This window comes from Erpetoichthys calabaricus, chromosome 12 (genome assembly GCF_900747795.2).
Source record: "Erpetoichthys calabaricus chromosome 12, fErpCal1.3, whole genome shotgun sequence".
Classification (NCBI taxonomy): Eukaryota; Metazoa; Chordata; class Cladistia; order Polypteriformes; family Polypteridae; genus Erpetoichthys; species Erpetoichthys calabaricus.
This window is the reverse complement of record NC_041405.2, coordinates 161517838-161757820: the sequence shown is the minus strand read 5'-3', so window position 1 is coordinate 161757820 and position 239983 is coordinate 161517838. Positions and strand designations below refer to the sequence as shown.

General features: G+C 45.4%; 3 protein-coding genes and 1 long non-coding RNA gene across 4 annotated transcripts in view; 2 read left to right on the top strand and 2 right to left on the bottom strand.

Annotated features, from left to right (window-relative positions):
- Positions 1-1413, bottom strand: part of tmem259 (transmembrane protein 259) — an 80146-nt gene extending 78733 nt beyond the window's left edge. Inside the window, exon 1 of the mRNA XM_028816655.2 lies at positions 1207-1413. Coding sequence (XP_028672488.2) covers positions 1207-1413 — 207 coding nt within the window. The remainder of the gene's footprint in view (positions 1-1206) is intronic.
- Positions 1414-9280: 7867 nt separating this feature from the next.
- On the top strand, positions 9281-119878 carry med16 (mediator complex subunit 16). The gene is made up of 15 exons (XM_028816652.2): positions 9281-9505; positions 12959-13182; positions 14822-14929; positions 22085-22254; positions 26608-27039; positions 33029-33134; positions 40326-40481; positions 57665-57870; positions 58030-58236; positions 66068-66278; positions 69122-69255; positions 92834-93026; positions 114947-115163; positions 119228-119311; positions 119555-119878. The coding sequence occupies exons 2-15, from the start codon at positions 13047-13049 to the stop codon at positions 119679-119681; spliced, it is 2487 nt and encodes an 828-aa protein (XP_028672485.1). The 5' UTR covers positions 9281-9505; positions 12959-13046; the 3' UTR covers positions 119682-119878.
- A 10366-nt stretch (positions 119879-130244) lies between these two features.
- On the top strand, positions 130245-170664 carry plppr3b (phospholipid phosphatase related 3b). The gene is made up of 8 exons (XM_028814719.2): positions 130245-130572; positions 153051-153157; positions 156009-156194; positions 160468-160597; positions 165061-165256; positions 165840-165897; positions 166295-166468; positions 168929-170664. The coding sequence occupies exons 2-8, from the start codon at positions 153077-153079 to the stop codon at positions 170231-170233; spliced, it is 2130 nt and encodes a 709-aa protein (XP_028670552.1). The 5' UTR covers positions 130245-130572; positions 153051-153076; the 3' UTR covers positions 170234-170664.
- A 1647-nt stretch (positions 170665-172311) lies between these two features.
- LOC127529881 (uncharacterized) lies at positions 172312-176772 on the bottom strand. The gene is made up of 3 exons (XR_007936487.1): positions 175974-176772; positions 174662-175108; positions 172312-174350 (listed from the first exon to the last, which is right to left on the bottom strand). It is a non-coding gene; the product is annotated as an uncharacterized LOC127529881 (long non-coding RNA).
- Between the last annotated feature and the right edge of the window lie 63211 nt (positions 176773-239983).

The window sequence follows — 239983 nt, the reverse complement described above, 5'->3', positions numbered from 1 at the left end:
TTTGGGACGTTGTTCGCGTTGCCCTGATTTTCGGACATTTTCCCCTGTACGGTGGAGTCGGCAGCCACACCTTGAAACAAGCCTCTCCCGGTAACTTAAAGCCGCTCTCTGGAAAGCCTGGCCGGCCGTGCTCCCTCTGGACACATGTGCCTCGTAAACGCGAGCTCTTCTCACGGAGACGAGACGAGAAGGAAGCGGGCCTTGGGGGGCGTCTGTTTGAATGGAGACCTCGCGGGATGGCTGCCTCGCCCCGAAAAAGAAGGCCTGGCGCTGGTAAGTAACACCGTCACATGCCGGGTGGCCGCAGTCGAGGGACTCTGCTAGTTGACGCGAAGGTTCAGACGGGGACCTTACTTCCTCCGTGATCTCCGAACGACATACGGCTCACGGTACAGTCCGCCTCAGCAAACAATCCTGCAATTTTTCGACGGTGCCGTTGACTGCAACTCGGTACGCGTTCAGTGTTTCACGCCTCTCCTTCCAACCCACTGTTTACTTGGCTCTGGGGCTGCTGCTGCCATTTCCTCAGCCTCCTCTTCACTAGGCGTCGATGACAGTCACGGCCGCCAAGTAGCAGGTAAGGCAGGACTATTAACAACCTGCACAGCGCCACCTAGAGGCTTGGAGGACCGTGTTATTTGTATATTCTATTATGAAGTAAAATACAAAAATACCAGAAATTAATAATCCATATTTAGAAAGCTTTACTTTTATTTTTTCAAAAAGAAAAATAAAGATAAGGGGTCTTATAAGTTTAAAGTAACAATAATGTTTGCCGTTTCTGTAGGAATTACAACGTGAATTCTTACCTAAAACCACCGGTGAGAGTTTAATTTTGATGTTTTACATTTATAAAAAAACGCCTAAGGAATACGCTCAACAAAAGCTGAATGTTTTATCTTCCATTAACATTTAACACATTGAGTCATTTCTAATTTAAAACTTATGCGACGTTTCATGGGTATTGAAGGCGCGTGGATGAGCACGTGCAGCGCGAGCTGTCTGGACAGTGCAGCGGGCACGAGCACGTGCAACGGGTGTTGGGAGTTTAATTTTAATGTTTAACATTTATAAAAAAAAAAAAACGCCTAAGAAAGACGCTCAACAAAAACTGAATGTTTTATCTTCCATTAACATTTAACACATTGAGTCATTTCTGGTAAAATCAGAAAGGTATTTAAAAATTATGCCACGTTTCATGGGTACGGTGGCGGAAGGCGCGTGGATGAGCACGTGCAGCGCGAGCTGTCTGGACAGTGATATGCGGACACCAGCACGTGCAACAGGTTTCGGAGGTGGGCACGAGCTCGTCGGGAAGGAAAGTGTTTTGCTTGGCAGGGAAGCGAGCACGAGCACGAGCACGTGCGGCGTTCCGTGTTTCAGCAGAGAAGCGGGCACGAGGATGTACGGCATGCCTCGTCTCGGCAGAGAACGCGCATCATAGGCCCTCGGGGCAAAGTAGTGCGCTGGGGACCCTGTTTGGACAGCCAAACAGAAACATACAAAGGCTACAGAAACATTGTGGGCCCCTATGCCCCCGGGGCTGGGCAGTGCCCATTTCACCCATTATTGTTAAGCCGAGCACGTGTGACATGTCCTGTCTCTGCAGAAAAGTGGATTTCAGCATATGTGGCATGTCTTGTCTTGGCAGAGAAGCAGGCACAAGCATGTGTGGCATTCCTTGTATCAGCAGAGAAGTAGGCATGAGGATGTATGGCATGCCTTGTCTCTGCAGATAATGACCACATCTGGCATGTGTTGTCCCAGTAGAGTGCAAGCACAAGTGTCTCGGTAGAGAAGTGGGCACGTTCTCTTGGTAGGGAAGCGGACACAAAGCAGGTTTTGAAAAGATTTGTGACGAGTCCTACAGACGCTGGGGGTCTTAAGTCCAGCTCACTGTGTGTGCCCAGTGTGCTAACTGCAGACAAAGTCTTGTGACCTGAGCCCCCCACATGACTGTTCCTGTGCTCGTCTCTCGTCCTGTGATTTAGAATTAATCAGAGACGTGAAGCTTAGTGAGGCTCACCCTGGACTCAGGAGGTCTGTGTTTTTGTACCCCATAATGTCTCCATCTTTGCGGTTTGAGTTTTGTTTTGTATTCTCTGTTTGAATGCACACTGGGCTGATCAGTGAAGTTTATGTAAGAAGCTTACAAACATGGACAATGGCAGTGAAGACGGCACCGACAGGTCCAGAGGGGTGCATTTACTGCCTACTATGTTCCTCCTCCATCCCCCTGTCCATTTCCGGGTGTCCCAGCAAGCCCAGGACACGAGGCAGGATCATCAGCTGGACACTGCGTTCATGACTCACTTATTCGTTATCTGCAGGGTGATGGCGATCGCTGTGACATCAGGGCAGACCACAGCGTGCTGCCATCAGGACTTCCAGTCTCAGGAAAGGAGAGTCCGGCAAGGAAGTACAGTAACATCTCTCCGTGTCCGTTCAACATCCCAGGATTCTGGGGAGGACTCCGGAATGGTGGGAAGACCATCAGGCAATCTCAGGTGAGCTGATGACACCGCTTTAGTGGCCTCATCACCAGGAGAAGCCTGGGTGCTGAGTTCAGAGGGCTGCCAAGGAGTAGAATCAACACATCAACAGTGAAAAGGCTTGACGGACACTGATGAGTGGGATCCTGGCAGAGCAGGTGGACTCTTCGGTGTATTCAGGGAGCTGTGGGACAGACTGGCATTACCCATTTTGCCAGGACTGGACCACAAGCTGCTGCCAGCTTCTTTTTCACTGGCCCATCCGATGAGATGATCGATACCAGGCCGTGTCACATCCAGAGACGTGTCTCGAACAGCACGAGTGGGACACCCAAGTTCTGAGCAAAGGACCACAAATGACAGATGAGGAACACTGATGGACAGACCTTTGCACCAGTGGCCAACCCTAAAAGGATGAGTGGGCTTAGATGCACCCAAGAAGTCAATAGCCAGACCTCAAGTCCTTCCATTAATACCCTTGTAAGACCCCCAACTCATCGCTTCCCTCCATCAGCTCACAGCTTAACCCACCTGTGATCTCCGCTGTCCAGAGCAGCAACCTCACTGCTAACTGGCAGTGGCCGTAAAGGGGGGGGCTGGGGTCTTCAGAACAGGTCACCAACCTGAACATAAGCGTGGTCAGGTCTGGCCAGTACTCAGGTGGGAGACCATCTAGGAAAAGCTTGGGATGCTGCCAGAAGAGGTGTTGGTGAGGCCAGCAGGGGGCGCTTGTGTGGACCCCAATGACCAAGGGACACTGTGCTGTAAAAGTGGCATACAACTGGGGACCGGACTCTTTGTGAGCACCTTTCATAAAGAGTAGGGCTTATCCCAGTGTCCTGACTAAACTGCCCACCACGGCCTCAGCATTCTGGCCCCCTAATCATCGCCTGTCTCTCTCTCTCTCTTATCCCTTCACTGTCTAATACAGGGGTGTCCAACTCCGTCCTGGTGGGCCACAGTGGCTGCAGGTTTTCATTCTAACTCTTATTCTATTCAGTTTTCACTGCTAATGAACTCCTTTTCAATTCATTTTAGTAGCCCTGTTTTAAAGGATTCAGTCCTCTGAATTGATTCGTTTCTTCATTAAATGGCAGCCAAACAGAAATGAGACGAGAAACGAGCCGACAGACGACCAGCTAAACTGGAACATCAAACTCCAACCAGTTTCTTAATGAGAAGGCAATTTTTGCTAAACCCGTTATTTAATTTCCAAAACTTTTTAAATTTTCCTCACTATGTTATGGTGACCTGAGAGATCAGCCTTACCAAGAACTCCACCCTTCTTTATTTTCACATGTTGTGTGATGGGCACAGGTGAGCTGCTCATGTGGTGGCTCATTTGGTGCTCATTATTGCTTGGCTGCTAATTAAGGAAAAAGAGATAACTGAGGGGCAAGTTAATTAAAATGAAGGCAAAAGAAGTGAATTAGCAGCAAAAACTGCTCACTAATGAAGAAGATGGTTAGAATGAAAACCTGCAGCCACTGCAGCCCTCCTGGCCTGTTGTCCGACACCTGTGGTCTAATAGCTCATATGTGGTGAGGGTACTGGTGCAAAAATGGCTGCTATCATATCATCCAGGTGGGTGCTGCACATTAGTGGTAGCTGCTGTGGCCCCCTAGTGGCTAAAGCTCCATACTAATGTCAAGAATTTATGATTATTATTATGGTGATGGAGAGATGAAGTCAGACAGGAGTCTCCATGGACCTTGATGTCCACAGATGACATTGTGGTCTGTAGTGAGAGTAGACGGCAGGTTGAGGTGAACCTGGAGAGATGGAGGCACACACTGGAGACAAGGGGAGTGAGAGTCATGTGGACACTAGGTGGCACTGTTGTCCCCTTAAACTCAACAGACAGACATGCAGGACACCAGGTAAAAGCACTCAGAAGTATTTTAATTCTTTTTTCTTCCTTTCCAGTGCCTCCAAGCCCCACAGCCACAATAAAGACAAATACATCAATAATAATAGTAATCACAATTATCTATCTATCTATCTATCTATCTATCTATCTATCTATCTATCTATCTATCTATCTATCTATCTATCTATCTATCTATCTATCTATCTATCTATCTATCTATCCTGCCTACTACACTAAATTAAAATCTATCTATCTATCTATCTATCTATCTATCTATCTATCTATCTATCTATCTATCTATCTATCTATCTATCCTGCCTACTACACTAAATTAAAATCTATCTATCTATCTATCTATCTATCTATCTATCTATCTATCTATCTATCTATCTATCTATCTATCTATCCTGCCTACTACACTAAATTAAAATCTATCCATCTATCTATCTATCCTGCCTACTACACTAAATTAAAATCTATCTATCTATCTATCTATCTATCTATCTATCTATCTATCTATCTATCTATCTATCTATCTATCTATCTATCTATCCTGCCTACTACACTAAATTAAAATCTATCTATCTATCTATCTATCTATCTATCTATCTATCTATCTATCTATCTATCTATCTATCTATCCTGCCTACTACACTAAATTAAAATCGATCTATCCTGCCTACTACACTAAATTAAAATCTATCTATCTATCTATCTATCTATCTATCTATCTATCTATCTATCTATCTATCTATCTATCTATCTATCTATCTATCTATCTATCCTGCCTACTACAGTAGATTAAAATCTATCTTTCTATCCTGCCTACTACACTAAATTAAAATCTGTCCATCTATCTATCCTGCCTACTACACTAAATTAAAATCTATCCATCTATCTATCCTGCCTACTACACTAAATTAAAATCTATCTATCTATCTATCCTGCCTACTACACTAAATTAAAATCTATCCGTCTATCCTGCCTACTACACTAAATTAAAATCTATCTATCTATCTATCTATCTATCTATCTATCTATCTATCTATCTATCTGTCTCTCTTCCACACCTCCCAGCAAGTTTCGTCCACCTCCACCCGACTCTGGCTCGCCTGCTGGGTCTTCAGCAGACCTTTAAATAGTTCTCAATCCGGAGGTGCTTCTGTTCTTCCGTCCACGTGAGGTCAGATGGAGAACTTGAGTTTTCTGATCAGCCCGGAAGTACTTCTGGGTTTCCGTCCCCGTGATCCACTAGTACTTCCGGGCAAGGTGAAAACTTAGTCTCCCACTATCTTCCCACAGCTTCCCCTGGCGTAACCCATAGTACTCAGCAGGGCTGTGTTGCCGAACTCCCTTTTCAATAGGGCCGCTGCTGTCTAGTGTCTTGGGGGAGGCAGTGTCCTCGAAAAGCTGTCTTTCCCCATCCTTCTATTTTAGGGGCATCCCGGCCATCTCTTACAGTCAGTAGGAGTTTTGTGACCCCTGGGCTCTGTTTTTTTTTTTTTTGACATCGTCTTGGGCTTTGTATGTTGAGATTTTGTTCACCTTGGATTGCTTTGTGTTTTTTGATCAACTCCATTTTGCTGTTATGCTCTACAGAGCCTCGCCGTGTGACTGAGCATTTTTGGTGAAGAACAAAGCCTTTTTATTTTTATGAAGTTTCTGTGTTTACCCGTTTATCTAGTCGGGGTTTGGCGGTATAGCCCCCTCTAGTGAGCATTATTGGAAGTGATTTTTTTATTTTTAATACAGTCAGTCATTATCCAACCCTCTACTGTATATCCTACCACAGGGTCACGGGGGTCTGCTGGAGCCAATCCCAGCCAACACAGGGTGCAAGGCAGGAACACATCCCCGGGCAGGGTGCCAGCCCACCACAGGGCACATACACCCACAGGACAATTTAGGATCGCCAATGCACCTGATCTGCATGTCTTTGGACTGTGGGAGGAAACTATGCAGGGAGGCCCCAGGAAGCGAACCCAGGTTCCTTACTGTGAGGCGCTACCCACTGCGCCACCCTTATTTTTAAAACATTTGTAACAAATTCCTAAAGTCCTGTTCTCGCTTTGTCATTCGGGAGTCACCCTTCCATACTGGAACTCCTAGACAACCCTGTGGGGTCTCCAAACTGGACTCCAGCCTGGGTAGCACTGCCACCTCTCATTCAAGGGGGCAAATTGTTCATGCAATCCCTTCCTCCCTTGTCCATGCATTATTTGGTCATACAGTGGTGTGAAAAACTATTTGCCCCCTTCCTGATTTCTTATTCTTTTGCATGTTTGTCACACAAAATGTTTCTGATCATCAAACACATTTAACCATTAGTCAAATATAACACAAGTAAACACAAAATGCAGTTTGTAAATGGTGGTTTTTATTATTTAGGGAGAAAAAAAAATCCAAACCTACATGGCCCTGTGTGAAAAAGTAATTGCCCCCTGAACCTAATAACTGGTTGGGCCACCCTTAGCAGCAATAACTGCAATCAAGCGTTTGCGATAACTTGCAATGAGTCTTTAACAGCGCTCGGGAGGAATTTTGGCCCACTCATCTTTGCAAAATTGTTGTAATTCAGCTTTATTTGAGGGTTTTCTAGCATGAACCGCCTTTTTAAGGTCATGCCATAGCATCTCAATTGGATTCAGGTCAGGACTTTGACTAGGCCACTCCAAAGTCTTCATTTTGTTTTTCTTCAGCCATTCAGAGGTGGATTTGCTGGTGTGTTTTGGGTCATTGTCCTGTTGCAGCACCCAAGATCGCTTCAGCTTGAGTTGACGAACAGATGGCCGGACATTCTCCTTCAGGATTTTTTGGTAGACAGTAGAATTCATGGTTTCATCTATCACAGCAAGCCTTCCAGGTCCTGAAGCAGCAAAACAACCCCAGACCATCACACTACCACCACCATATTTTACTGTTGGTATGATGTTCTTTTTCTGAAATGCTGTGTTCCTTTTACGCCAGATGTAACGGGACATTTGCCTTCCAAAAAGTTCAACTTTTGACTCATCAGTCCACAAGGTATTTTCCCAAAAGTCTTGGCAATCATTGAGATGTTTCTTAGCAAAATTGAGACGAGCCCTAATGTTCTTTTTGCTTAACAGTGGTTTGCGTCTTGGAAATCTGCCATGCAGGCCGTTTTTGCCCAGTCTCTTTCTTATGGTGGAGTCGTGAACACTGACCTTAATTGAGGCGAGTGAGGCCTGCAGTTCTTTAGACGTTGTCCTGGGGTCTTTTGTGACCTCTCGGATGAGTCGTCTCTGCGCTCTTGGGGTAATTTTGGTCGGCCGGCCACTCCTGGAAAGGTTCACCACTGTTCCATGTTTTTGCCATTTGTGGATAATGGCTCTCACTGTGGTTCGCTGGAGTCCCAAAGCTTTAGAAATGGCTTTATAACCTTTACCAGACTGATAGATCTCAATTACTTCTGTTCTCATTTGTTCCTGAATTTCTTTGGATCTTGGCATGATGTCTAGCTTTTGAGGTGCTTTTGGTCTACTTCTCTGTGTCAGGCAGCTCCTATTTAAGTGATTTCTTGATTGAAACAGGTGTGGCAGTAATCAGGCCTGGGGGTGGCTACGGAAATTGAACTCAGGTGTGATACACCACAGTTAGGTTATTTTTAAACAAGGGGGCAATTACTTTTTCACACAGGGCCATGTAGGTTTGGATTTTTTTTCTCCCTAAATAATAAACACCATCATTTAAAAACTGCATTTTGTGTTTACTTGTGTTATATTTGACTAATGGTTAAATGTGTTTGATGATCAGAAACATTTTGTGTGACAAACATGCAAAAGAATAAGAAATCAGGAAGGGGGCAAATAGTTTTTCACACCACTGTATATACTGAGGACCAAAGTTACAATATTATTTCTGACCCTTCAGTAACTTTATGACCTCTGGATAGAAACTGTCAATGGAATCTGCTGGCATGACTGGCAATGATAGATATGAAAGGCACTATATAATAGATATGAAAGGAACTACATAGCAGACAGATAAATATGAAAGGCACTATATAACATAGATATGAAAGACACTCCATAATAGATAAGTAGATATGAGACTATATGATAGATAGATAGATAGATAGATAGGTAGGCAGAACTATATTTATCTCCAGGGGTAAATCTGGTAAGGTAAGGTGGGCATGACACATTTCAGCTCCTGCTAAGAAGGCTCCCGAGCACCTCTACTTCCTCAGATGTGTACTCAGTCCTCCTGCATTTCTCCTTTGTCCTCACCGACTTCTACAGGTGCTCAGTGGGCTTTGTTCTCGCCGGCTGAGTAATACAGAGTGTGATGCAGAATGTGGTGAAGGTGGCACAGAATATGCCCAGCACCCCACTGCATTCTACAAAACCAAATTATGAAAGACTTAAGCCGACCTGCATGGCCACTTTTCTCAGTCCTTCCATATGGTTCGTTGTTCCATGTTGCAAATTCAAATAACCAAACGAGTTTATTTATAAAGCACATTTAGAGACAAAGAAGAATTGTAATAAAGATCATAAATAAAGCGCCAAAAACAATGAGAGATCACAAGAAACTATCCGAGTATGCTGATAAAAACATGAACACATAAAACGTAACAGGATATTTTCGAAGGCTGAAAAAAAAGACGCGTTTGGAGTGTAGATTTAAAAGCAGGAAAAAAGGAGCTGATCAGATATTAGGAGGTGAGCTGCTCCACGGTCTTCGTGCACTGACTAGAAGGCCTGAGCCTTCATTAATAAAACTTGCGAGAATACGCGTACGCTATCCGCGATCTGAGCGACACGCACAATCATCTGTCGCTACTAGAGCGCAAAGGTTGATGGGAGAAACGCAGTGCTTTGTGGGATCACAAAAGACAAACTTCCGGCGAGCAGGCGGAACGCCCACTTCAAAGTGCGCCTCGCTGCGGATTGGAACATCTTTTCAGTTAGCCACCTCCCACTTCCGCCTCTCGGAGCGTGGATTTTAGCGGAGCGGGATTGCGACTGTTTAGAATTTAAAAGCGAATGGTGGGATCGGTGAATGAGTCCATTTAAAGTGAGCAGAGGTGTCTGATTTAACGCCAGGAAGGAATGTCGAGCTCTTAAGGCTTACTCTGTGGCGGTTTTCTATTTTGAGCGCCGCAGTAAGGCTTTAAATGGTAAGTAATACACATTTACGTTTCTTTCTTGTGAAGTAGGCATTTTTCTCTCTTGCTGTCGCTGTATTGTCCATTTAAGTTGCGTCTGGAAGTGTAAATGAAAATTTGAATTCGCAAATCTGTTCCCATTTGTCTAGCGAATTACTGCGAGGAAAACCCGCTCCGAAGCCATTTCAATGAAAGACGTGCTGTTAAGTGCCTTTTTTTTACGAACTTATATTTGGGATATCGTGAAAGTTTCAGGGCTAAGATGCTTTTTGCAGCAGATAGGAAATGCATTCTAAGCTGAAAGATGTATAGAACACGTATTAAGCGAAACAAAAATCAGGACATTGCTTATTTTATAAGACGCTGTCAGTTCAGTTCTTTATTACGGGGGTGTTCAATAATTCATCTCCCCGAGTGTAATAAATTCGTGTTACAAATCTGAACGTATCGCTGCAGACCACGACTTGTCTTGACGTGCCTCACACGCAGTTTGCGGTCATTTCATATCAGGCCTTCGGAGGTAGAGGATGGCAAACACGTCTGCCAGCGAGCTGACGAACACATGGACCGACTGGGAGTCTCGACCCCTTCATTAACTTCCATACAAAATTAGGGAAGAAGCCCCAGGAAGTCCATGACCGGTTGAATGCTGTGTACGGTGGTGTTGACGACACACCTTCATAGTTTAAGGTTCAGTTTTGGGTCAAGCATTTTAAACGGAGCCGGGAGCCAATTGAACACGAGAGACCCCAACTTACTGAACGCACTGGGGTGTCCTGTGCAGGCATCTTCAAAAAATTGGAGACCACGATTATGGAAGATCGTCGTTCCAAGGTTAATGTTCTAGCCCATGAACGAGTAGGCATTTCAGCTGGCACAGTTCCCACAATCATCCATACTCCCTTGATGATGTTACACGTCCATTCTCGATGGCTTCTCTGAACGCTGACACAGAACCAAGAATCGTGTCATTGGGAATTTAGTCATGAGAACTTGGACCTTGTTAGAGAAAATCCCACCGAGGTCTTGTCACAGATTTTTTTTACTCTGATGAAACTGGTTCACCTCCATGACTGAAATCAAACAAGAGTACCCGCAAGAAATGTTGTGTGCAAGAGTTGGCTGGAAACTGAAGGCGACCGTTTTCAGAACACACAACGGGTGTTTTGCTGTTGAAATGAATGCTGCACAAGTCAACCATCACTGGAGAGACCTCACCTTCCACAATGAAAGCATTACATGGGGCCATCACACAGAAACGTCCTGGGAAACTGTCAGCAGGTGAGCTGCAGCTTCACAACAACACGCCGTTCCACAATTCCCATAAATTGAAGGCTAATATCATAAAATGTGGCTTCATAGGGCTTAGCCATCCACCGTACAGTCCAGTCCAGACTGGACCCCCAGTTATTATTGTCTCTTTCAAAACCTGAAGACATTCCTGGGTGGTTGGCGATGCCCCTGATGATGTTGACCTCAAGGAGGTGGTCACAAGTTGTCTGGAGGACCACGATGAAGCCTTCTATTCAGAAGGGATTAAATCACTGGAGGAAAAGTGGACCAAGTGTGTTGAAGTCGAGGGGGGATTACATCGAAAAGTAATGAGGTGAGTTTGTCCATCTGAAACCCCACATATATACATACACCCCCATTTCTAGTTTACTAGGGTCCAACTTTCTAACTGCTGGATACCCAGGTACTCGTACCCTCCTCTGCCCCCCGTCAACGCTGGGCTTATTTAATTAGTGCTGTTTAGGGGCCTGATTGTGAAAATGATAGACTCCCCCTTTAATTTCTATCTGTCTGTCTATCTTATATAGTGCCTTTCTTATCTATCTATCTATCTATCTATCTATCTATCTATCTATCTACAGTGGGTATAGAAAATACCCCCCCCCCTTGAAATATTCCCATTTTTTTTGCTTTACAGCCTTCAATGTAAACACACACACTAATATTTATTCCCAGCTTTACTTACTCAATGCCATCTCTAACATCCAAGTGAAAGAAATCGCAGCTACAGTTGAGAAGAATTATAAAAAATAACAAACAAGTAATCCTGAGATTAATAAAGGATCACCCCCCCCCCCCCCATATCAATGTCATTTTGTTGACCCACCTTTTGCTTTAATGACAGTCTGTGGTGATTCTTCTCTATCAGCTTTGCACCTCTAGATATTTGCCCCCCACTCTTCTTCACAGTTGAACTGTTCAAGTTCGGTCACATTGGATGGTGAGTGTTGGTGGTCTGCTATTTTCAGATCTTTCCACAGATTTTCACTGTGATTTAGCTCTGGGCTCTGACTGGCCACACCAGGACATTCACTTTTTTCTCCTTCAGTCACCGTGTGGTCAGCTTTGCTGTGTGCTTCGGGTCTTGACGTGTTGAAAGGTGAACATTCTGCCCATCTTCAACTTTCTGGCAGAGGGTAGCAGGTTTTCCTCAAGAATTTAACGCTATTTTGCCCCATCCATTTTTCCTTCTACCCTAACGAGAGCCCCAGCCCCCCCCCCCACAACAGGATGCTGCCCCCTCCATGCTTTACTGTAGGTATGGTGTGTTGTGGATGGTGAGCCACATTGGTGTACTGTTTTGGTTTTGGTCTCATTTGACCATAAGACCTTTTTTCCACTTGGCATCAGAATCTTCAATGTGCATTCTGGGAAAGCTCAGACGAGCCTTAAGGTGGCCTTTCTTCAAGAAGTGGCTTTTTTCCTTGTGACCCTCCTGACCAAGTCACAATGGTGGAGCGCTTGTCAAATTGTTGTTACCTGCACACCATTAATGACCACTCTGTGCCATCAAATCCAGTAACTCCATCAAAGTAGCCTCTCTTACCAGTTTCCTCCTTGCTCTTCCATCCAGTTTGGAGGGTCCTAGTAGTACCAAACACTTCTTTATGATGGACTTTACTGAGCTCCTTGGGATTGATAAAGCCTTTGAGATGTTTTTGTCTCCATCTCCTGCCTTATGTCCGTCCACAACTCGATCCCTGAGATCTTTTGAAAGTGACCTGCCACTCACAGTCAGTTGTTTGTCTGTCAGTTGCACTACCAGGCAAGGGAATGAATGGACCAGGAACAGCTTCACTAATCACACTCATTACAACTAATCACAGGTGGGAGGAAGCCAGTAACCACAATGGGAATGGGGGGCACTGACAGCTGACTGAGTTTAGGAGGGGGTTCCTTTATTAATCTCAGGATTTCTTGTTTTTGATTAATTCTTCTGAACTGTAGCTGTGATATCTTTCACTTGGATGTTAGAGTTGGCATTGAGTAAGTAAAGCTGGGAAGAAATATTAGTTTGTGCGTTTATATTTAAGGCTGTAAAGTAAAAAAAAAAAAAAAAAATAGGGAATATTTCAAAGGGGGGGATTCTTTTCTATGCCAACTGTATGTGGCACCTTTCACGTCTATCTGTCTATAATATCTCTATCTAAATTGTAACTCTTCATTTTTTAGGTTTATTTAATTGTGTTGTCACACACACAATGCAGTGAGCAGCAGATTGTGTCGAGCAGGCGAGGCTCTTGTCCCTGACGATTTCCAGATGGATGTCGCCTATGTTTGCGAGTGGGAGAGGAGGCCCAAAAGTAACCACTGCCCCTCCATCCCTTTGATCTGCTCGTGGTCCTGCCGGAACCTTATTGCTTTTACCACTGACCTCAAGAATGAAGACGAGAAAGGTACGGTGGGTTTTGGTTGTGTAAATATTTTTTGTTCAATTCTAAGGTAGTGGTGTCTTTATCTGGCTGTCCATTAATAAGAAGGCCTAAACTTCTTGATCTAGGGTCCTATGGAATCCATTTTATTTTTTCACAAATTCGTTTTTTTTTTTGGATTTTCAGTTTTCACGTTTTATTTTTCCTTGATTTGGATTTTTTTTTTTTTTAAACTGTAAGAAAGTAGTACCAGCAGCAGCTTCAACAACACAAACACTAATGAGATGACACTTCACATTCCTTTTAATGAAACGGCACACTAGCACAAGTGAACCTTTTATTGTGCAGTTCCATTCCCTCCATGACGCCGAGACCGCAGTAGGACGGCGAGTGGCCTCCAGGGCTCTGATTAGTTTGATGAATCCTTCTCAGAAAGAGAGACCCGCTTCTAAAGTCTCGTAACATCTAAGGAGACGCCTGCTCTTCTGCCCAGGTCTGTAGAGGCCGAGTTTATAACGGAAGAGTCAAATGTGGACGTCGTGTGTCTCGTCACCGCAAGGCAAAACGTTTATTAAATCCCGAAACATTGCGGTTAATTTTTAAAAGGGAACCCGTTAACAACCAGTGCCGTTCACTAGTAACATTTTTCTATGCGAGAGATTGTTAATATAATCGGTTAAATACCCGTGTAATGTAATCGGTTAAATGATTCACATCACGTACAATTAGAACTGCCTACACAAAAGAATTACCATCCAGCCAAACGTCAGCCATATAGCCGGTCTCTTCCGTTACTCCTCGATGGTCTCCACACTTAAACACTTATTCCAGTTTATCATCCTTAGACTTTTCTGCAGTTTGCCCAATCAGAGTTAAAGTTAACCATTTTAAGCTTTACATCCGCACTCTTCCAAAGACTGAGAATTGTATTGTATTATGGTCAGGTGACCCTAGTGGTCCAATCACCTCAGCTCCCCCAATATTGTGTTTTAACAGCCAACTGTCTTGTGCTGCAAATGCGTTTTTATTGAGTTCTGTTGGTTCCTTACTCATATTTCTTACTGTTAAGGGTTCCTTGGTGTCTAAAAGTGGAGTGGTCCTACCTTTTATGTCTTATTTTTAATTAGCTAAAATACCCAGCATTGCTTGGGAGGAAAATTAAGTGTTTTTTTTTTTAATTTTATTTTAAATTGATTGAGAAAAATATAATTAAAGAAACTCCACAACTTTCAAAATAAATTAACAAATAATGAAGACTCACTAATGTGCTTGTCTTAGTCTTGTATGTATGGTAGCATCCAGTTGATGATTGGAACTGGCCAACTTGAAAGCAACAGGCAGGCGGTGGTGGCGGTAGCGCTCAAACATAAAGAATGCTAGCAGTCCTCTCCAGTTCGCCCTCTGGTGGTCGTTCTGAGTGTCAACTGGATGATAACATGCATATACTGGAAGATCTCCCCACCCAGAAGGGGGTGAGTTAGGGTTGATTTCACCCAACAGTGTTTTTAGTTAACCGATGATAAACATGTGTACCACGTTTCATGAAAATCGTTCCAGCCGTTTGGAAGTGATGCTGGAATCTAATATATTGAAAATAAATCTGTGCTGTTCTCCGTGTGACAGGCGCCCACTGAAGTTAATCTTGACCATCGTTCTCTTTCAGATCTCACTTACATGATCCACATCATCGACACCGAACACCCCTGGGATGTTTACTCCATCAACTCCGGACACACTGAAGTTATTTCATGCCTGGAGTGGGATCAGTCCGGTAAGTTCAGACTCAAATGTGTGTGTGTGCGAGTGAGGCCTGCACGTCCTGTCATCACTTCATCTGAGGTCCTAGTTCAGTGGTGCAGTCACAGAAGGGTGCGGAGAGTTTGCTTCACCTTTTTGTGTTCTTGAGGCTAATCTTAAAAAGTGTGTTTGGAGAAATGGCAGGAGTGTGGTGCTCTGGTGAAGGCTTTGGGCTTCAGACCTGTCCCTCCACTGATCCCGTGTCACCACGAGCAGGTCACGTCACCTGCCTGTGCTGTGCTCCAATGAAATGCAACCAAATGTGTTGCAAGTCGTCTTCGATGAAATAATTAGATATTTAATAGTAGTAAAATATGCATTAACCTGGCATTCGCTAATACATATGGCAATGATATCATGATGTTTAAGATTTTTATTTTTCAGCATGGATTTTAAGTGACGGAACATAACAGGATGAATAATACTTTTAAATTTACCAGTAATGGCACACTGCTATAACGTGAACGTGCAGTGAATCCACTTGACTTGACATTCCTAGTTCTCATCCTCTTTCTCTTTACATTTACCATTCGTTGGCTCAGAGGTTGAAGCGCTTGCTGTTTCCTGAGCGCTCTTCTTCTCTCCACCCTAGCGGCCTGCTTCTTCTCTTCTTCCGTTGGCATCTTTTCATGTTAAAACTGATTCAGTCAGCGTTTGTGTTGCAGTTACTTTGTACGTTTTCCTTAAGTGCCAGTTTATGTGAAAAATTAAGTCTTCAATTTGTCTCAAGAACGAGTTAAGATATGAAGAGGGAGGGGAAGTGACGACAAAGGTGGTAGGGATGAGAACAGCGCCCGTACGCATGTGCCACATGGCCACCCTGCTGATCGCTGCTGAGAGTTGATTCTACAATAAAATAAAAATAACCTTGAAGATCAATCATCACCCCGAAAGCGGATAGTAGACGTCACTTATGACATCCATCCATTTTCCAACCCGTTGAATCCGAACACAGGGTCACGGGGGTCTGCTGGAGCCAATCTCAGCCAACACAGGGCACAAGGCAGGAACCAATCCCAGGCAGGGTGCCAACCCACCACAGCACATATGACATGTGTACCAAATTTCAGGTCATTTGATCAAAGGGTTATTGGACAGCTGCGGTAGCGTATTATATATAAAGATTTTATTTGTAGGCGCCTTTCAAGGGAGACAAGGACACCTTACAGAGCACATTGATAACAACAGTCACAACATAAAATTAATAAAATTACAGTACAATAAAGCCAGAATAAATACAATAATAAAACAATTTAAATTTACCAGCTAAAATAATCAGACAGAATAAGTCTGCTTAAAAATAAAATGTTTTTTCCTTCCTTTAAATCTCATTTTAAGAGTGTCTTGTGGAGAAGAGTCCAGACAGTTTTAGGCCTCGGACAGAGCCGAGCACTTCAGACGCTGTGAGGTCCCCCTTCTAGAGCCCCGTCTCGCTGGTCAGCTGACGCCCCTCATGACGATTTCAGTCCCCTTTAGTTCCTGCACTCGATTGTGTATTCAGCATTTATTAAACTTCTAAACTATCAAGGTCTCTCAGTTCTGCATCTGAAGCCGTTGCGTTGGTGTCGTATATTAGAAACAAATTGAACAAAACATCGTAGCATTTTTGTATTTTATAATATACGTTTTATATCTGCCTTTGCCGTGTCTCATTCATGAGTCTGCACTTTTTAATGCATTAGTTATATGCTGCGCTCAACAGAGTAGCCACTCTGTGGCTGAGGATCTACACTAGCAATCGGATGGCTGACCCAATAGAAAAATGGGAAATGCTAAGGAAGAATACGAAGAAGAATAAATGATCTGCTGCACTCATCTGTGATTAACACTTGTGGCCCACCAGGTGAACCCGACACAGACATGCGTGGGACACAAGTTCAATGCACCCTTTGATTTTATTTTCTTTTTCCCTTGTGGGAAATGCCTTCCCCGTTCCCCACAAGTACATCACAGTCCCGACACAAGCACAGCACAAACCATTAATCCCTTCCTTTACTCTTTTCCTTCTCCTCCTTCACTCCTCAGGTCAAGCTTCGTCGCTCCTCCTCCCGACTCTGGCTCCTTTCATAACGCACCCGGAAGGGCTCCAGGTGCTTGATTACTCGTTTCTGGCAGCCCTTCCGGGTGTGGGGGAAGAACTGTCCATAAGGGCTCAGCGGCTCCTGCTGCAGCACCCCCTGGTGGCGCCCATGGATCCCAACAGTCCTGCACCAAACTCCAACTCCCATGAAGCCCTGCAGGTATCCGAGGCACCACTGCAACCCAGGGGAGTTTGCCATCTAGTGTCCAGGGGGAGGTAATGCTTTGGCCACACTTGCTCCCCCGGCCACACGCCACACACTACATCAGTGTTTGTCAACCTTTAAGTATTTGCGACCTGAGTTTTCATAACAGTTTTAATCACGCCCCCCTAATGTTTTTTTGAAACCCTAATAAAATTTATTCCTATATTTTTTGCTGCCGATACACCGCTACATGTTTAAAATTTCCCTACAAATAGCGAAATTACGGCACATAAAAGTGCATCCAGAAAGTATTCACAGCATTACTTTGTCCACATTTTGTTATGTTACAGCCTTATTCCAAAATGGATTAAATTAATTTTTTTCCCTCAGAATTCTACACACAACACCCCATAATGACAACGTGAAAAAAGTTTACTTGAGGTTTTTGCAAATTTATTAAAAATAAAAAAACTGAGAAATCCCATGTCCATAAGTATTCACAGCCTTTGCTCAATACTTTGTCGATGCCCCTTTGGGAGCAATTCCAGCCTCAAGTCTTTTTGAATATGATGCCACTAGCTTGGCACACCTATCCTTGGCCAGTTTGGCCCATTCCTCTTTGCAGCACCTCTCAAGCTCCATCAGGTTGGATGGGAAGTGTCGGTGCACAGCCATTTTAAGATCTCTCCAGAGATGTTCAATGGGATTCAAGTCTGGGCTCTGGCTGGGCCACTCAAGGACATTCACAGAGTTGTCCTGAAGCCACTACTTTGATATCTTGGCTGTGTGCTTAGGGTCGTTGTCCTGCTGAAAGATGAACCATCACCCCAGCCTGAGGTCAAGAGCGCTCTGGAGCAGGTTTTCATCCAGGATGTCTCTGTACATTGCTGCAGTCATCTTTCCCTTTATCCTGACTAGTCTCCCAGTTCCCCACAGCATGATGCTGCCACCACCATGCTTCACTGTAGGGATGGTGTTGGCCTGGTGATGAGCGGTGCCTGGTTTCCTCCAAACGTGACGCCTGGCATTCACACCAAAGAGTTCAATCTTTGTCTCATCAGACCAGAGAATTTTCTTTCTCATGGTCTGAGAGTCCTTCAGGTGCCTTTTGGCAAACTCCAGGCGGGCTGCCATGTGCCTTTTACTAAGGAGTAGCTTCCGTCTGGACAATATACCATACAGGCCTGATTGGTGGATTGCTGCAGAGATGGTTGTCCTTCTGGAAGGTTCTCCTCTCTCCACAGAGGACCTCTGGAGCTCTGACAGAGTGACCATTGGGTTCTTGGTCACCTCCCTGACTAAGGCCCTTCTCCCCTGATCACTCAGTTTAGATGGCCGGCCAGCTCTAGGAAGAGTCCTGGTAGTTTCGAACTTCTTCCACTTACGGATAATGGAGGCCACTGTGCTCATTGGGACCTTCAAAGCAGCAGAAATTTTTCTGTAACCTTCCCCAGATTTGTGCCTCGAGACAATCCTGTCTCGGAGGTCAACAGACAATTCCTTTGACTTCATGCTTGGTTTGTGCTCTGACATGAACTGTCAACTCTTGGACCTTCTATAGACAGGTGTGTGCCTTTCCAAATCAGGTCCAGTCAACTGAATTGACCACAGGTGGACTCCAATGAAGCTGCAGAAACATCTCAAGGATGATCAGGGGAAACAGGAGGCACCTGAGCTCAATTTAGAGCTTCATGGCAAAGGCTGTGAATACTTATGTACATGGGATTTCTCAATTTGTTTATTTTTAATAAATTTGCAAAAACCTCAAGTAAACTTTTTTCACGTTGTCATTATGGGGTGTTGTGTGTAGAATTCTGAGGAAAAAAATGAATTTAATCCATTTTGGAATAAGGCTGTAAGATAAGAAAATGTGGAAAAAGTGATGAAGCGCTGGGAATACTTTCCGGATGTACTGTACTTCCATAAAAGCCAGTAAGTCACAAGCAGACTGCAGAGCTTCCTGTGTTTGGTCGACATGGGCACGCTCACCAGATACACGTAATGCCACGAAAAGTGCATGCTGACACTTCAGAACATGAGCAATGGTGTGAGAATGCAGTCAGACTTCTTTTTGGGGGCACATACACCGTCCAGATCTAAACACTAGCATGGAGAGTCGCTCGCTCGCTCGCGTACTGAAGAGTCCATAGCTGTAGGTAGAAGCTGCAGTCGCTGCACTTTGTATATGAGAGCACAGATCGAATGTTATTTACTTATTTATCCTGATTTATTTACTTACTTCCTGAAGTGTAAAGTCACAAGTAGACTGCAGAGCTTCCCGTGTACATATACAAAGTACAGCGACGGCAGAAGTGCGACGTGCATTCTTTCTCCGATGTAGAACCCTCGTCCTCATCTGAGTCAGGTCAGGTAATACACATCACGGTCTGTGACACAATATTTGCTCCATAAGTCTTATGGAGTGTAAAAAATCCGGTAGATAGATGCTGGACAGAAAAATAGCAAACTCGAAACTTCAGCCAGTTAGGAGGTGACGACGTGCTGATTAGTTTTTGAGCCAAATCAGGCAAGAGAAAGAGGCGCTGTAGAGTAGGAGTGTCAAACTCCAGTCCTGGTGGGCCGCAGTGGCTGTAGATTTTCATTCTGACGCTTTTCCTATTCAGTGACCAGTTTTCACTGCTAATTTAACTCCTTTAACCTTCATTTTAATAGCCCTGTTTTTAAGGATTGAGCCCTCTGAATTGATTTGCTTCTTCATTAAATGACAGCTGAACAGAAATGAGATGAGAAACAAGCCAACAGGTGACCAGCTAAACTGGGATTTCAAACTCCAACCAGTTTAATGAGAAGCCAATTCTTGCTGTTAATTAAACCCGTTATTTACAATACAATACAATTTATTTTTGTGTAGCCCAAAATCACACAAGAAGTGCCGCAATGGGCTTTAACAGGCCCTGCCTCTTATTCACTTCCATGGCTTGTTGCTGCTCTCATCCTGCCACAGCACACGTTTCCAAATCTGTTGTTTTTCTGCTTTATCAAAGAGCGCCGTGATAATGTTTTGGTGACCTCGGAAATCAGCCTTAGTGAGACCTTCACCTTTCTTTATTTTCACATATTGTGTGATGGGCACAGGTGAGCTGGTCATATGGTGGCCTGTCTTGTGTCTCATTATTGCTTGGCTGCTAATTAAGGAAAAAGAAATGACTAAAGGGCCTGAGTCAAGTTAATTAAAAGAAGTAATCTGTACTTATTAAGAAGATGGTAAGAATGAAAACCTGCAGCCACTGCAGCCCTCCAGGACTGGAGTTGACACCCCTGCTCTAGAGGACCCCTCAAATACCTTAATTCATTAGGAATTCTTCTCATCTATTCCTATCATAATGGCCTATTTTATGATCGGCGAGATCAGCATCGGAGTGGTAAATAATTACTGGAATGTTAAAGAATAGTTTGGGTAATTTGGTTTCGAGGGCACAAAGCCTTTTGAGTGTTTGAGTCTGAATTTTGTCCATTTTCCATTATCCGGTTACCAGTAATGGCGTACTGCATGATAACATGCAATGAATACACTTGACTTGAGCTCTTTCTCTGTACGTTTATCATTCGTTTGCTCCGAGGTTGATGCGCTTGTTGCTTCCTTAGCTGCTCTTCTTCTCTCCACCCTAGCGGCCCGTTGGTTCTCTTTTTATCTTTTCGCATTTAAAACTGATTGTTAGTTTTTGTGTTGCAATTATGAATGGAGGGGTAAGGGATGAAATGAAGGGATTGTGTTCAAAAAATGCTTTAGTTGCCTCACATTTTTATGCAATCGTTTTGTTCACTCCACTGAATTAAAGCTGAAAGTCAACTGCATCTGAGTTGTTTCATTTCAAATTCATTGTGGTCATGTACAGAACCAAAATTAGAAAAAAGTTGTCTCTGTCCAAATATTTATGGACCTAACTGTATACCATCCTACATTCATCTCCCACATCCCCATGGATTACGTCTAAACTCTTAAACAACGACGTGACTTAAAATACATGAATGAGTGGCGTTATACTACTACCATCCCTGTACCGCGATTGCTTTCCCCCTTTTCCCGTTTCGTTCTTCCTGACTGTTGCGAAATCCGCTACTTAGCAGCATAAAGGGAGTGCGCAGCCACGCGTCCATAGAATGAAAACTGCCCGTCAGCTGACCACTAACAATGAGGACTCTGCCAAGCCGGTAAGTGAAGTCATTATCTAAAACCAAAAAAAGATAGATAGATACTTTATTAATCCCAAGGAGAAATTCACATACTCTAGCAGCAGCATACTGATACAAAAAACAATATTAAATTAAAGAGTAATAACAATGCCGATAACAATGCAGGTATACGGTTCCAAGTAGTAAAGAGTAGTAAAAAAAGTATCCAGGGAACTAGTCCACATAAAAGAAAGTGGTAGGAGTTGACAGTGAAATAGAGAAAAATACAGAAAAAAGGTAAAAAGATAAAGTCACGATTTGCTTGCTAACATTAATAAGTGTCTTATGGGGAATCTTCACTTTACAAATCTTTCAGAACTGCACCTGTCAACTCTGTACTGTACTTTATTTGGTTAAATAGCGGCTGATGGTGGTTCTTCCAGCTCCCCGTACCGACAAAAGACCCCGTGACGGTGCTACTACTGTCACATTGGCACTTTGCAAGGCCAGTGTTCCTGAATTGAGGGAGTGACCCGTGCCAGGTGTTTAGACCCAACTCTCCAGGGACTGTGAGGCTGCAGAGTTAACCTCTGTGGCACCTTCCTGCTTCAAAAGCCATTGGAGCGGATTGTGTTTAAACGAGGATGCTTCAATGCCGAATGGCGACTTACTGTATGTCCATTAGTATCGAAATGGGACCCCGTTTGTGAAATGAACACTGGCCGGCCTAAAGCCTGTGACTGACCTGGGGATGCTGTGTTTCATTGCAGGTTCACGGCTGCTCTCTGCGGACGCAGATGGACAAATCAAGTGCTGGGTCATGATGGAGCACCTGGTCAACAGCTGGGAAAGCACCTTGGGGAGTGCGGTGGAGGGGGACCCCATAGTAGCGCTCTCTTGGCTTCACAATGGAGTCAAACTGGCTCTGCATGTGGAGAAGGTAGGTGTGCTGTTTGGTTTTCTCCAATGAAGATGAAAAGATGCAGGATTGAGAAAAATATTTAATAATAAACCTAAAGTGTCAGTAAATCAAATGTCAAACATTTTCCAACCCACTATAGCCTAACACAGGGTCACGGGGGGCCTGCTGGAGCCAATCTCAGACAACACAGGGTGCAAGGCAGGAACAAATCCCGGGCAGGGCGCTCACACACACACGCACACACACAAGGGACAATTTAGGACCGCCAGTGCATCTAACCTGCATGTCTTTGGACTGTGGTGAGGAAACCCACACAGACACGAGAAGAACATGCAAACTCCACGCACCCGGGAAGCGAAGCCAGGTCTTCATACTGCGAGGCAGCAGCGCCAGCACTGTGCCACCGTGCTGCCCTAAAGCAGATGTATAAAGAAATAATAAAAATCAGGACAAGATACAGTGCCTTTTATATTACAAAAATTTTTTTTTAAATATTTATGATGGTGGCAGCAGCAGGCTGTGGGGATGCCTCTCTGTAGCAGGCCCTGAAATGCTTGGGAGGGTAAAATGTGGGGAAATCCTGATGCAGTCTTCCAGAAATTGGACATTTTTATTGCAACTTCTGACTTTCATACAGGATTGGGTTGCAGATGTCAGCAGCAATGGGACTCCAGTTTCAATCTGAGTGCCGGATATACAATCTAAAGCAGGGGGTCTCCAACCCTTTTTCCCCTGAGAGCTACTTTTACAAAATGAAAATGGCCGAGAGCTCCTTCTGTGTTCTAACGTTTCTTCTCATCGCTTATCTCAACCCAAACAAACTGAATACAATACAATACAGTATTGTACAATATTGTACAATACTGTATTGTATTGACCCCCTTCTTTTGACACCCACTGCACGCCCAATCTACCTGGAAAGGGGTCTCTCTCTGAACTGCCTTTCCCAAGGTTTCTTCCATTTTTCCCTACTAGGTTTTTTTGGGAGTTTTTCCTTGTCTTCTTAGAGAGTCAAGGCTGGGGGGCTGTCAAGAGGCAGGGCCTGTTAAAGCCCATTGCGGCACTCCCTGTGTGATTTTGGGCTATACAAAAATAAACTGTATTGTATTGTATTGAAAATAGTCAAAACCAAACACTGCAATTCCAAATCCACAGATAGGACTACTTCTGTTGTCATTTTGTTCCATAATAATAATAATAATTCATTACATTTATATAGCGCTTTTCTCAGTACTCAAAGCGCAATCCACACAGGGAGGAACCAGGAAGGGAACCCACAATCTTCCACAGTCTCCTTACTGCAAAGCAGCAGCACTACAACTGCGCCACCTGTGAGGACAATGTCCAGTGTCACACACGTGCACACAGGAGGCAGCTAAAGGGCTTGAGTAAGGGCGATTCCGAATCACACCGGGATGTGGCAGAGTACACGGACTCTCTTTCTCCCTTTCCTGCAGACCATTCACGGGAGATTCCACCTGACCCTCTTGACGTCACGTCCAGGCTCGAGCCAATGGAAGAAGACCTTGTCGGCTCCAGCCCATGTGATGTCACATCTGGGCTCGAGCCTATAGCTGAAGACCCTTCTGAGCCCAACCCCTTTGACCTCACTTCCTGTCTTCCCCTTTTCCCTACTTCCTCAGTTCTGTTTTGGACTCAGGTTTTCTGCACATCAGTGCTTTGTAACATTTTTACAATTTTGCAGTCAGGATTCCAAATTATACGGCTGGCTGCCCCAAACCTTGCTGTAACTTGTGGTCAAGTTTGTGACACCAGTTGCATGTGTTTTTTTAGTTAGTCAGATGACTGGCACTGAGATGTATGGTGGAGTGGAGCCCCCGAGGGTCACTGTTCTGGAGTCCTTTAAATGTTCGTCTGTCAGTCGTGTTCTGAAATTTGATTCTATGACATTCACGTCCGACTCGCAGAGGTGTGGAGACTCAAACAAAGCGGACATTTTCAGAGCTGCTTGGTGAAGATTCTTCTAGTTATCAGGCGCTACTAAGCTCCAGAAATGCTGCGGAGACTTTAACTGCACAATATTTTGAAGGTTTACTAATATATCCATCCATCCATCCATTTTCCAACCCGCTGAATCCAAATACTGGGTCACGGGGGTCCTGCTGGAGCCAACACAGGGCACAAGGCAGGAACCAATCCCGGGCAGGGTGCCAACCCACCGCAGGATTACTAATATATCTCTCTATTAATTATATATTTATAATATTATTTATTTTTATAAATATAATTATATAATATAATTATTATATTTATAAAAATAAATCCTGGAGAGGAAAAAGCAGGTCGACGAGACGTGATCTTCTCGGAAGACACTTAAAAGACCCGCGAGACGCAAACAATATCAAATAAGAGCAGGGAACACTCGGTCCTGTAAAGGCGCGTAGCACACACAGATCCTGTGCTCTCAGCACATATAAAGCGTATAAGGACAATACGTTAAGCAAAGAAGAAAGAGCAGCGCGGAGAAAAGAGACCCAAAAGCATAGGAGAGAAAAAAAGGCAGATAAGAGATTATGAAGGCAGTGGAATTCGAAAGGCTCAAACGAACGATGGCGCGATGCACATGCAGAGAAAGGTAAAGAATATGAATGCAGTAAAATTCGAAAGTATTGTAGCATCCCAGCCAGGTTGAAGCCTTTTTTTGTTTTAAGAGACTGTTAGGTCTGATTGATGGAGGGCGGAGTACAGCACGGTAAACTGATAGCAGCGCGACAGCAGATGATCCGACGGCACCTCCTTGACAACGTGAGCAGCATTATACATCCTGAGAAAGAGATTTAACCGTGCCCGGGGCCGGAAATAAAGGACAAGTATTGTTTTTACAACGTCACGCGAGACCAGGCAGTGAGCCATCATTTAAAACAAGTCCACGGACATCTAACCTAGCAGACACGCTTCATGTGCTCCCAGCTCTTAAAGCAACGACATGAGACAAGCAGCTCGCCAGCAGCGAAAAGCCTGCAGATGATCAGACTGCTTCTCCTTCGCGTGCGTTCAGCCAACCTAACCCTCGCCACCCCCCTTCACAATGCAAGCAACAGAGATTTGAAGTGGCAAAAGGACAGCTGCTGTACAGACTTTGAAATGATCGGGCAGCGAGACGAGCAGCAGAAAGATAGCAGATGATCTGGCGGCATCTCCTTAGCGTGCGTTCAGCCGCACCCCCTTCACAACACGAGCAGCGTTATACTTCCCGCGAGAAAGAGATGTAACCACACCCGGGGCTGGAAATAAAGTATTGTTTTTACAAAAGTTTTAAAATAAAAGTGAAAATAATGCACATGTAGCAATTCACATGAAACTAACAATCTCTTTAAATTCTATATCTGGTAAACCAAACCCGGGGGTGGGCGAGTGAATTGAGCAGGGGGCACAGCCCCTTAGAGAGACATTGGGTTTTATATATTACTATCTGTCTGTCAGAATTTCACGAGAGAATCACTTCACGGATTTAGTTCGGGTTTTTTTCTACAATTTGCTAGAACATTCTCTCATTTCGCTATGTTATCAGAGTTCGATTTATTTGTGCGAATCCGAGATCCACGCAGCAGGCCTGGGCCTTCCTCACTCACTCGCCAGCTTCGGGGCGTGTGCCTTAACTCCGCTTAGCTAGCGAACGAGAGAACAATTGAATTCAATGCGGTTTGAGATTTAAAATAAAGTGTTACTTAGGTCTTGATGAGTTTGAGTCCGGATTTTCTCTTCAGTGTATGCCACATTGAAAAGAGAGATCACAATTCAGATTGTGAATCGTGATTTTTGTGTTAAATATGATTTTTTGGAAAGATCACTCACCACGGTGGCGCAGTGGGTAGCGCTGCTGCCTCGCAGTTAGGAGACCCGGGTTCGCTTCCCGGATGCGTGGAGTTTGCATGTTCTCCCCGTGTCTGCGTGGGTTTCCTCCCACAGTCCAAAGACATGCAGGTTAGGTGCATTGGTGATTCTAAATTGGCCCTAGTGTGTGCTTGGTGTGTTTGTGTGTGTCCTGCGGTGGGTTGGCACCCTGCCCAGGATTGTTTCCTGCCTTGTGCCCTGTGTTGGCTGGGATTGGCTCCAGCAGACCCCCGTGACCCTGTGTTCGGATTCAGCGGGTTGGAAAGTGGATGGATGGATCACCTGCCCCTAATGCGACTAATCAAGTTTTCAAATTTATGTAGGATTCCTTAACTCTTTGGGCGAGCTACTTGGAAAGGGGTGGCAAGCTACTGGTAAGCTTGTGAGTGACATGTTGGAGACCCCTGATCTAAAGGGTTCAAAGTAAAATTGATGGGACTGTGGGGCGCCATTAATTCTTTTTTTTTTTTTAAATTTGTTTCCATTAATATTCAATTTGTGGTTTTTCTATTCCAGTCTGGCTCCAGCAATTTTGGAGAGAAGTTTTCTCGAGTGAAGTTTTCCCCGTCCCTGACTCTGTTTGGTGGGAAGCCCATGGAAGGCTGGATGGCGGTGACTGTAAGCGGCCTGGTGACGGTGTCTCTTCTGAAGCCGAATGGAACGCTGCTGACGGCTTGCGAGAGCCTGTGTCGTTTGAGAGGCCGCGTGGCTCTGGCCGACATCGCCTTCACCGGGGGCGGAAACATTGTGGTGGCCGCCACAGACGGCAGTAGCTCCTCGCCGGTGCAGTTCTATAAGGTGTGTGTCAGTGTGGTGAATGAGAAGTGCCGCATTGACACCGAGCTGCTGCCGTCGCTCTTCATGAGATGCACCACCGACCCTGCGAGGAAGGACAAGTACCCTGCGGTCACCCACCTCAAGTTCCTCACCCGGGAGAACTCCGAGCAGGTAATAAACCTTGCGTGACTTCTGTTGTAAGCCATTCAGCTCTGGTCTCACTGACGCACTAAATGAAAGGCCTACACTTACCAAAGGGTAATAATGCTGTCACATGTCATTTATGAATTGTCATGTTCTTGCCATTATCACTGGAATATTGTCCAAGCAGTACTTCAGAGAGTGTAGTAAGTAACACCGTCCATTCCAGCTCTGCTTGAACACAGAGGGTTTTGAAGTAATCGGCAGGAGTTGGGACACCTGTGCAAATTGTTTGCTTCAACTTGCAAGGCTTCATTTACTTTCATTGCTGCAGAACATCAGACAGAGAGAGAGGGGTTGGGGTCCTGCATTGATACAGCACACCGCAGCACCCACCACACAATGAGCCGTCTCAGGATCCCAAATTTGCACCGAGCGCAGCCGTACAGCGGGTGACACCTCAGCACCACACTAGTTTGAATGGAGTTGGAACAGTGTGAGGTTTTTGTTTTCTGTGGCTGGTGTGCCAATCCTGCCACCAAACCCCAAGTTTTCCCTGCATGCTGGAGGACCGCCAGAAGAAGGGCAATTTGTAATATTCTGAAATTTCCTTTTTGATTTCAGTTTTTGCTAGCCTGACCTTTAAATGTAAACCTCTGCAAGTTTGCTGCTTACCTTTTCACCATTTTTAGGTCATTCATTGCACTTAAACTGATTACATCTGAAGAAAAAAGTAGGAGTGACGGAGGTGGGATTACATCAGGGATCGGCACTGAGCCCCTTTCTTATTTGCAATGGTGATGGACAGGTTGACAGACGAGATTAGACAGGAGTCCCCGTGGACTGTGATGTTTGCTGATGACATTGGTGACCTGCAGGTTGAGGAGACCCTGGAGAGGTGGAGATATAAGAGGAGAGGAATTAAGGTCAGTAGGACCACCAGGACAGAATACATGTGAATGAATGATTGGGAGGTCAGTGAAATGGCGAGGATGAGGGGAGTAGAGTTGGCGAAGGTGGATGAGTTTAAATACTTGGGATCAACAGTGCAGAGTAACGGGGAGTGTGAGGTGAAGAAGAGAGTGCAGGCAGGGTGGAGAAGAGTGTCAGGAGTGATCTGTGACAGACGGGTATGAGCAAGAGTGAAAGGGAAGGTCTACAGGACAGTAGTGAGACCAGTTGTGTTATATGGGTTGGAGATGGTGGCACAGGAGACAGAGCTGGAGGTGGCAGCATTACAGATGTTAAGATTTGCATTGGGTGTGATGAGGATGGACAGGATTAGAAATGAGGACATTAGAGGGTCACCAAGTTGGACAGTTGAAGAGAAGAGAGGCGAGTTTGCGTTAGTTTGGACATGTGCAGTGGAGAGATGTTGGGTATATTGGGAGAAGAGTGCTAAGGATAGAGCTGCCAGGGAAGAGGAGAAGAGGAAGGCCTGAGAGAAGGTTCCTGGATGTGGTGAGAGAGGACATGCAGGTGATGGGGTGACAGAGCAAGGTGACGAGGACAGGAAGAGATGGAAGAAGATGATCAGCTGTGATGACCATTAATTGGAGCAGACGAAATTAAGAAGACATCTGAAGAAAAACTAGATACCCTGAGATGTTACGTGGGGTTGCTTCTCAGCCAAGGTAGTGGGCTTACTCACAGTTTGGCCTAAGAACACAACCATGAATAAAGAATGGCACCAAAACATCCTCTGAGAGCAACTTCTCCCCACCATCAAACATCGGTTTGGTGACCAATGTGATAGTTCTCACTTTTGCCTTATGGCCCAGTGCTCTAAGTGGCTCAGGGACCAAAACATCGAAATTTGGGGTCCATGGTCAATCCTCAAGAGGCGGGTGGACAAACACAAACCCACCAAATCTAATTATACAAGAATGGGCTGCCATCAGTCAGGATTGGGCCCAGAAGTTGGACGGACAGCCTGCCAGGGTGAATTGCAGAGGTCTTGAAAAATAAAGAAGGGCCAATACTGCAGATATGGAGTCTGTGCATAAACTTCATGTCATTGTCACTAAAAGCCTTTGAAACTTCTGACCTGCTTGTCATTGTACTTCAGACTACCAGAAAAACATCTGAGAAAAAGATCTAAAAACACTGAAGCAGCAGACATGGTGAAAATCAACATTTGGGTCATTCTCAAAACGTGTGGCCACAACTGTTAATCAAGATTTGTTTTTCAAACCAAAATGTGAAGACCCCAAGACAAAGAGGAGCCTCGCTGTAATCTCGTCACTGACTCGCTCGACTCTGGAGATCAGAGAAGTGTCACCCATGCATTAGTTCATTCTAATAAGCCAAATTATGGCAGCGGAGGAGTGCCATGGCGGGGTCAGTCCAAAGCTAAATGTGATCAACTCCAACACTTTCTAAAATTTCAGAAGCGGCAGCATTTCAAAAGAAATTATCAGTAGATGACTAAGAACTTGGAAAAGGAAATGAAGGAAGGAAATGAAATGACTTAAAGCATAGAATTCAGACAAGTCAAGTGCGAGCCACGTGGCGAGAAAGCAAAGGAGTGCAAGGATGAAAAAAGAGGAATTCCAGATGAAGAAAACGCGGTAATCAATCCAAAGAGGTCCTTTTCAGGTTTTAAGCTCCACAGGCGTCTCAATCAAAGAGAAAATGAAGTGCATTAAGAAGTGGGGGGGGGGGGGGGGGGATGAAACAGGCAGGAAGGAAATGGGAAGAAGTGCTCTCAGTTCTTATCTTCAGCTGTGTAAAAGCCAAACATCGTAACAGCAGGAAATATTAATGAAGCATAAGGTGACTGTGGGATTACAGAGTGTATTATCGTAGTCTTACCCTTTACCTGTTTTTTCTCAAGGGTAAGTGTACTCGTCAAGTTCGTTATCAGGTTGATCTACTGCCGCACTTTAAGATTAACACACACATACATACATAGATATACACACACACACAGACCCTAACCACAACAGTGCCCTATGAATGACACACACACAACCGGTTAACCTTCAGCACCTTAAACCACACAAGTGCCTTAGGAATAACACAGCCTGTCACTCTCTCAGCACTTCAGGAGACTTACTTATTATCGGCATGAACAACATGTGATGTTTTAATGATATCTCAGACCTAAATATTACTTTTGGTCTACAAGAATACATTTAAACATACAAAGGCTCAGCATCCCTGACTATCGGCCATTTATCAGCCAAGAGCGCCTTACTTGACGTCCTGTTCCCTACTATTGAGTGCAGCTCTCGCCCTCAGCCTTAATAAACCTCACAGCACAAAGCGTATGGCAAACCTCCGGCTGTACCAGGTGCTCAAAGAAATCGACCTTGTTACTTTAATCACTCTAGACATGAAGACAAAGCATAGAAAGTTAAAAGCAGTGTGGTATTAATTACAAGAATAATAATAATACCAGTGGAACAAAGAATAATAGAAAATAGGTACCGATAGGAAAGTCTGGAGATATATATATATATATATATATATATACACACCCTGTATAGTCTTTAGAAAAGGCTTACAAAAAAAGTACAGATGCCGCAGATGAATGTCCCAGGGCGGCGTTTTGATTTAGCAGTTCATGTTCATGAAAATGCTGTTAACTGACGATCTGATGGAAACTGGTCATACGTGTCTGTTTTCTTTTCTGACCTCGCTCTTCCGATGTCACTGTTTCTCTTCTGACGTTGCTTTCAAATGAAGCATATTTATTATAAAACTAGACAAAGAGCTCATTTCGACAACGTAAGATGAAACGGGCATGAGTGGAATAGTAATAAGTATAAGTACCACAAACCTGATAAAGGTGTATTGAATGAATGCGTAATTAGGCCTCGAGCTGTAGTCGAAATCGCCTTTTAGGCCTCTAGAGCTTTAATCAAAGTCGCCTTTCTCTTTGAATTTTTGCAGCCGTAAATCCGCCGCCTGCCGCGAAGTTGGGGTTGGATGTCGGTCGAAGTCGCCTCTCTCTTTGAATTTTCGTGGCCGTAAATCCGCCGCCTGCTGCGTTGTCGGTCTCGTAAGGTTTTTCGGGCAGCTGCGCAGAAGGCGACTGACTGCGCATTCGGCTTTGGATGGACATGAGTGAGTGAGTGAGTGAGTAGGCTGGCGAATTATATATAAGATTTCACGCCGTGGTTTCACAACGTGTGATTGTTGAATGCACCTGATTGGCTGTCTGTCAATATGATGGATGAATTTTGCTCAAACTCTGTAAATCCATCTTTTCCCTTGATGTTGCCTAAAACATCGGCATGTCCTCCTTTCCCAGGCTGTAAACCAAAATGTTGTCCCAGATGTCCATCCATTTAGTAATCAATAGCCTGAGGTATCGGCTCAGTCTTCCTTTCCCAGGCTATAAAACCAATTTAGCACTATGCTGTGAACCACTGTTATAAAAGTGAGGTGTAAGGGAAGAGGATATGCCTTTTTATTATAATGCCTCCATCTGAATTCATCTTGTTGGGATTGAGCAAAATATAATAATAAAAATATAGAAAATAATTTGTAGATTTTTATACACCATAACACAAAGCATTACGTAAAAAAGGGCTGAGTTGTGGGTGCAGATAACGTTGAACTGGGCACCCTAGGAAGGCGGTGATTACATCAATAAACCCGCAGTGCAAATCCTGCAGATATTCTTTTGATCCTTGGGTCACGTCTAACGCCCTGTAGGTAGCAACGGTTTAAAAAAATTAAATCTGATGAGACTGGCAATGAATGGAAGTGAATGTGAAAGACAAAGTTAAAGAGCACCCGTGACGTGTGGCTGTGTCACTGCATACTACTTTAAACGCCAACTCGGTGTGACACTGATGTGCTGTTACGGTCAAGCAAAGAAGCCTTCTGTCAGAGCAGTGGACGGAGTGTTTATCTTCATTTCTCCTTGGAGGGGCTGAATTGAAATGATTTTAGCACAAGGCTGCAACACCGCAAAAAGTGATGGGGTCTTTGAGAATCGTCTGTGTATACACAGGGGAGGTGAGGATTTTATTAACCTGAAAGCAGACCCCACAAGATGGCATCCTCATCACTAGAGAGTGGGCAAAAGTGATTAGGGAGGCTCATGGGATGTCTGGATACTCTAGATACTGTGTTGAGTACAAGTCGGGGGCTGAGTCGGGGGGTGGTCTATGCTTAAGCTATAAGACCGCCAGGTCCAGTAATGATGGAAGAGCAGCTGGATTGACTCGGACATGGCAGGAGAGATTGAAGGAGCTGCCACATTACACGACTTTTAATGGCCTCTGATTTCAAACTTGACCACCATAGCTGCCTTGAGGAATTAGGAGTTTCCCTTGGTGGTGATTTGCACGACTTTGTGAGATGTTACAGCACGGTTTCATGTTTTCCAGAGTTGCCACATTCTGACAGCCAATAAGATGCTGCCTGGCAGTGCCAGTGCCTGTAGAAAGGCTTTACTGGTACAGCGAGTTCACCTTTTGCAGTCCTGTCATGGTGTGACCAACACGTCACCTCACACAGATGGGCTTCTGTTGAACAGCCGCCTTCCTCCTCTACCTCGTGGCTGCATGGCTCTGTGCTCATTGGCTGTCCACTCTCACAGGTTCCTTCAACCTGCTTGATGTTTGTCAGGGTGGGCGAGTCACAGACACCAGTCTGTTTGAGCCACTGGGGACGTTTAGCTGCGTGACTGATGATCACAGGATTGTGACGCAACCACCCGTGACACGCCAAGATCACAAAAATGAGGTCGGCAACTTAAAATCACTGGGAAAGCCTTGTGAAGTGACGGCAGCGTAAGATGATGGGGAATTAGTTGGGCGGGTGATCCAGTAGATAGTTTGTAGAGCCACAGACACCTGGCATACGTGACCCCGTATTGTGGTAGGCAGCAGCACCACCTTGGTGGGGCACACGGATCAGCTTGATGATATTTAGCAGACATTTGGTGAACAGATGTTGACCAGCTATTGGGGGTACAGCGGGCTGTTCTCTTCTGTGAAGGGTGCCATCTTGACTAAGGGCTGTTTCTTACAACAAGTTGTCACATGTTGTTCTTTTGCAGGTGCTGCTCTGTGCATCCAGTCAAGTTGGAAGCATTGTGGAGTGCTGGTCACTGCGGAAAGAGGGTCTTCCAGTGAACAACATCTTCCAGCATCGCTCTCCTGTGGGTGAGTCTAGTAGGGCATGTGGCTTAAAATAAAAGGACGAGTGTTCAATGAGGCACCGACGTTCATCCAAAGTGCTCTCTGCACTTGGCACAGGGTGAGCATCTTCAGTTTGAAACTTTCCTGATGTAAGCACGACCTGCCATCTGTTGCTCAAGTATGTGATTTCATATCTAAGAATCATCCAACCATCAGTTATCCAACCCGCTGTATCCAAACTACAGGGTCACGGGGGTCTGCTGGAGCCAATCCCAGACAACACAGGGGCGCAAGGCAGGAAACAAACCCCGGGCAGGGTGCCAGCCCACCGCAGTATCTAAGAATCTTCATTCCTGTTCTCCTTTTGCGTGTGCTCTTTTATATTTTGGATCCTGACCCGGACTCCCTGCAGTGGAATGTAACCAGCCATTTTATGACTTCGTTAACCTCCTTCATCTCGAATCGACACTTGTGTGTAAAAACGGTTAACCCCAAGTACTTCTCTGTGCAACCTGTTTGGAGAGCGTATACAGTGTTAGGCTCAAACGATGCTCAGGATAGTATGCTGCTGCCATCGTCTACACCAGTGCTTCCCAAACTCGGCCCTTGGGGACCCCTGTGGCTGCAGATTTTAATTCCAACCTGCTTCTGTTTTTAATTGGACTCCTGGGCTAATTAAGTGGACTGTTATTTCCCAGATTCTGTGTTTTGGGAACAAAATAGAAATTAGAAAACTTAGTTTGGTTAAAAAAATATATAATATATATATATATATATAATATATATTATCTGTATCTATCTTTATACATTATATGATACTGTACTGTGGCTGTTCGTTTGCCTGTCCAGGATTTTAAATCACCAGTTGCTCGCAAACCATTTGACCTATTGACCTGAAATTTGGTACACATATACTACGTGACATCTACTGTCCGCTTTCGGGGTGATGATTGACCTCCAAGGTTATTCCTCTTTTTATTTTATTGTAGAATCAACTCTCTGCAGTGGCCAGCAGGGCGGCACATGTGTACGGGCGCCGTTCTCATCCATTAACACCTTCGCCGTCACTTCCTCTCCCTCTTCATATCTTGAAAAACACCCCCACAGCATGATGTTGCCACCGCCATGCTTCACTGTGGGGACTGTATTGGACAAGTGATGAGCAGTGCCTGGTTGTCTCCACACATACCTCAGTGCAAGACACATGACAGCCCGCATGGAGTTTGCTAAAAGACACCTGAAGGACTCTGAGATGGTGAGAAATAAGATTCTCTGGTCTGATGAGACCAAGATAGAACTTTTTTGGCCTTAATTCTAAGCGGTATGTGTGGAGACAACCAGGCACTGCTCATCACTTGTCCAATACAGTCCCCACAGTGAAGCATGGCGGTGGCAGCATCATGCTGTGGGGGTGTTTTTCAGCTGCAGGGACAGGACGACTGTTTGCAATCGAGGGAAAGATGAATGCGGCCAAGTACAGGGATATCCTGGACAAAAACCTTCTCCAGAGTGCTAAGGACCTCAGACTGGGCCGAAGGTTTACCTTCCAACAAGACAATGACCCTAAGCACACAGCTAAAATAACGAAGGAGTGGCTTCACAACAACTCTGTGACTGTTCTTAAATGCCCCAGCCAGAGCCCTGACTTAAACCCAATTGAGCATCTCTGGAGAGACCTAAAAATAGCTGTCCACCAACGTTTACCATCCAACCTGACAGAACTGGAGAGGATCTGCAAGGAGGAATGGCAGAGGATCCCCAAATCCAGGTGTGAAAAACTTGTTGCATCTTTCCCAAGAAGACTCATGGCTGTATTAGATATAAAGGGTGCTTCTACTAAATACTGAGCACAGGGTCTGAATACTTAGGACCATGTGATATTTCAGTTTTTCTTTTTTAATAAATCTGCAACAATTTCAAAAATTCTTTTTTTTTGTCTGTCAATATGGGGTGCTGTGTGTACATTAATGAGGGAAAAAATTAATTTAAATGATTTTAGCAAATGGCTGCAATATGACAGAGTGAAAAATTGAAGGGGGTCTGAATACTTTCCGTACCCACTGTATACTGTAGAGATATAGATGGATATAGATGAATAAAATGTACCAAGCAGTTGTATGGGAATAATGTTTTTTTTTTTTTTTTTTTTTATCAATATTTTCATGTTGATTTTTTTTTAATTCTACTTTTCTGGGTGTTCTAATTGTTTAATTAATCCATCATTTACTAATTATTTGCTCTGACGCTAAAGTAGTTGCAGCCTTTCACGATTCTGTGTTGTTTGCCCGGGTGGCAGCTCTGCTCGTTTTTAAATGATTTCATTTAACTCGACGACTCCGTCTGTTAGTTTGTCTAGGTTAAATCTTGCAAATGATTTTAAATTGAAATTAAAATGACAGTAAATTTCTTCAAATTTTGCATACGCGTTCACTATCAATGACAATACAATAATCCGTCAGAACCGATGCAGTTATGTAACAAATTTAGCCGTAATCTGTGGTTACGCGATTACAGTTATTGCATACACCACGATGGAGAGAAGAGAACATTAGAACACTGTGGACGAGAACAGGCCATTCAGTCCAACAAAGCTCGCCAGTCCTGTCCACTTAATTCTTCCAAAAAAACATTAAATCGAGTTTTGAAAGTCCCTGAAGTCTTACTGTCCACCACACTACTTGGTCGCTTATTCCAAGTGTCTGTGGTTCTTTGTGTAAAGAAAAACATCCTGATGTTTGAAATTTCCCCTTCGTGAGTCTCCAGCTATGTCCCTGTGTTCTTGATGAACCCATTTTAAAGTCACCGTTTCAACCCACTGCACTAATGCCTTTCATTCATCATTTTAAACACTTCTCAAGTCTCCTCTTCATCTCCTATAAAGGCTCAGCTCTTTTCATCTTTCCTCATAACTCATCCCCTGTAGCCCTGAATCAGCCCATTCGCTCTTCTCTGGACCTTCTCTAGTGCTGTTATGTCTTTATGGAGACCCAAACTGCACACAGGACTCCAGATGAGGCCTCACCAGTGTGTTATAAAGCTTGAGCAGAAACTCCTGTGACTTGTACGCCACAAATCAAGGCGCTATATAACCTGACATTCTGTTAGCCTTCTAATGACTTCTGAACACTGTCTGGAAGTCGATAGCTTAGAGTCCACTACGACTCCTAAATCCTTCTCATAAGGTGGACTCTCGATTTTCAGACCGCCCATTGTGTATTCAAACCTCACATTTTTACTTCCTATGTGTAATGCTTTACATTTACTGACATTAAATTTCACCTGCCACAATATTGGAGCATATGAGTGAGAGATGCATCGGATAGCCCCCACTTGTCTCTTCCAGTGAGTGGAGTCCGTAAATACACATAAATTAATTACTTCAGTCAATTAATAGAATAGCGACTCTCATCATCTAATATTCTAGTAATTCCCCGCTGTGCCAAATAACTTTCAAAAAAAGTTTTTGAATCGGTTAATTTATGCGCGCCCCACAATTTTATTTACCGTATATACTCGTGTATAAATCGGGCCTTGAAACCCGAAAAATCTATCATGAAATCAGACCCCGACTTGCATGCCCATTCAAAAATATGATACTTAATTTTTTTTCAGTTCTTCTTGCCTCCTCCAATCTCACATCAGTTTCTCAGACACGTTGAATTTTGTTGCTGCAGTGCAGTTACCAATTTCTTTTGCCACTTCAACGTCATTTAATTTAAAACCAGCTTCATATTTTCTTCTGATCGAATGCTCCATTGTAGATAAGGGATGCTCTTACGATAAAGGTGTATGAGGGTGTGAGATACACAAATCAGTGCAAACTTCGCTTCGGAATAGTTTGGGTATTACCGTGTGGTCACGTAGGCACAATACATAGAAAACAAAGGCCTTGTGCGCCGTGGTTACTCTCTCAGGTGAGCGTTAGCATATCGTGATCTCGTGGACCAATAGCGGGAGTTTTCCGCATTCAACTTATACGACCGACATTCTAAAATACTGGAAATTATACGGTAAAATCAATCGAGGCCCGACTTAGACGCAGGAGAACTTAAACTCGAGTATATATTGTATTTTTTTTTTTTTATTGCCCTTCTGGGCTGCCAATTTTGTTCCAGCTCTAACAGATCAATATAAAAGTATAAAGCTGCGTTTTTATCCAAAGTTCTGCAGCTTTTAGGTTTGCTTCATGGGATGTTTCAAGCACCCATATGACGCGTGATCAAATAATTCCACAGACCAAATATCTTTGTTTTAAACGTTTTAGTAAAAATTCAAGGCAAAGCAGTTCATGCAGAAATAGAGAGAAAACTGATATAGCAAAGAAAAGAAAAGTTCCTCTTCTAGAAAGTTCTGTTCAAGGCTTTTAAATCTTGTTTTATTTCTGTAAATTCGGTCATACAGTCGTACTTGAGGCATGTTAGACACAGTCAGAAAACCGTAAGCCATCTCCTATGTACGAACGTATCGAATAGTCTGTGCCAGCAGTGAGACTGCTTCCTAACTGATGTGATGCCTAAGGGCGCGTACAGACAGAGAGACAGGCAGGACAAGGGTTTAGCACACAACACGTGGTTCATTTACAGTCCAGTCCAACACTCAATGCTCACAGAGCCCAACACAGTCAGTCTCTTTTGCCGCCAGTCCTTCGCCTCGAATATACACTAAAATATGGCGTACGGACAAAAGTGGAAATGTTCGTACACACAAAAAAATCCAGATGCATTAAAACTGTGCGTTCGCCAACTTCCACATTCTTCCGCTCCATAAATCCCACCCAGCGTGAAATGTAACACACGTGCAAACGCCTGCTGTCCCGCCCCAACTCCTCCCAGAATTACGCCTCTTTGAATATGTAAATCGATATAAATAGCTCTTAAGCTCAGCGTTCTGTGAAAAGGCAATGGCAAAAGCATGGGGAAAAATAGAAGAATTTCAGTGAATACCAAGTGGAGGCAAAGAAAAACGAGCTATTTGTTGGTTTAAACAGTGGGATAAACAACAAAAGGAAGCTGATCGAGTGACATAGTGTGTCGGAGAAACTCGAAAGCTCAAGTTCACAAAGTCGCACAGTGCCCGAAATGATAAAGAAGTTGTCGCATATCAAAGTCGCTGTGACAAGGCGAGTCGTAGCCCACCGTCTGAGTGTCATATGAAAGCTTATTAGGGTGCAGAGAAAAATAAAGGCACACACTGGGGGGAAAAAAGCACGAAATGTCAACTTAATCTCTAAATTTCCACTTTAATCTCGTGGTTTATTTTGTCATTAAAGTAGAACATCATAAACTTCATTTTAAGATCGTTTAATTTACTAGTTTTTCAAATCCCATCGTAACTAAAGTAGCACGTTAAATGCTTTGTTTTGTATTTGTTCTTCTATGTGCTCTGTGTGTGAATCACTACGTGCTTCTCTTCCTTCGACAGGACACAGAATCCATTACATTCGTGATATTACAGCTCTCTGAATAATTAAAATACTGGGATGTATACTGGATATCATTTTCATGATGATAGGAGTTAAAGCACGTTATTAAACATGGGAACACGGTGGCGCAGTGAGAGTGATGAGCTGGCGCCCTGTCCAGAGATTGTTCCTGCCTTCCACAAGATGCTTGCTGTGCCATGTGTGACCTTCGATGAAATAATTTATTGCAGCAGTGCTGTCTCTTTCAGACGTACTAACCTCCAATTCCTGTCCTTCCTTTTCCTTCTCCAAGTAACCAATCGCCACACAATCACCTCTGAAATAGATGTCAAACCATCTGTAAGCTGAGAACGGTGATTTTTTTCAAAACTTTTAAGGAACATTGAAATATCTTCGTAGTACATGTTTAATTATTCTATCCGTCTATCCCTCCAGTGTCGCGCCAGTCCCAACAAGAACACAGCGCAAAGCAGGAACAATCCCTGAATGGGGTGCCAGATTGTCGCTAGCACTGAGACACCATGTCCTCACGTTTAATTATTAACAATATAGATTATTTAAATTATGTTAACACTTTATTTCTGTTTAATAAACCTATTTTGCTGCTTTTCATCTTAAAAATATCGTCATTATTTGTAAATATGCGCTTTATAAAGTGGGTCAGGTTGTGCAATATTATAACTGTATGGCAAGTTTACAGTGAGGCGATTGTACTTATAAGTACAAACAGTTCTACAAGGAGCACTTGATGGACTGATTGAGTGCGTTTAGAGCTCTTGGGATGAAACTGTTTGTGAACCGTGAGGTCCGTACAGGAAAGGCTCTGAAGCGTTTGACGTATGGGAGCAGTTCAAATAGACAGCATGGCGGAGGCAGCGTGTGTTTGATGCTGTATACCGATAATCCTATCATCTGCTGTAGAGCGGTGATTCAACACTAAGATACAGTGATACAAATACTTCGAGTGGTGCAGTGAGAGTAATATGGAAAAAGATGATCTGCTGTGGCAACCCCTAATGGGAGCAGCTGAACGAAGAAGAAGGTGCAGTTGAGAGTATTTAGAATAGTTTGGCCATTACGTGGACCATGTTATTGTTACAGGTTGATTACAATCAGATGCCTTAAACTAATACACTGAAATTAACCGCATATTGTTTATTTGATCTAAAAAAGAAAGAGAAACCACACAGGAACAGTAGCTCTGCTTTGACGCTGGGTGCCGCCAGTTTGCAAAACCGAGAGTAGGACTTGCGTACGCCAGGGTTTGAGCTACTGTGAAAATGTGTGTGGCTTTACACCAAGTTTATTTTATACATCGCGATCCGAGCATGGAAACGGGCGTATGCAACATTTTTGTGTGTACGCACCATTTGTACATGATCACTTACATCAGAATCGGAGTCCGACAGGTCAGAGTTCAATTCAGCAATGACATACAAAACGTCGTCCATGGAGTAGTTTGCTTTGTGCATTCTCTTTGATCTCTCACCAGATGTCAATGGCATTTTTGTCATCATTTGCTCTTCACTACTCCCGCAAGCGCATGGAAATCTCAGTCAAACCAACGAAGCTAACTTTCCTTCTAGCAAAGAGAGTCGAACTAAAATGTAACAGTGGGTTTTGGGTGTCAACCTCTCCTGCTGACAAAAGTCGAGCTCCACACTGAACGACTTAAAGCTTTTGACTTTCTGAGTTCTGCTCTCGAGCTTGCTGTTTAGGTCTGATGGCTCCATCGGTATGCTGTCCACATCAGCGTCTTAATGCTATTATTTTCTTTCTCCTCTGTTATTTAGTGGGTGAGAAGCAGCCTATGATCCTCAAGTGGCGAATCCTGTCGGCTACCAATGACTTGGAGCGGGTGTCTGCCGTGGCATTGCCCAAGCTGCCCATCTCCATCTCCAACACTGACTTGAAGGTGGCCAGTGATACCAAATTCTGCCCTGGTCTTGGTATGTAGTTGCTCTTTTTCAATTTTATTTTTTCTTATTTATTTGTAAAGATCTACAGTAGATGTTGAATGTTTTACTGCCAGTGAAATATCAGAATTGAGGCTAGGGATATGCCCTGGCAATTGGAAGGTTGCCAGTTCGAATCCCGTAAATGCCAATAGGGACTCTGCTCTGTTGGGCCCTTAACCTGCAATTGCTGAGTGCTTTGAGTAGTGAGAAAAGCGCTATATAAATGCAAAGAATTATTATTATTTGCCTAATCCACTTAACCAGGGCAGGGCTGTAGAGAACCTGGAGTCTGCCAGGGCACAAGGCAGGAGCAATCGCTGGGCAGGGTGGTCACAATCGCAGTGAATTCTTCAAACAGCCAGCGGAGGTTACTGTGCTCGTGGTATTTGTATGTCAAGATCTTCCACCTTCAGCCTTCACATGTGGTTCTTAAGCCATATTTTTGTTTTCCCTTGCAACCCAAGAGAGTTTGGTGGTCCCCCCTGGAGAATTGCAAATGCAGATCAGAAATGGTGTTTGCTTAAACTGACCATGGCTACTCCATTGCAAGACACTCTACACACCGTGTGCCACCCCGACCGGTTGAGTACTGTTGTGAATCACAAGTCTGCGTGACCTGAATTCAGAAGACGCCTGACTCTGAGAGGGTCCCGGCCTACAGTTTAAGAGCCTGTGTCTTCAGAGTATTTTTAAAACTTTTTTTTTTGCAATGAAATTTTTATTAGAGAGATGAAAAGTAGAACATTTGCAGCAATCAATGGCATATAAGCAAGTTTTTGGCTACGTATAAAAATGAAAAATTCAAGAAGCACTAAGCTAGTTGCTAAAAACAGAAAGTTAATGGGACCGAAATGAAGGCCCTTGCCTCACATCTCCACCTTTTGAGTGCTGCGAGACTGTAGACCAGCTGACTCCATAAATGACATCCAATTCCTGTTATGGCAGTTCAGCAGGGGTATGCTTCAATAAGGGCGCGCACAAAAAGGCGAGCTTCATAAGAGCGACCTCAATTGGGCGCGGTGAATAAAGGCGTTCGTAGATAATTTAGATAATAATAGATAGATAATAATAGTAGATTTTATCTAATAAGTTTTCTGTAATAATTTTGTTGCGTTTGCCTTTATTCGTCGCGCCCAATTGAGGTTGCCCTTTTGAAGCTCGCCTTTTTGTGCGCGCCCTTATTGAATAGAACCATTCAGCAGGTAATCAGCTCTTAAAATTTGATTCTTGTGTTATCATGGGGTAAGTGGGACTCGCCAAGTTCGTTATGTATTGGCCTGCTTTTGTACCCTGAGTGTTTGGTTTGATTCATCGCTACACATTTGGTGTCATTCTGTCCTCTCCATCTATTTGTCCTTTAATGAAGTTCAAACTCTGGTTCCTTGCTTCATAACAGCATGTATTGATTACTGTAATTCCCTCTTCATCTGCCTTCCCGCAGATTCTACACAGAGGCCACAGCACATTCAGAACTCCACAGCCACACACAGCGTTCTGCTCACATCTCTCCTGTTCCCTCCCAACTTCACCGCTTCCATCAAGGTTAAATTCTGCTTCTCCCCTTCAAAGCCCCACATAACTTTGCCCTCCTCTTCCTCACTCTGCTCCATACACTCCTTGTTCATCTCTCAGGTCCTCACATAGTCATCTCCTTACTGTCCCACACACCAAACTCTCAGCTCCTTCAGTGTTGTGGCTCCTCTTTCTCAGTCTCTCGGAGTTCAGGTCCTTCAGGTGCCTTTTGGCAAACTCCAGGCGGGCTGCCATGTGCCTTTTACTAAGGAGTGGCTTCCGTCTGGCCACTCTACCATACAGGCCTCATTGGTGGATTGCTGCAGAGATGGTTGTCCTTCTGGAAGGTTCTCCTCTCTCCACAGAGGACCTCTGGAGCTCTGACAGAGTGACCATCGGGTTCTTGGTCACCTCCCTGACTAAGGCCCTTCTCCCCTGATCACTCAGTTTAGATGGTTTCGAACTTCTTCCACTTACGGATGATGGAGGCCACTGTGCTCATTGGGACCTTCAAAGCAGCAGAAATTTTTCTGTAACCTTCCCCAGATTTGTGCCTCGAGACAATCCTGTCTCGGAGGTCTACAGACAATTCCTTTGACTTCATGCTTCGTGCTCTGACATGAACTGCCAACTGTGGGACCTTCTATAGACAGGTGTGTGCCTTTCCAAATCAGGTCCAGTCAGCTGAATTTACCACAGGTGGATTCCAATGAAGCTGCAGAAACATCTCAAGGATGATCAGGGGAAACAGGAGGCACCTGAGCTCAATTCTGAGCTTCATGACAAAGGCTGTGAATACTTATGTACATGTGCTTTCTCAATTTTTTTTATTTTTAATAAATTTGCAAAAACCTCAAGTAAACTTTTTTCACGTTGTCATTATGGGGTGTTGTGTGCAGAATTCTGAGGAAAAAATGATTTTAATCCATTTTGGAATAAGGCTGTAACATAACAAAATGTGGAAAAAGTGAAGCGCTGGGAATACTTTCTGGATGGACTGTAAATTCTCCCCACCTTCCCTTCTACATTTATAACCTCAGGCAATTAGGTGTAGTAAAAGACAAGCAGGAGTTAAGTTACACTTTAAATAATGTATTCTTGATAATGTTCATAAATAATAACAATATGCAAAGTACATTTGAATATTGGCAACCATACAACCTGATAAAATGGTGGGGGGGTTCTAAACATGAATGCTTCTCACTAATATAACACTAATATTACATTTGCTTTGCCTAAGTTACAAATAAAGACATAACAAAATATTTATCAACTTGTATGCAATATCTCACATCACAACAGCCAGGCAATTAGAGTATCATGACATACAGGAGAAAAACGTTCATCTATGTTTGAAGAAAATGTGTACTTAAGATTTCCAGTTGTGCCTAAAATATAAGCCAAGTTAAATGAGCATGGCAGTAATACTAATACATCTTGGATTATAATCGGTTCAGTTTGCTTAGTCTGTTAATCGGTCTCTAGCCTGGCGTGGTCTGGCATGGCCCTTAGATGGAATGGCAGAGACACAGCATGGTTTGTTTATGGATGTGACAGCTGAGACATCGGCTTGGCCATCTGCATGAATGGAGCAGCAGAAATGTCGAGCTTCCATGAGCCTGCATTTCTGCTAACCCAGCTTCCTTACGTACCTCCCAGACCAGTGGTGTGTTGTAGTGCGGCGACTCCAGTGGCTCATTCTGGTTCTGATTTAGGCACCACTGCCTCTTCATCTCAATCATCTGTATTCCCCCAGATTCACTTCCTGGAAAGTGAAAAAGCTTTTACACTTCCAAAACATGTCCTCCTTATGGAGGTTCATAAATTCTACCTGTACAGCTAAATCGATAGATAGAACTTTATTTGTCCCCGGGGCAATTGTAGTTTTTTTGACAGGTGCTTATTAAATAAACAAATAAATACATAAATAAATACACACTGTCACAAAAGCCACAAAGAGCCATAGCCAGGTTTGGGGCAGCCATCCGTATATTTGGTCGTCGTTTAAATGATAGCACTGCTGTGCACAAAACCGAGTCCAAAACAGAACTGAGGGAATAGGGAAAAGGTGGAGGCTTTTAAAGGGGAAGACAGGAAGTGAGGTCAAAGGGGTGGGGCTCATGAAGGTCTTCAGCCATAGGGTCGAGCCCGGACGTGAAGTCAAGAGGGCCAGGTGGGATCTCCCGTGAATGGTCTACAGGAAAGGGAGAAAAAGACTCCGTGCACTCGGCCACATCCCGGTATGACTCGGAACTGCCCTTCCTCAAGCCCTTCAGCTGCCTCCCATGCACACGTATGTGACAACACACACACACATACTGCGGTCTGAAAACACACCAGAATGGCTAAAAAGGAAAAAATTATAAAGAAGAAAACTTCTGACTTGGCAGTTCCAGTGAGACACTACACGGGTGGGCATAAAGGAGCCCCCGTAGCGTTTGCGGAAACACTTCTACCTAATAAATCATTGGCTGAAAGTCCTCAGTGTTGAGGTGTCACAGAGAAGGATGTGCAGCATTCTTCATAATGGCACTCGTCTTCCTTGTCTCCTTCCCTACTACCTCCAGGGGGTCCAGAGTGCGTCCTATAACTGAGCCTAGCCTTTTAATTAGCATGTTGATTGGGTGGTCCTCTCTTGAAGTGTTGTTTAAGATATAAACAATGTCACGTTCCACATTAAAGGAACGCCGTCTCCTAAGGATAAAGAGCCTGCTCTGCCCTTTCTCCTGTAGTTCCTCTGTGTTACGAGACCAGTCCAGCCTGCCATTGATGTGGACCCCCAAGTACTTGCAGAAGTGCACCACCTTCTCGTCCACTCCCTGAATAGTGACCAGACATTGAAGCTGCTTGGTGCGGAGAAAGTCAATAAGCAGTTGTCAAGTCAAGTTGGGGAGCCTGCACTGGTACAGAGCGTTGCCACACCCACCACACGAAGAAACCGCTTGAGACCCTGGTTGTTTCATCGTGTGGTGGGTGCGGCAAGCTGCTCCCCAACCTGACCTGACCGTGTCACTTGTACAAATTCTCAGATGATTCTGCACTTATGGGGTATATTGATAAGGGGGATGAGACGGGGGAGAACTTTGAGAATCGTCTGCACCTTAACATCAGTAACATCATGAAGTCAGTAGAGGGATTGGTAGAGCATGGGGGGGTCATGAGGTCGCTGGAAAAGGGGTGTGTAGCGCTCCCGGTATCTATGCATACAGTTGTGCTTGAAAGTTTGTGAACCCTTTAGAATTTTCTATATTTCTGCATAAATATGACCTAAAACATCATCAGATTTTCACTCAAGTCCTAAAAGTAGATAAAGAGAAACCAGTTAAACAAATGAGACAAAAATATTATACTTGGTCATTTATTTATTGAGAAAAATGATCGAATATTACATATTGGTGAGTGGTAAACGTATGTGACCCTCTAGGATTAGCAGTTAGTCTGAAGGTGAAATTCAAGTCTGGTGTTTTCAATCAATGGGATGACAATCAGGTGTGAGTGGGCACCCTGTGTTTGTTATTTAAAGAACAGGGATCTATCAAAGTCTGCTCTTCACAACACATGTTTGTGGAAGTGTATCATGGCATGAACAAAGGATGCTCATCAGGCTGGAAAAGGTTACAAAACCATCTCTAAAGAGTTTGGACTCCACCAATCCACAGTCAGACAGATTGTGTACAAATGGAGGAAATTCAAGACCATTGTTACCCTCCCCAGGAGTGGTCAACCAACAAAGATCACTCCGAGAGCAAGGTGTGTCATAGTTGGCGAGGTCACAAAGGACCCCAGAGGAACTTCTAAGCAACTGAAGGCCTCTCTCACATTGGCTAATGTTCATGAGTCCACCATCAGGAGAACACTGAACAACAATGGTGTGCATGGCAGGACTGCAAGGAGAAAGCCACTGCTCTCCAAAAAAAACATTGCTGCTCGTCTACAGTTTGCTAAAGATCACGTGGACAAACCAGAAGACTATTGGAAGAATGTTTTGTGGACAGATGAGACCAAAATAGAACTTTTTGGTTTAAATGAAAAGCGTTATGTTTGGAGAAAGGAAAACACTGCATTCCAGCATTAGAACCTTATCATCCCATCTATGAAACATGGTGGTGGTAGATATCATGGTTTGGGCCTGTTTTGCTGCCTCTGGGCCAGGACGGCTTGCCTTCATTGATGGAACAATGAATTCTGAATTATATCCGAGGATTCTAAAGGAAAATGTCAGGACATCTGTCCATGAACTGAATCTCAAGAGAAGGTGGGTCATGCAGCAAGATAACGACCCTAAGCACACAAGTTGTTCTACCAAAGAATGGTTAAAGAAGAATAAAGTTCATGTTTTGGAATGGCCAAGTCAAAGTCCTGACCTTAATCCAATCGAAATGTTGTGGAAGGACCTGAAGAGAGCAGTTAATGGGAGGAAACCCATCAACATCCCAGAGTTGAAGCTGTTCTGTACGGAGGAATGGCCAAAAATTCCTCCAAGCCGGTGTGCAGGACTGATCAACAGTTACTGGAAACATTTAGTTGCAGTTATTGCAGCAAAAGGGGTCACACCAGATAGTGAGAGCAAAGGTTCACATACTTTTGCCTCTCATAAATATGTAATATTCGATCATTTTCCTTAATATATAAATGACCAAGTATAATATTTTTGTCTCATTTGTTTAACTGGTTTCTCTTTATCTATTTTTAGGACTTGAGTGAAAATCTGATGATGATTTAGGTCATATTTATGCAGAAATACAGAAAATTCTAAAGGGTTCACAAACTTTCAAGCACAACTGTAAGGACGAAGGTCCAAGTCTTTAGAGTTCTGAGGCTTCCTGTTTGCCAGACATGGATGCTCTCCAGTGACCTGAGATGAAGACTGGACTCCTTTTGGTACTGTCTGTCTCTTTTGGAGAATCCTTGGGTACCATTGGTTTGACTTTGTGTTGCTCACGGAGTCCCCAATGAGGTGCATGACCTGCATGTGAGCGTCAGTTCAGAAGCTGGGCAATTCAAAGAGACGCGTGTGAGCTTACAGAACGACTTCCAGGTCTTCCAACTACACCCGATCAAAATGTCCGTGTGTACGCATACGGTTACACGCCGTCCACTTCCATAAAGACAAGCGTCTTCTTGTACCCATGTAACATTCTAAACAAGCACACTCGTTCGTTCACGTGTTCCAAAACACGCACCGTTTATGTGTTTGTCATTTTTGTTTACAAAATCACGAAGGTTTTAAAGTTGTGTGTGTGATGCTGTGGGCCATATACACCTCGGGGGGCCATAGTCTGTCCACCCTTGTGTTAGGTCACATGTGTGCCTGGGTAACAACTGGCTTATCCAGCTTCACCTTGGGCATACAACATGGCCCAAAATTATTTACTAAAGACCGTTTTACTGGGTAAGGCTCATCAGCCCATATGCCAGATAGTGCTCTCCGTTACAGACGCCAACCCATTACGGTTCTGCTAACTATTAGAGGAGTCCCACCTTGGCTTGATAATCCCGTGAGAAGGAGAGTAGCAGATGTATTTACCTGATTACTTCGACCACTCGGGCAAAATATAGAAATGTTAAAAGCAAAGCAACATTTATTAAAATCAAATTATAGCAGCAAGAGAACATAAATGGTAGAAAACCGCAATGTCCAGATATACCACACTGATCCAAATACGCCTTTGTCTCAAAGCTTAAACAGTCCTTTCTGTTAGAATATGAAAACTGCAGGGCTGTATGAAAGGACAGGGAAGGGTCCGCTTCATGAGGTTCAGCAGGCGGGCTGATGCACAGACCGTGTCTTTGACGTTCAGGTGGGTTGGCGTCTCACCCTCATCTTTGGCCGGTCTGTTCTTTGTGCCACACACACCACGTGTGCCATTCCACACAGATAATTAGCCAACTACCCTGGTAAAGGGCAGCCTGTCCCCGGTGTGTAGCAAAGGAGGACTGCACACCAGTGAGCAGTTCAGGACACGTTGTGTTCACTCCGGAGTGTCGGTCCCAACCCTGGTAAAGGACTAACGGAAATTAAGGCTCATTTATAAAGAAGTTTATGTGTGTTTTGAGTTTGTGTCGGTGTTCCACAATAAAGAAAGGATACAGGAAAGCCCATCAGTAACTTACACAAAATTACCACTAGATGTCAGAGTTATTCTTAAATGAACCTACAGAGGATACTAACTTGTCAGCAATATAATAACAATAATAATTCATTACATTTATATAGCGCTTTTCTCAGTACTCAAAGCGCTATCCACACAGGGAGGAACGGTTAAGCAATAAAGTTGATCAATTAACAGTACTGACAGACTTAAAGCATTATTTTAATGTAATAACATGAAATTATTACTGAAATAAATATTGCTGAATGTAAATAACACTAAGGCAAGCATTCGTAATACATCTTAACAAACAGGTAATGCAGAATAAATAAAACTTAACTAATTTCAGGTCACTAAACACACATTTTAATGTTGATTCAGTGTAATACGGACTCCGTTATTACAAACTAGCCGTCCCCCGTGTCTCCACCCGCATATTAGTGAAACAGGACAGCGAGGAGGGTCCCACCTGGCTCCCCACTCCTGACGTCACGGTCAACCCCCCCCCCCCCCCCCCGTCCCCTCGGCCTGCCGCCTCTCTCTCGGATTCGCAGGAATAAATTGCGGCCACAAGCGAACTAGGATTCTTAGCGTGATGAGAGAAGTCGCAAAATCAACCGGAAAGTTCAAGAAAACTCTCTAGAAAAAAAACAGATCTAAATCCGTTAAGTTCTCTCGTGAAAAGCAAGCAGACAGACAGACGTTGGATTTTATATACATAGAGATGACTTTGACTCTACACAGTAATGAACAGCACACGTGCATCTCGCTCTCTCAGCTTCTTCTTCTTCTTCTCGAGTCCTTGATCCAAGGTGTTACGTGCCCCTCCGTGGCGAGTGCAGGCTGTTGCTCTGTCCGTGGCCACGTTGAAGACCTCCAAAGTGCATTTTTCATCCAGGTGTGGGCCGATCAGGCGACGTTCCATGGTCCGTCTTTCCCCGCAGTCACATAGATCGCCGTCATTGGAGTACCCCCACTTGGTCACATAGGGCTTTGGATCTGCCAGTCCTAGTGTGTATGTAGTCCAGTCCAAGTCACCGTCCACGTGAAGATGTTCTCCCACTTCTAGCCCAGAGATGCTAATTGAGTTGATGTCTCAAAGACGCCCACGCCATGAGTCCAACCTTGCTGCTTTGACTTTTGAGTCCTTGGTGGAGTCTCATCCATGAAGCTTTTCCAGGATTTCAGGCATACAGTGGGTGTCCGGGCTCCTCTAGTTGCCTTGTTTTTCAAACTTACTCGCCACATTTCTTCTTATATACCAGCCAGAATGTTGTGGCTGTCAATGGGTGTTTGTTCTTCTACTGGTTTTCTGTGGTGGCAATCTGCGCCCCCACCACCACATCAAAGCACCGTGATGTCCCTACATTGATGGATTGAAGGCCAGAAGTCCACATGACCGTCATCATCAAGTTCTTCCATGTGAAATCTGAATACCATGAGGACTGACTGAGGTCATTTATGTTAGGTAGAATAAATAGAGGGGGCTGGGTGGTCTCATGGCCTGGAACCCCTGCAGATTTTACTTTTTTTCCACAGCCGTCTGGAGTTTGTTTTTTTTTTTTTTTTTTCTCTCTCTCTCTGTCCTCCCTGGCCATTGGAGGACACTAGAGAGGCAACAACGAGATGACCCCCAAAACAGGAATGGAGGGAGGCCACTGAAATTTGATGAAGTTTTGTCACTCGTTTTGCCTTTGGCTACGGTCAGTGTCACTACTGGCTGCATGAGGTGATACCTGGACCCTGCAGACTTTGGTGGCACAGGTAGTCCAACTTCTTCAGGATGGCAGGCACATCAATACCACGTGTCATTGCTAGAAGGTTTGCTGTGTCCCCCAGCACAGTCTCAAGGGCATGGAGGAGATTCCAGGAGAGAGACAGGCAATTCCTCTAGGAGAGCTGGACGGGGCCTCTCATAGAAGGTCCTTAACCCATTAGTAGGACCCACCGGTATCTACTCCTTTGGACAAGGAGGAACAAGATGAGCACTGGCAGAGCCTACAAAATGAGTCCCAGCAGGCAGGCAGGCAGGCCACTGGTGTGAATGTCTCTGACCAATCAATTAGAAACGGACTACATGAGTGTGGCCTGAGGGCCTAACGTCCTGTAGTGGGCACCGTGGAGCTTGATTGGCATTTGTCATAGAATACCAGAATTGGCAGGTCCACCACTGGCTGGCATCCTGTGCTTTTTACAGATGAGAGCACATGTGACAGACGTGAAAGGGTCTGGAGAAGCCGTGGAGAAGGTTATGCTGCCTGTCACATCGTTCAGCATGACTGGTTTGGTGGTGGGTCAGTGATGGTCTGGGGAGGCATATCCATGGAGTGACACACAGACCTCCACAGGCTAGACGACAGTGGGCACCTTGACTGCCATTAGGTATCGGGATTAAATCTTTGGACCCATTGTCAGACCCCATGCTGGTTCCTCCTGGTGCACGACAATGCCCAGCCTCATGTGGTGAGGGGATGAAGGAATTAATAGCATTGACTGGCCCCCCTGTATGCTCACTCGCCTGACCTCAATCCAATAGAACACCTCTGGTGGGACATTGTTTCGGTCCATCTAACGCTTCTGCCTGTCCAGGAGCTCAGTGATGCCCTGGTCCAGATGTGGGAGGAGATCCCCCAGGACACCATCCGTCGTCCCATTAGGACGTGGTCAGGTGGTGGCGGTGGTAGGGGGTGGCATACAAACTACTGAGTACGATTTCGGCCAAATGGACTCGCCTGTCTTCCGCTTCATTTTTTCCCTTTGGTTTTCGGGGGTCCCTCTGTTGGTTGATCTTTTTTTCATTTCCATCCTTTCCTTCCTCACACTTCACCATATCAGTCCATAGCTGTAGAGAGAGCCAGAAGGATTTTTTTTCCCCATTCACATCTGATGTGTTTTCAAAGTGTTCCTTTCATTATTTTGAGCAGTTTATTTCAACATACTGATTATTTTTAAAACCAAAGAGGACTTCTCCTACTTTACGATGCGTAGCATATAGCACTCTTTATTTCTGCTTCAGATTTACGTCCACGGTCCTCATTGTGTGGAGTGTGTATGTTCTCCCCGCGTCTGTGGGTTTCGTCTCACAGTCCAGAGATGCGCAGGTTTAGACGTATTGGCGACACTAAAGTAGCCCGTGTGTGTGTTCACCCTGCGGTGGACTGGCGCCCTGTCCAGGGATTGGTCCTGCCATGTACCTTGTGCTTTCTGGGATTGGCTGTCCACCCTGCTGAGGAATATGCGGGCTTAGAAAAAATGATGTGGCATGTTGTCAGTACTGGAAACCGAAAAAATCGGGAGTGCGCTGCCCTCGACTTTCTTGTAAATTGAGATGGAGGAAAAGCTCATCAGAACCCCTGCCAGTTGCACAATATTTCTCAAATCTCAGATCTCGTTTCTCATCATAACTAATTGATAATATCGATACACAATCATTTATCTCTATTTATAATCAAACTTTATATTAAAATGATAATTTTGCACTTAGGGAGGTCGAAAACTGGTGGAATTTTTTTTCATCACTACATATGCGTTACTTCGATTACATGCAAATTAATACAGGGCGGCGCACGAAAAACCGAACAGTCTCTGACCGGCTGTCTCGAGCTAGTAAACCGGCGGGTCAGCAGCCCCAGCTGTGCATTAGTAAGGAAGCTGTGAGCCAGTGGGTACAGACGTGCGTGAAAGAAATCCGGAAGATGTATTCTCTGCCACAGTGGATTGGAATAGTGGAGGCGTATGTGTCTACCGGTTCTTTTAAGGAAACGTGGGACATTTTCGCATAGAAGTTTCTGGTTCTATTCAGTAAGGGCGCGCACAAAAAGGTGAGCTTCAAAAGGGCGACCTCAATTGGGCGCAGCGAATAAAGGCAAACGCAACTATGTGCAATGCCACGTAGATATTTTATTATTATCTATCTATTATTATCTAAATTATCTGCAAACGTCTTTATTCGCCATGCCCAATTGAGGTCGCCCTTTTGAAGCTCGCCTTTTTGTGCGAGACATTATTGAAGGATACCAAAGTTTCCTGGTGTAAACCTACCAGCAAAGAGCAGCATTCACGAGTTGGTGAAGAAGTGGCGTAAGACTGGGTCAGTTGCAAACTGCAAAAAGAATCGGGCCCCGTCCGTTTGTACACCTGTGGTCATAGCAGATATTCAGGAGCGGATGGCCAGACGCCCTTGGATCAAGGACTCGAGAAGAAGAAGAAGAAGGAAATCGACACGTAATTTGGCACAACAAAGAAATATGGTTTGCGCAGGTCTTGTCAACGTGTGTTGCACTCACTACAAATGAAGCCTTTACAGAATGACTTGTGTCCAAGAACTGAAGGACGACGACAAGGAAAAACGTGTAATTTATTGCCGGTGGCTCCTTCAGACAGTTGCAATTGGATTTCTGTATTGCATATCTTTCATTTCGTGTACGGGCTAAGAAACGTACATCGACGTTGGAGATGGTTCGGTTTTCTCATGTGACACCTGATATAATATTAGTATTATATAATATTTGTTGCAATAAATTTGCTTTGGGTAAAACTGCATTTAGCTACATTTAATTTAGGTTAATGATGGCAGAAATAAAAGAAAAAAAAAGTGAAATATATTACTAGGAGCACGACGGGGGCGTAGCGGCCGACTGTTCCCATTACATCTTTCTTCCTGTGTTGAAGTGGCTGATGGCCTCGGGCTGAAAACATCCCCAGAGGTTCTTCTTAACACACCATGTGGCCAAAAGGGCTACAAGAAAGCGCCCCCTGGAGTGGATGGGCAGAGTTGTTCATGATGGCTTCCAGCTTTGCCACCATTGCTGTTTTCCATAGCAGCTTCCGGAATGTCCAGGGTGAGTCCTGTGATGCTTCTGGCTTTTCAGAGAAGTTTCTGTGGACGTTTTGCTTTGCCTGAATGCAGGTAGACCACTGGGTAGAACAATAGCCTGACGTCTGCTCTGGGCTGGTGTTTTGTTTTTGGTAGAGTAATATTTTACCCTCCTTTCCCATTTTGTGTTATTAATGTGTAGCCTTGGTCAGAATGCCTCAAATCTCCCTGAACTACCACTGTTTATAAGGTACTGTACCATATAACTTCTCTCCACCTTCCCTTCTACATTCATAACCTCAGGCAATTAGGTGTAGTAAAAGACAAGCAGGAGTTAAGTTACAATTTAAACAATGTATTCTTGATAATATTCATAAATAATAACAATAAGCAAAGCACAAGTGAATATCGGCAACCATACAACCTGATTAATGGTGATGTGTAGTTTCAGGCGGCACACAGACTTGTTAGTTACTTAACTCTTTGAGGGCTGAATATTTTTTCCAAAAAACAGTGTCGCAGATTGAGGCCCTGTTGTCCTCTTGAACCCTTCGACCACTCCAGACAACAGGTAAAAGTCCAATAGTAATATTTATTTGGACAATGTACAGTGCACAAAGCACCCTCCACTCCACAATACTCCTATAACTAACCAATAAACAATACAATAATCAATCCTCCACACTCCCAGACACTTCGCCACCCTTCCTTCCAGCTCAGCTCAATGTCTGGGCTTACCCATGAGTCCTTTATACCCCCTGACCCGGAAGTGTTTCTCCCTTCTGTCCATGTGATCGTGAACACTTCCGGGTCGGATAAAAAGCTCCTTTCTTCAACCCGGAAGCACGTCGTTTCCTCTTGTCACGTGATCCTGACACACCTCCGGGTTATAGGGCAAGTAAGAGTCCGGCAGCCTCCCCACAGCGACTCCTGGTGGTCCCCAAGGTATCCAGCAGGGCTGTGCATATAAACTACAAAGTCCATGAGGCCCTGCTGGAATTCGGGGAACGTCCACGCTGTTGGGAGAGCTCCATCTGGCGGCCTGGGGGTGAGGGCCGGAATAGTTAGCCGGCCACACACCACAACAGTTTCTGAAAAGCAATGGTTTCACACAGAAATCAACATAAAACATCTGTTGCTGCATGCTGTGGCAGCCAATTTGACAAGAATGTGCGGCAGACTTGCTGCTAAGCTGTCTTCACGTTGCTGAGGCAGCAGCAGCAGCGATCACGGTTTCTACCTCTTATCATTGTTAAGTGACACTCCTCCCTGGCGAACATTGCCATTGGCGTATCAGCTACATGAACCCGTTCAGCACCTTGGGGACCAGTCAACTGAAGCTGGAACCTCACGTTCATTTTCGATCACTTGTATCAAAATCATTGTCCAACAAGTCATAGTCCAGTTCAGAGATAATAGGCCAAACGTCATCCACGCAGTAGTTTTGCTTTATGCATTCACTTTGATCTCTCGCTAGATGTCAGTGCCATTTTTACTGTTTGCACTTTGCTACTCACGCAAGCGTGGGAAATCTCGGTCAAACCGATGAAACTAACTTTCCTTCTAGCAACGAGAATCCAGCTAAAACATAACAGTTGCTTTTGTCACAGTTTACAGTCGATTACCATAGTCAGCTACTCCTTTTCATCATCAGCCCTGAAAGAGTTCAAATGTCTCGAGTTAAGGCCTCATTTTGTGGTCCGCTTTCTTCAGAACAGGCCGCATGTCCGTCTCAATATGGCTGCCGAGTTGTGCTCTTCGTTGTGTTGTCCTTTTCAGTTCATGGTGTGTGTGAGATGGTCTTTCATCAGTTTGGTAAGAAAGAGAGAGGGAGGAGTAAAGCAAGCAAATGTATAGGTTTTCTGTCCAACCCCTACAGCCAATAGGGCGTCATGGTACTTCAAAGGCTTTTTAATAATAATAATAATAATTCTTTGCATTTATATAGAGCTTTTCTCACTACTCAAAATGCGTAGCAATTGCAGGTTAAGGGCCTAACAGTGCAGAGTCTCTCTTGGCATTTACGGGATTCAAACCGGCAACCTTCCGATTGCCATAATACGTTTTATTTATTTGTTGGCGCCTTTCTAAACACTCAAGGACACCGAGCAATAAGATGAAACACACATTAGAAACAAAAGTAAAATACAAAAATGAATATCAGACCGAGAATTGTAATCAAACAGAAAAAGCCATCTTAAACAAATGAGTTTTAAGTTTAGATTTGAAAAGTGAGAATGATTCAATCGTTCTAAGCTCAGATGGTAGCGAGTTTCAGAGCTGGGGAGCAGAGCAACTGACTAGTGGTAAGACTGGCGAGGGGAACAGTCAAGTGGATCTAAGGGTGCGGGAGGGAATGGCAACATGGAGGAGGTCAGACAGATATGGAGAGCCTTAAAAGTTAACAGGAGAATTTTGAATTGAATGCAGAACTGAACTGTAGGCCAATAAAGCTGCTACAAGACGCGAGTGATATGGTGAGTAGAGGGGGGTCTAGTAATGATGTGGGTGGGCAGCTGAATTCTGGACCAGTTGAAGCTTATAAAGAGATTTGTGAGAAAGACCAAAGAAAAGGGAATTGCAATAATCGAGACGAGAAGTAATAAGGCTTTGAATGAGGATAGCAGTGGTGGGGGGCAAATACGATTAACGTTACACAGGTGGAAATAAGCAGACTGGGAGATGTTATTGATGTGGGACTGAAAAGATAAAGTACTGTCAGGGATGACACCTGTGGGGAAGGGGACACAGAGGAGTTATCAATAACAAAGGACAAATGATCAGTTTTGGATAATGTTGACTTTGTACCAATGAGGAGAACCTCAGTGTTGTCACTTGTTATTTAATTTAAGAAAATTTAAAGAAAACCAGGATTTGATTTCTGCTGTACAATCAATAAGTGAGGAGAGTGGAAAGGAAACAGCAGGTTTGCTAGTGAGATAGAGCTGGGGGTCATCAGCATAACAGTGGAAGTAAATGTTATATTTATGAAAGATATTACTGAGTGCGGCATGGTGGCGCAGTGGGTAGCGCTGCTGCCTCGCAGTTTGGGGACCTGGGTTCGCTTCCCGGGTCCTCCCTGCGTGGAGTTTGCATGTTCTCCCCATGTCTGCGTGGGTTTCCTCCCACAGTCCAAAGACATACAGGTTAGGTGGATTGGTGATTCTAAATTGGCCCTAGTGTGTGCTTGGTGTGTGTTTGTGTGTGTCCTGTGGTGGGTTGGCACCCTGCCCGGGATTGGTTCCAGCCTTGTGCCCTGTGTTGGCTGGGATTGGCTCCAGCAGACCCCTGTGACCCTGTGTTCGGATTCAGCGGGTTGGAAAATGGATGGATGGATGTTACTGAGGGGAAGGAGGTAAATAACGAAAAGGCGGGTCCCCAGGACAGAACCCCCCTGAAGTAACAGCGGTGGGTTGGGACAGTTCCAAACAGCCATACTTCAGACCAATGGAGGGGGGATAGAACATCTTCACACCTGCCACCCTCCAAACCAGGTGTTAAGGTAAAGCTTGGCAGTTGGGCAGCCTGGCTTTCCTGTGGGTGTTGACGGAGAGACTTTAGCAGAAGAGTCTTAGCCAAACTTGTTTTAGGCACTTTACCCCAACCCTGTCATAGAATTACAAACTCATTCCTTAAAGGGGGTAAAGGGTTCTTAAACCATTGCTGTTATTATCAATAATGTAATACTAATATTACATTACTTTGTCTAAGTTACAAATAAAGACATACAAAATATTTATCAACTTGTAAGCAAAATTTCACATCACAACATCTGGTAGCGCATTTCCAGCATCTTGCTGTTCACATCACAAGACCTGAGCCTCCTCGGGGAGTCCAGTCTTCTCCAGCCCTTCTGGTTCAGTGCCACTGTGGTATCGGACCAGTCCAGTATGCTGTTGATACAGATCCCCAGGTACTTTTAGCTGTGCACCACTTCCACGTTTCCCCCCCGGGCTCCTTGACATGATGCCCACCACTGATTCTTCCGTCTTGTTGATGCAGAGCTACAGTTGGTCTTCCTTGCACCACAAGATAAAGTCCTCCACCTGCCTCCTGTACTCCGACTCATCTTCATTTTAAATGCAACCTGCGATGCATTTCTGTAGATGCCAAGAGCTGGCATCATACTGGATGCCCCTTGTGTAGAAGATAAACCAGAAGAGAGACCAGATGGATCCCTGAGGTGCCATAGCATTACACATCACCATCTGTGACTCAGAGCCCCTGGGCCTCCCAAACAGATGTCTGTTGGTCAGGTAGTCCATAATCTAAGGAGACTGAGGGGGCATCAAGGTGGATAGCGCTAATCTGTGTATCAAGTCTGTGAGGCAGAATGATATTAAAAGTGCTGGAGAAATCGAAGGTCATGCTCCTGACTGTGGTGCTAGCTTTGTCCTGGTGGGAGTAGACTTTGTATGGCCCGGAGATCAGAGACCTGCGTGTGCCTGGTGGGCAAACTGCAAAGCATCAGGTTGGTGTGGAACCAGGGGGCAGATCAGTTTCAGGATTAGCCCCTCCAAGGCCTTCATGAATGTATGAAGTTAAAACAGCTGCTCTGAGGTCCTTGGGGGTGCTGGAATTGTTTAGAGAATATAAAAGTTAGAAGCGGGTTTGTTTCAGTGTCAGTTTGAATTTCTCACTTTTTATTGTGTAGTCACTGCCAGTCTTATCTCTTCACTCTGACCACCCCAGGGTTCAACTACAGCACAGTCACTCAAAGGGGCTTCATCACGGTTTTCATGTTGATCTTTCAGGCTTGGCTCTGGCCTTTCATGACGGCAGCATTCAGATCGTTCACCGCCTCTCGCTCCAGGTGATGGGCATGTTGACATCGCCTGCCTCTCAGCGTGACGAACCGGCAATCAAAAGGTCACGGGCCACTGGTGTGTTGGTCCATTTTAAGGCCCTTCAGCTGTCATGGACATCACTGGCTCTCATTGGCATAGACAACCACGGCAAGGTAAAGAGATTCCATAGAAATGTCAAAAATCCCAGACTGTTTTTGTTTAGTTGTGAGTGAGCAAGTCCTCTTGTCCTTGGAAATGACAGCAGTTAGGATCACAAATGCTATCCTTTAGCCAAGAGGTTGGCCTGATGGTTTGGTTTCTGTCTGTTTCAGTTGCACATGCTGAGGGTGTCCCCATCTATGGGCCACACGCTGGATATGAACACGTCGCTACGCCACCTTCTTTTTCTACTCGAGTACTGCATGGTAACTGGTTATGACTGGTGGGACATCTTGTTGCACGTCCAGCCAAACATGGTCCACAATCTTGTGGATAAACTGCACGAGGAGTACATGCGGCAAAACCAGGCCCTTCAGCAGGTGAGCGCAGCTTGGGTGAATGTATGCCGCCATTCATCCATCTTGAGATGTTTGTGTTTGTTTTACTAGCACTGCTTTTTAGGAGACATCTTGGGGCTGAAGGTGGTCCAGGGTCACGAAGAAGCAGATCCGGGGCTATGCAAGAGGTCCATCCATCCATCCATTGTCTCCCGCTTATCCGAGGTCGGGTCGCGGGGGCAGCAGCTTGAGCAGAGATGCCCAGACTTCCCTCTCCCTGGCCACTTCTTCTAGCTCTTCCGGGAGAATCCCGAGGCGTTCCCAGGCCAGTCAAGAGACATAGTCCCTCCAGCGTGTCCTGGGTCTTCCCCGGGGCCTCCTCCCGGTTGGACGTGCCTGGAACACCTCACCAGGGAGGCGTCCAGGAGGCATCCTGATCAGATGCCCGAGCCACCTCATCTGACTCCTCTCGATGCGGAGGAGCAGCGGCTCTACTCTGAGCCCCTCCCGGATGACTGAGCTTCTCACCCTATCTTTAAGGGAAAGCCCAGACACCCTGCGGAGGAAACTCATTTCAGCCGCTTGTATTCGCGATCTCGTTCTTTCGGTCATTACCCATAGCTCATGACCATAGGTGAGGGTAGGAACATAGATCGACTGGTAAATTGAGAGCTTCGCCTTGCGGCTCAGCTCCTTTTTCACCACGACAGACCGATGCAACACCCGCATTACTGCGGATGCCGCACCGATCCGCCTGTCGATCTGACGCTCCATTCTTCCCTCACTCGTGAACAAGACCCCGAGATACTTCAACTCCTCCACTTGGGGCAGGATCTCGCTACCAACCCTGAGAGGGCACTCCACCCTTTTCCGGTTGAGGACCATGGTCTCGGATTTGGAGGTGCTGATTCTCATCCCAGCCGCTTCACACTCGGCTGCAAACCGATCCAGAGAGAGCTGAAGATCACGGCCTGATGAAGCAAACAGGACAACATCATCTGCAAAAAGCAGTGACCCAATCCTGAGCCCACCAAACCGGACCCCCTCAACACCCTGGCTGCGCCTAGAAATTCTGTCCATAAAAGTTATGAACAGAATCGGTGACAAAGGGCAGCCCTGGCGGAGTCCAACTCTCACTGGAAACGGTTTCGACTTACTGCCGGCAATGCGGACCAAGCTCTGGCACTGATCGTACAGGGACTGAACAGCCCTTATCAGGGGGGCCGGTACCCCATACTCTCGGAGTACCCCCCACAGGATTCCCCGAGGGACACGGTCGAATGCCTTTTCTAAGTCCACAAAACACATGTAGACTGGTTGGGCAAACTCCCATGCACCCTCCAGGACCCTGCTAAGGGTATAGAGCTGGTCCACTGTTCCGCGACCAGGACGAAAACCACACTGTTCCTCCTGAATCCGAGGCTCGACTATCCGACGGACCCTCCTCTCCAGGACCCCTGAATAGACTTTTCCAGGGAGGCTGAGGAGTGTGATCCCTCTGTAGTTGGAACACACCCTCCGATCCCCCTTCTTAAAGAGGGGGACCACCACCCCGGTCTGCCAATCCAGAGGCACTGTCCCTGATGTCCATGCGATGTTGCAGAGGCGTGTCAGCCAAGACAGTCCTACAACATCCAGAGCCTTGAGGAACTCTGGGCGTATCTCATCCACCCCCGGGGCCCTGCCACCAAGGAGTTTTTTGACCACCTCGGTGACTCAGTCCCAGAGATGGGGGAGCCCACCTCTGAGTCCCCAGGCTCTGCTTCCTCATTGGAAGGCATGTTAATGGGATTGAGGAGGTCTTCGAAGTATTCCCCCCACCGACCCACAACATCCCGAGTCGAGGTCAGCAGCACACCATCCCCACCATATACAGTGTTGACACTGCACTGCTTCCCCTTCCTGAGACGCCGGATGGTGGACCAGAATCTCCTCGAAGCCGTCCGAAAGTCATTCTCCATGGCCTCCCCAAACTCCTCCCACGCCCGAATTTTTGCCTCAGCAACCACCAAAGCCGCATTCCGCTTGGCCTGCCGGTACCTATCAGCTGCCTCCGGGGTCCCACAGGACAAAAGGGTCCTGTAGGACTCCTTCTTCAGCTTGACGGCATCCTTCACCGCCGGTGTCCACCAGCGGGTTCGGGGATTGCCGCCACGACAGGCACCGACCGCCTTACGGCCACAGCTCCGGTCAGCTGCCTCAACAATAGAGGCACGGAACATGGCCCATTCGGACTCAATGTCCCCCACCTCCCTCAGGATGTGGTCGAAGTTCTGCCGGAGGTGGGAGTTGAAGCTACTTCTGACAGGGGGCTCTGCCAGACGTTCCCAGCAGACCCTCACAACACGTTTGGGCCTACCACGCCTGACCGGCATCCTCCCCCACCATTGAAGCCAACTCACCACCAGGTGGTGATCAGTTGACAGCTCCGCCCCTCTCTTCACCCGAGTGTCCAAGACATGTGGCCGCAAGTCCGACAACACGACCACAAAGTCGATCATCGAACTGAGGCCTAGGGTGTCCTGGTGCCAAGTGCACATATGAACATATGCAAGAGGTCATTAAAATCATTTAACGAGCTTCAGTTCCAGGACAGTCTGACGGGCAAAATTCTGACTTCATCTGCACCATGTTGAAGGGGCTGCTGTTGATCCTTAATCTATATATAATATATAAAAGCCAAACACCACTGACTCGCTCATCACAAAATCTCCCGAACCACAAGGACTTGATATTCGAAATGGCCCATTGGTGCTCGCTAAGAAACGGTTTTAAAAATTTCGTGGTCCAAGCGTGAAATTTCTTATAGTTTTTTAGACCCGTTTGTCTGTCTGTCTGCTTTTCACGAGAGAACTACTTACCGGATTTAGATCTGGTTTTTTTTTCTATAATTTTCTATAACATTCCGTTAATTTTGCAACTTTCTCATCATATCATAGTTCGATTGCGGTACCGATTTATTAGTGCGAATCCGAGAGAGACTCATCAGGCCCTCCTCACTCGCATGTCAGCCTTGGGGCATAACCTTAACTCCGCGTAGTTGGTGAACGACAGAACTACTTTACAGATTTAGATCTTTTTTTTTTTTTTTCTCTAGAATTTGGTTGAGCATTCCGGTTGATTTTTTGACTTCTCTGTGCTAAGAATCAGAGTTTGCTTGCAGGAGCGATATATTCACTCTAATGTGAGATGGAGGCTGTGGGCCGAGGGGAGGAGTGTGATGTCGGGAGCCGGGCGGGCCTCCTCACTTTCCCGTTTCACTAATACGTGGGCAAAGCCACAGGGGGATGGCTAGTATTATATATATATATATATATATATATATATATATATATACACACATACAGTACTGTGCAAACGTTTTAGGCAGGTGTGAAAAAAATGCTGTAAACAAAGAATGCTTTCAGAAATATAAATAATGATTGTTTATTGTTATCAATTTACAAAATGCAAAGATGAGCGAACAAAAGAAAACTCTAAATCAAATCAATATTTGGTGTTCCTACCTTTTGCCTTCAAACCAGCATCAATTCTTAGAGGTCCACTTGCACAAAGTCAGGGATTTTGTAGGATTCTAGTCAGGTGTCTGATCCACCAATTCTACCAAACAGGTGCTGATGATCATCAGTGTCACACGTAGGTTGAAACACAGTCATTAACTGAAACAGAAACAGCTTCAAACTGGGTGAGGAACAGCCAAACTCTGCTACCAAGGTGAGGTTGTGGAAGACAGTTTCATGTCATGGCAAGATTGAGCACAGCAACAAGACACAAGGTAGTTCTACTGCATCAGCAAGGTCTCTCCCAGACAAAGATTTCAAAGCAGACTGGGGTTTCAAGATGTGCTGTTCAAGCTCTTTTGAAGAAGCACAAAGAAACGGGCAACGTTGAGGATCGTAGAGGCAGTGGTCAGCCAAGGAAACTTAGTGCAGCAGATGAAAGACACATCAAGCTTATTACCCTTCGAAATCGGAAGATGTCCAGCAGTGCCATCAGCTCAGAACTGGCAGAAACCAGTGGGACCCAGGTACACCCATCTACTGTCCGGAGAAGTCTGGCCAGAAGTGGTCTTCATGGAAGAGTTTCAGCCAAAAAGCCATACCTCCAATGTGGAAACAAGGCCAAGCGACTCAAGTATGCACGAAAACATAGGAACTGGGGTGCAGAAAAATGGCAGCAGGTGCTCTGGACTGATGAGTCAACATTTGGCTGTAGCAGAAGGCAGTTTGTTCGTCGAAGGGCTGGAGAGCGGTACAATAATGAGTGTCTGCAGGCAACAGTGAAGCATGGTGGAGGTTCCTTGAACGTTTGGGGCTGCATTTCTGCAAATGGAGTTGGAGATTTGGTCAGGATTAATGGTGTTCTCAATGCTGAGAAATACAGGCAGATACTTATCCATCATGCAATACCATCAGAGAGGCGTATGATTGGCCCTAAATTTATTCTGCAGCAGGACAACGACCCCAAACATACAGCCAAAGTCATTAAGAACTATCTTCAGCGTAAAGAAGAACAAGAAGTCCTGGAAGTGATGGTATGGCCCCCACAGAGCCCTGCTCTCAACATCATCGAGTGTGTCTGGGATTACATGAAAAGACAGAAGGACCTGAGGAAGCCGACATCCACAGAAGACCTGGGGTTAGTTCTCCAAGATGTTTGGAACAACCTGCCAGCCAAGTTCCTTCAAAAACTGTGTGCAAGTGGACCTAGAAGAATTGATGCTGTTTTGAAGGCAAAGGGTGGTCACACCAAATATTGATTTGATTTAGATTTCTCTTTTGTTCATTCGCTGCATTTTGTTGATTGATGAAAATAAATGATTAATACTTCCATTTCTGAAAGCATTCTTTGTTTACAGCATTTTTTCACACCTGCCTAATACTTTTGCACAGTACTGTATATATATTTATAATATTAATATATAATATAGTGCTGCTGCTTTGCAGTAAGGAGACTGTGGAAGATTGTGGGTTCGCTTCCCGGGTCCTCCCTGTGTGGAGAGCGCTTTGAGTACTGAGAAAGTGCTATATGAAAGTAATGAATTAATGAAAAAAAAAATATATATATATATATATATATATATATATATATATATATATATATATATATACATACAGTGGAACCTCAGTTTGCAAATAACTTGGTTTACGAGTGTTTTGCAAGACATGCTAAAATTTTTCATAAATTTTTACTTGATAAACGAGCGAGGTCTTGCAGTACGAGTAGTATGTATACGCTTTGTCTGCTGAGTGTCATGTGATCACAACTGAGCTGATGGTTCTTCTCTCTCTCGCTGCGGGATTGTGGGTAATCATCTCCCATTCTCGGGCTCAGTTGGCGTGCCTCACTCATATAGTCAGCATCCGTACATGCGTATACTGTTTACTACAGCATTAACATTGTGACTGTGTGTGTGTGTGTGCTGTGACGTGCGAGTCCCCGTCTTGCACCCCAAAACAAGAAGCTGAGTCTCAGTACTTTAGCAACACCAGCTTTATTCAGCTTGAAACAGCAACAGCGCAGTTATTTATTGTAGCGGGATCTGCCACTCTCCAATACACAGACACAGCAGTCAGGCAGGACTGTGGCCAAGTAATACTGTGCCTTGCACATTTATAATGTTCCTTGTTACTTGTATCACCCAGATTCACTTTTACAGCGAACTGCTGCAGCGCTGGGAGACTGCAATTGCTTTGGGACGCTCTTCCGCGTGTCGTCCCATTGGGTGCAATCCTACAAGAGTTTAGAAACTCACTCACACCAGCCATGATTCTTTTTTAAAGGTAAAGTGCAGGTTAATTTGTTTTATGTATTTTTACTTTATATTTTGTATTAATCATTTTTATATGAATAGTTTTGGGTTGTGGAACAAATCATCTGAGTTTCCATTATTTCTTATGGGGAAATTCACTTTGATATACGAGTGCTTTGGACTGCGAGCACGTTTCCGGAACGAATTATGCTCGCAAACCGAGGTTCCACTATGTATGTATGTATGTAAATGTATATGTATATGTGTGTATGTATATAAATATATAATAATATAATGTGTGTGTATAATATATATATATATATATATATATATATATATATATATATATATATATATATATATATATATATATATATATATATATATAGAGAGAGAGATGAAAGGCACTATATGATAGATAGATATAAAAATCCAGTGTCTGTCTGTCAGTCTGCTTTTCATGAGAGAACTAGTTCACGGATTTAGATCGGGTTTTTTCTAGAATTTGCTGGAACATTCCAGTTGATTTTGTGACTTCCCTCATTACACTAAGAATCAGAGTTCCCTTGCAGGAGTGATTTATTTGCACGAATCCCAAAGACAGAGGCTGCAGGCCGAGGGGAGGGTGAAGTGTGACGTCAGGAGTGGAGAGCTGGGCAGGACCCTCCTCACGCCCACGCCAGCCTCTGTTTGAGCCGATCTACCTGTCTCCACATGTTGGAGCGCAGCTTGCCTCTGCTTAGCCAGTGATACCGGTTTGTTTATTGATTTTTATAGTTTGTCCTGTTTCACTACTACTTGGGCGGAGCCGCGGGGGACAGCTAGTCTATTTATAAAATCCAACATCTGTCTCCGCTTTTCATGAGAGAGCTACTTCACAGATGTAGATGGGTTTTTTTTCTATAATTTGCTTGAACATTTCGGTTGATTTTACGATTTCTCTCATCGCACTAAGACTCACAGTTCAGTTGCGGCACCAACTTATTTGCTCAAATCTGAGAGAGAGGCTACAGGCCGAGGAGAGGGGGACACGGGACCGCCTCACTCACGCACCAGCCTCTGTTTGCGATGCTCTGCCTCTCGCCATGTGTTGGAGCGCACCTCACCTCTGCTTAGCTAGCGATACCTGTTTGTTCAGCAGACGTTATCATCTAGAGATTAAGGAGTAACGTTTGACGTTTTTGAGAGAGAGATCAGAGCTCTGTGTGTTTTAGAGGGTAGCGGCTCATTGGCAGAGATATCACGGCCATGTGCTTTTCTTCCCATGCAGGGGACACTCTCCTGTCAGAGCTGTACACGGATCAGATACAGTGCCAACGTTTAACATTGGAGCATACCTACTGTACCTTCCGCTTGGCCATAGATACCTTGCCAACTTTATACATTTTTGGCAAAGAGATCAGTGCTACATTCTCGCCCCTAATAGCAAAACTAAAAATATTGGATATCAAGAGGCCCTCGGATATGAAAACTATCAATAGAAATTCTTCTCAATACAAATTATGACTTTTTTTCCCCATTGATTTTTAAAGTTTATCCTGTTTCACTACTATGTGGGCAGGGCCGTGGGGGACGGTTAGTCTTGTCTTTTATAAATGCTTCAAAAAAAGTAATAAATTTGAAAAGGCCCCATTACAGTGGTGAGTTTTTAGATGTGCTTCAGTGTTCTTCAGCTCTGACTGTAAAGTATGTTAACCTTTTAGAGCAAAATGTCGCCCGTTATTTTTACACTCGGTTCTGTGAATGATAAGCAAACCAATGTTTTTAGCCTGCGGTGGGCTGGCGCCCTGCCCGGGGTTTGTTCCTGCCTTGCACCCTGTGCCGGCTGGGATTGGCTCCAGCAGACCCCCGTGACCCTGTGTTAGGTTATAGCGGGTTGGATTATGAAATGGATATGATGGTTTTAGTTGAGGAGTGTAGGGAGACGGAGACCCCAGAAGGTACGACAGAGTGAGATTATTCAGAGTCCTGTGTGTTATGAAGAGTATTTTAAATTCAGTTCTAAAGGGCACTGGCCACCAGTGCTATGGCGCTAAGACTGGTGCAGTGTGCTCTTTATTTGGGGAAGACTTGTAGCTGCTGCATACGTCCTGTGATTCTCAACGCTTCTCCACCCCTCAGGTCTTATCAACTAGGATTGTAGCCATGAAGGCATCGCTGTGCAAACTGTCCAACGCCACCATGGCCAGAGCCTGCGATTATCACGCCAAGCTGCTGCTCATTGCCATCAGTTCGACGCTCAAGTCCCTGCTGAGGCCACACCTGCTCAACACGCCCGACAAGAGTCCCGGGGAAAGGCTGTCGGAGATCTGCGCTAAAAACACGGACACAGGTAGGGAGACGGCTGCCTTCTCTTCACTTCATGCTTGAGCTCGGGGTCCTGCTGTTTTGCACTAACAGGCCATTTGTCAGTTATTCGTCTTAAACAGTTTATTAATCAGTCACATGTACTTCCTAGCATTGTTTTGTGAGATCGGGCGGCACGAAGGTCTGATAGATAGATATGAAAGGAACTATATTATAGATAGATAAATAGTTTATTAATCCCAAGGGAAAATTCCCATACTCCAGCAGCAGCATATTGATAAAGAAAATATTAAATTAAAGAGTGATAACAATGCAGGTATAACAGACAATAACTTTGTATAACATTAACGTTTACCCCCCCGGGTGGAATTGAAGAGTCACATAGTGTGACGGAGGAACAATCTCCTCAGTCTGTCAGTGGAGCAGGACGGTGACAGCAGTCTGTGGCTGAAGCTGCTCCTCTGTCTGGAGATGATCCTGTTCAGTGGATGCAGTGGATTCTCCATAATTGACAGGAGTCTGCTCAGCGCCCGTCGCTCTGCCACAGATGTCAAACTATCCAGCTCCGTGCCTACAATAGAGCCTGCCTTCCTCACCAGTTTGTCCAGGCGTGAGGCGTCCTTCTTCTTTACGCTGCCTCCCCAGCACACCACCGCATAGAAGAGGGCGCTCGCCACAACCGTCTGATAGAACATCTGCAGCATCTTATTGCAGATGTTGAAGGACGCCAGCCTTCTAAGGAAGTATAGTCAGCTCTGTCCTCTCTTGCACAGACCATCAGTATTGGCAGTCCAGTCTAATTTATCATCCAGCTGCACTCCCAGGTATTTATAGGTCTGCACCCTCTGCACACAGTCACCTCTGATGATCACGGGGTCCATGAGGGGTCTGGGCCTCCTAAAATCCACCACCAGCTCCTTGGTTTTGCTGGTGTTCAGGTGTAGGTGGTATGAGTCGCACCATTTAACAATGTCCTTGATTAGGTTCCTATACTCCTCCTCCTGCCCACTCCTGATGCAGCCCATGATAGCAGTGTCGTCAGAGAACTTTTGCACGTGGTAAGACTCTGAGTTGTATTGGAAGTCCGATGTACGAGGGTTGTTTCATAAGTTTTGAGACTCGGTCACTTGCCGTCATCGGAGGCGGATGACATTTTTTTCTATTGTTCTACAATCCCTTCACATCTTCTAATAAATTTTTGGCCCACCCAGCTACAGATGGAGATGAGAAAAAGAGCTCCAAGTGGGGTCCAAAAGGTTGCCTTCCTCCACTGAATGCCAGGCGCCAAAGGTCAGCCAAGAGGACCATGTTTGCCGTCTTTTTTGGCTACAAAAAAATTATTGCTTCAGTTCCACGTCCTGAACGCACGACGATGAACTCTGATGTCTTCACAACCCTGTGCCTTCCAGAAGTTTTCAAAAATCTCACTAGAGGTCGCCCTAATCGCACCTTGAAAAACTTCATCCTTCACCATGACAACGCGCCGCCTCACAAGTCAAACAAAACTGTTGAGTTCCTCGCCAAATCTGGGATTGAAGTCCTTCATCCGCCCCCTTATTCACCAGATTTGGCACCCTGTGACTTCTGGCTGTTCCCGACGGTGAAGAAGGAGCTGAAAGGAATGGATTTTGAGGACAGGAACAGCCTCATTTCTGCGGTGGAAGAGCAGCTTGACCAACTGACTGAAACTGATTTTCGTCACTGTTTTGATTGTTGGATTTATCGCATGAAAAAGTGCATTGAAATCTGGGGAGAGTATGTTGAACAGCACTGAAGTGTTGCCAAATGACGAGGTTATGTGAGTAAAAATTTTCTTTGGAATTGACCAAACCATGTTGGATCTATTTAAAAAAAGTCTCAAAACTTATGAAACAACCCTCGTATACAAGCTGAACAGGACCGGAGAAGGTCCAGTCCCCTGTGGCGCTCCTGTGCTGCTGACCACAATGTCAGACCTGCAGTTCCCGAGACGCACATACTGAGGTCTGTTTGTAAGATGCCACCAGGTATGAATCTACTCCCATCTGTCAGCTTGTCCCTAAGGAACAGAGGTGAGATGATGTTGAAGGCGCTAGAGAAGTCCAGAAACATAATTCTTACAGTTTGATGACCTGCATCTGTCTGCACTTCCGGGTGTGGCGTAAGAACCGCCCATGTGGGCTTAGGAGGCCGTGCAGCTCCCCCTGGTGGTGGCCACGGAGCCCAACAGGGCCGAGTCCTGAAATTCCATGCCTGTGGCCCCAATGCAACCCAGGGGGGCTGCCACCAAGCATTCTTTGGAAGATGTCGTGCTGCCCATGGTTGTCCCCCCGGATCATATACAGAAGGGGAGTCCCGGCCGGGCATGGGCCCCGGCCGTCCGCCACACTGTCCAGCAAGGCACTACGTCCCATTTTCATACAGTGTGGTGTGGTGTGTGCACATACATAAAACAAGTTCTTGTCAATATGAAAAGTCAATTTGATGACCACAGAGTGTCAGGACTTCGGTTTTACATCTCTTCTAAAGGACGGCGCCATTTTGACAGCACAATGTCCCTACCACTCCAGGAGGGCATTAGGAGTCACTCAGAGACCACAGGGTAAGCGCCCCCTATTGGCCTCACCAACACTTCTTCCAGCAGCAAACCCAAGCTTTTCCTAGATGGTCTCCCACCCAAGTTCTGGCTGGGCCTGACCGTGCTTAGCTTCAGGTGGACAACCTCTTCTGAAATGCTGTTGGCTGCTGGTCAAGACTAGCAGAGACAGTAGCTGTCCAAATAAAGCTGGGGAGTTTGGTTTAAAATAACCACACGTGTCCATTAAAGTCAGAGGGTGTCGTGTCTTGGAGTTGTTCTGACCAGTTTAACTTTCTGTTTCCGTTTCTCAGATATCGACAAGGTGATGATCAGCCTGAAGACAGACGAATTTGTCTTAGATGCTTCCACGCTGCAGTCCCTTCAGCAGCTCATCCAGTGGGTTGGAGACTTCGTGCTTTACCTTCTGGCCAGCCTGCCAAACCAGGTCAGTTGTGTCCCATGTCCCATTCGCGCTGTGTCTGAATGTGACCACTGAGGTGAATCGTAATTGAAGGTGGTCCTCTGGCAGTTTCATGTAATGCAGAGCAGCTGGTGGATTTTGGGAGAACAGCAGGACATCGTGGTGTTTCCTTATAATGTCTCAAAGGTGAGTGGAGTGCTGCGCTCTGACCTGAACCCCAACCCAAACAGCAGGCCTCCCACTTACACAGGCCCAAGATGGGAGTAAAGACCCTCATAAATCAAAGCACCATTCAGAACATGGCCACGATGGTGTTAAGCCTCAGGTCCCGAATAAATAATAATCCGTTCTTTCAAAATTTTAAAGTTGATTTTATAGAATTCAAAGAAGGAATCGCAAAAAGAAAGGCAAGGAAAGCAGCAAAAAGTAGCCGTATAAAGCAAAAACTAGAAAGTGGCGTCAGGAACTAAGGTGCCAATATAAAATCAGGGGGTCATTAATGTGCTAATTAAACGCATTTTGGTATTGAGCAAAACTCGCCAAAAATTATTTTTTCTCTTAAATTCTAAAATTCCTCTTTGGGTTTTCTCGTAGTCGGTGCACAGAACCGCAAATTTCCTTCTGCTCAGGTCAGGTCTGACAAGTTGGATCTCCCACAATTCACGGCTGCCGCAGTTTCCATTTGAACCTCATAGTGGGGAGAAGCTCATTGTTGAGAGCCATTCAGGTGGTTGTGGTCCTACAGATGTCAGTTATATTTGTGAAAAATTAAGTTATCTAAATTTTAACTAAACAGGGAAAAAAACGAACGGACACCCCCAAAGTGAAATATTCTGCTCTGTGATGCCATGCTGACGTTTCATTTATATTTCAGACGTCCGTTATCCTCCATTTACGTGTGTTACTCCCAGATATGCTCATATTGGATACTACAGCCCCCCAAGAGGATTTTTAAAAGATAACCTGTAGGTGGCGCCCATCTGTAGATCACCTACTAACAGTTTACTCGTACAGTAGATTCTCTGGTCACGAACGTTTCCAAACACGTACAAATCGGGTTACGATGAAAAAGTTTGCCAAAATTTTGCATCTGTTCATAACGACACGCTGTGGTGGCGAACAAGAACACTGGCGGCCAGTTTCCCTTCCAGTTCGTACACGCCAATAATTTGCCATTCTCAGTTTCCCATTTTCTTTTGTTTGCGTATTTAGGGCCTAACAAAGTCTTTCCCTGTACATCGTTCTCGGTCAGACGTGCGTGCATTCGCTGTGAACTCTTAAGTGCTAGCATTAATTTTGCAATTAACCACAGCCATAAAGCAAATGCGGAGTGGTAATGTTGGCAAGAAGAAAGGTTCAAATAAAACTGAAATCCAGTTAAAGAAAGAAATCATTGAAAAGTATGAGCGTTGCTTTCGTGTTACCGATCTTACCGCCGAGTACAAGAAGTCGAAATGTATGATTTCGACTCTTCTAAAGAAGAAAGATGCCATTAAAGCAGCTAACTTTTTGCAAAATAAGTTCTAATGTTAACCAAGCAGAGGCCTCAAGTGCTGGAAGAGGTGGAAAAACTGTTGCTAGTGTGGCTGAACGAAAGCAACTTGCAGTGGATAGCGTAAGCGAGGCGATCATATACAAGAAAGCCAGGAAGATTCATGGTGATTTGCTGAAAGAAAAAATCCTTCTTTAAGTGGCTTTTTGTGCTTAAAAATCTTTAAAATAAATTTACATGCAGTTGGTACTGTCTGGAACGGATTTATCATATTTACATATAATCTTATGGGGAAATTGCGTTCAGGTCGCGTCCAGAGTTTTGGAATGAATTATGGTCATGACCAGAGGTACCACTCTATTTAGTAGTCAGCGTGTTAAATTGAAGCAGCGGTCACAGCCAGTAAAATGATAAGAACCGTAACACGAAACAAAAATCAAATTCAAAAACGCAGGGCCAAAGCTTCAGGGCAACCTTTTAGACAACTGTGGCCTCCTCTGGTGGCCCTGCCTCCCTTGGCTCCACATATAGGAGGCTGGAGGAGAAACATAACATAACACTGAAAAATTATAATAAAAACTACACAGAACGTAACCAAAACCAGAATTTATGACTGAAGATAACAAAATTATACGAGGGACGCTCAAAAAGTTTCCGCACTTTTATATTTTCGTTGGAAACGGTGAAGGCGGAAGGAGGAGTAATTGGGCATTAAAAAGTTGGTATGACGCTGGGGAAAATTGCATGACAAGCGAAGGTGACTACGGAGAAAAGTGATGTCATTTGTTTCTCAAATTCAGTTATGAAAAAGTGCGGAAACTGTTTGAATGTCCCTCGTATTTAAATAATAACAAGAACTACACTTGAAACCCGGGAGAAGACAGGCTGAAACATAACTGATGGGTGAAGTTCATTCAGTTCTGGCACCCCATTAGTTGGCCACTCTGTTCATGGGGACAATAAGGACCCAGCAGGCCTGTCACTTCACCGTTAGTGTCCTATAGGCAAAGCACAGAAGGACTTCAGTGAAATTTATAATGCAAAAATAAAATAAGAAACCCACAGATGTGCTGTGCTACTGAGCATTTTGTTTTACTTTTTTACAATTACCGTATATACTCGTGTATAAGTCGGGTAAAATCGATCATAAAATCAGACCCCAACTTATATGCCTGTTCAAAAATACAACACTTATTATTTATTTATTTATTTTACATCTTCTTGCCTCCTCCAATTTCGCCCCAGTTTCTCAGATGCATTGAATTTTGTTGCAGCAGCGCAGTTACCAATTTCTTTCGCCACTTCAACGACTTTTAATTAAAAACCAGCTTCATATTTTCTTCTGATCGAACGCTCCATCGTAGATAAGGGATGCTCTTATGATAAAGGTGTATGAGGGTGAGAATCACAAAACGTTGCAAATGTCACTTTGGAATAGTTTGGGTATTACCACGTGGTCCCGTAGGCTCAATACACAGAATAACAAAGGCCGTGTGCTCCGTGGTTCCTCTCTCAGGTGTTAGCATATCAGAATCTCTTGGACCAATAGTGTGAGTTTTCCACGTTCAACTTATACGACAGACATTATAAAATATCAAATTTTATGGTAAAATCAAGCCCCGACTTATCTGCAAGTATATTTAGATAGATAGATACTTTATTAATCCCAAGGGGAAATTCACAAATGTTAGTAACAAATGTATAGTAACTATAAAGTAATAATAATATTTATTATTTATCATTAGCTCATTTTATATATTAACTGATTAAAAAAATGGATTCTGTTGTTCGAGTTATTACGCCGGTCTGTGTGTCAGTCGTTGTCCTGATCTTCATTTTTAAAGGCCTTTTAAAACGCACAGTAATGCAAATAGTGTCATAGAGTGCTGAACTCAAAGGACGCTCCATTTTTAATTGACATGAAAGCCATACTGCCTGTAATTAGAATTGTGTAGTAGAGCCTGTTACAGTCGGAGTAATTAATTAACATTAATAGGACGCCTTTTACACAGATAGAGGGGAGCCACTCCGACCACCACCAATGTGCAGCACCCACCTGCATGATGCCATGGCAGCCATTTTTACACCACACATGAGCTGTTAATAATAATAATAATACATTTTATTTATATAGCGCCTTTCCCATGCTCAAGGCACTTACAGAATATAATAAAGAACGGCAGAATATACAGTATATAGCATTGTACAAACCAGATAAATAAATAAAGAAGATTAAGACAGTAAATTCTGAAAAAAAAAACAGACAACATAATTGATGGTCTCACACACACATACAGGTTACATTGGCATCTTGACAGAGATGTAAACTGAGAGAAAGGTAATAAAGTCAAATAGAGCTAAAAGCCTTCCTGAACAGATGAGTTTTGAGTTGTTTTTTAAAGGAATTCATGGAGTCAGCTGACCTGATTAATTTTGGTAGGTCATTCCAGAGTCTGGGCACTATACAGCTGAAGGCCCTGTCACCCATGGAGTGTAGATTAGTGAGGGGCACAACAAGATGGCCAGAATCAGAGGACCTTAGTGGGCGGGCAGGCACATAGTGATGGAGGAGGTCACTGATGTAGTTTGGCGTGAGGTTATTTAAAGCTTTGTAGGTTATTAGTAGGATTTTATATTCAATTCTGTAAGACACAGGGAGCCAGTGAAGACGGAGCAGGATGGGTGTGATGTGCTCGCTGCTGCTGGTTCGAGTAAGGACTCTTGCAGCTGAGTTTTGAATAAGCTGGAGCTGTGATATAAGATTAGAAGGGGCACCTGCCAGTAGGGAATTACAATAATCGATGCGGGATGTGATAAAAGCATGGACAAGTTTCTCAGCATTAGAGAAGGAGAGGAAGGAGCGAACACGGGATATGTTATGGAGGTGAAAGTAAGAAAGTTTCTTAATGTGATTTATGTGGGTGGAATAAGTGAGGGAGGAATCAAAAATGACACCAAGATTTTTTACAGTAGAGGCAGGTCTGATGAGATCACTGCCAAGATGGACTGGGAAGGAGCTCATTTTATTAAGTTGCATTTTAGTCCCAATTTGCAGGAGTTCAGTTTTATTGCAATTTAATTTTAAAGAGTTCTGCTCCATCCAGGTTTTAATTTCACTAAGGCAGGTTGTGAGCTGAGAAAGCTCTGATGAAGTTCCACTTTTAACATTGAAGTAGAGCTGGGTATCATCTGCATAAAAATGATAACCCAATCCATAACTACGGATAATATGGCCAAGGGGAAGCATGTAAATACAGAAAAGCAGAGGACCAAGGACAGAGCCCTGAGGGACTCCTTGTGTGACTGGCACGGAGTTGGATCTGCTGTTGCCAAGACTAACAAACTTGCCTATCACTCAGATAGGACTTGAACCACTGGAGGGCAGTGCCAGAGATACCCAGCATGTTCTCCATTCTGGACAGTAGGATGTCATGTCTGACTGTCAAATGCTGCACTGAGGTCTAACAGAATTAATATGCTAGTTTGTCCAGAGTCTGCTGCCATAAGCAAATCATTGGTTACCCGTAGCAGAGCAGTTTCACAGCTGTGCCGCGCCCTGAATCCAGACTGAAAGGGTTCCATCAAATTATTAGAGGTTAGGTAATTGGTGAGTTGGGAAGCTACAACACGCTCAAGAACTTTTGACAGGAAAGGTAAGTGGGAAATAGGCCGGAAATTGTTAAGATTGTCAGCATCAAGGCCAGACTTTTTTAACATTGGGGTTACAGAAGCAATTTTAAAAGTGAGTGGCACGGAGCCAGTGTCAAGGGATGAGTTTATTATTGTTGTAACAGTCGGGATTATGGCATGAAGGCAGGATTTACAGTAAGTAGTGTGGTGGGGATGGGGTCCAGTACACAAGTAGTCGGCCTCATCTTACAAAGCAGGTTATTAACAAACGCAGAGGTGACTGGTGAGAACTTAGAGAAGGAGCTGGATGGAGTGGGAAAACAGGGAGAGATATAAACAGATGATATATTTATGTTAGTTGAATTATTTAGATGTTTAATTTTGTTACGGAAAAAGTGGAGGAATTCCTCACAGACTTCAGTAGAAGAGGTAGTTGGACCAGATGCGGGTTCGAGTAGTTTATTAACTACAGAGAACAAAACCCTTGGGTTATCATGGCCACTTTCTATTATTCTGCCATAATGGGTGTTCTTGGCAGAAGTTAGTGCTTCTCTGTAAGCTCTTTGGTGGTCAGAGAAAGCCTGGATGTGCACGGTGAGGCCAGTCTTACGTGACATTCTCTCAAGGCGTCGGCCAGCTGCTTTCATAGATCGCAATTCTGAGTTATACCAAGGAGCTGAGCGCTTAAAGGAAACCTCCTTATGTTTTAAAGGAGCTGTTTTATCTAATGCTGAGTGAAGGGCTGAGTTATAGTGGTCAACAAAACTATCTTGTGTTGGTGGAATAGGTGCAGACAGTAAAAGATCAGAAATGGATCCAGAAAGGATAGAGGGACAGATATTTTTAAGGTTTCTGTAAGAAATTTGTCGTTTACAGGTAAGAGGTGGGATAGGTAATGAGACAGTGAAAAATACTGCTTTATGGTCAGAGAGTCCCAAATCAGTGCTGTAAATGTTGGCAACAGATAGTCCAGAAGTGCAGATCAGGTCCAATATATGACCGCCAGAATGGGTTGGAAAATCAACATGTTGTGTCAAGTCAAAACAGTCCAGTACGGACAGGAATTCATTTCTCAGTTTAGATGTAGTAATGTCAATATGGATGTTGAAATCACCAAGAAGCATAATTCTCTGAGAGTAAGAGCTTAGGTGGGTCAAAAGTTCAATCAGATCGGATAAGAAGGATGCATTGTATTTTGGGGGACGATAGAGAACAATGAGTGAGACAGGACCTGATTCCGTTATTAGTTTAAGAGCCAGGCACTCAAAAGACAATGGGCAGTCAATTGGGATTCTTTTAATGTTTAAGTCTTCTCTGATAATTACTGCCAGCCCGCCTCCTTGTCTTGAGCTGCGAGGCTCTGAGTGGAAAGTGAAACCAATAGGAGTCGCCTCTGTGAGAGACGCAAATTCATTCGGTTTTTGCCAAGTCTCCGTTAGACACAGAATATCAAGTTTGGTGTCAGTGATGAGTTCTGACAGCACCAATGCTTTGCCATTAAGAGACCTCGAGTTAAACAGTGCAATATTACATAATGAGGCTTCTTTCTGCACAGAGCCGCAATCAGGGTTTATTTCCACATAATGCAAATTTGGCACACCGACAATTCTATTTCCAGGGTAATGAGAAGGACGGCGTATTCCTGAGCAAATGCTGCCGGTGGTCTTTTCATTCGCAGCCCGGCGTTGGCGGCGACCTGACCCGCGATGTATATATTTCGGGCGCTGCAAAATACCGGCGTCCTTTAGGATGTTGCAGTTAGACCATTTGCTCTGGACAAACTGTTTAATAAGAAGGAGTTTGTCATGAGAGTATTTTAGCATGATACTGGGCAATACTTATCTGAATAGCAGTGGAGAAGCAGCACAGCACAGCGGAACCGGTAGGACAGGCGGGTGTGGTAGAGTAGGTGAGCGGCGATAGTAAAGCTGCAGAAAGCATAGCATGAGGAGGTAGCAGGAGTTGGAGGTTCCAATACACAGCCACAAACAGTAATGCTTGGTAATTTCAGGCGTGATCGCCCCGGAGCCAAAAGCCAGATTAGTATGAATATCAGATCAGTTCCCAGTCGTAGAGTATTGTAGGATGAAACGGGAGCAGATCAGCAAAGCGAATTTAATATAATCACGGAGACAGATCATCCCAAGGTCCTAGATTGCCAGGCACAAAGAAATGCTTGTAGGTTCTCGTCCCGTGATCCACAGACTCAGCTGTTCCCAGTCAAAGTAAAGTCCATAAAATCTGTAAATATAAGCCAAATCCATACAATTCGAGTCAGCTGTATCCACGAACTATACGTACAATAAAAGAAATAAAACAAACGTAAGAAAGTGTAGAATTAGGCGAATTTTGCGAAAAGTGTTGTTTACAGGGAGGAGCGGCAACAACATGCGTGCGCCAGCGTCCCCTCACCCTGTAATTAAAGAGTATAGGTGTTAGGTGGTGAAGGGGTACGATAGACAGCCAATTAGAGACAGGGGACGATTAGGGGGGCCAGAAGGACAAGGCCATGGTGGGACAGGATATTGAGCATAAGCCCAGCTCTTTTTAAAAGGTGCCCAAGGGATCCTTTATGATGACAGAGAGATAGCACCTTGCGTTTACATCTCATCTGAAGGACGGCGCTGTGTTTACAGCACAGGGGGATTGGGATCCGCACACGGACCACAGGGTGAGCCCCCCCATACACCCCCGCTGTCCTTCTCCAGCAGCACCCCAAGCTTTTCTTAGATGGTCTCCCATCCAAGTCCTGGCTGGACCCAGACGTGCTTAGCTTCGCTTCAGGTGGGTGACCCATTCTGAGGCACAGGTGGTCCGGCTGCTGTTGTAGAGGTAGAGGCAGCCAAGTCGGTGGGGGTCCTTTGATAGACGACCCCTTGTAGTTTTGAGTCGGCCACATGCCCTGGTCCAGTGCACACCATGCTTTCGCTGTTCAAAGCATTCTTCAGAAATAACAAATCCATCATCACTACGCAACGCGCCTTCCAAATGCACTTCACCATTCCTCCTGACGGTGACGTCCCAAATCGGGGAAAACAATTCTAAATTTAGACAGACAGGTGCAACATTGAACAGAAAATCTCCAGGCCGTCCTCAGACGGCTGAAAACAGCCAAGCTGTAAGGGCATCCATTTTGCAGTCTCCTAGACGTTTAGCGCAGTTCTGCCATCAGCATTTCCAACACATCTTTGGTTTTGCATGAGGACCTCCATTTCCAACCATACACAATGAGGTTTGTGCAGAGAGAGACTGGGAGAGCCATAGAGTTCTGTGCGCCAACATTCTGCAAACTGTTCGAGATGCCAGCGTCACATGCGGCAATGAAGCAAATTTCCATTTGAATGCTTGCATAAATAAGCTAAACTTTCGCTATCGGGCTGAAACCAACCCACGTGAACCTCATCAGAGACCCCTGCATAGTGAGTGGGTTACAGTTTGGTTTTTTGAGGAGAGGGGGAGCAACAGTCAACTGAAATGCTAGAGAACTGGAAGAAATGGATGTGGTGGATGCCTGGAGCAACTGCTCATATGACCGGCCGTGGAGATCCATGCAAGTTTTGCGGAAAATGTCTCCCTGCGTGGCAGTGTCAGGTAACCTTCGTGTTCGCCTGATCTCGCTCTGTGTGATTTCTATCTGAAGTCGAAGGCTTACACACACCGACCTCAAAACCTTGAAACCCCCCAAGGACGCCATTCACCACGAAATCACCACTATTCCCCTTGAAATGGCCAAACGTGTGATTGCGAGCGTTCAGAAATCGTCTTGAAGAGGGTATCGCTAAAACACAGTTTTGTATCCCCTGTCTTGTGTCGTAATGAAATTCATTTTGTCTTGTAGCGTTTGTGTAGAATAAACATTTTAAACGTGGTACTTCTTTTTGGCTCACCCTGTAGTATTGTCATCATCACCACGAACTCCATGTTTGTAACCCCTGTGATGTATCGTCACACACCTGACGTAGTGGCACATGGAGTCCTTCCTGCTCTTCGTTCACTTTTGACGTCCTGTAGGTTTCACTTGATACACGGCTCTCAACTTCGCTTCTTTCTCCGGCCTTCCTTTCTGCCTTTCTCAGTCTGCTGTGGACTTTTGGACTGGGATTGGCTTTGAAGGACTTTCCTGCATTTCATTGGAAATGTCATCCAGCTTTTCTTTGCGAGGTGACAGATGGTCGTCCACTTGTGTCACACATAGCCGGCCCTACCGTTTTATTTTTCCACCCTGTCACAGCTCTGCGTCTGCATCTCCGTTTTTAAACTCGACTGCTGCTTGCCTCTTGTCATCCTGATGAGCAAAGCCAACACAGCCCAGCGGTCTGCAGTTCGCTGTCACAATGACAAGTGGCCGTGACCTGTGCACAGCTGTCATCACAGTGATGTGGAGCGTTTGAAGCTGCCAGTGCACTTAAAACTTTTTAGTGGCGATGGCACGTCATCTTTGTCGTCTTTTTTTTTTTTTTTTTTTTTTTCCTCAGTTTCTGCAGATGTAGAGACAGTCAAGTTTTGGTTTCTCACACTTCTTAAAAATGTAAGCAGGTCTCACCGGTCAATTAATATCAGAACTCGAGGAGAATGATCGAGCGTCACATGACCAGAGCTTATGTGTTAGTGAGCAGTGAGCCGGGGTCTAAACATGGCGGGGGGGTTGGGGGGATTGTGTCAGACTAACACGGCAGGTGATGAGATTGATGACCTGTTTGAAAAAGTCTCCAATAAGGTCCCACATGAGGGGGTTAGGGGTCAAAGTTCAAGGCGCAAGATGTTGATGGGTGGCAAATTCAATTCGTAATAACAGCCAACCGTCACAGGTACGCGAAACGAGCTGCAAGTCCAAAGAACGTCGACGTCAGTTTGCAGCCATCTTTGGTCAGTCGTACAGTGCATCCGGAAAGTATTCACAGCGCATCACTTTTTCCACATTTTGTTACGTTACAGCCTTATTCCAAAATTGATTAAATTCATTTTTTTCCTCAGAATTCTACACCATAATGACAACGTGAAAAAAGTTTACTTGAGGTTTTTGCAAATTCATTAAAAATAAACAAATTGAGAAATCCCATGTCCATAAGTATTCACAGCCTTTGCCGTGAAGCTCAAAATTGAGCTCAGGTGCCTCCTGTTTCTCCTGATCATCCTTGAGATGTTTCTGCAGCTTCATTGGAGTCCACCTGTGGTAAATTCAGTTGACTGGACGTGATTTGGAAAGGCACACACCTGTCTATAGAAGGTCCCACAGTTGACAGTTCATGTCGGAGCACAAACCAAGCATGAAGTCAAAGGAATTGTCTGTAGACCTCCGAGACAGGATTGTCTCGAGGCACAAATCTGGGGAAGGTTACAGAAAAGTTTCTACTGCTTTGAAGGTCCCAATGAGCACAGTGGCCTCCATCATCCGTAAGTGGAAGAAGTTCAAAACCACCAGGACTCTTCCTAGAGCTGGCTGGCCATCTAAACTGAGTGATCAGGGGAGAAGGGCCTTAGTCAGGGAGGTGACCAAGAACCCGATGGTCACTCTGTCACAGCTCCAGAGGTCCTCTGTGGAGAGAGGAGAACCTTCCAGAAGGACAACCATCTCTGCAGCAATCCACCAATGAGGCCTGTATGGTAGAGTGGCCAGACGGAAGCCACTCCTTAGTAAAAGGCACATGGCAGCCCGCCTGGAGTTTGCCAAAAGGCACCTGAAGGACTCTCAGACCATGAGAAAGAAAATTCTCTGGTCTGATGAGACAAAGATTGAACTCTTTGGTGTGAATGCCAGGCGTCACGTTTGGAGGAAACCAGGCACCGCTCATCACCAGGCCAATACCATCCCTACAGTGAAGCATGGTGGTGGCAGCATCATGCTGTGGGGATGGGAGACTAGTCAGGATAAAGGGAAAGATGACTGCAGCAATGTACAGAGACATCCTGGATGAAAACCTGCTCCAGAGCGCTCTTGACCTCAGATTGGGGTGACGGTTCATCTTTCAGCAGGACAACGACCCTAAGCACACAGCCAAGATATCAAAGGAGTGGCTTCAGGACAACTCTGTGAATGTCCTTGAGTGGCCCAGCCAGAGCCCAGACTTGAATCCGATTGAACATCTCTGGAGAGATCTTAAAATGGCTGTGCACCGACGCTTCCCATCTGACCTGATGGAGCTTGAGAGGTGCTGCAAAGAGGAATGGGCCAAACTGGCCAAGGATAGGTGTGCCAAGCTTGTGGCATCATATTCAAAAAGACTTGAGGCTGGAATTGCTGCCAAAGGGGCATCGACAAAGTATTGAGCAAAGGCTGTGAATACTTATGGACATGGGATTTCTCAGCTTTTTTTATTTTTAATAAATTTGCAAAAACCTCAAGTAAACTTTTTTCACGTTGTCATTATGGGGTGTTGTGTGTAGAATTCTGAGGAAAAAAATGAATTGAATCCATTTTGGAATAAGGCTGTAATATAACAAAATGTGGAAAAAGTGATGCTGTGAATACTTTCCGGATGCACTGTATCTTAGAAGTTATCAATTCACAATTATTCTCCAGTAAAAAAATGTCAGGAACCCGTATGCTTAAGTAAAAAAAAAAAAAAAAAAATTACGAGTGGTGCTTGGGTAATTGTGAACTTGTAACTTCAGAGATGACTGCAAGTTGACCTAGCAAAGTTGGCTTAAGCATTGGACACAAAAGGCTACGGTGCTTTTTATATCCCTCGGGGAGGGGGGGGGGGGCCGTGCTGGGGCTGCCCCTTGTTGTTTTGCGCCCTACCCCACCATGTAACCAATTGTCTATGGGGGAGCAGCAAAAGCTTTAGATTCGCCAAAAATTTCAATCTTTGTTTTTCGACACATCTCGACGTTTTAGGGTCCCCAGGTCCTGAAAACATCGATTTTTCTTTATGATGTGTGTGTCACAGTTTCTCGGACTGTCTAAATCACGAATGTTGGACTCCGGTCCTGGAGGGCCGTAGTGGCTGCCATCTTCTTCATTAGTGCTGCTAATTAACTCATTTTGCCTTCATTTTAATTAACTTTATTCAGGCCCCTCAGTTGTCTCTTTTTCCTTAATTAGCAGCCAAACAATAACGAGACACAAAACGAGCCCCACATGAGCAGCTCACCTGTGCCCATCACACAATATCTGAAAATAAAGGAAGGTGAAGGTTTCAGGAATGCTGATCTCTCAGGTCACCAAAATGTTTTGATGGTGTTGTTAGAAAAAACAGCATGGCACCCAGCCATGGAATTAAATAGCGGGTTTAATTAACAGCAAGAATCGACTTCTCATTAAGAGATTGGCTGGAGTTTGAAATCCCAGTTTAGCTGCTCATCTGTCGACTCGTTTCTCATCTCATTTCTGTTTGGCTGCCATTTAATGAAGAAACAAATCAATTCAGAGGACTGAATCCTTTAAAACAGGGCTATTAAAATGAAGGGCAAAGGAATTCATTAGCAGCGAAAACTGAATAGGATAAGCGTTAGAATGAAAACCTGCAGCCACAGCAGCCCACCAGGACCGGAGTTGGGGATCCCTGGTTTAGAGCATGGGTGTCGAAATCCAGTCCTGGTGGGCCGCAGTGGCTGCAGGTTTTCATTCTGACCATTGTGGTGATCGGCCCAACTACAGACAGACGGACTCAGACTCACAATGTCCCAAAACCCACACAAACGTTTATTTTGCTCCTTTCTCTTCTACAGCACACCCACAGTGCACAAATCCCGATAATACTCACAGTCCTTTCTTCTTCTCTATCTTCTTGCTCTTTTCCTTTCCGCCTCCTCTCCTCTGCCTCCCGACTCCGGCTCCCCAAATGGAGTGAGGCAGCAGTCCCCTTCATGTTGTACCAGGATCTGCTCCAGGTGCTCGTTGATGGTCTTTCCTGGTGTGGTAGAAGTGCTGGCGGTGACCACGGGCCCCAACATGGCTGAGTTTCTAAGGTGGTCCCGACATGCTCCAGTGGGGTTGCATTCCAGTGCAGGGGTCGCCAAGTCTGGTCCTGGAGGACCACTGTGGCTGCAGGTTTTCATTCGAACCCCATTTTTGTAATGAGTTCCCTGTTTGTGCTGTTAATTAACTTCTTGTGAATTAATTTTAATTGAATTGCTTGTTTAAGATTTGTTCCTCTGATTTGCTTCATTTCTTTCCTTAAGTGGCACCCTAACAGAAATGAACTGTTAGTGAGGGAGCCAACAGAAGACCAACTAAGTCCGGGCCTCAAACTCCAACCACTTTCACTCTGACCATCTGCTGAATTAGGCGTCGTTAATTAAACTCGTTCTTTAATTCCGTAGCTTGTTGCTGCTCTCGTGGTTGCGTTAGCAGACATGTCCGAAATTGTTGATTTTCTCTTCCTAAGAGCAGCTCTGTTCAAATGTTTCTTTTACTATCTTCAAATTAGAAATTTTGTTAAACAGAAATTGCCCGATTTCCCCCACCTTGCACCCTCCACAATGCTGGAAAAAATACTGCTCAATTTTGAGGAATTAAACACCATTTCCGCATTATATAAAATCTTATTAGAGTCCCTACCTTTCAAAGATCCAAGAGGACATTGGGAAGAAGATCTCTTAATCAATATATCAGAAAAAGAGTGGAAGGTAGCAAAGCAGAGAATTCACTCGAGCTCCATATGCGCAAAGCATAGAATTATTCAACTAAAAATTATATATCGAGCTCATCTGTCTCGCTTAAAACTGTCCAAAATGTTTCCCGGGCAGGATCCAACCTGCGAACACTGCAACCAAGCTCCTGCCTCACTGGGTCACATGTTCTGGGCCTGCACCAAACTAACATCATTTTGGACAAAAATTTTTAATTGCCTTTCAGACAGCCTTGGTATCACAATCCCTCCTAACTCATTAACAGCTGTGATTGGTGTTCTTCCAGACGGACTTGAAGTGGAAAAGGATAAGCAAACGGTGATTGCATTTACTACACTTTTGGCACGCAGACTTATTTTGTTAAATTGGAAGAATCCTAATTCTCCTCTTATAAGTCAGTGGGAAACCGATGTTTAATATTATTTGAAATTGGAAAAAATCAAATTCTCAGTTAGAGGATCTGTACAAAATTTTTTCAAAACCTGGCAGGATTTAATCAATATTATTTTAGAATAAGAGAAATAACTATTACCGCATTTAACTCCCTTCTCCATCTCATATTTACATAGATATTTACTTCTCCCTTTCTTTCGTTTAATGTTGCCTTATTAAAAAGCCTTAAGCAATTTTCCTTTAGCTAAGCTGTCCTTCTCAGGGGTGGGGTTTGATTTGTCTTCAATTTTGTTGGGTTATAAATTGATCTATTTGTATGGAATGATTACAATGAAAATTAATAAAATAAAAATATAAAAAGTTTGGTGGACCTGAGCAGATCAGCACTCCTGAGACCTTCACCTTTCTTTATTTTCAGATATTGTGTGATGGTCACCAGTTGTTTTGGCTCATTTTTTATCTCATGATTGTTTGGCTGCTAATTAAAGAAAAAGAAACAATGAAGGGGTCCGAGTCTTCAAGAGCAGGTCAATTCAAATGAGTTCAAAAGACGTTAATTAGCAGCAAAAGCAAGACACTCATTAACACTAGAATCACCAAAGCTTACGAAAAATCCGGCCCACCTTAAATCCGCTCGCACCTTTGCGTTCAGCGTCCTTTGTGTTGTAAACGTGTCGATAAGCCCAAGCAGCAAGCAGCCTGCTATACCATCCCCACCACCGCTTTAGAAACGACAAAGACCTCTCCCAACTGAAGCCTTATTTATCAGGGAGTCCTAGAGCTGTGTAGGCTCAAAAAATAGATTGTTATTTGGAACAAATGCATTTCACGTGTGTTCTGTGTCTACAAACACCTATGTAAGTGTAGTCTCGATGCATGCTCAATAATCCAGGTAAGGAAATTCTAGAAAGTTGGTTCAGTTCATCTGGACATAGTTCTTTTCCAGGGAGATACGTTACATTACTCATCCGAGTGACTTCCTCAGTTGACTGCAGGTTTCTCCAACCGGTTTATAACCGGTACCTTTGCCTAATGACCGAAACTAGCACCATTGACTAACAATGGGCCGTGTGATCAATGATGTGCAAATTGTCCATTGATCAATGGCCATGAGTACCATTCACAGAGAGTTGGGGAATGGCTGCAATCACAGCATTGTAAGATGGTGAAACCCTTAGGCCCCCTCCTCGGTTCAGAGATGGTCGTTCCTTTTTTATGTAAATGGCCTCCTTGACTCCTCGCTCAAACCAGCGTTCCTCCCTGTCCAGGATGTGCACATCTTCATCATTGAAAGAGTGACCACTGTCCTGTAGGTGTAAATAGACTGACCTGACAAGGTAGCTGTTCTGTGTTGTGCCATCCGCTTTGCCGGTGGTTGTTTGGTTTCCCCGATGTATGATTCACGGCAATCCTCCTGGCACTTAACTGCGTAAACTATATTACCCTGTCTGTGCCGTGAATGTAAAATGTTATGTGTAGGAGGTAAAAATGTGAACTGTAAGCGTACAATGGGAAGTTTGAATTTAGAAAATACACATGTTATGAGAAGAACTGTGGAGTCGTACTGGGTTGGACAACCAGACAGTGGTCTGACTTGATTCAGGGGTCTAAAGGGACATTGGCTTATAACACACATGCAATGTGTGACGTCAGGGGAGGAGAAAACGTCAGCACTCTTCAGGAGATTCAGAAATCACTCCGACCCCATCACCATGGGCACCCTTTATTATGTTGAAGATTTAACTGTAAATACATTTCCTGTTTTTGTCCAATAATCCACTCTCAGTTACAAGACAACAACAAAGTGAAAACATTAAGACAATCTGGACAAGAACGGGCCATTCAATCCAACAAAACTCCCCAGTGCTATCCACCCGATTCCTCCAAAATAACATCAAGTCAAGTTGTGAAGGTCCCTAAAGTCCTCCTGTCCACCACACTACTCGATCACTTATTCCATGTAGTTCTTTGTGTAAAGAAACACTTCCCAATGTTTGTGTGAAATTTACTCTTAAGTTTCCAACGGTGTCCCCGTGTTCTTGATGAACTCATTGTAAAGTCACCGTCTCGATCCACTGGGCTAATTCCCTTCATCATTTTAAACCCTTCAGTCAGGGCTCCTCTTCATCTCCTGTGAAGGCTCAGCTCTTTTAATTTTTCCTCATAACTCATCTCCTGTAGCCCTAAATCAGCCTAGTCGCTCTTCTCTGGACCTTTTCTAGTGCTGTTATGTCTTTATGGAGTCATAAACTGTACCCAGGACTCCAGCTGAGGCCTCACCAGTGTGTTATAAAGCTTGAGCAGAACCTCCTGTGACTTGTACTGCACACGTCAAGGCGCTATCTATATTACTAAATTACACTTGTATATATGCATGGACGCAGGACGCATCGAAGCACACTGCGACTCAGCGCCCCAGAGTCAAACCCAGCGGCTTCCCAGACTCGGTAGGTGGTGCCCAAACAACACAACACAACCTGTAAACTAAACTTCAGGTCACAATACAACCGCCGCCCAAACACGCACACCACTGCATAAAAAACCTTCGTTTAGTAATGTTTACGAGGGTTGTATATATGCATGGATGCCAGACGCAACCCGTGCCAAAAGCGCACGCGCACTCGCACAGTGCCCAACAGTCAAACCCAGTGGCTTCCCAAAGTCAGTAAGGGGCGCCCAAACAACACAACACAACCTGTAAACTAAACTTAACGTAAAGCGTGTATGCCAACAAGTTGCCATGGTGACATATCTAAACCTTGACATAAAATAACTAGACGCCTCATGACTAGCAGAATCGTACGTCAACATCACCGCCATATTGTGAGTGCCACTGCTGTGGAGTGAAGTAATAAATAATGTGCTGCTTGGGATTGTACAAACCGCTGTACGCTCCAAACCAGATCCCGGGGGATTACATTTCATAGGTAAGGCTGAACAATTGTTTTGGTTATATTTGGCCGTTAGAAAATCCCGTTTTATAATCTTTACTTTAGCTAAGCTAGCAAAGCTATGCATTTATGTGCTCAAGTGAGCCTCCAAACAACGTTTTGGCTAAACGTATTTTGTCACTAACTATGTAGATTGTTGTTAGCTGTTAACATTTCTCAGACTTGATGATATTTTTTCTCAAGGAGCACATTGAAGAAACACAGTTTGAAATTGACAACCATCATTTTATGCTCATGTCTTCAGTTGTGTCTGCCTTCCACAAACTAAGGCTGCACCATATTTCCAGACTGAATACTCTCAAATTACAAGATCTGAGTGAGTGAGAGGAGTGCAAGTCTGGAGGAGATCAGTGAGGTTGTGGAGAGCTTTAAATGTTAAGAGCGGTATTTAGTATTGTAATCGGTAGTTAACAGGGAGCCAGTGAAGTTGAGAGAGAATAGGGGTGATATGTTCAGTGGATTTGCAACAGAATTTTGAAGAAGTTGTAAGCGATGGATACGTTTTTGTGGGATGCCACATAGAATAGCATTACAGTCATCTATACGTGACGTGACTCGGGCATTAAACAATACTTCAGTACTGTGTTGCGTAAGAACAGGACAAAGTCTGGAAATGTTTCGAAGATAGAAGAAGGCAGTCTCCGAAATGTTACTTATATGGAAGTAATGGTTAATAATAATAATAATAATAATTATAATTGTTATTTAATAATTGCCATTATTAGTGTATAAATGGATATAAATAATTGCATTTAAACGATTCGCCAAAATCTGTTGTATGTAAACGATACTGTTTTAAACGTTATTGTTTTTTCATCAGAAAACCCGGTTTCCACATCTGCCTGTATTAGTTTAAATGGCACTTTTGCCACTCGCAATACGGCTGACGTATCGTGTCTACTGGGAAACACAGTGAATGCGGCATCTATCTATATATGTGTATGTATTTAAACTTGAGGTAGTGGTGACTACCGACAGTGCCAGCAGTCAGCTACTCCACAGTGCCTGCGGTCAGGGGTTCAATTATGATTCCTAACAGCAAACGACTTTTAGCTAACAACACACCCATAGAAAAACAAAAACGAGACTGCATGGATAAAAACAATGTACAAAGGCGCCTACAACGCGCTTCTGAAACACCAGAACCAAACGAGTCATGGCTCCAAAAAGAAACAGCTTTACTACAAATATATTTATTTCATTAAATGAAAACTTTCCCAGGACGCTCCCACCCTCCATGATCTTACATCCCTTCAAAGATTAGAGGGAACAGAAAGTAATTGCCATTCTTGGATTTGCGACTGGTATAACCTGACATTTTGTTAGCCTTCTTAATGGCTTCTGAATACTGTCTGGGAGTTGACAGCTTAGAGTCCACTACGACTCCTAAATTCTTCTCATAAGGTGGACTCTCGATTTTCAGACCTCCCATTGTGTCTACAAAAAGGACGCAGCAGCACAAGATAAGGTCCAGAGAAGAGCGACTAGGCTGATTCAGGGCTACAGGTTAGGGCTGTTAGGGGAGTTATGAGGATTTAAAGGAGCTGAGCCTTTACAGGAGATGAAGAGGAGACCTGACTGAAGTGTTTAAAATGATGAAGGGCATTAGTCCAGTGGATCAAGATGGTGACTTTTAAACTGTGTCCCCGAGTTCTTGATGAACTCATTTTAAACATATTAAGAGTAAATTTCACACAAATATTAGGAAGTTTTTCTTTACACAAAGAACGACAGACACTTGGAATAAGCGACCAAGTAGTGTGGTGGACAGTAGGACTTGAGGGACTTTCAAAACTCGACTTGAAGGAATAAGTGGACAGGACTGGCAAGCTTTGTTGGCCTGAATATCCTGTTCTCATCCAGAGTGTTCTAAAATCCTGCCAAGTTTTTAAAAAGTTTTGCACAGATCCTCTAAATGAGAATCGATATTATTTATTGGCCTTTTTAGTTTGCTTCTGTGCTCTGCTTAATCAATGAAAACATTGCATCAACATAAACCCCTACACCCTTTTCAGAGGTTACTTCCTGTAACTCAGCGTCTCCCATCTTGTTTTTCTAATTGGCCCACGTGTAGCACTTTGCACTTTTCTCCTGAAGCTTGTCTGGGTCATTCTGAATTCTTTTTTGCTGCCTCCTCAGTGTCTGCCATTCCTCCCATTTTATTGCCCTCTTTGAATCTGACAGGTTTACCGACAATCCCGAAATCAACGTCATTAATATAAATCAAAATAAAGTAATGAGGGCCCAAGGACAGACCCCTGAGGGACTCCACTGCTGACCCCACTCCTTTCTCCTCTTATCTGTCCTCTTTGTCTTCTGCCGGTTAACCAACTCGAGATCCTTTTTTTTTTTTTTTTTTGGGTCACCTCTGCTGCCTTTTTAGAATTCATCTTTGGTGTGGGGCAGTCGTCTCAAATGCTTTGTGAAAGTCCAGTTATATTGTAAAAAATTTCACACAAACATTAGAAGGAGATCAACAGAGCAAGGTTATTATAGTTAACGAAAACTAAAATCAAAATTGAAACTATTATTAAAAAAAACGTTTCCGTAAACTGAAATAAAATAATTAACAAAACCGTAATGAAAAACTAAAACTAAACGTAACTATTAAAGTAGCTGGAAAGACTAACTGAAATAAAATAATAATTTACTAAAATATTTTTAGTTTTTGTTTTTGATTGAATATTCTTGCCGTTAGTCTTTAACTCTAAAACAGAAAGTCATCCCACACAAGCCGCCCGCACATATTCATCCAGTGATCGGTGGCTGGTGATGGAGGACGGCTGTTCACACAGCATTTGCGGTGACAAAGCGAGCTGAATGCGGGTGCGTAAAGCGTGTGAAATGGAAAGCGATTTACTGTGCCGCCTTTCTTTGCACTTGTTGTTTATCAAAATATAATTCAAACGCCTGAAAACAGAATGTGCTGGTCAACAAAACTTTTACCACATGGACAGAAAAATCACGAGTGAGTAACGTTTCAGTTTAGTTCCCAGGTGTCTGCTTTTTGTTGACGGCAATTCGCCTGCCACTTCGCACAGGAGAAGTCGTTTTTACTTCCCCATATACGAAGTATACAGAAAGTATAGTAATCACGAAAAAATTTGACATCAATATTTTGATGCATCTTGACATTATAGACCTCCCAGAGTTCAAAAATACCGTTTTATTTATTTATTTTTTTTAATTGTGTGTGTGTGTAAACCCAATAACTCAAAAACGCAACTAGAAAGATGGATGAAATTCGGCATGTGGTTGTAACCCCACAGTTGTATATCTGTATTAACTTCTGGACCAAATCCATCACCCGGAAGTGGTACTTCACCTGAACACATACTCGATTTTTTTTTTTTTCTTTATTCAAGCAGCTGCAGAGTTCGATTTATTCAACTTTACTCTTATAATAATTGTTCAATATATTATTAATTTGATTTGATTTGTTGTTGATGGTTCCTTAATGTACATATTATTAAAATATAATCAAAATAATATCAATCCCCATTGCTGAGTATTTGAGAAAGTCTCGGTTTTTGAAAATAAAATGGCACTGATCGAGAGACTGACTAGGTCATCATACAAGATCAGCATGTTGTTACTGACCAATCACTTTTGCTTTAAAAACATCGTTTGACAATGAAGCGATACAAACAAAGGTAGGTAGGCGAAGAGAGTCTGCTAGGTGATGAAAAACTATAAACATACTAATAGGTTTTTGTATTTATTCTGTACTAGCCAACCCGTGGCGTACCATACGCCGCATAATCAGGCTGGGTTTTTAATGATTTTTAAGCACAGGGAAAAGATTAACATTTGAAAAATCTGGAGGAGAGGGAAAGGACGCTGATCACGCCCCATCCGTCATGCTAGTCTGCTGATTTCTCGTTCAGTAACCTGTGAGTAGTGATGGGCGGAGTGAAGCATCGCGAAGCATCAACACGTTTGAAGCAATTGTGTCGGAAATCGTATCGAAGCTTCGAAGCATTTAACACTCACCTCTGTAGTGACACTTCCTGGCCATTTTTATTAACGTTACAGAAACTTATGATACACTTCAATGACGTCTGTTAAAAGTCGTATTGCTACAGACTGACAATGAAGAGAAGGGTTCGTCAGCAGCTTCTAGTGTGTGATGTGTAAAAAATATAAATATAACTTCTTTAACTGCCTTGTGGCGCTGTAGTAGTACGGCTGCTTTGCAGTAAGGAGACAGTGGAAGATTGTGGGTTCGCTTCCCGGTTCCTACTTGTGTGGATAGGAAATTATCCGCGACAAACAAACTGTTTTACACGCTGCAAACCAACCCGAGGTGTAGTATACGCCACTTTTTCAATGTTTTTTAAGCAGAGGGAAAAAAAATGAACATTTGTAAAATCAGTAACGCTGCTTTCAGTAAGTACAATGTACACGCATTTAGTTTGTTGGTGACTTTTTGCCAGCTGTCTTTCCTGGTTTGGGCTGTTTTTGCAGTGTTACCGCTTGTGCATATTAAATCTTGAATTCTTTTGAGTAACTAATTAACTAACACACACCCACCCACTCAGCTTGTGTGAAAAAAATGCGCCCATTCTTTCATCATTTTGTTGCAGCAATATACATTGTGTTTTCACTCAGCGCGGAGGTGCGCATTCATCTCGGATTATTACATCCAGCTAATCTGCTACACGACTGCGTTTGAAAAAACCGACTTATCCCTGATGAGTTTCACCGGCATTAATGATTAGGAATCTGGTTGGAACAAAACACTGCAGCCACAGGGGTTCAGCAGGACCGAGTTTGGGAAACACCGCTGAACCCTCGTGGCTCTTGCCAACTCACGGCGTATCATATGTCGCATAATTATGTATTGATGGGTGAACACTTTCTGAACGACACAGTTGTCCAACCAGAAGTGAAAGTAAAATCGAGCCTGGTGCATTATGTAACTGCATTCTCTGTCTTGTAGCGCAGTGGTAGTGTTGCTGCTTTACAGTAAGGAGACTGTGGAAGATTTTTGGTTCGTTTGGGCTGCATTTGCCGTGTTACCGCCTGTGCATAGTTAATTTGTTACTCGAAGGATTTCAAGATTTAATAACACCCACCCACACACACACAGCTTGTGTGAAAAAATGCGCCCGTACTTTCATCATTTTGTTGCAGCCTATCAAAGACTTGCTGCCCCCAACTCAAGGTGGCTCAGAGGTCCATGTGTAGCGTACAACAGATGAACATAAATGACGGCGTTTTTTCCGAGGCGTCGCGTCCCAGTTAGTGGGCGTGGCTCTGCGAGTTGTCGTCGTATCCATTGGTCATAGAGTTGGTGGGCGAGGCTCTTTCCTTCTTGTTGGCGGCTTAGTGAATCCACGCCTCTTCCTGCGTGCTTTCATGGGTGTCTTCCCCCTTTGGCGGCGACTTTGTGAATTATATATATAGATTTATTAATTTATCTGTTTTAGTTCATATTCACAACTTAAAATACCTTATATTGTGAAAGTAATCCATTAGCACAATTATAATTTAAAATATTTGTCTCCCTTTTTTCAATGTTTTTCTCTCTCTCTCTCAGAATAGATAGTTAAAATATCATATTCTTTTTGTTCTTAACATCAGCCTTATCATACATATTGCATACCAGGGAGTTTTCCTGTCTTGCATCCAAACCTGCTGAGGAAGGCTCCAGGTTTCCTGTGATACTGCTCTGGATAAACAAGTTTATATAATGTCTATATTGTTCTTAATCTCAGACGCTGTCTCTGTTGTTTTATGCCTGTCCGTACTCCTATTACCTGCTCTTGCTCTGCTCATTATGGGTTTACTGTCCTTTATGGTGGGCTATTCAAGTCTCACCACCCCTAACCTTCACACTACATGCTTGTTTTTCTTTGTTTCCCTCAATACAGCAAGGTGAGGTCTACACACTCAGTCAAGTCTAAGAGCCCTGTTCTTCCTAAGCCCCCATGATTTTCATGAGAAAATATTTAAAAAAAATTTAAAATGGTGTAAAATTGTTCATATTCAGTATCTAGTTTTGATTATGCTTGTTTTTATCAGACAAAAACAAAACCAGATAGTAAACCATGTAGTCTAGTAAGCTTCCACTAACATTAAACTCGTATCCAAGTTAAGTGTATAGTTCTGTCTGATTGTGACACAAAGCTAAACTCTGTAGGAGCTCTATGCCATAATTACTAAAACTAAAACTGAAACTAACATATATATAAAAAGAAAATCAAAATGTCTTTGTGAAATAAAAACTACACTAAAACTAAAAATATACAATGAAGGAAAACTAAAACTAAACTGAATTTCCAAGTAAGGTCAGAAAAAAATATAGAAATAAAAACTAATATAAAAAGGCAAAACTATAATAACCTTGCAACAGACACAGAGAATGTGACCGAGTAGTGTTGTAGGAGGCAGAACTTTTGGGGACCTTCAAATGTCAACTCTGTTATTTTGGACAAACCAAGTGAATCGAATTGGCGAGCTTGACTGGCTGACTCGTCTAAACTCTTCTACTGTCCTGCTTTGCCAGCGACTCAGTGGATTTAAGTCGGGACTTCATGTATTGTTCTCCTCCCGGCAGGGTTCTCCAGTGCGCGCAGGGTTTGGGTTCCTGCGCGACGGTCCCTCTCTTGGAATGCTGCGTGAGATGATGGTGGTGATTCGTATCTGGGGTTTGCTCAAGCCTGGCTGCCTGCCTGTGTACACGGCCACGTCTGACAACCAGGACAGCATGTCGCTGCTCTTCCGCCTGCTCACCAAGCTCTGGCTCTGCTGTAAGTATTGAGGATGACTTGTGTTCCCTTCTGTGTGTTGTGTTGTATTGACCCCCCTTTTTTTGACACCCACTGCACGCCCAACCTACCTGGAAAGGGGGTCTCTCTTTGAACCGCCATTCCTGAGGTTTCTTCCAATTTGTTTTTTTTTTTCCCCTACAAGGGTTTTCTTGTCTTCTCAGAGAGTCAGGGCTGGGGGGCTGTCAAAAGACAAGGCCCGTTAAAGCCCATTGCGGCCCTCCTTGTGTGATTTTGGGCTACAAAGAGCCCAAAAATAAATTGTATTGTATCCACTTGTATTAGAAATCAAATCCGGGGATACATTTCTGGGGGCAGTAGGTTTGCCAGTTGTCCTTGTAACACTAAGGGGGTCTTGCCGTTTCTTTGCCTTTCACATTCGTTTACTGGTGTATGACTGAGTCCAGAAGATGTGCCTGTCGAAATGAATCTTCTTGAATGAAGAGCACCTAAATCAGACGGCAGAGGAATCAGCTTCTCAGGTGGGCTGCCATGTTAAAAACAGGCACATTTCTTCCTGATGCCAAAGTAAAATCTGGGGGCTCTATTTTATTATACTAATTAAATGCATTTAGTTATTGAACAATACTCACAAACATAAAGCATTTTGTTTTTTAAGAGAAAATATAACTTGGGTGACCTCCTAGTTAGTCCACAGAGCAGAAGTTCCTTGTGCACACAATAATCTGGCTGGGCCTAACCAGTTGGATCTCCCACAATTCATTGCGATTGAATGTCTCAGGTTCCATTTGAATGTCATGGTGATGAGAAGCTCGTTGTTGGCAGATATTCAGCTGCTGGTGGTTCTACATACTGTACACACATTTTTTTTTTTTTGTGCAAAATAAATCTTATCCAAAATATGGCTAATAAGAAAACAACTGAAACATTCTGTTCTTTGATGCCATGCTGATTTTTCATTTATGATGGCTGACTCCGCGTTCAGTTCCAAAGATCATGCGAAAAGACAATTTCCCCTCGGGGATTAATAGCGTGTGTGTGAAATACCAAAAATATAGCAAGCATATCCGAGATGCCCACGATCCTCTATTTAAATGTGCTACTCGCCAATGTGCTCATATTGGGCACCACAGCCCCAAAGATGATTTTAAAAGGTAACTTGTAAGAGGCACCTGTCTGTAGATCATCTACTAAGAGTTCACTCGTATTTAGCAGTCAGCGTCCTAAACCAAAGCAGCAGTCACAGGCAGTAAATCCTAAAATTGTAAGAAACGTAACACACAACGGGAATTCAGTGCAAAAACGCAACGGCTGAGCTTCGGGACAAACTGAAACTTCTCCTTTTATACAACTGGGGTATCCCTGGGTGGCCCGGCCTCCCTTGGCTCCACATACAGGAGACAAAGAGAGCAAAGACTTTGAAACGTAGCATAATACCAAATGGAAAAATGATTAAGAAACACGGAACATATACCTGTTAACAGAATTAGTAACTGAACATACAGCCGGCTACCTGCCCACCCGTGTGCAAGGCCACTCGTGACCACCAGGACAGCACATCTGTGCCCTTCCGCCTGCTCACCAAGCTCTCATCCACTTGTATTAGAAATCGTAGTTTATGGGCACATTTCTGGGCGAGGTAGTTTGCCGTCTGTTGCCTTTCAAATTCATTTACGAGTGACCGAATAAACAGTCGATAATGTCACATTGAAGAAATCAAGACTTGAAGACCAAAACTCTTCTAGGAACACAGATTCCTCGCTATTGTTGTGGTGGGATAACCGTTGTTTATATCGAGCACAGACGGACACAAGCGACATAATATAAGGATACGCCAGATTATGGCCGTCTTTAAAGGTATTTTTCAAGTCAAAGTTTTTTCTTCACAAACTTGCCAGGGGTGTGGAAATCAAATTTTTTTCTACTTGTCCACGGACAAGTAAACTTAGAAAATCCATTTGTCCGCCAGTTAAATTCACTTGCCCATAAACAAATAACAAAAGTGAAAAATAGTTTATTTTTTCTGATCTCTTTTATTGATACCAAACCTGCCTTCCATTTTAAAACTGAAAAAAGTTCTTTCAGGGAGTAGTATTTTACCACCTTGTTCTAGAACATTATATAACAGATTCCCTTATCATTTTAACTCACTAACAAACAATGCCTTCATTATAGCTACACTAGTTCTGTTTCACATACTACAGTTACAGTGAAGATTTTTATAGATATTTCATAACCTTTGGAAACCGTTAGAATGTTTTCTTCTTTATTTTTAATAAACTGACTGCGCGAAACCAACTTGTTTTATATGAAATATTCGCTAATCAAAAACGATCTATTGACAGCTCATCAAAATTGATGTCACGCAATAAATTTCTTAACTCCTCAATATATCACAACCTACACGAAATTGCAAATTTCAGGAAAGATTAACTGCCTAACAAGCTTTATGTGGTGAAAACATTTGTATTGTAAGTAAAATGACTGCATTTTTATGTAGAAACAATGAATTTTATCAATCTTCTTCTATAATACGCTACCGTGGCTGTTTGTTTGTCTGTCCAGGATTTTAAATCACCTGTAGCTCGCAAACCATTTCACCTTTTGACTTGAAATTTGGTACACATATACTACGTGACGTCTACTATCCGCTTTCGGGGTGATGATTTGTATTACTCTTTATTTTTATTTTATTGTTGAATCGACTCTCGGCAGTGCGCAGCAGGGCAGCGCATGCGTATGGGAGCCGTTCTCATTCCCCACCACCTTCGCTGATCATTCTTGAGGCAGATTGAAGACTTAAGTACCAGCTTAAGAAAAGAAAAGTACTAAGTAACTGCAACACAAAAACTAAATCAGTTTTAACGCGAAAAGATGCCAACGAAAGAAGAGAAGCAGCAGGCCGCTACGGTGGAGTAAAGAAGATCTGCTCAGGAAGCAGCAAGGACATCAACCTCTGAGCAAACAAATGCTAAACGTACAGAGAAAGAGGATGAAAACTAGGAATGCTCAAGTCAAGTGTGTTCACTGCATGTTATCGTGCAGTACGCCGTTACTGGTAATATATAAAAGTTACCGATTTATAATGAAAAATCATCAGATTACATCGTAATATCGGCATGAAAAAAATGAGCGCATCTCCAAGCGTGTAAATATTAGAGTAAAATACTTATGTAAGACCATAAGAGTGCTTCCCCTTTGAAAAATCAGCCGTCATTTCGTAAACAATATTGAAGACCAATTTGAGACATGAAGAACACGCCTAAGTAGACTGTTTCCGCACGAAGTACATACCCAAATGTTTAAAATGTGAAAGTAGTGGTAAAGATGTGCCCTGCACAGCACATGTAATATTTTTTTTCTCCAGAAAATTGCACTTGTCCGCGGACAACTGAAACCAGAAAAACACACTTGTCCGATGGTCAATTTACCCGAGTCAGGTGTTGGATTTCCGCACCCCTGCTTGCTATACTTTCATTTTCCTTGTGAAATTGTGCTTTCTATAAATTACCAATAAAAGTTGTTTTGGTGCTTTACAGTGGCAGGCATGGAGGTAAAAGTTTTAAAAGCTTACCCAGTGTGTCCATTCTTCAAGCCGAGTAGTGATCTGCGTCTTCTGATTACACCTACGTTGTTCAAGAGTTTATACTGGGGCTGGAAATCGCTTAATAAAATGATCTTTAATTAATCACATCTAACAATAAAACATAAAATAAATACATGAATCATGAAGTGAATACACACGGAGTCACAAAATGAATGTAGAATCAACACCCTAAAGGAATTTTAACAAATTGAATGGCCGGGTTCAAACCTAAACAATGACCTGAAACCTGAACTTTTAACAAACTACTACTTGAGCAGGCACAACTGGGCTATGAAGGGTCTTCCTAAAAGGGCAAGTTGAAAAGAAGAAAACGAGGCCACCGTATTCATTCTGTAAAATTAGGTAACATGTCACAACTGAAACGACTGCAGACGTTGATTGCACTGCTGAAAGAATACGCATCTCAATAGTGTCGGACCCCTGGGTCCAGACCTGAGAGAAGCGCACCCCTCAGGTGGTCTTGACCTGTCCGAGGCCGACATAAGAGCAGTTCCGCCATCGCCGTTATGCAGACACAGCACTTAGAGAGCACTTTAGCAGCCATGAGACGTGTCTGGGGTCCATCTGTTCTTTAGCAACTTTCATAGTTGGCATACGAGTTGCCAGGGGGGCCAGGGTCGGTGGTGTGAGGCAGGGGGAGGACTACCTGTGTGAAATGCATTCCAAAGTGTGGATTGAGTGCTGTGTCAGTGAGCGCCAATCTCCGGAGTGCCCCTCCTTTATTTTTTGTGCCACTGTCTCCAGTAGTTTAGCTGAACTCCAGCAGGAGTTTTCATGTTTTTCTGGGTGGTAGATTTGAGGTCTACCTTGGTATTGTTTGGGTTCCAAAAAGGGTGCCAACACAAAAGAAAGGTTGGAAAACACCACTGTCCACCTTTTGTAGAATTTCGTTGTTCTATTAGCGAAATCAGCACTGTAAGCTCCCTGGCACACTGGCGAGTTGATTGGAGAGGAACTAGAGACGCATATTGGTTTGAGTGCCACTCAAGAGTTAACATTTACAAATCTATGAACACCAAAGAGTCGCTTATTGACCATTCAGCTGGCACATTGACTACTGGTTATGTTTTATATATCATTCTTTACACACACTGGTAAGGCGCATATTTAGCTGATAAAGAATGTAACGTTTATAGTGGCCAGAGAGGTTTAGGGTTAGGGTCGCCCTCCATGTGTTCTAAACTTGCTGTTGCGATTCCACAATTCAAACTCATTCAATACAAATGAAAGTATAGAGTGGGGTACAAAAAAAACGATTTCAATTTTGACCTGAATTGAAATACTTAGTTGTTTTTAATTCTGATGCTTTAATCAATTTTAATCGACAGTTCAACAAAAGGAAAACAAGAAAAACAAAATATTTTATTTAAGGTCAAAATTTAGTTTTTAAACATTGGATTGTTTTTTCTTCGTCTGATCCCATCGTTATATATACAGGTGCTGGTCATAAAATTAGAATATCATGACAAAGTTGATTTATTTCAGTAATTCCATTCAAAAAGTGAAACTTGTATATTCGATTCATTCATTACACACAGACTGATGTATTTCAAATGTTTATTTCTTTTAATGTTGATGATTATAACTGACAACTAATGAAAGTCCCAAATTCAGTATCTCAGAAAATTAGAATATCAATTAAGACCAATGCAAAAAACGGATTTTTAGAAATGTTGGCCAACTGAAAGGTATGAACATGAAAAGTATGAGCATGTACAGCACTCAATATTTAGTTGGGGCTCCTTTGGCCTCGATTACTGCAGCAATACGGCGTGGCATGGAGTCCATCAGTCTGTGGCACTGCTCAGGTGTTAGGAGAGCCCATGTTGCTCTGATAGTGGCCTTCAGCTCTTCTGAATTGTTGGGTCTGGCGTATTGCATCTTCCTCTTCACAATTCAGAAAATCTATGGGGTTAAGGTCAGGCGAGTTTGCTGGCCAATCAAGAACAGGGATACCATGGTCCTTAAACCAGGTACTGGTAGCTTTGGCACTGTGTGCAGCTGCCAGGTCCTGTTGGAAAATGAAATCTGCATCTCCATAATGTTCGTCAGCAGCAGAAAGCATGAAGTGCTCTAAAACTTCCTGGTAGATGGCTGCGTTGACCTTGGACCTCAGAAAACACAATGGACCAACACCAGCAGATGACATGGCACCCCAAACCATCACTGACTGTGGAAACTTTACACTGGACCTCACGCAACGTGGATTCTGTGCCTCTCCTCTCTTCCTTCACACTCTGGGACCTTGATTTCCAAAGGAAAAGCAAAATTTACTTTCATCAGAAAGCAGCAGTCCAGTCCTTTTTGTCTTTAGCCCAGGCGAGATGCATTCATTACACACAGACTGATGTATTTCAAATGTTTATTTCTTTTAATGTTGATGATTATAACTGACAACTAATGAAAGTCCCAAATTCAGTATCTCAGAAAATTAGAATATCAATTAAGACCAATGCAAAAAACGGATTTTTAGAAATGTTGGCCAACTGAAAGGTATGAACATGAAAAGTATGAGCATGTACAGCACTCAATATTTAGTTGGGGCTCCTTTGGCCTCGATTACTGCAGCAATACGGCGTGGCATGGAGTCCATCAGTCTGTGGCACTGCTCAGGTGTTAGGAGAGCCCATGTTGCTCTGATAGTGGCCTTCAGCTCTTCTGAATTGTTGGGTCTGGCGTATTGCATCTTCCTCTTCACAATTCAGAAAATCTATGGGGTTAAGGTCAGGCGAGTTTGCTGGCCAATCAAGAACAGGGATACCATGGTCCTTAAACCAGGTACTGGTAGCTTTGGCACTGTGTGCAGCTGCCAGGTCCTGTTGGAAAATGAAATCTGCATCTCCATAATGTTCGTCAGCAGCAGAAAGCATGAAGTGCTCTAAAACTTCCTGGTAGATGGCTGCGTTGACCTTGGACCTCAGAAAACACAATGGACCAACACCAGCAGATGACATGGCACCCCAAACCATCACTGACTGTGGAAACTTTACACTGGACCTCACGCAACGTGGATTCTGTGCCTCTCCTCTCTTCCTTCACACTCTGGGACCTTGATTTCCAAAGGAAAAGCAAAATTTACTTTCATCAGAAAGCAGCAGTCCAGTCCTTTTTGTCTTTAGCCCAGGCGAGATGCTTCTGACGCTGTCTCTTGTTCAAGAGTGACTTGACACAAGGAATGCGACAGCTGAAACCCATGTCTTGCATACGTCTGTGTGTGGTGGTTCTTGAAGCACTGACTCCAGCTGCAGTCCACTCTTTGTGAATCTCCCCCACATTTTTGAATGGGTTTTGTTTCCCAATCCTCTCCAGGGTGCGGTTATCCCTATTGCTTGTCCACTTTTTTCTACCACATCTTGTCCTTCCCTTCGCCTCTCTATTAATGTGCTTGGACACAGAGCTCTGTGAACAGCCAGCCTCTTTAGCAATGACCTTTTGTGTCTCGCCCTCCTTGTGCAAGGTGTCAATGGTCGTCTTTTGGACAACTGTCAAGTCAGCAGTCTTCCCCATGATTGTGTAGCCTACAGAACTCGACTGAGAGACCTTTTAAAGGCTTTTGCAGGTGTTTGGAGTTCATTAGCTGATTAGAGTGTGGCACCAGGTGTCTTCAATATTGAACCTTTTCACAATATTCTAATTTTCTGAGATACTGAATTTGGGACTTTCATTAGTTGTCAGTTATAATCATCAACATTAAAAGAAATAAACATTTGAAATACATCAGTCTGTGTGTAATGAATGAATCTAATATACAAGTTTCACTTTTTGAATGGAATTACTGAAATAAATCAACTTTGTCATGATATTCTAATTTTATGACCAGCACCTGTAAATGTCTCCGAGTGGAAGTGAGTGTGTGTGTCTGTCTGTCCGGCCCGGAAGTGAGAGTTGGAGTCGGAGTGAGGGATCCACCTCCTAGGAAACAGAAAACTCGCTTAGCCGCTCATAACACAAGCGAGGCGAGCACAGCGGCACAATGAATCCTCCCAGGAGAGAGACGCCCAGAGTGTTTCCTTTTCAGTGAACTGACATCTCTGCATTTTGATTTTTTTTCCTGACGATTTCAATAGTTTCTAGAATGCCGGACGTTTTACTTAGGCTTAGGCTTACACAGCTAGTTTTTTATAAAATTGAAAGCCGTTTACGGTCTTAACTTTATTTGTAAATCAAGTCCATGCGCCTGCCCTTCTCTATGAAAATGTCCATCACTTTCTTGTAAAATGTTATTTTCCTTTCGTTTTAAAAGTCTCTCCACCTCAATGGAGTATCACCAAGAAGAACAGCAGCAACGGGCACCTGTTGGGCTCACATGCGCCCCCTTCAGGATGGCATGGTACTGCTTGCCTCACTATACCTTGTGCCTTTTCACTTCAGTTTCATGTCCGATCAGCAAGACTAAATTTGTCACACACATTCATTAAAGATATTAGCCAGACTATGGAAAGTCAGGGTGTATAATAAACGTGTCTGCACACCTTATATTGGCGACACACAGAGAGACAGCGACAGGCACGCGCATGAACCCCGTCAGTGTGTGAGGAGAGCGCAGTCCGAGGGGAGGTGAGCCTCGTCACTGCCGCACCTTACGTTTCTGCGCTGTATTTGAACAGGAAATGCGGTAATTCAGCAATTTATTAAAATGATCACAATTATTGGAATCGTACAGAACACACATTTATAGCACAAACCAGTGGACACATTTATTTTTTTTTATGTTATCATTATTAGTTTCTTTCCTTTTCATGATGACCGGTGAGGCCTACCCTGACCACATGTCCCTGGTGTAGCACGAATCTAACCCAGCACATCCGGGAGGTGACCCCCCCAATTCACACTGTGGGAGCAAAATGTGGTGGGCCGCCTGGCCATGTGGTCATGGTGGGTGGGAAGATGAATGCTGCACCCCTTCACCTGAAAGCTTCAGCTGCTGTCCAGAGTAACAATGGAGTGGCTTACAGTGAAGAATACGGATGTCCTTGAGTGGGCCAGTCAGAGTGCACATCTTTGGCCAGGCCTGAAGATCTGGCTTCACTGCCGCTCCTCTGCTGACATGGCACAGCCTGAGCAGTTAGTTCTTGTCCCATCATGATGTGCAGAATGAACTGGAGGTTCACAAAAAGATGATGTGCTGTAAGAGGCCGGAGAGGTCGGTCAGTGAAGTAGCAAAAGTGGGAAAAGAAGCATAGAAATGGCTGACATTTCCGTTTTTGGAGTTGACATTTTTCTTGGGCATCACGGTGAAAACATGTTTGACTTACAAATAAAATGCCAGCCTTTTACAGTCATCTATGTTAATGTAGGCTTGGGGGGGTGATCACTTTTCTATGGCACTGTATGGCAGCAATATTGAGGAAGGCATCTTCTAGTGGGTCTCGTTCTTTCAGATGCCCAGACATGCCAAACTGAAATGAAAAAGGAACAATGTTCAGAAAGCTGAGTTATAAACGACTTGTCACTTCAAGGGCTGACATTTCGATGACTTGTGCCACTGGTTTAGTCTGAATAAGTTGGGAATGTCATGTCTTCACCACACAGGAGGCACATGTTTGTCTTGAGCCAACCCCAGAATCCTCTGAAGAAGCTGGCAGAACGGGCAGAGCTGCCTCAAGGTGTCAGGCAGAGGGCTCTGCAGCTCCACTGAAACGACACTGGATCTTCTACATAAACAACAAGTAATTAGCTCGCCTGTCTCTTACTCCTGGGTGAAAGGTTTCCAGAAGGGGTCCCAATGGGCACAGAGTCGTTAAATAAAGGCACTTGGCCTCTTGCTTGAACCGAAGCAAATCCTTGGGGCAGCTATTAAGAATGGAGAGGCCATCTTGGAAGAAAATCTTTGCACCAGCTGCCGAAGAAGACGGAGAGCTGGTTGACTGTGTGCGGCTCAGCAACAGAGAGCCCTTTAGTTTTATAATTGGGGGGGTCTGTGGGGCGGAGGGGGCTCAGTTTGGATCATTTCTACGAGCTGCAGCACTAAAGCCCCCTCTGTGAATGATTCTGTCTACTGTTGCTTTGCTCTCGTAAGTCACACGTGTTTATCTGACCGACTCGCCGATGTGAGGGGCTTACCCTTTGACAGTGACCCCGTTTTAAACTCCCCTTGTCCACAGAGCCCCTCAAGCTGAGCCATTGTCTGTAGGGTACAGCACAGCCCACTTGTGTCCCTTTTTAGGACTGTGTGCCCCCCACCCCATTCTAGATGGCGTCCAGGTGTCCCTTCCAGTTGCTCGGTGGGCTGCTTTGTGGTGAGGCCTAACAAGCCGCCTCTCTTTGGGATCTCCACTCCACCGCCATTTTAATCCATTCTTTTGTCTTGTGGCGACTTGTGTGTTGAGAAGACGTACAAGTAATGTCAAAACTACTGACATATCGAGGAGTATCAACTTTCACTTGTTAAGGTTACTTCAGCACTCGTTTTTTATGGCCCCCCGTATTACAAATGCATTTCCAGGTCTCCATGGCTCAAGATGCAGTGTCGTTTCATTCAGTTCACAAGTGTTAATAAACAGGCAGTTTCAGTCGCATCGGAGCCTTGAATGCGTATAGAATTGCCGTTTATGTACGTCTTTTTTTTATTGAGTTTCGTTATATACTGCATTAAATGCTGTATTTTATAAGGGTGTATCTCAATAAATTAGAATATCATTGAAAAGATAATTTATTTCAGTAATTCAAAAAGTGAAACTCGTATATTATATAGATTCACTACACACAGAGTAATACATTTCAAGTGTTTATTTCTTTTCATTTTGCCGATTATGGCCTACAGGTAATGAAAACTCCAAATTCAGTATCTCAGAAAATTAGAAGATTACATAAGATTAATAAAAAATGAGTTTTAATGCAGAAATGTTGGCCTACTGAAGAGTCTGTCCATGTAGGCACTCAATACTCGGTCAGGGCTCCTTCTGCATGAATGATGGCATCAATGAGGCGTGGCATGGAGGCGATCAGCCTGTGGCACTACTGAGGTCTTATGGAAGCCCAGGATGCTTTGATTGCGGCCTTCAGCTCATCAGCTTTGTTGGCTCTGCTGTCCCTCATCTTCCTCTTGATAGATTCTCAATGGTCAGATGAGTTTGCTGGCCAATCAAGCACAGTGATACCAATCCATCCATCCATCCATTTTCCAACCCACTGAATCCGAACACAGGGTCACGGGGGGTCTGCTGGAGCCAATCCCAGCCAACACAGGGCACAAGGCAGGAACCAATCCCAGGCAGGGTGCCAACCCACCACAGGATACACACAAACACACCCACACACACACCAAGCACACACCATGGTCATTAAACCATGTATGTATTATATATAAAATCTAGATTGAATGTTATTTACCTATTTACCTTGATTTATTTACTTACGTCCTACAGTGTAAAGTCATAAGTAGACTGCAGAGCTTCTCGTGTAAATATACAAAGTACAGCGATGGCAAAAGTGTGACATGTATTCTGTCTCCGATGTAGAACCATCGTCATCATCTGAGTTCACGTCTGTTATAGAACATCTTTATGTGAAAACAGCAGTGCCAGATCGGGGTGATCGTGAACACAACTAAGAGAATAAAACTAAATAAAAATAAAAACCAACGCTAACCTTGACAAGTACCATACATTTACACCGGCTGTTGCAGACTCAAATCAAAATGTACAGTATGTTCCTTTTCTAAAATAATAAGAATAACAGCAGCTCATCTCTCAAAACGGAATCATGTGGGATTGAACTCGTGACCTTTTCATTACTCGTCAGCTGCTCTTACTGTCACTCCACTGAGGCGGCCGTATTAAAGATGTGTCAACGTCGCACCCTAACGCAGGTTCTTTTTCTGCCGTTATATTCTTGAATAAAAGCACACTTGTTTTGTTATACTTGTACCTTTTTGTGAAAGTGTTTGTTTATTTGATATTTGGACTTCAGGCTTCACACATTATACACTTCATGTCGACATTTTGTCAGTTATTACTAAAACATGATAAACGTTTCTGTTTTAACGATTGTTGTAGACACGGAAAACACATAAAATGCATGTGTTCCAAATAATGATCTAGTATTTACTCTCTACAGCTCTAAGCAACTTACACGCAGGTAAACAGACTTGAGCTGAGAAAACTGTGCAGCGGTGAGGGGATGTGAGAGCAGGCTGCTTGTGCTGATCGACACATTTACAAGACCAAAGACGCTGATGGAGAGGTGCGAAGGGATTGAAGGTGGAACGGATTTACAAGTTTTTTTCGTAGGCTTTGGTAACTCTAGTGTTAAGTTTGTGCCCCATGCCCTCCATTGTAAAGCACCAAGACACTTTTATTGGTAATTTATAGAATGCACTTAACTTTAGAGCACAATTTCACAAGGAAAATTAAAGTATAGCAAGTTTGTGAAGAGATAAGTTTGACTTGAAAACTACCTTTAAATACCCCCACGATCCGGTGTACCCTTATATTATGTCGCTTGTGTCCGTCCGTGTTCGATATAAACAACGGTTGCCACGACTGCTGTATCCCTCCACAACAATAACGAGGAATCCGAGTTCCTGGCAGAGTTTTGCTCTCAGGCTTATCTTCAAGTCCTCAATTCTTCAATGTGACCGATTATCGACTGTGGTGTTTGACTGTTTATTCGGTGCACACTTTGTGACTGACTGAAACTGCATTATGACACCACCATTGTACACCTGCTTCATTCTTCACTTCAACGTAAGCCTCCTGATAAAATTGAAAAGGCTCATACAGCATAGCGGCGACCAACAGAAACAAATTCGCCAGCCTACAGATTCACACCAACGCACAGAAGCACAAACATCAACAGTCATAGCCCAAAGCTTAGAGAATGGCACAAGTGTTGGCTTTCACCAAGTTTGCTGCTTCAGTGTTTTTGGATCTTTTAGTCAGATGTTTCTGTGATGTACTGAAGTAGAATTACAAGCAGTTCATGTCATTGTCAATAAAAGCCTTTGAACCTTCTGAGGTTTATGCACAGAGTCCATATTTGCAGTGTTGGCCCTTCTTTCTTTTTCAAGACCTCTGCCATTCACCCTGGCAGGCTGTCAATCAACTTCTGGGCCCAATCCTGACTGATGGCAGCTGCCCATTCTTGCAGAATTTGGGGTTTTTTGTTTGTCCACCCACCTCTTGACCACAAGTTCTCAATGGGATTATGAAGATCTGGGGAGTTTCCTGGCCATGGACCCCTAATTTCAATGTTTTGTTCCCGAGCCACTTGGTTCTCACTTTCGGCCCGGTGCTCCATCATGTTGGTCACCAACTGGTTGGTAGAAGTTGCTCTCAGAGGATGTTTTGGTCCCATTCTTCATTCATGGCTGTGTTCTTAAGCACAATTGTGAGTGAGCCTGACATGAATGGTCTCAGGATGCTTTACTGTTGGCCTGACGCAGGACTGATGGGAGCGCCGCTCACCTTTTCTTTTTTCCGGATGCCCCAAACAATCGAAAAGGGGATTCATCAGAGAAAATGACTTTACCCAGCAGTCCAATCCCAGAATATCCGTCTGTCTCTGATGGCTTCTTTGCTGCCCTTCTTGACACCCACCAGGCAATCCTCCAAAAGTCTTTGCCTCACTCCCACCTGCCTGCTGCCATTCTTAAGCCAGCTCTGCCCTGGTGGTGCCCCAAATCAGCTTTAGGAGACACTCCTGGCACTTGCTGGACTTTCTTGGGCACCCTGACACCTTCTTCACAATGGTTGATCCTTTCTCCTTGAAGTTCTTGATGATCCGATAGATGGTTGATTTAGGTGCAATCTTACTAGCAGTGATGTCCTCGCCTGTGAAGCCCCTTTTTGTGCACTGCACGTGTTTCCTTGCAGGTAACCATGGTGGTTTCCAGCACCACCGCTCTCATTTTAAAGCACCCAGTCTGCTATTGTAACTCCATCAGAGTGACCTCCAGCCTCGTCCTCGTCACCACTGTCACCTGAGTTAATGAGAGGATCACTGAGATGACGTCAGCAGGTCCTTTAGTGGCAGGGCTGACATGCAGTGGTGTTTTGAGATGAAGTTCATTTTCATGACAGTGAGAGACTTTACAATTCATTGCCATTCATCGGCTCACTTGTCAGAACATTCTGGAGTTTATGCAAATGGCCATCAAACTTTGTGAAAATTCAGATTTGTGTCATTCTCCCAACTTTTGGCTAGAACTCTATGTATAGATATTAAGTTTGGTAGATTAACACTAAATTAAACTAATTTATGGTCCGATATAAAGAAATCAGATGCATCCCAATCAATGGTGTAATGTCAGAGCGGCGTACAACATCAAGAGTGTGTCCTCTGGAGTGAGTTTAACAAATTGTTTTATAAGAAAACTGTCAAGACAAGACATAAGATGCTTTGTAAATGGACATTTGATCTTATCCACATGAACGTTACTGTCACCCAACAGCGAGTGCCCCCAGAGCAGCGTCAGGTTAAGGGTCTCGCTCAATGGCCCAACAGAGTAGCATTCCTTCTGATTTGAACCCGCAGCCCTTGAGTTGCCAGCCCAGATCCTTTAGCCAGAGAGCCAGCAGAAATGAAGGGGAAGGACGTCTTTACAGAAAGAGTTGTGGAAATCTGAAACAAACTACCGAGTTGTGTAGGTGAACTTTAAGAAGGGTCCGGCTGAGATACTGGAGCAGCGTAGCGATTAGCGTCACAAATGCACCCAATGGTCTCCTCTCATTTATCACATTTCTTATGTTCTTCTGATTATTTCCGAGGCCTGGTGTCGTAAACTAGGAATCCCAAAGCACAAAGGTTCCAAATGCACTTCCAGTAATGCCCACTAGGTGGTAGTAATGAGGGCAGCAGCTCCTCAAAATCCCCAGCTAGACACCTGAGGGGGGACTCCATGGATGACCCCATTGTCTTCTTATCTGTCCCCTGTGCCCCCCACCCCTACTGTTCTCCCGTTTTAAAGGTCACAGCTTCTAGTTTTTAGACTAAATCATCAGGGTGGGATGACGGAGTCAAAGGCTTCTGTTGCAGCTGCTTGTTCAGAAGGATCGACAAGATGGATTTGGGGAGATCTTTGAGTCGTAAGCCCATGCAAGCTGTGATTTAGGACATTATTTTCATTATACAGTAGGAATTCTGATTTATTTCTGATTACATTTTCCATAATTTTGCATTGTACGTGACATTCCTTTAACGCAGGGGTGCTGATAATGACCCCCACCACAGTTGTACAGGTTTTGCCCATAGAGTGCAGACTCCACAGAGGCAGTGACCAGGCTGGCATCCAAAACCTGGAGCTGGTGCTGCCCGGCTCGTTTAAATATTTACATAATAATTAGAAGTTAACTAAATGTTGATGCCACCTGGATCATTGCTTAGCAACCACAGAATGAGACGAAGGGGACCCGACTGGCAGACGTCTTAAGTTCACACGCTTGGCTGACAGATCTGTGCTGCTGCCTTGTGCCCTTTTAGTGTTTAAGGTTTTGCAAAAGTGGCATACGCTTTCCTAAAGGAAGTTCATGTGTGCCACCACCGCCCACGGAATCCACATTGTTACGCACAATCTGTTAAGAGTAATATCGTGTATATAAGGTGCCCACAATACACTGTATGGCCAAAAGATTGTGGATGCCTGACCCTCACACCTTTTTATTCCCTTTCTTATAATGCATGGGTATTCCTGGGCACTGACCACGTCCACCACCCACTTTATGACTGTACCAGCCTCCACTCTTCGACTCTGCAGTTTGTCTGTGGGATTCTGTGCCCTTTCAGCCAAAGGAGTCTTCGTGAGGTCAGGTGCTGATGCAGGACGAGAAGACCGCGCTTGAATTCAGCCCTCCAGTTCATCCCAAAGGCGATCAGCGGGGTTGAGTTGAGGGCCCCGTGTCTTTATGGAGACCTGGCGTTGAGTCATCTTGGCACACACAAAGTTGTCTGCTGTGGCATCAAGGGGCCGAGCCCAAACCCCGTCATTATCCCTCCTCCACCCCTGTTGACACAATGCACTCTAGAAGGTTAAGGTTGCCCTGGCATCCGCCAAGCCCGGATGGGTCCATCAGGTGCCCAGATAGCAACGTGTGAGAAGTCATCCTAGACATGGCTCCAGTGCCATGGCAGGCGGTGGGCTTTACAGCACTCTTTCCAATGCTTGTCAACACACGTAGTGATCTGGCCGTGGAAACTCATTTCATGAAGCCCCCATTGCCCAGTTCTTGTGCTGATGTCACTTCCAGAGCCAGTTTTAGGACTCTGTTGTGAGTGACACCACAGAGGAGCGGCCATTTTGATGCGCTTCAGCACTCTCGGAGTGGTGCTGCACTTTGTGGCCAAGCTGTCACCGCAAATGTGTGACACTTCCACTTCACAATAGTAGCACTTACAGTGGACGGCAGAGATCTAGAAGAGCCGAAATGAAACGTGTTGACTTGTGGCAAAGGTGGCATCTTGTGACCGTGCCACTTCGTAGCCTCCTTAGCGTTATATTTACCCCCCAGAAAAACGAGCCAAAGACATTGAACTTTTGTCAACAAGATAAAATGTGTGTAAAGGCGACTTGTAAATACCAAGATGTCCACATAAATCCAGAAGGAAAAGCACGTTGAGTGTCGTCTGCCATACGGGTGTAGATTTAGTTTTAAAACGGTCACCAGCACACAGCCTGATGTTATGATTGGGACAAGCCCGGGTCTTTGCTCACTTTTTTTTTTTTTTGTATATTTTTTCCTTTGCTTGCACATAACAGTGTTGAATGTTCATGCCAGACCTCCCCCCCGATCAACGTGCCCTTTTGTGTTATTGTAGGCTGCCACTGTGCCAGGCTTAGTCCACATTTTCCCTGGCGTGGACATTGACATTTGCTGCATTGTGATGACTGCCTAGGGGGATAACGTCACTCTTGTCCTTCCGTTTGTTTGCAATCCTTTTGCCTTTTCGTCACAGCTTTACGTGATTTGAAGTGAGCGGGCATGTCATGGCAGAGTGCCACATGCATCGTCTGATGGCCAATTTACGTTGTCCTCACTATCGTTGGATCTGACCAGTGGCTCGCTAATCACTTTGTTCTAAAACTGGCTTTACAGCTTCTCATTTGCATGCCGTTGTGTGTTTTGGTTGAAGGCTCCGCCCCCAGTCATAAATATTAACTCTTTGAAGGCTGAATATTTTTTTCTGAAAAGCACACAAAGCAATGGCATCATGCAGAAATCAACATAAAACATCTGTTGCTGTGGCTGCTGTTTGGCAGCAGTGGCTGCGCAGGGTCGGCTCGATGGCCAGCAGGAGTACGTGGCGGGCTGGCTGCCTGGCTCTCTTCATGTAGTCAGTGGGCAGCGGTGGCAGCCCCAGTGCAATGCAATCTGGTGTGTGCCTCTTGTCACCATAAGTGGCGGTCCTCCCGTAGTCATGTTTTCCTACAAAACGTTTCAGGGGAGAAACACCTGAAAAATGTCAAATGCTGCAAATTGCGCGAACGGGCCCTTAAAAGTGAAGCCTTTTTACCTTCACTGTGTGAGACGCCAAAGTCGAGCTGACAATTTGTTGGGGTGTCAAGTAAAGTGAAGTGAAAGCTTTCAAGTGTGGAGACAGTCGAGGGGCAGTGGAACAGATTTAAAAATGTTTTACGGGTAATGCAGGACAGGTAGAGACCTACATTTAGAATTAATAGGACATTTAAAATAACTCCACGGTGGGTTAATAAAGAGTTAAAAAAAAAAAAAAAAAAGCTGCAAATGAAAAAACAGAAGAATAAAGCGTATAAGACTAATAAGTGCAAAAGTGAATCGTACGGCGTATGAGAACATGAGGGTAACCATTAAGAAGGAGATCAGGGAGACTAAAAGACGACAGTTGGAGAGGAAAATAACAGATAAGGCGAAAGACGACCGTCAGAAATTCTTTAAGTAGTAGAAGAAGAGACAAGGAGGAGAAGAAGCGCATCAGAAATAGTAAAGGGGGATTAAAAGATACAGACAGTGAAATAGGTACGTCAGCTACACGAACGTGTTGAGCACCGCGATCAGATGATGCTGCTACCTCACTTAAGTTTGTCGGGGCAGAAATCGCACCAGAGGCTCTCGCCTCAAAAGAAGGCTCTAGGAGTCGTTGGGTAGGCAAGCAGAGTAATTAGCTTTATTGTAATAAACAATAACGGAGACTCAACCCAATTAAGCCAAACCGAGTTGAGCCCTGAACAAGCCAAAAGTTACAGTTGATGTCATCATTTCTTATCCTGACCTCGCTCATTTGCTGCTTATTTCGATTCCCTTCTGGGTTTTTATGGAAACCACCAATATTCTCCGTGGTTTGAGATTCACCTCCACCTCTTACTTCGCTTATTTTCTGGCCAGCTTTCAACTTGCCGGTGCCCCCCTTTGCTTCGATCTCAGGCCTTCTCTATCTGTCCTTCTCCCCCTTCTCTGTTCTTTGGGTTGAGAAGATATTGGTAGTTTCAGCCAAGCTTTAATTAAAAAAGAAATATGGTGTGTGCTTTATTTAACTATTTGCTTGGCATACCTAATTTGTGTCAATGCTTACACTAAGTTTACTACTTATAAGTTTTCATATCTATTTATGCTAATACAAGAATATTTGTTTTCCATGCGTTGCATCAAAATCAAGTCTGACAAGTCAGCGTCCGATTCAGTGATAATACGCAAAACGTCGTCCACAAACTTTGTGCTTTGTGTGTGCTCTTTAATAATAATAATAATAATAATTCTTTGCATTTATATAGCGCTTTTCTCGCTACTCAAAGCGCTCAGCAATTGCAGGTTAAGGGCCTTGCTGAAGGGCCCAACAGAGCAAGAGTCCCTATTGGCATTTACGGGATTCGAACCGGCAACCTTCCGATTGCCAGTGCAGATCCCTAGTCTCAGAGCCACCACTCTGCCAGAGGTCGATGCCATTTTAGAGGTTGTTTGCTCTTTGCTACTCATTCACACGCAGGGAATCGCGGTCAAATCAACAAAGGTAACTCTCCTTCTGGCAAAGAGAGTTGAACTAAAATGTAACGGTGAGATTTGTCACATTTCGCCTGTAATTTCGACAAAAGTCGACATCCGCCCTGAAAGAGTTAATGAGTTATCACAAGACTGGCAAAATGCATTGAAATCTTCTTGATTTGTTTCTGCGGCATGATATTTTATCCACTAGATGGCATCAGAATTACCGTCCCAAGAGATTTTAAGACTTAATCCAAGAGTCACTCGGGTTTAACCATCTTTACATAAAATCCCAAGCTCGGGAGACGCTTAGGGTCAACGCCAAAGAGGTTGAAGTCACTAAGCCCCTTGGAGCTACCCGTTCTACTGCCAGTGTTTGTCATTGGAGATATCATGACTGTGTTCTTGATTTTATACACCTGTTCACAATGAAATACCCCAAGTCAATCATTTGGGGGGACTTTAGGCCATATAATGTGCATTAGGGGGAGCAGAGTTGTGTCTTTTTTGAGAATACGTTGAACACTTGAAGGACGAGTAGCTGAGAATGCATGGCACAGCATGGCAGTCAGTCATTTTTATCTCTGCAGAGTAAGAATGTGTGTAATCATGGAGTGTGACCAACACCCACAGCCTCTCCACGTAACCCTAAATATGACTGATGCTTGCACAGCCCATCACTACTTGGGCTACAGCATGAACAATGAACGGGTGCCACCCCCACCAGTGTACCCACGACACCTGCTTTCTCAGATCTCAGCTCAGCTCCCTGGTGTTGCCAACATTAAGGATCAGATTGTTGTCCTGGCACCACTGAGCCCACAGGCACTCATCTTTGGTGGGCTTCATCTGAGGAGTCTTTAGTTACACCAATCATTTTATGAAAGTTTCTGAATGAAGTTACAAGAAAGCATCACACACAATGCAGCGTTTGTACTCATTGGATTGGATTGCCAAGCCCTGCTGCAGAACAGAGTGAAGCCACCATCTGCCCTCCTGATGCTGGCGACACTCGTCTTCAGTGCTGTGATAGCCAGGATTCAGGCACGAAAGTCATAGAAGACCTTCAGCAAACACGTCACAGCCCGCCAAATGGTGACGGGAATTGATGCCAGTCATGTTTTCCTACAAAACGTTTCAGGGGAGAAACACCTGAAAAATGTCAAATGCTGTAAATTTCATGAACGGGCCCTTAAAAGTGAAGCCTTTTTACCTTCACTGTGTAAGACCCCAAGGCCGAGCTGACAGAATGTGTTGAGGTGGTCTGCCAAGAAAAGTGGAGTGAAAGCTTTCAAGTGTGGAGACAGTCGAGGGGCAGTGGAACAGGTTTAAAAATGTTTTACGGGTAATGCAGGACAGGTAGAATTAATAGAACATTTAAAATAACTCCACGGTGGGTTAATAAAGAGTTAAAAGAAAAAAAAGCTGCAAATGAAAAAACAGAAGAATAAAGCGTATAAGACTAATAACTGAAAAAGTGATTCGAACGGCGTATGAGAACATGAGGGCAACCATTAAGGAGGATATCGGTGAGGCTTAAAGACAGTTGGAGAGGAAAATAACCGATAAGGCGAAAGACGACCCTGAAAGATTATTAAAGTAGTAAAAGAACAGTCAAGGAGGAGAAGAAGCACATCAGAAATAGTAAAGGGGGATTAAAAGACACAGACAATGAAATAGCGGATGAGCTAAACTTACATTTCTGAGATGTGAGCAAGTGGATAACCTCAGAACAGTAACAGGGACTACTAAGGAGGCACTGAGGGATTTGGAAACTGTAGAGGGAGAAGAGCTGCTAAGATTTAATAAACTGAAATCAAACAAATCACCAGGACCAGATTATATTGACCCTTGAGTTCTTAAGGAGGCCAGTGAGTGCAGATATAAACCCTTGGCACATATTTTTAGGAAGTCACTGCACACTGGAGAGATTCTGAAGGACTGGAAAATGGCAAATCTCATCCCATTATATAAAAAGGGTGACAGGGCAGATCCAAGCAACTGTAGGCCAGTAAGCTTAACATGCATCACAGTGAAATTAATGGAAGGAATTATTAAGGAGAACATTGAGCAACACCTGGCAAGGACAGGAGTTTATTAGGAACAGTCAGCATGGGGTCAGATGAGGGAGGTCGTGTTTTACTAACAGGCTGGAATTCTATGAGGAGGTAACAAAAGGGTACGACCAGAGTGGAGCAGATGAGATTATTAATGAGGACTTTCAGAAAACATTTGATAAGAGAGGGTGGGCATCATAGTAAAAGAAGTGGCAGTTCAGGGTGTGATGTGTCAATGGGTGGAGAATTGGCTCAGACACAGGAAGGGTGATGGTGTGAGGAACCTTATCAGAATTGACCAATGTTAAGTGTGGAATCCAGTAGGGGTCAGTGTTGGGGCCACTGCTATTTTTAATAAATATAAATGATGTATAGTACAGTAGATAGGAATATAAGGAACAAACTGGTGAAGTCTGCTGATGATACCAAACTTGGAGGATTGACAGATAATCAAGATTGTGTTGAATCATCACAGAGGGACTTGGACAGCAGACAGGCTTGGGCGTTTTTGTGGCAGATGAAATTTAATGTCAGTAAATGTAAAGAATTACACATAGGAAGTAAAAATGTGAGGTCTGAATACACAATGGGCAGTCTGAAAATCGAGAGTCCACCTTATGAGAAGGATTTACGAGTCGTAGTGGACTCTAAGCTATCAACTGTCAGTGTTCAGAAGCCATTAAGAAGGCTAACAGAATGTCAGGTTATATAGCGCCTTGATGTGTGAAGTACAAGTCACAGGAGGTTCTGCTCAAGCTTTATAACACACTGGTGAGGCCTCATCTGGAATCCTGGGTGCAGTTTGGGTCTCCTTATTATAAAATAGACATCGCAGCGCTAGAGAAAGTCCAGAGCTACAGGGGGTGAGTTATGAGAAAAGATGAAAAGAGCTGAGCCTTTACAGTGATGAAGAGGAGAGCTGACTGAAGTGTTTAAAATGATGAAAGGCATCAGCCCAGTGGATCAAGATGGTGACTTTGAAATGAGTTCATCAAGAGCATGGGGGCACAGCTGGAAACTCAAACATTTGAAGTTTTCTTCACACGGAGAAGCACAGACACCAAGTGGTCTAAGTGACCCCGTAATCTGAACTGTAGGACTTTAGGGACCTTGATCTCGACTGCTATGTGACTGGTGACCTTTGTGGCACTGAGTGGCCTGTTCTCCTCTAAATCTTTCCAATGTTGTAATCTTGAAGACCTTTGTTATGCGCCCCGTGTTTGTTAGATACTGCTAAGTATCTTTCTCTTTTCTTTGTCTTTATGATCTATGGTTGATAAATGTCCTTCTGGAGTGCTCTGGCATCCGTTCTTTCAGATTTTCTGTTGCCAGTTTGTGTTCCCTCCTTGTAACTCGCCTCTCCCTTTTGTCCCCCGGTGCTGCCAGCGCGTGACGAGACCCATCCCACGGAGCCCGACGACACCCTCATTGACGAGTGCTGCCTCCTTCCCAGCCAGCTGCTGATCCCCAACATGGACTGGCTGCCCATTAATGATGGAGTCATCAGCAAACTTCAGAACAAACAGCCCCTTCGCCTGCAGTTTGGCAAACCTTACAGCCTCCCGGGACTGAACTCGAGCTCACAAGTCGAGGTCTTCTCAAGGTCAGTACGTTTAGACACCCTCCAGGCTGAGGGCCTCACGGGCGTTCAGTGATGTGATGTGCCCTCCGCCTCTGCTCTGTGATTTTGTTAGCAATGTTTTAAATGGTGCGATCTTGAGATTTTCTTTAGCTCTGTTTTGTGTTACAATATAAATTAAGTACAGTGCATCCGGACACTATTCCCAGCGCATCACTTTTTCCACATTTTGTTATGTTACAGCCTTATTCCAAAATGGATTAAATTCATTTTTTTCCTCAGAATTCTGCACACAACACCCCATAATGACAACGTGAAAAAAGTTTACTTGAGGTTTTTGCATATTTATAAAGCTGCTCCTCTGTCTGGAGATGATCCTGTTCAGTGGATGCAGTGGATTCTCCATGATTGACAGGAGTCTGCTCAGCGCCCGTCACTCTGCCACAGATGTCAGATTGTCCAGCTCCGTGCCTACAATAGAGCCTGCCTTCCTCACCAGTTTGTCCAGGCGTGAGGCGTCCTTCTTCTTAATGCTGCCTCCCCAGCACACCACCGCGTAGAAGAGGGCGCTCGCCACAACCGTCTGATTGAACATCTGCAGCATCTTATTGCAGATGTTGAAGGACGCCAGCCTTCTAAGGAAGTATAGTCGGCTCTGTCCTCTCTTGCACAGAGAATCAGTATTGGCAGTCCAGTCCAATTTATCATCCAGCTGCACTCCCAGGTATTTATAGGTCTGCACCCTCTGCACACAGTCACCTCTGATGATCAGGGGGTCCATGAGGGGCCTGGTCCTCCTAAAATCCACCACCAGCTCCTTGGTTTTGCTGGTGTTCAGGTGTAGGTGGTTTGAGTCGCACCATTTAACAAAGTCCTTGATTAGGTTCCTATACTCCTCCTCCTGCCCACTCCTGATGCAGCCCACGGTAGCCGTGTCGTCAGCAAAAGAGCATCCCTTATCTATGATCAGAAGAAAATATGAAGCTGGTTTTTAACTCTTTGAGGGCTGAATATTTTTCTGGTTTCACACAGAAATCAACATAAAACGCCTGTTGCTGCGGCTGCCAGTTTGCCAAGAATGTCTTTGCATGGCTGGGGCAGCAGCACCACTCATGGTCGCAGTGCATTGCAATCTGGTTTCTACCTCTTATTATTGTTAAGTGGCAGTCCTCCTGGCGAACATTGCCGTAGGCATGTCAGCTACATGAACCTGTTCAGCACCATGATTAGCTGGGGACCAGTTAGCTGAAGCTGAAACCTCACATTCGTTTTCGAATACTTGTATCAAAATCGGAGTCTGTCAAGTCATAGTCCAGTTCAGAGGTAATAGGTAAGACTTTGTCCACGGAGTATTTTGCTTTATGCATTTGCTTTGATCTTTCGCCATTATGTCAGTGCCATTTTTGCTGTTGTTTGCTCCTTACTACTCGCACGAGCGCAGGAAATCTCGGTCAAACCAATGAAGCTAACTTTCCTTCTAGCAACAAGAGTCCAACTAAAACACAATGGTTGGTTTTGTCACAGTTAACAGTCGATTACCATCGTCAGCTCCTCCTTTTGATAAAAGTTGACATCAGCCCTGAAAGAGTTAATTAAATGTCCTTGACATAGCAAAAGAAATTGGTGACGGCGCTGCTGCAGCAAAATTCAGTGCATCTGAGAAGCTGATGAGAGATTGGAGGAGGCAAGAAGATGTAAATTTAAAAATATAAGTGTCGTATTTTTGAATGGGCGTATTAGTCGGGGTCTGATTTTATGATCGATTTTTTTCTGGTTTCAAGACCCGACTTTTACGCGAGTACGTACAGTACCTGCATTTGAAATTAATTGGACATTTAAAAAAAAAACTCCACAGTGGGTTAATAAAGAGTTAAAAAAAAAAAAGAAGCTGCAAAGGAAAAACAGACAAATAAATAAGACGAATAAGTGCAAAGTGAATTGTAGGGCGTATGAGAACATGAGGGCAACCATTAAGAAGGATATCAGAGAGACTAAAAGACAGTTAGAGAGGAATAGAGCAGAGAAGGAGAAAGACGACCTGAAGAGATTATTAAAGTAGTAGAAGAAGAGACCAGGAGGAGGTGAAGGGGGATTAAAAAAGACACAGACAATGACATGGCAGACGCTCGAAACTCGCATTTTTCGGAGGTCTTCACAACTGAAGAAGTGGATAAACTCCATCAGTAACAGGGACTACTAATGTGGTACTGAAGGATTTTGAAATCGTAGAGAGAGAAGAGCTGCTGAGATTAAACCGGCTGACATCCAACAAACCACCAGGAGCAGATGAGATTCACCCTCGAGTTCTTAAGGAGGCCAGCGAGTTCAGATAGGAGTCTTTGACACACACACACTGCTCAAAATAAAATGAAAACCCATCAGATCTCAATGGCAAAATAAACCTCCTGCTGGCCACCTCTACTGATCTGGACTGATATGGTGATGTGTGAGGAACGAAAGGATGGAAATGAAAATGATGGGTCAACAGAGAGAAGGCTGAACTCAGAGACCCCCCAAAAATCAAAGGGAACAAAATGATGGGGCAGGCAGCCAGGCAGGCGAGTCCATTTTGATGAAATGTCATTGTCTGTATGCCCGCAACCCCTTGCCTGAAAATTTCCTAATGAGACGACGGAGGATGTCCTGGGAGATCTTCTCCCAGATCTGGACCAGGGCATCACTGAGCTCCTGGACAGGCTGAGGCGTCAGATGGACCCAAACATAATGTACCACCCAGAGGTGTTCAACTGGATTGTGGTCAGGCGAGTAAGTGGTGGGGGTGGTGGGGGGTTAGGGGGGCAGTCAATGGTATCAATTCCTTCATCCCCTCCCCACATGAGACATTGTCATGCACCAGGAGGAACCAGCATGGGGTCTGACAATGGGTCCAGGGATTTCATCCTGATACCTAGTGGCAGTCAAGGTGCCCGTCGTTTACTAGCCTGTAGAGGTCTGTGTGTCCAGCCTGTAGAGGTCTGTGTGTCCCTCTATAGATATGCCCCCCCAAAGACCATCACTGACCCCCATCCAAACCGGTCATGCTGAACGATGTTACAGGCAGCATAATGTTCTCCACGGCTTCTCCAGACCCTTTCACGTCTGTCACATGTGCTCTCATCTGTGAAAAGCACAGGGCGCCAGTGGTGGACCTGCCAATTCTGGTATTCTATGGCAAATGCCAGTCGAGCTCCACTGTGCCCACTAGAGGATGTCGGACCCTTGGGCCACCCTCATGAAGTCTGTTTCTGATTGTTTGCTCAGAGTCATTCACTCCAGTGTTCTGCCTGTCTGCTGGAGGTCATTTTGTAGGCTCTGCCAGTGCTCATCCTGTTCCTCTTTGCCCAGAGGATCAGATACCGGTGGGTCCTGCTGATGGGTTAAGGACCTTCTACGGTCCCCCTGTTCAGCTCTCCTACAGTAACTACCTGTCCTCTGGAAACTCCTCCATGCCCTTGAGACTGTGCTGGGAGACACAGCAAACCTTCTGGCAATGACATGTGGTATTGATGTGCCATCCTACCTGTGCCAGCTCTGTAAGATACAGGTATGGCCTGATGAAACCAGTAGTGGCACTGACCGTAGACAAATGCAAAACGAGTGACAAAACAGATGAGGAGGGAAAAATGTCAGTTGCCTCCCTCCACCTGTTAACCCATTCATTACTGTTTTGGGGGTCCTCTCATTGTTAGCCCAGTGCCCCTCAAAACTGATGAACAAGCCCCTCTACTACTTCACAGAGCAGATCGATAGCCCACAGGTGTCACTGTCTTGATGTGATACTCTCATTTAAAGGGGTCCTTTCATTTTTTGAGCAGTGTTTTTAGGAAGTCACTGGGGAGATTCCAAAGGACTGGTAAATGTGATCCCATTATATAAAAAGGGTGACCGGGCAGGCCAGTAAGCTTAATGGGCATTACAGGAAAATTAATGGAAGATTGAGTATCACATGGCAGGCACAAGAGTGTTACTGAGCAGTCAGCCTGGGTTCAAATGAGGAGGTCAAGCTGCCTTATGTGGTCCTGTTAGTGGTCATCGCTCCACAGACCCCCACCTTTAACTGTCCTCCCTCCTCTCTCTGTCTTTGGCAGGAGTCCTGGATCTCAAAAGATGGACAACCTACGCTGCCTGCACATGGGCATCTGTCCTACCGAGGATAGCAAGGCCTGCACCAGGTAGGCTGGCTTCTCCATCACACTTCACTGGTATGGCGGAGCTCCACACTGGGGTCTCTGGTTCTTCATGTGTCGCTTTGCAGTCTGGGTAAGGGGACGGTGTGGCCCTGACGCTGTGTGCGAAGGAGAATGAAAGGAGGACGGTTTTAGTTGACATCTAGAGGTTGACCTGACCTGGCCACCTAAATTACTGTGTCACTCCATCCAAGTGTGTGACTTCCCTCTTGTGTGTCCCTTTTACAGGTGTGGCTGTGTCACCATGCTGCGATCTCCCAACAAGACCAACGCTGTGAAGCAATGGGAGCAACGCTGGATCAAAAACTGCCTGTGTGGGGGGCTGTGGCGGAGAATTCCGACTCCACTGTCCTGAGATGTGTCCGCTCCCCTCATGTCGTCTTGTCACCCTGGGCCATCAGAGACGAGAGGTGACAATTTTTTGAATTTCCTGCTACTTCAGACTTTGAGATCTCGTCGTGTTTAAGTATTTCTGAACATTTCTCACTGTTTCTAATCATTTAATAGACGCCCTGCTGTTTTTTGTATCTTGAGGACCCCATTAAAGTCCAATATTTCTAAGGCATTAGGGTCATTTTTGACTAGTAGGCCTTCTATGACCAAAATGAGCTCCGATATCCATCAGTGTTTGTAATCCTGAGGTCCTGCCTTATCAGAAATACAAAATCGGTTTGAGCCGAGGACTTGGTGGGAGAAAAGGGATACAAATAAAAGAAATCCCCTCGCTGCACCCCAGTCGTCAGGATGTCCAAAAGGCTCGTCTTTTACTTTTTATTTTTTTAATCTCCTGAATCCTCTCCCTTCCAGTTCCTGCTAGTGGTGCTGCTCCCAAATTCTAACCATAAGACCGTCTTTGGGGACAAATGGAGTTCTGTCTGTTGTGGCACGAAAATGTGGAAATATCGGCGTTTATGTACAAATGTAACCGAACGGAGTGGCCTGATCTTCACGGAAGTCTCAATGATGGACAGACACAATCGGCCGAAGTGGCATTATGTGATATTCATGTCCTGGGGTTTGTCACATTCGCTGATCTCGCCGCTGCTTACCACATCACTCCACCATATGAGGAGGCAGATTTGATCAAACACATCGAGAATAAAGTAGAAAGAAATGAGAAACAACGACGACTGTAGAAATGGAGTCCTGGACACCTCAGCTAACAAGCCGCCTCCCTCCTATTGGCCATTCAGTGCTGGGCCAGCCAATCAGATGTAAGGACCCTTCTGCTGGATGACTCCATGCTCCTTTTATCTCGCGTGACTTTTCCATGGCAGGCATAGAACTTGGCAGTAGAGCAGTGGCACCGAAAGCCACCTGAGGATACCGAGAAGACAAACCGAGTAGGTGAGCGTCAGTGACAGACTGGAAATCTCATTTTACTTGTGTGTTAGTACTAATGGCTAAGAGCAGAGCAGCTCTAGTCAGGGTGTGCTGATCAGACGTCCTGAGTCTTCAGCTGGCATTTCAAAGGGCCATCTCTTCTATTAGTGGGCCGACCAGTCGACAGCTTCGGGCCCATCGACCCCCCATTGTGATTTTATTAATCCGTGGAATCGTAAGTAGACGGGCATCTTGAGATCTTAATGTGCGCTCGGGTATGTAATTAAAGCATCGATAAGTAAGCAGGGCTTCACCTCGGCCATTTGAAGCTTTGCATGTTAAAAGGAGGATTTGAAATCTGCCCTAAACTTAACCGGGAGCAGGTGTAAGGATGCGAGGACTGGGGTTATGTGTTCGTATTTTCGTGTTCTTGTAGTGATTCTTGCATTTTGAATGAAGTGTGGAAGCTGCATGAAGAATAATTTAAACATCCAGTGAACATCGCATTGCAGTAGTCAATCCCACTAGAAGTAAATGCAGGATTTAATATCTCCGTACCCTGCATATTTAGAAACACGTCTTCATTTTACAAAATTGTTAAGATGGAAGGAAGGAACCCAGGAAGGTGTTAGGTAGTTGTGTAAAGTGCGCTTTAAATGACACGTTGTTGTCATCAATAGCGAGCCGCCTGACGAAGCCGGCGATGTAACGGTGCTGCCTGAAGGGTTAATATCTGCGGTGTGTTCAGCCACAATCTCCGCCCCCTCATTCCCCCCAACTTGGTACATAAAACTCGAGACCTCTGACAGTGTGGAAGAAATGAAATTGTAAACATATTAAGGAATCAAATCTTATCCTTGACTGGCACCTCTTTGAGTCAGAAAGCGGGCAGGAGGAAGCTTGTCAATGCGTCTTTAATTTCTCGTCATGAAGAGGGAGCCCCCCGTTAGAGCAGGGATTGTACCCCGAGCAGAGGTGTCCTGGATTGGTCACACAGCAAAGACACTTTAATGGAAAACTGAGCTTGCATGGACAGTGCTGGGCAACGGGGTCAAACTGTTTGTAAAGCTCGGAGGGTGCCCAGGAGCCCAGAAATGGATGAAGTTTGGGACCACCAGGACAGTTCAGAGAGTGGGCTGTCTGGGCCTCGGTCAGGGTGGTGACCAAGGAATTGATGGCCGCTCTAGCAGAGCTTCAGAAGTGGGTGAACCTGGCAGAAGGATGAGCACCATGGCGGCACCGCATCAATGTGGCCGTTATGGTGGGTTAGCCAGACAGCAGACCCTCTTGAAGTGAAGGCCTTGGACACTTTGAAGGACTCTCTGGCCATCTGATGAGACAAATTCTTCAGAGAGACCCCCCAAGCACTTTGTGTGGAGAAAAGCAGGCGCTGCCCACCACCTGCCTAGTGCCAACCTTAAGGTCAAACATGTTATGGGGGTTCAGGGACAGGCAGACCAGTCAGATGCAACCAACTGTGAAGAAGTCCTTGATGATGAACCTGCCGAGACTGAGGTGACGGTTTGGTGACCTGACCCCTACAGCCAAGTGCTGCGTCCCTGGTGAGGGTCCAGACCTGAACCTCATAAAACTGAAGATGGCAGCTTATGGGCACTTCCTGTCCAAACTAACAGACCAGGACCGTTTTAGGCCTCGGACAGATCCACGCACCTCAGACGCGATGAGACCCTACTGGAGCCATGCCACTGGTGTGCTGATAGAGTGACACCCCTACAGGACCCCCCCCCCCCCCGTGTTGTTTTCAAGCCCATTTAGATTAAAGGACTCTGGGGGTGGGGGGGTGACACCTGCATGGCACATTTCACAAACCTGTGACCTGTCGAGGACTTCCGGATGGGGACTCAAAGCAGGTGACGAGCACATAAGGGGACACGTCTCACATCATCGTCCAATCACAGCTTCAGGTTTTGTGTGTCTTTTGTCGTGGAATGAAAAGGGAAAGAAACCCGTCGAGGCAGGTGGTCACACCATCTGTACGGTACACCAGGGCCATCTTAACATATGGGCACTGCCTACTGTGTTTCTGATGCCAATGTATGTTTCTGTGCCGCGGGGGACTATGATGCTGGTAAGACGGCCCTTCATATGGCGCATTGCAGCATACAGTGGCACGGAATGACAGGAGCACCGTGGTGGCACAGGACAGACAGACAGACAGACACTTCTTCTTAAGCTTTCTTTGTTGAAAATGAAAATGAAGTGCGACCTTCAAGCGCAGGGGTCAGCCGAGCGCACGTGGTGGTCTCCTTCAGTCTCTCTGCGCAACTCTGGCCGCCCGTCTCACGTCATCTTAACGTTAAGTCCAGAGTGGCATTGAAGACAAAGAGGAAGACGCTTTTCTGATGAAGGGGGGGCGACCTATGTCAAACAAATCTCCCAAATTGGCTTCCACGACCCCGTAAAACTCACACCATCGGGGAAAAAAAATGCATTTGCGCAAAGTCGTCGACATTCTTTGAGTTTGTAAAGGGGGGGGTCCCTCGGAATTATGCAGGATATCCTAAACGGGATCATCGAGTCAAACGTGACCGGGGGGGTTCAGAATTAACTCGTCACTCAGCCCAGAGTAGACCCCTTTAAAATGAATTAAGGACCCAAAGAAGCCCCTCGTGTGAAATACAATGGGAAATCTTAACAAACGAGCAATAGTGCAAGAAAGCAAAGGAGACACCGGGATAGAAAAATAAGCAAAAATAAAATTGGAAGAATCCTAAGTGTCCTCTGATAAGTCAGCGGGAAACCGAGGTTTGAGATGATTTGAAATTGGAAAAAATCAAATTCTCAGTTAAGAGGGTCTGTACAGGATCTAGTCAATAATAGTTTAGAATAAGAAGAAATAATTATTTCCACATTTCTTTCTCTTCTCCATTTATTTATTTATATACAGTATATATATATTTTTTCCTTTCTTTTGTTAAAAAGCCCTTAGCAGTTCTCCTTTGGCCATGCTCTCCTTCTCAAGGGTGGGGTTTGATTTGTCTTCAATTCTTTTTTGTATAAATTGATCTGTTTGTATGTAGAGAAAAGTCCAGCAAAATGTCACCTTTTATTGGCTAACTAAAAAGATTACAAGCTGTGGAGGCAACTCAGGCCCCTTCATCAGGCGAGACGTAATCCATCCATCTTCCAGCCCTCTGAATCCGAACACAGGGTCACGGGGGTCTGCTGGAGCCAATCCCAGCCAACTCAGGGCACAAGGCAGGAACCAATCCCGGGCAGGGCGCCAACCCACCGCAGGGCACACACAAACACACCAAGCAGACACTAGGGCCAATTTAGAATCGCCAATCCACCTAACCTGCATGTCTTTGGACTGTGGGAGGAAACCCACACAGACACGGGGAGAACATGCAAACTCCACGCAGGGAGGACCCGGGAAGCGAACCCAGGACCCCAGGTCTCCCAACTGCGAGGCAGCAGCGCTACCCACTGCGCCACCGTGCCGCCCTGGCAAGATGTAATCCATAATCTATTTGTATGGAATGATTACAATAAAATTAATAAATACAAGAAAAAAATTAAATAAATAATGTGACAAATCAAAATACGCGCCAAACAAATAATCAAAGACAAACAAAAGCATAAAAACAGAAAAGGACGACAGCAGCCGACAAAGTAAGAAAACGAAAAGAAGAAGAACAGCCGCTTGTGACCCCCACCTCCCCAACAGCAGACCCCCCACCTCCCCTCCACTCGCTGCTGCTCTTGTACCCCCCCCCCCCCCTTAGTGAGGGGGGGGGTCAAATTGCTCACCAATTCAACTCCATTATTTTAGGTTAAGTTCACGTGATTTAACGGCGGCCGCGAGCCAATGGCGCTGTTGAGGACTGAAGTGTTCGTTCTGATTATTATGGTCTGTCGTGATCTGCGCTCATATGCATACTAGCAGTGTCTCCGATTTTGATCGAATATGAATTATTGGTTTACATTCGTGTCTATTGATGAGGTTTTGTTTGCTGGCCGATCAAAACCTCTGACAGTCTGTGACAGCTGAGCTGCTAGTCGTTTAACTGTCACATGACAGCCATTTCTTTTTTTTCTAGTGACGCGTCTGCACGTTTTCTATAAGCAGGTGTTTTGTTTTGTTTGTTGTTGTTGTTTTTGCCACAAGCACAATAAGCAGATAAACAACAAAAACCGTGGTGTGTCATTTCAGTATCGTCAACAGCACTTGCGCACTTCTTCTTAATTTTCAGTTTTTATTAAACGTTTTATTTATTGTCACTGCGGTTTAGGTGACGATCTAACGGTATGAAACAAACGATTAAGGACATGATGTGACTTCATTGTTGTTTTGTTTTTTTTTTTAATAGTTCGGCCACCCATCCCCGAAGTGTAAATGTGAAATTCCGCTCAGGTAATGAGAAGTGTAAGGTGTTGTCACCAGGGGGCGCACTGAGGACCTCGCCGAGAGTGTAAAGAGAATCTTCTTCCACAAAAACGGCCGTCCATTCTGACAGAGCGGAAAACTTCTGCTTATTTCTATCAGATGAGTCCACCTTTGATTTTCCACCATTACTTTACAATACCACTTCTGGCACAAACCGGCACCACAATCAACTTAAAACCAATCCGTGATAAACACAACAGCAAATCCTCCGTTCCATTTTGACGTACTTTGTATTTATGAAGTACCCTAACCCTAATTTTATCCAAAGTGATGTACAGCACCTGAGCTACGACTGCCTACGCTTGTTTAGTTTTTTCCGTTGTTGCTCCGGCAGGTGAAGTGACTTCGTCAGGGTCACCGAGCACTGGAGAGAATCCAAAGGACTGGAAAATGGCAAATATCATCCTGTTCTATAAATCCATCCATCCATCCATTTTCCAACCCGCTGAATCCGAACACAGGGTCACGGGGGTCCGCTGGAGCCAATCCCAGCCAACACAGGGCACAAGGCAGGGAACCAATCCTGGGCAGGGTGCCAACCCACCGCAGGACACACACAAACACACCCACACACCAAGCACACAGTAGGGCCAATTTAGAATCGCCAATGCACATAACCTGCATGTCTTTGGACTGTGGGAGGAAACCGGAGCGCCCGGAGGAAACCCACGCAGACACGGGGAGAACATGCAAACTCCACGCAGGGAGGACCCGGGAAGCAAACCCAGGTCCCCAGATCTCCCAACTGCGAGGCAGCAGCGCTACCCACTGCGCCACCGTGCCGCCATGTTCTATAAATGAATATATAAATTAATATCATCCCATTATATAAAAAGGGTTAATGGGCATCACAGGAAAACTAATGGAAGGAATTATTAAGGAGACAATTGACCAACACCTGGAATGGACAGGACAGTCAGCATGGGGTCAGAAGATGGAGGTCGTGTTTGACTTACAGGCTGGAATTCTATGAGGAGGCAACAAAAGGATAGGAGCAGAGAGGAGCAGATGAGATTATTGATGAGGACTTTCAGAAAACATTGATAAGGTGACACATGAGAGGGTGGGCATCAAGTTAAAAGAAGTGGCAGTTCAGGGTGATGTTTTTAGGTGGGTGCAGAATTGGCTCAGACGCAGGAAGCAGAGGGTGATGGTGTGAGGAACCTCATCAGAATTGGTGATGTTAAGAGTGGTGACCAGCAGGGGGCAGTGCTATTGTTAATATATATAAATGATTTAGATAGGAATATAAGGAACAAGCTGGTGAAGATGGCAGATGATACCAAGATAGGTGGATCAGCAGGTAATTTGGAATCCGTTATATCATCACAGAAGGACTTGGATAGCAGACAGGCCTGGGCAGATTTGTGGACGATGGAATTTAAATGTAAAGAATTACACATAGGAAGTAAAAATGTGAGGTCTGAATACACAATGGGGGGGTCAGAAAATCGAGAGTCCACATTATGAGAAGATTTAGGAGTCGTAGTGGACTCTAAGCTATCGACCGTCAGTGTTCAGAAGCCATTAAGAAGGCTCACAGAATGTCAGGTTCTATAGCGCCTTGATGTGTGGAGTACAAGTCACAGGAGGTTCTGCTCAAGCTTTATAACACACTGGTGAGGCCTCATCTGGAGTCCTGGGTGCAGTTTGGGTCTGAAGGGCGGGATGCTGCTTTATATAGCGCCTTTCAGTGTGGCCAACACTTTACAAGTCAAGCAGTAATACAATAGAAAGCATCAGAAGATATTAACAGAAGTCAGATACTAAGATGAAAGGCACCATCCTGACCAGTCTTTATTCCATATAGCGCCTTTCACACTGAGCACCACTCAGGTCTGTGTCGGGTCTTCAGCCAGTTGTTATGAAATGAATGAGCAGGGTGGCACAGTCCGGTGTCCGCAGTGTAATCACAGTGAGTTGTTGAGAGCCCACTGTTTCTTCATGAAGTAGTTTGCTGAGGTTTTAGATCAGCGTTTCCCTCTTATCTAGCGCCTTTCACAATCTGCTTGTCTCGAGTCCCACACCCACCATCCCACACTAAGCCATCGGCCAATGGAGAGAGTCTAGAAGACACAAAGGGAGCCAATCAAGGAGCACGTTTGTGTCATGGCAGCTTCACCATTTCCAGGACCGACGAGTGATCTCCGCACAGAGGCCGATCTCCCCGCTTATCTCTGATTTGATGGACTACTGACATTCGGACTTTGGCAGGAACATCTGGGCCTCTGAAAATGGTGACCCCTAGTGGCACATTGGTACAAATTCTCAGACAAATTGTAATTTCCACACAATGCCAGACATGGCTGAGGCACGGAGATGTAGGGTGGTGGCGCTGGTCCCCAATGACCTGCAGTCACCCAGGGGGCAACAGCCTGGGCAAAACTCAAGGCACAACAGCAGAGAACCTGACACTGGCAGTGAGTGGGCAAGAGCAGCACCAGGCTGGCAAAGAATGAAAATGGAGACCAAATGGGAAAATCCAGAGGATGATAACCTGCTGTGCTGATAAACAAACGAGGCAGGAGGAAGGAATGGGCATTTCATTGGGCTTTGAAATATTTGGGCTAGAAATGTGCTGGTAAATTGCTGTGCCAAGCTGGCTTCAGCTCTGTGTGGGAAATGCAGGGTCGGGAACTGATGAAAGGATCATCTAGTGGTGGGCTTTGTGTGTTCACGGAGGTCTATGGGTGGTCTTCTCCAAACAGTCCACAGGCTCCACCCACATTACCTAAAACATGGACATCTGGTTCAGGCGTGACTCGACACATCTGTGTGTGTGTGTGCCCTGGGGCAAACTGGCACCATGCCCAGCGATGACTGTAAGTGCCATCCAACACACACTTGAATGAATGAATGAATGAATACAGACGTGAAAGAATGACTGAACAAAAGAAGAAATGAACGAGTGAATGAATGAATGAACAGTCAAAGGAATAATAAATGATGGCTTAACATGTTCAATGAATGAACGAGTGAACATATCAATGGATAAATGGATGAATGAATATACATACAACATGAGCTAAAGGAGGAAAATATAGGAGTTCATCAATTAATGAATGAATCAACAAATGGAAGGATTAAAAAATGGATGAGCAAACGAGCAAATAAATTAAATAAATGACTTTATAAGTGAAATGAGAGAAAGAATAAATAAACATATACAGGAGAGAAGGAATGATTACATGAACAAGGAACTGAATGAGTGAATGCATTAATGAAGACAAAAGTGAAAAAGGAATGAATGAATGAATGATGGATTAGCATGTCAAGAAATGAATGCACAAATTAACCTAAATGGAGAGATGAATGAACGAATGAACAGACAGTAAGAATGAATAATCAATGGATTATGTAAGAAACATCAAAGGGAATGAACGAATGATAAACATGTAAGTAAATGAAATGAATGCATGAATGTACATAAAGTAGAATTGCAAAGATGAATGGATGAATGAACAGTAAATCAATGAACATTTGAATTAAAGAGCGAATGGACAGGTGGATTAACATAATTGTGAGTGAATGAAGAATTGGTGAACATAGAAATGAAAGTGTGATTTAACAAACTGTGAGGGACAGCTGTGTCACAAAACAAACGAATGAATGAATAAACACAAAAGGATGAAATGTGATTTACTCAATGAATGAATGAATGAAATTAATGATGAATGAACATGGAAATAAATGAATGTGCACATAAATGAATGCATGGATGAATTGGACGGATTAAAACATGAAAGAATGATTGTGCAAACAAATGAAAAAGTGTAAAATGAATGAATGAATGGATGAACACAGCAGGTAAATAAACGTAATGGAAAAATGGATGAGTGAATGAACGAACAAATCAATGTATAAATGATCAAATGAATATGTTAATGAATGAATGAATGCCAACTTCCTGCGAATGCCCACTTGTTATGTGCCACTCCAGTCCCTGTCAGCTGCTCTCACTCACACGGGCACCCAGACCAGCACAAGATGGCACTTCACTTGCCACCTGCCAAGGAGTTGCAAGAGCAAACACTTCCTGTAAAATGGAAGCTGCCCCCTAAAGTGGTGCTCAGCACGTCAGCCATGCCAGTGGTGTGCCCACCACATTATTGCCCTCACACTCTCTGGTGCCTTCCTTGCCATTGGCCGGTTACCTTGTGCCCTCACTTGTCCACCTCAAACCACAGGGGCCACTGGCTGCATTGATGATGGAGACCACCGCGTGTTTGCACCATGGACAGTACAGGTGACCCCTTGCACTGCTCAGGACTAGAAGGTCCATCTTGTAAGCTCTTGACCAAAGTTTTCCGCTCTAAGAATTCCCAGAATAAGGCAGACTCACACACCTGCTGGCATCTTAATGCCACCTAAAAATGCACCTGACTTGAGACACCGGCGACGTTAAGACGTTAAGGGCCCTCATCGTGGCACAGTCTAGGTGGCAGACCACCAGTGTGAATATCAGACCAAGGACGCCGGGGGCTTGGGGCACAAAGTGTGACTCACAGACATAATGTCACACAAGAAGAATGTCACAAGTCCCCAGGCCAGCATCTTAGCGACAACAACAAATCCAATAGGTGGCGCTCTTAGGTCACGTGAAACAAGCTGGCCACTGGATTCTGAATCTGGGACAGTGCTCGGGGTTCAAGATGACCCTCTGCTCAGGGAAGGAGAGCCCAGAGCTCTGAATGAGAGATTGAAGAAGAGACGAAATGAGAGTCGCGTCGCCTTTGGGGGTCGAACCGGAGTCCGGCCAATCAGCGTGCTGCTCCAGTGGACGATCGATAATAATTGATAGCGCAGGAGGCGACGGCAATGACTGATGAGCCAATTAAAGAGTTCCAGTTAAGGCGCAGGTAGCCGTCGGGTACTAAAGGGCTGATGAGGACCGGGGGAGGGGCGCCATTGTTTAATATCTCGTCCAGTCTCGTCGGGACTCCAGACAATGCCTTTGCATATACAACCCCCCAAACACACACACATTTGACCCCCACCTCATCCCCCTTAATTCAAACAAAGCTCGTCTGCGGTCTTTCTCATGCCCTTTAAACGCTCCCATCGCCGTCTCGCCGCTCTCTTTGTCTTTATGGTCCACGGCCGCTTGGACGATTCTCTATGGAAACCGCAAGGCAAATGGTGTGAAGAAGAAGGGGCGGAGGGACACGGGGGTGGAGTTGGCCCCAAAGACCACGCCCCCTTTCCTCATCCCAACCCTTCTTCTCGCCGGCTTTGTGCGCGGCAGCCTGCTGCACAATTAAACAATGAGCCGCACCGTGGACCGTCCGAGGTGACACGCACACTCACTCTCGCACGCGCAGCCCCACATTCTGAAATCCCGGGACCCGGTCGGCGTGCCTGCGCACCGATCACCGCCTTCATCGTCTCCTCCTCCTCCTCCTCCTCTCGCGCCTCTCTCAGCGCATGGATGCGTCGTCTACCGCAGCTGTGAAACGGAATCGGAACTCCTCGTGCTTGTAGCACCCGGGGGCACCGGAGACACAAAGACAAGGTGAGCCGTCAGCCGGTCTTGGTCTGCATGAAGGCATCGGGGTGCCTCCGCTATTTGTGTTTGTCTGTGTGTGTGTTGTATCAGGGTACAACGGGGGTCCGTGGGCGCGATCCTCGCCGATCGCATCCTATCTCAGCTGACGGGTTTCCCCTCATTTCATTCATTACTTGTCAAACGATATGGGGGTCGAAAAGCGACCGCTCTAGTCCTTTAAATTGAGAACCAGTGACGAGAAAGGATTAATGGTGCCGTATAATGGCACCGGGGGGTTACGGCTGCATGTCAAAATAATTATTGAAGACGGCCAATGAAACGACACCAACGTGCGGATAGTGAAGTGGCAACGCCGCCCACGGCGATTCATCTTGACGGTCCATTTAATTGTCACGCTGCACAGTGGCTCTCGTGTCCGGCGCCGACCTCTTCATGCGGCGCTTGGACAGCACGATGGCATCTCGGCTTCCGAAAATGACAAACTTGGCACTTCAGCGTCACCTGTCCTGCGTTACCTTGACAGGCGGCAGGACGGACGTCTTCACTCTGCGGGGCTTCTTGCCGTTTCTTTCTTTGCCTGCCGGCCTTGGCGCATCGGCTGGCCATTGGGTAGAAGTGGGCATCAAAGTGGCGCGCATGGCAGGTGCTGGACGTGTCTGTGACGCCGAGTCGAGTCCACACGATACGGGGACAACCGGGAGTACCGTCGGCGAATCGGAGTCGGGCCGCGAATGGGGGGATTCTTGGTTGGAAACAATGTCCCCATTTAAAAAGCGTCTGTCTGTTATATAGTGCCTTCTATCTATCTATCTATCTATCTATCTATCTATCTATCTATCTATCTATCTATCTATCTATCTATCTATCTATTATATAGCACCTTCTATCTATCTATCTATCTATCTATCTATCTATCTATCTATCTATCTATCTATCTATCTATCTATTATATAGCGCCTTCTATCTATCTATCTATCTATCTATCTATCTATCTATCTATCTATCTATCTATCTATCTATCTATTATATAGCGCCTTCTATCTATCTATCTATCTATCTATCTATCTATCTATCTATCTATCTATCTATCTATTATATAGCACCTTCTATCTATCTATCTATCTATCTATCTATCTATCTATCTATCTATCTATCTATCTATCTATCTATCTATCTATCTATCTATTATATAGCGCCTTCTATCTATCTATCTATCTATCTATCTATCTATCTATCTATCTATCTATCTATCTATCTATTATATAGCGCCTTTTCTATCTACATACAAATAGACAGACATAAATAAAAAACACTTTATAGAAAGAAAAAGCAATACATGATAGATAGAAAAGGTGCTATATACTAGATAAATAAATGGGAAGAAAGGGTAAGATACAATAGAAAGAAAGAAAGAAAGAAAGAAAGAAAGAAAGAAAGAAAGAAAGAAAGAAAGGGACCGTCAAATAGATAGCTAGACGGATATGAAAGGCAATTTGTAAATATGCCAATGTAAGAATATGGCTGTCACCAGTGAGTGGTTTGCCATGTGTTTGTGTTGGGTACCCTGAAGGGGCATTAGATATAGTGCTGGCATACGTGAAAGGAAATTCCACGATGCCCTGTTCCCCCAGGATACCAAAGGGCATGAAACACAACAGACAACGGGCATCTGACCCTTTTACAAGAAAATGGGTGAGGCCTTGGACAGAATGTCTGGCTGGCACTTATTCCCAGATAGGGTGGCACAGACTGGACTGTCGCTCTGACCAGGTAGGCAGCTGCACAGCTCCACTTTAATGGCTGGCAATGATTTGCAATTGTAGCCCTACCTGGAGTTACTGGAATGTAAGAACACAGGAGATTTTTAAATGAGAGGAGCCCACTCAGTCCTTTTGTTACGTGTTTCTTTAGCTAATCGCTAAGCTGTCCCACCAGATCCTTCTTTAAGGTTGTCGAGGTTTCAGCTTCAACTCCACCGCTCAGTAGTTTCTTTCAGACTCCCACCACTCTTTGTGTGAAGAAGTGCTTCCTGGCTTCAGTCCTAAGTGCACTTCCCCTGACTTTCCTGTCATCCTTGGTTCCCCCTCTGGCCCTGGCAGTAATTTTCAGATTTGGTTTTACGTGATGCGAGGACAGGAATTCAAGTCACCTCCTGGCCAGAAGCCCACGGCCTGAGGAGACAGGAGTTGTAGAAGCTCAGCGCTGACCTGGCATGAGGTGGTGACCACCAGGGTCCAAAGAGCAGGAGAGACAGAGAGAGAGAGAGAAGGGGAAGGTGAAGGAGGGGCTTGGCAACCCCTACCAGGCAGGCATGGCTCAAACCCTGTGCAGGTGGACCCTGTGTGGCAGCGGGTATCGTTCTTTTCTGTATGCTTTGTACTTTGGTGTTTGCTCTTCACTGACTGTGTGCCTCATTTAATGAAGACCCCCCTCCCCTTGTTATTTTGAATAGTTAGCCTCATTGATATACTTCTGAGAGAAGGGGCTGGACAAGACCACCTCGATATGACAGAACAAAGCCAAAATAAATAAGTAAATGAGAACAGAATATGAAGCAGCCTCAGGCGCTGATGCCCATCGGCCAGCGGTGCCCACCTGAGCCCTGTTTAAAGAGACAGCAGCAGACTTAAGGGGTGAGTTATTCAGTAAGAAGAGCATTTCAATTGAAGATGTTTGACTGATTATGACTGCTCTGCCAGTCTGTCCCTGTGCCCGCTCGGTTGTGTGGCCCATTGTCTCCAGATGCCCCCATCTGATGTGCACACAGGAGTGTCAAGAGTGCCAAGAATGGGACTGGTGCAGGTGTTTTGGCCTGTTGGTCTCATGGACGCGTTGGTGGGCACCAAGACTCCTGATGGTCCACATGCTCATGTCGAGGCTCAGTGACCAGCGACTCGTCCTTCATGTTGAATTATTTGGCAAGTTTGTGGAACCAGCAACATTTTGTGCTGCTTTTAATTCTTTGACCCGTTATGCTGAGGAGTGCCTGACTGATTGTCACTGTCACCCACCCAGTGGGTTACCTGTCCATACTTGAGTTTTCTCAAACAGGCTGTGCTGATGACTCTGAATTAGTTTGTTGGTTTCCTTGATGGCTTAATAAAAGAGAAAGTTCAGAACATGTAGGTTTAATTTTGACAACGTCACGCAGCTTCTGAGCCACCGTCACCACCCAACCTCCCAGTGGACTTTGGCCCACCTTATCCTGTTACAATAATGAGGAAGCGCATAAAGATATAAAGTAATTAATATAATATTATATAATAATTAATATACAGTATATATAAAGACAGATTTATAATTACAAAGTTATATATATATATATATATATATAGCCCTGTGGTGGGCTGGCACCCTGCCCGGGGTTTGTTTCCTGCCTTGTGCCCTGTTGGCTGGGATTGGCTCCAGCAGACCCCCTTGACCCTATAGATAGGATGTAGCAGGTTGGATAATGGATGGATGGAAATATATATATATGTATATGTATGAATATGTGCATGTATGTATTGGGCGGCATGGTGGCACAGTGGGTAGCGCTGCTGCCTCGCAGTTAGGAGACCTGGGATCGCTTCCCGGGTCCTCCCTGCGTGGAGTTTGCATGTTCTCCTCGTGTCTGCGTGGGTTTCCTCCCACAATCCAAAGACATGCAGGTTAGGTGGACTGGCGATTCTAAATTGGCCCTAGTGTGTGCTTGGTGTGAGGGTGAGTGTCCTGCGGTGGGTTGGCACCCTGCCTTGTGCCCTGTGTTGGCTGGGATTGGCTCCAGCAGACCCCCGTGACCCTGTGTTCGGATTCAGCGGGTTGGAAAATGGATGGATGGATGTATGTATTTAAATAGACATCTTTGAGGGTGGCACACCGGTCGCTGGCACTGCCCCTCTGCTCCAGGACCACAGGTTCAGTCCCTGGCATGTCCACTGGCTAAGTGGAGCTTCTTTGTTGTGTGTCCACAAGACGCGACTTTAACTCCGAGTGAGTCATTTTAGTCAACGGGGGGTTCTGATCGTCACGTTCGTGTTGCTTTCTTCGCATAGCGCCCACCGTGGCACACCTAAAATGTGATTTGGGTATCATTAGATTATGGGATGGAAACAAAATTAAAAGTGAAGCCTTCAGGGGCATTTGGGGACGGGGATGAGGCGAGACATCGGCGCTACAATCCAGTCACGGTTACGTAACGCTTCAGGTATTTTTTGATTTATCGATTGACAGCAAGAAAGTCGCTTTTTGTTTTATTCGAACTGAAGCTTTGCTGGTTTTGGTTTGCAGTTGTCGGGTATGACGGGCGCTGTAATTCAGTCACAGTTTTGTATAGCGCCTAACGTCACGCACCTTAAACGTGATCAGGATTCTTTAAGGGAATGAAAGAAAGTCTTATTCGGTCTCATAGATTTGGGGGTCTTATGTATGGCACAAGGCAGAAACAAACCCTGGACAGGGTGCCAGTCCATCGCTGAGCGAACACACACACACAGCACTAGGGCCAACTTAGCGTTGCCAGTCCTCCTAACCTGCTTGACTTTGCACTGTGAGAGGAAACCTAAGCGCCTGGAGAAACCGACGCAGACTCGGGGAGGACATGCAAACTCCACACAGAGACAGCCTGGGACACACGCCCTGGTCTCCGCCACCGTGCCGCCCTCCCTAACGACGTGTATTCAGTAAATGAGTGGACGATGCCCGCTGCCTGTCTAATGCAGGTATTTGGAAGTGTTTGCTGTCTCCCGCCCCGCATGTCCCTTCAGCGCCTTTCCTCGCTCTCCGCGTCTGTCTGAACTCCGTGAAGCCCACTTCTCAAACTCTCTTGTTATTTTCGAGGCGCCTTTCTCTCCTCCTGGCCGTTTTTCTCGATTTCCTCTTCGTTGAAGTTGACTCTCAGTGTGCCTCCTACGCCTTTTCTCCTCTCTGCGTGTCTCACATTCGCACAAATTCTTTCACTGCCACTTTCACCAACTGACCAACACACACAGAGCTTGGTGTTTTATTACGCAGCAGACGACACTTTATCGGGGGATGTCACATTACACGACTGCCAGTCAAAGGGGATGCCAAACTTGATGATCTCTTTGAGTGAGTGTGCCAGGTTACATGACTAGTAATTACAACACTCAGTGACGACTTTCCAGCACAGTTTTTCAACAGAGCAGGGGTCTGTGCGGCGGGTTCACAGGTGCGGTGAATTCTGCCCAAACCATGAGACATAAAACACGTGACAGCCCGACGAGCCTCTCTTCTTCTTGTTAGGTCCATGACATCTGTGTTCCTTGTGCCTCATCGCTGCATTGCCTGCTTTGGGTGGGCACTCATTTGCTGCCAGCTCTCACATGCACACGGAGCCCACCTCTGTGACTTTTCAGACCATTTGATTTTGTCAGCGGCACGGTGGCACAGTGGGTAGCGCTGCTGCCTCGCAGTTGGGAGACCTGGAGACCTGGGTTCGCTTCCCGGGTCCTCCCTGCGTGGAGTTTGCATGTTCTCCCCGTGTCTGCGTGGGTTTCCTCCCACAGTCCAAAGACATGCAGGTTATGTGGATTGGCGATTCTAAATTGGCCTTAGCGTGTGCTTGGTGTGTTTGTGTGTGTCCTGTGGTGGGTTGGCACCCTGCCCGGGATTGGTTCCTGCCTTGTGCCCTGGGATTGGCTCCAGCAGACCCCCGTGACCCTGTGTTCGGATTCAGTTGGTTGGAAAATGGATGGATGGATGAACTTGTTAGGGTTAGGACTGAGTGGCTGGGTATGTCAGACAACACGACGAGCGAGTGATCGTAGCAGTGCACCATGACCGCCTCCTGACTCGCTAAACTGTGGAAATGAAGTCGCTGGAAAAGTCGTGCAAAGAGCCTTGGAGCTCTTCTGGGCTGGCATGACATGCTGGGTATGATGGCAATCAGAATAAGCTGTGCTGGCACACAATAAGTGCTCAGTGAAAAGGAAGTGTGGGATGTCAGTGAACTGCCTGCCAGTGTGGGGCCCATAGCAACGTCACTGGGGACGTCAGACTACACGACTGTTTATGATGGGATGGCTCTGACTCGCCAATATTATGTAAATGAAGTCTATGACTAAAAATCACTTGAAACGTCGTGTAACGTGGCACGGCCTGTAGGGAAGGCTGCAAAACACATCGATATGAATTTGTCTTTTACTCTAAAAACGCTGATATCCTTGCTGGTGTTCAAACGTGTAGAGGTGGGCAGCCATCTAAGGCTTTTCCATCATTAATATTATTATTAATTCATTTGGCTGACCCCCTTTTTCCATTTGACATTTGACAGACACAGCTGGTGATATTTCTTTTATTTTTTCCTATCACAGGCAGGTGAAGTGACTTGCTCAGGTCACACAGTGGTGTCAGTAGTGGGATTTGAACCCACAGCCTCGGAGTTTCAAGTCCAATTTCCAGTTGTAGCCTTCATTTCTATAATCTTAGCAAGTCGGTGGCAGTTGGCGGTGCCTTCTCTTAACTTTCAGTCACACAATGTGACATCCCCAGTGACAGAATTAGTCCACGAGTCGCCCCTCAGACAGGTTTGATTTTGTCTTCAGTTATCATGGGGGATACGCGTGCAGGAGGACTGACCACCATAAGTACAATACACAGAACACAGCAATGAGGACTAAGGAGCGCGGGGGGCTTTGGACCTGACAATAAGAACCGAGGCTCGTCTGTCTGATGTCTCATGTTTTACATTTTGTGAAGAAAAGAAAACTGAGAAGAGCTGAACTCGCCATAAACCCATCTTACAGCACCGGCTCCTTCTTCATCAGGCAGTATGACGAGGACGCGCACCAGGACCCTCAGCCCACCGTCACCCTAATTTGACAGACCAGTCATTTAGTCCAGCAATGAGATCAGCAAGACCGACATCCCCCTTTGACTACAAGTCATGGCATGTGACCTCGGCGGTGCCCACCTCTGGTTTTCAGTGTGCCATTCACTGGCACCCCCACATGGCTGGTGGCTGCCTGTGCAGAGCTTGCGTGTTCTCCAGGGGTGTGTGTCCCTTTTCGGTTTCTTTCATGTGCAGGTGGGGTCAAATGGTGACATTAATTGTCAGTGGACACGGGTGCGCTCACAGATTCCAGGGCCGCTCCCTGTCTGCAACCCCAAAATGGACCAAGCGGGTTCAACAATGGGTAGGAGTCACTGCGTGGGTCAAGAGCCCCCACCCAATGTTCATTACACGTTTATTGCTCAGAGCCCATTCTGTCAGCGTTTTCACGTTTATCTCGTTTCTTCATCTTTAGGAGGACCCCCTGTGCTGTGACTCACGTGCCGAATGTGGCAGTAGAAGCCTTTGTGTGATCATCATGGGCGGCGATTATCTTCTGCGACAATCCGGTGTAGGCTCAGCTGTGCATGACTCACTTCATCTGCATTTTGAGTTCATTATTTCTTTGAATCTGTTTTGATTTTCTAAATATTTTGCATTTTTTGTAACATCCTGTCTACTGGAAGAAAGGAAAGTGGCACCCTTGGGGTGACGGACCTGTCAAATCGGCACGATGTTTTTAATGGCGGCTGCCTACTTTAGTCCGGCGTGTTCTCAACCTTTACCCGGCATGCAACAGCAGGTGGACGACGAGCCGCCCACAGGTCACCATCCGCCATCCCTCAATTGCGGCGCTTCATCGGGGTTCAGTGCGAGGCGAACTTCGAGATTTCATTTGTCGCTCGGCATATTCGCTGTGGTCGCTTAAATAAAGGGTTAATACGGCAATGGACTCTCGCAGTGCGCGTGCGTGTATATGAAGGCGCTTGCATTTGTGTGCGCGTGCGCGTCTGTGAGTGCATTTGCATGTGAGTGTGCGCGTGTCTATGTACTGGTGTGATTACACACGTGTGCGCGCGCATGTGTGTATGTGTGATTGCACGTCTGTGCGCGTGCGTGAGTCTGCCTGTGAGCGCTCCGATTGCTTCCCTTTCCCTTTATGGGCATCTTTAGGGCAACTGCCTGTCGTTCACCCCTGCATTCTCCGCGGCCCAGTGTGGCATGGCCGGCTCTGTACGGGAGTTAACGAGGACGAGAAGCAGTTTACTAAACAGCCGCTCCTGTTTTCTGGAGCTGAAATTCCATAAAGTGAGGCCAAGTGTCCCCATCGATTGGCACCCGTTCGCTGCTCTTTTTTTTTTTTTTAAACCCATATGGGGTTCAAATGTGAAAGCAGCAGAAAGCCGCGCTTTGCTGATGTCGGTACTTTCGGTGACACTTAAATTTGAGCCTTGAGGCTACCTGGGCGAGAGAGTAATACAGTAATTACAGAGAAGCGGCGCGGCTCTTATGGCCGATAATTTGTCGACTCGGCAGGAAAGGCGGACCGCTTTAATGAGCCCCCAAGAGTGGCGGAGCGCGCTGTTCGTCCGGGTTCAAGGCGGCATTTGATCGGATTGCTGTGCCCAGCTGCAGATTGCGGGCTTAACGTCTTCACAAAGCACCAGTGAGCTCTGATCAGTGCTACGTGTGCTGGTCGCCTAGACGCCTGTCCGTCCATTAGCAAGTGAAGGCAGCTACTCGTAAGTGGACATCATGTGCGGAGCTCGACGCGTTGTTGACTGCCGTGTGTTGCTGTTCTCGCTAGAGGGCGCTATACCGACCTCGTTTGCACTTTTTACAGTCGATGCTGTTACTATTGATGGAGCAGTGACTTTCACAAAAGACCATGTGTGCGTGTTTGGGTGTTACACAGTTCACAATAAAATTTCGGCACGCTGTGTCAGGAAGAGGCCATAGACAAGTGTGGGACCCAACATTGTAACCTTGGGGGTACCATTGAGGTGTTTTTTCTTTCCTTTTTTTCTCCAGTGAGATTTAAGGACAGTGCCACCTGGTGGCTCAGAGCAAGTGAAACACCAGTAGAGTCTTAAGCCAGACCAGCAGACAAAAGGACGAGAGCTTAAAATGACTTACCTGGGCAACGTCAGGTGCTGCTCTAAGTCTAACTTAATAAAAGGATATGCCCCTGTGTATCTGTGTACCCATCCGGTTCCTATGTCTCTCTCATTCCAACAGATGGCGCACCACAAACATTTGTAGCAATACAGTGCATTGCACGACTTGGTGCCACGGCCCACCTGCCAAGTTGTTTTGCCTACCTAAGGTAAAGTCATCCCTGATGGAGGATCGCAGGAATCGTGAGAAAGAGGGGTCCTTTCATCGGACTGGCTGGCCCAGCACTGTTTCAACCGTGGAATGGCCAACAGGGGGAGGCAGCTTGATGGATGAGGTCTCCAGGAGTCTAAAATTATCCAAATCTTTTTACGTGATATCATCTACTGTTACATTCTGCTCCATACTTCTAAATATTTTTTAATTTTTTATTGACGATTTGTTCTGTTCTGTGTATTGTATTGTATTGTCCCGCTTCTTTTGACACCCACTGCACGCCCAACCTATCTGGAAAGGGGTCTCTCTTTGAACTGCCTTTCCCAGGTTTCTTCCATTTTTTCCCTACCAGGGTCTTTTTTTGTCTTCTTAGAGAGTCAGGGCTGGGGGGCTGTCAAGAGGCAGGGCCTGTTAAAGCCCATTGCAGCACCTCCTGTGTGATTTTGGGCTATACACAAATAGATTGTATTGTATTGCCCTTGCCATTCCAACAGATGGCGCATGACAAACTTGACCTCAGCTGTTATGAATGCCATGCCACTTGAATCAGTCCACAGGGCCCTTTATGAGAGCGTCATCATATCTCTGCGTTGAGTCAACCAAAGTGAGGTGGAAGACTTTGCACTTGGAGCGACTCCTGCCAGCCTAGTAGGCCAAGTTGTTGTGTGTTTTGTGGTGGAGATGTCCGTGTGTGTGTGTGTGTTATTGTGACAGTCTTGTGGATGGACGTTGTCATAAGAAGCTGAACGTTTCCTCCACATTCTGAAATTGTCTCATTGCTGTTGTGCATCAAACTCCTCTTGTCGTCCCCACCAGTCCTGGCTAACCTGTCGTCTCCACTGCTTTCCTCGTTCTGATATCTTTTGCTCGCAGAACAGCCGTTACAATCTTTCATTATCTGCTTCTCTTCTATAAGTTGGTGAATTTGCAGATGTCTTTCACAAAAAATCAGTAAGCAGCACACATGCGGTTGGAGGTCACGCTGATCTCAGACGACATCTGCCTGCCAAATTAGGAATGAAGGAACAAAACAGGCCTGACAAACGAGAGGAGACCATTCAGCCCGTTTGTCACTCGTTTGTCTCATTCAGATGCTTCTTAAAGGTTGTTGAGGTTTCTGCTCCAACTCCTTGTCTTGGTGGCTTATTTCAGAATCCCATAACTCTCAGGGAAAATGAGGTCCTTCAGTCCTAAACACACTTACCTCTAATTTCCACTGATGTCCTCAATTTCATGATTCCCTCTTACGTTGAGCGAATTCTTCAGATCAACTTTATTATCAACACCTGGAGGAGGTCCTCCTGCCGTCTCCTCTGCTTGAGACCAAATGGATTGAATTCTTTGAGGCTGTCACCGTACGGCGTGTCCTACAATCCTACAATTGTGCAATCCTTCACAGCTTCAAGTGCTGCTGTGTCTTTTTTATAATTTGATATACTTTATTAATTGTCTTTACTCGTGATGTAAGCATAAGTTTGATATATGTCCCTATGATCCGTGAAAAACATCTCCTAAAATCTAATTTTTACTCAAAGTAACAAGCCTGTGGACAGGACAGAAATGGACAGGAAGAGTAACACGAGACTGCCATGCAAGCCATCTGACAAAAGAGATGGACTAAGACCAGTGGAGACCACTCAGGACGCGGTCACCACGGGCTACGTTCTATGCATGTTGAGCCAGCTCAAAAGCGTTGTGTCCCTGTTTGGAGTGAATCGTATCCCTGTATGGACTTGCTTGTTTGTCTGATGGGACCCTGGACCTGAAGACACAGAAAAAGAAAGAGTTGGAAATTGCTTGGCACGTCGAAGCCAATGGACAGATAGATAGATGCCCACCACACTTGCATTGAGGACACAGACAGACTCCAATCCTCGGGCCCCAACTCCAGGACAGGTTTTATCACCGGCTTCATTCATCTTTGTACTTTCTCAAGTGAAGTGAAGTGAAGTGAAGTCAACTCAACTCAACCCAACTCAAGGTGAGAGCCCTTAAGTGAAAGGCGCGATGCCCCAGGGTGTGCTGAGTCGGCTCTTCTCTCCAGCAGTTGCCTGCCAGCTACATCCACAAACCAGCGGCACCCAAAGCCAGCGAGGATCTCTTTAACTTCCACTCATGCCAGCACCAATGACAAAGGGGGGCCTCCACCTTAAGTGCCCAGAGAAGCGCTTATGTTGAGTTTGAACTGAAGCAACTCTGTGCCAGCTGCCCGCCGAAGTGCTGTGGTCATAGTGGGGGACACCAATGTATGAAGCCCGGACTTCACACAACTCCTTTTGCATATCATATCGCAGAGTCAGACTCTGAGTTGTTGGGTTTTGATGGAAGAGATCTTGAGATCGAAAACAAAAATGAGGGTCCAGCGTCAGCTGATCGTGGTGCCGGACATGTCCGTGTAGCTAATGCACCTACGTACCTCACCTGGGAGGACTGCCTCTTACCGATGACAAGAGGTACAAACCAGATTGCGTCACACTAAGACAGCCAGGCAGCCGGCCCATCGCATATTCCTTCTGGTCACTGAGCTGCCCCCTGTTGCTGCCAGTGTCGCTGAACGGGTGCCGACAGCAGCCCCGCCATGCAGCAAAAAAGTTTTATATTGATTTATGCATGAAACTATTGCTTTGTGTGCTAAAAATATTCAGCCCTCAAAGAGTTCAACCCAGTCACCAATATGATGGCTCTCAGGTTACTCAGATGAGTCTGTTGGCGTAGTCAGCAGGATAGGAGCTTGAAGGGCTCAAGATGCTGGAATAAATTAATCTTTTTTTAAAAGAGGTTCCTGCGGTGGGTTGGCACCCTGCCCGGGATTGGTTCCTGCCTTGTGCCCTGTGTTGGCTGGGATTGGCTCCAGCAGACCCCCGTGACCCTGTGTTCGGATTCAGCGGGTTGGAAAATGGATGGATGGATGGATAAAATTATGGCATGATGGCTCTGCCCATGCCCATTACCCCCCCCCCCCCCATACCCATTAGTCTTTGCGTTGGAGGGGCCTGTTGGTGTTGTTATGTCCACGGCTCTCTCAGCAGCTCAGATGTGTGGCTTTCCAATATCAAACTTTCCCTCGGTGGTGCAGCCCCCAGTGTTTGAGAGTTGGCGCGGCAAGTCTGCCCGATGTTTCTGCCCGCCACAAACTTGAGGTCGAGCCAACGTAGTTTAATACAGGATGTTCCTGTTTCTGGATTCTGTTTCTGTTCAATAATATTTTAGAGATTCATTTAAGGTTTATTTTGTGTTTGCTGCGTCTTTTTGTCGATTTTAGAATCTGAAGAATTCATATTTAAGTTTCCTTTTGTGCCAAGGCAATCGTTAGATTTCTTAAAAATATCGAATGTTTCATTATGACGGGTGGGTGGCACAATTTTGGCTTGTGTATGGTTGCTTGCCACGTTGCTACTCAGGACAACCGGAGGGCATGACCTGTGAAGTCACAGAATAGGGGGTGTAAAGGTCAGGGGTCATACACTTCCTGGTTACTCGTGACTGGACAGAAACCTAAAAACTCAGAAGGTGTCGGCATTAACTGCAATCTTCTTGGCTTCCAAATCTGTGCAGCGGGATTTCGACGACGTCTTTGCTCACTGATTTCTGTTATGGTTGCTGTTTCTCTTTCATTTTTTTTCCTCCCGGGGTTTTTCCAACTCTGGGATTTCAATCCTGTGGTCTTTTTCTGGATTGGTTTACCAGTCGACGTTACTGGGAAGTCTTTTCAGACGCCATTTTGTTCTGACGACGATCACTACCGTTTTGTGTATTCCGCTGTCACGATGCAGGTCCTGGTTGCTACGGGTGTGGCCTCGTGGGTCACGACGTTGGCGTAGTCGGCAGGATGAAGAAGTCAAAGCTCATCTTGATGGCCGTTTTATTGCCTGAGGTTGGAGAAAACTTTGTGAGCTGTGATGTCTGTGGTTTTTCGTGGCTGGTTTGAGAAACGAGTTGCGGTTTTCGATTTGGATTTCTGGCTCGGGTGTCTCTCTCGTTTTCTCTTCTGGTCCTGACTTTTGGTTTGCTCTTTGACTCTCTTCTTCTTTCTTCTGATCCTCACTCTTAATTTGGACAGAGAGGAACGATTCCCGTTTTGTTTGACCTTTTCTCGTTCTGTGACTTCTGTTTGATCTCATTAGAAGAATTTCTCTGCCTTTCAACCTCTTAAGATGTTAGACGAGAAGCCAAGCAGGGCCAAGTAGCAAACCTAACAAACAGACGACGGATATCCTCGAACCCCTAAAGTGAACCTCCAGGACTGTGTGCCCCACCAACCACAGGAGTGTCGTGACGATGGGGACGGAAATACCAAATAGTGATGAAAATAGGGACATGTCCAATCACAGAACTATTTCCGTTATTGCTGTGAATTTGGGGTCAGGCCTTCAAAAAGACCCCCCAGAACTGTTACTGGCCAACTCCAAATTAGGCCTCACCCAGGCAAGCCAGATAAGAGTTGGAGAGTGGGGTCTTCAGTGGAGACCCTCAGGGGTCTGACTTTTTGTGACTTACAGATGACACAAACGCTGGAGGAATGTCAGACAAGGAGGAGACAGCAAAAAATTAGGGGGTCTCAATTCTAAAACATTTTCATGGATTTGAGGGTGAAAGCGTGCATACGCCAAAAAAACAGGAAAATGCTTATGGCAAAAATAAAAAATTAATTAAACTAATCAAATCTGTCCGTAGTTTACCTTTATAGATCACACTCACGTTGTAGATGTGCGTACGTGAACGCCTTTTAAATCCCACCCAGTTGCCAATCTGAAACAACCATATATGGACTATGCTAATCAGCCTCATACATATGCAGTAAGGATGCTGCAGATCTTCATTGGCTGGTTGAGCCCACTTGACACAGCGAGACCTCACCACTAGCACCTCACCTGCATTTGAGGAGTCCCATGGGTGTGCCCCGCATGGCATTAAAGCGCAGGGGTGGAGGAAGATGTAAGGCGCCAGCGTCTGAGCGGGCAGCCACTATCACCTGGCACGTGTAATGGCATCATTGGTGTCACAATGACTAGTACAGGCCATATGACACCCTGAGCCGTCAGCAAGTCCTCAGAATAAATGAGTAATGGCCTGACCCGGGCCACCAATGCCACGACGTTCGTCAGTCACCTCTTGTGTGTTAATGGCCTGTCGTGGCTTCACTTGCTAGACGCCCTTAGTGCAATTTGAGTGCAGTCAGTTGCACTGGATTGGCAGACGTTGTGCCGAGTCTCCCTTCTCATGCCTTTTAATAGAACACGAGAACCTTCTAGATGAGAGCAGGCCACTCAGCCCCGCCCAACACCTTCTCCATGACAACCGCCCATCAACCCCCAGTGAAGTTACGGCAACAGGCCACACCCCCCAGAGGTCCTCCTTACGGCCGTCTGCCCAATGTGCCCGTTTTTATTCTTTGCCCACACCCTCATTGTAGGGGCTTAGGCGGCGAGACAAAACACAAAGCAGACAATGACTTGTGTGGCGGTGCTGCAGATTTCTCAAAAGAGAGAAACATGAAAACTCTGGCTGGTAAAGAGACAAACCTCACAAGAGTCTTTATAAAAGACAAATGGAGGAAAAAAATACGAGAAACGTACAAAAGAGCAGAAAGGAGCTGCCAGGAAGGCAATCTGGAGACGAACAAGTCCCAGAACTTGAACCCAAGTAAAGAAGCCAACAAAAAGTGGGAAAAATCACTCGGTGCAACAAAATGGATCTTCAGGATAATCACCCATCCATCCAACCTGCTATATCCTAACTACAGGGTCTGCTGGAGCCAATCCCAGCCAACACAGGGCACAAGGCAGGAACCAATCCCGGGCAGGGTGCCAACCCACCGCAGAGGATAATCACCAAAGGACTCAAAGGGGTGGAGTGGTGGCTCTGAGGCTAAGGATCTGCGCTGGTATCCTGAAGGTTGCCAGTTCGAATCCCCATCACTGCCAAAAGAGATCCTACTCTGCTGGGCCCTTGAGCAAGACCCTTAACCTGTAATTGCTCCAGGGGCGCTCGCTGTACAATGGCTGACCCTGCGCTCTGACCCCAAGGGGTATGAGAAAATTAACAAATTCCTAATACGAGAAATCGTATAAGACGAAATAAAGAACAAAAAAAAAACAAAAAATCAACCGGGTGTGCTAGGGGCGGTCCCTTAGCGATGAGGTCATGCCGACCCCACCCATCTTGGGATCCTCCCACAAAATACAACAAACATGGCAGACCAGAATAGAAAGAAACTAAAATGGCATTGATATACAAGACTTAACATCCAAAATGAGCCCAAACTCAGGCTTCAACATGGCGGATATGAAAATAAACGGAGAATTCCGACTCAGGACATCAGAAAACCCACCAGTAAGAACAACAAGTCGTCACCAAGTGACCACCATGCACAATCACGACACCGGGGGTCCTGAGCTCCTGGTCGCAGGGGCCCCACTTGTCCTGTACTCCCAGTTGTAAAGCTGATGTTCCCCTGCCTGAAGCGGCCTTCAACCCGAGAGGTGCGGATCAGCAGTGGCTGCCAGGAGCTGGAGCTCTGGCGCCACTGCCACGTCTGAGGGGCTGCCATCCTGAAAACCGCAAAGCCGGCACTTTTAAAAGGCTCACTTGAAACCGCTTCCCGTATCTGATTGGAGACATCGATTGCACCTGCTGGGCCTCAGCGGGGATTAGCAGATTACGCCGCGCGCTTTCAATTAGTCAGGCCTTCTCTCTGCCGTGCCGCACCCCGAGGCCCGCTGGGCGCCGTTACTTCAAATGCCTGCTTTTTTTTGTTGGCCAATGCACCTTATTATTTAAACGTTTTTTTTCGTCCTTCCAATCCATCCATCCATCCATTTTCCAACCTGCTGAATCCGAACACAGGGTCACGGGGGTCTGCTGGAGCCAATCCCAGCCAACACAAGGCACAAGGCAGGAACCAATCCCGGGCAGGGTGCCAACCCACCGCAGGACACACACAAACACACCCACACACCAAGCACACACTAGGGCCAATTTAGAATCGCCAATCCACCTAACCTGCACGTCTTTGGACTGTGGGAGGAAACCCACGCAGACATGGGGAGAACATGCAAACTCCACGCAGGGAGGACCCGGGAAACGAACCCAGGTCCCCAGATCTCCCAACTGCGAGGCAGCAGCACTACCCACTGCGCCACCGTGCCGCCCATGTCCTTCCAATCTTTGACTCAAAATCGTAAACGTTGAACAGGAAAAAAAATAATCAGCATACTGCCCAGTCGATAGACGGCTGTGATATCAAATTCGAGAACCTGCAGTCCAAGTGGCCTACTGGATAAGGCATTGGGCCACACGCCACCAGGCCGCCAGTTCACGGGGGGACACGGAGCCACTCGCTCAGCCCACCTTTGCACTGTTCCTTATCTTTCTTTTATTACTTGGCTGACTTGCTCAGGTTCACATGGTGTCAGTGGTGGGATTTGAACCCGCAGCCTGTAGACGCTTCTGCTAGCAGAGAGTTGCAGTAGTCCTGGTGTGAGCAGACCAGAGCTGGATCTGTGTCATCTGGGGGGCTTTAAAGATGTGGACGTGGCACAGAGTGAATCTGCAAGACCAAGAGATCATTACAATGTGGGCAGTGAAGGACAACTGGTCATTGATTGTCACTACAAGGTGGCATTAGTGACAGCAAGCTGAGCTGAACAGTGACGGGTTCTGAATAGATGAGTGAGTCCGTCTTTGCCAGGAAGAACAGGAGATGGAGGTCCTTCATCCAGGTTACAATATCAGCGAGACACGCAGAGATTCTGACTGATACCCTTTGGTCCTCTGGGGGGCACGACGGGCAGAGAGGCACATCATTGGCATAGCACTGATATGAGGGCAGGATGATGGGGCCTAGCAAGAGAGAGAAGAGGAGTGGGACCAGCACCCATCCCTGAGGGCCACCCTCATGCTTGCCTGGTGCACCCTTGACATCCCTCCTCACTGGACACATGGTGGGATCTGCCCGAGAGGTAGGACTCAGACCACCTGTGGGCAGTGCAAGTGATGCCACAAGGTCAGAGAGGGTGCCACGTTCTCCAACCCTGAGTAAACCCTGCTGTCCCACGAGAGGGGTAAAGCCTGATTTATAGTGAGGGGGTCCCAGTGTGCCAGTTTTCGAATCTGTGACTTTGAATGTAAAGCTGTGCATAAAGAACAAGCAAACTGAGATTACATTTCACAGTTATTTAAACAGAATAGAATAATAATTCCCACACAGACTGGTGCCCTCTTGGCACCTTTTGCTTGCAGGACAGATTTCGGCTTCATGGGACCCCAAGTGAGTTAAAGTGAATATTACACATAAACACAGCAGCACACACACACTGTTCATGTCCATTGATTCTCTTTGGGGTCTTCACACTGCCACAGTCAGTCCCCCCACAGAGCCTTGTAAGCCAATCAGCATGAAGATCTCCTCCGTGCTGGCCTGGCGCTGTGACTCTTTCCCTGTTTTTGAGAACACAATTCTGTCACCACTGGGTAGTGTGAGGGTTTTAATCCTCAAATTTGATGTCATATAGCACCTTGCACAAGCTCTTTACGGCAGCTGTTGACATTTCAGTGATGGAGCCTCCTCTCTGTGTGGGTGACAGTGATGGAATTTGGAGAGATTGCCTCTTCAGAAGGGCGTGGGAGAAGCAGCTGTGTGTGCCAGTGCGCCAGCACTGTGAGCGTTTCAAGTGGCAAGGAGGGGGAAGGCAGTGTGCCAAGGAGCCAAGCAGCCATAGAGACGCAGCGAGAAGAGGCCTCCCTTTGTCAGAGTGAGAGGAGCTCTCAAGCACCAATCGAGGGTGCGTCAGTTTGAAATAAAGACCTCCTTAAGACAAGTGAGTGCCATCATTACTGTTGATTGTGCTGGGCTCATTTGTTTAATAGTACGCTACGTCGCTACCTTCTCAAGGCATCATTAGCACTCAGAATGCCTGGTGAGATGCGCAACAGAGTCCACTGATCAAAGGCTCACGTCCAGTTATGGGGTCCATCTGAGGCACTGAAGTGGTTGGACTACGTGGTCCAGAGTGCCAGTCAGCTGGAGAGATGGGATGTGGAAGAGAGAAAGAAAAGATGAGAATGTACATAGACAGATGGAAAGGCACTATAAAATATATAGAGAGGAAATGTGCAATAGAATTGGTAGATAGATCAATACTGTAGAACAAATGAAACAGAGGTAAAGGCTCTATATGAAAAATAGATAGCTAGCGTAGTTGGCAGGATTAGATAGATAGATAGATATGAAATGCACTATATAATAGATAGATAGATAGATGTGAACGGCACTATATAATAGATAGATAGCGTAGTTTGCAGGATTAGATAGATAGATAGATAGATAGATAGATAGATAGATAGATAGATAGATAGATAGATAGATAGTGTAGTTGGCAGGATTAGATAGATAGATAGATAGATATGAAATGCACTATATAATAGATAGATAGATAGATAGATAGATAGATAGATAGATGTGAAAGGCACCATATGATTGATTGATTGATAGATAGATAGATGTGAATGGCACTATATAATAGATAGATAGATAGATAGCGTAGTTGGCAGGATTAGATGGATAGATAGATAGATAGCGTAGTTGGCAGGATTAGATAGATAGATAGATAGACAGATAGCGTAGTTGGCAGGATTAGATAGATAGATAGATAGATAGATAGCGTAGTTGGCAGGATTAGATAGATAGATAGATAGATCGATAGATAGATAGATAGATAGATGTGAACGGCACTATATAATAGAGAGATAGATAGATGTGAACAGCACTATATAATAGATAGACAGATAGCGTAGTTGGCAGGATTAGATAAATAGATAGATAGATATGAAATGCACTATATAATAGATAGATAGATAGATAGATAGATAGATGTGAAAGGCACCATATGATTGATTGATTGATAGATAGATAGATGTGAATGGCACTATATAATAGATAGATAGATAGATAGCGTAGTTGGCAGGATTAGATGGATAGATAGATAGATAGATAGTGTAGTTGGCAGGATTAGATAGATAGATAGATGTGAACGGCACTATATAATAGAGAGATAGATAGCGTAGTTGGCAGGATTAGATAAATAGATAGATAGATATGAAATGCACTATATAATAGATAGATAGATAGATAGATAGATGTGAAAGGCACCATATGATTGATTGATTGATAGATAGATAGAGGTGAATGGCACTATATAATAGATAGATAGATAGATAGCGTAGTTGGCAGGATTAGATGGATAGATAGATAGATAGCGTAGTTGGCAGGATTAGATAGATAGATAGATAGACAGATAGCGTAGTTGGCAGGATTAGATAGATAGATAGATAGATAGATAGATAGTGTAGTTGGCAGGATTAGATAGATAGATAGATGTGAACGGCACTATATAATAGAGAGGTAGATAGCGTAGTTGGCAGGATTAGATAAATAGATAGATAGATATGAAATGCACTATATAATAGATAGATAGATAGATAGATAGATAGATAGATAGATAGATGTGAAAGGCACCATATGATTGATTGATTGATAGATAGATAGATGTGAATGGCACTATATAATAGATAGATAGATAGATAGCGTAGTTGGCAGGATTAGATGGATAGATAGATAGATAGCGTAGTTGGCAGGATTAGATAGATAGATAGATAGACAGATAGCGTAGTTGGCAGGATTAGATAGATAGATAGATAGATAGATAGCGTAGTTGGCAGGATTAGATAGATAGATAGATAGATCGATAGATAGATAGATAGATAGATGTGAACGGCACTATATAATAGAGAGATAGATGTGAACAGCACTATATAATAGATAGACAGATAGCGTAGTTGGCAGGATTAGATAAATAGATAGATAGATATGAAATGCACTTTATAATAGATAGATAGATAGATGTGAAAGGCACCATATGATTGATTGATTGATAGATAGATAGATGTGAATGGCACTATATAATAGATAGATAGCATAGTTGGCAGGATTAGATAGATAGATAGATAGATAGCGTAGTTGGCAGGATTAGATAGATAGATAGATAGATAGATAGATAGATAGATAGATAGATAGCGTAGTTGGCAGGATTAGATAGATAGATAGATAGATGATGAGAAAGGTACTATATAACAGATAGATAGATAGATAGATAGATAGATACTGTAGATAGACAGATGTGAACGGCACTATATAATAGATAGACAGGTACCATATAAGGCGCTATATAACCCCATGAGTGTGCTCGGCAGGTCCAGGACACCTTCCTCAGCTCTGTCGTGTTTCTTCTGCTTATGGTGGGCTGCCTCACTTGAACCAGCATTCTTCCATTTCAGTCATCCCACCCTTTTCAAGAAATTTGTTTTGCCCACCAGGTGACACGCTCAGCCACGGTCACATCCATTATGGAGACCCGACCCATGAAGTAGACAGACATCTTCATTCTTGTCTCATCCAGATGAGGGTCTTGTAAATGTCTGAGCACTTTTTAACTTTGATGTTTTTTGCTCGTAAAGGAGGTTATGGTGGTGCTTTCTGTATAAAATAAAGATTGATAAATTTGTTTGTTTAGGATGGCAATTGGAGGCTTTTAAATATGAAATACAGAGAGCTGAATGTGCCACTGAGCTGACCTTAGAAATGACTTTCAGATGGCTCTGGCGTCTACGGAGCATCAATGTTTTCTCCCTGGCCAAGCCCAGAGGGTCTTTAGTTAGTGGTCTTCTGGAGCAAAAGCCATACAAGTGGGATGTGAGTGAAGATGTGGGTGACCTGGGGAACTCCATTCTGTCTTTTTTATGGAATATGCTGCACGTGTGCCACCAAGGAAGATCTTACAGTTAGGCAGTGGTGACATTGTGCCCAGGTGGTCCTTAGCCTGATATCTAGGAGGGGATCACAGAATCCCATTGCTGTGTTTTGTCCACTTATTTTCTGGAGTAAACCCCTAAGCCCACCCTAACTACAGCCACCACTGTTACACCTGTCAGACAGTGGAGGTCTACACTGACCAGTGTACCCGTGGGCGCGTGTTCAAGGGGCAAAAGTGGACTTTCTAAAGTGACCCACCATTGAGGACAAGTGTTCTTTTTGCACTGATAGTCTTCTTCTACTGTCTTCTTTTTTTAAATTGCTGCTTTAGTCCATCAGAACATAAAATCCGGGGGGGGGGGGGGGGGGGTTGGTTGCCACTCAGCCCCCCCCATCACTCACATCTCCAGTGTGTCATGGAGTCGAGATTCTTCTTTTCCTGCTAACTTCTCACTTGAATCTCCGCTCATTCTGGTGAAGAAATCATGTGTCCTGTGCTCAGTGGCGCCCCCTAATGCCCTCATGTAAGATCGCATTTTACACTCCACACTTCTTTCCTTCATTTCTTTCTTGTGATTCATCTGGTGGGCGGCACGGTGGCACAGTGGGTCGCGCTGCTGCCTCGCAGTTGGGAGACCTGGGGACCTGGGTTCGTTTCCCGGGTCCTCCCTGCGTGGAGTTTGCATGTTTTCCCCGTGTCTGCGTGGGTTTCCTCCCACAGTCCAAAGACATGCAGGTTAGGTAGATTGGCGATTCTAAATTGACCCTAGTGTGTGCTTGGTGTGTGGGTGTGTTTGTGTGTGTCCTGCGGTGGGTTGGCACCCGGCCCTGGATTGTTTCCTGCCTTGTGCCCTGTGTTGGCTGGGATTGGCTCCAGCAGACCCCCGTGACCCTGTGTTCGGATTCAGCGGGTTGGAAAATGGATGGATGGATGGATTCATCTGGTCTACACCACGGGGGCACCTGTGAGGATTGACACTATGGGGCATGAGATGGCATGTGCTTGTAAGAGTTTATGTTGACTGTTCTGAGTTAAAGAGGAGCTAGCAGTAGAGTGGCAGACAGGTAAGGTGGTGAGGCTGAGCCCCCCGCCATGGAAACTGAGATCCTGGACCGAGGGCTGGGTTGGGGGTTGGGGCGCACAGACCTCGGGACTCCAGGCAGGCACACCAGCTCTTATCTCACTGCCAGTTTCCATGGGCACTGGCAGGGGCATCACTAGCTTTAGCACTTATTAGGGGCCCGGCCCCCTCTCTGATAATGCTTAGTCCTAAAAGTATGTTAGATGGAAAAGGGTGTGGGGGTCCCATGGAGTTTCAGTGAGTCAAAGAGTGGGGGATGGGTCTCAATGGCTCTTTGTGCAGACATCCATGCGTGGGGTGGGGTGGGGGGGGGCTCTCAAAGATCAGGGGATGGACAACTGAGATGATGGGATCAGCTGGGTGGGTGTGGCTCTTGGAGACCAGGGTCTGGGTGACTGTATATCAGGAGCTAAAGGCCTGGTAGCCTCCTAAAAATGATGCCACAGGCCTTCGCACCTCTTCAGCTAAACCACCACGTTTGTTCTTGCAGGTTACAGACACCCAAGAAGTCGCAAGATGATCTCCCCTAAAGACAAGCCCAAGAAGAAGCCCCCAAAGGACAGCCTCACGTTGCTGCCATGCTTCTACTTTGTGGAGGTGAGTGTCGACTGAGGGAAGATGAGCTTCCAAAAGAGGTAGGGAGATCTTTTGTGGGGTCCAAAACTGGTCTGTTGGAATTAATCAGGCTTTATATAGCGCCCTGCAGAGCAGTGAAGATGACAGAGAATAGGACAGAACCCTCAATCCCAATGACTGACTGAGTGAACTGTGTGCTTTATATAGCGCCTTACTCTCTTATGAGCCATGAAGATTTAGGCTCCTTTGGAATGGGACGCTCCAGAACATGCTAGAAAACTTTATGGGTCCCGGATGAAGACATTCGATGCAGAGCTACATTGAACTTCTTATTAAATGTTTAAAACGAGACTTGACATCTGCTCATCTCTCCTCTTGTATATAGCGCCCTGCAGGTGGTCCCCATGCTGTCACTTTACATGTCCACTTTGGCGCAGGCCCCCTGACTCATTTACTTGTCTCAGTGTAGTTCCTTGTTTTTTATCATTAAAAGAAGGCAGGCATGAGAGTTCTCTACCTGGATGAAGAGCGCCCCCTGCTGACTTTGGGCACCGCTTATTTTCTTCTTCCAGCAGTGACCTGGCAGGATCCTGACATCTGTGCCATGCAGGGAGTGTGGCATACTGGCTAAGGCTTTGGGAGTTCAAACCCTGAGGTTGTGGGTTCAAATCTCACTGCTGACACTGGCTGACCCCGAGTGAGTCGCTTCAACTGGAAAAAGGAAAAGAAATGGAACCAATTGTATATTAAATGGTGTAAACTGGTCGGGGCCCATGTCCAGCTGGGATGCCTCCATGCTGGGAAGACTGGGGGAGCAAACGTGGCAAGAGTGTTACCTCCCTCGGAGTGCTGGATGGCAGCCCCCCTGGGTTGCAGCAGTGCCTCGGACTCCCACAGGGCTTCACGGGAGTTGGAGTTTGGGTACAGCCCAGTTGGGATCCGTGAGCACCACCAGGGGGTGCTGCAGCAACCATTGAGCCGTTATGGGGGCTGGAGCACTTCCGAGGGGTCTTAAATACAACTCAGGGAGCCAGAGTCAGGAGGAGGAAGATGAAGCTTGACTAGAGGAAAAGAGATAGAAGAGAAGAAAAGAAAAGAAACTCCTCTGTTTGTGCTTTGTGACTGTGTTGTGGCTTGGGGGACCGGAGAAGACGCTGACCACAAGGGAAAAGAAGAGAAGAAATCAGGTGTGTTTTTACAATCTGTCTGTGTTTGGTTGGGTGGCTGGCACCCCCCACCCCCCCACAGGTGTCACACTGGTCATCAGGGGGGACACCCAGGCTATCACATGTGAAATGTAGAGAGCTGCTGATCCTATAAATGACTTCAGGATGGTGTTATTCATAATAATCATATTCCCTGCATTAAGGGCACTGTCCCTAACCCCCAGCAGAGGGCGCTGTTGTGCCAAAATTAAATAAGCAGTGAACTTGCGTCATTAATTCATAACGTGTTGTTAAAATGGCGCAGCAACTTTGTCATCATAATCCTATTTTTGTTTTTAATTTTTCCCATGATAGACTTGATGGAATTTCCTAGGAATACTTGAGCTTGTGAGATTTTCTTTACACCGAGTGCCACTTGCCTGTTATTGGCTTGCTTGGCCAGGCCCTTGGACCCTCAGTGTCCTCTCCATACTTTTATTCAGGTGTGTGTAGGTGCGGCCTCAGCTTTTCCGTTTCACCTGGGGGGCTTGAAGGTTGAGCCCTTTTAAGGAACCCATTGGTTGATTTTTTTTTTTTTTTTTTGTGCCACAATTTCAAAGTGGGGTGGCACGGTGGCGCAATGGGTAGCACTGCTGCCTTGCAGTTAGGAGACACGGGTTTACTTCCCGGGTGCGTGGAGTTTGCATGTTCTCCCCGTGTCTGCGTGGGTTTCCTCCCACAGTCCAGAGACATGCAGGTTAGGTGGATTGGCGATCCTAAATTGGCCTTAATGTGTGCTTGGTGTGTGTACCCTGCGGTGGGCTGGCGCCCTGCCCGGGGTTCGCTTCCTGCCTTGCGCCCTGTGTTGTCTGGGATTGGCTCCAGCAGACCCCCGTGACCCTGTGTTAGGATATAGCGGGTTGAATGATGGATGGAATTTCAAAGTGACTTTGTTTTCTAGTTCAGCTTTGTAAACGTCCTCTCCTTCCCTTCACTCAGCTTTGCCTTCTGCGTTCGCTCCGAGCTTCTTTGTGAATCCGGGGTTTTGACTGCAAAGCTGCACTTTGACTGAATTGTGTGTTGTTTGTTTGTTTGTTTGTTTGTTTGTTTGTTTGCTTTATTCTTGTTTTTGTTTTTTTGACTAAGTTGTTGTTTGTCTACACAATGGGTGACCTCTCCTGGATTTCCATCATTTTTTGTTTTATTTTATTTTCAGTGACATTGACTGACTTTTTCATGGCTCCTGTTTTCCGTCTTTCTGCTTCAGTGGGCTGTGAGTATTGCCCCCCCCACTCCCCCCCCCTGCCCACACTCTGTGGTACCCTCTATGGTCCTGACTTTCAAGTGGGCTCTGGCCTGAGATCTGGCACCCTGAAGTGGCTGTGGCCGAGGGCCTGCCTTGAGATGGCACTATTCTTTTTTAATGAGTGGGCATTGCTCTAATCGGGGGGCATTTGTGCCTTCCATCCACTTTTTTGATCTCCAGCACGCAATGGCAGACCTTACCCTGACCGCACAGACTTGGGGTGGTGGTTTTAGCAGAACGAATTGATCGCTCCATTAATGAATGAGTCAGAAAGCCAGTCAGTCAGTCCATCAGCCAGTCGTTATTTTTTATAGTGCCTTTAATCAGCTCATCAGTCACTCGGCCAATAAATCCATCGCTCATCTTCCTTTGACCTCGGCTCCATCACAGCCTTCTCTTCTTGCTTTTCTTCTCTTCACAGCTGCCGATTGTGGCGTCCTCCATGGTGTCGCTCTACTTCTTGGAACTGACTGACCTTTTGCGTCCGGCGCAGGTGGGCTTCAGATGCCACGACCGGGCGCTCAGCATGCCATATGTGGAGAGTGGAGACGAGCTCATCCCCTTGTTGATGCTCCTGAGCCTGGCCTTCGCTGGACCCGCAGCCTCTGTAAGACACAGTTGGCCCATCTATGTCTCTGTCTGTCTGTATGTATGTCTGTCTGTCCATCTGTCAGCCCATCTATGTCTCTGTCTGTCAGTCTATCTGTCCGTCTGTCTGTCTGTCCGTCTTTCTGTCTGTCTCTCTATCCGTCCGTCCGTCCGTCTGTCTGTCAGCCCATCTACTTCTCTGTCTGTCAGTCCATCTGTCAGTCTGTCCATCTGTCTGTCTGCCCATCTATCTGTCCATCCATCTATCTGTCCGTCCATCTGTCTGTCCGTCAATCTGTCTGTCTGTCCGCCTGTCTGTCAGTCTGTCTGCCCGTCCGCCCGTCTGTCCATCTGTCCGTCCATCTATCTGTCTGTCTGTCCGTCAGCCCATCTACGTCTCTGTCTGTCAATCTATCTGTCAGTCTGTCTGCCCGTCCGCCCGTCTGTCCATCTGTCCGTCCATCTATCTGTCTGTCTGTCCGTCAGCCCATCTACGTCTCTGTCTGTCAATCTATCTGTCCGTCTGTCTGTCTTTCTGTCCATTTCCTGCCGCAGCGGAGCCGTTGCTATGGCAGCAGACGAGCATTCCCCGTCTGGCTGGCAGTTTTAGCCCAGATAATAGCTGACAGGCATCTGAACAAAAGGAAGACTTCAAGGTAAAGCGCCTGCAAATATCTAAAGCCGCAAAGACGGGAGGCGGCGATCCCCATAGAAATGTCCTTGTCGAGTTGCCGCACTTCGTTTTCCTGCTCGTTTATTACTTAGCGGGCTCCGTAGTCTGCCAGGGTAGAAGAAGAAGAAGAAAAAAAAAAAATCCATATCCATTGATTTATGTGCTTTCACCTTCGCACACCAAACCCACAAGGACTTCTCTGCCGAAGTCACCGGAGACGCACATTCCGAGGCTGACATTCTGGGGAATAAATGGAAAACACACACACCTTGAAGAATGCAATATGCCCGACATCGGAGTCACGGTGTGTGCGAAACACTCGAGGCGAAGAGCGTCTAACGGCACGTTGTTTGTCTCCCAGATCGGACGCTACATGAGAAGTTCAGTTCAGTTCTTCAATGGTTTCAGTCGTCTAATAAGAATATTTACAACGTGGGTCCCCAGCTGGCACTGCCTGTGCCGAGTGGCTTTTCCTCCTACACCCCCGAAGGCTGTGTGAGTGGGAGTGATGTTACGATGGGCTCCGGACCCTGACTTTGACATTCTTATGTTTCGGCTGCCCAGACTTCCAGTTTTCTTCCCAGACAGTTCCGATTTTATGTAATCTGTACTGGAATTTAAGAAAATGTCCCATTTGTCACCTTTTTATCAGGCTGAAACTTAAAGAGGGTGCCCCCCCCCCCTTCGATTTCATTGTACATTATTACAAAGGCACATAAAACACAAAGAGGGGACACTCCTCCACCCCAAGTCAACGACATCATTTGTGTGTAGAGCACTCGCTGGGTTACGACCATGAAAATCTGGTCAGCCTTTAGTGTGGTGTATGTCAGCGATCCAAAGGTGTGGTGTGGGACACAAATGTCACCCCCCCCCCCCAATCCATCCATGCTGTGCACCCTCTGTATCCATTTTTGGTGTTCTTGGCGCCAGGTACACCACTAGGATGCTAATTAACAGCAATGTTTTCTTCATACCTTCAATACAATCAATGCAGCAAGAAAATCAACACCAGACAGGGGATTCAGATGGGGACCACCCTGCACTTTCTGGACACTTTATTGTGTTTTAAATAAACAGAAATACTCACCAACTGCTCTGTAAATGAAAGCTCTCCTGCTCCTGAGCCTTCTCAGCACTCTTATATAGCCAGAGGGAGGGCTCAGGAGCAGTGATGTCACAGTGATTCCACCCATCAGGGGGCGCCACACACAAAGCACAAGGAACAACAGAACATTTAAAGAGACAGAACACAATTATACATCATAACTCAAAAAAAACCCCACACATTATACTAAAATACATTAACATATTTAACGTCTTAACAGCAATGTCACATCTGAATGGAATTTGGTTTAGCATCTCTGTAATTTTTGCTGATTCCTTTTCCATCAGTTCTTGCTGAGACTTTATACAGGGCTGAGAATGGATTGTGCCCCCTCAGGTTCAATAGATAAAAGACAAGGATATTTCCTAACACAATCAACATCTACCTTAATGAAAGGATAAGTGTCATTGTGCCTGAGCAGTTGCTCTGTCTTTGTCATTACAACATATGGCACATCACAAACATTTGAAGTAATTGAAATGCATTGCATTTGTCATTCCAACAGATGGCATATCACAAACATTTGAAGTAATTGAAATGCATTGCTTTTGTCATTCCAACATATGGCGCATCACAAACATTTGAAGTAAATGAAATGCATTACATTTGTCATTCCAACATATGGCGCATCACAAACATTTGAAGTAATTGAAATGCATTGCATTTGTCATTCCAACAGATGGCGCGTCACAAACATTTGAAGTAACTGAAATGCATTGCATTTTTCATTCCAACATATGGCGCATCACAAACATTTGAAGTAATTGAAATGCATTGCATTTGTCATTCCAACAGATGGCGCGTCACAAACATTTGAAGTAACTGAAATGCATTGCATTTGTCATTCCAACATATGGCGCATCACAAACATTTGAAGTAATTGAAATGCATTGCATTTGTCATTCCAACAGATGGTGCGCCACAAACATTTGAAGTAATTGAAATGCATTGCATTTGTCATTCCAACAGATGGCGCGCCAGAAACATTTGAAGTAATTGAAATTCATTGCATTTGTCATTCCAACAGATGGCGCATCACAAACATTTGAAGTAATTGAAATGCATTGCATTTGTCATTCCAACATATGGCACATCACAAACATTTGAAGTAATTGAAATGCATTGCATTTGTCATTTCAACAGATGGCGCATCACAAACATTTGAAGTAATTGAAATGCATTGCATTTGTCATTCCAACATTTGACGCATCACAAACATTTGAAGTAATTGAAATGCATTGCATTTGTCATTTCAACAGATGGTGCATCACAAACATTTGAAGTAATTGAAATGCATTGCATTTGTCATTCCAACATATGGCACATCACAAACATTTGAAGTAATTGAAATGCATTGCTTTTGTCATTCCAACATATGGCGCATCACAAACATTTGAAGTAATTGAAATGCATTACATTTGTCATTCCAACATATGGCGCATCACAAACATTTGAAGTAATTGAAATGCATTGCATTTGTCATTCCAACAGATGGCGCATCACAAACATTTGAAGTAACTGAAATGCATTGCATTTGTCATTCCAACATATGGCGCATCACACACATTTGAAGTAATTGAAATGCATTGCATTTGTCATTTCAACAGATGGCTCAGCACAAACATTGACACTGCTTTTACAGATCTCATATCAAATGCCATGTAACAGAGACACAAGCATTGCATGGTGCACTGCAAATATTAACACCAAGGTCTACATAGTTTACTTAGCTTTTAATGTAAGTTTTAAATGGGTACCACAGCTAGTTGACCTCAGCTCAGTGGGCGTGGACATAGACAGTCAGGTCTGCCCATATAACTTTATCCTCATTTGCATGGTTTAGAAGTCTGCTGGTCGGAGTTACAAGGCACAGAGCTGATCCTGCATCTGTGCCCCACTGAGCTTTGTCTCTGCCCCATCCTTCGATCCACAGGGAGAACGTCCTCCTGCTTTGACAAATCCCATACCAATATGACAGAGAATTCTTTTGAATTACATACCAAATGGTATATAACAGAGATATGTGCACTGCATTTATCATTCCAACAAATGGCACATCACATTTTATTACTGTAAATGTGTATGATGCACCATCTGTTGGAATAACAAACACAATGCATTTTATTACTTCATGCATTGCAGAACACTTTCCAAAAGATGGTGCATTGCAAATGTTAACACTGGGGTCCATATTGATTATTTATAATTTTGTCTTTGACGGGTAGCACAGCTACTAAAACAGTAATTAATAAGGCAGCACTAATTAAAGACTTATTACAAAAAGCCATAAACCAGAAATATGACCAATAACAGAAAAGACTAAAGAATTCCAAAAATTCTCCAGAATAAACACATGAAAAGAAAAGAAACGGAATCCCAGGGGAGTATCCTGGACAAACCATGACAGAGTCGTGTAATTTGTAATTCCCCAGTCGTATTATCTGCCCACTGCATCTCTTCTTGGTCTTTGCCACATTTCCTCTTGTTGACCCCTTTGCTTTTCCCTTTCAGATAATGCTCGGCGAGGGTCTGGTTTACTGCTTGCAGTCCCGACTGAAACTGCGTCCCAAGGCCGAAGGCAGCATCAACGCCGGGGGCTGCAACTTCAACTCCTTCCTGCGCAGGACAGTGAGATTTGTGGGTAAGGAAACCTCTCTAGTCTCCATTTTCAATGCCTCCTTCCTCCTATAGGGGGCGCTGCTCTGTTAGTTCCTTGCCTTATCCTTATGAGGGTGACACTGCTGGGGAAGCCCAGCCTGAAGGGTCCGTTTCTTGATTGCAGTTCTTAAGTTCTTTGTTATAAGGAATGCCTTGTTAATAGCAGGGTGGCATCTGGGTTGGCATCTGTCGTGGTTCTGCTTGTTTATGTTTTGACTGATTAGGTTCCCTTTTATGTTTTCTTTCTTTACTTTCAAGCATTTTCAATGTGGCTACTTCTTTATGTACTTTGTATACTTCTTGTGTTTATGTTCTGTCCCTCTTGTGCTTTGTGGGTGGTCCCCCAAGGGGCAGGCCCACCAGTCTGTGTCCATGTTGAAGTGCCCTGTCTCTATAAAGGCAGAGGTGACCCACAAGGTGTGTTGTGTTTCATGTCACTGCTCTCGGTGTGGTGAGTTCTCTTATGTTCTGCTTTCTGGATTTCTGATCTCAGCTTTGTTTTTCAGATTTGTTTTATTGGATTCCAAATTAGGATTTTGAACATTTTGGAAATTCAGATTATTTTGTAAAATAAATGTTTGATTTATTTTATCAAAGATCTTCTATCTGCCCTTATTTTACAGCCAGAGGTTTACGGTGACCCTCTCCCTCTAAGGGAGGTTGTTTAAAGTAGTTTTGGGATTTCTACCTTTGTGGCTGGTGTCCCATGTAGAGGGCCTGCTCCACCCCTCAAGCCAGCCGGTTTCCCCTGGGAGCTGACTGAGTCAAGTTTGCCTTTGCTGGGGTGCGCCAGTGAGGATTCTGTCTTGGCCAGTGTGGAAGCCCCTGTGAAGATCGTGGTGATGACCTCCTTAGTCATAATAGCATCAGGCTGGCCGCTCTGGGCACTTGCCCCCTGGAAGGTGAAGGTGGGTCACCCCTAGTGTATCCAGCATCATGGGAGCGGGCTTCCAGGGCTTTAGCCCCAGATCGTAGAGAGACCCTCAACCTTACTCTTTAAAAAGTGGCATTGCTTTACTAGCGTAGCCCCTAATAAGTGCTAAGGCATGCGGAGCCCCCCACTCAGAGGTTCCCGACAGCTGGCTTTATTCTGCTTGTTGACTGGACACAGCGAACTGGCGGATCCAATCAGAATTCAGGGGGATCCAGCTGGGCGGAGCTTGTTGACAGTAGTACCGGAGGAGGGTCTCATGTGGCAAATCTGGAAAGAGCTGCTAGGTGTCAGTGGACCAGGCGGAGGTGCCCTCTTCTTAGCTGTTCTGATTATTATGGAGGACTGATGGGTGTCAAGGTGGAGCCTAACAGTGGGATCTGAAGCTGTTCTTTATTATTGTTTTACTCATTCATTCATTTCATTAATTTCAACTGATTGGGACACTGAGACAGAAGACCAGCTTGGCATCAAGGTGCCAGGCTGTTACCCAATTATGACTCCCCCCACCCACCACCTGTCTATATGGAAGCTCTCTATCCATCCATCCATTATCCAACCCTCTATATCCTAACTACAGGGTCACGGGGGTCTGCTGGAGCCAATCCCAGCCAACATAGGGTGCAAGGCAGGAAACAAACCCTGGGCAGGGTGCCAGCCCACCACAGGGCGCACATACGCACCCACTAGGGACAATTTAGAATCACCAATGCACCTGACCTGCATGTCTTTGAACTGTGGGAGGAAATCCACGCAGACATGGGGAGAACATGCAAACTCCACGCAGGGAGGACCCGGGAAGCGAACCACAGGTCAAGCTCTCTATTCTCAGCTTAATAAAAACTGTCTGGAAACTGATCATTCAGAACGATGGTCTCCAGCTTAAATGTGTCTGGACGTCGTTCATGCCAGGTCTGGCTGGGCACAACCACATGGCCACAGCTACTGGAACAAGAAGTCAGACTTGTGAAGGACGTGAATGGAATGTGTAGGAGTCAGCGGCATCTTCTGCTCAACCAGCCTAATGACAAGCGTAGCAAAGTGAAGACTATAAGAGCAATTTGAAGGTCACATGGTCACCCTTACCTGCCCACAATGCCCCCTGAGTCGATAAACATGAAGTCAAGTGGCGGGGACTTGGAACATCTGGACATTACAGGCCGCCTTCCATTGTCCTGTGCCATTACGGCCTCCTTGACTAACTCCAGAAATCTGCCTAACGTTCAGATCACATCGGCCATCTGTCTTTATTTAACGTCTGTGATTGTCCGTCTGCCGTCGTTTTTCAGTGTGTGGCCTAGGAGTCTTTACCCAGTTCTGTCTGACTTCATGCTTCTCCTTTGTATTTTTATATTGTCTCTCTGTCATTCTGTCCTTCGCTTTACTGCTTTTATTTATCTCTCCTTGTTTATCTGTGCTCACCTAGCTGGCCTTCCATTTCTGGCCCTCTGCCCTCACATTGCTGTCCTCATCTCTCTGACATTCTCCGACTCCTTTCTATCTGTCTTCAACTCTTTGTCCTTGTCCTTGTTACCATCATGTTGTCCCGTGTCTGCCCTTGAATGTCTCTACTTCAGGACTGACATTCTCTGTCTGTCCTCACCTTTTTCAACAATCCTCTATCTGCACTCGACTATCTGCCTTTATATTAATGTCCATACCCATCCATTCTTTCTCTATCTGTGATCATCTATCTGCACTGGGTTTCTCTGCCTCTTTGTATTTCTCCTTTCTCTTTGTACTTTTCTCATCGCTCTGTCATTCTGCACATCTCATGTTTGTCTCACTCCATCCTCTCATATTTGTGCTCACCTATCTGGCCTGGTGTGCCTGTTCATGGCTCTCCACCCTCATATCTTTGTCCTTTCCTTCTCACCATTGTCTAATTCTCGTGTATTCGTCCTCACCTCTTCGTTCTTGACTCCATTGTCTCCTCTGTTTATCTGTGATCGTCTATTTGCCCTGACAGATCTGATCTCTCACATGGTATCTTCCCTCACCAGCCTATTCTTAAAATTATGTTCATAATTGTGTGCCATTATCCATCTACCTGAGCACCGCCTCATCATCTGTCTATCTGTGATCATCTATCTGCCCTTTACTCTATGAATTTCCCCTCTCATATTCTCTATCTGCCCTTCACCCACCCCGTTTTAACATTGTGTTCTCAGCTGTCTGCTTTTGTCCATCTGCCTGACCTCCTCCTTATCATCTGTCTATCTGGGATCATCTACCTGCCCTTTACTCTCTGAGCTTCAGCTCTCACCTGCTCTATCAGTTCACACCAACCTGTTCTTAACACTGTGTCCTCATGATCTGTCTTCTTCTGGCTGCCATTGTCCATCAACCTGACCTCCTTCTTATCATCTGTCTTTCTGTAATCATCTATCTGTCCTTTATTCTCAGAGCTTCACCTCTCACTTTTTTATCTGTTCTCACCAGTCTGTCTTTACCTTTTTCAATCCTCCTCTATCTGCACTCGGCTATCTGCCTTTATGTCAATGTCCTCGCCCACCTGTGGTTATCTGTCTGCACTCTGTACTTTTATCTTCTCTCTGTCATTCTGCACACATGTTTGTCTCCTTCCATCCTGTTATATGTGTGATCACCTATCTGGCCTGATGTGCCTGTTCTTGGTTCTCCATCCTCATGTGTTTGTCCTTACCTACTCGCTATTGTCTAATTCTCATTTATCTGTCCTCACCTTTTGCCCTTGCCACCATTGTCTCCTCTGTCTATCTGTAATCATCTTTTTGCCCTTGCAAATCTGATCTCTCACACAGTATCTTCCCTCACCAGTCTATTCTTAAAATTACGTTCATAATTGTCTGCCTTTGTCCATCTGCCTGACCTCCTCTTTATCGTCTGTCTATCTGGGATCATCTACCTGCCCTTTACTCTCTGAGCTTCAGCTCTCACCTGCTCTATCAGTTCACACCAACCTGTTCTTAACACTGTCTTCTTCTGGCTGCCATCGTCCATCCGCCTGACCTCCTCCTTATCCTCCACTTATATAAGATGACGACTCCCTGCAGTGTGCACTCGGATCCCGAATTCACTTCAACATTAAGGTCCTTCTTCAGAGCTAGTTGGGGATCATTAAAACAAGGAAGCAGCAGGACTTTTATTGGAAAGAGAATTTGGTGTAGCATTTCTCTGGTTTCGTTGGTTCCCCTTCTTCCAGTTCATTCCCTGTGGGCACTTTGGTCTCCAAATGGCACTTCTTTGACTTTGCTCTCGGTGATCTTTCAGAGATTTTAACACGTGATGTGTCTGTGATCGTCTACCTGCCCTTTTGTCTTTCTCTATCCTCATGCATTTGTCCTCGCTGCCCCAGTTTGCTTATCTGGCAGCTATTTGTGATCATCTGTCCTTGCCAGTTCATGTCTCTCCCTTTGCCAGTCTACCCTGATGTGACTCTCTGCCCTCACTCACCTGTCTACCCGTCCATCTGTCCTGCCTGTCAGTCAGCAGGCCTGCTCCTCAGTTTGATCCTAATCTCTTTGCTTGTTCAGGTGTCCACATGTTTGGCCTCTGTGCCACAGCCCTGGTGACAGACGTGATCCAGCTGGCCACGGGTTACCATGCTCCATTCTTCCTCACTGTCTGTAAACCGAACTACACCTTGCCTGGTGTCTCCTGTGACACAAATCCCTACATCACCCAGGACATCTGCTCCGGACCTGACCAGCATGCCATTTTGTCAGCCAGGTAAAACCATAAATGTGGGCAACTGGAAAATTGGGGGAGGTAGCCCATCCTTATTTGGTATAGTGCCTTGCACAGAGTACATCATTACACACGCTGCAGCAGTAGCCGGCTGGCTTATCGAGTTATTACAGTACAAAGAGGCATCTGAATGCCAAGCAATGCTTTGTGGGAAATTGAGCCCACCTATGCAGGGCACTATATTACCCACCAGAATGGTGTCTTCAAAAAATGAAATCTTAATTGCAACTCTTCATGACCCTTGTCACCTTCCTTTCACCTTATCTAAAACATGAATGCCAATGCCAGCCATTCTGTTAGGAAACAGGAAGTAACAAAAGTGCCAACAGAGGTTGGCACGATAAAGAAACAAAAGGCTGCTTACATACCAGTGTGCTTTATAGAGGTGACCATCACGATATGTTCGGGCTGGACCAGTGGTGAAGACGCCTGAGGGTCTTCAATGCATCAAGTGGCCTGTCTGCAGTGTGCTCTGTGGTGCCATCTTGTGTTCCTAAAGTGTTACTACAATGGGTTTTGCTGACAATCGTGCACAACTAATCTGCTCTCTCTGTCCCTTTGGCAGGAAGACCTTCCCATCCCAGCATGCAACTCTGTCTGCCTTCGCAGCTGTTTACGTATCGGTAAGACAAATGGGAATGTAGGATTGGGTGCCACCTTCACCAGAAACTTCTAGAGTTTCAATGTGAGCTCTACAGAATGATGCCAAGCTCACTGTGTTGTGGGTAAATGGGCACGACTGGCCAACCCCCATAGTGAGGGTCTGCCTACTGGATTTGATTTTTGGGTGGTGATGTATTTAAAGCTCCTGAATTAATTATGTATTATGATACGTGTCGTGACATTCTCTCATACCTCTTTATTTACAAACACAAAATGTCATAAAAATGTGACTTCTCTGTCCCTGATGAAGTAAATGAGCAAAAATGAAAACTGCCCCCATTTTCAAAACTGTCCGCCAAATCCGACTTGATACACCAGGCGGGCATTTTCTGACGTGTTTCTGTTTTTGTTGTACAGATGTATTTTAACTCGACCATTTCGGACAGCACCAAGCTGCTCAAGCCTTTGCTGGTCTTCGCTTTTGCCATTGCGGCGGGCCTCTGTGGTCTCACCCAGATCACCCAGTACCGCAGTCACCCAATCGATGTCTATGTGGGATTCCTCATTGGAGCGGGCATCGCCACCTACCTGGTAGGTCTTCTTTATTATGGGCAGCACTGGGGTGTGCATCAGGCTTCAGGCTGCTGTGGTACCCTGCCAGTCAGTTTGTTCAGGTCTCCTGGCCACCATGTTGCCATCTGCTTTAATATGGGCCATTTAGTATGGGATTTGTAAAAGCGGTGCTGATGTGTGTGATGCACCATCTGTTGGACTGAAAAATAAGGGCATTTTATTATTATATGCATTGCAACGTTCATTCCACCAGATGGAACACTGCAAACCCGTCTTGGTTAACACTTGACTAATGACACAAGGAACATTTGTTAAGCAAAAACATCAACAGATGTGATGGTCTGCTGGGGAAAAGTAAGCGCACCCTTGGCCTCAGAAGCTATCATTGATTGCTCCCCCTTCTTGCAGGTGTTTTGCAGTCTGTGACATCGACTCGGTGACATTTTGGATTGCTCCTCCTCCACGCCAGCTGCGAGATGTTTGTGCTTTTTCTTGCATGCCCAATGGGGCTCAGATCAGGGCTTTGACCAGGCCAGGCCAGGACTCTCCATTTCGTCTTGCTGAGCCATCTTTTGGTGGATTTGCCACTGTGCTTCACATCATCATCGTAGTAGAAGGTCCATTTCTGGTTCAACTTTAGATTTCAGACAGATAGCCGCCTCACATTCTCCTCAAGCACACCTTGATATGACGCATAGTGGACTTCAACTTGCCCAGACCCTGAGGCAGCCAAGCAAACTCAAACCAGAACATGTCCACCACCAGGCTTCTCGGCGGGTTTGAGGTCAAGCATGTTAATCCCATCTCTGAGTCGTCTGTCCAGAGCACTTTATTCCAGACGTCCTGGTCATCGTTCAATGGCAGACTGTCATCCTGCTCTGGTGTTCTTTTTGGATGGCAAAGGCTTCTTCTCTCCTGGCACACCTCACATGCAGGTCTAATCTGTGCCAACCTCTTTCTGATTGTAGATGCAGACACTTCGACACCAACTTTTGGAAGAGTCTCCTGCAGGTCCGGTCATGAAATTTCGTGGCGACTTCTTCTAGAGTCAGACAGTCAGCCCCTCTTAGGCTGAATTTGCTGGGCTGGCCAGTGCAGGACAAATTAGCACTCATTTGAAGTCAAAGTCCCTTGTAGATGACCTTCCTTACACATTTGAAATAATTGGGGGATCTTTTGGAATCCTTTTCCCAGACTCCTTGGCATCCTCAACCTTCATTCTGATGGTCTTGGAGAGCTCTTTTTGCTCTTGGCATGATGACTCTTCGATAGCAAAGAGAACATCAGACCCTCGATAAGTGCAGCAGGTTCCACCTGCAGACTCCCTCTGGAGGTCCTAATCATTGGCACCTCATCTGGGGTGATAAACACAGGGTGGCACTTCCTTTTTTCCACGTCACAAATCTGCGTTTTTTGTTCATTTAGATTATGAGAAGGAAGACATCGTGTCAACGCGTGGTGTCCTTTGTTCAAGTGAGTCATTTTCATCTGTAGGCCCTGTCTGTATGAAGATCTGCTACTTGCCTGGTCAGATATGTTGAGGAAGTCCTCAGTTCCCTTGGGGTGCACTTACTTTTTCACACGACTGCATGTAGTACCAAAGTAAACTTCCCAATGAGGACATCCCAGCCGTTCACCACAGTTATGGTTTGGGGCTGAAAATGTCTTTTGATTTTGATGCTGTGGTGCCATCTGCCTGAGTTGGTGCCCAGGGTAGCTGGCACATTGTGTAGTAAGTGGATACTGCAGGGCATTCTAGCTGGCTGACCCATTTTCTCCATCTCCACCAACAGCAAGGTGTTTTGTCATCAACTTCTTTTATGTTTTGCCTCTTTTCCATCTTTTTATTTTTCATTCTTCCTTCACAGAAGTTTAATGTCTTCAGTCATCGTGTCTTCTTTGTAATTGACTGATGCCCTGTCTAGGATTGGCTCTTGTCTTGTGCCCATTGTAGTTGATATAAGCCTTGGTCCCCTGCAGGTCAGGTCCGGTTGGGGAGCACGCTCTGATACAGCATGGTGCCGCACCCCCTACATGATGAAACAGCTTAGGACCCCAGGTTGGCAACCCCCCTGGCAGACACGAGGTCCAGTCCCACCCATCTATCAGCCGCAGCCAGGTGTTACATGGGCATTCCCTTGGCCTGGTCCAGCCACTCAGGTCCTCAACAATGAGGGTCACCCTCGGGTAATCATGCCACATGGCCGTGGTGCCGTAACTCATGCCCCCTCACAATGCAGGTCATGTGCCTCATTCGGGACCCTGTGAGGAACACAAAGTCAAACCAGCAGTGCCCACAGAGACACACATGATGGAGTCCAGTCTCCCAACTATATAGCCACTCTACAAAAACTGAATCTAGTAGGTTAAGAAAATGGGTAGCAGGTGCCAGGTTGGCACACTGAGTGTACGAAGCGGGCGAAGCTGCCTGTGAGATCAGTCAGTGGCATAGCTCATTGTGCTCTTTTTCTCTTGTAGGCATTCCATGCTGTGGGAAATTTCAAATCTTCAGAAGATTCTTCCCTTCCGGCCCCTCGGCCTCAAGCTAAGGATGCCCTGCGTGCCCTGACACAGCGCGGGCACGACTCTGTATACCAGAAGAACCACCCGTCGGAGAGCACAGATGAGCTGGCTGCTCCCCAGCGTATGGAAGGAATCAACCGACAGGTCCAACGAGAAAAGGCATCACTGGGCAGCTTGAAGCGGGCAAGTGTCGACGTGGAGCTGCTGGCACCCCGAAGCCCCATGGGCAAGGAGAACATGGTCACATTCAGCAACACCCTCCCCCGGGTCAACACGCCCAATGTCGATGACCCAGCCAGAAGACACATGACCATCCACGTGCCCCTTGACCCACTGCGCTCCAAGCAGCTGGTCTCCGAATGGAAGCAGAAGTCCATGGAGCTGCGCAGTGTGGGGCTGAACCTCGGGGCTGAGGAGGAAGAGGAGGACAAAGACGACAGCGAGGAGGAGTCCGAATCAGGAGATGAAGTGGACGAAGAGGATCTGGTTGTGCCTTCCTCGTTATATCCCACTGTTCAAGCCAGGGCAAACAACACGGGTGCAAGGGTGGTCATCCCACCCAGGCCGGGGCCACCCCTGCTGGTCCACATCCCCGAAGAGCCACCTCCGACGTCCCCTAAAGGCTGTTCGGGGGCTCGTGCCAAGTGGCTTTCCATCGCGGAGAAGTCATCGGGTGGCATCATCCCAGTGCCAACGCCATCGGCATTGAGGGCCGCCAACCAGCCTCGCATCATGCAAGTGATCGCCCTGTCCAAGCAGCAGGGGATGATTTGCGTCACCCCAAAACATTCAGAAGCATCGTCCTCTACTTCTTCCAGCTCCGACTCGCCCCTCTACAAAACGCCCTCGGAAAGGGATAGCGGCAGCATTGTCACCGTAGACGCACACGCCGCTCATCACCCGATCGTCCACGTGTCCTCGGGCAACGGAGGGGTGGGACCGTGGGAGTGGAAGCAAAGCGCAAACACTTCCAGTAACGGCAGCGCCCCGGAAATTCGAGAATCCCACGAACTCAATGACCTAAACCGTGAATGTAGTCGGAATTACCGGCCGGTTAAAAGTGCTTCCCCGGGATCTTCGGCCAGCGATCCCGACCAGGATCTGACAGTCAGCTTCTCGGAAAGCCGCAGCCGGGAAGCCACGCTCCGCAGGAAACCGGGGGTGGGGGTCCTGGCACCGGAGAGGGAGGGCACCCCTCCACAGACTGAGCAAGACCCCTTCTATAGGAAACTGCAGGCGGGCCGACGGTTCAAGGACTGAAAGAGAAAGTCGACTCGGGCGTCCAGTCAAAGTTCAGCATTCCAGTTTTTTTGTTTTTTTTGTTTTTCCCAAGTCGTTCATCGCATTCTTCAAAGGAAATTTTGATCTCCAAGCGAGAGGACTTCCGTAGAGAGGAATCCATGTTTGTTTTGTAGTGGCCGATTCTCCCGACTGTCGAGTAGCTGGTAGACTTTTTTTATGGGCGGACGTGACGTATTTGTACCTTTTTGTTATGCTATTGTTATGAAGTGGAAAACAAAAAAAAAAGAAAAAGAGAGAGAGCGAGCGAGAGAAAGAGAGAAAGAGAAAGAGAGAGAGAGAGAGAGAGAGACGGTCGTCGAGATCACACGGATACTTCAATCCTGACACAAAGCCAGGCTGGGCTCGGAGAATGTTTGCGTGTCAATTAAATGGCCGCAGCCTGAGCTTTGTGCCAGTGTCCCTATTTATTTTGGGGGGGGTTTGTGGGCACCAACGTATGGTGTGGGCAGATGACCCCTTCGGATGGGCCATGCCCATTTCATGCCCACCTGTAAGCCATACCTCTGGGGGGAGTGGGGGAGCTTAACTTAACTCCAAAGGCTTCACTCCACAAGTCACACTGAGGTGTCTCGCCAGCAGCCCCAGAAACGTCCGCCAGTGGATGAAAGTGAGAGATGTTCCCGTTTGCCAGTGATGGAGGAACCTGAGGCATTGGAAAGCTTCGGCGGGAGGAGGAATGAAGGAATGAGCCTCATGGGGTCTGGTCGTGAGCTTGCAGGGGGCGACGTAGGAGAACGTCGACCAGGAAGTGGAATTAGCAAAAGGGTACAGGCAGACAGTTAACACACGGGTGAAAAAGACAAGACGGGCCACTGGGGCGGGCACGGAAGAGGACCTGGTGATGAGATTATGAGTGAGGGGTGAAAGCCGGGCCAACGTGGGCACTAAGAGCCAAAGCGCTAAGCAAAACGCAGGGTCAGAAATCTTCAGTGAAAGTCAAACCCAAAGTCTGAAGAAAGATTGTGTGGCAAACAAAAGCTCAGCCTGGACCCCCAAAACTCAAAACGGCAGACTAGCAGCCATCACAAAACCTCAGTTGGTGAACAAAACAAGCAGTGAAAAGTGAGTCGCAGTCAGAAGTTTATTAGTCTGAAGAGAAAATGAAGAGCAGTCGCAAATACAGTCATGTGAAAAAGTTTGGGACCCCCTCTTAATTCTTTGGATTTGTGTTTCTCATTGGCTGAACTTCCTTTTAATATCTGACATGCCTTATGGAGACAGTAGGATTTCAGCAGTGACATTAAGTTTATTGGATTAACAGAAAATATGCAATATGCATCATAACAAAATTAGACAGGTGCATAAATGTGGGCCCCCCAACAGAGATATGACATCAATACTTAGTTGAGCCTCCTTTTGTCCTCTAGACGCTGTCCTCCTATAGCCTCTGATGAGTGTCTGATTCTGGATGGAGGTCTTGTTCACCATTCTTCATACAAAATCTCTCCAGTTCAGTTCAATTTGATGGACAGCCTGCTTCAAATCATCCCATAGATTTTCGATGATATTCAAGTCAGAGGACTGTGACGGCCATTCCAGAACATTGGACTTCTCCCTCTGCATGAATGCCTTTGTAGATTTCCAACTGTGTTTTGGGTCGTTGTCTTGTTGGAATATCCAACCCCTGTGTAACTTCAACTTTGTGACTGATGCTTGAACATTATCCTGAAGAATTTGTTGATATTGGGTTGAATTCATCCGACCCTTGACTTTAACAAGGGCCCCAGTCCCTGAACTGGCCACACAGCCCCACAGCATGATGGAACCTCCACCAAATGTGACAGTAGGTAGCAGGTGTTTTTCTTGGAATGTGATGTTCTTCTTCTGCCATGCAAAGCGCTTTTTGTTCTGACCAAATAACTCCATTGGTGTCTCATCAGTCCAAAGCACTTTGTTCCACAATGAATCTGGCTTGTCTAAATGAGCATTGGCATACAACAAGCGACTCTGTTTGTGGTGTGAGTGCAGAAAGGGCTTCTTTCTCATCACCCTGCCATACAGATGTTTGAATTGTAGAACGATGTACAGATACACCATCTGCAGCAGATGTTCTTGCAGGTCTTTGGAGGTGATCTGTGGTTGTCTGTCACCATTCTCACAATCCTGCTCATATGCCGCTCCTGTGTTTTTCTTGGCCTGCCAGACCTGCTGGTTTAACAGTAACTGTGCCTGTGGCCTTCCATTTCCTGATTCCATTCCTTACAGTTGAAACTGACAGTTTAAACCTCTGAGATGGCTTTTTGTAGCCTTCCCCTAAACCAGGAGACTCAACAATCTTTGTTTTCAGATCTTTGGAGAGTTGCTTTGAGGATCCCATGCTGTCACTCATCAGAGGAGAGTCAAAGGGAAGGAAGCCCAACTTGTAATTGACCACCTTAAATCCCTTTATACCTCATGATGGGACACACCAGTCTATGAAGTTCAAGGCTTAATGAGCTCATCACACCAAGTAATCAGCATTGAGCAGTGACAGGCATTCAAATCAGCACAATGACAAGGGGACCCACATTTGTGCACAGCCAGTTTTTCACATTTGATTTCATTTCATACAACTAAATACTGCGTCACTAAAAATCTTTGTTTGGAAAACACCGCAGTACTCCTAGGAAATGACAGACAGACCACTGTTATCTTTTATGTTAGGGGGTCCCTGACTTTTTCATATGACTGTAAAATGTAGTCCTCAATCTTAGACCAGCAGGGAGTGCACGATGCTCACCTTGACGCCTGTTATGAACTGTGAAGCTCATGAAACTCCACAACAGTCTAAAATATAGCTGCTCAGCTAACACACATATGGCCTAGAAACAAAATCTCAGCCTGGCCCCAAACTCAAGGAGCAGGCTTCACAGGCCAGAATGACTGATGAAAAATATTACAAAACCAAAATCGTTGAACACACAGACCCAGTAAAAAGAAAGCAAAGAGAAGTCGCAATTAGCATTTTATCCACAATCTTGGACAACCAGGGAGCACACGCCACTCACATTAATAACTCTTTTGAACTGCGAGGCTCGCGAAACTCCACAACAGGCTTCATCTCTAAACTTTGGCTGCTCGGCTAACACACTTATGGCCTAGAAACAAAAACCTCAGCCTGGCCGCAAACTCAAGGAGCAGGCTTCACAGGCCAAAATGTCCAAAAAAATATCACAAAACCCCAATCGGTGAACAAAATGAGCAGTCAAAGCTTCTGTAACTGCAGTCTGAAGCTTATTAGTTTGAAAAGAAAACAAAGAGCAGTCGCAAATAAAATGGGATCCACAATCTTGGACAACCAGGGAGCACACAACGCTCACCTTGATGCTTGTTTTCAAATGTGGGGCTCATGAAACTCCACAACAGGCTTCATCTCTAAAACTGGGGTGCAAAAATGAAAGTATGGCATCAAAACAAAAACTCAACCTGACCCCAAACTCAAGAAGGAGGCTTCATGGGCCAAAATGAATGATAAATAATACTGCAAAGCCAAAATCATTAAACACACAGGCCCAATCAAAACAACGCAAAAAGAAATAGCAATTAGCATTTTATCCACAATCTTGGACAACCAGGAGCACACGCCACTCACCTTGATTCTTGTTATGAACAGCAGAGCTCACAAAAGTGCACAACAGGCTTCATCTCTAAACTTTGGCTTCAATGCTCCACTTATGGCCTAGAAACAAAACCTGAGCCTGGCCCTAAACTCAAGAGGTAGGCTTCATAGGCCAAAATGTCTGAAAGAAAATATTACAAAACCAAAATCGTCGAACAAAACACACAGTCAAAAGCTCTGTAGCTGAAGTCTGAAGCTTATTAGTTTGAAGAGAATTTAGCTGCTCAGCTAACACACTTATGGCCCAGAAACGAAACCTCAGCCTGGGCCCAAACTCAAGGAGCAGGCTACATGGGCCAAAATGACTGAAAAATATCACAAAACCAAAATTGTCAAACAAAGAGCACAGGCAAAAATTCTGTAACCTCAGTCAAATGCATTCAGGATTAGTTTGAAGAGAATGAAAAGAACAGTCGCAAATAAAATGTAATCCTCAATCTTGGACAAGCAGGGAGTGCTCGACCCTCACCTTGACGTCTGTTTTGAAATGTGGGGCACACGAAACTCCACAGCAGGCTTCATCTCTAAACTTTGGCTTCAAGGCTCCACTTATGGCCTAGAAACAAAAACTCAGCCTGTCCCCCAAACTCAAGGAGCTGGCCTCACAGGGCAAAATGTCTGAAAAAAAATATCCCAAAACCTAAATTGGTGAACAAAACAAGCACAGAAAAGTTCTGTAGCCATAGTCAGAAGTTTATTAGTTTGAACAGAAAGCAAAGAGCAGTCGCAAATAAAATGTAATCCACAATCTTGGACCAGAAGGGTGTACTCGACGCTCACTCTCATACCTATTTTCAAATGCGGGGCTCATGAAACTCCACAACAGGCTACATCTCTAAAACTGGGGTGCAAAAATGAAAGTATGGCATCAAAACAAAAACTCAACCTGACCCCAAACTCAAGAAGGAGGCTTCATGGGCCAAATTGACTGAAAAAAATTACAAAACCCAAATCGTCGAACAAAACGCACAGTCAAAAACTCTGTAGCTACAGTCTAAAGCTTATTAGTTTGAAGAGAATTTAGCTGCTCGGCTAACACACTTGTGGCATAGAAATAAAACCTCAGCCTGGGCCCAAACTCAAGGAGCAGGCTACAAAGGCCAAAATGACTGAAAGAAAAATATTACAAAGCCAAAATCATTGAACACACAGGCCCAGTCAAAAGAAAGCAAAAAAAGGTAGCAATTATCATGTTATCCACAATCTCGGACAACCAGGGAGCACACGCCACTCACCTTGATGACTGCTATGAACTGCAGAGCTCACGAAACTCCACAACAGGCTTCATCTCTAAACTTTGGTTTCAATGCTCCACTTATGGCATAGAAACAAAAACTCAACCTGGCCCCAAACTCAAGAAGGCGGCTTCACGGGCCAAAATGACTGATAATAAATACTGCAAAGCCAAAATTGTTGAACACACAGGCCCAGTCAAAAGAAAGCAAAAAGAAGGTAGCAATTATCATGTTATCCACAATCTCGGACAACCAGGGAGTACACGCCACTCACATTAATAACTGTTTTGAACTGCGAGGCTCGTGAAACTCCACAACAGGCTTCATCTCTAAACTTTGGCTGCTCGGCTAACACACTTATGGCCCAGAAACGAAACCTCAGCCTGGCCCCAAACTCAAGAAGGAGGCTTCACTGGCCAAAATGACTGATAATAAATACTGCAAAGCCAAAATCGTCAAACAAAGCGCACAGGCAAAAATTCTGTAACCTCAGTCAAATGCATTCAGGATTAGTTTAAAGAGAATGAAAAGAACAGTCGCAAATAAAATGTAATCCTCAATCATGGACCAGCAGGATATGTACTCGACGCTCACCCTCATACCTGTTTTCAAATGTGGGGCTCATGAAACTCCACAACAGGCTTCATCTGTAAAACTGGGGTGAAAAAATGAAAGTATGGCATCAAAACAAAAACTCAACCTGAGCCCAAACTCAAGAAGGAGGCTTCACGGCCAAAATGACTGAAAAAAAAACCACAAAGCGCAAATCGTTGAACACACAGGCCCAGTCAAAAGAAAGCAAAGAGAAGCCACAATTAACATTCAATCCTCAATCTTGGACAAGCAGGGAGTGCTCGACGCTCACCTTGACGCCTGCTATGATCTGCACAGCTCACTAAACTCCACAACACAATGAAGATGTTTGGATTCTGGTTCTGTCCTGGGGTGATTTACCTCTTGGTCTTTTTTATAAATTTTTGTCCCTGGTGGCTCCTCACCTTCCCATCATGTGACGTTAAAGAAAGAAGAAAAGACACGCAGGATGAGTGACTGAGCAGGGTGGTGGTCAGCAGCATTCTGGGGACCTTCAAAAGGACAATTTTGGAGAGGTAGGATCAGCAAGCTTGGTGGCTGCTTGGCTTGTTCTCAGATGTTCAGATGCCAGACGGCGCTTCTAGAAGTTCTCAAGGACCTGTGTGCCTTTATCGAGGACGATTGTCATTAGTGTGGTGGCCTTTGCTGCTGTGCTTTGATTGAGGCCTCTTTTGGACTCCTTTCTACTTTCATCCTCTGGTCGTCTTTCCAAGCTTTTGCCACTTCGGCCTGCAGGCAGCACAGTTTTTCTGTTCATTTATGGGGTGGGTGGGGGGATCAGGGGGTCCTGCCTCCCAGTCCTGTCCTTTATGTTTTAAAGGGAAATTTAAACAAGTGAATTCATGATTGCTGCTCTTGCCTCTTGTAGTCCGGCTGCCCCAAACCCCTCTTCTCTAATTTCTCCCTCCTTCTCCATTTAACACAGAAGCTCCATATTGGGAGGCTTTTAGTGGTGAAGTACGACGTGGCTGTGCGGCTCCAGCTGGATGGTCAGGGACTGAGGGGCCGACGCCTGTGATTTATGGGATTACAGGAGCACAAGCCGACATTCTAGCCGTGGGAAATCATTTTTCAATTTCTTCACTGTTTCGAAAGCAAATTGAATTTCTGCAATGACTGCCGAGGCCTGCAGGAGCTTCGCCGTGGTGGGAGTGCAGGGTGGGCTTCTGGAACGCCTGCCTCTGCACCCCAATTGCTGAAGGTGCACCATGGCAGGCCCCGCCCTCTACACCCCATGTGACAACATGCAAATATCCTTGAGGCGGAGCCTGCCATGCTGTGGAGGGGGGCTGACTTTGGGAGCATTTGCATGATGTTTTTTCAATTTGCATATTAAATTGGCTTTTTGTTTAAATTAGGAGGGTTTCAGATTCCCCTCGCTCAAAGATGGCGCTGCCTTTTCTGATTGTTACAATTGACTTTGAAGTGTGAGACTCGGGGGTGTTTTGTTGTTTTTAAAAACAGGTGAATAAAACTCTGCTCAAGTGCTCCTTTGTTTAAAAAAATGAAAAGGAAGCGTCAGGAGTGAAATATGTGGAACAGAAGAAGTAAATGTGAAATATAGGACAGGGAGGAGGACGTGCTGGGCCAGCTGGGGGGGCTTTGAAATTCAAGCAGCGCTTGCTGTTATTGGCGCTTTGTTCATTGGGCTCTTTCACTGCATCTCAGAACAATGGAGACTGCAATGGTGTTTGTTCGACTGCTTTATTCATTCTGTGCGTCACAACCAAGATCAGAGATTGATGAGCATTACTGTTTGGTACTTTATGAGGATTGTGATTATTACAATCACCAACTCTGGCGGAGCTTCCTCAATGTGCCCCCTAAGCCTTCATGTGTGCCAACTTCTCTAACGTCAGCTTTAACTGACCCCACTAATCAGGTGTGTCCCCCTTCTGGTGAGGACTGGCAAGACATGCAAGTTCAGACACCTTTCATGTCACAAAAGTCAGTCGAGCAATGGGTATGCTGGTGCCCAGTCTGTCTCAGATGGCATCATCAAGCCATCGTAACCCCCCCCCCCCCGAAAAAACACAGCCAACGTAAACTGCTGAAAAGGAACCATCTCAAGTTTAGAATGAAATGGCTTTAAAGTAAAAAAAAAATGAAGGGGCAAGCATAACATGGAATGGAGACAAATGCATTGCATTTCAACAGATGGCGTGTCACAAACATTAACATTGCTTTTACGAATACCATACCAAAGGCATTGCATTCCATCACATGGTGCCTCACAAACACAAACACTGCTTTTACAAATGCCATACCAAATGGCATCTAATGGAGACAAACACATTACATTCCAACAGATGGTGCATCACAAATATGAACACTGCTTTTACGAATACATTACCAAAGTCATTGCATTCCAACACATAGTGCCTCACAAACATGAACATTGCTTTGAACATACCAAATGGCATCTAATGGAAACAAACACATTACATTCCAACAGATGGCGCATCTCAAACATTAAACTTCTTTTACGAATACCACACCAAAGGCATTGCATTTCAACAGATAGATAGATAGAATTCTTTATTGTCATTATGCATACACATAATGAAGTTTTTGTTGGTAGGACTCGGCTTCAAGGCAGAATACTTAAAATACACAATACACTATAAATAATAAAATAAATATAATAAATATAAAGGACAGCAGCAATAAGCAATAAGACATCATCAAGTCCAGACTTTTCCTGAGGTAGTATGCCTGCAGAGACCAGTGATGTGTGTGTGTGGGTCTGCAGGGGAGGAATACAAGTGTGTGTGTTTGATTACGAGGTAAAGTGTATGTGTGTGCCTACAGGGGGGCAGGTTAGGGGGAGATGTAGATGTATGTGTGTATGGGTATCAGGAGGGGCAGATGGACTTCACAGCTCTGGGGAAAAAGCTGTCTTTCAGTCTGCCAGGACGTGTTTTTATGTTTCTGTGGTACAAACAGTCCATTTCCCAGATGGGTGAGACCCACAGCTATACGTTTGGCCCTCTTCTTCACCCTTCCAGCATATACAGAGTCCAGGTCTAGGAGAGGACTCCCCACAATCCCCTGTGCTGTTCTCACCACCCGTGCCAAGTCTTTCCTGTCCTGTGCTGTGCAGCTGCTGTACCACACTGCTTGCTTTCTGCAGCGGATCTGTAGAAGTTTGTGAGCAGCAGAGAGGATAATCCAGAACGTCTCATCTTCCTGAGGAAGAGGAGTCTTTGTTGGGCCTTCTTTACCAGGTGAGATGTGTTCATAAACCTGGTCAGATCCGATGTGATGTGGATACGCAAGAACTTGATATTGTCCACACACATTACAGCCTCCTCGTGTATGAATATAGGAGCATGTTCTGTTCTTCTGGACCTTCTATAGTCCACAGTGACCTCTTTGGTCTTGCTGGTGTTCAAGATGAGGTTTTTGGCTGAGCACCATAGTGCTAGATGTCGCATCTCCTCTCTGTAGTGAGTCTCATCATTGTCTGATATGAGACCCACCACGGGTCGTATCATCAGCTCCACTGAGATGTGCTCCGACATGCCCAGATGTGGGGCTGCTACAGCCTTGTATGCTCCTGTTATGTGGTGATACACTTGATCCACAATGCTATTCTCTCTAATTGGAAAGTTTATAAATCCTCGAAATTTGGGAAGCTCCGCTTTTAATTCTACATGATTAACGTCACCAGCCACCATCACAACCGCGTCCACATTGGCGTTCATTTGTCTGCTAATCAGGCAGTACAGCTCTTCCAATGCTAATTTAGCGTTAGCTCATGGTGGGATATTAACAGCCACTATCAGGATGGAGGAGAACTGTCTTACCGTCTTGAATGGTCTGCATTACACTGCCAGTTATCCCAAATCGGGGAATGGTGTGTCACAAGCATTAACACTGCTTTTAAGAATACCATATCAAATGGAATGGAGACGAATGTATTGCATTCCAACAGATGGTGCATCACAATCATTAACACTGCTTTTACAAATACCATACCAAATAGATTGAATTCCAACAGATGGTGTGTCACAAACATTTGTAGTGCTGCATTTTATTACTACAAATGTTTGTGATGCACCATCTGTTGGAATAATGAAAGTAATGCATTTTATTATCACATGCATCACAAAATACATCGCAATAGATGGAGCACTGCAAATGTTAATGCTGAGGTCTAGGTGATTACTTAGCTCATGGTGGGATATTAACAGCCACCATCAGGATGGAGGAGAACTCTCTTACCATCTTGAATGGTCTGCATCACACTGCCAGTTACCCCAAGTCGGGGAATGGTGTGTCACAAGCATTAACACTGCTTTTAAGAATACCATACCAAATAGATTGAATTCCAACAGATGGTGTGTCACAAACACTTGTAGTACTGCATTTTATTACTACAAATGTCTGTGATGCACCATCTGTTGGAATGATGAAAGTAATGCATTTTATTATCACATGCATCACAAAATACATTGGAATAGATGGAGCACTACAAATGTTAATGCTGAGGTATAGGTGATTACTTAGCTCATGGTGGGATATTAACAGCCACTATCAGGATGGAGGAGAACTCTCTTACGGTCTTGAATGGTCTGCATTGCACTGCCAGTTATCCCAAGTTGGGGAATGGTGTGTCACAAGCATTAACACTGCTTTTAAGAATACCATATCAAATGGAATGGAGACGAATGCATTGCATTCCAACAGACGGTGCATCACAATCATTAACACTGCTTTAACAAATACCATACCAAATACACTGAATTCCAACAGATGGTGTGTCACAAACATTTGTAGTGCTGCATTTTATTACTACAAATGTTTGTGATGCACCATCTGTTGGAATGATTAAAGCAATGCATTTTATTATCACATGCATCACAAAATACATTGCAATAGATGGAGCACTGCAAATGTTAATGCTGAGGTCTAGGTGATTACTTGGATTTCAACTCGTCTTAGACAGGTAAGCACAGGCTAATCCAACCTTAATGAAAAGGATAAGCACCTGTGTGTCAGTGATGCCACCTACAGGCCACAATGTATACTCTCCGTTAGAAACAATCGTGTTTCTGCATTAAGGACCAGTGGGGCAAAGAAGTAGCAGAAGAAGTTGTGCACAAAAAACTCCAAATCTTCCCTGAGGAGTTGAAGAACATCAGAACAATCTGGAAGAGAACGGGCCATTGAGCCCAGCAAACTTTGCCAGTCATGTCCACTTAATTCTTCCCAAATAACATCAAGTTGAGTTCTTCCATGACAACCCTGAATACAATGAGGACTGATCATTTATCCATCCATCCATTTTCCAACCCGCTGAATCCGAACACAGGGTCACGGGGTCTGCTGGAGCCAATCCCAGCCAACACAGGGCACAAGGCAGGAACCAATCCCGGGCAGGGTGCCAACCCACCGTAGGGACTGATCATTTATGTTAGATAGAATACCTAGAGGGGGCTGGTCGGGTGGTCTCATGGCCTCGGACCCCCTACAGATTTTTTTTTTTTTTCTTCAGCTGTCTGGAGTTTTTTTTTTTTTTTTTTTTCTGTCCTCCCTGGCCATCGGACCTTACTTTTATTCTTCTGTATTTGTATTAATTCTTATTTATTTTGTCTTTTTTCTTTTTTTCACAATGTAAAGCACTTTGAGCTCCATCATTTGTATGAAAATGTGCGACAGAAATAAATGTTGTTGTTGTTGCTGTTTGAAGGTCCCTGAAGTCCTCCTGCCCACCACACTACTTGGTCACTCATTCCATGTGTCTGTGGTTCTCAGTGTGAAGAAAAACTTCCTGATGTTTGTGTGAAGTTTCCCCTTCACAAGTTTCCAGCTGTGTCCGCGTGTTCTCGATGAACTCATTTTAAAGTCACCATCTTGATCCACTGGCCTAATGCCCTTCATCATTTTAAACACTTTACTCAGGTCTCCTCATCATCTCTGTAAAGGCTCAGTTCTTTTCATATTTCCTCATAACTCATCCCCTGTAGCCCTGAATCAGCCCTGTCCCTCTTCTCTGGACATTCTCTTGTGCTGCTATGTCTTTTTGGAGACCCAAACTGCACCCAGGACTCCAGATGAGGCCTCACCAGTGTGTTATAAAGCTTGAGCAGAACCTCCTGTGACTTGTACTCCACACATCAAGGCGCTATAAAACCTGACAGCCTTCTTAATGGCTTCTGAACACTGTTGGAAAGTCGATAGCTTAGAGTCCACTATGACTCCTAAATCCTTCTCATAAGGTGGACTCTCGATTCTCCGACCGCCCATTGTGTATTCAAACCTCACATTTTTCCTTCCTATCTGTAATTCTTCACATTTACTGACATTAAATTTCATCGTCCACAGTTCTGCCCAAGCCCTGTCTGCTGTCCAAGTCCCTCTATGATGATATAATGGATTCCAAATTATTTGCTAATCCACCTCTCTTGGCATCATCTGCAAACTTCACCAGCTTGTTCTTATATGCTGTGGCACGCGGCTGGGGGTGGTACCCAACCGGGACGCCCAGGAGGACCGGAGGAGGGCTTGTGCCTCCTCCAAACCACGAGGGGGCGATCGCCCTGGTTGTGTTGGGGGCCACAGGTACAGAGGTGGGAAGCTCAATCCTGTAGGGGCCCATGGTCACTGCCAGTGGGAGCCCTGGACCTCAGCACTTCCGCCACACCCAGAAGTGCTGGGGGGAAGAGGATCAGGGACACCTGGAGGGCTTCTGGGTACACAGCCGGTGCTTCTGCCACACGGGGGTGTGTTGGCGGAGGCTTATCAGGAAGCACCTGGAGCCCATCAGGGGGTGAATAAAAGGGGTCGCCTCCCTCCATTCAAGGCTGGAATCGGGTGGAAGTGGACGGAGCTTGGAGGAGAGGAGTGGAGGCATTGTGTGTGTTGGCCAGGACTTGAAGGGGTGATTGGTGCTGAGGCACTGGGGTGTGCTCACTATTGTAAATAATAGTGTACATAAACGTGTGTGAGGTGAAAACAACATGTCTACCTGTCTGTGTCCAGGCTGGTTCCCACAATGCCTATCTGAATTATTTATGAATATTATAAATAGCAGCAGCCTCAGCACTGACCCCTGCTGGTCACCATTTCTTAATGTCACCCAACTCTGATAAGGTCCCTCACACCATCACCCTCTGCTTGTTGTCTTATAAGAAACCCCATTTTATAAAATGCTGAAAAAGAGAGACGAGAGGCAGAAAAAAGGTTTGGGGTGGCCACCCTGTGTACTCGGCACACAATACGCTAGAAATGAAGCAAAGAGCCGTCACCAGGGACTGAGAGCAAACTGAACTGACAAGACTTTGAACAGGTTTTAGTGGGTAGAGAGGACAGGGTGGGCTTGTAGGACCAGAACTGGAAGTGATGTCATGCTGGATCTTCTTTGGAGGGTCTGGAGAAGAGAGAGAGAGAATGAGAGGGTGAGTGAGTACACATCGCCACCCTCTGGCCCGGAGTGGAAGTCCAATCACTTGAGCCCTTCGACTGCCTCCCATGTGCATGTGTGTGACAATCCATATGTGCAGATTAAGTGGGCTTTGGGAATAGTAAGGTAGGGACCAAAGTATTGGGATGCCTGACCATTATGCCAACAGGGACCTTAATGACACCACATTCAAACACATAGACTTTAAAATGGAGTGGTTTCAGCTTCCATATCTTCTTAGAAGGCTTTCCACAAGGTTCTGGGGGTGTTTCTGTGGGTATTTGTGCCCATTCATTCTGTAGAGCATTTATGAGGTCAGGCACTGATGTGGGATGAGAAGGCCTGAGCTCACAATCTCCATTCCAGTTCATCCCAAAGGTGTTCAATGGGGTTGAGGTCAGGGCTCTGTGCAGGCCACTCAAGTTCTTCCACACCAAACTCAGCCCACCATGTCTTTATGGGGTGCAGTCATGCTGGAATAGAAACGGGACTTCCACAAAGTTGTCCAAAATGTCTCGGTATGCTGAAGCATTAAGACTGGAAGTAAAGAGCCGAGCCCAAACTGTGACAAACAACCCACTATTATTCTTCCTCCACCAAACTTCACAGTTGGCATAGTGCGGTCAGGCAGGTAATGTTCTCCCGGCATCCGCCAACCCCAGACGTGCCCATCTGCCTGCCAGAGAAGTGTGACTTGTGACTCCACAGAACCCGTTTCCACCACTCCGTCCGACGCTTGGCCTTGGACTTGGTGATGTGAGGATTGAAGGCTGCTGCTCGGCCATGGAAACCCATTCTATGAAGTCTGCTGCCGCACAGACGTTTGGAACTTCTCAGCTGTGGAATCAGCAGAGGGTTGGCGACTTTTACACACTGGGCACCTTGTACCGCCACCCCGGGAGAGCAACTAAGCCCAGGGCCGCTGCACGATCAGAATACCGCTAGCAGTTCCTTATTGAAATCTGACCAACGCTCATCCTGTTTTTGACACTCTCACCACACGCCCCGGATCAGCAGGTTTATTTATGTATTAACAGACCAGACAGTTTATGTAATTCCCCAAAAAACAAGTACATAACAAGAATCAAAGACAAACTTTAACAGATTAGGGTGCGAGATGCTCCAAATTGGATTGCTGTCCCTACAGTTCAAGAGCCCCACAGCATTTCATGCCAATAACTTACATGTGCTGTCCTGCCAGTCCCAAAGGTCAACCGTTCTGGTGAAACCACTAAAAAGGTTTGTCTTCAGAGATGCGTCTCCACAGGTGGATTCTTGGCATTTCTCCTCACATCGCTGCTCAATGCCCTCTCCCCTCACATCGTCTTCAGCCCAACCGTCCTGTCCGCACTTTGTCTTCCCTTTAAAGGTGCAGTTCCCCATTTTCGGTGAACTATCAGCTACCCATTTCCTGATGTACACCCTAAAGGAGACACAAACTGACAAAGGGACAACAGGACATGTGGCAGCCGCTACAGCCTTAGCAGTGGTTGACCAGACTCTGCCACTTTACGTGGTGGTCTTTCGCTTTGTGGTTGAGTCGTTGTTGTTCCTAAACGCTTCCACTTTCTTACAGGGGACCGTGGAATATCCAGCAGGGGTGAAATTTCACGAACCATCAAATTGCAAAGGTAGCATCCTATCTCAGGACCAGTCACTGAGCTCTGTCTGCAAATGGGTGACAGCAGGGCCTTCAGCTGTATAGCGCCCAGACTCTGGAATGAGAGGTAGGGAACATGCACTGGTACAGTGCGTTGCCGCACCCACCACACAACAAAACAGCTCGGGATCCTGTTTGGCAACCCCCAAGGCAGACATACAGTCCAGTCCAACCCTCCGAAAATGACCATCTATTGGCCGCAACCAGGTGTTACGTGGGCATCCTCTTGGCCTGATCTAGCTGCACAGTCATCAACAATGAGGATCCTGTGATCTGGATCACCCTTGGGGAATTGTGTCATATAGCCATAGTGCTGTAACTGATGCTCCTTCACAATGCAGGTAATGTGTCTCATTTGGGACTCTGTGAACAACTGCTCGTTCGATTATAAAGTGAAACACCTTTCCAGAGACCTCATGACTCACACTCATCCTGCTCCATCTTCACTGAATCGAATATAAAATCCTACTAATAACCTACAAAGCCTTAAATAACCTCGCGCCAAACTACATCAGTGACCTTCTCCATCACTATGTGCCTGCCCGCCCACTAAGGTCCTCTGATTCTGGTAATCTTGTTGTGCCCCTCACTAATCTACACTCCATGGGTGACAGCAGGGCCTTCAGCTGTATAGCGCCCAGACTCTGGAATGACCTACCGAAATTAATCAGGTCAGCTGACTCCATGAATTCTTTTAAAAAACAACTCAAAACTCATCTGTTCAGGAAGGCTGTTAGCTCTACTTGACTTTATTACCTTCTCTCAGTTTGCTTCTCTGTCAGGATGCTCATGTAACCTCTGTGTGTGTGTGAGACCACCAATTATGTTGTCTGTTAGTCTTTTTTCTCTGAATTCACTGTCGTAATCTTCTGTATTTATTTATCTGGTTTGTACAATGCTATATACTGTATACCCTGCCCTTCTTCTTATATTCTGTAAGTGCTTTGAGCATGGGAAAGGCGCTATATAAATAAAATGTATTATTATTATTATTAAATGGAGACTACATGGCTAGCTGCTGATTTTATACACCTGTGGTAATGGGTCTAATTACAACGCCTGAATCCCCCAATACTTTTGCCCATATGGTAGATACTGATTTAGAGAAGCAAAGATGGTGGCTTTAAGTGACGTCATCATAGGCGCTGGAACCAGAAGTGACGTCATCATGGGCACTGGAACTGGAAGTGATGTCATCGTATGGATCCAAAAAAACACACACACACACAACCGGAAGTGACGTCATCATAGGCACCGAAAACGGAAGTGACATCATCATAGGTGCCGGAAAATGGAAGTGGCATCATCATGGCAACTGAGCCAGAAGTGACATCATCGTGGGCACTGGAAAAAGAAAGCAACATCATCATAGGTGCAGGGGGGAAACAGAAGTGACATCATCATAGGCACCGGAAGTGACATCATCATAGCTGTCCAAAAAAAAACCGGAAGTGACATCATCATGGGCATCAGAACTGGAAGTGATGTCATCACATGGACCCAAAACAAAATACACACACACACACAAACTGGAAGTGACGTCATCATTGGCACCGAAAATGGAAGTGGCATCATCATGGCCACTGAGCTGGATGTGACATCATTGCGGGCGCTGGAAAACGGAAGCAACATCATCATAGGTGCGGGGGGGAAACAGAACTGACATCATCATAGGCACAGGAAGTGACATCATCATAGCTGTCAAAAAAAAAAAAAAACGGAAGTGACATCATCATAGAACCCGGTGGGATTTCCTGTGAATGGTCTGCAGGAGATTGAGAGAGAAAGCCAGTGTACCTCGCAAACCCCATTGAATTATCATTATTCAGGCCCATTAGCTACCTCCCATTCGCACGTGTGTGACAATATAGACATACAGTGGCCTCCACAGTGTTGGGGACAAAGACCCATCTGTCCTTGATGTCCCCCTCTGCACCACAGTTTTAAAATGACAAATCAAACACCTCAGACTTGCGATTCAAGTGCACACGGCAGACTTTCATTTAAGGGGGTTTACATACATGTCTGTCACATGACACTTTTTCTACACAGACCCCCCCCCCCCATTCCAGAGCACCATAACATCTGGGACAGTTGACACCACAGGTGTTTGTGATTCCTCAGGTGGGTTTCATGGCTTCATAAAACCCCTCAGCTGGCTTCTACCCTTTGGATTCTGTAGCTGCCATTGATTAACATGAGGACAAGAGCTGTGACAATGACAGTCAAAGAAGCCATCATGAGGCTGAAAACAAGAATCTAACCATCGGAGACATCAGTGAAACCTTAGGATAACCAAAATCAACTGTCTGGAATATCATGAAGAAGAAAGAACACACTGGTGGGCTCAGTAATTACAAGGGGGTTGGTAGGCCAATGAAGATCTCCATTGCTGACGACAGAAGAATCCTCACTATGGTCAAGAAAAAGACCTCAACTCCTCTCTGACAGACCAGTTAACAGTCTTCAGGGGGCTGATGTGTGTGTCAGAGACAACTATCAGCAGAAGACTTCACGAACAGAAACACAGAGGAGGACACCCTACAAGATGGAGACCACTAAAACACGATGGCCAGGTTACAGTTTGTGAAAAAGGACTACAAGGAGCCTGCAGAATTCTGGGAAAAGGCCTTGTGGACCGACGAGACAAAGATGAACCTCATCAGAGTGACGGCGAGAGCAAAGTGTGGAGACCACAAGGAACTGCGAAGCAGACCACCTCATCTGTTAAACATGGTGGTGCTGGGGGTGTTATGGTTGGGGCATGTATGGCTGGCACAGGTCCTTGCACACTTCTCTTCATTGATGATGGACCTGCTGATGGCACAATGAATTCTGAGGAGCGCAGAAACATCTGATCTGCTCGAGTTCTAGTCAATGTCTCCACACTCAGTGGACGGCACTTCATCCTACAACAAGATGATGAGCCAAACAGACTGCTGAGGCCACACAACAAAGCTAAACGATGAAAATTCTGGATTGGCCAAGCCAGTTATCCGATTTCAATTCACTTGAGCAGACCTCCCATATGCTGAAGAGGACAAGCCCACCGAAACAAGATGTCTGCATCAGAGGCTTGGCAGAACTTCACCAGAGAAGACCCTCAGCACCTGCAGACTTCAAGTCATGTGAGGGACATGTGACAAAGTCCTAAACATGACAAGGGCTTTAATAGACCTGCCATCGCTGTGTCTTAAATATTATGGTATGTCACCCACATGCGATTAGGAGACACTTTATGGGCACAAATGAGTGCTCTGGACCAGGGGTTGGCGCTGTCCTCTAACTCTTTCTCACCTTCCCCTGCAGGACAACCGATGAACTGTCAAACTAACACCACTTCCGATACCCAGAAGACAACCAAGCAATACTTCCTGTTCCATTCCCAAGAACCCACCCACTCCTGATGTCATTTCTGGTCCCAAGATGCCCCTCTACCGTTACATCACTTCCTGTTTTTTGATTCTATATGATGGCCGTTTTGTAATCTCTTCAGTTCTGCTTTGGACTCCTGTCTATAAAGACGTATGTTCACACCTGCGTTTTCAAGTATACGGGGTGATCCCCAACTCTTTCATGTGGTTTTGTGTCTTTTCTTACAGGTGCCACCCTTGAACCCGTGGGGGGGCGTATATTAATTCCTTTGTACCATATTTCTCTTGTCTTAATCTTTCCTCCTGGGTTACTAAAGGGGTCTGTATTAAGGTTCAGGTATGTCCTTCATCTGTGAAAAAGAACACACCTTGGGGAGCACACGCCCCCTGCTGGACACAACCTCTACTTAATAATAACAACAACAACAATAATAATTAAAATATTATTATTATTATTATTATTCAGGGTATTTAATACTTATTGTCTTTTTCTGTTCTTCTTGAATGTACAGTCTTTGTGTTTAGTGACTAAGCATTTCACTGTCGTCACACACGTGTGCATAGGGGACAGTGTAAGGGTGCTGGTGACTGTCATCACCTGCCACTCCAGGGGTTGGCGCTGTGCTCTGATGCCTGCTGTCTTCTTCTCTCTGCAGACCAGATGATTGACAGCTGGAACATCTCTGATGTCACTTCCTGTGTCTGTCTGCCTAGACCCACCTCTTCCTGCCGGGTGGACATGTGACCAGAAGTCCGGACATTTTGAGATCAGTTCACTGTGGAGTTCTTATCTGAAAAGCCACTCTTTGCAACTATTGCTTGTTTTTCTGCTTTTCAATTATGCCAAGTGGTGCCCCACCGTTTAATGGTGGTCTGTCTAATCTCTTACACTACATACTGAACTGTGTGTATGTGATAAATGAAGGAGGTGTAGTTACAGGAACAAAATACAATTATCAACATAATAGAGAAAACATCAGAATATGAGAAATAATTCAAAAGCAATAATCGATCCTCTTTAATGAAAGGGCAAATGTCTGTGTGTCTGTATATCTGTGTGCCCGTCTGGTTTGCTAGGGTAGGAAGAAAATTTTTAAAACAGGTAAAACATGTAGAAGAAGTTTAAATATAACAATGAAAATGCTAATAATGGTCTAAAAAATCATAAAATTGGTCTTACCAGCCTATTCTGTGGTTAACAGACTTCCTTGCACCCGTGTGGGCCACTTGAACGAGTTTATAGCTCGTCACGCCTGAGGGTCACCTCCATGGCTCAGCTGAGGTACGTGATACTGCTCCAGGACGACAGGGGGCGCTGTCGATAACTGATTTCTCCCTTCCCTCCACAGCTCCGAGAAGACCCCCAATGAGGATCTATGACCCGCCCACAGCACCCAATGTAGGCCCCGCCCCTTCCAGCTCTATAAGAAGGAGGCGTCACATTTGGGCGGAGCCTTCAGCAGGACGGACGTCCTAAGCTGACCTGCTCTGAAGTGGAACCAAGTGACTTGGCAGTGCTCTGTGTATGGCAATACATGCCCATGTGAGCAGAGGGTACATCAAGTGATGCAATACAATTAAAGGGGAGGGGTGTGATGGGCGAGCAGGGACCCAAGAAATTTTAAAGCGTTGCTGGTGTAGCATGGTGGTCCTCACCGGTATGCTAAGAAATGTCTGCCAGTGCTCTAAGGTGCCAGTACTCCATACTATTGAGCGCTCCAAGCGTTGGTCATTGTCCCTGCCAGTTCATGTCACCCTCCCACTTTGCTGTAGTTTGTCAGATGCGTCTTTTTTATTTTTCATTGTCCTTTTACTTCATGAGTATATAACACAGATGTCTTGGCCTTCCACTTATGACGTTGTTGTTAGGTGCATTGGCAATCCTAAATTGTCCCTAGTGTGTGCTTTATGTGTGTGTGTGTGTTCCCTGTGGTGTGCTGGCACCCTGCCCGGGTTTTGTTCCTGCCTTGCACCCTGTGCTGCCTGGGATTGGCTCCAGCAGACCCCCGTGACCCTGTAGTTAGGATATAGCAGGTTGGATAATGACTGACTGACTGACTGACTGACTGACTGAATGATTTTCTTTATTGAATTCCAAACCAGAATGGCCTTTAGGTTTCCATCAATGGCCATTCTTTGGTCTATGGTGACCTCCATCAAGTCCTGATGGTTTACTGTTATGTATCCAGCTGTTTCTTGGCTGCCATCTTCCTTTATTCTTCCCAAACATCCATCTCTGTTGTTCATGTACAGCTCTCTGTGTTTTGGTGTGACTACTGAATTAAGTGGTGGCCACATCTAAAACACCATTAGATAAGACTTTGGGATAGCTTACGTCTTGGCAAAGCAAATGAGCAAGTCACGGCCTGAATGGGGGTCCAATCGCTTGTAAAACTCTGACCTTCTACTCTTACTAGCTGTGCTACCCATCTACGTCTGGTTGAAATGTAGACTTGTCTTCATTCAGCATTAATGTTTGCACTGCACCATCTGTTGGAATGTGTTTTATAATCATCCATCCATCCATTATCCAACCCGCTATACATGTTCAAGGGGGTCTGCTGGAGCCAATCCCAGCCAACACAGGGCACAGGGCAGCAAACAAACAGTGGGCGCCAGCCCACTGCAGGTTTTATAATCATGTAGTAATTAAATGCATTGCATTTGTCATTCCAACCGATGGCGCATCACAAACATTCATTGTAATTAAAATGCTTTACTACAAATGTATGTGGTGCACCATCTGCTGGAATGACAGAGACATAGCAACCGGACAGATACACAGACAGACACAGCGGCACATTCTTTTATTAAAGTGGATGTTCACATATACTGCCGATGGGTGGACAATGTCAACTACTAAATGAAAGCAGAGGTCGAGTGTGTCGTGCAAGAATTAAATAATGAGCAGGAGTCGGGGTGTGGAGAGGAGCTCATTAAAAAATAATAAAACGTGTGTGATTATCGTGTGACCTGCGCGTAAATCAGCGAGAAGCCGAGGGACAGGACACACGTGACCCCCCCATCACACCCACCGCTATCCTCAATCCATCAGGGGGTCCCAGCTGCTGAAGCTCCTCCAATAAATCTGGTGGTAATGAGCTCCCATATTACTTCTAATATGAACTCAGCCAAACATAATACACGTGAATGGCTTGTCAGTGTGTGATGGCTTCATCGGGTTTACCGTCACACGAAGGAAATCACGGAATGGGAAAAACGTTTGCGAGAAAGGAAAGCTAAAGAAACACACGGAAAATGATGGACAACGTGTGGGGAATTGAAATGCAACAAACCCTCCTCCGCCAGTCAGAGGTGGAAAATGAAGTCCCAGTAGAGGCGGCAGGAGAGCGCGACTCGGCGATAATTAGAGACGCTTCTGGGTAATTAACTAACCCCAGCGCTCCGCTCCTCAGGCCCGGCGCTGGCCAGCTGGGACAGAATCACAGATGGGGGGCGGGGTTAGGACCACCATCAGCCGAGCCCACTCTCACAGACACGGGACACGCGGGCCACGGCTCTGAGTTCGGGACACCCAGCAAACTGCCGATGTCTCTTCAAAATGAGCGTACTGACGGCGCTGCGCACAATGACAAGAGCACAATACCGGGGGGGGGGGGGGGGGTGGGGGGGGGGGGGGATGGTTTGGTGTTGTCAGCTGCGCACACTCTCGTCTTCAACCTCGGAGAAGCGGTGGAGCCTGAAATGCGCAGCGTTAAGAATTAAAACAGACGTCCAATGCTCCGGCGCAAGCCACACCAGCGTCCACCGATTCAAGCAAACCGCCTGCTAAACCGGGACTTGAATATGCCGTCTGTCGTATGGGAGAGTGCTCATCACATGACCTGTTATATAGCGCCTTTCAAATCTGCCTGTCTGTCCATCAGTCTATCGGCTATAGGATGACTTTGATATCCATCTGTTAAACACTGCAGTGCATGTCATGTCTTAAATTGTCTTAGCTTTCTGCCCTGTAAGATTACAGAGGGGCCTCCCCTAGCCCTGTGATCGGTGGCCATGATCATTACCCGGCCGGGACACCAGCTGGGTGGAAGGACCTTGAGTTGGGGTTTGGGGATCCACCCAGTAAACTTGAAATAAGGTTGGCCTTTTTAGACAGGAGCTCAAAACAGAACTGAGGAAAAAACAAAAATGGCTGCCATATATATATATTTGGTAGACAGGAAGTGATGTAATGGCAGAAAGGTGTTCTGGGAACTGGAGATGACATCAGAAGGAGGTGGGGTTTTGAGGGCCGGATGTGGATTTAGGTTGAGAGTTTGTTGGCCGGTCTGCAGAGACCCCTCCTGGATGGCTGTGGCATCATGGATTCCTGCAATGCACGTTGGGAGTTGGAGTTTGGCTCAGTTCTGTTGGGGGACCACTAGAGGGAGCTGCAGAGCTGGGAGTGATTCCAGGCCTTAATAAACCTACCAGGGCCAACACGAAAGGAGCCACCTCACTCCACTCAATGGGCCAGAGTGAGGAAGAAGAGGAGGAGGAGGACGAATGGAGGTGGATAAGACACAGAACAGAGACAAAAGAAGCAGAAGGGCCTGTGCATTTGGTCCTGTTGGGGGGAGCGAGGGAGACCCGCTTCTCCTTTACTAAATAAATATGTGCTGTGCTGAAACTCATGTCTCTGCCTGTCTGTGTTGGGGTGGGGGCCAATGGAGCGCCCCCTGGGTTCCACACCTCTTACTGACTGATTGGCTTTTTTTAAGGGGTTTTTGAGGGGTGGGACACCCCAACTGCCACCCTAAAGCCTTCTTTTTGTGGTCTTCTCCTAACCCTACACCTAACCCTAACCCTAACTTGTGCCTTTCTACAGCTTTACCCCCGAGGCCTTTTGACAGCTCCTTCCTGTGAATTTCCCCTTGGGGATTAATAAGGTATCTATCTATCTATCTATCTATCTATCTATCTATCTATCTATCTATCTATCTATCTATCTATCTATCTATCTATCTATCATATAGTACCTTTTGTCTATCTATCTATCTATCTATCTATCTATCTATCTATCTATCTATCTATCTATCTATCTATCTATCTATCTATCTATCTATCTATCTATCTATCATATAGTACCTTTTGTCTATCTATCTATCTATCTATCTATCTATCTATCTATCTATCTATCTATCTATCTATCTATCTATCTATCTATCTATCTATCTATCTATCTATCTATCTATCTATCTATCTATCTATCTAATAGTACCTTTTGTCTATCTATCTATCTATCTATCTATCTATCTATCTATCTATCTATCTATCTATCTATCTATCTATCTATCTATCTATCTATCTATCTATCATATAGTACCTTTTGTCTATCTATCTATCTATCTATCTATCTATCTATCTATCTATCTATCTATCTATCTATCTATCTATCTATCTATCTATCTATCTATCTATGTTTGAAATTGGCCATTTTGAACCTTCTGGAGGTGATTCTGAGAGGGCAGGGACCACCGGTAACAAATCAGATATCAAAAATGTGATCATGGCTGTGATCAGCAACATCTAAGTAGCATCAAACAGCACTCCCCATGCCCACGTTACCGATTCCTCTTTTCTTTTAAGTTTTGTGACCCCCTCGTATCCTATTAGGGGATAAACACCTGTGGACGGTGGATGTGGCCCTTGACACTTGTTGGTTTGCTCTTTATCATAAGGGTGTCATTTTATGCACACAATATGGACCAAAACTGAGAGGTGTTCAGGTTTAAAGGACCAAAAACAGGGGAGACCCCCCAAAAGTCTGACATCTTACATAACTAGACAGACATCAAGACGAGTCTAACGGTTCATCATATGTACAGGTGAGTCAGGACACACGAGAAGGTAAGAAACTGCTTGTAGTGAAAGAGACCCCAACACCCACTAACTTCACTTCTCATTCTTATTTGGGTGCCAGAAAGAAAAAGGAAGTAATTCAGAGAACTGGGTCACAAAATAGACAATTAGAATATAAAGAAAAGAAGTCAATTAACAGCAGAAAGTGGTCGCTGAAGAAGAAAGAATGACAGGATGGAAAAACTGTAAGCCACTGTAGCACCCAAAACCCCCCAGATCAGAGCTGGACACTCCCTGAGGTTACACTGACACGAGGTGTATTCCCTTTTAAACACTTGTGAACGTGAATACCTCCGTAATGCTATTGTCGGGACTTGATTTGAACGAAGGAGCTGCGCTAACCGCTACGCCACAGTGCTGCCCGACCACACACCGTGCGTGCGTCAGTGGAGACGTATAACCAATCGAATCCAGTAAGCAGCAGTAAGTGTGCGCGCGTAGATCCGCAGGCTGACGAAATCCTGACACGTGACGTTACGCGCAAGTAAAGTGCGAAACGAGAACGGGGTCGGGAGAAGAGCGGCAGGCAGGGAGAGCGCGCGCGAGCGGGAACGCGGACGAGGGCCGGGAGCGTCTGCGGAGCCTGTTGTCATGGTAACGGCGGCCGGGCCTCAGCCGCGAAGAGCGGGAAGCCATTTGTCATTTTAATACGGCTGTGCTAAAGCGGGGGTGAGCGATTGAGCCGTCGGGCCCTGCGGCGAATTCCAGTAACACATTCCTCCCCCAGAAATCTGCTGTTGGTCTATAAAAAGCCTGACAGGTGGGAGCAAAACCACTACACGCCTCAGGCAGACTCGGGGAGCGACTTCGGTGCCCTTTATAGCGTCATGCAGTAAGCAGACAGTCAGGTGGATTGGGGGTTCAGCGCCGAATCCCTGCGGGGGTAGCGGCTGATGGAGACAGCGGGGGTCGTGTACTGCCTGCCCTGTCAGCAGCTTAAACCTGCTGCAGCATTGTGTGTGGTGTGTGTGTGTGTACGAGCGCTAACGTGACTCCCGGAGGCTTTTACTCTGAGCGACAATCCGATTGGCTTCGGACCCCTATGGGTTCATTTGTGGTAAAGGCGGGTATTCCGCATCGTCCCGACCACTGACTTCAGTTTTTACGCCCGGATCGATCGCGCTGCTCGTGACACAGAATTGTGGCGGACAAGGGGACGTCTGTTATTTTGAATTGCTCTGCATTCCATTAGGTTTTCCTTGAAATATACACAGGTATCCCTTCATGGAGGAAGGTCCCAGTTTAATTCTTCAAGACTAGCTGTTTTAAATGTCTAACACAGGTTGAAATCTAAATGATCAACGCAGACCTCAGCATTGACATTTACAGTGCGCCGCCTATCGGAATGAATTTTGAAATGCAAATAGTAGGAAAAAAATGCATTCATTTACCATAACAGATGGTGAATCACGAACATATGGAGTAATAAAATGCATTGCTATAAATGTTCGTAATGTGCCATCTGTTGGAATGATAAACGCAATAAAATAATAATTTTTTATTTATTTGTCACATATATAGTTATACAGGACAACAAGCAGTGAAATGCATCTTTATCCCCCTTGGGGTCAGAGCGTAGGGTCAGCCATTGTACAGCGCCCCTGGAGCAATTGAAGGTTAAGGGTCTTGCTCAAGGGCCCAGCAGAGTAGTATCTCTTTTGGCAGTGATGGGGATTCGAATCGGCAACCTTCGGGATGCCAGCGCAGATCCTTATACATATGTCTCTGTTACAGTATATGCCTTTTTGTATGGGATTTGTAAAAGCCGAGTTAATGCTTGTAATGCACCATATCTTGGAATGAAAAATACAACACATTTTATGTGGATGTTACATGCCATCTGTTGGAATGACAAATGCAATGCATATGTCTCTGTTACTGTATATGCTATTTTGTACAGGATTCATAAAAGCAGTGTTAATGTTTGAGATGCACCATTTGTTGGAATGACAAATGCAATGCATATTTTTCAAATGCTTGGGATGCACCATCTGCTGGAGTGACAAATATAAAGCGTATGTCTCTGTTACAGTATATACTGTTTTGTATGGGATTCATAAAAGCAGTGTTAATGTTTGAAACGCACCACCTGTGCAATGCATTTTTTTTCTGTTTAGGATGCGTCACCTGTTGGAATGATAGAGATATAGCAATCGGATGGACACATGGAAACTCAGACACACAAGAAGGTCCTCGCTGAAGCATATAGAATGGGGCGTACCTAAACCTGGGTGGGGTTAAATGTTGCCCTAGGTTACCCAAGCCCCATTCCGGAGAGGGGCATAGTTAAGACACACAGGCTTTAATCTTTTTACTAAGTTGGATGTGTCTACATTGTCTTCCATAGGCTTTGGACCCCCGGCTCTGAAATGGAGTAAGTGAGTTTGAGAAGGTTATGTAGGTGAATCGTACTATTTATTTATTTCAAAACACTGTGTAACTTTGTATGTGTCATGGTCACTAAATCCTTACAGTCTGACATCCTCTGTGGTTTCTATTTCATCACATGCAGTCAGGGACACACTTGCCCTTTTTTATTATTTATTTGGCAGAAGCTTTTACTGAAGGGGACACGACACTCAGCGTATGTTACCTTTAACTCAATTTTGTCCTGACGCAGGTGTATTTGTAAGTGGTTTTAACGGGTGAACTGGCACCCCATCCAGTGCTGGCTTCTGATCCTTGGGCAGACCCCTGCCCCCTGCCACTGCCACCACCCCACTTGATAAACCCGTGTCACATTCAGCACAAACATCACATTTTCTTTGTCACTTACAATCACACACACCGTACTACCGGGCCAGCAGGCCACACCGGTCCCTGTGCAATTCAGAATCTGTCAGCTCACCCTGGTGGCCCCTACAGACTCCAACAGGGCCACCCAATGGGCTTTCCAGGAGGGAGACTCTGCTCATAGCAGGCAGTCACCCACTGCCCAGTCCCAACCAGAGTGTCCCTCCTAGGCCACTGGGATGCCAGCCCTGGTGTAATTGCTGCTGCTGCTGCATTCTTCACGGCTCCTTCTCTGACCTTCCATTATAATGGTCTCCTGGTCAGACAAGGGAACAAAGTCCATCCCAACTGTAACACTCACAGTGGTCAAGAATGGAGTAAAAAAAGTCAAAATAGTCCACTAAATCACAAAGCCCAAAGCACGGGTAGAATCACAAGAAATGCTCACCAACTCCCAAGCGCATTCGAGTGAACCACCTGGGGGACTCCTCCCAATCTATAGGCAGGTGGCCCCGCCTCTTGGGGAACCGCCCACAAAAACACACAGCAGATAACAAAGGCTTAGAGACAACATCACAAACAAAGAAATGATAAACAAAAGGAACATTAACATAAACCAAATAGTCCACGAGACAAGATCTGGAACTCCAGTGGGGTGCAGGAAGCCCCTGGTGAAACACAACACTAGCAGATCTCTCGCCAAACTGCGTGGTGTGTTCTCAGACGCTTCCCATTCCCCTTTCCTCAGGGTCCACCTTGCTCAGGGTTGCCTCCCGTACAACAATTCAAAAGAGGAGAAGCCCGTGGAGACTCCTGTCATGTCTCCTAGCTGGGGGTTCACATTCATGTCTGACATCCCATTTGTTCGTTTTTGATTCTTGATGTGCTTTATTCTCTGTTTTAGACTTTTCTCATGTATGCCCAGTGCCGATGTTACGTTCCATGTGTTTTTGGGGGTGGTCCCCCGAGAGGCGGGGCCAGCTGCCAATCACACTACCCTCCGCCCTCTAAATCTCGAAGGTCCCGGTGGTTCATTTCAAAGGTGCCAGGGAGTTGGTGAGTTTTCTTGTGTTTGTTGTGACCTCTTCTGGATCAGCGACATTCTCACGTTCTGCTTTGCCTTTGGATTCTGTTTTCTGGGGACTTTTCTGTTTCCTTTGGATTGCCTTTGTGTTCCATGGAGCTTCACAGTGACAGGAACTCCTTTTGTGAAGAATAAACCTTTTAGTTTGTAAAGATGCTGCGCTTGTTCTTATTACCAGCCAGGGTTTGATGCTGCTATCCCCCTCTAGTGGGCATTACTGGAAGTGCTCTGGAATGCTTTAGTGCTTTGGACTCCAAGTTCATGATGGCACCTCCTGGAGAACAAGAGGCAGCAGCTGCTCCCAGTCTCACCCACCATCCTTTGCCTCTTATTTATTTATTTATTTATTTATTTATCATACAGCATAAATATCTTCACCTACTGCACCAGCATGCTGGGGCAAGTCTCATTATGCACCAAAACTCGGACCTCTACCTGCAGCTCATCCTGTCAGTGCCAGCAGGCGCCTTGTCTTCTATGGTTACACTCGGACACCCCACCCCACCCACATCTGACTCAATCCCATGCCTCATAACAGAGACCCCCTTTGCCCTGAAATGTAACAACCTACACCGCCAGAGGTGGCTTTAGAGCATTAGAAACCCCCTAAAAAGCAAACCTAAGCCCACCAATCCTGCCCACCGGTACTTTCAGGACTACGACATCTCTGGTCTCACCAAGACCTGGCTGACTCCATGATTCGGCCAATCTGATGACTCTCTCTCTGTTTAATGTATGAAGTTCAGCAAATGGAAAGACGGAGGTGAACGTCTCGTGGTTAGCAACAAGGGGTCCAACGGCAGGAATGTAGCACTTTTGTCACCCAATCTGGGGCTCCTGACCATTTTATCTTCTCCAGAAGTTTACATCGGTCACTGTCATGGCATTGTTGTCACTGAGCAGGGGGATCGACACAACCCTGATATGTGAAAAGTTGGGACGCCAGCCGGGTTGTCCCATTCACTTTCAGAACACAAAAATGTCACTCGATGGTGGCATCTAAACAGCGCGGGTTCGTTCGATACACAGAAACGGGCGAGGGTTAGCCTCCCTACAGTCAGTGCGGTCCAACAATAGCACAGCGACTGGAAAGGGGCGGAGTCAGTTGACCTCACGGGGCGTCGCCTCTTGGAGCTCCGGAGGGAAAGGCAGACGTTGTGGGTTGGCGCCAGTGCCCCCTCTCATCCTGGGGTGGTATGACTTACCTCTCATGAGCCCAGAATGTTCTGCTGTGACACGCATGCTTCACTCCGTGTCTATTCCACCAATGCCACTGTAAGAGACACTCATGGACCACCAGAGTGATAACAGCCTTCATCATGGCTGGCATACAGTCTCGCCCATCTTCCCTTACCACTCTTCTTAGCATTGGTTTGAGTGTTTGATTGACCCGCTCCACTAGACCATCAGTTTGAGGATCTTTAAGAGCTTTACTGTATATGGAGTAGCGTAGCAACTTCCCTGAACGTGTCCAATGTATACGATGACCCTTGGTCTTTGAGGACGTCTTATGGAATGCCAACATGTGCCAAGTACCCCTTCAAGGTCCTGGGGTGATTTGTTACCATTGGAGTGTCTCAGGGGGATTGGGTAGTCCTTCATGACAAGTGTACATCTAAGCCCTCCAGCAGATACCAATCCCAGTCCATTTGAAGGGTAGATTAATAACATGGGGCGACCCAGGAAAAGCAGAGTCCCTGTCACAGTGGATGTGCCAGGCAGGAAATAGAGAAGCAGCCAACCTCCTTATTTATGCCAGGCCAAGAGAAGTAGAGCTTATTTCACTCCAGTGTTTTGTCTGTGTCCAGATAGCCACCTAACAGATGAGAACGTGCCAGCTGACATATCTCGCAGCTTTAAGATCATAGGTGTTTCCTTTTCAGTCCATTGGAGGCACAGAAAAAGAAGGACATGCTGTGCCAGTACACTAGGTGGCAGCATCCCTCTGTTGTGGACACCCGCAGGGCTGCATGTGACTTGAAGTCCTAATCAGCAGTCCAGTTGGAGTGCCTGGGTGCCATCAGGGGGCTGCCATGTTCTACTGAGGTTCCGCCTGCCCCTGAAGTGTTGAAGGGTGGCACTTTTGTGGCACAGGAAGTACTCCTTGGGTGTGGCATGAAAAAGAATTGGAGCTGGGAGAACAGGAGAGGAATACAGAATAGAGAGAAAGGAAAGGAATGTCAATATCGCTAATGTCTGTTTCCCATTGAGTAAAATGTGTATTTGAAGCTGGCACTGGTTTTCTGTGCAGATGTGTCTGGGGTTTGGGGGCTCTGAAATGCCCCCTATTGGTCACAATTAAATTTGCACAGCTTGTATGAAATGCTTAGCAGAGGAGTGAGTATATGATGAAATGCACCATAAGAAACAGCTTGGCAGGTTTTATCAGCAGAGATGGCACAGAGCTGGCAGCTGGCACACATGGGTGCTTTATAGAGCTGAGTGTACACAAATATTTATGAAAGGTTTAATGGCTCAGCGCAGAATGAGGGCCCCAACATTAGGAGGAAAATCTGCTAAACTGAATAACATAAAGACACCTCAGTGAGTCCTAAAACTGATGGATGTGGAAGCGCCATCTGCTGGAATGAATGACACGAAGGCGGAAATCTCCCAAACTGCTGACGCCCGCGAGGCCCGCTTGTGCCAGCTGGAATGTTGGCATCGGTGCCCACTACAGGCCAGTGAGAGAAGTGTGGTGGCGGCAGTGTCTCCTAGAGGCGAGCTGTGAACCTGACAGCATCGGTGCTCCACAACAAGCCGGCAGATTTCCAGGCAAGCCGGGCCTCGTCGCCAGGTTGCTTTTTCAATCGCCGGGAAGCGCGGCCGACGGCCTAATGAAGCAGAAGCGGAGTCAGCGACCCGACTAATTGGCTTTTGTAATTCACAAATGTGCGGCTCGTTGCCTGCCGCGGTGCCTTGTCGTGTCTCGTTAGGTGGACGGCTTTGGTGGGCTGCAGGATTTCTAGGAGGATTTGTGGGCTCTGTTGGTGTTTTAGGGAGGGATTTGTGGACTGGTGGGGGTGTGTGAGGGGGGGGGGGGGGCCGCTTTTACGTTATGCCAATTAAATTTGCTCTTTGGAAAGATTTGTGTTTCCAGTGGGGTTCAAGCCATAAATGGACCCTCCTGACTACCCCACCGCCTGCCTGTTTTTGAGTGCCAATGTCCAGGGGCAGAAGAGTTGAGTCCTCCACAAAGCCTCATGTGACACTTTACCCCGATTTCATTGTGGGACGTTACCTATATCAGGGAACACAATTGAGTAAGGAAACCCCCCAGGATGAAGACAGAGTTGAACGCACACACAGATGACGGACCATAAGGTGAAGGTGACAGTAATGTACTGTCCTCTGTGACCACACACATAAGCTAACTGCCAGTCCCTTTGTGTCATCTGCTGATCTTTAGGTGAGATGTGGGCTTCATCATCATTCATGTGATCATCACCTTGATAAGTGCTGTCACTGTCACCATGTTTATCGTCTTCATTATCATCACTGTCACCATCCTCTTCACCTGCCTTATAATCATCAAACCAACATTGCCATCATCAATACTGTCATGGCCAGCAAGACAGTCTCCATCATTATCATCATCGTCATCGTCACCATTATCAAGAATGCCACCACCTTCCTCGTGCTCATCATCATTGGAGTAACCCTCATATCCAACATCATCATCATTACCAGCAATTATCACTGTCCATATTTCCTTTACCTTACTCTTCATCACTGCTGTCATTATCCTCATCACCATAGTTAATGAAACCATCATTATTATCCTCATTATCATCATCATCATCATCACTGTCACCCACATTATATTAACCATCAATATTTTCTTCATCATCTCAATCGTCTTCTTCATTTGCATTGCTATTCTCATTGCCATATTTCCATCACTGCTGCTATCATCCTCATCATCGCCACCATCATTATCTACGTCATTATCACTGTTATCTTATTTAGAATCATCTTCATCACAGCTATTTTCATTGTCATCCTTATTTCTTCCATCAGCTTCTCTATTATCATCATTATAGTCTTCATCATCACCATCATTCTCATTGTCATGACAATCTTTATCAATATCTTCTTCATTATCTCCATACTTGTCATCACTGCTGTTATCATCCTAATCATCACTATTATCATTAGCACTGTCATCATGTTCAACATCATCTTCATTACAGCTATATTCATCCTCATCACCATTTCTGCCATCATCATCACCATCACCATCATCCTTATTATCACAGCCATCTTTATCAATATCCTCTTCACCATCACCATACTCTTTATCACTGCTGTCATTATCCTCATCACCATACTTAATATAACCATCATCACTGTCAGACAAATTATCATAACCCTCTTCTTGAATATTCTGTTCATCATCACTATTATCTTCCTCATTTGCATTACTATACTCATTGCCATATTTCAATCATTGCTGTTATCATCTTCATCATCTCCACCATCATTATCTGTGTCATTATCACTGTCATCTTATTTATTATCATCTTCATCACAGCTGGCTTCATCCTCGTCATCATTTCTTCCATCAGCATCTCTATCATCATCACCATCATCATCATTATAGTCTTTACCATCAACATCATTCTTATTATCTTAACCATTTTTATCAATACCTTCCTCATTATCTCCATACTCTTCATCACTGGTGTTATCATCCCCCACCATCATTATCCGTGTCATTATCACTGTCATCATCTTCAACATCATCTTCATTACAGCTATCTTCATCCATCATCACCATTTCTACCATCATCATCGTCATCACCATCATCCTTAATATCATCCACTTTATCGATATCCTCTTCACCATCGCCATACTCTTCCTCACTGCTGTTCTCATCCTCATTGTCACCATCATTATGATCAGAAGAAGAAGAAGCTCATTGACAGGGTGTGAAACGGTGAGGACTGGGACCCCTGAGTGATTGGTCATTGGGGGCTCATCTTGGATTGTTTGGTAAATGGTGAGTGTAGCGGAGTTAGTGAGGCTGAAAGAGAGCCTGCCATTGTGTGACATGAGACCCCCACAGCTACAATACAAGTCAGAAGCCCACTTAGACTAAACTGGATAAGCTGCTGCTTATTGACACAGCAGCACCAGGCTGATGACCAATCTCTCTATGTGATGATGTGAAACAGAGAGGAGTGGGACCCTCAGGGATTTCTGGGACTGTTTGGAAAAGTGGGATACGAGGCTCATTGCGTGACGTGAGACCCTCACAGCTGGACTACAAGTCAAACACTCACTTTGGCCTAATTGTGTAAGTTGCTGCTGCATTGCCAGCCTGTCTGTGGTGGGTGGATGTGAAATGGACTGGCTGGCACCCTGAGTGATTTTTCCAGGTAAGTTAAAGAGGGGGTCCAGTCGTGGCACCATTTAAACCCTCCCAGCGACATCCTGGCATCTACAAGCTTTCAACTAGCTACAGTATGATCTTGTAACTCTCTTTTTTGGGTGTCAGGGGGACTCTCCCGGTGGCCTGAAACTGTCATTGAGTGCCACCTCCTGCTAGGCTCAGCCTACATAAGACCACAGCCTGGCTGTGCCCCTACAGGACAAGACACCGCATTGCTCTTAGTGGGCTTCTGCAAGGAGCTTTAAGAGTCCGTGTGGCGACAGTCAAACTTCCAGTTCTGATTATCTTACTGACGCAATCCTTGGCACAGCCGAGAATGGCATCTGCTGCTTTATTTGAATTCCACTTTATTTAATTACTTTGGCAGATATGCAAATGAGTGCACTGGGGAAGAAATCAGGACGTGCTCACAGAGCCGTTTAATTAGCCCATCTAGGGACCCACAGCGATGCTGGCATTTACGGAGATGGGGCACTGAGCTGAAGAGCAGGAGCAAAGTTTTGGTGGTGGTTGGGCAGCAGAGATAAGTGCCATAAAGGCTCATGACCTCCCAGAAAGTGCTAACAAGGTCTCCCCACTAGGTGGCGATATGGCCCACGAGTGCCAAGTACACCAGACCTCAATGTGCCAGACGGTGGGCACACACCCCCAGTGTATCATCCTGTTAGACGCCTCCATGGCAGGCAGAGGGTCTTAGCATTATAAGGATGCTGATTCAATGACTTCTGATGACTCTGACAAGTGTGCAAATTAGCTCCTCCTCCTCATACTCCAGAAGCCACACCCAGGAGGGTCACAGGATGCCAAGGGCCCAAAGGTACCGCCCAGTGAGGGCAAATGGTAGGACACAGGCAGAGGTCCAGGCCTGGCTCAAGTGTTTCTTCTCTGCTGTGCATTTTTCATATTGTATTTTTGTTCTTTGAGCTCTGTGCCTTGTGCCCAGGGAGGCGGTGCCCCCACCCATGTTGCCCCCAGTTCTGTTTAAGAGCCCAGCAGATCAGTCTTTTGGCTCCCTTTCGATTAAGATTTTTGAAAATATTTCATTCTGTTCCTCTCATTGTTGTTTGTTTATAAAGAGTCACGATGGATGATGGACTTGCTTTGTTATTATGGGGGTCTCCTTTTGTGCTTTGATTTTTTTTTTTTCTGTTTGAAAATAAATCTTCAAAAGTAAGAAGACATTGGTTTGTCACTTGGGACTGGGGCTCTCATGGTTCCCCACTTTTCTCTCAGAGTTCTGAGGAATTTCAACATCCAATTCCTGGCCCAAATAGTGAGACCCGTCTTCCTTCATATTCAAAGACTTCATTTACAAAGCAGGGGGGCACGCATTTTCCAGAAAAATTTTTTACCTCCATGATCATTTTTTTTTGAAATACCGAAATTCCAGGCGGCTCCACGACGGCAGCTTCTTCTGCTCAGGTGCTATCTTTGGTGTCGGCCCAACATGTCTTCTTGCACTGCGGCCGAATGCCCCCCTCTGTGAACGCGTCCCTTCCGGAAAGCCGCGCCCTCTTTACCTGACAGTCCTGCTCTGATGTTCTTTCTGTTTCCTCCTGGCACACCTGCCACGTCCGTCTCATTCCTTAATGGCCTCCTGCACTCTGACGAGAACCACCTGGAGGTCCCGTGATGAAACGCTGCTCTTCGTAGGGGGCTTCTTTCAGCATCTTGTGTTCTGCTCAGAGGAGCTGGCAGCTGTTTGACATCCTCTGCATTTCTAAATGATCTCCCGGACAGCAGAAGGATCGGTTTGGAGATCTTATCAAACCAGTTCTCAGACTCCCAGGCATCTAGAACCTTCTGTCTGCAGGACCCCCGAGAGATCATTGGATGTTAGTGAAACAATGCGTGATAAGGTCAGGGGTCAGACAAGGAGCCATTGAAAGGACGAGGACAAGAAACGTCACAAGGAGCCCCATGAAGTGGTCCAGGCATCTTATTAGGATTTCTCATGGACACCAAACAGAGGACGGTGTTTCGGGGACATCCAGCCGTGAGGAGACCTTGGGGGGGCCGACTCAGGACACACTGGACAGATTATATTGGAACTCTCTGGATAACTCAGATAGCTCTTGGATGGCCTGGGAACACCACGGTACCCACCAGAGGTGCTAGAGGAGGTGGGGGGGCAAAACAATGTGTGGGCCTGATTGCTTAGACTGCTGCCCTGCCACCATGTAAGAGTCAGAAAATGGATGAATGGATGGATGGATGGATGGATGAAGGTTCAGACAGGATCCTCTCTAATGACTTTCTGAGCATTTACACCTGATTCTGGTTTGAGGTATTGGAGTTCCCCGTGACCCTATAATTAGAATATAGCGGGATGGATAATGGATGGATGGCTGGTATTGGAGTTTGTGACAAATGTAGGGGTTGTGCCAGTGGGCCCTGAACCTCAACATGAACACACAATACAGTCCAACACGGGTTCAAAATAAAGGTGATTTTATTACACAATACCACAGTTCACTTCTCCTCTCTCCACCGCACTGCCCTCCTCCAGTCGAGTGTTGCCTTCTGACTTGCCTGGACGAGGGAGTGCGGACCCTTTTATTGAGGACCCGGGAGTACTTCTGGTGCCAGGGCTACTGCCCATTGGAAGCACTTCCGGGTCATGTGGACGTCCCACATCATAGGGAGTGTGTCTTCCTGCAGTGCCCTCTTGTGCCACCCCAGGTGGTCTGTGCTGCCGGACTACCACTCCCAACATCCCCTGCTGGTTTCCAAATGGGCACCGATATGAAAGGTTGCAGCCATCTAGTACCTGGGAGGAATAAACACCCCTAATCTCTTTTATCCCGACCAGGAAAGAGGTATCAAGGACAAATCCAGTAGGGACGCCCGTCCATTTGTACGTAAGGAGCCATCTCCTCTGGCTGGGACATCCATCCATCCTTTAGGGCAGCTTTGTCGGGGTGCGACATCCTTCCCTCTCTGTTCCTTTCTGTTCATTCAGGGCCTCCAATCCAGGTTAGGGGTCTTCCCGACTCCTTGCCAGGGTGCCTGTAAATCCCATATGTGACACTCAAGGGGTGCACTGACTTTTTCCCATATATGTAAATTTGCATTTTTGCGTATTTGAATTTGATTATGACCAGATGTTTGTTATATTACATCCTCAGTATCTCAAGAAGCAGTTTAAATGAAGGTCAAATTCTGACAAAAGCCAAAGCATCTCATGAGGTGGTCTTACTTCTCACGTGGCTCTATTAACCCTCTCAACGGCTCTTGTTGGTGGTCCTGATGTAGACAGTGACCAGTCCACTTCTTATAAGGAGTCCTCTCAATAGTTGCACGTCCCACTGTGCGTGGACTTCTTTACATTTGTACTAATAAGGCTCTGTGTGCCGTCCAGGACCCCCTATGATGAGGAGGGTGGCTCTGCTTCACCTGCCATTCCTTGCAGTCGTATTTCCGCCAGATCATTTATATTCATTTGGTCTCCGCACGTGAAGCTCTTTGTGTGGGAATCCATGATAGAAGGTGACAGAGAAGCTGCTAAGACCCAGAGTGCGGCCTGCGGGGCGATGGTGCTGGCGACTCTTCCATAACCGGCCTTTTATTTTAGTTTATGCGGAGCTGCATCAGCGTGCATCTGTTAAAGAAACACAAACGTGAAATCAGGAGTTCATAACTAATGACATTCACTTTGAGTTGGGCAGCCACTTCACCCACCACCCACAGCACCCACCTGGACGATGAGACACCCGAATGCATGTCACACATCAGTTAGGAGGTGCCCTGGGGGTGATTAGGGGTGTAGACTGGCCAGGCTGGGGTGGGCAGCTTAGCCATCCTTTTTTTTTCAAAGGACACCCACGGACCTTTTGTGACCACAGAGAGTCAGGAGCTCAGTTTTGTGTCTCATCCGGTGGGCGACGCCAGTTGTTACAGCCCGGAGTCGCCATCTCTCCACTGGTGCAGACCACGGGGTATGCGCCCCCTGCTGGCCGCACCAATGCCTCTTCCAGCAGTAGCTCAAGCTTTCCCGAGTTAGCGTCCCATCCAAGTGTGCCCAGGCACAAACATGTTTTGCTGCAGGTGGATTACGTGTTCTGAAATGCAGGTGGCACGGCTGCTGTTGGCACACCTGATGAAGCCCGTACACCTGAAATGTTGTGTCTTTAACCTCCATTTCTTCTTTTAAAATACAGTTAACATTTAAACCCTTTTGCCTTTTTAGGTTTCCTTCCCGAGTGGCATGGTGGCATAGTGGTAGTGCTGCTGCCTTGCAGTAAGGTGACCTGGGTTCGATCTGCATGGAGTTTGCATGTTCTCCCCGTGTCTGTGTGAATTTCCTCCCACAGTCCAAAGACATGCAGGTTAGGTGCATCGGTGATTCTAGTGTGTTCTTGGTGTGTGGGTGTGTGTGCCATCCGGTGGGCTGGCGCCCAGCCCGGGGTTGGTTTCCTGCCTTGCGCCCTGTGATTGGCTCCAGCAGACCCCTGTGATCCTGTAGTTAGGATGTAGTGGGTTGGATAATGGATGGATGGATGGATGGATGGATGGAGGTTTCCTTCCCAGCTAGTGAGTGGTGCTGTATTCGCAGAGGCCACTAGGTGGCAGCACTGCACACACACTCGGCCAAGCTCTGGTCACCAGTCTCAGGGCAGAAGGTGAAGTGTGGAGTTGCCCCCCAAGCAGAGCGGGACCACCCAAGACATGGCTACCTGGATGTGCTCAGCTCCCTTCTTGGCTCCTGTTGGGGGTGCAAGTCACAGGCCCAGATGACAAAAGCCTTCATAGCGCTTCATACCACACCAGAAACCCCTCACCCTGTGCCCACTAGTCCATTTCTACATCTGCTCCTCACCCTTGCTGGCACAACCGGGCAGATCTCAAATATTCTAAACAGCTGAGCAGCTTATGACTTTCTATTTTTTATATTTTTACATTTTTCTTCAAACATTTCCTCCTAATCCCCGTTTGATTGCCATAGAAACCAAGAACCAGGAGCCAAGTTGGCAGAATCCCTTTTTAAAGGCAGCTGGAGGAGCTGGTGATGTTATTCAGAATTGTCATCTAAAGGATCTCGGGCTGAGACTTAAGTGGGTCTTCTTCTTTTTGTTGCTTTTTAATTGTTATTTTAGGCTTTTGTGTGTCTGTATTGCTGTTTATAGTCTTTTTACTTATCTCTGTTATGCATGCATTGCTTTTGTTCAGTAGGTGGAACTCCCAGGAGGCGGGGCCACAGTGACATCACACTGGGACCGGCCATTGGGCTCTCTGTCGGTCACAAAGGTCACTGTTGGCGTGGGTCACTCGTGTGTGTACTGTAACTGTTGGCATGGAGGACCACAAGCCAATCTCTGAATCTGCCAGGTCTGTGTAGGGCAGGACTTCTGGATCGCAACACTGGGGGGTCACAAGTTGCCATTAATGGTTTGTGAGTGGGTTGTGGTGGGATGCCTAAGCCAGTGTTTCTCAACCATAGGTTCATGAGAGGGTCTTGCAGGGTCACCTAAGCGATTGGCAGCACTCTGCAATGTTTATTAACTTCTAAATGAGCTCATTTCACCAAGGGGGGGTCCCCCCGATTGTGCTTATTTCACCAAGGGGGACAGTTTTCATTTGCTATCAGTGGGCTGTCAATCAATTTAAAAAGGCAAAGTCGGGTCATTGGAATCATGAGTTATTGTGGCTGTGGTGGTGGCAAACGCTTGTGAGAAGAGTTTTCCCACAATGAAAGACTCTTTGCCTTTTAACTTGTGAAAAGGGGGATAAATACAATAAAATACACAGAACAGAACACAAGTAATCCTCATTACAATATAAAAGTGCAATAGAAATATTACAAGCACAGAGCAGAATTCAACAGTAGATGATACAGTGCATCCAGAAAGTATTCCCAGCGCATCACGGTTTCCACATTTTGTTATGTTACAGCCTTATTCCTAAATGGATTAAATTCATTTTTTTCCTCCGAATTCTACACACAACACCCCATAATGACAACGTGAAAAAAGTTTACTTGAGGTTTATGCAAATTTATTAAAAATAAAAAAACTGAGAAATCCCATGTCCATAAGTATTCACAGCCTTTGCTCAATACTTTGTCGATGCCCCTTTGGCAGCAATTCCAGCCTCAAGTCTTGTTGAATATGATGCCACAAGCTTGGCACACCTATCCTTGGCCAGTTTGGCCCATTCCTCTTTGCAGCACCTCTCAAGCTCCATCAGGTTGGATGGGAAGCGTCGGTACACAGCCATTTTAAGATCTCTCCAGAGATGTTCAATGGGATTCAAGTCTGGGCTCTGGCTGGGCCACTCAAGGACATTCACAGAGTTGTCCTGAAGCCACTCCTTTGATATCTTGGCTGTGTGCTTAGGGTCGTTGTCCTGCTGAAAGATGAACCGTCGCCCCAGTCTGAGGTCAAGAGCGCTCTGGAGCAGGTTTTCCTCCAGGATGTCTCTGTACATTGCTGCAGTCATCTTTCCCTTTATCCTGACTAGTCTCCCAGTTCCCCACAGCATGATGCTGCCACCACCATGCTTCACTGTAGAGATGGTATTGGCCTGGTGATGAGTGGTGCCTGGTTTCCTCCAAACGTGACACCTGGCATTCACACCAAAGAGTTCAATCTTTATCTCATCAGACCAGAGAATTTTCTTTCTCATGGTCTGAGAGTCCTTCAGGTGCCTTTTGGCAAACTCCAGGCGGGCTGCCATGTGCCTTTTACTAAGGAGTGGCTTCCGTCTGGCCACTCTACCTTACAGGACTGATTGGTGGATTGCTGCAGAGATGGTTGTCCTTCTGGAAGGTTCTCCTCTCTCCACAGAGGACCTCTGGAGCTCTGACAGAGTGACCATCGGGTTCTTGGTCACCTCCCTGACTAAGGCCCTTCTCCCTCGATCGCTCAGTTTAGATGGCCGGCCAGCTCTAGGAAGAGTCCTGGTGGTTTTGAACTTCTTCCACTTACGGATGATGGAGGTCACTGTGCTCATTGGGACCTTCAAAGCAGCAGAAATTTTTCTGTAACCTTCCCCAGATTTGTGCCTCAAGACAATCCTGTCTGGGAGGTCTACAGACAATTCCTTTGACTTCATGCTTGGTTTGTGCTCTGACATGAACTGTCAATTGTAGGACCTTCTATAGACAGGTGTGTGCCTTTCCAAATCACGTCCAGTCAACTGAACTGACCACAGGTGGACTCAAATGAAGCTGCAGAAACATCTCAAGGATGATCAGGGGAAACAGGATGGACCTGAGCTCAATTTGAAGCTTCATGGCAAAGGCTGTGAATACTTATGGACATGGGATTTCTCAATTTTTTTATTTTTAATAAATTTGCAAAAACCTCAAATAAACTTTTTTCACGTTGTCATTATGGGGTGTTGTGTGCAGAATTCTGAGGAAAAAAATGAATTTAATCCATTTTGGAATAAGGCTGTAACATAACAAAATGTGGAAAAAGTGATGAAGCGCTGGGAATACTTTCCGGTTGCACTGTATATATTAATAAAAGTTTATCTCCTTTCTGTTCTGTAACTTTATCTAATTGTCGGGGGTAACAAATGTAAAAGGAGAAGGGACATGTTGAACTACAGCAGCAGTCGTCCATGACAGTGTGATAAGAGCACGAGATTGGGGTCATTCTGTTAAGGTCTACATAATAAAGAGTATCAAGGGGGTGAATGGGGTCACCCTAGGACTCCACGATATGAAAACACAACTCTGGCATGGCGGCTGCTACGGCTCTGACATGTTTTGATTTATTTCACAAAGTGGCTAAAGTGATGTCAGGCCTTCAGAAAGTGCCAGGGAAGCAGGGCCTGAGTCCCAACAGCCTGCCCAGGGAGGATGCACCACAAGGCAGCCTAGATTCTACAAGAGTGGCTGGCTTTGACAAATACCAGGCCAACGTGCCCTTTCAAAAATCACAATGAAAACATTTACTATGAAATGCCCTGAGAAACACACAGAATGATCCACAAGGGAAGGAATGACGGTCAACCCCTGGCTTGTACACCACAAAGCAACACAGAAACTTTATTAAAAAAAAAGGATTTATTGGAGGAGTAGGAACAGTTCAACAAAGTAGTTGACAGGATCAAAAAACACCCAAAAACAACTCGCCTAACAGCCAATCGAAATTAAGTGAGTCCTAATACAAAAGCCACAAGAAGATCCAAGTATGAGAAACACAAAAAAGTCGAGAGCCAAGGATCAAAAATCAAAGCAAAAAAAAAAAACCAACTCTCAAATCCCACCAAAATCCACCAGAGTGCATGTGACATGAACAGACCTGGACTTCAACTCCCAGTAGGCTTTTCAAGACCTGTTAATGGTGGTGGATGGGTGGGCATGTGAAGTATTGGGGTGCATTTAATGAAACTCAAAATGGAAGTGAATTAGCCACCTGAGTGTGGAGTGTGTCAGGGGTCCATCCGAGTGGGCACAGGTGTTACTAAGTGCAGCTCAGACCCCATGAGTGTAGGTGGTAGCTGCGTAGGTGGACAGCCATGCAGCCACAGAGAACTTTCCTAATTTTATTTTACAGGCACAGCCATCCCTCACGGAGGCTCCTGCACTCACAGGGTTATGCAAAGGTCTGAGCGGGTCAAAGTAGGACACCAGGAGAAAGAAATCAAGGGGTCAGTGAGCGAAAGCTGGAGCAGTCAAGGCAGCCCACCAGAGGAGCTCAAGCAGAGACGTCCCACAGGTGGGTCATCCTCGGCTGAGCTTGAGGAGCACAGACTACCCCTGAGGTCCTGCTGGACCCAAGGATGGTGGCAGGATGTTGGAGTTGGGCTCCGAGGGTCCCAGCGGGCATCAGTGTAGGTGGCTGGGACGAGAGTGTGGTTTGTGGACCACATGCTCCGTAGTCCTGTGAGAGAAGGAGAGCACTGGGGGATGAAATGGAAGGAACTGATCCTGACTGATTTGAAATGTTGATTGACTGATTTGAACTTCTTCATGCAGCACTGGAGGATTTGTTGAAGATCTCTGCACTGCACTGTTGGACACTCAGCAGGCTGATTTATTGATCTGCTCCCTGCTTGTCCTTTGAGTCCTCATTCACCCTACTGCAGTCCATGGCTATCGATGTCCTGGGAAATGAAAGAGGCCCATTGCTGCTGGCACCTGGGGCATCACACGGCGGTTCAAAGGTATGACAAGGTAGCTGCTGAGTGGGAGCTCCATCTTCTTAGTGCTGGTCCACAAATGAGTTGGCCGGCATATAGGGGGGTCCTTCAGGAAGGGGCAGGACTTCTGGGTCTTAAGTGGCACTGAGGTCTGACATCTTCTTGGAGTTGCTCACCAGTACCTCAGATGGTAACAACAACTCCCCCTGTTGACTAGCGGTGGAACTGCTCACCATACCAGGGCCTTGAAGGCGTCGACTTCCATACGTGGTAATGGCGTCTTACCGTGTGTCGTTCGCGAGCTTTGAGTGAGCGGAGGTAAAGAAAAGTTAGCATACAAGACCCAAAGTGGGCAGTCTGGCACCAGGGCTACTTAACAAGTGGACTTGGCACTGCCCTAGGGATATGTGCCCACAGAATGCCAATGTCACTCTGGCAGCGAGTGAGGAGCACGAGATGCCTCCTTACACAAAGACCAGCGTGAAGAGCTCTTCATAGAGCTGTACACGAGCCAGCAGGAAGGCAGCGCCGCGCCGTCGAGGGTCCTCTCTTTTTTTCTTCAGTGTGGGAATGAGGACGTAATTAGCCGGAGCTGTTTAGACAACATGGAAACAGAGAGAGAGAAGCTGGGTACTTAGCACAAGTGCTCGAGCAATTAAGGGGGCTTAATTAGCATCAAATATTTGGATTGAACAGCAGGTAGTGCCACTCAGCGCCCATAGAAGAAAAAATGAAAAGAAAAAAAAAAAGGTTCTGCTTCAGAGAACTCAACAGGAGCCCCTCTGGGGGCACACGTGGCATAAGGGCAGGATGACATTTAAAGGCAGATGGAAAATGCCTTCAGTGTGTGGCACTGCCATGACACGTCCTAACAGATTGCCTGCCTATATTTACAGTATTTATCTTGGACACTCTATATACTGTAATTATGTATTGTGGCCAGCAGGGGGCATAGCAGCACCCTAAGCTCCAGACACAACTGCGCAGACACCATTCTTAGGACAAGTAAACGTTTTATTATTAAGACAGTTACCTTTACAAGGCTTCTTTCTTCTCTGTCATGTCTTACAATAAACTTTCTCCTTAAACTCCCCCCCCCCCCCCCCCCCCCCCCATTTGTACTTCCTTTGTACCCGACAGCAGCCCCCCTGCCAGGTGAAGCAGAGCAGTCTCCTTTATATCAGACCCGGGTCAGATGGCAGTGTTGGCACCTCCCTAAACTGGGGACGGCTTCTCTCTCCAGCTCCCCCTAGTGGCTCCCACACAACCAACAGGGCTGCCCATTGGAACTACAACTCCCATGAACTCCCTGCGGGTGTGCAAAGGGATGACCCCACCAGGGAGCTGTGGCCACCTCTTGTGCTTGGGAGTCATTGTTGCCGTCCATTATTAAGCCCTCCCAAGCTGGGAAAGGATGCCAGGCAGTCTGTGTCCTCTGTGACATCATATATGTTGCGTGACATGTATGGGGACTCTTTTTTTTAATATTGTTTTATTGTGAATACTCTGCAAACCAAATTTCTTTGTACCGAGTACACATGGCAAGAACCTTAATGAGACAAGCGTTGTAAGCTGGCAATTTGGGCTGTAAGTGGAGGTGGAGGGCGCTATATAAGGATACCTCCACCTGCAGTATCTGGTAGAAGAAATGACAAGTGACATCACTCTGAGGCTGAAGGGGGGCGCTTTAAATTACGAGATTCAAACAGTTCTGTTAAGTTTCTATCCATTTTTGCCTCAACCTCTTAAACGTTTCACTTTCATTAAATTGTTTCATTTTGTTCAGAGGCTTGGAGTTTCGTTTCACATTTTATTTTTATGTTTTGTTCCTGACCACTCAGATGTTGTTATCCCAGTGCAATTTATTTTGCCTGACATACCCTTCAGATGTGGCTATATGGAGGACATGAAATTCAAATTTATTGTTTATAATTAACATATAATATACTGTGAGTAAATAAAACTAACACCTCAGCAAGGGGCTGAGCACTTTAAATCAAGCTAAGTGCCAGGAGATTTAAAGGGTGATAGAAGGGGACGCAGTAAACAGCAGGGAAAAAGTAGGGCTAGGGGGCGGAGCCTAACACAGAGATGGGAGGGGCCAAGGGAAAGCACCAGCTGGCAGCAAGGGGTAGGGGGCGGAGCCTACAACTCAGATAGAAGGAGCCAAGGCAAATAGCAGGTACAAGAAAGAGCTAGAGGCGGAGCCTAAGACTCAGATAGGAGGGGCCAGCAGACAATAGCATTTGAACTGAAGAAGAGATGGGGTGGAGCCTAAGACTGAGATAAAGGGTTTTGGGCAATTAGCTGCACTGACGAGCAAGGATAAACTCAGTCTAGTTTGAATAAAAGAAAAGGAGAACAGACTTGTTCAGAAAAGCAAAGCCAAGGTCAAAAAAAAAATATTGCTTATTCATAGAATCTAGTACTTTGTATGTCATATATTATAATATTATAACCAGTATATGCATGTAAAACTAATGCTTCAGCAAAGGGCTGAAATTTATCAGCACTTTAAATCAAGCTGAGTGCCAGGGGTAAAGATAAGGCTCAAAAATGGGGTACGGGCAGAATTTAAAGGGTGATAGGAGGGGGCGCAGTAAACAATAGGGAAAAAGTAGGGCTAGGGGTGGAGCCTAACACAGAGATGGGAGGGGCCAAGGGAAAGCACCAGCTAGCAGCAAGAGGTAGGGGCGGAGCCTAGGTAGAGAAGGAGCCAAGGCAAATAGCAGGAACAAAGAAGAGCTAGAGGCGGAGCCTAAGACTCAGATAGGAGGGGCCAACAGAAAGTAGCAATTGAACTGAAGAAGAGATGGGGTGGAGCCTAAGACTGAGAGAGAGGGTTTTGGGCAATTAGCTGCACTGACGAGCAAGGATAAACTCAGTCTAGTTTGAATAAAAGAAAAGGAGAACAGACTTGTTCAGAAAAGCAAAGTCAAGGTCAAAAAAAATATTGCTTATTCAAAGCATCTAGTACTTTGTATGTCATATATTGTAATATTATAACCAGTATATGCATGTAAAACTAATGCCTCAGCAAGGGGCTGAAATGTATGAGCACTTTAAATCAAGCTGAGTGCCAGGGGTAAAGATAAGGCTCAAAAGGTTTGAATAAAAGAAGAGGAGAACAGACGTAGTCAGAAAAGCAAGGCCACAGTCAAAAAAAAATATATTGCTTATTCATAGCATCTAGTACTTTGTATGTCATATAATATCATAAGCAGTATATGTATAAAACTGAAAAAAATTCTGAGCTCTTTAAATCAAGCTGAAGGACCAGGGAAAAGATAAAACACATAAAAAAAAATTGGGGGTGGAGTTTGAGAGGCAGGTTAGAGGGGTCAAAGGGTAAATAGAAGTCAGAAGAATGGGGTCAGTGTGGGGCAACAGAGAGGAGAGGACAGGGTACAAGGAAGGGCTAAGGGTGGAGGGTTAGGGTGGAGCCTAACATTCAAATAGGAGGGGCCAGCAGAAAATAGCAAATGAACTAAAGAGAAGGGGCGAGGCCCAAGGCTCAAATGGGAGGGGTCAGCAGAAAAGAGCAAGAGCATGAAAGAGAAAGGGGCGGGGCCAAAGACTCTGATAGTAACAGTTGGGGCCAAATAGATTAGCAAGGAAAGAGTCGGTGGGATTTGAAGAGAAGGAACAGAAGAATAGACACAGTCCGAAAAACAAAGCCAAGGTCAGAAGAAAACAGATATTACTTAATCATAACATCCAATACTGTATTATTTGTATATTATAATATTATATATGTATATTGTTTATTCATAGAGTCTAATCATTTGTATGTTATATGTTATATGTTATAATGTTATATCTAGTATTTGCTTCTAAAACCATTTCCTCAGCAAGGGACTGAAATTTTCGTGTTCTTTAAGAAGAGCTGGGGGGCCGCAGTAAAGCTAAGGCACATGAAAGGTTAAAGGGGCAGAGTTTACGAGGCAGGTTAGAGGGTTAAACGGGTTAACGACAGCCAGAAGGAATGGGGTAATGGTGGGGCATCAAAATGGGTTGGGGGAGGCCAGGGGACAAATAGCAGGCACAAGAAAGGGCTAGGGGCGGAGCCTGAGCCTAAGCACACTCCTGATAGGCTGGAGCAGAACAACAGCACAGAGCAGTGAGTGACAGGGAGAGAAGGATCTGCTTCAATATGCAGGGCTAAAAATAAGACCACCTGGAACGAGGTGGAGGGCTCCGCATAACAAGATGTCTCTTACTAGACCCCCATCTGTCAGAGTGTTAATAATAAGGTGAGCTTGCCCAGAATGAATCCGTTAAGAATAGCAAATGGCTCCTTAGCTATGATTCATACTAGAAATAAATCCAAGCCTCCCTTTGGACTTTTTATCAGATTAATTCTGTCAGATAATAAAACACCACATCTGTCTGTCCGTCTGTCCATCAGAGGTTTAATGATCTGGCCAGCTTTAGCACAATTACTCAATTAAATTTCACAAATCTTAAATACTCCACATAACTGTCATTCTCTTTAATATTATCAAGCAGCATGTCTGTCTGCTGCGGTGGGTTGGCACCCTGCCCAGGATTGGTTCCCTGCCTTGTGCCCTGTGTTGGCTGGGATTGGCTCCAGCAGACCCCCGTGACCCTGTGTTCGGATTCAGCGGGTTGGAAAATGGATGGATGGATGGATGTCTGTCTGTTAGAGTACTCATGGTAAAGGCATCTTTAACAAAATGAATTAGTGGAAATTCACATGTATGCTAATATGCTTCTTATAATTTAAATTCAATTTATTATTACTATTAATAATAATAATAATAATAATAATAATAATAATAATAATAATAATAAACATGTCCGTCTGTCTGTCAGGTCTTTAATCAGAGAAGTAATTAGCATAGAAGAACCCGCCTCATCATGTGCTTCATGTACCACACACTCAAATTAAACAGCGCATCTGTCAGTCTGTCTGTCTGTCTGTCTGTCTGTCTGTCTGTCAGAGCAGAAAACTCACAGGTCTCCTTCAGTACGTCACATTGTATTCATTCTTTTTCAAATGATCAGCTGCCTCATAACCCAGCCTTGGAAAAGCAGCTTACAAAAAAGGATGGCTGGCTGGATTCTACTTCAGCTTGTCGGTGATCTCGGTGCCTGCCAGTCTGTCCGTGACGATAAGGTGAGCTTTATCACAAGTAAGCAGTTTGATGTCACAAATCTCTCCGTCATAGTCATTCATATCTGAGACAAAAAGCCTCCACATGTGCTTCATGTGCCACAAACTCAAATAAAACCACATCTGCCCGAACGTCAGTCTGTCACGTCATTAATCAGAGAATCAATTAGCATAGAAGAGCCCGCCTCCTCATGTGCTTCGCGGAAAGTGAATTTGCCCGCAACTGGCAGGCCCGAGTTGTTTTAATAAGGTAACAAGCCTTCTTATGCACGTCATGTGTTACGTCTGTCTAATGATACACTAATCTGTCTGTCTGTCTGTCTACTCAGATGAGTTTCTCAAGAATGAAGCCGCACTCTGCCCTTCCTGATCTGCTTTTAATAATAAAAGAAACTGTCTGTCGGGACCCTCGGAATAAGATGCCCTCCCCCCCCCCCCCCCCCCCCCCCCATAATAAAGCGGCGTGTGTTAAATAATGCGAAGTCTGCCGGTGCAGCTCAGCCCCTGAGAATAAACCCCCCCCCACTCGGGCTAAATCCATCTACGTTAGGGGCTCACAATGGCTGCTCAGACCCGCTAGGCATCCCCAGGGGGGGACCTCTGAAGGGCATCGGTAATCCTGATACTTTGATATTCATAGAATGTCAGTATTGAGTGATGATGAAGGTGTGCGCGTGTCTTAGGGGGTGTGCGTTATTAAGGAGGAGGCGCTTAGAGAATTCCAAGGGCAAATTCCGGGCTTGGGAGGCACAAAGCACAGGGCCGGCTACAAGGGCAGAGAAGGGCGGCGCGCCATTGCGTCCCGCTTGCCGCTTCGTTCCTCTTGGGTGCCCCCTGAGATCTTCTGCTTCTTTTTGTTTTCTGCTCCGTGCTGCTGGTGCCCTCTAGTGGCTGTCACTTTAAATACTAAAATCAATCAACCCATCAAACTTTATTTTTTATAGCGCACTTACTGAAGAACTTTATCAAAGTAAAGGTGAGCTTAATGAAAGCACAGCATATGAAAAATAATAAAAAAAAGTAGAGCGCACCAGGCTTAAAAGTGGAAGTGGGCATAAAAACGGGCACTGAGGTAAGCGTATGGCGTGTGCAAACATTTTACGGTTTTTTAAAATTAGCTGAGTTCTTGGGAACAGTAAAGATTTCGGGCTTTCAGAGATGCCACATTCATTTTTGTATTATTGTTTTATAGGTGGTGTGCCCCCCCCCACCCCCAACCAAGGTTTAAACCCAAGCCCTCCTCTCCAGCCCCACTTAATCTCATTTAATGTGACACTGTGACAGTCACCAAGGTGGTGGGTACCCTCTGCTGTGTTCAAATGCCACCACCACACAAAGATTACAGTGGGCCAAAGTGTGGTGCACCATGAAAACATCTTCAGCATCATCGTCATCATCATCATCATCATCATCATTTTAACTCTACTTGTCCTGATGAGGTGGGCTGACAGGAATTCCCAGACTCCACCAGCACAGTCTAGAAGTGCAGTCTGTCCATCATGATGTGCGTCTGCTCCAAAATCAGAAAAAGCAACCAGCGTTAAGGAAATGTGAGGAAGGAAGAGCAGGAATGACAAGACCAACGAGGCCCACCACAGACTTTAGGACTTTAAAGCCAAGTTCATCCACTTCTGCATCTCTTCTCTCCAGCAAGGCCATTGTGCAGCTCTGGGGGAGGGGGAGCCCCAGTATCACGCAAGCTCCCTAGAGTCACCAGTTCACGTCACTCACACCTGCATGGAAACACACGCAGAAGCCAGGAGGACATGCAAACTCCACACAGCCAGGACCTGAGTCCGGAGTGCTATCTGCTGAGCCATCCTGCCACCTCACCGCCACGCTGCCTTCTGGAAAATCACAATGAGGGATGGGAGGGAAGAAAATGACACCTGCTGTGCCCACCTGGTGACCACATGGCTCACCACTGATGTAAGTCAAACACGAGTAACGTCCTCCATGTGCACCTGCCACCAACAGCCGGCCAACACCGGCGAGGACAGGGAGGCTGTCAGGGAGAACTTGGGCACCACTGGCTGTGCTTAAAAAAGTGAGCGGGCAGCATGGCACAGTTTGGGAAAATATGAGCGGGCGTCTTCAAATAACGCGAGCGGGCATCGTCATGTAGGGAATCTGGTTAGGAGATGACGTCAGGGAAGCAGACAGCAGGCAGTGTGGCGTAGTGGTGAAGGCCTGGGACTTCAAGTTGGGGGTTCAAATCCCACTACTGACACCACTGAGCTGGTCACTTCACCTGCCTGTGCTCCAAAGAAAAGGAAACGACCACATCTCAAATGTTGTGAGTCACATGGGATAAAAGGTGCCAGCCAAATAATAAGTAAATGTAGAAAGAAGTGAATATGATGTGACCTCTGACCCAAAGTGCAGCCACTGGTGGTATGCTAAGGTGGTCACCTGCGGTGACAAAGTGTCTTATAATGAACAAAAGTCCTGGAGGCCATCTGCTTGGTTAACTAGGATAGATAGATGAAAGGCACTATATGATAGATAGATAGATAGATAGATAGATAGATAGATAGATAGATAGATAGATAGATAGATAGATAGATAGATAGATAGATAGATAGATAGATAGATGAAAGGCACTATATGATAGATAGATAGATAGATAGATAGATAGATAGATAGATAGATAGATAGATAGATAGATAGATAGATAGATAGAGGGTTCTTTATTTATCCCAAAGATAATATTTTAAACAATACCATTACCGTACTTTACCTGTTCTCTCCCCTTACTCTATACTGAGCATGTAATAAACTGATGGAGAGATGTTAAAGCTCTCTTCAATAATAATAATAATAATAATAATAATAATAATAATAATAATAATAATAATAATAATAATATGAGGAACAAACAAAAAAAGAAGAAGAGGGATATTGGATTCTAATATGACTAACGTTCAATTTTGATAAGAATAACTGCTTGGTTTAACAGACGTAAAGTGATGACGGCGGTTGTTTCCCGATTTAGTGAAGCCATGGACTACAGGGAGCCCCCCAGCTCCGTTTTCGATTCCAACGATGCCCCCCGCCACCCCCCCACACCTTATTATTTTTTGCCGCCCCGAGTTGTTCGCGGCTGTGATTTTCAAACCGCACAGTAGCTCAACGTTTCCACCTTCTGGTTGAAGAAAGTACTGCACCCGCCAGTAGGTCATTTTAACCGTCGCGAGCTCCTTTTAGTAGACGGAGAGCCGAAGTTAACGTGGCGGCTCAGTGGTTTGCGCTTCTGCCTCACCAGTCGTACATTTGAACCCTGGCCCGAGCATGAGTTTGTGTACGCCGTGTATGTGTGGGGGTTTCTTCCACTTGCCAAAGATGAAGTTAGATGTGTAACCCACCAAGGAGCCCCCGATTCCGTTAGGTTATTTATGTCGAGCGGGGTGGGGTCGGACAGCAAAGCGCTTACATCCCACCCTCCCAGACAGTGAAGTAGGACACGCGTGTCTTTGAATTAAAGGGGGAGACTTTACAACACATAAATCAAAAACCCCGTTGCGCCCTTCATCTTGCGTTCCCTTGGAAACACGGAGCATGTGCGACATAAAGAGCAAAAAAGAAAATGAAGAATGAAAGATTTACAGCCCGAGTTGTTTAAGCTCCATGGTGAAAATAACAGAATGAAAAAGCGCTGGTGCTGTGCTGTGTTGGAGCAGAATATAAGCGTCGAGCAGATCCCGAGGAAGAAAAGTGATGGATTTTGACTTACCGGCGGTCCCCCACATCCCAAGGAAGCCCCTCACTTTATTGGTCCAACAGGGGGCATTAGTCAGAGTCCTTTAAATATAAAACAGCTCGCCCTTAACAGGGTGCAGCCACACATTACAGGCACATGCAGCATAGCACAGGGTGCTAAAGGACAGCAGGGGTGGCACTATTTGGGGGGGGGGGGGGCATTAAACAGGGGGACAGCAAAAGGAACAGGGCATGTGCCAATTGAACAGAAGGCACAGCAGGAGGTCCTTCACAACATATTTGGGCCCCTGCTCTATATTGAGGCGGTCCAGCTCCTGGGGGGGAGCCTTTGCTCTTTATGTGTCTTCTAGTGCACAGAACTGTAAAGACACCTGGGGCCACTAGGGGGAGCTCTAGGAATTTGACACTGGGGACTCCCAAAGGACTTGTTTTATCCACAGACTGAGTTATCCCAGAGGTGGTTTCTGTCTAAGACATACAAGTCCCCTTGGGTCATTAGTAATAAAGACAACATGGAGTTGGGAAGTGAGACTAGATGTGGGTTCAACTACTAATATAAAGACCACCTAGGGTCGTGAGGCAAAAAGCTACCAAAGGTGATGGACAGGAATGTTTGATAGGTGGGCTTATGTTCAAGTACCCCCTGCCCTGATAAGTTCTGCATTTTTGTGCCCAGCGAGACACTCAGGATTTTGCTTTTGGTTGGTTTCTTTTGCATTTTGTGACATAAAACATTTAATCACAACCTGGGGCTCCATTCCATTTATTTTGGACTTCACGTTGTACACTTTAGATCAACACCAAGGTCGAGGTTGTAGCACCAGTGGTGGTGAGTAATTGCAGGACAGATGAGCACAGGCCTTAGCGTTTTAAATATATACTAGCTGTCCTGAACTCGGTGTCCCAAAGCACGTAAGTTCAAGAAGCACTTCCAAAAATGCCCAGTAGAGGGGGAAATCCCATCAAAAACCCTGGCTAGATACAAAAAGGGCTGCGTAGAATCTTTATACTGTATATATGATACAAAAGGTTTACTTTCACAAATGGAGCACAAAAATGAAATGGCCTATAAAACACAAAGGCAACTCAAAGCAAACACGTCCCAAAACAGATTCCAATAGCAAGGCCAAAACACGGAGAAGAAGGTCTTAAAAATAAATCCAGAATTTGACAAAAAGCACAAAACACAGCAAGAGACACACAAGCTCAACAATTCTGGAGCACATTTACAATGAACCGCCAGGAACTGTGGGAGACTCTCAGGGTTCCAGGCGGTGATTGGCAGGTGGCCCCGCCTCTTGGGGAACCACCCATAAAACACATGGAACATAACAGAGTAAAAGAAAATACAGCAGATAATGAACAAAAGTAACATTAATGTAAATAAATAGTTCAACCAAGAACAGAAAGGACATCAAATTAGACAACCTTAGCTGAGATATGACACTAAGTATTGGTTGAAATCTAAATAATCAACGTCGACCCCAGTGTTGACATTTGCAGTGCGCCATCTATTGGAATGTATTTGGGAACACATGTAGGAATAAAATGCATTGCATTTGTCATTCCAACAAATGGTGCAACACAAATAGTTGTAATAATACTGCAAACATTTCTGATTCACCATCTGTTGGAATGAAAAGCACATTGCATATGTTTCTGTTATATGCTATTTGGTAGGGGATTTGTAAAAGCAGTTTAAATGGTTGTGATTCGCCATCTGTTGGAATACCAACTGCATTGCATATGTCTCTGTTATACAGTATGCTACTTGGTATGGGATTCATCCAAGCAGTGTTAATGGTTGTGATGCGCCATCTGTTGGAATGACGTGGCAAATTGATGGACACACAGATACACAGACACTTGTCCTTTTATTAAGGTGGATTAGCTGTGCTACCCATCTAAAACAGATTGAAATCTAAATAATCGACGTAGACCTCGTGTTTTTTAATCTGATACATTGGCTGTCCATTTGGTCTGATATAATAATACACACCTGATCCCCTTCCCTCACTTCCTCTTCGTTTAAAGCCGCCTGTTGTCATTGCTTCATTTCTGCGTCGCTCCTTGAACTAACCCCTGTTGTAGTTGAAGTGTTTTGCTGGGAAAATGCAGCGGTGGTCTCTACGGCATTGGTCTGGTGTTGTGAGTCTACCCTGGGCATGTTGGGGTTTTAGTTTCCCGTTGTGCTCATCGATTTATCCTTATTTTCACTCATCCACTGCCCACCATGCAAAGTTGTAAGTCATGAGTGTTACAGCCCGAGTAAGTCAGAGGCATCCAGAGGAATGGGGGTCAACCGTGCCACCCTGTTTAAATGTAAGGCACAAAACAAAAGCAAATGCATGATGGGACAAAACAAAAAACGAACACAAACAAACAGAATCAATGGCCGTCTGAAAACACCTCAGCCGGCTACTTTAAGGATGGCGCTTTCTGAACGGGTCAGCTTAGGAGGTCTATCCTGCTGAAGGCTCCGCCCAAATGTGACGCCTCCTTCTTATAGAGCTGGAAGGGGCGTGGCCTGCATTGGGTGCTGTGGGCGGGTCATAGATCCTCATTGGTGGTCTTCTTGGAGCTGTGGAGATAAGAGACAAATCAGTTAGCGACAGCGCCCCCTGTTGTCTTGGAGCAGTATCACGTACCTCAGCTGAGCCATGGAGGTGACCCTCAGGTGTGATGAGCTATAAACTCGTTCAAGTGGCCCACACGGGCGCAAGGAAGTCTGTCAACCACAGAATAGGCTGGTAAGACCAACTTTATGATTTTTAGGCCATTATTAGCATTTTTATTGTTATATTTAAACTTCTTCTACATGTTTTACCTGTTTTAAAATTTTTCTTCCTACCCTAGCAACCAGATGGGCACACAGATACACAGACACACAGACATTTGCCCTTTCATTCAAGAGGATCAATTATTGCTTTTGAATTATTTCTCACATTCTGATGTTTTCTCTATTATGTTGATAATTGTATTTTGTTCCTGTAACTACACCTCCTTCATTTATCACATACACACAGTTCACACAGTTCAATATGTAGTGTAAGAAATTAGACAGACCACCATAAAACGGTGGGGCACCACTTGGCATAATTGAAAAGCAGATAAACAAGCAATAGTTGCAAAGAGTGGCTTTTCAGACAAGAACTCCACAGTGAACTGATCTCAAAATGGCCGGACTTCTGGTCACATGTCCTCCCGGCAGGAAGAGGCGGGTCCAGGCAGACAGACACCGGAAGTGACATCAGAGATGCTCCAGCTGTCAATCATCTGGTCTGCAGGGGGAAGAAGAGAGCAGGCATCAGAGCACAGCGCCAACCCCTGGAGTGGCAGGTGATGACAGTCACCAGAGTCCTTATGCTGTCCCCTATGCACACGTGGGTGATGACAGTGAAAAGCTTAGTCACTAAACTCCAAGGCTGTGCATTCAAGAAGAACAGAAAAAGACAATTAGTAGTAATAATAATAATAATAATAATAATATTGGATTTGAAGGACCACTATTCTCTCTAGAGGACATAAAGCTGGTAGACCCAAATAAAAGGAGGTTACCAAAGGCTTCAGTGACAACATCAGCATGGAGTGTGGCCCTGACAAATGTGCCACCGTTGTTCCTTATGGAGGTAAATAAAGCAACATATCAGGCTGAACAACCCAAGAGTAACCAAAAACACTGAGACGGGTGAACGACACGCACTTGGGTGGAGAAGAAGGCGATGGTACTGATAACTCGCCGATGAAAGAGAAGATCTCAAAAGACTTCTGTCACAGAGCCCATCAGCTCCTCAAGACGGAGCTCAGCTGTCCACAGTTTTGGAGTAGTCGACGGGCCGAGACCTGACATCGAAAAAATGGATCTAAAGACAAGAAAAGATTTGGACAACTGGAGGACTTCATCGCCCGAACATTGAAAGACTTTATATTACGAGACGTGACGGTGGCCATGGACTAATCGATCTCGAGTCCGCTCTCGGCGATGTCACAATCGTGTGTCCGTGGATCTCTTCACACGCTCTGTCAAGGTACGTAATGACTCACCGTGCCACTAGGGGTCACTGCCACGAACTCTGCCCTTCTCCTTCTCTCCGCCCAGTGAGGTCACCTAGCCACGCCCCTTCTTTTCCCATTTGAACAAAGCCAGTGGACTCCCAGTAGAAGGCGTCTTTAATTACCAGGGGAACGTGATGCTGGTGGGACCGCAGTCTGAAACCCCCTGAGCTTCTCTTTAGCCTGAGGTTAAGGCAGAGCGACGCCACAACGGACGTCATATTCATTTTGGACGCGTGCTCATGTGACGTCATCGTCACGATCCTTTAAAAACGTCATTCTGGCACCATTCAGGTATCCGTGTTGAGTTTAAAGCTAAGAGACTGAAGGTGGGCTTCTCGGTATTTTCATTCTCGGTTTTCTGGCATACTTTCTGGTTTACCGTTCTCATTCTTGTCTGACATTTCTGTTTTTCTGTTTGAATTTGACCCCGGTGTGTCCTCCATTTTGTTCTTCTGCTCTAGAAATAAAGAACGTTTGCAACGAGACATTTGGACACTTGTTAGACATCTTGAACCTAAATGCTAGATGTTCTTCTCCATCTTGTTATTATTCTTGGACTCTGGTCTTAGTTAACCAATCATTTTTTGCCCCCCCCATTCCATGTCCAAATGCACATTTTTGATAAATTTTCTTTATGAACCGTATGCAGAATGGAGGCCTAAAAACAAATCTTGTATACCCCCCGTAATGGATGGCACACATGAGCTGGCATCGCAGCCTGGGCTCAGCAGGGACCCTTACTCGGGTGGCAGGCCAGTGTGATAGTAGGACTGGGGGAGATGGTGTCTGGTGAATATTTTCATCCCCCCAATACGCTAGATGGTAGCATCCCTAGACTTCAGAACCCATTCGGATACCCACAGGGCATGCTAGGAAATCTGTCCTGTTGTGTTCCGTGGGTACCACCAGGGGGTGCTGCAGGGCTTTACAATACCAGCTTTACTGGACTGCTGTCTGACCCAGAAGTGCCTCCAACAGACCACAATCCTGGCACCGTATGTACTCTGAGATCTGAGATCAAAGGAGCCACCTCGACGAGTCACAGTAGGGTGGCAGCAGGTGACACTCATCAGGGGTACAGAAGAAGGAGGAGGATGAGGATCTGCGTTTACATGTGTGTTTGGCTGGCACTGGATTAGAAAAGTGTTAGTGGCAAATAAAAACCTTTAATTTATTAACCCAGAATTGTGTTGGGTAATGCCAAGTCTGTGGTTTGGCGCTCGGTGGTGCCCCCTTGAGGTTACACCCCTCAAAACAACTTGTTGTCATCCTGATTGTCTCTCTGGGGTGCTGTCACACAAAATATGAACATCGTAGCCTCCTTAGTCTTATATTATGAAAGAAAACAGGCAAAAATGTTGAATTTTAATCCATAAGAAAGAATGTAATTATGTGTAAAAGAGACGTGAAAATAGCAAAGTGTCGACATAAACTCAAAGGGAACGAGCTGTCGAGTGTCCTCTGCTGGACTGATGCAGGTTTAGTCAACGTCCTCCTTGTGACACATTTTGAAAAGGTCACCAATTCACCGCTCAATATTGCAGTAGATGTGCGATTCTGTGTCCGCTGTCACACTTGGGGGCCTGGGGACCACCTTTCTCGCTTTCATAAGTTAAGTGGTACCACTCCAGGACGAGAGGGGGCGCTGGTGCTAACAGTATCTTTTCTTCCACTGCAGTTCTAAGATAAAATGCCCACAGTGCCCAGACCTGGTGCCACCCCTTCTGTCTAGGACCCCTAGAAATGGGCAGTCCCCAGAAGATGGTGTTCAGTCTGAGCCCAACTGTTGATGTGGACAGAGCCTCTGCTACTGGACCTTATTATGAATAACATTAAGACGAACAGGCCATTCAGGCCAACAAAGTTCACCAGTCCTGTCCACTTCATTCTTCTAATAAAACATCACGTTGAGTTCTGAAAGTCCCTGAAGTCCTCCTGTCCACCACACTACTTGGTCACTCATTCCATGTGTCTGTGATTCTCTGTGTGAAGAAAGACTTCCTGATGTTTGTGTATAATGTCCCCTTCATAAGTTTCCAACTGTGTCCACATGTTCTTGACAAACTCATTTTAAAGTCACCGTCTCGATCCACTGGACTAATGCCCTTCATCATTTAAAACACTTCACTCAGGTCTCCTCTTTATCTCTGTAAAGGCTCAGCTCTTTTAATCTTCATAACTCATCCCTGTAGCCCTGAATCAGCCTAGTCGCTCTTCTCTGGACCTTTTTCTAGTGCTGCTATGTCCTTTTTGTAGCCAAAGACCCAAACTGCACACAGTACTCCAGATGAGGCCTCACCAGTGTGTTATAAAGCTTGAGCAGAACCTCCTGGGACTTGAACTCCACAAGTTTCCACAATCATTAACACTGCTCTTAGGTATCCTATACCAGATGGCCTATAGCAGAGACATGCAGTATTACTGCATTTGTCATTCCAACAGATGGCTCATTACAAATATTGCCACTGTTTTTCCAAATCAGACAACAAATGGAATTACATTTGTCATTCCAACAGATGCCTCACCACTAACTTTAACACTGATTTTACAAATCCCATACCACATGGTCTATTACAGAGACCTATGCATTTCATGTGTCATTCCAACAGATCGCACATCACAAATATTCCAACAAATGTTTGTGATGGCCCATCATGCTATGTGTTTTATTACTACATGCATTACTAAATACATTCTGAAACATGATGCACTGCAAACATTAACGCTGAGGTAGATAGACAGAACTCTTCTTATATTAGAGGAGCACAGCTAGTAAAATGCATGTGTTTTCCATATTGTGAGCATACGACTGGATGATCTGACATATAGATTATGAGTAATGTGAACTTTTCTTCATGGACATTTTTGATTTTGTTTGCTGTGTTCTTCTGTGTTTGTCTCCATTCAGTCCCATTCTATCAAATTTGATCAACACTAGAAACTTCACGAGTTAAGTAAATGTCATGCTTTGGTGCCATCTTCAAGGCTCTGAAAAGGTACGTAGTACCATGCCAGACCAGGAGGGGGCATCATTTAAATGACTTTCTCTCTCTCATTTTGCTCACAGCCCAGAAGCCTCTTGGCCATAAGCTCTGTGATGTCACTTCCTCCCCTGCTCTTTCTGGGTCTTCTGCTATAAAAGCCGCTCAGAGACCTCCTGACCACTAGGACTGCTCTTCTTTGCTTGTGGCGGCTCTGCCAGTAACTGTGCACCCTCGGGTGCCTTGTAATTTACCTTAATTTGCCTAACTCATTAAACAGGGTGTCAGCTGCCTCCCCAATTCTTTGGGCTGTTTGAACCCTTGTCTTATTTTTGCTCACAGTCACATATAACAGATGATGAAGTCCTCTTCACACGTTCCTCAGAGCTCAGTCTTCAGGCGGATTCTTCTCATCTTTCGAGATGTCCCTTTTCTTTATCATTTGATCCCCTGTTCACTTGTGTCTTGGTGTGACGATGTCACCTTGTTGTCAGCTACCAGTTTAGGAGACATGGTTAAGCGTAGCCCAGGGGCTTCTCAACCTTTCCTTTTTTTTTACTGGGGGGGCCGCATCTCTAGTTGTCAACAAGTTAAGTGGGCTGTACGATAACACAGAGTGTTCATGTTTACCTGGTGCCGACCTTTTTATCAAATCTTTGTAATGAGAGAAATGATGGAGAGCACTGAACAGAGAGATGCTGGCACTCATCTTTCAGTTCTTTAATTGTTTAATTAGTTAAAAACACAACCCTGGACTGCCTTGATAAATAAAATGGGCAACTTCTGCTAAAGAGTCGGTGCTCATACTAGTGAGCTATCTGGTGCAGTACGGAGGGGTCTGCAGGTTACTCCTCCTGAGATGTGCCCAGAAGTGGGACTTCATGAGACAGGCCCGCCGAGAAGACGAACTCACATGTGACAAGGGACACCAAACGGGAGGAGCGGATGCATCATGCCATCTTCATACACCTGACTTGCTTTGCACATCTCTCACTTTCCCATTTTAATTTTCTGACTCTTAGATTTAGAATGCCCAACCTCTTGCCTGTCATCGTCCCGCCTCCTCTGTATACGCTGCCCCTTAATTGCTATTACTATTTCCCTGCATGCCCCTCCCCTTAATTTCCATTGCTATTTCCCTGCATGCCACACCCCATAATTTCCATTACTATTTCCTGCATGCCACACCCCATAATTTCCATTACCATTTCCCTGCATGCCACACCCCTTAATTTCCATTACCATTTCCCTGCATGCCCCGCCCCTTAATTTCCATTACAATTTCCCTGCATGCCCCTCCCCTTAATTTCCATTACCATTTCCCTGCATGCCACACCCCATAATTTCCATTACTATTTCCCTGCATGCCACACCCCATAATATCCATTACAATTTCCCTGCATACCCCTCCCCTTAATTTCCATTACCATTTCCCTGCATGCCACACCTCATAATATCCATTACAACTTCCCTGCATACTCCAGCCCTTAATTTCCATTACTATATCCCTGCATGCCCCGCCCCTTAATTTCCATTACAATTTCCCTGCATGCCCCTCCCCTTAATTTCCATTACCATTTCCCTGCATGCCACACCCCATAATTTCCATTACTATTTCCCTGCATGCCACACCCCATAATATCTATTACAATTTCCCTGCATACCCCTCCCCTTAATTTCCATTACCATTTCCCTGCATGCCACACCCCATAATTTCCATTACTATTTCCCTGCATGCCACACCTCATAATATCCATTACAACTTCCCTGCATACTCCAGCCCTTAATTTCCATTACTATATCCCTGCATGCCCCTCCTCTTAATTTCCATTACTATTTCCCTGCATGCCCCACCCCTTAATTTCCATTACAATTTCCCTGCATGCCCCTCCCCTTAATATCCATTACCATTTCCCTGCATGCCACACCCCTTAATTTCCATTACAATTTCCCTGCATGCCCCGCCCCTTAATTTCCATTACAATTTCCCTGCATGCCCCTCCCCTTAATTTCCATTACCATTTCCCTGCATGCCACACCCCTTAATTTCCATTACAATTTCCCTGCATGCCCCGCCCCTTAATTTCCATTACAATTTCCCTGCATGCCCCTCCCCTTAATTTCCATTACCATTTCCCTGCATGCCACACCCCTTAATTTCCATTACCATTTCCCTGCATGCCCCTCCCCTTACTTTCCATTACTATTTCCCTGCATGCCCCTCCCCTTAATTTCCATTACAATTTCCCTGCATGCCCCGCCCCTTAATTTCCATTACAATTTCCCTGCATGCCCCGCCCCTTAATTTCCATTACAATTTCCCTGCATGCCCCGCCCCTTAATTTCCATTACCATTTCCTAGTCATGGCGTGCAGTACATAAAACACTCAACCGGAAGCACTCATGAAAGGCTGTTAAATGTTCTAATAAATTGAATTCACAGACACCCCGATTACGAGGCAGTTGTGAGCGTTTACACGTAATGTAAAGTCGTAAAAGTCTGCTGAACTGAAACGTGAGCAGCGGTGAGCGAGGCAAATGGTTTTTGGGTGCATGTCAGTAACCTCCTGGAGTTCATGTGGGCCACATGTTCAAGGCAGCAGGCTGAAAATCTCGATCTTAGTCAAATGTCACAATTACAGTCCGGGAGGCAAACGTTTTCCGCCGTGTACACTTCTGTTAACGACTTGCGGCCACCTGATTTCACATTTTTTAACGTAACGACTGCACCGCTGCTTGCCAATCAAAGGTCTGCAGCGAAACCACAACAGGAAACTCAGCAGACAAGTAAAGGAGGCCATCACCTTTGATAACTCACTAAGGCCAGACAACAAGAAGGAACGATGATGATGATGATGATGAAGAAGATGATGATGAAGATATCATCTGAGATACTGGATGCAAAGATTCTGCTGTCAGATTGAATGAGTCAAGAATCTCTGCAGCCTGGAGCCTCCACCCTGGAGCTCCCAGTAGGCGGAGTTAACCTACTTAGCAGTACTTGGCATTATTTGAGTCTCCCACCACCCTAATCTTAACCACAGTGTAACTGGGCGGAGCCCTGGTGGTCTGCAGATAGACCCTATTGGTACCCATTGGAGTCAACTCCACCTTCTTAAAAACTACCATTAAAGTCAATTCCGCCTACTTGGACCACCCAGTGGAGTCAACCCCAAGTCAAATAATATAATGAATAATAATTAAGTGATAATATAGCATCTGGTGTGTATGTGTATGTGCGTGTGTGTGTGTGTATGTGTGTGTGTGCATGGGAGTGTCACACTACTTTGACCAAGCATGTTAATGAGAGTGTAAGAAAGTAAAAGTGTGTATGTGTGTGCACTGATATGACAATGTCACTGTGTGTGCATGACAGCTTCTGTATGTCACTGCGTACAACTCATGTGTGTGCGTGTGTGTGACATTTGCACATGTAAATGGGTGTGTAATAAAGTACAAGTGCGTGACAAACTGCAGATGACCTGTCAGGATTGACTGTGTTGGTAAATGTGTGTGTGTGTGTGTGTGTTTGGGATCAGAGCTTGTCAATCCATTAGGCCTTCATCTAAGGGGCGCCATCTATGTAAGTTAAGGGGCACGTAAGAGGGACAAACGAGTCGTCGAACTCTGGTGATACTGAGTGGGCACCCTTACCCGCTGAGTGCCCTTTATCAAGGTAAAAGCACACACACTCTGTAAACCAAGGGGTACACACTCCTTAAAGCCCAAGGTATATGGGCACAAATGGGCACCGTTCATACTACTGAAGGGGTGCGCACTCCAGACACCGAAAGTCTAATAATATTGACTACCTGCTAAGGACAACGAAGGGTGACATCCATCAAGTCCACCTAGGACACCAAATGGGCACTGTGTGGGACACCATCTGTGAGCCTTATTTGGTTCGTGTAACACACTGCATGCATGTAATGAAGTGTGAGTGTGTGTGTGTGTGTGTGTGTGTGTGTGTGTGTGTGTGTGTGTGTGTGTGTGCATTTCTTTGCACTTGTCTGTGTGTGTGTGACCAGGTCCGTGTGTGTGATACGTGTGTGACATGGGGCATAAAGAACTAGATGTGTAGGACAACACTGTTTGTGCAAGGTGACATGCGTGTGTATGTGAGACAGCACCTTGTGTGTGGTAAAGCAGAAGTGTGTGTTGTGTTCATGAGAGCATATCACTGTGGGTGCCTGAGAGCACCTCTGTGTGTCAGTATGTGGCAATGCCTGTGTTAATGTGTGAGTGTGTGTGTGTAAGCATGCATCACTCTAGATAGATAGATAGATAGATAGATAGATAGATAGATAGATAGATAGATAGATAGATAGATAGATAGATAGATAGATAGATAGATAGATGAAAGGCACTATATGATATATAGATAGATAGATAGATAGATAGATAGATAGATAGATAGATAGATAGATAGATAGATAGATAGATAGATAGATAGATAGATAGATACTTTATTAATCCCAATGGGAAATTCACTCTATTTGTGTGTGTGTATGCACACATGTCATGATTCACATGAGATGGCATGAGTATGTGGTGGGCAGCATGGCTGTTCCAGATGGCACCTGCTTCTCAGGCTCTCACAACACAATATCATTACTCCTCTTCTAGGAACGGGACCCCCATCCCCCCATGAATAAACAAGTCGTCTCCAGGCTGACGTGGGGTCCGCCTTCCACCAACAGGCTGCAGGAAACAAATTGTTAGCTGCGGCTTCTTGTCTCTGGCGGGCACACTGGCGCTTCTTCTTCATCTTGACTCACTGATGGATGTTTTGTGAAGCGACACCCTTGAAAGGCGCTTTATGAAGGAGAGTGGCCTCACAGTGCAAGAGCACTCCTCTCCATATGACACACAGCAAACAGAGACTGGCACACCACCAGGGCAGAAGCCAACAGGCTGAGGGACTGACAGATCGGCCAAAAGGTGGCAAACTGGCATTTGTAAGACTGCTACTGAAATGTGCCAGGCAGAGTGGGCACAGGGGAGCCCACTAGATACCCACCAAAGGGATCTGGCCACCATCTTCTGGGAACTCCAAAAAGAGAGAAGCAGTTAGGAACTTTGGGCCCACCTTAATGAAGACGTGTGCACATCCTGCAGGATCCTGGTGCTTTATCCTGCTGGTGTTGTGGTGCTTTTCCTTATCCAGCAGGTGGTGCTGTAGTGGCTGTAATGGTGTCCAGTGTTTCACTTTAGAACACAAAGTGGCCTCTTGAATTCCAGGTGACCTCTTTAATCATCATCATCATCGTCATCATCATAACACGTTATTTATATAGCGCCTTCAGTAAATGACATTTTGGGGTCCCATTCACCCCTTTGCCTACTAGAAGCCATTGAGGTGTCCAGTTCCTCTCTCCAGTCACTAAGTGACATCTTCTTGGCCAGTTTTTCATAATGCTACCTGCTAGGTACGCTTGTGCTGTCCAGTTTGCATCATTAACCACTAGGTGGCATTGTAGCGCCCTTTATTTTCTTCAGATAAAAGGTGGTCTTCTGGTTTTCGGTTCAGTCACTGGATGACATTTTGAGGTCTCCTTACCTAAGAGCTGCCATTTCAATGTCCCATTCATCTCTTCAGTCACAAAGTGGTCTTCTTGTGTTTAGTTGCTCTCATTACCGATTAGGGGGTCATTCTAATGACCAGTTCATTGTTTTAGTCCTTAGATGGCATTATGGTGCCCAGATTGTCTCTTCTTCCCTTTATGTGGTTTCTGCAGTTTGAATTATTTGTTTGAACCACTAGGTGGCATTCTGGCGTCCAGTTATATTCTTAAGCACAAGGTGACCATCTGGTTTCCAGGTCTTCTCCTTAGCTACTTGGTGGCATTATAGTGCCCAATTTAGTGTTTGCTTTCTCTTTTAGACATGCATGCTAAGTAACGTTAAGGTGCCCGTCTCATCGTCTTGCCAACTATTTATCTTTGTGGTCTTCAGTTTGCCTTCTTAGTCACTTTGTGGTAATTTGGTGGCCATTTTTTCTCTTTAGGAAAAAAGCAGCCTTCTGGTTTTCTTCTCAACCCCTTAGCCACTAGATGCCACTTTGAGGTCCAGTTGGTCTCTTTACCTGCAAGGTGCCATTTCAGTGCCCCACTTATCTCTTGAGAAATTGGCCATCTGGTCTCCTTATCAATTAGGTGTCATTCCAGTGTCCTGTTCATTGCGCTCGTCTCTGGGTGACATTGTGTCTTTTTTCCACTATAACGTAGATCCTCTACTTGGCCACTAGGTGGCACTGATTATCCATTTACTCTTCTCTGCTTCTCCCCTCTCTTTTTTCACCTCTAGCCAATAATAAATAATAATTAATAATAAATAATAGCTGACATTTTGATGCCCAGGTTTGGTTTTCTCTCCAGTCAGTAGATGGCATTATGATGTTCAGTTCATCAATGAACCTGGAAAGTGACATTTCATTGCCAAATTTGTCTCCTTAGATACTAAGTGGCCACCAATTAGGTGGCCTTGTGGTGCCCATTTTTATCAATATGCATACTAAGTAAGATTTGGCTTGTTTGCCAGTAGGTGACATCCACTTATTCCCATAAACACCCAGTAGCTGGCATCACGGTGTCTAATTGATCATTTTATGGTGTCAAAGGTGGATTTCAGTTCATCAGTTAACTGGGTACAATTATGGTGTCCAATTTACCTCCTTTAGCCCCCCAAGTGACAATATGGTATGGTATGGTATCTAATCTTTAAAGCACAAAGCTTCCTGATTTCCAGGTCTCCTCTATAGGAGGGGGCTCTCAAGTTCTTCTCTGTAGCCACTAGCTGGCATTTTGGTGTCCAAGTCATCATTTACTTACATGGTGCCATTCTGGGGACAAATTTACTGTCTCTGGACTTGAAATGGTGGCATCCAGGTCATCACTTTTTCTCCATAAAAAGCAGTATTATGGTGCCCAGTTCATCACTGGACTTACATGGTGCCATTCTGTACATGAAATGATGGCATCCAGTTCATCATTTTATCTAGTAGGGACAATCACATTGTTCAATGTGGCTCATTAGCCTGTAGGTGACATCCATTTATTTCCTTAAGCGGGTCTACTGCCTTGCCACTGGTTGGCATCATGGTGTCTAACTGATCATTTATACTTACGAGGTGCCACACTGCTATCATTATGCCTCTCTGGTGGTGTTCAGTTCATCAAATGACTGGGTACCATTGTGGTATCCAATTTGCATCATTGGCCACTAGGTGGCATTATGGTATCCATTAAGCACAAGGTGACTTTCTGATTGTCAGGTCAGCTCTTCAGTCACTGGATGACGTGATGTTGTCCAGTTCTTCTCTGGAGCCACTAGCTGGCATTGTAGCGTCCACTTCATCACTTGATCTAATCGTCCAGTTTGCCTTGTTATCTACTAGGTGGCATTACAGTGTCCATTTATGGCCTCTGGTTTCCAGCTCTCCTTTCTTGGCTCTAGCTGACAGTTTGCTGTCTTCACTCCACAGGCTGCATTAGGATGTTTGATTCATTCATTTACTTAGAAATTGCCATTTTGTTGTCAAACATGTCTCTTTAGGCACTAAGTGGCCAATAAGTGGCTGGCCTTGTGGCGCCCACTTTATCACTTTACTTCCTAAGTACACTTACGATGTTCAATTTGCGTACTTAACCACTAAGTGGCATTATGGTGACCATTATTATTATTATTATTATTATTATTTTTTTTTATTATTTTCAAATCTCCTCTTGACCCACCAGGCAGTATTATGGTGCCCAGTTCATCACTGGACTTACATGGTGCCATTCTGGACATGAAATGGTGGCATCCAGTTCATCGATTGCATTGTACAAGTTGCCTGGTTAGCCACTAGGTGGCATTATGGTGCCCATTTATTCTCTTAGAGACAAGGTGGCCTTCTGGTTCCCAGACCTTCTCTTTAGTCACTAGGTGGCACTGTGGTGTCTCGTTTTGTACCTCTAGATGTCATAGATGTGCGCTGTCCTCGTTTGTACCTCTGTCTGTCTTTGTGATGTGTGCACACAGGCTCGTCATGTTGTAATGCGTCCCGTTTTCTGTAGTCCTGTGCACCTCTGTGTTTCGTTTTACAGTGTACTGTGCTAACTGTATCGGGATGAAATGACAATTACAGCGGCTTGACTTGATTCTTTGATCCCTTCAGCCTATTGCTGGACCTGTGCTATCCAGAAGATCTCTTTAGCCATTAGTCGAGCTTAGCTATGGAAGCTGCCATATTGGAAAAGGGGCTGAGGACATAGCAGACCCCTAAACTGGCACTCCGGTCAACAAGCCCCCATCAAAACTCAGACCTGAGTGAAGGACGATGTCAAAGCAAAGCACAAGTGTGTGACAAGGTGTAGTCGGCAGGATCTGACCTAAAACCTCCAAGAGGTTGTTTTGTGCCATGATGTTAACCTTTCCATACCTCCTCGTTTTCTACTTTTATGTCTTCTGGTGTCCACATCTTTGCTTTATTCCCCTGGAAGGCATTATTATCTTTTTATTTCATGGCCATGGGCTTACCTGTCCATCTCCTGGATGTCCTCTACGTGTCACACGTTATCTTTCTGTTTCTTTCTTTCTTTAATGTGTGTATGCAGCTGACAGACTCAGACACCACATGAGCCAATCTGCCCAGGGTGTCTCTACAATGACTGCTGGACGCTATAATTATGTGTGCAGAAGGGCAGCAGAACATTTGACCTGCCAACGTGTCAGCGTTTGGACATCGTCAGGAAATAAAAACTAGATGACCACCTGCCTAGCCCCCTGATCAACACTGGCATCTGATTGCTCAGCAGTTGTGAGACTCCTGTCACGGTGGGCCAAAAAGACACAGCAGGAGTGGACTGGCTAAAATGGGCAAAGCTCAGGGTGTGCCCATTGGGATGCGATTGGACAAAAGGGTGGACGCTAATGTTGGTATGTTAAAAGTAAACCTGGCAGGAGAGAGAGAGAGAATTTCAGATAGGAAGTTGGCGCAGCAGCAACAATGGTTCTGAAATTTCAGACGTTGGTTGATTTGTGAAGGAGAACGACAGAATGGAACTCTGGACATTCAGAATTCAAGAGGGATGGTAGATGAGCTTGAGGAAGACCCCAAGGTAGTGGTGCTGCTCCAAGATGTTTCGCATGTGTCAACTTGCTAATCCTGACATTTTCACACACTCAGTAAACAATATGGCAAGGAGGACCACTCAGGAGGACGTTGCCATAGCTCAGGCCCCAGTTAAGGACAAGATACTGGGAAATAGCGTAGTCGGCAGGATCTAAAAATTCAAAGAGGCCTCGTTGTGAAAGGACTGCTGTGAACTGCACATGCCATTTCTCAGAAGATCTCATGGTAGGTTGGGAGCAGGCGCTGATTTTAGCACACCGACCCAGATTGGGACCCAAGTGTAACCATACAATGGGTGACACCTCTGCCAGCTTTGACTTATTTATGAAAGAGAAGGACACCAAAGTACTCCAGATGTTTCAGAATTCAGAAAGGACAGTAAATGTCCAGGAGGAGGACACCGAGGCAGTGGTTCAAGCTGTTCTGGATGTGTCAGCTTCTTGGTCACAGAAGGTTGAAGCAGCCAGTTAAAATTATCACCAGGGGGAAGCTGCCATAAGAGAAAAGAAGGCTGAGGGCATAACCCATCCCTAAGTTGGCACCCCTGCAGACAAACTGTCATCACAGCTTAGACCTCAGTTAAGGATGGTATCAAGAGAAGGCAGATACTGAGAAACGGCGTAGTCGGCAGGATCTACAAATTCAAAGAGGCCTCGTTGTGAAAGGACTGCTGTGAACTGCACATGCCATTTCTCAGAAGATCTCATGGTAGGTTGGGAGCAGGCGCTGATTTTAGCACACCCACCGCATGACAAACCACCCTGATTGGGACCCGAGTGCAGCCATGCAATGGGTGACAGCCCTGCCGGCTTTGACATATCTATGAAAGAGAAGGACACTGAGGTACTCTGGATGTTGAAAATTCAGAAAGGACAGTAAATGACCAGGAGGAGGACACCGAGGCAGTGGTTCAAGCTGTTCTGGATGTGTCAGCTTCTTGGTCACAGAAGGTTGAAGCAGCCTGTTAAAATTATCGCCATAAGAGAAAAGAGGGCTGAGGGCATAACCCACCCCTAAGTTGTCACTCCTGCAGACAAACTGTCATGGCAGCTTAGGCCTCAGTTAAAGATGGTGTCAAGATAAGGCAGATACTGAGAAATGGCGTAGTCGGCAGGATCTGACCTAAAACATCAAGGAGATCTCTTTGTGAGAGGACTGCCTTTCACTTAGGCCTGAGCTCGGAGACATCTAACCTCCAAACTTTGACACCGTTGAAGTTAGCGAGGCCTCAGGAGGCGGCCTGCGGATGAGTCATCACCATTGACACCTTTGATGAACGATTTAGCTGCTCTCACTTGATTTAAATTCATTACCCGATTTCTGGTGTGATTTGAATATAAACTCAGTGACATTCAGGTGTGCCCAGCAGCATCCCACTTTATCATGTAAGTGACAAGCTCACAGGTGTAGCCTTCGTCCTTCTCACCTCGAGTATTCTAGAACAATCTGTTGACAAGGCAGGCCCATCTGACCATTGAAATGTTAAGTGGTCAATACCACGCCAGAGACACTTTGGATGGCAGCGCCAACACCGGACCCCATAGACCAGCGTTTCTTAACCTTTAAGTATTTGTGACCCGACTTTTCATAACAGTTTTAATCGCACCCCCCTAACAGATTTTTGAAACCCTAATAAAATTGATTCCTATATTTTTTGCTGCCGATACACCGCTACAAGTTTAAAATTTCCCTACGAATAGCGAAATTTCGCCACATATGGCAGCATTCGCGCCCCCTTTTTGTTACCTAGGGGGGGTGTGCCCCACAGTTTGAGAACCACTGCCACAGACCATCAGTGCATATGATGAACTTTTCTAGCAGACATGCATCCAATTGGCCCCCTTGTGCGATGACCAGGGCACCTTGAGGGATCGAAGATGGGTGCCCACTTTGACAAATCACATGTTGCCAGGTCATCTAGGAGATGCCCACCGACAGCAGGTTCAGTTCTGTAAGAAGATCTATGAGCCTGAGTTGTTAGGAGGCCCTAAAAAGATGGCTAACAAAACTAGCACAGCACTTCACAATAATTCATGTCTTTGCAGGGCGCTATGAATTCCATTTCTTCAGCAAGGGGTGGACGAGAAGACTGCGGCTAACTTGGTTGCAGTCAAAGATGGACTTGTGGATTGAACTGGCATCTCTCTGGTTCACAGTCCAATGCCCTAACCAATAGACCCACTCTTACTAAGCTGGAGCAAATTGGCTGGAGACCATCAGGTGCCATGGCAGTCATGGTCAGTCTGTGGGGGTCTGTGACTGGACGAATGTCTTGCCGCGTCACTTGACTTCTTGAGGTCCAGTCACTTTGCCAGCTGTTATGCACCTGCTCTCACTGACTGCTGTGCCTGAAAGGCACTATATGGACCAGGAGTTTGACTCAGGGTCGGCCATCAGCAGTACAAAAGCATCCACCACAGGGTCCCATGAAGGTCTCGGCTCCGGCCAGGCCTGTGGGGGTCTCGTATCCTGTTTACAGAGACGGGTGGACTCGGAGAAAATGGGAAAAGCAGCTGCGGCCGCAGGAAGTGTGCAGGCTAAAAAAAGTTTGCCACGGGGAAGGAGGCCATTGTGTTCAACAGCAAGGGAACAATGACAGGTGCCTGGGGGAGTCTGGGCAAGGCGGGTCACACTGCCCCCCTCGGGCATTCAGCTCGTT

Excerpts from the sequence above, each read along its gene's own strand:
- med16 (XM_028816652.2), top strand. The coding sequence starts at position 13,047 with ATGGATGTCGCCTATGTTTGCGAGTGGGAGAGGAGGCCCAAAAGTAAC. Across the intron at positions 13,183-14,821 it reads CAAGAATGAAGACGAGAAAG|ATCTCACTTACATGATCCAC; the intron begins GTACGGTGGGTT and ends GTTCTCTTTCAG. Across the intron at positions 14,930-22,084 it reads CCTGGAGTGGGATCAGTCCG|GTTCACGGCTGCTCTCTGCG; the intron begins GTAAGTTCAGAC and ends GTTTCATTGCAG.
- plppr3b (XM_028814719.2), top strand. The coding sequence starts at position 153,077 with ATGATCTCCCCTAAAGACAAGCCCAAGAAGAAGCCCCCAAAGGACAGC. Across the intron at positions 153,158-156,008 it reads CATGCTTCTACTTTGTGGAG|CTGCCGATTGTGGCGTCCTC; the intron begins GTGAGTGTCGAC and ends TTCTCTTCACAG. Across the intron at positions 165,257-165,839 it reads CATGCCATTTTGTCAGCCAG|GAAGACCTTCCCATCCCAGC; the intron begins GTAAAACCATAA and ends TCCCTTTGGCAG.